Source organism: Carettochelys insculpta, chromosome 8 (genome assembly GCF_033958435.1).
Source record: "Carettochelys insculpta isolate YL-2023 chromosome 8, ASM3395843v1, whole genome shotgun sequence".
NCBI classification, from domain to species: domain Eukaryota; kingdom Metazoa; phylum Chordata; order Testudines; family Carettochelyidae; genus Carettochelys; species Carettochelys insculpta.
Window position 1 is genome coordinate 63,232,797 of NC_134144.1, and position 239,087 is coordinate 63,471,883.

General features: G+C 42.4%; 3 protein-coding genes across 4 annotated transcripts; 2 read left to right on the top strand and 1 right to left on the bottom strand.

The window, feature by feature from the left end:
• The first annotated feature begins 10,941 nt into the window (after window positions 1-10,941).
• OSBPL11 (oxysterol binding protein like 11) lies at window positions 10,942-68,788 on the top strand. The gene is made up of 13 exons (XM_075000892.1): window positions 10,942-11,491; window positions 32,057-32,125; window positions 32,974-33,149; window positions 34,779-34,858; window positions 38,413-38,595; window positions 44,086-44,287; window positions 47,665-47,810; window positions 49,366-49,506; window positions 50,845-51,343; window positions 53,587-53,773; window positions 58,804-58,986; window positions 60,406-60,559; window positions 64,075-68,788. Exons 1-13 carry the CDS (start codon window positions 11,352-11,354, stop codon window positions 64,150-64,152), a joined length of 2,238 nt encoding a protein of 745 aa, XP_074856993.1. The 5' UTR covers window positions 10,942-11,351; the 3' UTR covers window positions 64,153-68,788.
• Window positions 68,789-68,921: 133 nt separating this feature from the next.
• Window positions 68,922-156,330, bottom strand: LOC142016722 (TGF-beta receptor type-2-like). Of its 2 annotated transcripts, none has more exons than XM_075000894.1 (7): window positions 156,231-156,330; window positions 97,724-97,874; window positions 86,343-86,545; window positions 78,873-79,687; window positions 77,891-78,032; window positions 75,324-75,451; window positions 68,922-71,637 (listed from the first exon to the last, which is right to left on the bottom strand). In XM_075000894.1, exons 3-7 carry the CDS (start codon window positions 86,473-86,475, stop codon window positions 71,425-71,427), a joined length of 1,431 nt encoding a protein of 476 aa, XP_074856995.1. In that variant the 5' UTR covers window positions 86,476-86,545; window positions 97,724-97,874; window positions 156,231-156,330; the 3' UTR covers window positions 68,922-71,424. The 2 variants fall into 2 exon arrangements, with proteins under 2 accessions (XP_074856995.1, XP_074856994.1); XM_075000893.1 differs by lacking the exon at window positions 156,231-156,330 and adding an exon at window positions 134,687-134,816.
• On the top strand, window positions 155,523-198,907 carry SNX4 (sorting nexin 4). The gene is made up of 14 exons (XM_075000895.1): window positions 155,523-155,941; window positions 161,641-161,759; window positions 171,624-171,762; window positions 171,850-171,999; window positions 174,072-174,119; window positions 179,509-179,564; window positions 184,457-184,529; window positions 187,661-187,722; window positions 189,750-189,815; window positions 194,243-194,332; window positions 195,518-195,617; window positions 196,771-196,916; window positions 198,231-198,345; window positions 198,734-198,907. Exons 1-14 carry the CDS (start codon window positions 155,831-155,833, stop codon window positions 198,779-198,781), a joined length of 1,323 nt encoding a protein of 440 aa, XP_074856996.1. The 5' UTR covers window positions 155,523-155,830; the 3' UTR covers window positions 198,782-198,907.
• The last annotated feature ends 40,180 nt before the right edge of the window (window positions 198,908-239,087 follow it).

Here is a 239,087-nt window from a genome sequence, read left to right on the forward strand (position 1 = left end):
TGTGGTCATCAGGTAGAGAAAGATAAGAAGCAAGAAATGCAGTTCTCAAATTATTGGTAGATCAAATGTCAGTTGTTCTGTGTAAATGATTAACCTTAATAGTAAATCATTGCAAACATTACAAACACAAGGCAATGAGCACCACGAAGGAGGATATTTTGCCATCCATTTACTAATCAATACTCATGAGATAAAATTCAATGTGGGGATGTCCAGTACCTGTCTGCTTTTCCCTTTTCTGTTGCAGGACCTTATGCACCAAATCATAGGTCTCCCTCTACCACTATCTACCAACTATTGGAGGGGAACACAATGAACTTAGCCAGAGTGTTTAAATATGGTCTCAGCCAAAGGTAGTTTGTGTTTTAGCGTTGGAGATATACTGTATCTGTTCAGCTGTTGTGAATGAATGAGGAAAAAAATTGTGGATTTTTAAATGAGACTTTTTGGGGCACAAGTAATTAAAACTCAGTTGAATTTTAAACCTTCCAACTTTGATTGTGGCTAGGGTTGGCAGCTCCCCACAACTGGACACTTGTTGCCAATGGTGTCCTGTCCATATGGTCAGAAAAGTTAGCAACCCTAAATGTGGCTAGTCCTCAATGTGAATGGTAGGCAAAACTGCTTCCGAGAGGTATCAAGCACCCACAGCTGCTACTGATTTCAGATTAAGTCAGTGGGGGCTTGGTTTGATGTGTGTAATAACAGAAGACGACTGCTTTGAGTTATGTTGTTGCTTGCACTGTGAAGGGATTGTGCATCTCTTCAATGCCACATTATGGAACTCCCTGGTACTGCAAGTACAGACATAAGTTAAAAAAAATCTTAACAAGTATTTTAATTGACCATGTATGAAAGTAAATCTGTACTTACTTTTAAGCTTGTTACCCAGGGCCTGATCCTGAGAGGTCCTGGATAGACACTGGAGGAAGCAATTGCCTTGCTCTTGTATTGTAACAGACTGTAGGCAGAGTTAGCATCCCAGGACAAGTACCGCAGCAGTTCCAGAGGGCCTAGTGGAAAGAAGTAAAATCTTATTGTGCTCCTCTTGGCAACATCTGCCCACAAATGGAAGGAAATAAATCAGTGACATGACATTCTTGACTTAGTGTTTGTGTTTTGTGGAAAATGGTCTTGCTATGTGCATGTGTTAAGACAAAAGTTTTCCCCAGAGGGTGTACGGCCAGGGAGGGGCTGTTTCTGTCAGAGAATTTCTTCAGAGAAAATTCACGGGGTCCCCTGCCCCAATCTTCCGCAGGTTCACAAAGCCAAAGAAGCAATAGGACCTCCAGTGAGGAGTGAGGCTGCAGGAAAGCAAAATAAGGGCACTTTGCATCTCCACTTGCCAAAATCTGTTTAGTTTGTGTGCGGCTCTGGGTGAGGAATCACACTGTAGTTACATGGTGGTGAGCCCTCACAGAGGATTCTTCCATTCAGGCTTTTTTGTGAGGGGAAATAATGTGGTCCCAAATTCAAGTTCTAGAACTTCATTTTTAATATTTGATGTCATTGAAGGTCCAACCTCAATCTATTGCCCCTTTAGACAAGGATGCAATGAATGCCACCCACATCCTCAGAGTCCAAGACTACCTTTGTCTGCTCTAAAGCCAACTGCTAACTGGAAATGTCCCTTTCAGTTCTAAAGGGGCAGAACTATGTTCTGAGATTTTTTTTAATTTGGGATAAATGCTTCCACAATACCACAGTCCTGGGCAAACTTTGCAGCCACTTGTGTCCGATATTTTAAAGACAGAGTGCCTCAAGAGTGCTGAGGCAGAGATGGGACAAAAACTATCATTATTTATGCAGTACATCCTCCTGCCTACGAACAGTTAAGGTGCAGAGAAAATGGCACAAAGAGAGGAATTATTTTTTTTATTCCAAAAATCTGATTAGTCAGCAAAAGGTGATTGCTGAGACAAAGGCATTCCTAATTTTGCTTGCCCTTCTCTCTCTCTCTCTTTTTTTTTTTTTTAATTCAGTGATGGACAAATTTGTTTGGTTTTGTCCCAAGCTCTGATCCCACCCAAAACTTTACCAGATTTAAAAAAAATCAGTGCCCCCCCCTCCAGTTTTGGTTTTGTAAAAGCAAAACCTGATCTGAAAGATTATATATACAAATCCTACAAATATCCTTAGCCCTCTTGCTACCAGCTTAGTTCCATGAAGGAGTAAAGCGTTACTTAGCTATTACTCCTATAAAGTAGTTAGTTGCAAACGGAGTGAGGGGAAATCTTTTTTTTTTCCCATGGTCTGGAGGAAGCTATGGCTTTGCTTTGTCAAAGTGCTCCTAAGAGTTCTGAGTTAAACCTAATTTTATGGGTGGGTGTGGCTGTTGCTTTTTTTACCAGACTATATCTGTTCCCAGGGATTACTTGGCTTGTGGAGATAAGGTGAGTCTCTTAATAGTCTAGTATTACCTTTTATTCTGACACCACTTAGGAAGTTCTTTGTTGTAAGAACTGTCCCCAGTACTTCACTGTTATCAACCTTGGCTTTGAGGTATAGTACTTTTTCCAATTTTCTTAACATCCATCATTCACTAGAGGGCACCAATTGATCAACAAAAAACAATAGCTTTATCCCAGGCAAAATATTTCTTCCTAAAAGAAAATCCAGGTCATAGTCAGGCCTAGAAGAGTGTTCTATAAAAGGTTGAAATCTAGTGATGTAAAAAGGGTGACTTTGACAAATACCATGTGGAAGATAACCAGTTAAAGAAATTTCATCCTGTGAACTCAAGAGATCTGAAACAATGCTGAACACTTCATCCAAGTAAGAACAGCATTTAATTTTAGCTCTTTTCTTGACAGGAGTAACAGATTGCATATTTCTGTCTAATTTTCCTATCTATTAAGAGTATCCTAAATCACACAGAATGCTGTTGCCACGCTGAAGAATGTAACAACTGATAGCCCTTATTTAATCTGTCTTTACAATACAATTTGGATCTTTTTTATTTGAGGATAAAATAATTTAAACACTTGCTGCCCTCATGTTGGCCTTTAAGTGTCTGGAATTCTTTGAGAGCTACTTGTTATCTCCTGGAAATGTTTGGTAGTATCACATTTTTGCTACTGTTTATATTAGAGTAGTGCCTAAAGGCATTGTATTATTAGAGTCAGGGCTCCATTTTGCTAATTACAGTACAAGGCTTTATAGTCTCTGCATCACCTTACTTAAGGTGTTCTGTCTAATAGTATGACCTGGACGTACAACAGAACGGGAAGACTTCAACACAACCCAATACAAGACTTTAAGATGACTCCAGTGCACTCTGAAGCGGGATCACCTCCCAATGAAAGCTGCAACAAAGAAGAAACCCCTTGTCATCTTGGACCTCCTTGGCACCTGAAACAGATATGTGTTCTGCCAAGATTGGTGTGGCTGCTGATGCACAGCAGCTGTCTGCACATTAAACTACTCACACACAGGCTTAGAATCACAGAATCGTAGAATACTAGGGCTGGAAGGGACCTTAGGAGATCATCTACTCCAGCCCCCTGCCTTTCTTTCACAGGAAGAACTTTTCCCCTCCCCTCCCCTCCCCATGAAGCTCACTGGCAATGGGCAAGTGATAAAGGGGACTTATCAAGAAATCCAGTATCAAGTACTGATGCCATATTGTTACATTAGCTGTGTCTACACGTGCACGCTACTTCGAAGTAGCGGCACTAACTTCGAAATAGCGCCCGTCGCGGCTACACGCGTCGGGCGCTATTTCGAAGTTAACTTCGACGTTAGGCGGCGAGACATCGAAGTCACTAACCTCATGAGGGGATCGGAATAGCGCCCTACTTCGACGTTCAACGTCGAAGTAGGGACCGTGTAGACGATCCGCGTCCCACAACGTCGAAATTGTGGGGTCCTCCATGGCAGCCATCAGCTGGGGGGTTGAGAGACGCTGTCTCTCCAGCCCGTGCGGGGCTCTATGGTCACTTTGGTACCAAATGACTGGAAGACGGCCAATATAACACCAATATTTAAAAAAGGCTCTAGAGGAGATCCTGGCAATTATAGACCGATAAGTTTAACATCAGTACCAGGCAAATTAGTAGAAACACTAGTAAAGAGTAAAATTGCAAGGCACATAGAAGAGCACGAATTGTTGGGCAAAAGTCAGCATGGTTTCTGCAGAGGGAAGTCATGTCTAACTAATCTACTAGAATTCTTTGAAGGGGTTAATAAACATGCGGACAAGGGGCACCCAGTGGACATAATATACCTAGATTTCCAGAAGGCCTTTGACACGGTCCCACACCAAAGGCTTTTATGTAAATTAGGTGGTCATGGGATAGGAGGAAAGGTCCTTTCATGGATCGGGAATTGGTTAAAAGACAGAAAACAAAGGGTGGGAATAAATGGTAAATTTTCACAATGGAGGAGGGTAACTAGTGGTGTTCCCCAGGGGTCAGATCCTGTTCAACTTGTTCATCAATGATCTAGAAAATGGTGTAAGCAGTGAGGTGGCAAAGTTTGCAGATGACACCAAGTTGTTCAGGACAGTCAAAAGCAAAAGGGATTGTGAAGAACTACAAAAAGATCTCAGCAAACTGAGTGATTGGGCAGCAAAATGGCAAATGAAATTTAATGTGGATAAGTGTAAGGTAATGCATGTTGGAAAAAATAACCCAAATTACACGTACTACATGATGGGGTCAAATTTAGCTACGACAGATCAGGAAAGGGATCTTGGAGTTATAGTGGATAGTTCTCTGAAGACATCCATGCAGTGTGCAGCGGCAGTTAGTAAGGCAAATAGGATGTTAGGAATTATTAAAAAAGGGATCAATAATAAGACAAAAGAGATCATACTTCCCCTATATAAAACTATGGTACGCCCACATCTCGAGTACTGCGTGCAGATATGGTCTCCTCACCTCAAAAAAGATATATTGGCATTAGAAAAGGTTCAGAAAAGGGCGACTAAGATGATTAGGGGCTTGGAAAGGGTCCCATATGGGGAGAGGCTAGAGAGACTGGGACTTTTCAGTTTGGAAAAAAGGCGATTGAGGGGCGATATGATAGAGGTATATAAAATCATGAATGGTGTGGAGAAAGTGAATATAGAAAAATTATTTACCTTTTCCCATAATACAAGAACTAGGGGACACCAAATGAAATTGATGGGTAGTAGGTTCAAAACTAATAAAAGGAAATTTTTCTTCACACAGCGCACAGTCAACCTGTGGAACTCCTTGCCCGAGGAGGCTGTGAAGGCCAGGACTCTATTAGGGTTTAAAAAAGAGCTTGATAAATTTTTGCAGGTTAGGTCCATAAATGGCTATTAGCCAGGGATAAAGTATGGTGCCCCAGCCTTCATAACAAGGGCAGGAGATGGATGGCAGGAGATAAATCACTTGATCATTGTCTTCTGTTCTCCTTCTCTGGGGCACCTGGCATTGGCCACCGTCGGCAGATGGGATGCTGGGCTCGATGGACCTTTGGTCTGACCCAGTATGGCCATTCTTATGTTCTTATGTCACCGTGTGCAGCAGCCCTTAGCCCAGGGCTTCTGGCTGCTGCTGCTGCAGCGGGGGATTCATGCTGCATGCACAGGGTCTGCAACTCGTTGTCGGCTCTGTGTATCTTGTGCTGTTTAGTGCAAGTGTGTCTGGGAGGGGCCCTTTAAGGGAGCGGCTGGCTGTTGAGTCCGCCCTGTGACCCTGTCTGCAGCTGTGCCTGGCACCCTTATTTCGATGTGTGCTACTGTGGCGTGTAGACGTTCCCTCACTGCGCCTATTTCGATGTGGTGCTGCGCAACGTCGATGTTGAACATCGACGTTGCCGGCCCTGGAGGACGTGTAGACGTTATTCATCGAAATAGCCTATTTCGATGTTGCCACATCGAAATAGGTTACTTCGATGTAGGCTTCACGTGTAGACGTAGCCATTGTGTCCTGTGCTAGTCATTTAACATGGCCATTATAGTCTTACTTGAAGGTTGTGATATTTCATCTCACATGTTCTTGTTACTAAATTCCTCTAACAACTGGCTCGTTATTATAAACATGGGGTGGTTACCAGATTGGATATGAAGTTTATTAAACAACTAGAATTAAAAGTTTATTATCACAAAAAAAAGCCTTTTAAAGGTGAATCTAAAACTGGACAAAGAGGTCTCTTACAGCTGAAGCTGGGATGGTTATTGTATATGAAGACACATTAAAAGAAAACAGGGATACAGAAATTTCCTATGTGGAGATAAACATCTAATTTAAAGGTCAAATTCACCCTCAGACCAAGGAAAATCACTTTAGAGTAACAGAATTAATTATGACTTTCAAAATCTCTAAACTATATAAAGACTGTAAGCAGCATTTCATAATGTAGAATCACTAATCACAGAGGCTACTTCAGTCACACAGATGAAAACTTGGATGTGACTGAAAATTTGGTGAAGGGCTCATGTCCCACGATTTAAATAAATTTTACAGGTATACGTAGCCTTTTTTGTTGTCTCTCTCATGACGATGATGATGATGATGATAACAATCATCATCATCATCAATAAACGTGGGCTCAGCACCAGCTGGTGTCTGATGCCTCTCTTACTATTCCTTTCCATCTTTCCCTGTCCAGTGCAGAGTGGCTTAATTTCTGTAGACTAGTTCCGCACCAATCTACTATATCATCTACCCATTCTCTGTGGGGTCTGCCTGTCCTGTCTGAACTGTCCATTATGCCGAATATCAGGGTCTTGATTTTTCATTCTGCAAATATGCCCAAATAGTTGTAGCTTTTCCATTTTCCACTTTCTGCAGCAGGTTCTCTTTCAGCTATATCTTTCTATATAATTCTTCACTGGTGACCTTCTGCGCCTATCCTATTCTCAGAATCTTCCTATAGCAACTCCTTTCCAACGCCAATATTCTTCTTTTTGAATCTTTTGTTATCACCCATCTCACATCCGTACAACATGCTGCTGAACACACATGATTTCAAGATGTTCAGCTTTGTTCCTAAGCTAATCGCTTTGCTTTTCCAGATCTTACCCATCATCTTCAAACTTGCTCTTGCTTTTGCTATTGTAGTTGCTATTTCCTTCTTACAGTCTAGCTCATATGTTATGTTGCTCCCCAGGTGTATCATAAATGAAAATGACTTGGTGGAAAAATGTCAAAATTTGAGACCCTTTGGCTGTGTCTACACTAGCATTGCGCTTTCGAAAGAGGCATGCAAATGAGGAAATCAAAAATGCAAATAAGTTGCAGATTTACATATCTGGTGCCTCATTTGTATATTTACCTTTCAAAAGAAAGAAAGCAGTGTAGATGCAGCTCTTTTGAAAGTAAACCCATCTTCAAAAGAACCCTTCTTCCTATTTTTGTTTCAGTAAGAAGGGTTCTTTTGAAGATGGGATTTACTTTAGAAAGAGCCACGTCTACACTGCTTTTTTAATTTCAAAAGGATAATATGCAAATAAGGCACTGATACGTAAATCTGCACCTCATTTGCATTTTTGATTTATCTCATTTGCATGCCTCTTTCAAAAGAAGAATGCAAGTGTAGACACAGCCTTTGTCTCCTGAGGCCTGGGTTAAATGGTCCTCCTGCTTCCCCTCCCTCTATAGGGCCTGGATTCAGTGTGGGAGGGGGCTGCCGGGAAGTGGGCTTTGAGTATGGGGTCTGGGCAGGAGTGAGGTGCAGGAGTGGGCTGAGGTGGGTGATCTGGGCAGGAGTGGGGTGTGGGACTGAGATGGAGGTCTGGGCAGGATGTGGGGCAGGAGTGGGCTGGTGTTGCAGGATGGGAGGAAAGATGCATGAAGGTTCTGGGTGAGAGGTCTGGAAAGGAGTGGTCAGGGTGAGGGTGAGGGGTCTGGTAGGGTGCAGGAGCAGGGTATGGGTGGAGAGTCTGGGTGGGAGTGGAAGGCCAGGCAGGAGGGGCACAGCTTACTTGGACAACATCCCCTGGATGTGGAAAAGGGGAGGGCATTGGGGCACTTGGCTGGTGCCCCCACTGCAATCCCCACACCAGTTGCCTCTGCCTTAGATCCTGTGCTCTTACAATGACATAGTCTAGGGGAGATGCCACTGTTTTTAATGGTGGGGGAAGGGGGAGTTGCTAAGTTGTTTTTTGTACATATTGCTATGTCCCAACTCTCATCTCTGGCTGTAGGACTTGCGTAATCCTATAGAAAACACCTGAAAAACTTGGGATGCCAGAACCAGCACTTTCTTCACAAGACCCTCCACATAAGGCATGAGTGTCAGTGTTCTCCTAGGTACCAACATCTTTCACATTGAGGCCCTAATTACTCAGGATGTGCAGTGGGCACTGTGTGCACATATGTGATATATGCTTCCAAAACAACAGCTGAATGGCCAACTCACCAAAGGAGAAAGGAACTGGGGAGGGCAAAATAAATGGTTTAAAGACACCTTCAAGATAAACATCAAGAGATGAGGCATGAGACACATATTGGGAGACAGCAGCCCAGGACAGGAATAACTGGCAAAGATTTATCAGAGAGAGAACATTTGCTTTTTGAGGAAAACCGCCTAGCCCTGGTCTCACTCTGTCTTCCCATATCACCTGCAGTGTCTGCCACTGAGCCTTTGGCTCAAGGATCAGACTGCTCAGTCAGATAAGAACCCATGAAAAATAAAACTTGTGGAAAGAGATCATCTTCAAGTTTGCCAGATTGCCAATACTTATGTGGACATACAAGAGGACAGGAAAAAAGGCTTGAAAAATAAGCCTCTAGAATGTTATTTAAAAGATTTTTGGAAAGGATAAAAATATTCAGTTTGGCTGGTTCACTGTTTGTGCTTCCCTTGCACTCATATAAAATTAAAATAGCACAACGAATTTGTAGATATCTAGCATGTCACGTGTGCTACATAGCATTGCCATTAGAGACTTCAGGGTGATTAAACTCAGAATCTCCTACTGCAAAAGAACAGATCCCCTCCCAATAGATGCTCCCTGCTCTGTTAGTTGGTGGTGGTTCTGTGCACACAGAAAAGAAGACGCAATCCCTTTCCTTGAACGGGGATACAATCTAAAAAGACAAAGCTTTTCATACCAAAATGATCTGCATCATAAAAGGCCCAAGACTTACTAATCACATTAATGTTGTTTGCTTTGCGGTTCTATGAAAGACAAGTACGTGAAATCTGTCCCTTATTCAGCCCATAAGTTTCTTCCACACTAATTCTGCTTATGTGGCCTGCCCAATATTCAACCCACTCCTGCAACACAGATACATGAAACTGATAAATACATGATGGGGACTCTTGTAGAAGTGGAGAAGGAGTGATTTAAAGGGAGGGACTGCTGGGGACCAGATCATTAAGGGCATCCCATGCTGATAATAAAGAGAGCAGAGTGCAGGTCAGCCAGTCAGACTATCAAATGGCTCCAGTTTACCACATCTACTAGCCCAAATCTGTGGTATGTGTAATTTTAAAGTCACAGGTATGTAGCCTTATCCCTATCTCAGTGAGGCCACGTCTACACTTGGCCAAAACTTCGGAATGGCCATACTAATGGCCAAATCGGAGAATACTAATGAGGTGCTGAATTTAATATTCAGCACCTCCTTAGCATGCTGCCAGCCGCAGCACTTCGAAAGTGCTGCATTTCGCTCGTGCGCAGCTCATCTATCTGGGAGTCCTTCTTGATCAGCTGACAGGGATTTTGATGTTTGCAGGGTCTATTTAGAAGTTTTGGCCAAGTGTAGACATAGCCTGAGACAGAAGAAGTGTCAGGCCAGTAGTTAGGATACTAAACTAAGCTTGGAAGATTTGGATTCAAGTTCCTGCTCTGTCACATGAGGCAAGTTACTTAGTATGTGCTCCCCCTCCGTAAAATAGGGGGTGTTGTGGTGATATACGTTAGCATATTGCCACATGACCACAGCATGGGCTGCCTACATATCGACAGGTTTGCCAACCTTAGCAGGTAGTTATACAGGCTAAACTTGCTTTTGTTGACATGAAACTGCCACCATGATCCTGAGACAATCTTGTATGTTTCCAGAGGGCTGGCTGCTAGACTCCCACAAGCAGGTTTCCACCCTACAATGACAGGCTGAACACAGGTGTCACGACCTGACTGAAACACACCCTGCAATGCTCTCTCCAGCCCCTTGCCATCAAGCTGCTCCCCACAGAGATAGAGGGCTCCTGTCCAGCAATGGCATCATCCCCCTTCACCCATGAGAAGCTTCTGTGAAGGAGGAACGTGCCCCCTTAGAGGCAGGGAAGGTCAAGACTAGGGCATAGGTGCTGGAACTAGGGATGCTAGGGCTGCTGCAGTGCCACTCCCAGACTTAGAGTCATCACCATCACATGGGCTTTAGTTTGGTTCAAAGGCTCCAGCTTCCCTGAATACAAATTGTTTTATTAGCCCTGGATGGACAGGGGTACGAGGGAGGGAGATGCCCCCTTCTCCTGGGGTGGTGCAGGACCTGGGATGCTGTGAAGGCAGGAGCGGTCCCCTTACCCTTGAGGGTGCTGCAAAGGAAGGTGGTACCCCACTTCTCCCTGGATGGGCTGGGGGAGGAACAATGATGGAAGCACCCTGCAGGGGGAGTACTCAGCAAGTCTGCATCTCCCCCTGCTATACGTGAGTGGTGGGGGACCTGCAGGACCCGGGGTGCTCTGAAGGAGAGAGCCGTCCCCTTACCCTAGGGGGTTCTAGAGCAAGGCACTGTGAACGGGGGAGGTGTTCCCCGTACTCCTGGTTGTGTGCGCCCGACTGGGGGGCTGTGGAGGCGGGAGGTGTTCCCCGTTCTCCGGGAGGGAGGGGGGGGGTGCGGGACCGGGGCTGTGGAGGCGGCAGTTACTCCCCTCTCCCCGCGCCGGGGTGGGGAGCCCCGATCAGGGCGGCGCCCCACCCAGACAGAGCGGCCCCTTCCCCGCCCGATGGCCCCGCCCACGCCCAAGATGGCAGGCGGCTGACCCGGAAGGGGAGGCACTGCGGCGGGCCCGGCCCAGCCCAGCCCAGCCCAGCCGAGCGGGGCAGGTCCAGGGTCTTCGCAGACTCCGCACGGGCCCCGCCGCGTGGGGAGTGGGAGGCGACGCGGCTGAGCGCTCCGGTGCCGGAGCAGCAGCCCGGCGCGGGCGGTGCCTCAGGGAGCCGGGAGGCCGAGCGGCAGGAGCGGCCCCGCGCCCTCTCCCCGTGTCCCTGCTGGGCACCCGCTGGCTCCTCTGCCCCGGAGACGGCTGCACCCCGCGGCCCGCGCCGCCCCCTCGCCCCGTGTCTCCCGCTCGCCTGCCCCGCTTTCCAGGGCTGCTGGCGGCCGCTCTCCCCGCCGAGGCCCGCCGCGCCCAGGGCCGCGGATCCCTGCTGCTCCCCAGGGGCGCTGCTGCGGGAGGGCGTCGGGCGCCCTGGACCCACGGCCATGCAGGGCGGGGAGCCGGCCTCGGGCGCAGCCTTGAGAGGGCCCGAGAGCGAAGCCCGGCTGGACGTGCCGCTCCCGGCCCAGAACAGCAGCAGGAGCCCCGGCAGCCGAGGCGGCAGCACCAAGGGCTGGCAGTACAGGTGGGTGCCAGCTTGTCCCGGGCACCAGGGTACCAGGGCGCAGCTCTCTCGGGAGACTGTCCTGCGCCAGCGCTCCGACCGCCCCCATGGCTGTCCCGCTGCACCCGAGGGCGCGGAACGTCTGTGGGGGGGACCAGCCTTCCTTTGGGGCGGGGAGAGTCCCTAGGTCCGCAGGCCTTTCCTAGACACTGGACAGGGCATTAAGGGAGGCTGGAGAGAGGAGACAGAAGGGGAAGTCAAAGAGCAGCCCTCAGGCAAAGCCGATCTACAGAGTCATTGATTTACCATCTCTCTTTAGGGCTGTATATTTGCTTTTACTCCATGTAAATCCGTTGTTGTAAATTAAGACAATTTAAAAAGATCAAGATGCAGAAGTTATAGGGAGGACTCTGACAGAGAAATTAAAACAGTCAGAAGAATTTATTTGGGATTAATTAGAGTTATTTCAGATCCTACCCAGTCATGGAAGGTTTACAAGGTAACTCTATGGTTAGGCAGATTTATTAATTAGTTCCTTGTTGCTACTAAGTGAATTAATTGTCTTGGGCAAGTCACCCCTGTGAAATCTGTTATCATGCCCGGTAAAAAAAACCACTTATCTTATTTGAGCTGTTGTGATTTCCTTTACATCTGTTTCATGGCTACAGACTGTCATTTGTAACTTTTTTTCTGTTGTAACTGGAAACCAACCACACTGTGGTTTCCACTTTAATTTTAAGAAAGTTATCTTTTCACATGCTCTGATACTCCCTTAAAAATTGTTGTCAACAGTATTCTAAATTCTGTGAGGAAAGAGAAAATCCACATCTATTCATTCCATTTGTGAGGAACAGCATGATCATGGATTTAATTATATTGCACCTATGTTTTATTTAGGCTTGTCTTAATACTGACATATAGTACAAAGCTGGTTAGAAAGACTAGGCTATATTAACTATACACTATACTTCAGTTTTTAAAACTAAAAAGATTTTTAAAAATCAACTGTTTTTGGTGTTCAGTTTTTTGCATTTCTGTCAGCCTGGGAATGAAAATAGTCTAGTTTTCCATTAAAGTTCTGGTGCTTTAGCACAAAGCTGCACTATTTGAGTTGCAAATGCTATAAGACAGTGTTTGTTTTTTAATCAAAGTATGGCAACAGGTTCGTTTGTTTTTCGATTTGGGGGGAAAAATGGTTTGCTCCACATTTCCTCACAAAACTTAAACTGTAGGCCAAATCTGACACAGCAGTCCCTCTTGGAATTGTACTAAAACCTACATAAAAACGTAAGTTTCAGTGGCTGATTGACAGATGGGGAAGCTAGCCATTCTTGCCCCGCACCCCCACAAAATTCAGGGATTTCTCTCTATCTCAAATGTTCAGCCCTTTGATGTCATTAATATTCAGGTGAACAATGTTATGCCATTTTAAAAATAAACAATTTTACCAGTGTGCACAACAAACTAAACTGTACAGGTAAAGTTAGTGTTTGTGGTGACAGGGTGGGAAAAATATATATTTTTAATTCTGTATACACAGTGTCAAGTTGAAATCTGGACAGTAAAAACCAAAACAACTAAATAAAAATAGGTGTGGATCCTGTATTTGCACTGGAGTCCTTCTGCCTTTTTTATTTGCATTCATAATCATTTAAGTGGACGTTTTCCAAAGCGGCGCTTGCCAGCCCAGATGGAATTTTGTCACCTTTTACAACATGCAGAGATAAAGCACTGAGTTTTATTATTCTTTTCTCTGTGTTACATAGGAATATAGAAAGTCAAGCTGGTTCAGGATAATGAATGTATAGCTCAATAATCTGTCTCTGACAGTGACCAGTACAGAGGAGAGGGAGAGTTTCAAGGAAACCCTGTAGTTGACCATTTATGGAATAATGTCCCTTAGGAAAACTTTCTTTTCAAGTCCTTGGTTATCCTATAAATCCTCACACTTCATGTCACTATCACTTTTGGATTTTTTACCTAGTTCTCGATAACATAATTGCAAACATATTCATTTTGCAAATATTCCATGTCTAATCCTGTTAACCCTTGACCTCTGTAATATTTTTAAGATTTTTGAAAATTTGTTACGTTTCAATTTCTTTCCCATTATTCTTCTATAAGGATATAAATATGTGTGGTCCAATTTATCTTTTCTGTACCATTCATTATTTCATATATGTCTATTATGTTCCCTCATATCCTTTATTTGTCTTAAGTGAAACAATCTGTGTCTCTTCAGTCTTTATTGCATAGAATTTTTTTATACTTCTAATGATTTGTGCTTCCTATCTTTGGGTCTATTTCTGCAATACAGATTTTGGTGTCGTGGCCACAGTAGAATATTGTGTTCAGTCAATGAAATTATTATACCACCATATTCATCCTATTGTTTTGTTTGTTTATTTTTTTTGTATGCGTGCGTTGTGGCAGATAAAAATGCAGGTTTATGTTGAGCTTCACAAGTCCTTTGGGTCTGTGCTTTGAGGCTTATGGTTATTTCAGAGCCCGGTAGTAGGTATGGATAGTTCATGTTACTCCTTCCATTATGATTTACTTTACGACTGTCAATATTTAATTTATGTTGACATATCACTGCAACTTCTGCTAATTTCATTAGGCCTTTCTGAGTTTAGTCTACTGTGCACTTGCTTAATAATTTTGTATTATCTGCAAAATCTGACCACTCTAGTGTTCTCTTTTTCAAACCATACATAAATGTTTAATTACACTATCACTATATGTATTTTGGGGCATCTGAGTTGTCTGTCAATTCTTAGCCAGGCTGAAAATTTATGATTTATTGCTAGTTTTTGTCTTCTGTCTTTTTTTTTGTGAAGCTACCGACTAGCACAACTACCCCTCTGAGACTTTTTGTCAGCTTTTAATTCTTGACAGAACTGAAGTATGCCAAATGGTCATGGGGGAAGAGGTTGAGATGCTTGTGAGGCAGAGGCAAATGTCAAATGCATATTAAAAGTAAAAAAAAGTTAATCCGCAATGCTAAATTAAAAAGGAAAGAGTACCCTAAATTTAATTGACTGGCCCTAAAATATTGGGCTCATAGAATTCCTGAAGTTTGGTAAGAAATCGTGATGGATTCTCAGACTTCCTCTCATCTCTGCAGAAAATTAGTTCACTGCCAGAGAACCATGAGTGGTACCTTAAACCATATAATACAACAGTGTTGGGTTCCAGAAGTACAATTTTTGGACAGATTTGAGTCCATTTAAGAATAACTTTGCATGTTATAAAGTGCATGACTACAGTCCACTGATTTAATTTATTGAGCCTTTAAAACGGTCTGTAAGCTATGAAACAAATAAACTGGTCTACAGTTTACAGTTTTCACATTTGAGTGCACCAGGTAAGAAAGTACAAACAAATTACAAAATGTTAAGGCATATTTTGTCTCGGGGTATGTCTATACTTAACGGAAGATCAGCTCCTTCAGGGTTGATCTTCTGGAGTTTGATTTAGCGCACCTAGTGGGGACACACTGAATCGAACCAACAGGGCTCTACAGTCAGCGCTGGTACTCTTCCTGTCAACTTCCCCCTGTGTGGATGGCCAGAAAAATCAATCTAGGATATGTTGAGTCCAGCTACGCAATTATAGTAGCCAGAATTGTGTACCTTAGATTTACTTTTCGGCCTAATGTAGACATGGCCTCAGCAGTGTGTGTTTTTTTTTTTTTAAAAAACAAGGCCTCTCTTTAATTTACGTTTTAAACAGTTTTCAGACAGCAAAATTCCCAACATAAGGCATGGGAAGAAATGCCTTAGACAATAATGTATGTTCAGTTCCTTTGATATCATTTTCCATTGGTAAGAGTGGATCTATGTGTTTCTTCAAAACTTTTGGTTTAATATAGACCCAAACCCCCTGTTTCTACTTTGAGGGTCCTGCAATTAGACCATAAGTGTATTCCAAATTTTGCATCAGTTTGAGAGTAAAGATTAAATGACAGAGATTTGTGCAATACCACTAATGGGCGCGCACACGCGCACACACACACACACACAGGCTTTCTCAGTGTTGAAAATTTGAATTAGTAAACCCTGCTGAAAGGTCGTGTGTATCTTTAATCAATAGAAAAGGAGAAGAAAGTAATGGGGCAACTTGGTATGTGTGTGGCACCAACTGTTGCAGGCTCCCGATTCTGTTATCTGGTATTGCTTTTGAACTCTTGTTTTTATGAATTGGTATAAAAAGATCAGGGAAAAAAGAGTTTCTTATTCATTACATGTGCATTACAATGTGTGCCTGCCTTATACTTCGCCTGCCTACAGTTGGTAGGCATTAGGAAGGTTATGATTTTGCTTATTACTAGATTAGCTACTGGGATAATAACATCTAGAGAGAGAAAAAAAGATAGCTGTCTCCAATACTGGAAGGAAGGACTTGCACTAGTTTGGGCTGCAGTAGGATGGCCTGAGGCAAGGCAAATTAATAGATAAGCAAATCTCCCATAAACTGAATATTATAGCCAGAAGATACAGGTTCCAAGCCATGATTATAGCATTATGATTCTAGTTTTCCATTGATATTAAAATGCCTCAAAAAGGGGTAAAAACAATAGTAGTAAGATAAAAGATCCTATCCTATCCACCTTTTCTGTAAAGTTTTTTTTTTTTTAAATTTAATGGATTATACATTATAAGGTGACTGTACTGACCTTGGCATGGGGATTGCTTCTATCGTTGAACATATGCTTAGGCATTAAGGACATGGAATAGCTTGTGTCTGAAAGATAAAGAAATGTGCATTGACTCTGTAGGACTTCAGAGGAATGGGGAAGTAAATTCTAAAGGCAGTGGACACAGAAAACAAAAGCCTTGCTGCCAGATGTCTTGCAGTAACATTTTTGAGCAGATTAAAAAGTTCAACATCCTTGCAGTTCAGACCATCAGTAGGGGAAAAAATAATGTAAGGCAGTGAAAGTCCATGAAAGAAATTAAAACTAATCTTTAATCAGTTCTGAAATTAAGTAACAGCTAAGGCATATATCTTGAAATGGATTTGATTTGCCCTTGGGTTTGGTTTCGATAAGAATCCTTCCTAGTGGAGTTTGGGTGAGTTGGAGTAAATCTGAAGGGATGAGAGATATCTAGGGGCTGGTGTAGGGGGGCAGAAGGGAGGGAAAGGTGGTCTTTCTAAACTCTGCAAGCTCTTATAACATGTCCAGGACCAGAATATCTGAGTCCCCAAAATGCCAAGCTGTAGGCCTACTGATCTGCCTTTTATGGCTGTAAAACAAACTAGGGGAATTTAAGGCAGCTCAGTTACTGCTGCACGCATAGTATATGAGATCAATGGTTGGCAGTTTTTTAACATTTGCGCTAGGTTGACCCTTAAATCCGAGCTCTGATAGCCTTTGTTTTTCTTATATCCTTAAATCAGCATTAGAACTAAGTTTTAGTGGTGAAGTGCTTCAGAATTGCATAGTTAATAGTCACTGCACTAACTAAGATTGGATTTTTGAAAATAGGACAGAGGTTACAATGAAGTCAGGGTCCCCCATGATAGTGATGAGTAAGGAAGTTTAGAGGCATTAGTTTTAATGACCAATTGTCCTAGGCCACTTTATAACTTTCACTCTGATCTCTTCCAGTCCCTACCTGTTCTCTCCCATTCTCTCTACTCTGTTCTATTTAGAAGTAAATCTTCTTAAACTCCTTCTCTATAGAATTTATTTATTTTAGGCGGTGATTTCAAATGATCATTCTAAACTTCTTTCACTATGCTGCAGCCAGACCACAGAGCCTCTCAGTGTGAGATGCAAAATGGCAGATTACCTGATAAGTCTCTCTTAGCACTGGCATGCTTGCTTCTCTCCTCTGTTTCCTTCTTAACTTCTCTGCCTCCTCTTCCCTTAGTCTCTCTGTTACCAATGCCCTTAAAACACTTGCAGTTGGTTGCTAGAATTGTGACATCAAGAAATAAAGTCACCAATTGGCATCCCCCTCTCTCTCTCCTTTCACCTTTACCATTCCTATGTATTCATACAGTGTTTTTATTGGTTAAATTCCTTACCTATAAATTTTCAAATGATTAGAAATTTGACAGCTTCAGTTTTTAGGGGTTCAGCTTAACACATCTTAAAGGTGCCCAGCTTGCAGAAAGTGCTGAATCCCTCACCCTTTGAAAAACTGTAGCGTCAAGTTGAGTACCAAAAACTTAAGGCACACAGATAGTCATTTGAAAACTTGGGCTTTTATTCTTAATGTGTGGGGCTTTTTAAAATCCTTTATTATTAAAGTTAAAATTAATATGTTCTCTATCCTGTTGAAAGCTTGTCTTTCTCTTCCGCTTTCTGGTTTTTGCTTCCCTTTTCATGTATAGTGCCAGTTCTTTAGTTCCCTCACAGTCTTTTCCCGCGTGTAGCGCTCTGCCTTTTTTCATGTAACCCATATGCCTCCTATAGATTAATTCTTTGAGTTCCTGTGTATCCAGTGATGACCTTCTCCTTGAAATATGAGAAGTTACTACTTTCATGGCTGAGCTCTAGGTTAAAATATATTCATGCCTGGGATCATGCAAAAGTTGATGAATCTTTTATTTAACAGACCCAAATAAAATAAATTCAGAATGAAGGCAGATTAATGTATTCCAACATTCTGCAAAAGCACAGCTTGCACCTGTGATTAGTAGATAATAAATAATTACACATGCCAGTGCAAAGTTACAATACCACTCATCCAAATGTTGTCTGTTGGGAGCAGTGTTCCTTGTAAGCTGTGCACTTGAGCGGCCACTCGGGAGAGATTCAGGTGCTGCCCTGCTGATTATCAGTGTGCCCACGGCTGCTCGTAACCAGCAGCATGTTTCTAATGGTGGTGCACATGCTTTGGTGCACATAACAGAATTTATTCCGCATGCAGATGATAGATATTAGAGGGACTTTTGGATGGGAGCTGCAATGGTAAGCCTTGGGCAAGGGGATTTGCATTGGCATGCAGCCAGTCAAGGAGATTTTTTCAGTGTGGGTGGTTGAAGAGGCTTAGTGCTTGACGCTATTTGTCCTAATTTTGAATTCTCCATACTGAGTGGTTATAGCACCTTTACAATATATAGTAATTAATGAGTTAAGCACAGTTTAGCAATGAATATAGACAAGGACAGTAGAGTTTAAAATGGGGATGTTATAGGTTTGTCAACCGGTAAGCCTTATCCCAAATGGCTCTCCAGTTCTGGTTAACCAGTGACGGGAGGAGCAGCCCCCTGCCCAGCACAGGAAGGGGATTGCTCTAGTCCCACAAGACTACCGCAGGTTGGGGGCACTCCAGCACAGCTGGAGCAGCCTCTGTCTGCTGTGGCCTAACCAGCCGTTCCCCTGCCCCCACCCATGGGATGCCAGGGGGTTGAGTCTGCTCTGGCCAGGCTGGAGGGCCTTTGTCTGGTGGCACTGGGGGCAGAGAAACTCCAGCCGGTCTTGAGGAGCCCGGGTCTCTGACATGCTGCAGTCAGGGAGGAGCATGTGAGTGGCTGGGGAGAGGGACACAATGCCCTGTTTTGCCCTTAATTGGTTAACTGGTAGGTTTATCTACTGTTTAACCAATTAACCCAGATCTTACATCCCTAGTTTAAATAGTTTCAGTTGGTTGTACTTACTTAACCTTAGTGTCCATACTGGATTCACAATTATTGAGATGTGATTTTTTTTTTTTTTTTAAAAAACACAAGTATTCTGGTTTACCTTCAGAGTATAACATTGTGGTAACAAATATTATGAGAGAAAACATTTTCCCAATTTAGGCAAGCCCTTCTTGTTTCCACATGAGCTAAAACTCTAGGGAATAAAGGAAATGTGACAGGATATTGGTGTGCAAGCAGTGAACCTGCTGGTGTTTACAAAATGGACAGAATTAGGAAAGAACGGCTAAAGGAGCTGGGGCAGACTCTTAGAGGTGCAGCTCCTGGGCTGAGCCGCCCACTACAAAGAAAAAGAATACCTGGGCCTATTTTCACATTCAGTGGGCCTATGGAAGGTGCTAAAGTAGTCCTCTCCGCTGGGTTGCCAGGGCTGATAAATGTGTTATCGAGGTCTTGCTGCCATGATATTTTCTCATCATGTAGGACTCTGAAAGTGAAAGCTGTTGAACTCATTGGTCAGGAATGTGCAAACGCCTCAGTATTAACTATATCTTGGCGTAAGACTTGTCTTAGAAATTTGATCCCAGATATGCATCCAGGTACTAAAACTAAATAGAATGTGTGGGGAAAATGTCTTTGAACACACTGCTTTGAAAGATGAAATCCATTTGTGCAATTGACAGCTCTCCGTGGAATGAATTCCATTTGTAACCAAGAGCTGTAACAAATTTTATAGCCTTTAACTACAAGTGCAGGTTCTTCAACCTTGGCTTCTCTTATGTTAACACATATATTAAAAGTTGAAAAAAAAAAAAAAAAACCTTACCAAACAGTAACACTTCACTATACATAACATGAAATTCTGTCTCTGAGGAGCACAAAGAATGTATGGCAGATGCTAGTCATGTCATCAGTGAACTACAAGCAAGCACCTGAATATTAGTTATGGATGTAGCATAAGAACATCTAAACAATAGACCTTTGGAAAATAGGGAATATACATAGGACCCTTATGCATTTTATGACATACTTTCCTCTCATTTGCAAACGTTGTTTCATTTGATAATAGGTGTGGTTGGTAGCATTGCCTATCATTAATGTTGCTTAACACTTTCCAGCTCTTTGTCGGCATCAGCACTCTCCTGCAGTGAAGCAAATGCTGTTGGTGGGGTTAGAAGTATTTTTCTGGAAAACAGCAGCTACATTGCTTGTCTTCTAGCAATAGGTTTGTGCTGATTCATTCTACTTGCCAAAAGCTTAGTAGTGTAGACATAGACTTAGAGATGCTTTATAGAGTTTGTTGCGCAGAAATAGGCAAAAGCACATAATTATTGCTTAGGGTCCGTTATTCTAAAAGTGAAATCCTTTTTATTTGGCTTCTAGACTGAGGTGGTTTTGCATGTCTCCATATTTAAGGTGCTTAATTTGAGATATTTTAAAAGGCCCTGTTTTTCTGAAAGTGCAGAGAACATACGCTATGAAAATTAGATTTCTTTAAAATGCCTCAAATTGGGCATTAATTTTGGAGGCTTCTGAAATAAATCACCAGTGCTTCTCATACTATAATCCGGTGTCATCATAGATTTACTTGTATTTTGTTTTGAATAGATGTGCATACCTGTGTATGTGGGAAGAGTCTCCGCCAAATTTAGGTGAATATAGAGTAGTTTCACTATTAATATAAGCAGAAATTAAATTGCTTGTTTAAAAACTCATTTCACTTTTTATTTGCATGGCAGATATATTTTGAGCGCTAAAGAGCCTTCTAAATGGCAATTCAGTTAAACAGGCCATTTCACAGTTGTCCAATTAGAGCAGTACTTTATTTTTTATTCATTAAGCATTGAATCTGTGTTCTGTTTACTAACATCTTCCCTACACCAGAGTTAGTGTGGTGACCTCACAGTTTCATTAGTATAATGGACAGTAGGTATTACTCTGAATCCTTTCCTCCTCCCTCTGCAAGTTCAGGCATAATGGTATTTTAAAATACTTAGGGCTCATTTAAAATTCTTGCTGACATTAATTTATTATGGGGAGTAACACTTTTCTCCCAGTGCATACTCACTCTTTCAGTGGATACAGAAATATTCATATCTTACAGCATATTAGGATTTGAGCCTGGCAACAAAAAGTACACTGCTACTGACCCAGATCCTCTCTGACCTTTTAACAAAGAAGGGTGATCTTTTGTAGACTATATCATGAAATGTTTATCTATGTGAAGAGGAAAGCAGAGTGTTTCACTGAAATAAGTATTTTGGAGTACTTCTAAAGGTTTAGTTAGGGTGATCGTATCTCCCTGTCCCAAATATGGGACAGGGAGATATGGAGGGGAGGGGCAGTTCCTCCTGGCTCCACCAAGCCCAGGGGAACCAGGAAGGAAGCAGCAGCCGCCGGGGCTCCCCAGGAGCCCCGGGAATGTGGCAGCCCCTGTCCCTTCCCTGGAGCCCCAGGGAAGCAGCAGGGACACGGCAGCTGTCCACGCTCCCCCTGCTTCCCTGAGGCTCAGGGAAGTGACTCCTGCCAGCAGGTGCACCTGCGCAGCTGCTGGTGGAAATGGTTAGCAGGGGGAGGGACCACATATGGGACAATGAGTCCCTTTTAAAAAATAAGTAAGGATGCCTTTTTGGTGTCCCAAATATGGGACTGTCCCGCCTAATACAGGGCAGATGATCACCCTGGGTTTAGTTGGTGTTCTCAAACTCTTGGTGTGTCTGTCTTACAGACTCAGAAGTGAAAAGGAGAGATCTTGAGAAGTTGTCTAGTCTCCTGCATTGAGGCAGAGCCAAGTAAACCAAACCATCAATGACAGGTGTCTGTCTAATCTGTTCTTAAAAACTTCCAGGGTTGAGGATTACATAACTTCTCTTGGAAGCTTATTCCAGTTCTTAACTACCCTTGGATATTTCCTAAAATCTAACCTAGAGCTCCCTCGCTACAGGTTAAACCCATTACTTCCTCTCCTACCATCAGTGGTCATGGAGATTGATTGGGCACTGTCTTCTTTACATCAGCTCTTCATGGGGCTGAAGACTGTTATCAGATTTTCTATTCTCAGCCCTAACCATGTCCAATTTTTAAACATTTTTTACTCTGTCCTCATCTGTCAGATTTTCTACATGTTCTATCTTTTTTGTTGCTCTCTGCTGGACTTTTACTGGTTGTGCACATCTTCTGTTGAGTGGGGTGCCCAGAATTGGATGCAGTGCTCCATCTGAGGTCTCTGTGCTGCCAAGTGCAGTAGGACGGTTATCTCCCATGTCTTACAGATGAAACTCCTCTTAGTTTCACTCCTCAGTGATACCCTTTTTCTCAACTGCATCAGATTGTTAACTCATACTCAGTTTGTGATCCTTTATAACTCCCGCTCCTTTTCAGCAGTTCTGGTATTGCCTAGCCAGTGATTTTACATTTTTGTAGTTGTATATTTGATAGTTCCTTCCTATGTGAAATATTTTGCAGTTGTTTTATGTCGTCTTGTTGATTGCAGATCAGTTCTCCGATTTGTCAAGGTTGTTTTGAATTCTTATCCTGTCCTCTGAAGTACTTGCATGATTTAGAGTGTGGTGTCATGAGACAAGTGGTGGTTGTTTTGCTATATGAGGGGTGTCTAAGGGAGGTGTAAATGGAAATCCAGGCTTGATTAATGTTCTACCTTTGTTTCATTTAGTGTAAAAGGGGTGGGTGGGTGAATCCAGTCAGAAGAGATTGGAGACAGGGTTCAGGCCAAGTTTTTTCTAAAAATTCAGCTTCTGGCGTATTTACAAGCAAGCTTGTCCTTTACAATTCCAAAGCCCCTTTTTCTGTTCAAAGTTGTTAAAATGTCACCAAAGTTAAGAGAGCTCCAAATGAGTGCCACTGATTCAAATCTTGATTCTTTGTGTTTTGTATATGTCAATAATATGGTAGCAGTTCTGAAGCATTTTCAGATAGTTTATTACTTTTTCTCACTTTAAAAAATTCTATATTCAGAAATATAAACCCCTGGGTTTTCAATTTAAACAAACTTTTACTGAGAATATCCCAGGGTTTACAAAATGTATCTTTTTTCTGATTTTCACACGACTCTGATATCCTTCAGATTAAAGCGTGTTTTGTTAGAAAAATACACTGCATTGCCGGAGATAAATGTAGTGCATACACTTATGGTTTGTGCACATGCAAAGCTGCCTGTTGGAGTAAGGCCATGCATTAATCCAGAACAGCAGCGAGCAACCTGTGGGGCACAAAACGTTTTGCTGAAAGTGATTATCCACAGGCATTGCCCCTCCGTCCTCTTAGCTGACACTGGCCGTGGTTTCTTGTTCTGTGCCAATGGAAGCTGTGGGAAGAAGTGGCCACCCCACACAGCTTCCTGAAGCTCCTCTTGTCCGGGAGTAGCAATCAAAGGGAGATGTCAGCGGCTGTGCCTGCAGACAGTCAAGGTCAACAAGATGTGTCATGGCCTGCCATTGGATTAACCGGTTGGCCTGCGTGGAGTCCGTTGCTGATTTAGAAGATACATACAATGAACAAACAGGCACTCATGCAAGTTCTGTATATACTGATGAATCTTACACCCACTGTCTACTTCTACACTAGAGTTTTGTTGACAAAACCCGCAGAGTGCCCAGATTCCCGAGGCATTCTGTTGACAGTAAATTGACAGACCGCAGCACTTTTGTCAACAGCATTCTGCCATCCCCTCAGGAGGCAGAATATCTCTGTCAACAGAAAGCCAGTCTGGACCTCTTGGGGGGGCCTTCTGTCAACAGACAGGGCTTCCAGGCTACCGGGAAGCCCTGTCTCCTGTGCTTCCAGGTGGCCGTTTTGTCAAGAGAGCAGCCAGGCAGTCTGGATGTGCACTGTCAACAGAATAGATCATATTTTTGAGCTGCTTTGCAGTCTGGCCTTAATCTGTCAGCAGAAGTTTTATCAGAAGATTGCTCTAGTGTAGACAGAGCCACTATGTACAAATTTAAGCTGTTTGCAGATAATGGTTTAAGGATGGAAGGAAAATGAAAATTTTCATCAGATTACATTTCAGAACGTAAAGTAGTAGTCAGAAGTTTACAAAAAAGAAAAGAACAGGAAAGGATGAAATTGTATATATGTGCTGCAAATATTGTGGCCCAATTATTAAATATAAATACAGTAGTGCCTTGATTTACTTGAGGGTTGTGGTCCCATGCACCCTCACATAACTCGAATTCTGTGTAAGTTGGGGGGTGGCTTTTTCCCAGCAGAACACATGTTCTGTAGCTGGGGAAGCAGCAGGAGCATCTGGAGCTCCTTTTGAAAGGTAAATCCTGGGGTTGGGGGGGCAGTTGGGGAGGGTTAAGCCTGCTGGTGGGCTGGGGCTGTGGGAGGGGTGCATAGGGGCTAAGCCTGGGGTAGGTTAGGGCTGCAGGGCGGTTAGGGAGGTGTAGCTGAGCTGGAGCTGTGCCTGGGGTGGGGGGACTGTTGAACTGGGGCAGGGGGTTGAGCCAGAGCCATGCTGCAGTGGTGAGCTGGGCCCTGTGCGTGTGGGAGGGAGGAGAGGGGAGGGGAGGGGAAGGGGTTGAGCCGAAGCTTCATGCGGGTGGTGAGTGGGGCTGGTGCATGGTTGAACTGGGGCTGTGTGGTGTTGACCCATGAACAGGGGAGTGGGATTTTGAGTTGAGCTTAACTCACAATCATGCATTTTGGGGGTTTACTGTATTTATAGGCTGATGGTTCTAAGTCTATAACAGTAATTGTTTATTCAAATTACAAGTTTTCTTTGGGGATTAGAGATGTATTATTTTTAAAAAACCATCAGAGGGCACCATGTTTTGAGTTAGTTTTAGTTCTGCAGCATACTATATTTCCCCACATGCTTCTATCTACCAAAATTAACCCCCAGTTTTACCCAGAAAAATTAAGTTTTTCCCACCGATTTTTACCTGTTTTTGTCTTAGTAATAAATTGATCAATTGCCAGGAAAAGTTAAATTAAATAAAAACTGAAAAGAGAAGGGCTTAAGAATATATGACAGTGTGATTCCCTTCCCTGAATGTCTTTGTGTTAGACCTGCAATACCATTTGAGCAGCTGTGAATAATCTATCCTCTTACTGCAGGTTCTTCGTACAATGTTGTGTTACTTCAATGCTGACTGCCACAGAGAAGAAAAGGGTGATTTTGCTGGTAATAGCTGTATATGAACAATTTAAATTGGGGAGGAGGCACAGGGAAAAAGTGTAGGGATGATTGTGCTCTAATTAGCATGCCCTACCCACTCTGTTCTGTTTTGATCTTGTCTGCAGATATAGCCTCTAATTTTATATTTTCAATTATAGCTCAGAATGAATCATGGACTCTTATATTTAGGGAATGTTTCCTTGTGATCAAAATGAGGAATTTCTCAGAGGCTGAGTGAACTCCATCTAAATAGATTGTGAGAGGGAGGGGTAATAGAACTTGGTACCATTGGTGTGGTGCTCTATACAGGCACTCAAGTCCCATTTATCCACACAGGTAGTTGGGGCAGTTTCAGTAGTACCACAGGATTCTTTCTAGCATCCCTACCCAGCTGCTGTACCTGGAGAAAACACAGAAGTGGGACGGTAATTGATTTTCCAAACCTGTCAAGGCACTGTAATTCTTCTAATGGTTTATGGCATGTGTGTGTCATATGGACATTAGGAACTAGACCGAGACAACCTAATTGATTCCTGTAATGTGGGCTGCAGAACAGCAATTAATCTTCAGTGCAATCCTACATGGCTTGTACCCATACATCAGTAACAGCTTCAGCAGCTCACAGCTCTTACCTGCTGGCTGTATTCCAGCTCAAGAGGAAAAGAGGCAGCACTTACTAGGTATGAGCTCTGTCCTTTGCTTCCTCTACACTCCAGGACCATTGTCCCAGTCTCCAGAGCAGCAACAGAAAAGGTCACAACTGTTTGATGAAAAATACAATTACAGTAACATTTTTCCAGGTCATAGAGACTTTGCTCGCAGGAATTCTCTTGCTATGTAGAAAGGACACAAGCAATACAGTAATCCCTCGATTTACACGGAGGTTGCGTTCTGGGCAGCGTCCTCGTAAATCGAATTTAGTGTAAATTGGGGAGGGGTTGGGGGATCAGGCAGCTGGGGAAATTGGAGGGGGCAGCCATGCAGCCCCTGGCTTCTCCCAGCTTTGGGGCACATGTTTGCATGCCTTGTGGTTTATGAGAAACGGCGCTGCAAGCAGCTGTGTGCCTGCCTGGCTCCCCAGCTGGGGTGCATCGGCCCGGACAGCTGCTTGTAGTGCTGGTTCTCCCAGCTGTGCAGCAAGCCAGCTGGGAGAGCTGGCACTGTAAGCAGCTGTCAGGGATGGCAGCCTGACTCGTGGCTGCCGCCTCGACAGGAAATCACTCCTGTCAAGGGCAGAAGCTGTGAGTCAGGCTGCTGTGTTGGACAGGAGTGGTTTTTCCCTTGCTCCTGTCAGGGACTGCAGCCTGACTCGAGGCTGCCGCCCTTGACAGGAGTGTCTGCTGTCCCTGACAGGAGCAGATTCCTGCTCCTGTCAGGGGTGGCAGCTGCATAAGCCTGAGATGATGCTCAACTTGATTGTACGTTCGTGAGGGTTTATTGTAGTTGGTTATGTTGCTAATACAGAGCTTACTTTATGGGAAGTTGTCACAACAGTCAGTCTACTGCCCAAGCAGCATCTCTGTACTCCTGAGTATTTTAAAATAGAGAACAGAAAAGGATAATTAGAGGTTACAAAGATAAGCAACCTGCTCTTCTATTTAACTGTTACGTCTGTGCTTTACTCCCTTTGATTCTCTGGCACCTGTTTTTCTTCTCGCTCTTCAAGATCCTTTACAGCAGTGTTTCTTAAGCTTTTTGAGACCATGGAGCACCAAATAATATTTTTATGCAGAACACTTAAGAAAATTTTCTTCAAAAATTATCAAAAAAAAAGCTACATAAACAGAAAATACAAAATGAAGTAATTTAATCAGGTATCATAGCAATGAAGAAGTAACATTGTATTTGGTTTTAATAATAGAAAATACATACCATCGGTGTATTATATCAAAAAAGTGTCAGATGCTCGCGGCGCACCTGTGAGTTATCCACAGAATACCTGTGTTCTGCAGACCGTAATTTAAGAAACACTGCTTTACTGTATTACCTGAGGAAGGGAAGATGAGCATATTACTACAGGCCAGTATGAGGCACCCAAAAAGATGTCTTGTTCCAGACCTAGAATGTGCCCATCTTTCCCTCTTAGAAGAAAACCCTTATGAATGGAATTGTTGCAGCTGTGAAAGAATAGGAGAAACTTAAGTTTTAAATTTGAACGTATTAAATAAATGAAAATACACAGAGAGAGAGAGAGAGAGAGAGAGAGAGAGAAGATCCTCAAGTTGGATCACCCAAGAACAGTGGAACTTGTCCTGTATACCAGCCCTTCAGACCCCCAACTGGTGCGGAAAGGAGTTGCTCGCTGTCTCTACCCTGACACAGGAAGGCCATGGTGAAGTATGGCATAGCCCCCTATGCCTTGTAACTCATATAAGTCCTCAGGTGTAGGACAGAGCCATTCAAAACATCTCTGAAACAAACAAAAATAGGAAGTTTTTAATAAACATATACCATGGAGGTTATTAACTAGGTCCAAGAAGCTAGTGGAATTGTCTTGTGCGGGGACAACTCAGGTGCTGTAAGATATCTAAAGGCATAACTGTGTGCGGACATGGTGCACTGTTTGAAACAGGCTGGAGCTAATGTATCACTCCCTTGTTGCAACTTGCATTGATTCTGTTACACCTTTTGTGTAAGTTGCTGGGATGCACTTCTCTAATGAAGAGGAGGCTTAAACAACATGTTTTTGTGCAGAACTGAGGAGCTGGGGAAAGAACCAGTCACTGGATTTCTGTAGAATACTTTTTGACATGTGAAATGGTAGTAGACTTCAATATTGTCGAGGAATTCTTTCTCATGTTCTAAGATGAATGTTTCAGTCGTTTGTTTTGTCAGTCTTACGTGCCCTGTGTGCACAGTTTTAACAGGAAAGCACTATGATAGAGGTAGGCAAAGAGGAAAAACAGCTTGTCACATTTCTTAAAAGTTGCAGTCCTACATGTCATCCAACACAGTTCCTACATTTTTGTGTGTGCTACAGCTAATTGCCGATCTGCACTAGCAAAATCAGGAAGCTTTTAGCAGAGATTATGTGATAAACTAGTAACATCTCCTCAGCCCTGTGTAGACCTAGTTTTGTATTGCTGTATGACCACATTTTATGATATCCGCTTAAGTTATATAGGTCACAAAGCAGTTGCTACACAAAATGTAATTGCCTCCCCTTTTTTTTTTAGTTTTATACGTCAAACATGCCTGTTTTTATGTACAAGTTTAACCACTCTAATCCGGACCCCTGTCATCCAGCAAACTCCATAATCTGGCATGATTTTAGTTACTCGGATGACCACTTGTCATAGGTGTGTTCAAGTTTCCTGTGGCCCTGTAAAGTTTGCTTACAGCCACAAGTCCTGGCTCTCAGTGTTCTGTGCTGTTACTTCATTGTAATTGACCCCAAAGGTCTTCTAAGACAGTATTTCTCAACCTTTCTTTATAAATTACCCCTTTAAAAAATGTACCCCCAGACTTCTGCAGCATACCCCTAAGGATACGCGTGACCACTGGTTGATAAACATAGTCCTAAAGTAATCTGAGGTCTTGAAACAAGTGCCATTCAACCTTTCCAGATTTCTGTACACTTTTTAGGAGTCAGATTTGTTTTGCACACCTCCAAGTTACACCTCACTTAAAAACTGTTCACAAAAATGTTGAAAAATATCACAGAAGACTGCTACTGAAAACTTGCCAACTTCCTCCCGTGTTATCAAATAAATGAATTAGAATAGAAATATTGATCTGACATTTCAGTGTAAGGCATATGAAGTAGTAGAAACAAGTCATTGTCTGAATGAACTTTTAGATTGTACTGACTTTACATTAGCTTGTCCTATTTTTTATGTAGCCTGTTGTAAAACTAGGCAAATATCTCAATGAGTTGATGTACCTCGTGGAAGACCTTGGTTTGTCCCCAAGGATACTCATACCACTGGTTGAGAAACACCGTTCTAAGACGCAGTAGGCAGGGGAAGTGTGGTAATGCTGGTAGACAATATTGATCCCCTGTGGTCTGGCAAATCCTCTCAGTTAGCACCGGTCAGTTCTCGAGGGTGCCGGGTTAGAGGGGTTCAACCTGTACTATAAATGAGTAAAAGAATTGGTGCCACTTGTTTTGATTTCATTTGCAAACAAAAATTAGGGTAGTTAATAAGCTTTTTGAATACCTCATAATGACAATCAGCAAGACCTCTTCCTGGGATAAATTAGCATGTTACTTTGGATTGTCCTATGAGGTATTTCATAAAAAATACTTTCAGATTTAATTTGATATAATTTTGGCATAATGTTTTAATAATTCATAATTTCACACATGTAAGCAGTTTAACATGGTTATGTTAGTGAAATCTTTTGTAAACAGACTATACACAATGGATTTATTTGAGCATACAAAGATTTTCCATTGGGCTGGATATTTGGTGACTCTAGCAGTCTTTGTTAATGTATAGATTTTACAACAATTCCTTAGCTTCAGTTACCATATTCTGCCAGCATATATTATTTTTAGTAAAGATGAGAAACTGATTTATTTGAAGTTACCCTAGGCGTTCCCATATGTACTAAATCTTGTGAAATGTAAGAACCATCAACCACTATAATAAGACAAAGGTGTGAGATTTAATTTGAGGTTTTACTGTGAAGAAAATATAGAGAATTTTCTTTAATTCTCTATAAAAGTACATAATTGTCATTACAGCTAATGATATCAGTCTCTTTAGACCAGGGTTCAATTTCTGTTTCTGCTATGTGTTTCCTCTGTGATGGTAGGCAAGTCACTGACTCTTACAAGGGGGGATTGTGGCATAGAAACGTTGAGAGCTTCTTCCACCCCTCGTCTTGTCTGTTTGCATTGTAACATTTTCTGGCGAGTGACTGTTTTTTACTATGTGCGTGTAGTGTCTAGGAAAGTGGGACCTCCAGGAACTGCTATAATGTGACTGAGCTGGTCTTGTAAGAAGATAGCCTCTAACCAGAACATTCAGACTAATTGACTGATCTGACACATATTATTAATTGAAAATGTGTACTAATAAATCTGTACCTGGAGCTCAATATTAAGTACTGTCTGGCTCTGAATGTCTGTCTTCAAGGGGAGATAATCACAGAATACTGGAACTGTCCAGTCCCCTGCATGGTATGACCAAACACCATGTAATATCTCCCATGGTGGAAATTCCACAACCTCCCTAGGCAATTTATTCCAGCGCTTAATGACCATGACAAGAAGTTTTTCCTAATGTCCAACCTAAACCTCCCATGCTGCAATTGAAGTACTCCTTTCTAGATGGTCGCTTCTCATTTTGTATGTGTGAAACTCATTATTCTTTCCTAAGTGGAGTACTTTGTATTTGTCCTTATTGAATTTCATCCTCTTTACCAGACTATTTCTTCAGTTTGCCCTGGTCATTTTGAATTATAATCCTATCTGTCAAAGCACTTGCAGCCCTTCCCATCTTGGCATCGTCTGCAAACTCAAAGTGCATTCTCTGTCCCATTATTTAGATATCAGTTGTCTAGCCAGTTATACATCAACTTCATAGTAGCTCCAGCTACGTTGTAATTCCCTAGTTGGTTGTTACTGTATAAAATGCTTTACTAAAGTCCAGGTTTACCACTTTCCCCTTATCCACAAAGCTTGTTATCCTATTAAAGAAAGTGTTCAGGTTGGTTTGAAATGATTTGTTCTTGACAAAGCCATGCTGTTACTTAACTCCTTATTATCTTGCAGATGGATTCTTTATTTTGTTCCATTTTCTTTTCTGGCATAGGAGTTAAACTGACTTGTCTGTAGTTTTCTAGGTTGTCCTTATTTCCCTTTTTATAGATGAGTACTATATTTGCCCTTTTCTAATCATCTGGAATCTTTCTTGTCTTCCATGACTTCAAAGATGATAGCATCTCAGTCAGCTCTTTTGAGTTCTCTAGGATGCATTTAATCCGTCCCTGGTTACTTGTTTTTTTTTCCCATTTCAATTTCTGAACCTACCTCCTTTTGTACAGCATTCGCTGTTGTAGGCATCCAAGCACCATCATCCTTCCTGATGAAAACCAAAATAAACCAAACTGAGCTCCAGACGAGAAGTTTTGTTCATTTTTTGTACCAAATTATTATAAAACAAATCAAGTCGTAATGTTTTAAAGCAGTGGTTTTTGTACCAGTATTTACTGGTACAGAGAACCGGTACCTCAGTAGCCCCAGCTGCAGGATTGGATGGGGCTGAGGACAGGGAGCTGGCTGAGTACAAGCTCCTCTTTATTTTATTTTTTTTTAAACCAGCAAAAAAAAGTACTGTTTTAAAGTATTTTTTAATGTGATTTGAAACTATAGTTTGGATTTCTCAGAGTATCTTTTCAATTTGCAATATTGAGTTTCAGTGTAGCTGATGGTTCCGGAAATACAATGTAAACAGAAGTTTATTTAGTTAATAGTGCCTGATGATGGGATCTCTTTTCAATTACTGAGATGAATAAGGGTCTTAAGGTGGTGAAAATTAATTTTATGTAGAAAGTCAAAACTACCCCTTGAGAGAAGAGGAGTGGTAGACAGGAGTCAAAATAGAATATTGACTGCTATGATGTTGAAGCATTGTAAATGTGTCCAAAAGTATCTATCATATTGAAAAATTTCATTCTTTAGTTTTAGCTATAATCCAGTAAGTTTGCTTAAAATATATTTATTCTGCAGTAAGCCTGCAAAATCAAATTCAGAAAGTTCTTTTTAAAATAAATTTTGAATGGGTTGTTGAAAGTGAATATCAGATTGCGTCACTGAAGCTCTAAATCCCTAAGAAGTAGATGATGTAATTGTTTGTTTGATTTTTATCTGACAGTTTTTTGTCTTGTTTTTTTAACAGTGATCACATGGAGAATATTTGTGGGTATTTAATGAAATATACCAATCTTGTCACTGGCTGGCAATATCGGTAAGTCTGAATTTTGCTAGTGCATTTTTTAACAAAATTAGTGTTGTCTAAATCAATACTTTTTCCAGCATTTTTTTTCCTTGAAAACATTTAAAATAGTGGGGAAAAATATATGTAATTTTCAGTTTTAATGTGGATTAAACCAGCAAGTAGATAATGCTACACTCATTTTAGGATAAATATTTTCTTCTAGTACATGACTAAGCGATGAATAAAAAGCAGAGAAGGACTACTATGAATTTAAGTGACCTTTCGTTGTGATATGAGTGTGAGGGGTCTATTAAGCAATACTTTCTCAAACTTTATATGACACTGTAATAGCATTTGCAGTTGGAGACACAAGCTGTCTAATGCAGCATGTCGCACAACAGTAGCGGCAGAGAGTTTAGCTAAGGATGCCTCTTGAAATACCTTCTATTGTGTACTGTACAAGTTCCTTAGATGTGCCTACTTCTAACTAGCATAGGTCCAGTGACACAAATTGCACTTCCTTAACATTGTGGCTCGTTTTGTTGTGTCCCAGACCAAGTCTTCGAAGACTGAATTCCTGAAGTATCATAAATGTACTTTTAATTGACCTACTGACAGTTCACATACACCATGCAAAGCAGTAATCTTTAAAGAAAAAAATCTTTGTATGACTCTAATCTTGTGCAATTTTAAGCCGCAGTTAGTATATATGAAGTTCTGCTGGCAAATTGTGGCATTGGCATAAATCCATTTGGTGTCTCAAGGTCCCATTAAAACTAATGGTCTCCAAACTTATGTGGTTGGGTGGTGATTGATTATGTTACAAAGATTCACATTTAGTTTTATTTTTATAAATGGACTTTTTATCACAATCACAGATTTTTTGTTTTAAACAATGAAGCTGGCCTACTGGAGTACTTTGTGAATGAGCAGTCTAGAAACCAGAAACCCCGAGGTACCTTGCAGCTGGCTGGAGCTGTAATTTCACCCAGTGATGAAGACTCTCATACCTTCACTGTTAATGCTGCTAGTGGAGAGCAGTATAAACTAAGAGGTATGACTTAAGTTCTTGGGCGGAAGATTTTCCACCAGAGGACACTCCTGCATCTTACACTTGGTTGTAGTTCTGCATTTGGTTGACTTTTTGTCTGCTTTAGAAACAGATTAACAAAACTGCACACAGAGAGAGTATAATGTCCTTTTACTGCATGTGGCCCCAATATTTAAGAATGGTGATTTTTCCAAGACTGTAAATTCTCTGTGGGGAGTAACCTCCATAGGCAGTCCCTTAAGTTCTGTATTTCTGTATTGCATAACTTACAGTAGCTAACAATGTTGCACTGCTTCTTTAGTTTGGCATGGTTCATCCCAGTCTTTAATTTTAGACTTGTCACTTTTAAAATTTGGTTGTGGATGGGAAGATAGCTGACCAATAATTCCAGTGGGGAAAAACTTTAAGTATCCATATCGATACTCAAACCAGTAGTTGGGAACAACTGCTGTATAGGTATTTTAATCTAGAGCCATGGCAAAGACTTCAATATAAATGTGGGCTAGTGTCTTTTTGTTCCTTTTCCCTTGAGATTCTTCATTGCGTTCTTCTTGACCTGCGTATGTTTCCTTGTGTCATGTTTAGATTTACCAAAGAGGAAATTGTGCATTTCTTCTGAAGGACAGTGTAGCTAGGATTCAGTATAGGTTCCATGCACTGTAAGTAGTTTTATTGTAGACTTTTTAATGCAGTATTTGAGTAACTGGCACAGTCAAATAAACGGCATAACTCACAACTGAAGCACTATGCAGTGGACATCAGGCAGGAGTGTGGAAAAGCGTTATTCTGTTTGGGGTTTGTGAATTAGGGAGCAATGCTCCACCTCACTGGGGCAGCCCTCTCAGCATCTGCCCTGCGTCCTTCTGCACTGCCTGTGTGCAGCTGGTGGGCTCCTCCGCTCTCCCACCAGGTGTTGCTGCCCAGAGTGGCTCCCTGCATCGTGAGCCCCCTGTCGCCATCTTCAAGCAGCTCCACACTGCCTTCACCAACAAGCTAGGGGCAGCAGTTGAGCAGGAGTGGGAGGGGGAAGCTGAGCGTTGTTATAGGGTGGCCGGGCACTGACTCCTGCCTGTGCCTATCCAATAACCAGAATATTTGCGTATCCGGCAACCCCCCAGTCCTTGGGCCGCTGGATATGAAAGTGTTTATTGTATTTGGTTTCTCTCTTTACCTAGAGGAAAGAAAAAGTCTCCTGTATCAAAGTACAGCTTGAACCTCTCTAATCTGGCACCCTCAGGACCTGACCAGTGCCAGACGAGAGAATTTGCTGGACCACGGAAGGTCAATATTGTCTAGCAGCATTACCACACTTCCTGTGCTTACTGGGCTCTTAGAAGACATTTGGGGAAAATGTCAGCTAAAGAACAGCACTGAACACTGAGAGCTAGGACTGGTGACTGTAAACAAACTTTATGGGCCCTTGGGAAGCTTGGCCACGCCCATGATAAGTGGTCTGTCGGCTAACTGAAATAAGGCCAGATTATGGATGTTGCCAGATGAGAGAGTTCCAGGTTAGACAGATTCAATCTGTACCACATTAGTATTAATTTAAAGGAATAAGGAAAACTCTGTACTCTTGCCTATACTTCAGTTTTTTGTTTTTACGTGAATTTTTTGTTTGCTTTTTATCAGCCACCGATGCTAAAGAACGGCAGCATTGGGTTAGTAGACTCCAAATATGCACGCAACATCACACGGAAGCAATTGGAAAGGTACTGCATGATAAGTTGTGTTTGAATAAAAACGTGTGAGAAAATATTCACATTTCTCATTGGTCTGGTAAAAATAATTGAAAATTGATATATTCTATTCATCCATGAGCCTGAAAAGTCTAGGGGAGAAATCTGAAAAGTTCTTAACACCTAAAGAGGAAACATGGCAGTGTGGCTGAATACACTTGAATTGGTCACTTATAGAAATGGTCTCTTCCTAAAATACGCAGTACGGTGCTTGCACTATGAAATGATGACGACACTGCAGCCTGTGAAGGGTTAACAAGTTGTAGCTGTCATGTGGCTGCTAGAACAGAAAGAGGGATTTTTAAAGCAGAATGTTTTTCAGTTGTTTGCTTCTATTTTTTGTGGTTTAGCCCCACAAGCCCTGAGGAAAGGGGCATAATAGGATCAGTGGTTGGAGCTTAATTTCTCCTTCCTTGGTTTCTTATGCTAGGTACATTTAGTATGAAACCTGAAGTTTAGAGACTTGAGCTAATGTTATGTGTCAGAACCTCAAATGTATACTAAAAGTGTTCTAGCCACATGCTATAAATCTGTTGTTCAATTTTCAGTGATTTTTAAAAACAATATTTTAATCTTAAGGAATTTCTAGAAGTCTGTGTCTGTACTAGCAAGTTCTTTCCAAAGATTTTTCAAAAGAAGAGGGCTCTTTCAAAAGGTCTCACAGAGCTTATACACACACAAAGCGTTTTCAAAAGTAAATCAGAAGAATGTGGCACCCCTTTGGAAAGCGCTCTTCCTTTCCTGTTTCAGAAAGAGCCCCTTTCAAAAGCTTTTGAAAGAAAGCGTGTGTAGATGCTCTACAGGCCTTTTTTTTTTTTTTTTTTGAAAGAGCAGTCTTCGTGGGGCCTGTTTTTTTTAATTTTTTTTGATCCCTGGCCTGTACTTTCAAAAGAGCAGGGCCTGTGTAGACGCTCTCTTTCGACAGAGCAGATCACTCTTTTGAGCTGCTTTTTTGTGTGTGGACACAGTCTTTTGAAAGAAGTTCTTTCGGACGAGATCTTCTGGAAGGGCTTCTTTCAAAAGATCTCTGTAGGGTAGATGTAGCCTATTTTTTGTTTTGTATTTTTTTTTCAAGTTTTGTAAAGTAATTCTTTATAAAGTGGTTGTATCGACCTCCTGGATAGTTGGCAGATAGCATAGTAGACATCTAATGAAAAGGTATTGTTCACTGTATCATGCCATTCCTAATTCTAGCAGGTCCGATTTAAAGGTATGACCCTGTGTGCACCGAGGGTGAGGTAATAAGACTCCAGGAGTTAATTTATAGCAGTTATACAATGCAGACATTCATCAAGGTGAAAAAGTTTGTGGGAGTTCATGTTCTTTTATTTAACAAGGTTGTCTTGCTCTGCAGCAAGGGTGACTGTTCTCTTGTAACACAAGAAGTCGGTTCCACCAAATTATTGTACTTAAGGCTGTTTTTGTATTTGCTCCCACAGTACATTTCTACTAAAGTTTTGGGCATCTTTTAAATATTTAAAATGATGGAGTGTGGCTATACAGAATTAAGCTTTTTGTGCTAAATTTCTTTTTTTGTAGAGCTTGTTTTGAAGTGAGGCTCAGACTTCAAGTTGTAATTTAATTTTTTTTTTTTGCTTGGCTTGTTTTAAAAGGAAAATATGTTTGTGTCAATTTAATTCCCTGAATTATATTTGTTTAAAAAAGCTGCCTCCATAAATCTATGTTCCTGGAAGTTTCTAGCAAGCTGAAGACTGTTATGGCCTGTTAACTCCTATCACAAACCATTTTCCACAGTTTGTTGCTCTAGTGTATGCTGTATGTTATAGAAGTATATTCCTCAAGTTTTGGTTCATTTAACTTAAAATCTGGAAAAAACAAACAAACAATACTTGCTGAAGTTCTTGTAAAACAGGATTAACCCTTTGTGACTGGCTCTGACTCTTCTATCATTGAGACTCTAAGCCCAATCTACAGTACAGGCTTATGTCATTTTAATTGTGGTATGAAATCCACACCCCTGAGTGACATGGGTCGATATAACTATCTCCTAGTGTAGACAGTGCAGGGTATTCTCTCATCAACATAGCTCAGGAAGGACGAGTTCCTGTGCCAGTGGTAGAAACTTTCCTCTCATGATAGGTAGTATCTTCATTAAGTGTCGCAGTGCTGTAAGCCTGAGGGGTATGTCTTCACTAAATGGCAGATTGGCCCGGTCAGGGTCGATCTTCCAGGGTTTGATTTTGTGCTCCAAGTAAGGACACATGAAATCGAACTATTGGGTTGAAAGTCGACCCCTACACTCCTCAATATCGCGAGGAGTAAGGGAGGTCATTGGGAACGTTTCTCCCATCGACCTCCCTGTGTGAGGATGGCCAGGTAAGTTGATCGTAGGTAAGTTGATTCTAGCTATGTGGTTGCCTTAGCTCAGCAGTGGCCAATCTTTTTGCATCATGGGCTACATGGCAAGTTTTTACATGTTTTGGAGGCCAAACGCAAAATAATCCCCACATCAGCTCTGAACCCATCCCCAGGCTTAACCCCCACATCAGCTCCGAACCCATCCCCAGGCTTAACCCCTCTCAGCCACAGACCTGCTCGCCCCGTCCCCAGGCTTAACCTCTCTAAGCCCCAAACTGTCCCCACCCATCTCCAGGATTGACCCCTCTCAGCCCCAGATTGCACCCCCACCCCATCCTCAGGATTAACCTGCCTCAGAGAATGAGCTCCGTGCATTGCTGCTGCTCTTCCACAGCTACAGCTGCCTCCTCAGCACGGCTGTGTGGCTCCAGCAAGGGCAGACTTGGCCACCCGTACTCCGTCTCTCCTGCTCACTTCCCCCACCTGCAGAGTAGGCGGCTCCCTGCCCTGCCATGCTGAAATAATGGAACTGAATGTAATTGGTTTAGTGGTTGCGTCATTGCCACTGCCCTGCCAGCCGTTAAACCAATTACATTTACTTCCATTATTTCAGCCACGGCAGCGTCTGGAGCCACAAGGGGCTACTCCCCCAGCCTGACTACACCCCACACTCACTTTGCCGGCTTGGGTAAAATGGTGCCACTGCTGCAGGCCACCCATTGGCCACCCATGCCTCAGGTAGAATTGTGTCTCTACAATTGACTTTAAGGTCTAGTGTAGACCTTGTATTGTATTTCACTTTGTCTTCCAAATGGTTTAAATGAAATTCTTCTCCATTAAACCCTGCGCAGTTTGCACATCAGTCTTCCTACGGTGCTCAAACTTGATTGGAAGAACCTCTTTCCTAATCATAGAATGTGATAAATGTGTTTCATCTCAATTCCTGGGTTGCATGTAAGCAAACACAAGCTGACTAGGCAGTGTAGCAAGACTATCAGGAAATAGCTCAAAGGAACACAAATTTTGTCACTTAATACTCATGCACATAAATTGCCAGAGTAGCCAAAAAACAATGAGTTAAGCTACCTTGCCTGCCTTCATGTTGTTTAATTCTTGAATTTATTTTCTGATTTATGTGCCTGATGAAATATTTGCTGGATATTAGGCATTTTAGACTTTTAAAAATTGTTTTCTTTTTTATTCATTAGAACAATCCTCCTCTGAAATCTCGCAGCTTCTCTCTTGCATCCCAAGGAAGTAGCAACTCTCCTGGTGTTCAGAGGAGACCCAGCCAAAATCCAGTTTCTTTTTTTAATGTTGGACATCACAAGTTGCCAACAGGAAAGAGAGTTCCTATTCTGCAACCAGACCACCTTGTAGATGTTAGAGAGGTTTGTATGAATCAAAATTCAAATGTTACTTTGAAAATGAGTGAGAACCTACATATTATTGTCTTTACAGTTCTGGATGACACAGATGTGCTGATAGTTTTAGCTGGTATAATATTCCTAAGTTGGCCTAAACTGCTAGGCTACAGTTCTTCTACAGCACTTTGTCAACAGAAGTCACTGTCGGAAGAGATTTTTCCGACAAAACTTCTGTCAACGGAGTGTGGCCATGCACAAAAGCCAATCGAAAGAGTGCTCTGTTCTGTCAACAGAGCAGGCAAGCACAAAATAGGCACCCGGAAGCCCAGCAGACAGGGCTCCCTGTTATTCTGGATGCCCTGTCTGTTAAGAGAACCCAGCATTACAAAATTGATTGTAATAAAATTAAATATATCTCATAGTGTAGATGTAGTCTGATGCTAGTCTTCATGTAAAAATTACACTGTAGCTGTCTGAGAAATTTCCCTTTCTGTATGTTAATATTTTGCTGTGTTTGAAAAGTAATTTTCTTCTGACAGAGGAGTCTTTAAAGAAGAACTTTTGTTAAACTTCCAGGCAGTGCATGACATTCTGAAATATCAGACTGCACACTGCAAAAAAAGAGGATCTCAATCAGAGTGATGGTGATAAAGGCCTAGATTGAGTCCCCCTTAAATTGTCAACATGCAGGAAGTGGTACTTTGATATATTCCTGCATCTTTTTGAAGTGAGATGCAATGATTTGCTTAAAGTTACAGAGAAAACTGTAGAAAATAATGTTTGTTGTCTGGTTTGTAATGTTACAGTTGGACCAAGTGATGTGTTGTGATGATATATTTGCACAGGAGCAGCAGTTGAGGTTCTGGAAGCAGAACAATGAGGGATTGTCAGTGTCAGTTACTAATTTAGATATGTGAAGCAGACTGCTTTCCATTTTCTCTGAATAATGCTGCTTGTTTAATAGGCATACTTCTGTGTCAGAACTTATAGTCTATCCTTCATAGATTTGTAAATTCTCAGGCCAGGAGGGATTACTGTGATCATCTAGTTTGACCTCTTGCATAACACAGGCCAAGGAACTTCCCCAAAATAATTCCTAGTATATATCTTTTAGAAGATTATCTGAGTTTGATTTAAAAATTGGGAACGATAGATACTTCTCCATGACCCTGGGTAAATGGTTTTAATGGTTAATTACTTTAAAAAATACACTTTATTTGCAGTCTGAATTTGTCTTGAATCGATTTCCAGCTATTGGATTGTTTATCTTTTCTCTGCTAGATTGGCAAAACCTGTATTAAACATTTGTTCCAGATGCAGAGACTTAAAGAATTAAATCAAGTCACCCCTTAACCTACTCTAACATTATATAAACTTACAAGTGTTCGTTTATGAATGCTATACTTATACTATGGCTTAACAAGTTGCCGTCTCCATTCAAGAGTCTGAAGAGCCATTATTTCTAAATGCTCAATACACAATCCTCTTTTAAATTGTATAAAATCTGTATGCACATAAGCAGGCCCAAATTATACAGTAAAGTCCACACATTCACAAACTTAATGTTTGCGAATTTAATTGTTCGCGGGCAGCCTGCTGCTGCTTTCCGGGGCTCTGGTGGGGAGTGCCAGTAGCTGTTGCTTCTGGGGGTTCCAAGGCAGGGAGCGCAGGCAGCTTGCCACTTCCTGGGACTCCAGGGCCAGGAGCGCCGGTGGTTACCGCTACCCCATAGATCCGAGTCCCACCCCCCATTCGCAAAAATCAACATTTGCGACGGTTCTGTATTCAGAACCGTTGCAAATGTTAAGACCCTGGTATACAAAACACCAGTTTCATGACTTCTTGGCTTTTAACTGAATCTGTATGTTGGAAACCCTGAGATGGTTGCTTGCATTACAAAGATCTAAAAGAAGAGGTATAATGACTGATTGGATATTTTGTGTATGCTTCTTATTGGGCTTGTCTACACTACCACCTTCCTCCAAAGGAAGGGTGGTAATTAGGGTGTTGGGAGTTTACTAATGAAGTATAGGCAGCACTTCATCAAGCAAATTCCACCCCCCCCCCCATCCCCCCCGCAGCAACTTCGAAGTTTTAAGGGGACTTCGAAGTTGCCCGGCGCTTCGAAGTACTGGCGGTGAGCCATGGTTAGACGTGTGCCGGTACTTTGAAGTTGCCGGGGGGGATTTGCTTAATGAAGTGCTGCCTATGCACGGCAGCACTTCATTAATAAACTCTCAACACCCCGATTACCATCCTTCCTTTGGAGGAAGGTGGTAGAGTAGACACAGCCATTGAGTTATTGTGTAGATTGGGTGGTATAAGCTAGAAGAATCTAATAAAGGATAAGAGGCCTGACTTTAAACTATCCCATGACTTCTTCCTCTTGTGCAAACTGTGAATCTTTGCGTCAAGAATGGTCTCTTTCTACGTGTTTGTACAGTATTTAGCACACTGGGACCCTACTCTTAGATTGGGGTCTTCAAGTATTACTCTAGTGCGAATAACTAATGAGGAAAACTTCCAGAAGGGCTTGTTTGTTGATTTAGCACCTCAGTTGCATGATTGAGCCTGAAATCCAGATCGTAGTGCTACTCTGCGTAGTTTTCAGGAACATTGAAAAGTTCACATGTTAGGCATTTGGAAGATGTGACAAGACGAAATGGGTTTGACATGTTGGTAGCAAATCTGTTCTGTCTTGGTGGCTTGTTGATGTACAATCCGTTTTGAATATTTTTTTGAAATCGAAAAATATCTGCTTAGAGGAGACTGCGTAGAAAACAGACAGGGTATGGTCCAAGTGGATAAGCTGAAAACCTAACCAACCAGTTTGAAATAACACACATGCATGAATCTGACATGAATACATGCAAGATGCTTACTCCTTTGCATATCAGTTCTGTTTTTGTATTCAGGTGTCAACAAAAATTTGTAAGAATCCAGAGAGCAGCAAGATTTTTTTTGGTAACACAGAGATAGTCTTGTTAGTCTATGTTCTATCAAAACAAAAAAGCAGTCCAGTAGCACTTGAAAGACTAACAAAATACTTTATTAGGTGATGAGCTTTTGTGGGAGAGACCTACTTCTTCAGACCATAGCCATACCAGAGCAGACTCAAAAAATAAAAGAATGATGGACACAAAAGACATCAGGAAAACTTCTAATTCACAAACCTCTCAGACAGCACTTTAATGCAGTGGGCCATTCTGTTAATGACCTAAAAGTCTGTGTTTTGCAGAGAGAGAGTGCGGAACTCTCTTTTATACTCAAATTTGACACATTAACACATGGTTTGAACCAGGACAGCAATTACCTGGCCCATTATAAGGACTCTTCCACATACTTAGTTTTACCAGACTCTTGACTCCACCCCGCCCCCCCCCCCCAGCTGCTCCTCTGCTCTTCTGATTTGCCCACCTTCATTACAGTTTTTTCTGATTTCTCAAGCTTGATAACTATTTTTGCTTCTCTGTGCCTTAAATATTGAATCTGTTCTGGTATGGCTATGGTCTGAACAAGTGGGTCTGTACCACAAAAGTTCATCACCTAATAAATTATTTTGTTCGTCTTTAAAGATTTTTCTTAGTATTCATTATTGTTGCCTCTGCTCTGGAAAAGATATACAGTAAACCCTTGAAATGCACGATTTCGAGTTGCACTTAACTCGCACTAACGTGAGCCCTGCACGGCCCCAGTTCACCAGCCCCCGCCCAGCCCCTCTCACCCCCTGCTCCTGGCTCTCTCACACCCCCCCACGCCTGCCTCTGGCTCCAGCTCACCACCCCTCACACATGGCACTGGCTTAACACACCCCACCCCCACCCCCTGCCCTGGTTTAAACGCCCAACACGTGGCTCCAGCTTACCACCCCAACTCCAGTTCAAACCCCCGCGGCCTGGCTCACCACCCCTGCATGTGGCTCTAGCTCAACATCCCCTCCCCCCCGGACCCACTCATCCTGCACCCCAACCCACCCCAGCCAACTGTTACCTAAAATAGGTTATAAATAGCATCCGGGGTCACAGAAAACCTGTTCAGTGTATTTTCTTAATGATTTTTTGAACCTGCAAATTATTTAGGTTTTTTTTTCCTAGCATTAGTGTATAAGAATGTATGTGGTTTCTTTTAGGCGTCAGTGCAAAATGTACATTTGACAATTAAGGTAGCAGTGGTGCAGGCTGTAAAGTTGACATGTTGTCTAACTTTGCTGTGGGGAAAGGAGCAGCCTGGGAAAAATGGAGGGGAGAGGGAAGAAATTCACTGGCTGCAGGAAAGCTTGTTTTTAACCTGTTATGCACGTTTTACTTATATAAGTTTTAGCCAAATTATCTCTGTGTATTTTAGAGTACTGAGTGTATCCAATAGGGCAGGCTGAGCAAACTTTTATGTTGGGGCCCCACTTTTTGTCTATGAAATTAGTAGAGCTCCTCCAACCTGTCCAATCTAAGGCTATGTCTACACTTAGAAGAAACTTCGAAATGGCCCCTTATTCCTATCAGCTGATTTTGATGTTTGTAGGGTCCTTTCGAGAAGGACCCCCATGTGGGCAAGCCACGTGCACGCAAAATGCAGCACTTGCGAAATGCTGCAGCTGGCGGCATGCTAATGAGGCCCTGAATATTCATTTCAGCGCCTCATTAGTATTCTTCAATTTGGCCATTAGCTTGGCCATTTTGAAGTTTCTTCTAAGTGTAGATATGGCCAAAGTTATGGCAATTTCTTAGGCTTTTTGGCATATGTAAGAAAATAAGTATTTAGAATATAAAAGCTTTATTAATTGGTATTTAAATATGAATACACATATATAAAAACAGTAACATATTTCATCATTTTTAATGAGATGAATGAGCCTAAGATTCAATACCCAATCATCCCGCACCCCCACTTATGAAATTTCACACTTCCTGAGGGGGTCGCCCTCCACTTTGACCACACCTGCTATAAGGTAGTGAGCACCCATCCCACTTATGCCACAAAATAGATTGTTAGCTGCTGTTTTCTGTATAACATTGAGCTTGCTGCTGTGTTCTGTATAAAGCATGGCTTTCAGTATTATATGCATCTGCCAAGCAAGCATGGAGAGCACTCAGCACTTAAGGTTGTTAATAGGTTCAAATTTCTTTTTTCATTTTGTAAAGTCTTCTTGGTACATTGGTAAATTCCATGGCCCGGGATTTGTGGCATAGACAGTTCGTTAGGGATGTTCAGCATGGAAATGTTTGTTTTAATTTTATATTTTTTGTTTGCACTTATTTTTCAACCATAAATTTTAAGTGACAAAATTATACTTTTATTTTTGATGCATGTAAAAAGAATTCTTACTCATTCTCTGGGACTTGTATGAAGTTTGCAATATTCTTCAGGGTCATCTGTTTGTGAAGCACTTTGGTACCGTTATATCCTAAAAATGTCCATCATCTCACACACCAGCACTGTTTTTGCTTTTTGTTTTGATAGTATATAGATTAACATGGCTTTCTCTCTGTTACTAATCAGCACTGTTTTGTTCGTTAGATGATGTCTCAGGCTGAAGGACAGCAGAGAGACTTGATCAGAAGCATAGAATGTCTTCCTGCTTCTGGTCACCTTACATCCTTGGATTCAGACCTCCTAATGCTGAAAGCAACTTCCATGGCAACTATGAACTGCTTAAATGACTGCTTCCATATTCTCCAACTTCAACATGCATCACAGCAAAAGGGATCCTTACCTGCAGGTGGGTCATGGATTTACAGTAAAGATCTGCATTCTGTGTGACAGAAGCATTGATTTTATTGATGTTAATTGAAATGCTTATACTGCTGAATTTATCTTTCTGTGGGTTGGTTATCCCAAAACTACCTACCACAGGGTTTCTTTCCCCTTCCTTTGAAGCAGCCTCTGTTGTAGACATCATATCTCTGCTTAGATGGACTGCTGGTCTGTTCAGTGTGGCAGTTTTTATGTTCCTGCATGATAACTTTTTTTAGGCCAGATGGTGCTGATGCAGTCACATAGGATAATTAAGCTTCCCATCATCTAGCTTTGTGACAACAGTAGTGTTGTTCAGTACTCCATAATTGCATAGTTGGAATTGACTTATGTAGGATCGACTTATTGGGCTGTCCTCGCTAAGGGAGATGGACAAGAGAAACTCTTAACTGACCTCCCTTACACCCCGCGATAGGGAGTAGTGCAGGGGTCGACTCTCACCCCCACGTATTTCGATTTTGCACATCTGTGCTAGGTGTATGAAATCGAACCCCAGAAGGCAGACCTTGACTGGGTTGGTCTCCCAGCAAATGTTAGACGTTCCCTGAGTTACAACCCTTTCTACTGCTGTCCTAGGGGAGACATAGCTATGTGTCTTTGTCTACACAGTAGTAAGATTAAAGACTAAATCTAGTCCATTGATGGTGGTTGTGCGGTAGGTGTTCCTGATGGCTGATAGACAATTAAATTGACAGACACTCCTAGTGGGTGTTTATTTTCAAAAGTGTCACCTGCTAGTGGGAGTCTTGGAACTTTCAAATGAAGCCCTTTAAAACTACTTTGTCATGTCCTTTCTCAGATGGCAGCTTCTTAAAGCATCTTTTAAATTCCATAAAATTCATTTAAAAAATCCTGATAGCTTTGTTATAAATCAGAATGTTACGTGATCAAAACATAAGGTTAAGAATGATATTTCATGTGTACCTATTCAGTGCAAGAAATTCTAATTATGTTTCATTCTGTATTCAAGATTAAGATTGCTGTTGTGACTCAGATTTGTCAAAACTTGTTACTCTAATTTCAACATACCTTATTACCTCATGAGGTATCACAACATGCAGTGTTGGTATTTTATGGGGAAGTTTTAATAGTATGATTATGTGCATATTGAATATTGTATGCATATTGAATACACAGAGAGAGAGAGAGAGAGAAAGGAAGGCTGCTTTTCATTTTCAAGAATCTTGGAGCATGTTAGTGTGCAAGTTTCACCCCAAAAATGAAGCTACTTCTGGGATGTGGCTAGAACCAGTTAGTACATATCTCATGCTTGACAGCAATGATGGTGGAGGCAAAATGTTATGGAATTGCCAATTTTTTGGGGGCATGAGCTGTGTCAGCATGTTTTTCTTCTGATTGGATTTTTTTCAAAGAAATTATAATATGGAGATACACCTATCACATACATCTGTAAGAAAAAGCAGTAAAGTAGCACTTTAATGACTAGCAAAATATTGGTCTTTTAAGTGCTACTTCACTGCTTTTTTGTTTTGATAGTATATAGACTAGCACGGCTTTCTCTCTGTTACTTATAGATCTGGAAGGGAACTACAGCAAGGGGCCATCTACAGCAAGATGCCATCTGTGACTTTTTATTTAAAAAAAAAAAAAAAAAAGTCAGTTTGCCTCAGTTCCCTAAATGGCCCCCTCAGTAACTGAACTCTCAACCCTGGGTCTAGCAGGCCAGTGTTCAAACTACTGAGCTGTTCCTCCCCTGCCAGTTGCTCCAGTGAGTTCTGTGTCTGTTCTATTTTAGAACTGTAGTGTCACTCTGAAGTAGCGACTTGAATATAGCCTATATTTTAAAACTTCATACTAGAAATATTAAGTTCTAATTGTAGACCTTGTCTGTGTGCATACTCACCATTCAAGTTTGTATGTAGGCATGCCTATTTTGATTTAACTTGATGCATTTTTTTTTTACAGAAGTAGTTGGTTAAGGATATTGAGCTATGCGCCTGGTTTGAGGAAACTTCAGAATGGGTTGAATATAAAATTAGAAAAACTAATTTCTCCAAGTAGTTTTCACTGTGGAACAATATGCTATGTCTGTGCATGCACACAGAGCAAATGTTTGTCTTATAATTGTTCATTTTCATGCAAGCAGAAGTTTACCAGAACTGTTAACTCAATTTGCCTATACAGCGCACATTTGAATGTGTCTTCTGTTAGTCTATAAGGTGCCACAGGACCCTTTGTTGATTTTTTCCCTTTGTGACTCTGTATATTAATGTGTTAATTTTAGTGTATCTATTGGGTGTGTTTTGTGCTACTAGAAGCTTTTGAGGAAGAAAATGGTCCCTGCCAAACTGTTAGCTTTTGATGGTGGTTATTGTAATAAGTGCCTAGATAAGTTATTGTTGAAAGTCATTGAATAAAACTGTAAACCCTTTATATGATGGAGACCACTTAAAACCAAGTGGTGATGCTACTCCCCTAATTCCAATACCCTGGCACACAGGTTGCCCCCAGAAAATGGCTACTCCATGTTTCTGATCCTCCTTTACATGAAATCAGTGGTAGGAGTAGCCAACAATAGAAACTAATAGGAGTAGCCAACATGGTATTTTTTTCTGAATGGCTTGAATTTATTTATCTGAACGCAGTGTACAGAATTATGGATAGAAGATTCCAAGTTACTAATAATTCTTATGCTTCTGGGTTTGTGTTACAGCCAAAATGTTCCTATCTCTTATCATTTATTTGTGTTTTTAATGGAACTTTATTGGTGTCTAGTGTACATTAGCCTTGAAATAGAGTGGAACATTTTAATTATTGAAGAGGAATTGTACCCATTCTGATAACTAGCTGAAAGTAACTAGAGACTCTAGAATCATTAAATTAGTAGGTGACAGCTTTCCCGGTGCTGCTGTTATCTCTTCGAGCAGCTATTATTTATTTAATGGAGCGTGTTTTTTTCCTTCTACTGAGAAAAGACGACTACTTTTTCCAGAGAAAACAATGGCAAACTATTGTTTTGTTTTACCTTCAATTTCAGAAACTGACAGAAGTTTGAGGATGAGCTGTTGCTACCATTTCTTTAATTGGTGCAAAAAGGTACCCAGAGGGGTAACATAACATTCCTGTCAGAGTGGATTCTTTTTCTAGTGTCTGATTACACTTTTTATAACACAATCTTAGTCTCCTGTACAAGCTGCCCAATTGCAATTCCTATGCTAATGATCAGAGAAGGTGTTGTCCTAGTTTACTCACCTTGTGTTTTGTGGTTGCTCAGCAAGGTTAACTGCTTTTAGCTTTTGAAAAGGCTGCTTAGTGAATAACATCTTTTGTTGAACTCCTGGAGTATGAATAAGTTTCAGGGAAAACTATCTTTTTCTTCAGGGACAACAATCACTTGGTTGGAACCAAAGATAGCTTTTTCAAATCATTTCAAAAATGGAGCAGCTCAGAATTTTTCATCAGAGCAAAACAAGACACCATCTGTCAGAGAAGAGCAGCCTGTGCAGGAGACCTGCCATCTAACAAGGGTAAAGTAATGTGACAGCTCTTGTTCTATGAGGAATGTTTTTTCATTTGGTGAATTATCTGTAGATATAACAATTCATTTTGATATACTGTAGTAAAACTATCACCGTTGTGTCCCCAGTACAGACACTTAGTAGAATAAGGAGAGGTACTTCTGAGTTAAATGTTTTGTTGCCTTGTGGTAAGTCAAACTTATAGTGAACAGCTGCAGGCTGAAATATGAATAAAGTATGTGTTAAGTATGGGGAAGAAGCAAATTAAACCATCAGTTTAAAATATTTAAATGTGCACAAGTTGTTCCAGTTAGTGTTATTTTAATGTTAGAAATCCATGTGTGGTGAATAAATTGAATTTTTCCAAGTATGCACAGCAAACTAGTTTTGAAAATTTCTCAGCAGAGGATAATGATGATGATCACTATAAATGAGATAGATGAGGAAGACTTCTACTTAATAGGAGTATTTTGTAACTTATTTCCCAGGATCATACTACATTTTTCCTTTCAGTCTTTAGAAAAAAATTATCACTTCAGGGCAGTTAAAAAGACGGTGAATCGTGTTGTATTTTCAGTACTCGAAAGTAGCAATTGTTTTTAAGTGCAAAAACATTCTTGTAATATACAAGACTAATGAAGACTGTGAAAGTGAAGGGTTTAAGTAGTGGTAGTTTGGTTTCTGAGAGCTCTGTGTGTGTATATATGAGACTAAACAACACTTTGGGGCAGATTATACATTCAGGATAATTGTTATTCTGTATGCATATAACAGAATCTTCTCTCACTTCTCTGTCTTATAAAATCTTTCTGTAGAGTTTGAATAAGAAAAGTAAATGTATAGACTAGGTTGAAATTAAGTATTTAAGTCACACAAATTTTTCTTTCCGTAATATAGATGGATAGCAACCCCTGGAGGGCAAGAAGCAGAATTACTCTTAAGACAAGTAACTTGTTAGCTTTTCAAAGTTAATTCTAAGTTTGTCTTGCCAAAGGATTTAAACGGAGGAAGAGTATAGAAATACCTTTTTGATATCATCTTTAGTAGAAATATAATTATTCTCATTAATTTATTCTTAGATTAATAAGATGAAAGAAACATTGGACTGAATGGGACCTTAGAGGTCATCAACTTCAGGCACTTGTGCTGAGACAGAACTAAGTAAACCTTCCTAGACCATTGACAGGTGTTTGTTCAACCTGTTCATAAAAACCTCTGCACTGTCTTTCATTTGTGAATGCAGCATGCTGTAGCATCAGCAGAAAGAAAAGTGGAGCACTTGTATTAATAAGGAGGTCTGATTTTTTTTTTTTTTCCCTGTGGAAACTCATTTGAGAGCATTCCCATTCTGATGGCTTTCTTTTCAGTTTTTTAGACCTCTTCCTTCTGCCCCATTTTTCTTTTGCAATCATTAGAGTGAATAAACTAGTCACCTGCGTTCAGACCAGTTAAAAATATATTCAAACCTGTTATGTTCAAATATTTAATTTTCATAGGTTCAGCTTCACTGTTTTAGTCCATTAGGTCTTTGAAATGATATTTGTGACTGGATTTCTCACACCAGGAACCAGAAGAAATAAACCCAGATGAGGAGCTAGAGGATACGTGTGTTAACAAGGAGGATGACCTGGGAGCAGTGGAAGAACAGCGCAGTGTTATTTTACATCTCCTGTCTCAGCTGAAACTTGGCATGGATTTAACGAGAGTAAGTAACCTAGGTGTGACTGATAGCTTCAGTGGAAGTAAAGTAACACTTCATCTTTGTCCAGACAAATGCCATGTGACAGTTTGCCAGGAGCTTGCAGAAACATCTATTTAATGTAAAATGGAATTGATATTTGTTATTTGTGGTCTGAAACTGTGTACAGAGAGACTTCAGATTCCAATTTCAGTCTGAGCTGCTGGACTTGAAGCATGTACCTGATGCCTACTAACCAGTTAAACAAACAGAGAGAGAGAGATTACTGTACCATGCTATAGCTACTATCCTACAATTTAGAGAAATGGTCTAGGACCTGCTGTGTGTGTTTCTTCTGCTTTAGCAGTGCCCTTTTTTCCCCCAACCCTCATCTGGCTGCTAGAAAGGGGAAGAAATGTTCTTTTTTTTCATTTCCAGCATTCATTAAACAGCTGTCTTCAGGGATCCAAATAGCAAAAGTGAAAACTTGACAAAACTGAGTAGTTGTGTCTCTGGCTGGCTTGGGGAAGCATGATACGGAAGCTGAGACGCTGGAACTGTTTTTGCAGAGCTTGGAAAATTTGCCTGCTGCTGATTTATGCTTAGTTTGCACTTAGAAGATGAGGAGACTTTCTTTGCAACTAGACTAGAAGCTTTTTTTGTTTTGTTTTGCTTTTTAATTTAAAGCTCATACTCTGCAGAGATTGATGGTATTTGGCTGGGAAAGGCTTTCTACTCACCATAGAAGATTGGATTTATTGGGGGTCTCTGCTTGGAGTTATCTGCTTAAATGGTCTTAGATGGTCTCGATGTTCTGCTTAAATCATTATGGATAATTGCATGATGGAGCTTGCATCCCTGAGTTAAAGATGCGGGCACCTGTAGGCTACTTTTTCACTACCCGTGCCCAGTCAGGGTTTACTTAAGTTCTCCCCCTAACTTGCTTCTTACTGCCACTGATAAGAAGTTAGCTAAGTTCAGGTTTGTTTTTATTCTTCTCTTTTTCCTCATCACCATTAGTCAGTCATGTTTTCCCTTCCTTCATAGCTGTTTCCCATGTTTGAGTAAGTGCTCTTAGGATTTGGTGTTTACTCCACCATGCGTTTTTTGTTGTTTGTCTTTTTGTTTTCATTTTCAATTGAGGACAATTTTTCATTAAAAAATAACTTTTTAAGTTTTTTTTCATGCCTTCCCATTATCCAGAGAACATTTTGCTTAGTGATGTCCAACTGGACTTTGCATCTCTGTCAAAAGCATCATATCCCTATTTCCCGTTTCCTCTGTAGTATGATTACTTGAAGAATTTGTTCATAGATATGAGTCTATTGATGTTTAAGTTGTTATAGTTTTTTGTCTCTGTTTCAGGTGGTTCTTCCCACTTTTATTTTAGAGAAACGTTCTTTGCTGGAGATGTATGCCGACTTCATGTCTCACCCGGACCTCTTCATTGCAATCACAAATGGAGCTACCCCGGAGGAGAGGATGATCCACTTTGTTGAATATTATCTCACTTCGTTTCATGAAGGTCGCAAAGGAGCAATTGCTAAGAAACCATACAATCCAATCATCGGAGAAACTTTTCATTGCTCTTGGAGGATGGCTAAGGGCGAAGTTGCATCTGACACCAGCAGTAACTCTTCGTCACACTCTCTGTCAGAGCAAGCCACTCTTTCCCAAGAGCCAGAGGCCCAAGTGGAGCCAGACTACTATACGATCAGATTTGTAGCTGAGCAAGTGTCCCACCATCCTCCTGTGTCAGGGTTTTACGCTGAATGTGTAGAGAGGAAGATGTGTGTAAATGCTCATGTCTGGACAAAAAGTAAATTCTTGGGAATGTCAATTGGCGTAACAATGGTTGGTGAAGGTGAGTGAAAATACTGTGAATTATTCACTGCAGAAGTGGAAGATGATTAAAAATACCAGTCAGCTAAATGTGAAATCAAAGTTCTGTGAGTTCCAGTGTTGGAGTAATAAATGAGTTCTTCTCAATGGTTTCATCTGTAGGATTTTTAGTAACTGTGATTTTGTTTGTTTTTTTGTTTGTTTGTTTATTTAAATAGCCTTGGGTCTTTTCCTCTTACCTTGAGCAATTGATTCTGAGAAACCTTAAAGTTCTGTTGTTAGATGATAATGGCATGTTTATTGATTGTGGAGTACAGAAGATGTCACATGTGTATGTCAGAAACAATCAAAAGATGGCATAAGATCACAGACCTTCATAGGGCTGTGGTGTTGTAGAAAAGCAAGACTATAATCTAAAAAAAGCAAACTTTTTTTTTTTTTTGAGCAAAACAAATTTCTCTCTCACACACACTCACTCACTCACTCACTCTCTCTCTCTCTCTCTCTCTCTCTCTCTCTCTCTCTCTTTATTTTTTACTGTGTCCGTCTGTCTGTCTGGGCAAAGTTTTACCATGTTGTCTCTTCTCCTCTCCCTGCCTGCCCCAATCTCACTTTGCCAGCCCCCACCCCTCCCCTGACTGACTCAGGCCTTGGCCCAGTGCCCCCAATGGGCCCTCCCCCTGCACTGTCAGCCCCTCCCCTGGCCAGCATGGGGCTCATCCCAGCCCCCTAATGGAGACCTCCTCCTCCTTGCACCATGTCATCCCCAGCCAGCCGGGGCCTGGCCCAGCCCCCTCATACACATATTGTACCAGCCCTAGCCCTCAACAGAACCCCTTCCCGAGTCAGTGCAGGGTCTGGCCCATACACTTTGCATGTGTATTACAACAAGTTTCTGTCAAGAACTTTCTTCCAGCCCAACGTCTGCTTACAAGCAGAGCTGCAACAGGGCCTCTCATTTTTATTACATCTCCTAAATCATGAAACAAATTAGAACGTATAACCTAAAATGCTTAGCATAAACATTAATTTTTCCTTTGCCCTAGCTAAACTTTTTTTATGCTTATTTCCTGGTTTTTAACTAGAGATGCCATCTCAGTTATTTTTTTGTGCTTCATATTTGTGTTGCCCAGTTAGTCTGACTCACAGGTGTTTGAATATAATCTGCGCTCCTAATAAAATGATAGGCAAAGAACGGGTAAGTCACTGCTTTGTGTCTGAAGAAGGCAACTTTTGGAGCTGAAGCTTCCTTTGAGGCTGTTTCATAGATCATGTGAGCATCTCTCCATGCCTGTCCTTCAAAAATCTGAAGTCTGCTCAGAGGTGGAGTTTGTAAAGCTTGAGACACCTCTCATCTGCCCGTGAGGTCAGAGGTGGTGTCTTGCTCACATTACGGGTGTAATCCCTCAACTTTATGGGCATGAAAAGCTGTCTTTTAAGGGTCTTTTGTCAGCTTCTAAGAAAGCATGGATGGGGCAAAGGGTAGTGTGACTGGAAAAAAAACAAAAAAAACCTAGGATAGAAGAGAAATTGTGAAAATCAAATATCAGAAGAAACAGTGCACCCTAAGACTACCAGAGGCATCAGCTGGCATATACATAGGACAAATTCACTTTTTCCACTCTTTTACTAAAGAGACAGAATCAGAGGTAAGTAGATCTGGTTTCTGAGGAAGTGTCAAGAAAATGTATCACTTTAAAATTAATTGTAACGATTATTGCATGACCAGCAGTCAGGGAATGGTTATGTTCATCTACAGGTCAGGAACGAAGAAGGAAGTGATAGGAAGGAGGACTAAGCCTTCTGTGCCTCTTTAGGAAAGGTGGAATGTACCATGTACTCATGGGGGAGGGAAGTGAAATGTAAGCATTTAACCTCCAAATGCTCTGGCTTGAATAATTCATTCCGCATCTGATGCTTGTAGCACGAGAATGTGGCTCTCTTACTATTATAGCAGTGAACAGTTACCTGGTACTATGCCTATAGGTCACCAAGCTTTTAGGATCATGCTTTTGCGTTTGTAACATGAGGAATATGAATTTTCATGGATAATAGCAAATGTGTGGGTACCCGTGATATCCAGTGTCTGCACTTGTCTGTTGGAAAACCTAAGTAATGGCTCTACGGGGTGAAGAAAATTTGTTTGGAGTCTGCAATCTGTAATAATTTTTGCTGAGAGTGTTGAATGTATTTCTGTCAATAACCACTTTATCTCTGTATTGTAAATTGGAGCCATTTAAGTGACATTTCTGTTTTTGCATACAGGACTCTTAAGTCTTTTGGAACATGGAGAGGAATACACATTTTCTCTACCTTGCGCATATGCTCGATCAATTTTAACTATTCCTTGGGTAGAATTGGGAGGAAAGGTCAATGTTAATTGTGCAAAGACTGGATATTCTGCAAGCATTACTTTCCATACCAAACCCTTTTATGGCGGCAAACTACACCGGTAAGTACATTCATTTAGATTTTGAGCTCCATATACTATATCTTTCCAACTCTGTAAATTAGTACATTGCCTCTGGTTTCTGTTGCATGCCGAGTAGTCTTCTGCTATAGGTCTAAAAAGCCTGTATTCGGTGGTGCATTTTTTTCTATTCTTTAAATTATTGAGGAATTGTGGAATTATGAGACAATATGACATGGGCTAGCCACACGCAACTATCACAAGAAAGAGACTGTTTGGCGGCTAATTAGATACATTCGATACTGCGAGGTGCCCATGTACACAATTCGGGTGATCAGGACGTGAGATTTCTAGGCTTTCTTGCCTGGCCATGACAGGGACTTGTGACTACGAGAACAAGATTAAATGGCTTGATCTTGTGAAACTGGGATGAGATATTTGCTTAAAGATCGTGTGAAGTTTAACATTTGTAAAGCACTTTGTATTTGTATAGCACTTTGTCTGGGCTAATCAAAATATTACTACTGTTCTGGTGAAAGAACCTCCAACTTGAAGTGAAAACCAAATTAAAAACAAAACCCAGCCTGGCTGTTAGCCTGAGAAGAAGAGGCCAAGTGTTAAGGTTTAACTGGAAGCATGTCCAATAACCAGGAATATGTAGTATAAAATCACTTACAGGCTTCTGTAATATTGAATATAATGTGAACTAAATTTTGTGGAAAACAGAAGAGGGGTGAATACAATACAAGAGCTGTAATCAGTGTAAATATTAGTAACACCAGCTATCCAAAGTCTTTCATTATGATCATCATTCTTCCATCCCAAAGGCTGCCTGCTGTATAATGCTGGGGCTGGATTCTCTCCACATACTCTTTATTCTGTTTCTGATGTCCCTACTCAGTCTTTTTGTGTGTGTGTGTGTGTGTGTGCGTGTGTGTGTGTGTGTGATGGAGGTCGAGGCTGGGAATGAATGCCTCACATCAACATTTGGATTCAAGGGAAGAGATAAGATAGATGGCTTTGGGACCCATTAACACAAATATACCTTTTAAAACATAGTAGTCAGATCAAGTGGTCTTGAACGCTCCCATACAAAGATGCAGAGGCTGAAATGATGGAGGAAGGAAAAATGTGTAGCAAGGAGAGCTATAGTGAAACAGTTTCTGGCACTTAACTGTGCTGTTTTCTGACACCAGCACCTGCATCACTCAACTGGCTCCTGAACACAGTGCTTCCTGTTCAAAACCCGTACTTAAATATTGCATATTTTTTCCATGTCTAGACAAATAGACGTGAATGGTAGAGGCTTTAAATGTAAATTGATTTGACAGTTTGGTGTAGTGCTGTAATTTGCTGTTGCAAAGAAACAGTTTAAGGAGACTGTCTTGATAACATGTAAAAAGCATCTCAAACTTGAGGGGGCTCGTAGCACAAGGTTAGTACCCTGGTGGGAACAGAAATCTTCAGGCAGGAACGTATGTCATTGCGAGATCATCAAGAGGATTTCCTCCCCTTCTGCTAGGAGCAGTTAATGAAGATAACCTGAAATTCAGCTAGTTAGGTTTGTAAAACATTAATGTCCCTAGAGCTCAAGTTTCACCTGTCTTCAGGGCATTTTGATAATTTGAAGTTTACCTAGTCTTTCTGTTTTTCCTAATTTTTAATTGCTTAAATGGCACGTTATTTGCTATTTATTCATACCACAGATGTTGTGTCTTCAACTTTGTAACCATTTTCTTATGGCTAGGGCCTTATCAAATTCATGGTCCATTTGTTTTGATAGCTGTTTGCCAGCCCTAGCACTGATATAAGTACACTATATTCAGCTGAATTGCTGAGGATAATAATATTCAACTGACTAATATGAATGTCATCTAGATGTAACAATCCAGTATGGAGACATAAAATGGTGGTTTTTGCTGAAACTTGTTCTGCCTTGCTACAGGATATACAACCCTGGGGATGGTTGGGCAGTATAAGGTAATGTTAATGGGAAGAAATTTGGGTTGTAGTGATCCCTAACAATGTGACAGAATATCACTGCCTCACAAGGACCCATGAATGACCTAAAATCCAAGTTAGCTTTATCTCTTTGTCAAGCAAAGATACCTTTGTGTCACTGACACTTGTGTTTCAAACTGTACAAGCGTCCAGTGGCATTTTAATGGTGTTACAGTTTTAAAAAGAAGGTTGATGGCCAGATGAAATGTGTAACCACAAATACGGGTTGTCTTTGTCTGTGATTCGCTCAGCATGTGCCGGTCTATTCAGAGACATGATTGAGATAAATGAGAATTTCATAGCATAGAATAGCTTCAACAAGGTATGAAAGTTGCAGAGGCTTCAAAAGTGGCAAAAGGTTACTGCCTAGTCCTGATAGTTGTTTTAAAAGCCATTCAACCAAATTTATCCCCATACTGTGGGGAGAGCCACACTTAACTGGTAAAAACAAATCTTCAGATAGAAATACTATTTTTAAAGAAGAAGTGGGTCTGTCCCATGAAAGCTCATCACCTAATAAATTATTTTGTTAGTCTTTAAAGTGCTACAGGACTGCTTTTTTTGTTTTGATAGAATACAGCTGTCTCTCTGTCACTATTTTCAAATGTAGCGTTCCTTTAACTCTGACTCTGTATTTCATAATAACAGATGTTCTTCTCAACTACATATGTATAGATAAAATGAATGACTTCGGTTCAGTCTGATATTCCAATAGCTACTTAAATGTTTTTTGATATGAGTGAGATCAAACTTGTTCTTCACACATATGTAGACTTGTAAAAATGTCATATTCCCAGAAGCAAAATGCACAGGGCTGGATTCTTTCCTGTGCTGAGGTCTGGTTAGCATGGGGCAGAGGCATGGGCTGCCTGACAGCTGCTCTCTGCTTCATGTAGCTCCAGCCACAGTCCCAGTGTTGGTCAGGGCAACCATCCAGATATGCATTTAAATCTGCATCAGCGGCCATCAGTCCCCCCGGGACTACCTGCCACCTGAGAATTTTTGGAGTATAGTTGTGCTCCAGCTCAGCCTTGGCACATCACCTGTACTTGCTCCAGGCGAGGTGTAGGGATTGTTACTACCATTGTGCCAGCTTGATGCTTTCGGTCCACTAGGAATTCTCATCCAGTCACATATGGCCTACAGCTAGCCCGTTTGAGCTCCTTCAGTGACTTCTGGTTTCCTTTCCTTTTACCTGGTAGTTCAGAGCACCATGTACATTACAGAAGTTAATCCTGCAGTAACATCACACACTGAGTTTCACAGTATGCCAATACAATGAGAAGCCCTGTGGCATCTTATAAACTGATAGATATATCGTAGCATAAACTTTCATGGAGAAAGACCCACTTTGACAGATGCCCACAAAAGTTTATGCTCCAGTATATCTGTTAGTCTATGAAGTGCCCCAGGACTTCTTGTCGTTTTTAATTGTTTTTGCAACTGCAAACTAACACGGCTACCCCTCTGGTGCAGTATGCAGATGTGGCTGGGGACCAATGACACGGTGACAACTGAACAAACCTCATTTCCAGTGGGGAAAGGTAACCTGGGGAGTAACATGGTATAGATTCATCCTGTACAGATAACTGTAGGTACATAAAGTAGGGTCTGGCATCACCAGTGACTTGAATTCCGTGCCACTGAGAGGCCCTTTATGTTGTCCAAATGGCTAGCAAACCCTCACTCTTTCCCTGTGATAAGAGAGAATGAACCTTTACAGGATGAAATGGTGGGAGAATGTGACTACTTATTGGGAGTCTGCCCAGGTCACTCAAGCTTTCCAGTCACCATCTCCAGTGTCACTTAATTGTGAATGCATTGTCATGCATCTTTGTGCATGGCTTTTTTCACACGTGTGCACTCATGGGCATGATTAGAATACAGGACCTTCTGAGTGTCTCAAATGTTGTACAAAGCATGAATCCATCTCAGAGCTCTGGTTGGTATTAGGCCACGTCTACATTATCCTGAAGATCAACCTACTCGGGGTTGATCTTCCCTGGTTTGATTTCACACGCCTGGTAGGGATGCACAAAATTGACCTATCAGGGGCTGGCAGTCAACCCCTGTACTCCTTGCTGTAGTGAGTAGTCCGGGAGATAGACGGGAGAAACTGTCCTGTTGACCTTCCTCAGTGAGGATGGCCAGGTAAGTTGATTGCAGATAAATCAATTCTAGCTATGCAATTGCTGTAGCTAGAATTGCATATCTGCAATTGACTTATATGCCTAGTGTAGACAAAACCTTAGTCACACGAGAAGTCTCTGACAGGGCCAGGATTGGAACAGATTCCTCTGAGTCCAAATCCTTAAGTACAAAACTATTTTCTTAGTTTATTGTCTGTATTAATGTGATACTTGTATGATAATAAGGAGCAGGTGACTTTCAGGGCTGGCAAATGACAATTTTTCTACAGAGAGTTGATTTATTAACATGTACATAAATATCACTTGATATCCGGGAGAAAAGTGTAAGATGTAATAATTTTATTACTAGTGCAACCCTTAGGTCAAGTATCGGAGGGGTAGCTGTGTTAGTCTAGATCTGTAACAGCAACGAAGGGTCCTGTGGCACCTTACAGACTAACAGAAAAGTTTTGAGCATGAGCTTTCGTGAGCATAGGCTCACTTCATCAGATGCTGGTCTTGGAAATCTTTCCAAGTGATTTCCAAGACCAGCAGCTGATGAAGTGAGTCTGTGCTCACGAAAGCTCATGCTCAAAACTTTTCTGTTAGTCTGTAAGGTGCCACAGGACCCTTCATTACCCTTAGGTCAGTATCTCGTCTACTTTCGGTTCGCCAGTGAAAAGGCTTTCAAGTTTTAAGTTGAAGCCAAAAAACTGAGGTTTGTGGGGTAGTATCACAAGACTGATTAAAATTGGTTTTCTCACTATTCCTCCTAGCTTCTCCGTGCAGATGCAGGCACAGTTTAAGCAACCGATTAAAAAATTTAGAATGTATGAAAGAGTAGCTGCCATTTTCTTTCAAAATGAAATGTAAATAACTAGGCAGTCAGAGCAGGCCCTAGCAGTCAATTCTCAGTTGTTCTTTTTTAAAATTGTTTTCCAGAGTCACAGGAGAAGTAAAGCACAATGCAACCAACACTGTAGTCTGTAGAGTACAAGGGGAATGGAATAGTGTGCTGGAATTCACCTACAGCAATGGAGAGACCAAGTATGTGGACTTGACAAAACTGTCTGTGACAAGAAAACGAGTACGTCCCCTAGAGAAACAAGGGCCTTTTGAGTCCAGGTAAAATATATATATATTTATGGCTGTTAAATTGTTTTATGGAATTCTTCAAAGAACAAATCAGGCTGTCTAGGAAAAAACTACAAAACTGGTTAGGGTGTAAGATCAGTAGAACCAAACTGATCTTTGCTGTTCAGGAATGAATAGCACTTCCCAGAGCTAGACATAATGCAAGCAAGTACAGTTTAATCTGTATGTTCAGGGCACGGACCATTACTGTCTTATGAATATGCCCGATGCCTGCTACAGGGAGAACTCATTCTTAAGCCTTTAGACATTACTTCAATACAAATAATAATCCTCTCTGCAGCCCAGCAGTTCTGTATGGGGGTTGTCCTCAGCAGAAACAAATCTTTGGCAGTTTTAAGATGCATAGAAATGCCCATTTGGGATTAGGCTGAAATTTCCTGTACCTTTTCATTTGTGTCAATCTAACATTGCCGTTTAGACCAGTTTAATGCTAGCCTAGAGATGCAAGTCTAAATTATGAGCTCTGCCCTTTCTTGTGCCTTTCAATCTGTCTTTATTTTTTACCTTAATTTGTCAGGCCTGAGAAGAGGGTGGAGTATAATTCTGAAATAGTGTCACTTGTATAGGAGAAGAGACGGGTAGTTGCACCAGCTCCGCATGTTTTTCCACAATAGCAGTGTGTACACCATCTTAGTAAGTCAAGTGACTTCAATCTAGGAAGCCACAAAAAAAATGTGAAATAAATCGGAGCTTCTGAAGAGGATTCCGTGTCAGTCACAGAAGCCACTGATTCCATAATGTTCCACAGCTTCCAGGATTTCTGCAGCAGCCAGTGTGTGGCTGACCCTGGGGCCACTGAAGCACTACCTGCTGTTGCTGGAGTGGCTCTGCAGGCAGCTGCTTGGAGAATTCTGCAGCCAGTTTTACCAGCTGCTTCTCTGGTGGGCCTGGGCAGCTATCCCTAGGGACTTCCCAAGCAGCAACTGATGTCTGCCCCGGGACAATGTTCCTGCCTAGCTTTTTTTCTATCCATGGGTGGAATAATTTTGATGTGCACCAAGGCACACGTGGATGTGCACCACAAATAGAAGCATGTGGCGCCCACTGTGGGTGGCTGTGGGCACTCTGCTAATCAGCTGGGTCTCTCCTGCATGGCCCTGTGACCACCTGAGCAGCACCTGGATGAGCTGCTGCTCCAGTAGCCTGGCAGTGGTTCCCAGAGCAGCCGTTGCTCTGGTGGTCTCCAGCAGTTGGTGCTACTGTCCCCCGTTCTCCTGGAGCAGCAGCCTCTCCCCCTGCCCCTCCCCGGGCCAAGCTCTCGTCAGGGTATTTGTAGTATAAGTTGTGGGTAGATTATGGGCCATGAATTTTTGTTTATTGCCATGACCTGTCCATCACTTTCATTAACAATACTTATGAATAAATTTTTGCCTTATTTCTGATTTATAGGCGACTGTGGCAACATGTAACAAAATCTCTGAAGGATGGAGACATTGATAAAGCGACAGAGCATAAGCGAGCTCTTGAAGAGCGGCAGAGGAATGAAGAGAGACTTCGTGCTGAAACAGAATCACCATGGAGCACAAAATACTTTGTTAAAGAAGTAAGTAACTACTGTGCATGGGTGAAATATATGCATTGTACATGCACACGAGGGTATTTATTTTAATGTACCAGTCATGAGCCGATAGAGGATTTGCTATGGATTGCGGACGACTGCTTGCCATAAGGCCTTGAATCGTACAATACGTTTAATGAAATGTCAATCAATATGTACCTGTGCAAGGCTATTCTTGTGATTCTTCCATTCCAAACTGGATGACTCTAACACTAAATAGCTGTTTGTAAAGAACTGTGTACTCAACATCAAAGTTCAGGGCCTAGATCCTTGCCCATAAAAAAAAAAAAAGTAATAGCAGCTTTTGATATATTTATATAAAAGGCCTAAAAATGTAGGGTGACTCTCTCTCTAGAGCACTAGTGAATTTTTCACCCAGAGAGACCAGCACTAGAAAAATAGTAGTCTTTTATACTAATTTACCAAGAACTTTAAGAAGTCAAGCAACTTGAGTAAGGTATTTATTACTTCTTGCTGGTCCTAAGAACTTGGTTATTATTCATTGTACTTGAAAAATTCTTTTAGTGCCCTGAGGGAAGCTGCCTTTTCCTTCCTCTTTGTGCTGGTTCTCTTGTTGTTTTTAACACGGGCTATATAGATACACACATGCCTCATTTTGTTAATAATTAGAAGAGTTATATTCACAGTGTCAGCCTCAGTGCCAATTGTTGTTCCACCTGAGTCTTCTGTCAGGTAAAGGTACTTGGCTTTTTGCTGCAGAGTTCATCTACGTGGAAATCTGGAGTACAGCCTTGTAAACAGCTAGATGGCTTAAGACAAGGGTCTGCAACCTGCTCTCCAAAGCTGCATGTAGCTTTTTAAGGACTTCTTGGTGGCTCCGGATGCTATAATTGCAAAGTGGGAAACAACGCAAACCCCTCCTGATTATTTTTGATAAATGGTGAACATCTAAAAGCCCAACAATGAACAACTCACAATGAACAGCAAATAGCCAGTGTTTCAAGATCACATATCATTTGCTAACTCCCCCTTTAATATGTGCCGTACGTTTGTGGGATATGATACTATATCTGTGTTTTGATTGTGTTGCTAATAAAGTCTTGACTTTGAAAGGAGAAAGGAAGCTTGCAGCACTCCTGCTGTGAAGGGCAACACACATTTTAAGAAAGAAAACTGAAATTAAACAAGAAGTAAAATTGGCATAATAGGTTCAGAAGTGAAAGTCGGGAAGACCATGGTACAACACACACATAAAACATGAGGAAACAGAATATGTAAAAAGTTTATGAACATCCTGCAGTAAACATGTTGCATTACAAATTGTTGTGTGCGCACTGTTCTTAAAGTAAGGGCTACAAAAAATATAGTTTGATGTTATTCATTAAGGACTGTCTTGTATTCACATGCATCGCAGCTCGTGAGTTATTGAGTTTTTTTTTTTTTTTTTTAAACCAAATTCGGAAAAAAAAGGCTGCTCTTGCTATTTTGATTGCCGAGCCCACATTTAAGAGCACCCAGGCCCCTGGCATGCTGAACATAATCTTCCAGCTTAGGGGGAACAAACTTTTTATTTTGGACCCCACCTTTTCTTCCTGCAATTAGCGGAGCCCCCCAACCTGTCTAATATAATCCAACTAGATGGAAATTTTGGTTATGTTCATATGAAAAAGCTCTTTTGGCATGTGTAAGAAAATAAGTATGTAACATATAAAAACTTTATTAATTGGTGTATAAATGTGAATATACATACATAAAAACAGTGACATGTTTCAACATTTTAATGAGCTGGATGAGCCTGAGATCCAGCAGCCAATTTTGGTGTGCCCCCCCACCCCTTATAAAATTTCATGCCTCCCTAAGGGGGCCTGCCCCCACTTTGCATACCCCAGTCCTAGCTCTCAGCAAATTCTGGTTTTACAATTATGACCCCAAAACTGCAAATGTTTCAGTGTGTGGCTTAACTTTCTTTGAAAGTTAACAAGTTTTATAGTTCAGCCAGAACACATGGAAGCTGAGGGGTAGTTTGAAGGTGGACTGAAGCCAATGAATACCTGAGCAAAGCACAAGGGAAGCTATTACAGCTGATTACATGGTGTGCATTTAAAACAAAAGTGTCAAAAACATCATTGTGACAAAAAGGAAGAAAAGTCGAATATCTTCATCAGTTCGTTTTCATTGAGATAGATTTCAGGTCTTAATGCAGCTTTGTCTGTTCAAGATAAGACCCTAATCATGCTCCAATAATTGATTATCTATAAAAGATGCCCCTCCCATTAAACAAAAAAAAGACACTAGGAATTACTGGTATGATCCCCTTAGAGCAGATTTTCCTTGCAGACTAGAAGCTGCTGAGGTAGGCAGCCTGGTTCTGCTCTGTGGAGGCAATACAGATATTAATTTCAGTTATGCTGTGGTGATTCAGACCCATGCTGTGACAGAAATTTGTGTAATCACAAATGCAACATTATGATAAAATACAAAGAGCAACAAAATCTCAATTTAGCAGAAAGTTTAAAATATTTAGAACTAGATATTGTTCAGAACCACAGACTGTAGGGTATTCAAAAGCTAAATCAAAGGCACCACAGCTGAGTATTTTTTTTTCTCCCAGTGTATCTCTGTACACTTATTGGGCATACAAGGGGCCACGCTAAGGGGATGTTTAATTGGAATTTAGAAATTTAGGCTCAGGCAGCAATCCAGGCTTTAGAACCCTGCACGATGGGAGAGTCTTTGAGCCTGAACATCTATACCACAGTTAAACTGCCCCTAAGCTTCAGCCCTGTGAGTCCCAGCCAGGTGACCACAGAGCAGTTGTAGGTGTCTAATTGTCCTGTCTATATACCTTTAACATATCTCCATCTCTTTCAGTTCAGAAACTTCCCTGAAGTAGCCTCTTTGAGCTCAGAGCTTTATCTAAAAATCTAAAGAAGCTTTCTGTTTTTGGTTTGTGAAGACGTTTCCTTGACACCCTTTAGTGGTTCTAACCGCCATTATTTTTCGTTCCAGCAGAGTCTTAACGTGACCACAAAAAAGTGTGGTTTTTTAAGGTTGGTCTATGCGGTTGTTTACTGTGTGACAAGTCAGGGTCTGTAAGCCTGCTGTGCACTAACTGTTTATGCGGTAGCAAGTCATATGGACACTGTTACCACACCATGAAAGTTCTGTAGACCACTTGAGTATATGTCAGAGCGCACTACAGGACTTCTAGTGTGTGGTGGTAGTGCTCACACTGTGACTTTAGTGTATGACAGGTCAGTGTGCTATGGACTCTCACCATGGCTGTCCATACTCGGACGTAGCATGTGCCAAGCCCATATGTACTCTCATCCTGAGAGATGGCCTCTCCAAAGCACAGTTACGAGACATTGGCAGGAGACCTTGGGGGAAGCTTGCACTGCTGACATTTGTGGGCTTACTTGATCTCTGTATCTCTAGTTTTCAGAGTTGTCAGCCTGACTCCTGGCCTCGCAAAATGCTGTCTTGTGTGAATTCTTTTATAATTACTCAATGTAACACTTTTTCTATTTGAATTGCAGGGAGATGGCTGGGTGTATTATAACCCTCTTTGGAAAACTGTCCCCACCATACAGACTCAGCAGTTGGACGCTAACTAGATGAGACTCTTCAGGATGGGTTCCTCTGTTTATCAATCTCTCTCACTCTCAAATCACAGTATAGAACACTGTGTGGCCTGTTCTTATAATTGCACAAATTCAAATGAACATAAAGGAATAGAATACTAGGGCACTTTAAAGTTACACATAATCAAAGGTGTCAAGACTGTCTTGCCAGGTTTGTTCACCAACTTGTTTTGTATGATCCAAAAGATTTTATCCAAATTATGTAATGTGTTCTTTTAAGCAGGTCCTACTGCAAAAGCTGCCTAAGAGATAAACCATTTGACTTCCTGAACAGCAGAGGTCAGGTGAAATGTTGTTGCCTCAGTGGCTTTAATTTTGACTTGTGAACCTTTTTTTGAGAACCTGTGCACTGAGCTCTGTCTAATAACTGTGAAATACTCAGTACCCATGTAAACAAAAAAAGTGTTTGCTGCTTGTATACTCAGTGATTAACCTCCTGATGGAAGACTGGAGGGGGATTCAAAAGTTGCACCTGGAATCAGTGTTAAGAATCATCTGGATTGTGACAAGATTTTTTTCCTTCAGAGAGCGTATGCATGCATCAGAGGACTATGGGCGTTACATAGAGACTAGCTTTTTCTTTTCTAAGGATTTATAAAATTGATTGGAATTGAAACCATGGAGACATTTTTTTTCTCTGAAACATTTTAGTATACTTGAAAGAATTGACTTGAATTGGAAGAAAAATTCAGAACACTTTTCAGCTCCTAATTTTATTAAGTCTCGTGTTCAGAGTGACTGTTCAGGATTTACGCACATTGCAAATGTAAGGAAGTTTAGCCTTTTTCCCTCCTAAGGACTAAGCCTTTCACAGAAGAGCAAACATGAAACTGTTGTATTAATTTCTTCATCTCCGCGCATGTGGCCATCTTGGAGGTGAAGTGCCAGTGTTACATGCTGTCCATGGGACAGTTTGATTTTTCTCCTTTTGTATATTTGTCCAGAACAAAAAAAACAAAGCAGTTAAATGTGACCATTGAACACATGCACTGTGGTTTGTTTTTTCGTAGTACATTATTTTGCTGGAGACTGGATATATATTAAAACACAATCAGATTATCAGGAAACCGTATTCAGGTACAAACGTCCCTCATTTTTTATAGTACAAGTATTTTATTGAAGACTAAAAATTGCTGGCAATTAAGAAAATAGTACTGATTGTCTTTCATTGTTGTTACTACAAGCTACCTTAATTTTCCAAGAGTGGTGCCTTAATCTGTTTTTTCTTCTGATATGGTCTTCCAATCAGTGTATATAACATTATCTGCCACTCACCAGCCATTGTAAACATGGCTTGGCCTCTTCCATCTGTGATCTGGTAAAATGCTTCCCATTGAAGGTATGAGAATGTAAGAAAGCCTCAAAGAAAAATTAACTAACAATGTTAACATCCAACAAAAAGCTGTAAATTGTGCAGCTCAAAAAAAAAATAATGGATTTCTGTATAGCTACTTTGGTTCCCTTGTACATTTTCCTGTGAAATGCACTGAGGTCTGAACAGAGGTCATAGTCCAGGTGTGGAAGGGAAAATGGGGAAAAAATAAAACTACAAAATGATTAGCTTGTTTTGTTTGTTTTCCCAGAGTCCAGGTGATTAGGAAGAATACTGTATTTACAGCCTTATTTCATATCTGTCCGTCCATACGTACACAGCCTCCTTAAGGTGTAGTATCTGACCATTAGCACCTATGCCAGTGTTCCCTGTCAGCTGAGCACTCAGCAGCCACCCAGAAGAGATTCTTTTGCAGCCAGGTGATTACTAGAGCCCCCTTAGTCACCCACAGCCAGCAGCATGTGTTTCTATTAGTGGTGCACACTGGCACAGGCTTCTGTACCTGTAACAAAACTTCATCTGCACATGGATGGAAAAATTACAAGGATCATGGACCTGTACTAAACTTTCTTCTACAAATTGGAGATACATACGTACACACCCCTCCTAGGGCTGGAAGGGACCTCAGGAAGTCATCTAGTCCAATCCCCTGTCCTCTTGGCAGGACCAAGCACCATTCCTGAGATCTATTTGCTCCAATCCCTAAATGGTCTCCTCGAGAATTGAGCTCACAACCCCAGGTTGATCAGGCCAATGCTCAAACCACTGAGCTATCCCTCCCCTCTCTTTTTTTTTTTTAATTTTTTTTTCCAGCTGGATGGAATGTGTGAGTTAGGCCCTGAGTCAATTATTTCAAACTTTGTTTAGAATACCCCTTTTTTTTCCCCCTGCAGGGTGTTGAATTCAGAGCAGAAGTAAAATTAAAAACTACTGGCTTAGTTCCTTGAAGTTCTCTTGTGTTTTGGAAAAAAATAAATATTTATTTTAAAGTCAATTTTTCATAATTTTGACTAATTGTCATTATACAAATGAATACTTTGTTCGTCAATATAGTAAAAGAAATCTGTTGGCATTAATGCTTCTTTACTGTTTGCTCAGTATTTTTGATTGACAGGCTGTAGTTATTACTGAAATACATCACTGCTCTGTCTATGTATGCATCATGAAGGACTGCATAGAGAGCCTACTAACAGGCTAGGTATAGAGCCTATTAACAGGCACTTAATGACATGTTCATGGTGTGCAGGGGTCTGTTTTTTAAACTCACAGAAACAAACTTTATCCTTTACCCTAGAGCATTGTCCCCCAGCTGTTGCAGAGGTGTCCATGTTTATAGCACTACACTAGGTCAGCCTAGGGCTCTTGGGGTGGTGGTGGCAGGGTCTACCTATGAAAAGGCTATCTGAAATTGTGGGGTCTCCTCCTTGGCTGTCTGCTCCCTTCTTTGGCTGATTTGTGGACTGTCCAGGAGCAGAGAGGCTTCAGCCCCCCCAGTAGAGAAGTAAGTGGCAAGGGGCAATGGTACTAAAGGGCCTGCTGCGGTGAAGAAAATCTACTGAGTTCTCTGCTGGCTTTGTGTGGCCCTGAAATTTCCTTGCTCCTGTATAACACCCAGCCCACAGGGTGAGAAGGGATCAGCAGAGGAACAGAAGGACACCACCTTCCCCACCAGTTGGTGTCTTGTCTAGGGACAGCCCACTGGAGAAGACACACCTCCCCCAGTTCAGCCTTGATCTCCAGAGGGTTCTCTGCTGTAGTAGTGGGGTTCTGGCACAGGAGCAGCTGTTCTTCCTTCTGGCTGTGTGCCAAAGAGTGGCAGCAGCCCATGCCTTATTGATCATATCCTACAGGGGGGTGGGCAGGGAGGAACAGGAACTTCAGTGTGGAAAGTGGGAGTTCCTGGCTGGCTCTGGAACATGTGTTCTTGTTCCTTGTATTCATGAGGACCCAAGCTGTAAGTGGTCGTGATTTACCCCCGAGGTGGTCTTGTTACCCAGGATACCCAGGTGTGGACACAGATCATTAGGCTCTGGCCACTGGGGTCTAGACCTACTGTTGTAAGCAGGGAGATCAATAAAATAAGTTGACCTTCCTCCTAATTTGTTACATCGTCCACAGCTCTTAAATTACCAAAAGAAGGTTCTGTACCACAACGGGTTCCAGCAAGGGCCAGTGAGCTAGCACACACATAATGTGGCCCCTTTTCATCTCAAGAGACAGTGGTTGGCAGTGGCGGTGAGGCTCTGTAGTCAGTGTTTGAGTCAGCAGCTTCTCTCTTGGCTTACCTATCCAATATTGGATTTGCAGGGTCCACTGCAATAACCACGTCAGTCTGTTTCCAAATTCTTGAGTCTGAGAGCTTTTCCTTCTTAGACAAATTTCTTTTGCATGGCTTGCACATACACTGTCAAAGGATGATGAACCCTGTCATAGCAATCGTCACCAGGTGTTTCAATATAATAATGTAGATTCCCAGGATTTTGGATTGATGTTGAATTTTTTCATGGCGTTTTTGCATGTGTCCTTGAACCTTAGCTTGGGTCTTCCTCTTGTTCTCAACCCACATGACCGTTCACCGAAGAGGATTTCTTTGGAGAGACGTTCGTCACCCATTCTTCTCACATGACCAAGCTTGAAATCAGCAGCCACAGCCGGGTCTTAACACCTGAGCTATTCTAGCAGGATACCTAGTTCTTCCTTCAAAAATGTCCCCTCTTCATATGTGCATGCATGTAAATTGCTAGCCCCCTACCTGCAAGGACACAGCAGTAGAACTAAACGCAAATGTTTAGTTTCAGGGATTGCTGCAAAATCAGGACTAAATAGAAACTGACAGTTACAATTTCCTTAAATAACCAGTGACATGTCCATGTCTCCACAGGTGATTTACTGAGTGGAAGTGCAAACGAGCTCAATAACTCACCAGGTAGAATAGTTGTCCCTATGTAAATGCGGATTTATAGCAAGCATGTTGTGTGATCATTGACAAAATGGCTGCCAGTGGGGCAAAGATGGACAGTAGCGCTGAAATTAGAGAATCTTCCCGGGGGCTCTTTTCCCTTAATGTATCTAAAACATTAACTCTAACTAAGCAGCTTCAGTGTCTAAGGGCAGGTCCGTGCAAGAGGATGAAGTCAAACTTGTGACGCAACTCCAGCTGCGTCAGTAGCACATCTGCAGTCCACGTAACAGTTCGACTTACTGCGGCATCCTCGCTGTGGGGATTGATGGGAGAAACTCTCCCAGCCAACTTCCCTTACTCCTCCCAATCCCATGGAGTACCCAGGCACGACAAGAGTGCACTCAGCAGTTGACTGAGCACATTCCCTGCTAGATCCACTACATCGACCCCTGGGAGAGTGATCTCCAGAATGTCATTCTGCCAGTAAGTGTAGACGAGCCCGGTGTATAGATTTGAGGACTTTAATAAATGACGTTGTTTTCAGAGGTGCTCTTAGTGAAAGTGCTGGGTGGAATGTTGGGCATTCCACTTTATTCAAATGCTCAACTTCAGGCATCTGAGCTTGAAAGCTGTGGTTTTACTCCTTTCTTTCGAATATTTTCTTGGAAAGAATGTGGCATGCCAAAAGCAGAGTTCCTGTTCTTAGGCAAAATTCTCCCTCCTCACCCACGTACTCTTCAGGGCATCGCCCATGTGCCTGGGGCCCACAGACTGCATAAACTCCCCTTGCAAAGGAATTGGACTTCAACTCTAGGACTGAGGCACAAGTTTTACTCTTGGTTAACTTCTGCTTCCCCACCACCACTTTGGTGGGTAGTGCTCTCCTGTCAGAGGGGTTTCAGGATGCCTTTGGAACCATTGTAAATGTATACTTATTCTGAGAGTTGCCCTGTTTGAAACTGACACTATGCTGAACAATCTTGGTGCTGCAAAGCCTAAGGCAGAAATTGCATTAGCCACTGTCTGCAACCCTTAGCTATGGGAGTTCCAGTTTCACCTTTTCTTTCCTCTGTGTATGCCACAGACAGCTCTTGCTGTAGAAGTCAGTGGTAAGAGAGAAAGTGGGTCACATCAGAGCAGTGATGAGTGGCTGAAGCAAGTGAGGGGTGGGGTTGGCAGGGTGAAAGGGAGGTGCTCCTGGTAAAAGGGAGAAGTGAAGCTGTTCCAGATGTAGAGAGAATCGCTGAAAAGACGACCCCAAGGCAAGAGAGAGAGCGAGGAAGAGGCCTGAAGCACAGCAGGTGGCCAGCTGCGCACCAGCATACTTAGCAACTCTTTTCAGTACATTTTTTTCTAGAATTGATGCTTCAGTAACAATCTTTCAAAGCTGGGAGGCTCTAGGAAGAGGAACAGCTTTAAATAGGATCAGGTTGCACTGAAGTACTACAAATCCAGAGTAAGGAGGTGTTACACCCAATCCTTCACTATATCAAAGAGCCTGTGAATTGCAGAACTTGCAAAGCCATTGTGCTGCTCTTTCCCATCCTTTCCTTCCCCAGTAGCATAGGCCCATGCAGCTGCAGGGTTACAGGCAATGTACCCCTCTGAGTGCTACCCTGTACACTGCCTTTGTGGAGCTGATTTTACTGTGCAGGAGCTTACAGGCTCCTTGCACAGCGGAACCAGACTCTTCTCATTGCCTTTCAGTCCTATCTTGGTATGGGAACGTGTGCAGAAGAGGGGAGCCGGGTTTTAGCTCAATGAAGAGGTTTGAAAGTGAGGAACAACTTAGCTGAATGGCAGAAAATAAGCAAAAGAGCCTTCCCAGTAGAGGGTGGAGCCCAACCCACTCTTGCTGCAATTGGAAAGAAAGGTTCAAGCGCTACTTGACTTTCTTGGCATTTGCCACTTAAACCCTAGATCACAGAAGGTGGAGATGGAAATGATCAATGTGATGAATTAGACCAGTGGTTCCCAATCTGGGGTCTGTGGGGGGAAAAAAAAAAATAAATGATCATAGAAAATAAGTATTTTAAATAAACTGCAAAGTTACAATCAATTATTTTTAAATTAAATATCTTCCAGAAATGTTATGAATTGCTGCCTGAAAAATCTCTGTCCTGGTTTCCTTTTTCATTTAATGAAGTGTGCCTAGCAGCTCAAATTGGCTTTGATGCGGGACTCCAGATGGTGTGGGGAGGTGACTGAAAAGATACTGAACTAGACCCTTCCCGCATCATCTTGTCAGAATCATTTTTAAAGCGCACATGCTGTTACAATGTATCTTCATTAGTTTGATTTAGAAGGTAGCTGTGGGGGGGTCTGGAAATGTGATTGGAAATTAATACTTGGCTGACGTTTTGCATAAGTGCTGTGTAGAGGGCAACCATATTCTCTGAATTGGTCATGCTTTTTTTTTTTTTTTTTAGCCAAGGCACTGTGTTCTCTTAATGCACAGCAGGCAAAGTCAGTCATTCCCAGAAATTATACATTGGAAAAAGACACATGTTGGTATTAAAACAAATGAGGCTTTTGATAATCTAATTTCAGTTCCCTTTGAAATATGCAAAGAGCTAGCTGGGGTGTGAATGGTGTCATCACAGATGGTGCCTGTTTTAATGAGCTCTTGTCTGACATCTGATATGGAAAGGCAAGAGAGTTAGGGGGAAAGTTCACGGTGCTAGAGTAAAAATAAGAGAGAAACTTAAAGGAATAGAGGTGGAATCCAGGTGCTTGTTAATAAAGGTAAAACATTAATTTGAAAATAATAAAGAAAACCTGTTAGCATTGGGCACCTAAGTACACAATAAGTGAGTTTCTATACAATGTTCACTTGAGCCAAAGTGGTGGTACCAGGGCTCTATGCATTGCACCTGAGGGGTGAAAGGTCTGATAAATAAGTTATAGACTAACTCTTAATTCATTTAAGAAATTGAGGTCTTTTGAGAGCCATATGTTGGTCATCTATCTCCTTGTTTCTCTTTTGATACAAGGCTTTCATTTCTTCCAGTCACTGACTATTTCTACTCCCATCACTGGCTTGATGGTCTCCACTTGGTTGGGCTGTTTTCATGCCTTCGTTGTCTGTATTGTTGTTGAGGATGTCATCACAATCCGTCTGTGCCATCAGATTGAATCGTTCTGCCACACAGTGGGCTGTAAGGCGAGCCTCGGGGTCATGGTCCCAGCACTCTGTGATGGTGTCGCACAGAAAGTGCATTCCCTGAAATAAGATGATCTGAGATTAGGTTTGGGAAGTCAGGAGAGACATGGGAAAACAGAATTTTGAAGTCTTAAGACTGTAATGCTTTTGGTGATGTCTCAATGTAACTGCAGTTATTTCCCATCATCAGTACACAGGAAACAGCAGTATCACCAATCCTTTTGCGTAATAACAAGTGATAAATGCTACCATTCTCCTTGTTATTTAGTATGTGTGTTAAAGGAAGGCCTACAGTCCTCAGCTGATATGGAGCCTCTTGCTGTGCAAGGTATTATGATTCAAAGTTATAACTAGTGCCCTGCAAAATTCACAGCCATGAAAAACACGTCACAGCCTGCAATCTGGTCTTTCCCCAACAAATCAGGTCTTTGGTGTGGAGTTACCTGATACTATGCAGATTTCATTGGGGAAACCAGTTTTTCTCAAGCTGGGAGTCCTGACCCAGAGGGGAGTTGCAAGGTTATTTTAGGGAGGAATCATGCTATTGCCACCCTTCTGCGCTACCTTCAGAGCTGGGCAGCTGGAGAACAACAAGCAGTGGCGAGGTGGCCAGCTCTGAAGGCGATGCCCAACCAGCAGCAGCGCACAAGTAAGGGTGACGGTACCATACCATGCCACCGTTCTGCCCTGCCCCTTTACAGCTGCGTGACTGGACAGTGACTGCTGCTGAGAGCCCAGTTCTGCCGGCAGTGCAGAAGGCTGGCAACAGCCTGCCATAGAGTCCTTACTTCTGCATTGTTGCTGATGGCAGCCCTACCTTTAGAGCTCGTCTCCCAGCCAGCAGCCACCACTCTCCTGCTGACTAGCTCTGAAGGCAGGGCCACCACCACCAGTTGTGCAGAAGAAAGGGTGGCAGTACTGCAACCCCTGCTAAAATAACCTTGCGACCACCCCACAACTGCTTTTTTGGGTCAGGACTTTTGCAATTACAGCACGGTGAAATTTCAGATTTACATAGATGAAATCATGAAATTTATTATTTTTAAAATCCTGTGTCTGTGAAATTGACCAAAAGGTAACAGGAATTTGGTAGGTGCATATTTGTAACCCAAGAGTGAGAGCTGAAGCTTTCAAAAGATGGGTAACGGAATAGGCTCAGAGAGATGGAAATGACTTGTCCATTGGCAGATACAGCAGATCAACTGTAGAGCTCAGAATTCAGGTCTCAATACACCCATTTGTGTCCCATCTTCTGGAGTACAATGCCTTCCTATGCAATGAAGAAATTTCTTGAGCAGAACAGTTCATCCTCCCCAGAATTGCCCTGTTTAAATCTGATGTACTGCACTGCTGCTGCTTTCTCCACCACGAAAGTGTACCAAAGAACCATGGCAAGATGCAAGCGAAAGCAGACTTGCTGACCACCAAAGCAAATACTGGTTCCTCCAGGCTCCCTAGGAAGCTAATCTTTGTTACAGTTGCCAAAATTCTGTACAGCTGATTACTTTTTTATCTTACAGTGCTTTAAACAGAGACTGTCAAGTGTAGAAATAAAATAACAGTTGTCTGGCTGATACTTTTTTTCTGTGAGCTAATTGCTGCAGAAAAGCAGTTTCTAACCTTCCCTTCATTCCACAGGTCCTAGCTGGTGCTACTACATTGTTGGAATGTCAAATTTGCAACAGACGCTATTGGAAAGAGAAATTCTTCTAAATAAAACTTTCAGTTTTCAGTGGATTTGTGTATTCTGTTCATTCACAATTAAAATATCATGAAACCCTAAGGACCCTAATTGTGTAGATAAAAATTATAACGATGTATTTCTTGGCATCCCTTTCTGACTGCTCATACAAATCCCAGGAAAGTCTTCTGTGACTAAAGAAAATTCTAGATTCCTTATGGTGGCAAAAGTGAGAGCGCATGGATTTGACTGCTTCAAGTGATAGTCTGCATTTCCATGCCTTCTGACATAATTCATTTATTTGTCTTGTTGAAAAGGTTTATATGCACTTAACAATGAACAGGTTTCAATCAAAGAAAATTTCCAGAGATTAGATGACAATTATGTTGATTAACTATTAGATTGTCTACCATTTTTCCCAAATAATGTCTTACTGTACCCTCCAATAAACATTTCTGCTTTTTAAAAAAAAAAGTCACAAATAAGCTAAATACTTTTAGATTAAGATGAGCAGTAGCAAGTTGTGGGGGGAAAAAGATTCTCACTCTTCAAATAGCACAACTAGATTTTTTTTTTTTTAATTCAGCCTGATTTTACATTCAGGTCACATCATATCTACAATATAGGGTAGTAAATGTGTCTGTGGTTGTTTTAACAGTAATATGATAAAAAGTTGGAATTTCCAACAGTATGAGGGAGTTCAGCATGAGCTCTTGCTATCTCATTCATTTTGTAGCTGTGAAAGTCTCAGCCTCAAACCATTCTCATTTTACTAGGAAGTAACCCTATGGAGGAAGTGCACAAATGGATCTGGTATTTTGAGCAACACCTTACCTTACAGGCTATGCTCACTTTTCTTTGTGGGAAGGGTGAGAGAAACACCAGTTGAGGAGTGATTTGTGCTGGTCTCTAACAGATAACATACCTCTAAGTAGTAAGGACTTTTGGGGTAATGGGGCTGGAAAGTTGTCCTGGAAGGGAGAGCTACACATCTCATAGAGCTTGAAAGGATCTCATCAAGTCCAGTCCCCTGCCCTCTTGGCAGGGCCAAGCACCATCCCTGACACTTTTTTGTTTTAATTTATTTGTCCCAGACCCTTAAATGGCCTCCTCAAGGATTGAGCTCACAATCCTGGGTTTAGCAGGCTAATGCTCAAGCCAGCAAGCTATCTTTCTCTCCAAACATATGTTCTATTTTCCTCCCAGCAGATGGCTGTCACGCACTGCATTTTAGAAGAACTGACTAACATGCCAGGGGAAGAGAAGGATCACAATCAGAAAACCATTTCTCAGCTTAATAAAAGTCAATCTAGATAGAGCCAGAGCTCTGGAATCTGGCTTGACATAGATCCAAGTAGGTACATATCATATCCACAATTCCAAATTTTACTTAAAAGATGGGAAGGTACAGCTCTAAACCCCCGGTTTAAACGTACAAAGCATATTTTAGTTGAGATTGGAGAGCTAAGAATGACCTTCAAATGTGAGTCCTAACAGCTGGGTGAACATTGCCAAAAATGTGCTTGCAGCCTTTCTTCCCAGCTAGAAACCACACATTCACTTTGACACTGTTTACAGCCTGGTTCTTTTGATTCTGATGAATGTTTATACAAATAGCATTTTGTTACAGAGAGGCTCAAGCGAGACGTAGTGAATGCGGGGCTCAGATTGTGTGGAGTGGCCGTCTTCAGAACTTTGTGCGTTTAAAAGACCTCCATTCAGGAGGCAGAAGCAACACCCTGTGAATTAAGCGAGTCGTTGTGCAGTGAATAGGTTCCTGCCCTAAGCCATAGGTTTTTGGCTCCTGACATGAAGGCTATTTCTCAAATAAGCCAAGCTGCAAAATAAGGGGGGAATTTTTCCAAAGTGTGTGATTTAGGAGCTCCTAAGTCACCCAAACAGTTTTCAAGCCCTCCCCACTTCCTTCAGTGTCTTTGTGATTTCAGATGATTGGGACCATAGAGGTATGGAAGTTGTCATTCAAGCATATCACCTTTATTGCAAGTTGAAACAATGAATAGATGACTTGGGGTTGCTTTTGTCTTTTCTTTGATGTACTATTTACCTGATGCACCAGCCAGCTGCAAGGTATCTCTGGGCGCCCTCTGCCATGCAGTACAATGTCTCTCATGGTATCCACGCAGGGTTGCTCCTGGACTTTTGACCCAAAAGGTGGCTCATAACTCTTTACCTCTAGAGAGAAGTGATAAATCAAATGGATCTATATCTTTCGTGTTTTGATGGTACATGTGTGTTTCCTGATCTAGCTGCTATCCATGGCACTGAACCAGAGAGAGTATGACTAGGACTCTAGACCTGTCTACAAAAAAGTTTAGATGCAGATCCTAATGCCCCCAAAATCCAGAGTGTTGGGGACCAGGGATTTGGTTCAGGTTTATCACTACTAGAACAAAACTTTCACTGACTTTAAAGTTACAGAACCATGAAGGCAGCCTCAGCTGTACCTAACACCACCAGTGGAGTTGCAAATGAAAAGGCAGGGGGAAGAAACACTCATCTCAATTTTAAAAATAAATAAATTAAAACACATTCCAGAATCTTTTGGCTGAAATGGATTATTTGCTTTTGGTTTCCAGCCTTCCTTCCTCTTTGGAGCAGCACATCATCATCACAGGTTAGGAAAATGTCTTTAGAGTGTGACCTTGGTTGCTGAAACCTACTTGCAAGCTGGACATGTGCCCTCTGAAGAGCAGGAAACTGGGAAGTATTCCTGATGGAGTCACAGAGCTGTGGAAATAGCTCCTGCTAGTGGCATGAGGGAGCACTTTGGAATATGATGCGAAATTCTTCTTGCCGACTCAGCTTTTGCAAGGAAAGGTGTAAGATACAGTGACTCTCATTAGCCTTTAATGTTCAGATTTTTCAGGTGCTTTGATATCTGTGCATGGTGAGTTCAAAAGGAGAGTGGTGCAGGGGTATCTTAGCTCCCACAGCAATGAATGAATTGTAAGTCATTAGCTTGGGAAACGCTCATCTACCCCTTTTTGTGAGTACTGAGAACCTTTTCCTCCCTCACTCTTTGGTGGAGTGGAGGGGAGGGCTCTGGGGAAGCTTTCATGGCAAAGGATGGCAAATCCTGCTACTTCCTTTGTTTGTATTTCAGGGATAGCTGAAAGCAGAGCTCCTGAAGGAGGAAGGAAGAATTTCCTTGGCTCGCCCCCATGCCAGACCCTAGCAATGGCCCTTGTTTCTCAGTTAGTCTCCTCCGTTCCAGGCACCATTTCATCTTCCTGGCCACAGAGCAGGCGATGGGAAAGGGAGTGGAGTAAATTGTGAGGGCATACAAGGAGGCCAGCAGAGCAGGAGAACTTAGTGACTGGGAGGAGGACAGAAGGGTGGGGGTGGGACGGAATGGAAGGCAAGAAGAGAGGGCTGAGGCGAATGGGGAGTTTTGTCTGAGAGGCCAGGAGTTAATCACAAGGGAAACTATGGAAAGCTGAAAGCCTGAAGGAAAAGAGAGAAGGAAGAGAAGCCAATTTAGGAATCCTGGTCAGTTTTCTCACAGAGAGACTGGTGCCAGAATATTACAGTGAAATAGAGACTGATTGAAAAGGCATGCGGATCTGACTGGGTAGGATGCAAGAGCTTGTGAACTGCTTTTGTACATGGGGTAGATGAGCTTCACGGCGGGTGTAAGTGAAGGGAGCCTGCTTTGGTATTTTGCTCTGCCCCGCCCGCCTGCCCTTTCTTCACAGTACAATTTGCAATGTTCTTCTGCTTTCATGAGCCTGATTGGCAGGAAATGGTGTATGTTCTTAGCCCGGTGGCCTTGAGGCATGCTTGCTAATTAGTTTAGTAAAACGTAACTTGCTTCTGGTAAACAACTTAATTCCCACACCAGCTGACTGTGTGCACTCACATGCATATCATCTGCCCGGTGAAAGGCAGATGTCTTTACCGGGTACTTCAGATTTGGGTGGGGAGGGGGTGAGAAGTCCATCAGTCTCCAGTCTAAATCATGGAGTTTTAGAAACTGGGTGCTGCACCAGAAATGTGTCTTTGAATAGCTCCCTCTTCTGTGCACACAGGCATATTGGCTTGGCTGACTATGAGCCTGTTTGGAGGTGTGGGGATAAAATCCTGACTCCACCAAGGTCAGTTAGGGAAACTCCCATTGGTTTCAGTGGGGCTAGGATTCACCCGGAGTTTTTTGAAATGTACTCTTTTCTTTTGTTCCCATTCTGTCCCCACTCTGGACAAGCCCCCCAAAATGGGGAATGAACATAGAGATTCCCTGCTTTTTCCCCATCTGTATTTCTGTATCTTGCATGCCATCCTGGCTTCCAAGAACTTACTCCCGAAGAACATTCTGCAGCAGGCATGTAGCAAGCCAAGGAATGTAGAGCAGATCGTGGGCCTGATCCTATGAGATGCTGGAGAATCTAATTTCCAGTAATGCTCAGGAGCTGCTGAGCATCCAAGATTGAGCCATGCATGAGATAAGCAGCAGGGTTGTATCAATGGAAATGCAATGGACCGATGGTAGTTTAGAGGGAAGAGCATGAAAATGACTGTTTGAAGGCAGCTCACTTAAAAAAAAATGTAGGGGCTAGTGCTGTCTTTGCTTTTCGTCAGAAGGGAACACACAGGACTAGGTTGCAGTTTTCTTACCTCCTGCAGCCTCACACCTGGAGGCCATTTCCCATAAAACCAAGGCCATGGAATAGACATCCATTTGTTTGAAGGACTCCAGGTCTTCCAGATTCACTCTAGACTCGAGAACCTCAGGAGCCATATACCTGGCTGTGCCAACCTAGCCAGGAAAACCAAACAAACTGGAGATTAGTAAATGTGTCTGAGGGCAGTTACAGCCTAGTAAGTACCTGCCACGTTAAAACCCAGTTGAGTGCGTAGAAAAGACCTGAAATACCTTCATGTCTGGCTTTCTCTTGCTTAAGAGCAAAATAACACCAACTGGCAAGCACAAAGGCTGTGATGTCCAGCATACTAACCACAGGAGGCTCTTTGGCTGGTTGAATGTGGCTAGGTGGCTTGAACAATAAATTTTCAAAATAATGTGGTTAGTTGGCTAGAGCAGTAGCCACTCTAGTGGACACCACGGCACCAGAAGTAAGTAAGATGGTTTCCTTTTTTCCTGTTCAGCTTCGTTAAGAGCAGCAGCAGGGAGCACAATGATCACGTACTATTTGTATAATAGCTCTGCAGGTGGGTCCCATCACCCGCATATGCAAGTCTGACTCCTCCACCAGCTCTTTTAAAAAGCTCAAGCAGATAGTTGATTTGCTTTGTTGTCAGCATTAAACATACTGGAGTCTAAACTTCCACCTGGGGCCTGATGTAGAGGAGAATGTGTACTGGGTTCGTGTGTAATTTTTAAGACAGCATCATGGTTTCCATTCCAATAAGGAACACATTTGTCAGACTGGGAGATGTAGTTGCTTCAAATCTAAGTGGCATGGGGTAAATTCATAAAGTTCTCACACATCCCTTTCCCCACACCCCTTCTCACTCCCATCATGACTGCCTTGTCTCTGACAGCAGGTGGTTGTCAGCCTGTGGCATACTTGAGATGTATTGTCACGTGACACCCCAAGTTTCTAAAGTCCAATAATGCGGCTTTGGCATCACTCACCTGCCCGCTGTTAGCAAAGTCGTCTGCTGTTAAGGAAGGGTCCAGCCTTAGCGCAATGCCGAAGTCACAGATGACACATTCCCACTCACTCTTCACCAGGATGTTGGTGCTTTTGATATCCCGGTGAGCGATGGGGATTTTTGGCCTGCCGCTAGCAGTGTAGTCACCGTGCAGGTGGGCCACGCCACTCACCAGGGAGCTGGCCAGTTTTTGTAAGTCCATCCAGCTCAGAATGTGTCGGGACAGATAGTCCTTCAGGTTCCCCCTGCTGTGGTAAGCTGTGATGAGCCAATATTCCCTCCGGGGCCCAGCTCCCCTGCTCTCTGCTGTGAGGAACTGAAGGATGCTCTCATGCTTGAGGCTGGGATCTGTAAAGATCTGACTTTCATTTTTCCAAGAGGAATATTCCTCACATGGGAAAATCTTGACAGCCACAGTTTCGTAGTGCCCTGAAGTGGTGTGGTTCAGCTTGGCCCTCCAGACCTCAGCAAACCGGCCTTTCCCCACAATCTCATCCAGCTCAATGGGCAGCAGCTCGGTGTTATGGTTGATGCTGTTGGCACAGGTCGAGTTCATGCTTGAGCGGTTGTCGGTTGTCATCACAGATAACTTCTCATCATCCTCCGTTGCTTTCCCCGGCTCAGGCAAAGCCTGGCACTGTGTGTGTTTCTGGCCCCAGTCCTTGGCTCTCTTTCTCCGCTTCTGAGTGCGGCAGAGGTAAAATGTTACTGTTATCATGACAGCCACGAGAACAGGAGGAAGGAGGCTTATTGCTGCTACAGGAATGACCTCTTTGCTCTGCAGCATGGAGTATCCTGCAGAAAGGAAAACAAGAAAGGGCTGAATAAGGATTTATCTGTCTCTGATTCTCAAAGGGATGGTGTTGGCTAGGTTTGGGCCTTACTTTTAGATTGTGCAGCACTATGAGGATTCCATAAATTAGTATTTTCACAGACTAGCTTCATGAGCGTACATGCACCACTTTCCTCTGTTAGACGGCATGGGAGCTGCTCAGCCACTGGCCAGCGGTCTCCTGTGCTTACAAAAGCCAAGGAACCAAACAGTAAACCCAGTGTAGAAGCCGCTGTAAGCCACGGGGTGCAGCCTCCCCCCAGTTCCAGTACCTCTTCTGCCTTAGCTCACATGGGGGAGGTTTCTTGCAAGATGTTAACATCAAGCTCTTCTATAGCACTTCTCATCAGTAGACTTCAAAGCACTTCAGAAAGGTGGGGAGCAGCGTTCCCTGTAGGCAGAGCGCTTGGGCAGCTGCCTAGGAAAGAGTCAGGTGCTGCCCAGCTGATCAGCAGAGCGCCTGCAGTGCCCACAGACAGTACCATGTTTCTCTAGGGGTGGTGCACATATGCACATGTCTTGGTGCGCATAACAAAATTTATTCTGCACAGATGGAAGAAACCAGAAGGGACACTGGTGGTGAGTATTACCATCCCCAGAGAAGGAAACGGAGGTATTGAGGAGTGAAATGACAGCCAACCAGCTGTCCAGTGGCAGCACCAGGAATAGCACTCAGGGAGCCTGTGTCTAGAGCCCTGCAAACTTGCAGATACTCACTTTACATCAGAGGGTATCTACTTCTGCAGATATGGCTGCCCTCTCAGGCATGTCTCATTTTTGCGGCTACAGATGTGGAGACAAATTTTGGGTCTAAAACCCTGCAAATTTGCAGATACGTGTGTATCATTTTTGCAGATGCCGGTATGGATACCTACTTTGTGTTCTATCTACTAGGCCACACTGTCTCAGCAAATTTCAAGGCAAGAAAATGTTCACCTTCTCAGTAACTGATAACAGGATTCCACCATGACTATTGGCACACACACAGTGCAGTGTATTTCTATTGCTCCACTAGCCAAGAGAAGGGGTTTGGTTCTATTCCAGCTTTCCCTGTGAAATTCCAGGAGGCCACGATTCGCACCATCCCCACTGAGGTCATGATCAGGAAACCTTGTTAGTTGGTTCACCTACACTGTTTATGCCATGTGCACAACTTCAACGTGTGTGAGTTCCTCAACATCTTGGAACTATTAAAACTGATTTCATGTAAACCCTGTGCACAAACCTCCCAGTGATCTGAAAGCCAGTGACGAAACAAAGCAGGCAAGTCTGGATCAGCATTTTGAACACCTTTAAAGATGGGGGTAGACTCATAAACGGAGGCTCTTTCTAGAACACAATCAAAACCAGTGCTGGAATAAACATCTGTAATTGTCAGTGGAGATAAAACTGGGGATTAAGGTGGAATGGAGAACCAGACTTCTTGTCAGAGCATTGGATGCAGTCTTCTATAAAGAGCTAAATTCTGCCACCATTGACTGAGGAGTACCTTAATCTACTGTATTGCCACTGAGTTGGGTGAATCTGCTCTTGTAGCAGGGTGCTATTCAGCATAAGCAAAGGTATCTAAGGTTATATCTGCACTACTGCAGAAGATCGACTCGCTCAGAATCTAGAACCGTATGGACACACAAAATCGACTCGTGAGATGCTAGGAGTAAGGGAGGTCAGTGGGAGAAACTCTCCCCTTGACCTTCTCAATACAGAGAGCCAACTTAGCCAGGCACAGATACTGGGATTCTCACTACACAATTGCTGTAGCTAGAAATGCATGTGTGTGGTCGACTTACTTTGTCTAGTCAATACACAGACTGAATGATAATGGGAGGGAAGGAGAAAGTTCCTGCATTACTACTAATGTGAGTGAATATAACCTGGGATTCCTGCAGCTGAGGGTCTGACTGCCCATCAAAAGCATTTGAAATATTTGGGTTTGTTTTACAGGTTTTGTCAAACCCTTTTCACCCAAGTATTGGCTAAAATTTAAAAATCATCCCTATCAGCCTTCAGCTCATTTGAAGATAACCCTCACACACCATAGAATTTGCCAATGCTTTGATATTTGCAATTGCTGGAGTAGAAATGCTGACTTCAGTACAGATACTCAAGTAAGATCTGACTCAGACATTTCTCTGCCAAGTATAATAACAGGGAAAGAAGTCTAAGGAGTATTCCATAAGCAAATCCCCTGCTGTTTGACCTCTATGTGCACAGTTTATAATTCAGGTTCTGCGAAAACAGACCACTTAGCTGTTTTACTTGGCAAATTCCAAAAACTCTACTCCAGCTAATTTCTGCAAGGCTGTGAAAGTATTTCTAAAATAGGCATTAAGTTTAAACCACAACATCAGCCCAACTGCTGTAAATCAATAACTAGTGCAGGAATATGTTTGTTCTGGCGAATACCAGGCTTGGGTATCACCTATTGCTCTAATGGATTTACCCGATGGTTATGAACACTTCTTTTAGAAGCTGAAGTTGCAAAGCAGAGAGGGTAAAGTATTTTCAGGTTTTTCCAGGAGTTACATGCATGAATCCAGCTCAAAAATAGAGGGGTGAACATAACTTTTGCCAACTACTTAATGATGATGCCCCTTCCTGCCGTAAGACCCCCAGATTTGAGTGTGGCCATTAAATACCTGGATCTTTTCTGCTTTTTCTGAAAACAATGCAGCACTTTAAAACCAAATATTGCAGTCCATTACTGGCTATTTAGTTCAATCTGGTCAGATGCACTATGCAAATTGTGTTTCTTAATTCGAGTTTATTTTGAAATAGGTTATTTTGGCATTTGGCTCTAGATGTCATAATAAAGTGCTATTTTGAAGCATCCCTTCCTCCTCCTGCAATGAGGAGTACAAGGGTGCTGAAATAGCGCACCTATTATTTTGAAAAAAAATTGAAATAATGGGCAAATTTCAAAGACACAGAGTAGCTATTTTGGGATACCAGGGTATCCTGAAATAACTCTGCCATGTAGACATAGCCTTAGAATGCCTAGAATAAGGTTGATCAGCGAAATGTTTGAGAAGCCACCTTGATATTTAACATGAAACATCATCTTCTGACTGCATCATTTCAATTTCTACCACCAATGCCTTGCTCTGTAGGCTGGGTTTCTCTAGCATAGCCTGGGGGATGGAAGGAGAGGAAATGGCACATCTGCACATGTAATAGGATCATTGAGTAGCTCCAATGGAGAGCGGTTCATTTGTGTACAGGTTGAACCACCAGTCCAGCACCCTCAGGGCTTGACCAGTGCTGGATGAGATAAGTTGCTGGACAATAGGAGGTCATATTGTCTAGCAGCTTTACCAACACTTCCACAGCTTACAGGGCTCTTTGAAGACATTTAGAAGTAAATTAGAACTAAATAACAGCAACAAACTCTGACAGCCAGGACTGTTGGCTGTAAACAAACTTTATGGGACCATGGGAAACTTGCCCACACCCATGATACTTGGTCATAGAGCTAACTAAAAACCATGCTGGATTATGGCGTTTGCTGGATGAGAGTTCTGTATTTGAGAGGTTCAACCTGTAGTTAGTCCCATTGAATTACCAGAGTAAATCAATCCAAGCCCGTGCAAATATTGTTATACACCAGGTAAAGGTCCTTAATGAAGTCTGGGGCTAACACTTTAAATAAATGAAAGATTGTTTGGAATAATGCATCTCTGCTTTAGTATTTTCCTTTGTAGCCACTTGTCTTCAATCACATCTTGTGTCTATGATAGGTTAAAAAAACAGAACAATACAAATAATATTTTAAAAACATTAGAAGATATTCATTATTTGTAAGGAGCTGCATTGTCTGGATCTTGGAAGGTTGTCATTGGCAAGGTGGTTCAGACAATAAAAGCAGAAATGTGGTGAGTTAAGGCCTGAACCCTTATTGTTTCAAATTATAATATTGCAGCACAACAACTTTTGTGAAAATATATGGGGGCAGTGTCATTTCCAAAGAGCCAGTGGCACTTAAATTATATAGGCAGATATCAACGTCTGGACTTCACCATCTCTTATCCCCTCATGTAGCGCACATACCTGTTATTTGGCTTTGGAAAGTGTAAAGGCCTGCAAATTTAGCATAATTTACATCCATTAAAAATTATTTACTTACTCTGATAATTCACTTTTTATGCAACTTGCCTTATTCTGCAGGAGAACCTATGCTGCCTGCTTGTAGGTATGTTCCCCAGCATTTTGTTACTCTGTATTTATGGATATTCGGATGGGAATCGGGAGGCTGGTTGTCAGCAAATATTCTGTCAGGGCTGTTTGTATGGTGCTCAGAACCAGGGACCAAAGTCCTCAGGCTTTTTGGTTCTTAGTTGAAGTTTATACAAACCTCTTGAGATATCAGAATTGACTTCTATTTTCATTTTTGCTGATAAGGTTTTATATCCTAAGTCAGTTCTCCATGTATTTGCATAAGCCTCAATGAACATGCCTTGTTTTCTTTGAGTGATTGTGCACGTATGTTCCCCTCTTAATGTGTGTGCTCACCCCTTGTGCATGGTTCCTGGAAATTTTTTCCCTCAGTGGTACCCATTGAGATGGCTGAAGCGATCTCTGCTGTGGTATGCCACTGACACCAATATAAAGGGCTCAGCTGCTCTTCAGTTCATGCTTACCACCTGTGGTGGTTGCTGGAACAGATGTTGCATTTGAAACTTAGCTTGGCAGACTGTGTTTTCTTGTATTGTAAATTAGTGTTGGTAGAGATTTCCTCGATTAAGTTTACTGGGCAGCTTTCCACTCTCAGGTGGATAACTGTTCTGCTTTTCTAATGCTAAGATAATTTGATTCCTTAAAGGACTGGAAAGACTGTACCCTCAACTAAGGGTACATCTACATTACAGGGAAGATCGACACCTCTGTGGTCAATTTTCCAGACTGTGATTTAGGGCACCTAGTAGGGATGCACTAAATGGAACTTGCAGGGTGCTTGCATTAGCACCTGTACTTCTGCCTCCCGTTAGGAGTAAGGGGTGTTGATGGGAGCACATGCTACAGTCAACTTCCCTTAGTGGAGACAGCTCAAAAGCCTGAATTAAGGTACATTGGCTCTGCCTACCTTATTAATGTAGTCAGAATTGCAGACCTTAATTCAACCTTCTGCTATAGTCTAGAGTTGCCCTAAGAGAACCTGTTTCCCCCTAGGACATGAGCCTCTAGCAACATGCTCCTTACCACACCTTCACTGGAAGCAGGTTTTTCTACTTGCTGTCACTTCTGCTAGCTGAGTCTCTGAACTGCATGTTCTCTTACATCTGAACCACCATATACAGGCATCTGTGAGGGTAAGAGGTACTTACACTCTCATCTAAAGTTTGTCTAAGGAAGTTTCCAATTTTCAAATCAATTTACTTACCTCTATTTTACCTGAAACCACATGTAAATAGGGAGGAGCAGCAGATATATAAATCGGGCATAAGGCCAGCTCTGGCATTCTACATAATCAGGACTAAACCATTTTGGTGGCACATGCAACTATTGGTGGTCCAAGTGGACAGCATGGAAGGTCTTTCAATCTCCACCCAGATAATTTCATTTTGGATAACTTCTGGCATCCACAGTGTTATGATCTGGCAGGTGTCTCTCCTCCAGAGAAGCTGACTGTGCACCTTGCAAGATACCAAGCATTTTGAGAGCAGATACCTATCCTTGGCATTAGCAATGCACCAGCCTGGCCAGTCGTGACATTTTCTCCTACGATTGCATCTCATTCAGTATGCAGGAGATGATGCCAAATGCAGTAGTTGTACTGCAGTTTGTGGGAACATAAACTCTGATCCCTTTGCCAGCATAGTTTCTTGCGAGTTACTAAGAGTGGAGTGCACATGTTCAATCATGTAGAAGCAAAACCAGTGGCTAACCTGTTGTAATTGTTCTGTGAAATGTGTGGCAAGTGTTTGTTCCAGTACGACCCCACCTCACCACTCTGCCCTGGAGTTTCCAGAAAGGGGTTGTCTGGGCAATTTGTAGCAACCCTACCATCTCATGGCAGCAGAAGGCATTTGAGATGCACCCACAGGTGTGACCGAGGGGGAAACAATTCCAGCAACTGTGCATGGGTCACATGCATGCCAAGTGGAATGGTTGTGCCCAATACATCTCGAAGAGCAGCGCTCTTGAAAGGTTAGTAATTTTTTCTCCTTCATTTACACCTGCACAATTCCTCTCAGCTCTTGCCCCCAAAAGGAGACCACATGTGTTAGTGATCCTGCTCTGAAGTCCTAGTGGAGACAAGGCTCTAGAATTGTACCATGAAGTAAACTGGGTGAGATGAAGCAAATAGTTGGAGGTCTGGTGTGACCTCCCTTAGTTACCTTATAGCAGTGGTCTCCGACCTTTTTATGTCAAAGATCGCCTTCCGAATTTATGGGCAACCCAGGATCTACACTGGCTCTTCTCTGAAGCCCACCTCTTTCCTTGAAGGCCCACCCAATTCACTCCATCCCTCTGCACTCACTTTCACCAGGCTGACTCAGAGGAGATTCAGAGCTGGGGAAGGGATTGGGGTGCAGGAGGCCCATGGGGTTGCAGCTGCCAAAGGGAGATGCATATTTTTAACATGCCATCATTTTACTACTCCTCCTAGTAAATACTCACCATTAGTGTGGTTTTCAAATAGAAGTTTATCATTGCATTCCTGTTCCTCCACACAGCCACAGATATAAAATATTCCTTCCTCGCTAGACTGATGGGTCATGATGCACCGTGAGGTGTTGTAATTGGGAACCATTACATTTTCTACTGGGAGCTGTGGGTTGTGGCAGAGAGTAGTGATCTTAATGCTGTCATTCTCTTGTTTCCTGAAAATATGCAAGGAAATAACAATGCATCAGGCCAGAATCTTTCATCCAAAAATACACAATATCCCTGTATAATTAAACCATTTTAAATCTGGGCTGCTTGTTAGTTTGATACCATGTTATGTACAGAGTCTACACCATACTCATTGCAAAAAGCAGTAGCTCTCAACCATTCCAGACCACCTAAATATCTTTTGAGTGGATAGGCGCATGAACACAAGCATCTAGCATTGAAGCTGTTATCGTTCACCAACAACTTAATTGGACTGGTCACGTGGTCTGGATGTCTGACCAGTACCTATCAAAACAGATTTTGTTTTCTAAGTTGGAGGACAGAGGGGTGTTGGGGGCCAGAGGAACTGATAAAAGGACATGCTGTGGGCACGTGTGAAAAAGTGCAGCTGCGGTGTCAACGTTTCCGAGAGCCTTGCCCAGGATCATCCCCAGCAGAGAGCAGTAATCTGTGAGGGGGCAGCACAGTTTGAGAGGTTCTGCCACGGTGCAGATGAGGAGAGGTGGAGAAGAAGAAAAGAGCAGCAAAAACAACCCGACATCCCTCTAACAGCTACTCACACCTGCCCTTTCTGTGATAAGATCTGCAGCTCCAGAATGGGGCTGATCACCCATCAACTGGCTCCTGAATAGGAGGGTAACACGAAGGCATTGTGCTTGTTATCAAGTGACTGCCAAGCGACCCCTTTCAAGAGTCCGATTTGTCTTTCGAACCCTCATCTCAAGTTTCACTTCACTTACAAAATCAGACATAATACAGAATTGTCACAGCACACCATCGGCGAAAAACTGCTTACTTGGATTTTTATAAAAATGAATCAATTAGAATACAAATGTTGTGTTTTATGTTTCAGTGTATAGTCTATAGAACAATATAAACAAGGCACCGGATGACATTTTAATTTGTACTGACTTAGTTTTTTTTTAGTTATCCTCTTTGCAAAATTAGACAAATATCCAAATGAGTCGATGTATCCTCTGGAAGACCTCTGCATACTCCCGGGGACATGTACACCTGATTGAGAACCATTGATGTAGAGAGTGTCAATGGGAAATTTACACGAGAGCTCAGCAGTGGGATGTGGGGCAAAGAACGCACCTGTTATCAGTAGCTTAGTCATTGGTAAATAACCACCCTTTGCACCAGAGATTGTCAGCTTTTCATAGAACTAGGGTGGTTTACATCAGGTGGAGGATCTAGTCCATTGATTCCAGAAGTTCAAGGAAGAAGCTGAACCCTTCATATATATCTACATAAGATACCACTCCTCCAGTAATCCAAGGATCCATCCTGATAGTGCAAAACTATGAGCTTTTGGATGGGGTAGGGTCTGATCCTGAGTAGTTCTGAACTTCTGCAGCTCATTGCTAGATGGTGATGTTCAGCACCCCTCTCATTAAGTTTGTATATCTATATGTGCGTGCCTGGTTCATCATGACACAACACTAAATGTCAAGTTAATGTGTCAAGTTTTTTTTTGGGGGGGGGGCTGTGATTAATAGAAGATTTTTGTAGAAAAGAAAATGTGTGTAGCATCAGTGTGTGGCCCTTTCACCAAGTTGTGACTTATGCTGCCTCCACTTCTCTTCCTGGTACTTGATATCACTGCTATTTGGAGCAGCTTCTCCCCTCCTTTCACATGGTGCAGGGCCTGCATTTGGTGCTTGGTGCCTCCACTGAAAGGGACTTCTTACTGTGCCACAGGGAAAGAGCCATCCCCTGGTCCCATCAAGGTTAATGGTTTTTTGTTTTTTTTTTTTTTGCCAAGGCTTAATCCAGTTACTGTTCCAAGGTCTAATCGGGCTTATTCTGGTACATTGTCTTCCCCTGAGAAGGAGCTTTTCAGGATTTCAACAGATAGTGTGTTATTTATTTGATATGGTCAAACAATGGAATAAATTGCCTAGGGAGGTTGTGGACTCTCCATCACTGGAGATATTTAGGAGCAGGTTAGCGAGACATCTATCGGGGATGGTCTAAATGGTGCTTGGTCCTGTCATGAAGGCAGGGAACTGGACTCAATGATCTCTGGAGGTCCCTTTCCAGTTCTAGTGTTCTGTGATTCTGTGAAATATCTACTGGTGACTGTAATGAGACCGTGACTCTTTTGTTCAATGATCCTGCTTCAAAATCAGGTCTGCTGGAATGAAATACTTGGTGCCCAACTCCTTGTAAATGCCTTGTGTGAAAAAGCTGGGAAAATGCCTCCTTTATTTCTTATGAATGTCACACGACTCTGTTTCCCGTTTCACTTTTGTACTGCAGCTAAATCAGAGGCCTCTGCTAGAGTTGAGCAGGAAAGATAAATTAATGACAGAGAAAGTCAGCTTCTCATACACAGCTTCAAAGGGGTTAAGATAACAAAGGTTGGGCCATCAGTGAGAGCAGAACACAGGCACAGTGGCATGCTGAGAAGTTTTACTTTTCCCAAGGCTAAGCCTGAGACCAAAGGGAGCTCAGATAGCTCATAGAACGGGGGTCAACAACCTCCAGCAGGCATGTCGCTCTTGGCATGTGGTGGGTCCTATAGCCCTGTGCCTCCCATGTAGAGCACGGGAGAAATGGGAGCAGGGGACCAAGCTGGAGTCAGAGCCCCGCTGTGGATGCTTGACACTGGGCTTGAGCCAGAGCCCCCAGCATGAAGGCCCCAGAGCTGGGACTGCATCCCCCTGCCCATCTGGAGCCCCCTCCTCAGTATGGGGCTGGGGGTCACACCCACCCTTCCAGATCCCCTTCTGTGGCATAGGCCCAGATCCCTCCCATCCACCCCGAGCCCCCTTCTCACTGCAGATCCAGGTCCAACCCTCGCTGCCACCTGCACCCCACTCTGCAGTGCAGGGCTGGGTGAGGAGCCCCCTGAATTAATTTGACTTCTTTGTTCTGAAGCCATAGGTATTGGGTATTTTTACAGCATAATTCATAAGAATTACAGAGCAAACTGACAAGGGTGTCACTGATGAGCTTTATTTATTAATGAAGTTGTGCATAGGCCTATTAGTGACTTTAAAAATGTATCATCGGCACTTGGACATATACGGAGGTCAAAAGGTCAAATTTTGGCACTCCACCGCCAAAAGGTTGCCGACCCCATCATAGAACCTAGAAATGGTAGAGATTGGAGGTGAGTGGTGAGCTGAGAGTTGCTGGCCGGGATGCATTAGTGAACAGACTGAGACTAATCCATCTGCGCAATAAATGTTGTGTGTGTGCCAGGGTATGTGTGAATGTACACCACTAGTAGAAACATAAAACCTAGTTGTGGGCATTCTGCTAACCAGCTGGGCAGCACTTGAATTTTTCCTGAGTGGACACACAAGCGCACAGCTTACAGAGACCACTGGCTGAGGGTACTCAGAGATGGGGAGAGCAGCAAGCAGAGAAGATTCTTTCTTCCATCTCCGAGTTGGGGAATACACCAGATCTGCCGGAGCTACAGATAGAGAGGTTAAGCTTAGGTAAGGGAATATACAAGTGGATTTCCTCACTATTTTAAATCTACTAGGTAACTGTAGCAAAACAAATCATGTCACAGGCTCCCAAAGAGAAATCTGTGCAGGGACCACAAGAGTATCTCTAGGTGCTGCCACAATACAAATATTTAATGATAATGATGTATCTGCACCTCTAGTGATGGTGGTGGTGATGATCCAAATCTCTGTTCTCCAAGATGTGCCAGTAATCCAGCTTGGTAGAAGTGTTCACTCTGAAGACACTACTTGGATAAGCATTTCTATCTTGTTCTCCCTTTTTTTTTTTTAAGGTGGAGCCAATAAATGGTGTTTTGTGGCCACTTCTTCAGTTTGGTCACCAAGATTTTGGTTTAATTGCTCAGTTTGATATGCTTTCCTTGAATGACGTCTCCATGTTTGGCTTTCATTTCTTGGTGGGGGGAGGGGCAGAACTAGTCTTCAAACAGCTCTTCACAGTTTGTAAAGATATCTTGACCTTTTGATTTGACAGATGCAGGAGGTATGGCTGTGAGCATGGCCAGCATGTGTTTTGTGGTCATGTTTGAGTAATACTGAGCAGAAACACTGAGTGATGTCCCTTCTGAGCATTATCTCTTGATATTTACCCTCCAGGTGTCCCCAAAGGGAGGCTTCAGGGTTAGACATCAGCAAGAGGCGTGCAAAGGGCAATGGCTCTGAAAAGAGCTGTGCTGCCATGAAAGATAGGAAGGCACATCTGGGGAACGCTGTGGAGGTCTTAGAGCGCAGGATATCCCTGTACACCTCAGAACAGGCATGGATTTAAAGGGGCAAACATCTGTGGTTTCCCCTATTCCAAATGGGAGCAAGTTAGAGGAAATGGAGACCTTGAAGTCTTGGAGATTCCAGGAGGACTTTCCCCCTTCGGTGGCTTCTGTGCAGAAGGCAATGACAGTGTTTGTATTTTTTTTTTTTAAAAACATGGCTGCATCCATTTAGCTGCCCCCCCCAGGTAAGGCAATGAGTCGTGCCATGAAAATGCCTCCAATAAACTTGGTCAGAGTAACACACCTGTCAATGGAACCTCTCTCCATAGTTGTACAGTCTCATACAGTCATTGCAGCTGGAACGCCTCACTGGTGCTCAGCCATTTTAAGGAGAGGAGGATAGAAGCGTGGCAGCTCCTAAGGGAGAGATCGTTCCAGCTCTAATGGATGGGGGGTGCGTGTGTACACCATACGGAGCAATGTCTATTGAACAGCTAATAGAAGCGTTTCCTGTTAGTAACTGTGAAAGGAGCATTCTAGCATTCGATGTGTTTTCCTGGTGCTGTGCAGAGAGTACTGACAATGGTCTCCTGGGGAAAGAGCTTAACCGCAAAACTGAGGGGATGTGTTTTCTTTTGGGCTCTTGAGTTTTTCTTTCAAAAACAGCTTTTATCAGCATTTCATGAACACAGCTTTGGGAGGAAATGAAAAACCAGTGCAAAGCCAGTCCCAGAGCATGACTGGGGTAACCAGGCCACAATCTCCAGGGAAAACAGGCACTTTTACTGTGGCCCACTGCACGAACTGTGAACATGCAACTCTTCCAGATGGGCCTGTGCTGTGCTCAGGAGCAAAAGTGGCAAAAAAACAAAAAAACAAAAAACCTGCAATGGGCAAGTTATCAGCTGGATGTGCTCCCCACTCTGTGGGGGTAAAGAGCTCCCCACCTCCCCAAGTCTATCCAGGCTGAGTCAAGGTAATGTGCTTCTAGGAGACCAAATGCCTGCTCCAAAGCCTATTTGCTTCAGTGGGGCTGGACTGGTACTCTGCTCTGTGGCAATCTGTGTTTACTAACAGATACCAGGTATCCAGGCATTGGAACTTAATAGGGAGACCCTGGGGGAAAAATGAGGCTAGGTCGTGTGCAGGGAGCTCCTGTGCAAAATAAACTTGAGCTATAATTACCTTTGCGTTTGTGATATTTTTCACTCACTAGCATCTCCCATGCTCAGACTACAAGTTTTGTGACTTGCTCAATGTTGTTCAGAAAGTCAGTGCTACAGCTGAGGACAGAATCTGCTCGTCTATGACCACTAAGCTATATGGAAGACTGCCCTACGTCCCTGAAGCCTGAATGCGAAAGAACACGTACCCTAGTACCTTAAGAGGCCCCCAACCTTGAGGGAAATAATTCCTAAGGGTACAATCATGATCTCCTTTCTTGGTCACTGAGAACAAGGCTGTAGTGGGGGTGGGGGTAAAACTTGTCACTTCTGCCTAAGCATGCCAGAGAAAAAAACAATTGATGTCAAGCCAAACCAAAGACAAGGAAAAGTCACTTAACTGTGCCTTTGCCAACAGAAGATGGCATCTTGAAGTCAGCAGGAGTCATTGTATTAACTTCAATGGGTTGGCCCCTGAAAGATCAATGTCTTCTGGGGGTCGTCACACAGGAAATCCAAGTTCCACAAAGCAGAAGAAGCTGCATGGCCTGTAAAAATCACAAGGAGTCCAGGGACACCCGAAGAACTAAATTTGCTTATGGCACAAGCTTTTGTGAGTTGCAGCTCCCTTCATCACATGTGTGGAGGGAAGTGTAAGTGTAGGTTCTGCGGCAGACGGCCTGCCAACAGTCTGCCAGGGAAGGATCAGATAAGATGCTAAAAACTCCTGGCAAGTAAGGGTGCTGCTGCAGGGGAGGAAGAGTGATAAGGCTGTGTGAGGAGAGGCTTTCACATCACTGACTCTTCACAGAAATGAGCCTGGCTCTCTTCTGTACTGGTGTATTCATAAGGATTAATCCTGTACTTTTGCAGGTGACTTCCTCACCAGATGAGGGGAGTGATTTATGGTTCAATTCTCTGTGTGATGTTTCATGGTATTGTCTTGGTTTCTCCAGATATGGTGGGATTCTGATGATAGAGCCAATGAAATGTCCTGACTATCCCCCAGGGAGATGTTTGATTTTCCTATCAGACTTCGACTTGTCTTCTCCTGGGAAAACAAAAATGGATTTACTTCATGTTATAGCCAACACATAGTAACTAACTCAAGGGAAAACCCAAGTGAAGATGAAGCAATTTGTAGCTTTGACACTAATTTGCAGGTTGTGAAGATTACGGGGAACCTAGAATTTATCTCAGCCTTCTAGTTAATATTCGCAGAAGTGTAGGTGTGTTAGTCTGTAGCTTCACAAATAACAAGCAGTCTTGTGATCCGATGGCAATCACTCATTACTGAGGATGATCATCTTCCATGGGTGTTTTACATCCTTACATGACTGATAAGGCCTGTCCTTGACCCACAAGTTCTATTACAGTGAGGACAGATGTTTCCAGGTACAGTAGGAGGTTGTTGACCATAGCTGAAAGCCAGTCTCTCCTTCCTCCTGTGCCTCATGTCCTCCTAAGCTTGTCGGTGGGCAAGTTCAAAATGCAGGGGACCATCATGTATGACTTCTCTCCATTTTGAGGGATCCTGGGTGGGTGTTTATCAAGTGTCAACGTCAATATCTCACTTCTTAAAGTCATCCTTCAGCAAATCCTTATAATGCTTTTGATGGCTTCCTACATTATGGTACCTGTCTTTCAGCTGTGAGAACAGGACCTTTTTTGGAGGAGATGGTCTAGCATTTGGACAACATGACCAGTCTAGTCTATCACAGCCTTGACACTGGTGGTCTTTGCCTCTTCCAGAACACTAATGTTGGTGCATCTGTCTTCCCATTTGATCTTCAAGATTTTGCATAGGCAGCGTAGATGATGCTTCTCAAGGGCTTTCAGGTGACGCCTGTGGGTTGTTCAGGTTTCAGACCTGTACAGCAATGTTGGGAGAATAATGGCTTGATAAACAAGAAACCCGGTGTCTGTTGGAATATCATCATCTTCAACAGCCCTGTGGTGTAAATGAGCAAAGGCTGCACTGGCACGGCTTAGATGGTGTTGGATTTCTTCATCAATATCTGTCTTGGGCAAGAAATTACTTCCAAGGTAGAGGAAAGGGTTGACGTTCTCCAGTACTTCTCCATTTATTTCAATAGATGGACCATGTGGTACCTCATTTGGAGAGGCCTGAGGGAACACAGGTGTAAGCACTGGCAAACATGTTCAGGATAGTTTAAAGATCTTTCTCACAGTGGGCAAAAATTCTGTTGTGATCAGCATACTGAAGTTCCCTAAGAGATGTGGTAGAATTTTACTCTCAGCTTTCAGCCTGCTAAGCCTGAACAGCTTTCCACCCATTCTTTAAAAGATTTCAATGACAGCCGGGAGCTTCACAACAGTTAGGCAAAGAATAACAGCAATATAATCCACAAACATAGTTGGGGCAAAGATGCAGCCCTGTTTGACTCATGTTTATACTTTGAAAGATTCACTCTGGGAGTCAGTACTACTCAGAACAGTTGCTTTCATGTTATCATGAAGCAACTTTAGGACATTGATATATTTATCAGGATGGCCAGTCTCAGAGAGTACAATCCAGAAGGCACAGTGATTCACTGAATCAAAGGCTTTAGTTAGATCAATGAAAGCCATAAACAGTGGTTGGTTTTGCTCCCGGCACTCTTCTGCAACATGGTTGGAAACCACTCTGTGACTCTAGTAAAATTTCTTCTGACCAGGATGGAAGGCAAATTGCAAGGATCCATGCTACAGCTTTGCCTGCAGTGGCAAGGAGAGAGAGAGAGAGAGAGAGAGAGAGAGAGAGAGATCACGATAGTTTCCACAGTCCGCTTTGCCCAAGAGGGTGACAATTAGGACAACCTTCATTTCACTAGATGGCTCTTCCTTTATCCAGATTTTAAGGATGAGCGAGTAAAGCTGCCAAATTAGCTTGGTCCACCATCTTTAAAGATATCATTTGGGATTCCATTTGAACCTGCTGCTCTGTTGTTCTTCATTTGGTTGATGACATTGTGTGCATCATGCAAATTGGGAGGGTCTCCAAGCTCACCCCTAGAAGGTCCTTGAGGGATTCACTCAAGGACTTCATCTGCAACCATAGAGTTATAGTTAAGAAACTCTTCAAAATGTTCTTTTCAGTGAAAATTGATGGCTTCGTTGTCCTTTAGAAGTGAGGTTCCTTTATTAGTGTGAAGGGGATTCATGCCAGAATAAGCTGGCCCACTGACAGCCTTAACGGCTCTGAAGAAACCCCATGTGTTGTGGGTGTCCTGTGAGCTGTTGGAGTTCTTGCGCTTTCTCAGTCCACCATTTGTACTTGAGTTCTTGGGTTTTACATTGGACTTCCATCCTCGCCTCGTCATGGGCTTCTCTTATATTACAATTTGTTGTTCTGCCAAGCTCAAAAGCCTGTCCCGTAGCGCCTTAAAGACTAATACATCTATTAGGTTGTGCGCTTTCATGGCTAAGACCCACTTAGGTTTTACCTATGAAGGCTTAGGATCTAATATATTTAGTAGTCTTTCAGCTGCTAGCTTATATGAAACTACAAGTTCCCTAGCTCAGCTAATCAAAGCATCCCTAAATTGTGAATGGGAGATTAATAGGTCCCAAGGTCAGAAGGGGACCATTGGGATCTTCTGTTCTTTTGCAGGTGACAATCTCTGCTGAGTTTTAGTGCATTGGCTCCATGCACTTTTACATTCTCTTATGTGAAGTCTGTATTTGTCCATCTGGGCATCAAACATGGAATGCCTAAAGAGGTGGTATGGCATGAAGCAGGGGTGGCTAAATTTACTGACCATCTGAGCCTCATATGACAATCTTCAGAAGTTCAAGAGCTGGGGTGCAGCTGCCAGGACTAAGGGCACCAGGCCTAGGGGGCATCAGCTCTTTCAGAAGTGCCTGACAGGCTTGGAGCATGAGCCCTGTTCCTGCTGAAGCCTGGAGCCCTGGCAGGTGTGCCCCATGGGGCTGAAGTCCTGAGATACTCCACTTCTGCTGGGTAACAATCTTTACTCCTTCCCTCACTGCAAAGCAGAGGTCCCAAGCTTCCCCTGGGTCCATTAGGTGGAGAAGGGGGTTGGGGAAAAGGGGACTTCATGAGCTGCACTTAAACTGTAAACGAGACACATAAGGTTTGCAAGCCCCAATAGGGGTTTAACAAGTGTGAGTTTGTGGTCGCGGTGTTATTCCAAGTGCTAAAGCCATGAGTGAATTATTTGGTGTCTTCTCATGTGACCACAGATTTCTCGCAGAAATAAGAGTTTGACGTCAGGCTGTGAGTCAGGATTTGAGTCCTGGCCCCGTGGAACTTGCTGGAAGGATTAAATCCGCGGGAGCTTTGCCGGAGTACAATCACAAGGTTTGGCCCATAGCAAACGTGGAGGTAGTGCAATGCCATAATGCATTTGAAAGTCTCAGATTGTATCAGGGCAAACTGCGCTTGTGAATACCATGGAATGAATCCATGGGGAAGAAGACTGAGGGACAGTGAATCCTGTGCGTGTGTAGATACTATGTGCACTTACGTAAGAAATTGCATGCTAAATGGCCATCATTTGACACTGTTCCATTTGCTCTCTACATAATTCAGATACTTTTCACCACGCTGTGGTGAGGTGCTGTGGCTTTCCCCCTATCCCAGAAACAGAGGAAGCCTCACAGAGGTGTTGGTGGGTGGAGCTAGAGAACCTGAGTCCTGGAGATTGACATGCCAAGCAGGAAGTGCCAGAGGTGGGGCACAGAATTCATTAAAAGGGTGGCTTCTAAGCCAAGCAGAGGGTCCTGGCCAGGCTCCTGAGAGCAGGAGCTGAAGAACCCATGTCAGAACGGGCAACCAGCCATCCCAACCTGACCCCTGAAACATGTCTGGGTCTGCTGCTTCCCTGACCTACCTGGGGCCCCTGACTCACTGCTAGTTCTCTACCCATGGCCTGCCTGAGCCGACAGAGCTGCCAGCTACCCAGAGGTCCTGGACCCATCTGAGACTACAGACCTGCTGTCAGCCACATAACCCAATGACATGAACAGGCTCGAGTCTCTGCACCTGCCCTCAGCCACTTACCCAGAAGATGTGGACCTGCCCGATCTCCTGGATGATCCTGAATGGGACCTTATGCTGATGGAATTTGAGGTAGGAAGCAGCCTGGGGATGGCTCCTCCAAAGCCAAGGTGTCGTGGCCTGGATCCCCACTGAGCAGCAGTTAGTATCAGCTGCATTAGGACCCCAGGTTGGTGTGCAGTAAAGTGGGTGGGCTTACACCCCCTTCCTCTGGAGAGGTAGCCCTTCACCTCTCCAACCCCATGCTGCCTGGGGTGTGCGCCTGCCACTCTGCCCAGCTCCAGGGCAAGCTGTTTATGTGCTGTTCGTTTGCTCAGACCTCTGCAGACAACTGCCATGCCCTGCATCAGGGCAAACTACTGACACTGTTTGGTTGCTCAGCCCTGCTACAAGAAGCTGAGCTTGATAATTGCCTGCTGCCCCAGGGCCAGGGCTTATGTACTGTTTGTTCACTTAGTCCTGCTACCAGGCACTGAGTCCTACATTGACTGCTGCCCCTGCCCAGGGCCAGAGGCTTACTTACTATTTGTTGATCCCCCCCTGCTGCAAGGGTTGAGCCCATGGTGATTGCTGCCGTGCCTTGCCCAGGGCTGGCTCCTTACGCACTGTTTGCCTGCTCAGCCCAGTTAAAAGGAAACTGAGCCCCGTAGACGCTGCTGCCCACTCCTAGACGTTTGTGAGGTCTTGTGACCTTCCCCACCTTGGGGGGGGGGGGCAACCCATGCCCCGCAGCAGGCACCTCAACACATGCAGAAAGCATGGGGGCAAGAGGATGGTTGCTTACCATATGGCCACGCAGATTTCATGGGGGGTCTCACAGTAGGAATTCAAATTGCAGTTGCTGTAGCACACCTTCTCCTTGCAGACTGGGGCGGTGGAGTCGCACCATTTACACAGGTTGGTCTTCAGATTCCTTCGAGCCCAGGCAGAACGTGCTGCAAACAGAAACAAAGCCTTTGAGCTGTTGATTCCCTTTGTCGCTCATGTGTCGAGTCTTAGCTGGCCCTGCGCCTATGAAAAAACCTGTGATTCACAGAACCACACGAGGAGAGAGGGAAGCCTGCACAAGCCCAAGGTGCTGCTGCTAGTTGTAGGCGTATTTATTGTTTTCCTTTGCTGAGCTCTTCAGTCGAAGGGGTTGGGCCAGAATTCGAGACAGCAGCTCTGGCTCCGTGTGCACCAAGGATGCAGGCCTTGCTGGGGAGTGCTTATTTCAAAGCTGAACGCTCTGAGCTATCACTGGGAGTGTAGGGCACTGGACTGGGAGGAGACCCGGATTCAATGCCTGGTTCTGCCACTGCTCCCAGAACCTGGTGGGGGTTCATGGGTTCAAATACACCCACAGAAAACCAAGGGTGCAAAAATACCTGTGGGAGGGAGCATGGCATTTGCTCTGCCCAGGAAGCTGCACTTGGCTCTGTAGCCCAGGCCCTGTTTCATGGTGGCATTGCTCCTGGCCACATTGCTGCACTGTGATGTTAGAGTCACCACAGAGGCCCAGTGAGCAAAACCTGCCAGCAGGAGCACCAGGGGAGGGGCAATATCCTGGTGCATCCCTGTCTCCAGGCGGCAGGGAACTGGGCTCACGGCAAGGAATATCTGAGCAGCTGCGGCCAGATGCTAAGCGGAGCCACCTCTCCCACTGGGAGTGTGTCTCCCTGCAGAGCCGAGCTGGCCCTCCCAGCAGAACACACACCCACCCAAGCACCCCCATGGTCGGACTCTTTGTCCCGATTGCTTTCATGCAGCCGTTACCCTGGATTTAGTAAAAGGCACCCATCTCATCGGCATGCTCGGCCCTCCCTGCTGCTGTGTGACCTTGACCATGTCGCCTTTGGTTCGCCAGCGGTAAAATGGAGATGAAGACAATTACTTCACAAAAGGCCTTGAGATCCATAGTGGAGATGCGCCCTACTGGTGCTAAGGAGTTGTGTTGTTTTCCTGTTGCTGGGCGCTCACAGCGCCCCGGGCCCCTTCTCCCAATTGCCTCTGAATGCAGAGATGGGCTCAGAGGTGAAAGTAGGTGGGTGTGCCCTGGTGCGCAGCTCTAGCAAGAGCTGGCTCAGCTGTGGCAAAAGCCAGCAGGGAGCTTTTTAGGGTCTGTGTGGTAATAGGACAGTACCTGTAAGAAATGTCCAGTTACTTTCACCCTTGGATGGGATGGGGCGGTTGCAAATGTTGATCTGGATCTGAAGTTAACTGGTGCCTGTGAGGCATCTTATAGACCACTGTAAACCCTCTGGTCTGAGCAGTGCTGAGCTTTGGCAGGGGAGGTGTTTTTGCATTTCACTATGGATCCACTTTGCCCTCCCCTCCTCTGCTTTAAAGCTTTTTATTAGTTGGGCTGTGCATTCTGTGGCACGGGGTACCGTTGTGTATTGGCCTGATTCTAAACACACACCATGATGAAGTATCTGCAGCACATGTTTTGTAGCTACGCTCTACGTGGCTTGGGTACAAAATCATATTTATGTTTGTACCAGAGCTCACGGATCTATTTTAGGTTCAGGGATAAATCAGCTAAATTTGAACTTCCTGCTGGAGAGCTGCTTATTTTGATTTTAAAAGGGCAAACAGAGCTGTCAAAAGTGTTTTTTGTTTTTTTGTTAAAAATGGCCAAATGTAGGCACTGAATTACCATAGCCTGATTTTTCAAAGGTGCTGAGTACCTACAATCCTCACCGAGTTCTATGAGCGCCGTCAACTCACTCCACTTCACAATAAAATTTTTCAGAACTGCCTAAGAGATTTGGACACCCAGGGCCCATTAAAACTCAGTTGTACCTGGTTTTGCAGGGACAGTGATTGGCTTTGTCTTTAGTCTGAACATTCCATTAATTCTAATGGAAATTGGGTCTCCAGATCCTACATGACCCTGAAAATCATAGCCTTTGAAAATCAGGGCACTCGAATTTGGGAGCCTAAGGCTATGTCATCACTACACATAGTAGTCGATGGCTGATATGAAATTTTAGCTATGCCAATTGCGTAGCTAAAATCGACTTTTCAGCTGTTGACTTCTGTGGTTGTTTTCACGGAAGGTCAACAGGAGCGCTCCTCCCACTGACCTTCCTTAATCCTCGTGGCTCACGAGTTGTTACAGGGTTGACGTTGCCTCCAGAAAGCGCAGTTTCATGCACGTGCGAAACGGCACCTCGGAAGATCAACCCTGAGTGGGCTGATCTGCTGCAGTAATGTAGCTGTAGTATAATTTTAGGCACCCAGATTGGAAAACTTTGGCCACGTGTTCACATATTGTTCCAACAGGTTTGTCTGAAACCAAATTTTCAAAATAAAGCCCCCTTCCTGTAAACTCTCTCTCACTTACCTACTCCCTACTCACACAAGCAGCTCCACTGAGCTCAAAGGCAACTCACAGGAGTATGGCTTTTCAGGATCCGGTCTTTGAATGCCCTGTGTCAGTGAATTAAAAACTTTGTGGCAAAACTTCAGGAACTCTTTAAGAGAAACACTGACACTACTGGCCTTACAATTTGTTAGTGGGGGGGCGGGGAGGACGGGGACACCGTAGTTGTTGTGAGAAGGATTTTATGCTTTATTTTGCTACGGAAGAGAGAGGATTTGTTCCCTTAATCATTTCACACGTGTCAAGGAAGTTAGTAGCAGATCATATAGCCACATAAGAGTTTAAAAGGCCACTCTATGTATATGAAGGACCATGGAAGGGGAATACAGGTATGGTTGGTCTGAAATTGTGGTGTTGCTCACTGTATTTGCCTGGAAACAATGTTTTGTGACTGTAAATATTGGAATGTTCTCTTCCCTACTCCTGAAAAGAAAACTGATTGAACTGTGTGTGATTGTAATAGTTGCTGAAGTGTGTGTGTGTGTGTGCGTGTGTGTGTGTGCGAGCATGTGTAACGCCAACAGGTAGAACCGAATCTGGGACCTCTGGAGCTTAGTGCACAAGTCTCCACCACATGAGCTGAAAGGCAGCAGGCTGTTAGCTCAGGCTGCAGAGGAGAATCTTTCTTTCCTTCCTTAAGCGGTCTCAGTGCCCCTGTATGGGACAGTGATGAACCACAGCAAGGGGATGTGGCAGTTACAGGTGCACATACTGCATAAGGAATGATTTGGTTTGTTGCTTGTCCCCATCCGACAAACCGCCTCATGCCATAAGAGCTCGGCACACTCATACTAATGTGCCGGCTAAGGCTGTCAGGTTGTTTAACTAGACAATATTTTACCAGTCCTTGTGGAGGAGTGAATGTTTTGGCAGTGTCAGGCATGGCCTTAGAGCAAGGCAAGCAAGGTGATTGCCTTGGGCTCTGTGCCTTCAGGGCCCTGTGCTCCCACTGGCTGGGTCCTGCTGTCACCGTGCCACCTCGGGCTCTGCAAACTCTTTGACCAGACCTGGGACATGTAATTTGTACTGCAAAATGAAGCAATCAATGTCAAGCTCTATTTTTAAAAGTGTAACATTGGTCGTGTCTACACATGCCCCTCCCTTTCAGAAGGGGCATGTTAATGACGCACTTTGGAACGGGGTTAATGAGGCACTGACATGCATATTCCATGCCTCATTAGCATAATGGCGGCCAGTCGCACTTCGAAAGTGCTGCTTTCAAAACGCAGACTGGCTGTGTAGACGCGAGCGCTTCAAAATAAGCACCGCACTTCGAAATTCCCTGGTTCCTAAAACAAATTGGGTGTAAGGGAATGTTGAAGTGTGGGGTTTATTTCAACGCACCCATGTCTATACAGCCAGTCTGCCTTTCAAAGGCAGCACTTTCAAAGCATGACTGGCTGACATTATGCTAATAAGGCACTGAATATGCATGTCATGTGGAGACTCGGCCATTATGTAAATGAGCTCCAGATATAATGTTGCAGTGAGTCAAAAATTCTGTGGAGCTGGTCATAAAGTATGTTCAACTTGAACGCCACTGTCTTCTTAGGGAGAGATTATGGCAGGAACACCTTTTTCTACAAAAATAAGTAAGAAACCCACCAAAAGTTCTTCGAGAACTTTGTGTCCCTGAGCAATTAGCTCGTAGGCACAGTTTAGCTGCCACATCACTCAGAGAAGTCCTAATTAGACCCAGATGAACACTTTCAATATTAATACTCAGCTGATTTAATAAAGCTGCACAAGCAGTAAAAGTAACAATACACTTCCATAAAGCAGTTCCAGATGTTGCTGAAGCAAATGCTAAACATCAAAATACAAACTTCAAAAAAAGCTGGATAAGCAAAACTTGGAACGAACTATAAACTAATTAAATGTGGAGTGAGTTTTCCAAAAAATAAATTAAAGCCATAAGGACGTGATGTGAGCCAATAAAATAATAGTTAGTCAAAGTTACTGTGAAACACCAATTTGGAAGGGTGGTCTGAAGTCCCTGATAGGCCTTTGTGCCTACCTCTATAGTCATTTTTTGTGTCTTCATGCGTGGCCACAGGTTAATGCTTTTTTGTGTTTGGTTGTTTTTGAATCAGGAGGTGCCCTAGAAAGGGTAAGAACTGACTCTAAGCATTCGAACACAGACATGAACCACAGAAAATTTTGGGGTAACTCTTCCTGGAACAGCAGAATAGATACCGCAGCGAAGGGGCTTTGAAATTTGCCACTCGATTGCTTAGGGTTAGTCCATGGTAGGGAAATAAGTCAATTTCAGCTGCGCAATTCTAGCTTTGGCAATTGCATAGCTAGGATTAACATATCTGAAATTGACTTACCTGACTGTCCTAACTAAGGAAGGTCAATGGGAGCATTTCTCCTGTTGACCTCCCTTACTCCACAGGGTAGCATGGAGTACCAGGGTTGACTGATGACCCCAGAGTGATCAATTTTGTGCATCTTTACCAAAAAGGTATGCAAAATCGAACTCCAGAAGATCGACCTGGTCAGGATTGATCTTCCCAGAAGTATAGATAAGCCCTTAAGGGGGCCCACGTTCTGCATGTATAGAAGACAGTTCTACCAGTAGCTACGTGGTTGCTTGTGCGCTATTGCTCAGCTCAGCTCAGCACAGCGGGGTGTGTTCTACCATTTTTGCACTTGTTTATCCAGTGACAGGGTGTGGTTAATAGCTTCAAATTGAACTGTCTGGAACTCAGCAGCCTGTTCACTTAGAACAGTGTTTCCCAAAGTGTGGTACGTGTACCACAGATGCATGCGAAAAAATTTCAAGGGCTATGTGGCAGAAAATAAATGATTATACACCAGGAGATGAGCACTGGGACGTCAGAGGGAGAGGGGATATGCCCGTAAGGCTGAAGTACGGAAAGGGATACATGAATGTTTTAAGTTTGGGAAATGCTGACTTAGAACACCCAAGGCCCTTGCTTTGGTTAATATAGAAGGGAGTATTTACACAGGTGGCAGATTGAGGGACTGAGATAATTAGCTCTCTAGCTGGACAGCCCAGGTAAGAAAGCAGGAAGTATAAAAGGCAGCAGGAGTGGGGCTCCTCATAACTGTTACTCACTGCCTAAGCCTTTAAGGCCAGAAGGGAGCATCACAGTCATCTTGTCTGAGTTCCTGCACATTGCAGGCCCCAGAGCCTTGTACACCCACTCATATAATAGGCTCCTTGTCTCTGGCTGAGTCACTGAAGTCTGCAAATCATTGTTTAAGGGCTTCAAGTTATAGAGAATCCATTATTTACACTTCCTTTAAACCTGGTAGTGCCCCAGGCCCCCATGCTCAGGGATCTGCAACCAAAATAGCGAGAAGAGCCATTTTTTCAAACTCATTTACAGAATCAGTACTTCAAGATCCACCATGCAAGTGTATACGAGACAGTCCTTAATAAATAGCGTCACACTGTACTTTTTGTAACCCGTTTTAAGAACAGTTAGAAAGGTTAAGCTATTTTCACCCTTGGATTGAAGAGCAAATGCGGACAAGGCAAACACTGTGTCTGGGGATAGGCTCTTAAGCAGGAAGGACCAAGGTTTGCAATACCCCTCCACACACCCCTGTTCCCAACCCCCCCTCAGCCACCAAACCCACCCCCCATCCCCAGGATTAATCTGCCTCAGCCCCAAACTGGCCCCCAGGACTAACCCATCCTTGATGCTGGTTGGGATCCTACGCCGAGTGGCCATGTGTGCCTAGTGGTAGGTAGGCTGGTGTGGTGTTCTGCTGGTGGGGGTGAGCTGAGTGACGCCCACTGGAAAGGTGTGGACATTTGGGTAGCAGGATGAGTAAGGGGCTTGCTGTGGCGCCCTGCCCTGCCACCACTGATATAATGGAACTGAGGCTATGTCTACATTGCATGATAAAGTCCTATTTAAGGCAGTTATCTTGATTTTACGCCATCATTGGCTTCACCGTAAATACCATTAGCTCAATTTTAGGGATCGCTAAGGTCTATAACGTTGTCGAAAGCGGGTCAAGTTCAAATTTAAAAGTTTGAATGAAGGCTAGTGTGGAAGCGCCATGGCTTTGAATCGAATTCCTTAGCCTCCAGGTGTGTCTTGTATGTATCCCACAGTCCTTTGCTGTGGCCACTTCCATCTCTGCTGCTCTCCAGGTGCACAGGAATTAGGTAACAGGAAGCCCAGGAATTTGAATACCAGAAAGCCCATGGCTGTGGGGTCATGTTTATATGGAAGGCTGAGAAGCTTCTTTCTTTCTTTGCTATCAGTGCTGTGAGTGCATCTGCCCATTACAAACAGCCCCAATGTGGAGTTCATGGGTCTGTCTCTACCTCTGCAAGCTGAGCAATGGGACTTTTTTCTGCACTGGCGCCAGCCCTTGCCCTGCCACACCACGTGGCAGTGAGGCTGTTGGGGGATCATGCTTGTATGAGAGGCCGAGAAACTTTTCTGTGGTTTACATTTGTGCAGGGTCCCCCAGTCCCTCTCCAATAGGTGCCATGCAGCTGGTGTCTTTCCCGCACTCAACCACATCATGTGGCTAGCCTCTGACCCAATAAAAGGGTGTGCCAGCTATTCAGTGTGGACCATGCTGGCAGGCAGTACCTTGTCCTGGCTTGTGCACAGTGAGGGCTCCAAGTGTTGGAAAGATTTTCAGGGTCTTGCTGCTGTGGAGAGGACCATTTCAACCGGCTCTGTGGCCAGAACCCTCACCCTCATGGCCAGCCCCCACACCATCAATCAGGGCTGCCCCACTCTGCCTGAGCAATGCTGCTTGTTGAAATTTGGTGGACCCCCCAACCCCAAAGTTGGGCAACTCTGTGTAGTGCAGTAGGAAGTCAAAAATTTTTTTCCTAACTGTTTCTCTGCTGCTCTTTCCTCCAAACTTTGGCCCCCGCTTAACACAGGGAAAAGTGGCTGGAAGGCCAGTTGAGAAGACAGAATCCTGGGTGATCCCAGGGCACAGAAGCATTCATGTGTGTGTAAATTTCATGAGCTCCATCTCCCATGTTGGGCACCTCTGTGAAATGAGCTGGCAAGCCAAAAACCCGCCTCACAAAAATCTCTTTCCCCCAACCCTTTACTATCCTACTCTTTCTTCAAGCGTTGCATTGTTCCTGTGTTATTTTCAGGGCTCATGTTTCTGTAATTAAGGAATGGGAGACAGTGGCTGGAGGGCCAGTTGAGAAGACACAGACACCTGCTGCTTTTTTATAAAATCTTTGATAATTCAGTTATAAAAAACAATGCAGTTGTAGAAGCCAGAGATTTCAGTTAATTTGGCGATCTTTGTTGATGCCCTACTTTTCCTTCTGGAAAAATGGCCGTTTGCGTTCCATGGGAGGGGAATGAGGGCAGTGCAACGTGGGAAGAGGACATCACATACCCACAACCACTTGTGGGGCATTTTTTTCCCCATGCTGCTCCAGTGAAAATACCCAGAATGCTATGGGGATGACGGAACTGTGGGATAGGGTCCCACAATCCACTGCTTCAGCAGTCGATGTTTGGCAATTGTGTGGCAGCAGTAAGTCGACTTTGTGGGGAATCTGTGGGGAGGTGAGGCTACGCAAATTCAAATTTATAAAACCCAGCATTACAATATCGATTTTAATTAAATTCGAATTTATCGCAGTGTAGACATAGCCTAAATTCAGTTGATTTAATGGCCGGATCCCTGCCAGTGCCCTGTTGGCTGTTACGCCAATTAAATTTAGTTCTACTGTTTCAGCGGTGGCAGGGAGCTGCAGAGGAGTCAGTGTCAGCAGCATCTGGAGCTGCAAATGACTCCTTAAAGAGCCGCATGCAGCTCTGGAGCCTCAGGTTGCTGACCTCTGTCCATGCTGCAAAGAAAAGTGAAACATTCCAGTGCTTCTGTCAATTTGACCCAGGGAAAATTCCTTCCTGACTCCAAATATGGCAGTCGGTTAGGCCCTGAGCTTGTGAGCAACAGCCACCAGCCAGACACCTGGGAAAGGCTTCTCCATTACTATGTGGTTGTAATGTGCCTGGCACTTACAAAGCACACAGACAAATGGACATGGTGAAGGTATCTTGGTGAGCATCTGTACTGCTTAATTCAACCAACTGGTCTTATCATCCAGGCTTTCCCTGGAGCAAAAAAGGGAACCCATTCTCAGTCCCTTTTAAGATATTTGTTTTCTACACACGGTGAACCATATTTTCTGTTTTTACAGTGCCCTAAAATTGCTTTCCCAGCAGCTCTCTGTGCCAGTTTTGTCCACTTCCATGGACTTAATTTGGTCCTGGAAACATCAGGCTCCTGGTGGCTAATCTGAATGTACTAGGAGGAGGTGCTTGGACAACCAGGGCACATTTGCAGTGGATTGCTCTATTGCGGATGCTATACGCCATTCCACTGTTTCTTACCTGGTCACAGCGTATCTCAGGCAGGTCTGTTTGCTGAAAGCTGGGAATGGGTGACAGGAGAGGAATCATTTGATGATTCCATGTTCTATTTGTGTCTCTGACACACTAGTCATTGGCCATTGTCAGAGGACAGGAAACTGGACTAGATGGACCTTTGGTCTGACCCAGTCTGGCCATTCTCAGGTCCCACGTCACAGTTTGGCCACATCTCATGTAATGTCTATGCTGGACCTTCTGCATGATTACAATACCATTGTCCCCAAGTGATTAAAAAGTGAGGGTGGCAAGGAATATGTAATATGTAGCAAAGATGCCAATGAAGCAATAGGCATGGTCCAGCCAAAACACTGACATGAGCCGTGCTGTTCTGTTCCCCTTTGTCTACTTTTGAAAACTCTGTTCTGCATACGATGGACCACATGGAGCTTTATACATCTGTGAGGAGGTGTGGGTGAGTGTGAGCCATTTACTGATGAATGGAGGCAAAATGCCTGGAGGAGTGTCCAAAAACCAAGATATCCCCAAGGGTTGGACTTCATGGCTGGGTATTTGTTTCAGCTGACAGTTCTGTCAAATGACACGTCAACAAGGCACCTCCTTACTCAATGTGCTTTGGTGGAAACTTGTGTGCATTGTTTAGTTCCCTGCATACACAGCAAGTTCCACTAGGCACGTTGTTCCTAGTAAGCCTGATGCAATAGAAAATGAATAACTGGGATGCAAAGCTGTGGACTCCTGCAGGGGTCAAACCACATCAGATTGAAGCCTAAGCAGATGCAGGTGAGGAAGACGCATGCAAGTTTAATGACACTGGGATCATACAGAGCTGCTGCTTAATGTACAGGTTTCCCTGTGCCTCTCAAAAGCACAGCCTGAGGTACTTTTTGGTGAGTAGATGAGTATGGGAGCTTAAGATTAGACTAGAATTGGATTTCATCCTGTGACTAATGACATAGCTACATTACAGCAGAGCTACTCATAAAATTATTCTGAGAATGACAAAATTCTTTCCCTGTTATACACGCTTTTTGGTTCTCAAAACTGCAAAGCAAAGCAAAGCCAAAGGGATCTGGTCTCCTTTTGTGTCATATGAAAAAGTTAGAAACTTCCCCCATGGGCAAGTTTTCCATAAGTGCTTACTGCAGGGTTCCTTTTATGATGTCCAGTGTCAGAGACAAGACACTGGACTAGATCCAGGGTGACAATGCCTATATTTCTGATCCCCCAATAGGTTTGTTCAATGACAGGTTACAAGGTCAGGAGGGACCATTGCTACCCTCTAGTCTGACATTCCTGCACACTGTAGAGCAGTGTTTCTTAAACTGTTTTGTGCGGACTATTGGTGTTGTCATGCTGATTTAATTCAGTTTGTTTTTGCGATATATGATACTGTTTGGGGTTTTTTTTTTGTTTTGCTTTTCAGTCTGACAACAATTTTTTTAAGAAAATTTTCATCGGTGTTCCTCATGAAAAATATTATTGTTTGGAGTTCCATGGTCTTAAAAAGTTTCAGAAACACTGCTGTAGATGTTAGGACTTCCCTGAATTGATTCCAGTTTGAACTAGAGCAGATCCTTTAGAAAAAACATCCAATCCCAGTTTAACAATGGCCACCGATGGGGAATCCTCCACCTTGTTGGTACATTGTTCTAATGGCCGATTATCCTCAGTGTTTACAAATTGTGCCTTTGTATCTGGTCTGAATTTGTCTAGCTTCAACTTCTATCCATCAGCCCTAGTTATTCCTTGGTCTGCTGGATTGAAGGGCCCATTGTTATCAAATTTCTGTTCCTCACATGTTTAGGCCCTATATATACACCTGGGTATCAATGGGAGGACAGACCAAATTCTTTGCAATTCAGCAGCAGTGTTTTCAGTCTCCCCCAGGATGCACAAAACACATCTGTCTGAATCTCTGTGTTTGGTCAGTGGTGCTGGTACCTCTTTCCATAGCAGGGCTGGTGAGAGCCATTGAACTACACTGTAAACCCTGTATCTAACGGCAACCACATCAAGCCAGAAGTTCTTCCCATCCTGCCTCTTTAGTTCCAGCACCTATAGTGTTGCTTGCACTTTGGCTCATGCCAGAGCTGCTGAGAGCCCCCAGGGACCTTGGGGCAAGGTGGTATGTGGCAGAGCTCCAGCTCCATGCCCCAGAAGGGGTGGGGCTGAGGGTGGAAGGGATGGGGCCGATGCATTCAGCCCTCAGCACTGCTGGGACTATGGCACTGCCCTCTGTCTTCTTCCCAGCCATGTGCACCTGGAGCTGCACTGCTGCGGCAATTCAAAGGGACCTGGACCACCAGCCACCAATGCCAAAGTAGCAGCAGTGGCAGCTGGAGCTCCAGGCCCCTTTGAAAGGTTGGGTTTGGGGGCAACTGCCCCCTTGGACCCCTCCCACCCCCATCTGTGGGCTTGGTTCATGCAATTGAATCTTACCCTCGCATTTCCCTGTACAATAAGCTACTGCACTTGTAAAGGCTGGAATGAATCCATACTGTATCCTGGTGGGAAAAAAAGGGCTCATTTTGATTGCATTAGACACTGGTGTTGCCGGATGCCAAGTCAGACATGCAATATATCCTTTGTGAGCTGGTTGGACCGTTTTCAACAGGAGGATAGTAACTGATTCTGCCACTTCCTTTGTGTTCTTGAAAGTGTCTTCCTTAGAGTGTTTTCTAAATAATGCTTAGTCCAGTTGCAAAATAAATGCTGATGTTTATGGGATATGCTGTACCAGGAAAGTTCTCAAGACTGCTGTAAAATAGGAATGAGGAGATCTGCAGAATAATCTCTCTCCTGTCTGGCTATCTTACTAATGTATTCCTAATCACTCATATCTAATGCCGCTGCACTGTAATTGTTCAGCTCTTCATGCAGCAGTTGCCTCATGACGGTTTATCATTTTCTGATGAAGTTATACACAGTAACACATGGGTACAGTGTCATGAAACGAATAATGTGCCATTTCTGTTCTCAATACCAGCTCAGTCAGTGGTATCATACGACTTAACAGAAAGCAGGAGAGCCAGACAGTGCTCCCTGTAACCTGAGAGCTTGGGCAGGTGCCCAGGAGAGCTTGAGGTGCGGTGCAGCTGATCAGCAGAGCGCCCACAGCTGGCAGGAAGCTGCTACTGGTGGTGCACATCCACACATGCCTTGGTGCACATAATAAAATGTATTCTGCCCATGGATGGAAATAATTAGAGGGAACGCGGGAGCCCAGTATGCTACGTGAGGGTTGTTTTGTTTCACTTCAATTTCTTTGGCTCATGCAGTTATTTTCCAGCTCTTGAAATCATAGGAGCATGGAAATCAAAGATTGAAAAGCTGTATTGTTTGTCTATCTGTGGTATCCTTCCATGGGCTTCTTGACATAGTACCTAGTTCTTGTTACTGCACGTCATCTAGCCAATCCCCAGGGGTACCACTCCCGCATTACATCCTACTATATTTAGTGCTTTGCCTAGTCTAATATTAAGTGAACCAAGCAATGGTGTTTCGACTTCTTCTTTTGGCAGAGTATTCCACTGATCGGAATTGACTTCTTGGTGTTGAGTATTGGTATTTTCCTTTTCTGTATTTCATCCCATTGCTCTGAGTCATGTCCCGTTGTACCACCCACAATACAGTAGAATGTCAGGGTTTCAAACACCAAAAATACAAATTGATCGGGCAACCCACAGACCTCGTTCTGAAGAGGAAGTACACAATCAGTCATCAGTAAAGACCCCCCCAAAAAAACCAGTACAGTATAAGAAATTGTCAAGGTAAAGAAGCAGTTTCTGTACTTGTATCATTTAAAGAAAGGTGTCTAAAAGCAGCATTTTTTCCTGCATTTTTCTTCTGCATAGTAAATTTTCAAAGTTTTATTGAGTCAACATTCGCTTGTAAACTTTTGAAAGAACAGCCGTAATGTTTTGTTCAGTGTCACAGACAGTTCAGAGTTACAAACAACTTTCATTCCTGAGGTGTTTGTGACTCTGAGGTTCTACTATAGTTATTCCCTCTCCTTGGAACACATGCAGACAATTATCCTGTCCCTCCTCCCTTACTTGTCACACGGCCAGTTATCCATATTTAAAAGCCTGATCTTGGAAAACTCTTGATCCCATAAATAGACCATTTGGTTCTTGCGTGCGAAAGGGCTGCAGGAGACACAAGGCTGAGTTCTTTCACTTTTTCCATTTGAGCCAGTCCCACCATCCCCCTTAATCACAGATGTTCTTTTGCTGCACTCCCCCTCGTGGGTCTCCCTCTTCCCGGCAATAAGGTGCCCAGAGCAGGATTTAGAATTCAGTCTCCCCAGAGCACCACTGCATTAGATGACAGGCTTGTTGCAGCACAGTGGTGCTGATAATTATTTTCCACATTGCGCACCCTCCCTTTTCTTTTGAAAACACCAACCCTGCTGACTGACTCATCAAGCCTACATCAGGCCTACAGCCTCTGAGTCATTTTTTTTATTTCTGGATGCCACCGTTCCACCCTTTGCAGTTCAACAAGTAGCGCAGACACACATAACATGCACACACTTTGCTTTTTCTCGGCAATCATGAAGCAATTTCCATACCATTAAAAAGAAAAGATTGTACTTGGCCCATGCTGGGTTTTATTTTCCATTGTATAAACTCTGCAAATGAAATAAGGATGGCTGTAAACTAAAACTGTTGTGGTGCTCGCTCAGCTTGATTGCAAACTAGAGTTTGGAGGCATTTGGACTGTCAGCCAGAGCTTTGGAAGTACAGGAACTGGCTCTTTCACAACAGCTGCGTTTTTTCCTATGGCTGGTTAGCAGCAGGAATCACGGCAGATGGCCACTTCCTGAGGAGGTGGGATGAGCCTTGAGATCTGTGTGAGGAAATCCTAAGTGGTTACACCTCAACCAGAGGAAGAGGTGGAATGGGAACAGAAAAGGCAGGTCGGTGGGTGTGGGGAACCGCCCCCCCCCAAGGGAAAGCTGAGAACTAAGCAGGAAACAAGGGTGTGCCGAATAGGCAGTCTAGGGAGGAGAAGTAGTAGGTGAAGACATAGCTAAGTGGGCCAGGCTGGTGGCAACTTAGCCTTGGAGGAGAGGGTTTGTATGTTGTAGGCCGGGAGAGAGCGGCCACATGGTGGCTGGCAGAGGGAGAGGACAAAGGGAGCTGGCCCTGCGAGAGCTAGAAGAAGAAATGACCAATCACCTGCCACTTGTGAAGTGCAGCCTGTGCACTGCATCCTTTGATCAGACAGCTGTTTCTGTAGGATGGAGCTTAGTGTGTTGGCTACAGATCAGAATTTTACAGGTGGCTGGGACTGAAGAGCTAAAGGTAACTGCATGCTGTGCTCTTTATAATGGTAGAGCCAGCTTCATAGCACTGTCACCTGCTCTGCTCTTGGCCTGCTGCCATCTCCTGCAGCAAGGCCTTTAGTTAAAGGGCCTTCATGGAGAGTAACCCACACAGAACAAACACAGCCAATAGGAGGCTGACGCTGGTCCCTGTCACAGTGGTATTTAAGGGCCATATGGCTGCTGCGAGGGGTCAAGGGAGAATTCTTTCAGAGCAGGCTAAAAGTAGGGCCAATGTAATCAACACTACATTGGCCCTCTTCCCCTCCTCCCTTGCAGTGACTATAGTGCTGAGAGGATGAGAGCCCATAATGCTGGTCACCGAGGGGATCCCAGGCTCCCACAGGCAGCTCCGGGGAGGCCACCATTAGCTGTATCTGGTTCTGGGGTTCCATTTTGGCCACAAAGCAGCCCCGAATCCAGACACAAAGCCACTGTTGTTTCCCCTTTGCCAGGGCTGGCCCCTGCTGTGGCACGCCCTCTTCCCTTTATGGGACCCTTGACCACCACTTCCTGCTTGTCCTCCTCAGCTTTGTGTCTAACACATCCCCATAAGGTGTAATACCAGGAGTCCAGCCAAGTTCTCCTTCCACAGAGTCTGGGGTCACGCAAACCTCAGGAGGGTTGAACCAGAAGCAGCATGCACAAGGGGCTTCCCAGCTTGGCAACCATGTCTAGTGTCTGTCACGTGTTACAGCCCTTCCAGCATCCTCTGGCCATATGGCCTGATCTGTAAAGGCATGTAGGCATCTAAAGGTGCTGATATGCATCCCTCATTGAGGAGGTAAATGCAGGCCTGTTGACGGGGGAGGGGCAAAGGGGACAGTTGCCCTAGGGCCTGGCATTTCAAAGGGAACAGGAGTTCTGGCCACCGCCAATGCTACTTTGGCAGTGGTGCCCATGCAGCTCTGAAGGAGACGGGACACAGCACTGTGATTGGAGTGGTGCTGAGGGCTGACAGCTCTAGGCCCCGCATCTTCTTGGGACACAGAGCTGGGCCCCCACCTTGTCCTGGGTCCTATAGTGCCTTTTGGCCATGCTCAGTGAATGCTCCAGCTCTTTGGAAAAATCCCACTAGATGCACCTGTTGCATGCTTTTAAAATCTGGCCCATGGCCTGTGCCTTGAGCTGAGTGAGTCCTGCAAGGCAAATAATCATCAAACTTTGCCACTTATGTGTACAGGTGGCCAGACTGCGATTTGCTAGGAAAGGGAAGAGCAAACTAGGTCATCTGAGGAGCAGCGAATTAATTGTTACACAGGCAGTCACATGTCCTTTTCTGCTTCCTGCCTTTGGTCTGGAGGAGGAGTCAGCTATTTATACAGGGCAATTTACTGCCCTGACCCAGGGCTCATCTCGTGCCTCAGCCAGTTGCTGGCAGGGAATAGCAGCTCTTGTAGTGAGAGTCCCAATATGAGCAGGAAAATAGGGAGCAGGGTGCCTTTGCTCTCCTGTGTGACTGAGAAAGGGGTGTTAGTAATAATGCAACTGCAAACTGCTTGTTCTGAATGTAGTCCACTGAACAGGATTATATGGTTTTTGTTTTTGTTTTTTTTTTCCACCCATAGAGTGACTCATTAACAAGCAGCGGATGGCAAACGCACTTTGGCGTTTGTGGTTTGTTGGCTAGTGACCTAAATCATGTTACTGGTTCTCTTCTCTGCTTCGATGATTTGTTTTATTAATATTTCTTTTGGATTTATCCGATGCTTAATATGCTGTAACTACCTTACCAGCCCCGCAGGCATTTTAAAGTTTGAATATTAGAATCTAGTAGATAATTTATTTGCTTTGGCTGAATATTCAAGTTTAAATTCATTTTCTATGACCATTCGTGTTAGCAAAACTGTGCTGATCAAATGCTTGTCGGAAGTAAATGCAAAAGGATCATGAATGGGCTGAACTGAAATCCCTTTTCAAATTCAGAAGAATAATTACAGGATGTTTTTTCCTCTTGCTCTTCATTCAGGCTCCAATTACTACCCCTTAGGAATAAAGTTATGGAAGTATTGGGCTGTATTAAATGACAAGAAATTATAAGGTAATATTCTCCATTTATTCTTTTGGCTTAGATGATTAAAGTAAAACATTTATTGTAATGGAGCAATCTTTCCTTTTTATGGATAATTTTCCATGTTCATTAAAATGTGATACCTCTGGTAGACTGATTTATGCTTTCTGGTTTACTCTGAGTATTTTTTTTTTAAAAAAAGCGTTACAATTAGAGGACAAAGAAAGACATAAAAAGAAGGAAAAATTCCTGTGCGTTTGAGATTTTTGAGATTAAGGAGGATCTGCTAGAAAGCCCATTGAAGTCAATGGAAAGACACCTATTAAATTCAGTGGCTTTGGATCAGACCCAGAAAGGATATCAATAAATGCAAACAAGAAGAGGTATAGAATTTACATACATTTTGAGGCCACCAGTCAACCCAAATCAATTTAACTTCAGCCTCAAGTTGTGTTGGGAGTGATATTTCATGAGCATGGAGTGACAGGAGTATGACAAACCTCACAGAAATCTCCAGAGTTACATTTTGAAGCAAATTTTACTATAGCCACTTATATTTCAGTTTCATACAGAGCTGACTGAAATCTTTCTTAATAAAAAGATAGGCCCATTGGAAAATGCTGATTTTTAAAATGTTGCCAGAAATTATTCACAGAATTGTCTGAAAATATTTTGTTTGTTTGTAGGGCCTGGTTAATCAAAGCACTCCAACACTTGTTCTGTTATGAATCATTGCCATTGTTTTTCAACTCAGTAAGGCCCAGATTCAGCAACCCTCTTAAGCACTTGCTTAACTTTATGCACGTGCTTAATTCCATCCCTCTTTGGCAAACAACTAAGTCAAGTCATTAAAGCAAAGATATTAAACGCATGCTTGAGCGCTTTGCTGAATTGGAGAATTAGAGTGTTGAGAAATAATACAGAAGTTGTACCTGAATGTTGTTCTGTTGTGGTGCTATAATTATAAAATGCTGGCTTATGGCTCTCTGACTGTTTCACGAATTACTTTGACTAGTCTTAAATAGCAAAAGTCATCATCTAGGGGAAGGAACAATTTAATCAGGACATCCAATAGGGCCCTACTGCAGTATATGGTACTAGACAACAGGAGATCAAGTGGGAATCGGCCATGGGTGAATTCACAGTTCAGCATGAATGTTACAACAGCATGGCCCTCTGCCTGTAATGCATCAAATGAACAAGATTGTTCTAAAACTTGGCAAGGACCCTACAAAGCATGGATGGTTGTAAGGCCTGATACGCTATTCCACCCCTGAGATCAGTAGGTGCCCCAGTTTTAAAAGTGCTGAACACCCAGTAAATCTCATTGAAAATCCCATATTTGGGTTCTATGACAGTGCAGTAGTAAAAATTACAGTAATACTTCAAATACCCCATGACACAAATATTAGATAATTGCTCTTTAATGGCATGACAGCTTAATACTGTTTTTAATACCATGTAACTGGCTCTTTTGAATTACTGTGTAATTATGTCCAAAAGCAATTATCATGCAATGTAAACTGCTGGGGAGGAGAAAAGCAATTGAGGGTTTACTCTGTGATAATTGTTCCTAACCAGATACACATGTAGCAGCTGTAATTACCATGCTATGAAATTCAAATGTGAATATTTACTATGTAAACCATGGGATCTAAACTTTGTCCAACTAGGGGGCCTAACGGGCAGCTTGCCAGTTGCTAGAGGACTATGACAAATTGCCTAATTTAGTGAAAATGGAGCAGAATGCAGTTAGTATCATCTTTAATATGGAGAGACAAACCCTGGGTCCCAAAAGCAATGGTCAATCACATTATGTATGTGTATTTCAGTTTATTAATATGTGCTCACTGAAAGTCATGTATAGACTCCTTAGAATAATACCATACCCAGCTCCAAAAGCTAGAAAAACCTACCACCCCTCCAATCTAAAACTCTCCGGTTACTCCCCCGTAGGCACTTTTGTGTCATTTGCCTCCTCTTCAGGTCGACCTGAAAAAGCCTGAAAGAACAGAAGAGTCTTGCAGGTTGAATAATGACAATATATTCATGAAATAAATCTACAGGTTGAACCTCCCTAATCCAGAACTCTCTCACCTGGCAACGTCCGTAATCCAGCACGATTTTAGTTAGCCAGACGACTACTTATGGGTATGGCCAAGTTGCCTGTGGTCCTCTAAAGTTTTACAGCCACCAGGCCTGGCTCTCAGTGTTATTTCTCAGTGTTATATCTCAGTGAAAGTGTTGGTAATGTGCTAGAGAATATTGACCTCCTGTCGTCTGGTAAATTCTCTCATTCAGCACCGGTCAGGTCCCAAGGGTGCCAGATGAGAAAGATTAAATGTATACTAGTTTGCTAAGGACTGCTACTTATCTGACTTCATAGAGTAAAGCCAACACCTCCAAATACACTGTATCATGACTAGAGGGGGAAAAAAACCTGCAATCCCACAAAGAACACATATCAAAAAGACTACCTCTAAGTGGCTAAATTGTGGGGGCATTGGAATGAGAACCCCCACGTGCAAGAAAAAATTGCAATCTACTGTCTGTACAAATGCTGTGAAATGCTTTTCTCTGTTGCTACTATTAGGGTGTTACTGAGTACAGAACTAGTATGGTGCTAGAGAGGCCTTGATTCTATTTCCTGCTCTGCCTCAGGCTTGGTAGAGTCACTTAGTCTCTCTGTTCCTCAGTACTTTATCTGTAGCACTTCCCTATATCGCAAGGATATTGTGAGGATAACTATATTAAGGAGTTGGAGGCACTCAGATGCTACAGTGATATGACCCATATAAGATTCTGAGATAAGATACAGGCTGCAAATCTGAGTGGCAAAAGGAGGAACTACCCTTAGCTTTTTTTTTTCCCCTGCTTGTCTCTGGTCCTGCCAAGAGTGCAGGGGACTGGACTTGATGACCTCCCAAGGTCCCTTCCAGTTCTATGAGATGTGTATCTCCATGTATTAAAATGATTTTGGAGGATTTTGTCTCAGTCAGCTCACCTGCATTCAAATCCCATTACCCATAAGACACTGACCAGGAAGCTGTAGTCTTTGCAGGCCATTCTTGTCCATATTGATGGTGAAAGCAGCAATAGACCAAATAGCAGAGCAAAGAGAGCTGTATTTAGCCCATGGGTTGCTGTGCCTTTGCCCACCTTGATTTTAGGAAAAATTGTTGTATATCTTTAGCCCAGGAACTTCGCATTGTGTGTATTTTCCTAGCTCTGCAGGAGCAGCTGGGAGTTAGAGAATGAAAAAGGGCAATAAAAAAAAGAAAAACTAAAGATATCCTCAGAATAGGTAAACATGACAGAAACATTATCTGGGTCACATTTGGGCAACAGAGTTTGCTTTCTTTCAAGTGCAAATGGGTGACTGATTTAGATGAATTTCCTGGGGAGTGTTTGAAAATTCCTGGCTCACGTTCTACCTGCCATCTGTTAGGAAGACTTTGATGAGCCAGCAAAGATATGTGGGAATGGAATAGCTGTTATGACTCAGTGGTCAAGTTTTGTGATCCACTAACTCAAGCATCTTTCAAGCCTTTCGATTATTTATTTGCAGTGAGGTAAATACATATAGTATATAAAATACCTTTATTAGAAGGTTGTGTAAACACTTGCAGGCAGATTTGAACCTGGGAACTTAGGACCTTCCCACAGGAGCTACTACAGTTAGCGCTAAAAGCTGGCTGATTGGTTACTAATGCTGTAGGGGAGACTCATTCTTTCTCTGTGATTGGTTGAGGCACCACTCCATGGGACAGTGAACCACATCTACTGGGTGTATGGGTTGTAACACCGACTATACCTTCAGATCTAACAAAACTGTTATATGTTCCCCCCATAACGTGGAAATAAGTCTCAACAAGCTGAAAAATGTAGAACTGTTCTTCCTAAAGATCTTCTTATGAGGTGTTATGTTTATTTGCATTGGGGTTAGTACTTTATCTTAACATTCCCCTGCAGGCCAATGTGCCCACACCTGGAAAAAAAAGTTGACATAATCTTTTTTCATATTTTCAAATTTTTATACAAAAACATTGATATCATTTTTGCAAAGCTTTTCCTCCGTTTTTCAGTCAACTAAAAGAACGGGCCTGTAAAATGTTTACCAGCTGTTTTTGCACATATTACAGCCTACGAGGTACCAAATACTTTATCCTGTTGTACCAAGAAACTTCCAGCCAAAAATGTTGTTGAAGTTGAGAGTACATGTCAATATCAGAGGGTTTTTTTTAAAAATCACCTTTATAAGGGCACTGTAATTATTAGAACCAGTCATGCTCTAAATCCCTTTCTCCCCACCTGCTCCTCTCCCCTCACTCCAATCAAACCCAAGCTAGGAAACTGAAAGTTAAGGTTGAATTTAAAAGAAACTCAAAGATTTGAAAATGCAGGTATTTGGTCAATTGATCAACATTGCACCTTAAAATGAGGGATCAAACACTTTCTTATGTTACCAAGATGACGTGAGGCTTAATTAATACTTATAAAACACTTTGATCCTCAGAAGAAAGGCACTATAAAAACCGAAACAGTTTTTATAGATATACACAAGATTGTGTTCATTGCCATTTATGACAATGCATCATTGCAAATAATTAAATCTCTGATTTACCCCTATGATACTGTGTGTGTATGTGTGTATATATATATATATATATATACACACACACATATAGATAGATAGATAGATAGATAGATAGATAAGAAAATAATATAAATTATATGTAAGTAAAACAATGAAACGTAGTTTCAAAAGCTTTGGAAATTAATGTGAAAAACTTTGTCTATATAGTGTCAACATCTTTAATAATGACCTGGAGGAGGGGACAAATTGTACCGTCAGCAAATTTGTCGATCACACTAAGGGTGCACTTACTGTGCGTTTGTCGCACCATCGATCCTCAAGAGTTCGATTTTGCTGTGTCTGTGAAGACACAGCAAAATCAGTCTGTCTGGGCTTGGCCATCAACCCTGGTATGCCATGTTATCCTGCAGAGTAAAGGACGTCGGTACAAGCCTGAAGAGCCCAGATCTACACCAGGGAGCAAAGTCGATCCTGATATGTTGATTCTAGCTACACTAATGGTGTAGCTAGAATTGTGTATCTGGGATCAACTTTGTTCTCTGGTGTAGACCAGGCTTAAGCTAGGAGGAGAGGTTGATATGCTGGAGGGTAGGAATAGGGTCCAGGGAGACCTAAACAAATTGGAGAATTGGGCCAAAAGAAATCTGATGAGGTTCAGTAAGGACAAGTGCAGAGTCTTGGATTTAGGATGGAGGAATCCCAAGCACCATTACAGGCTGGGAACAGACTGGCTAAGCAGCATTTCTGTAGAAAAGGACCTGGGGATTGCAGTGGATGATAAACTGGGTATGACTCAACAGTGTGCCCTTGTTGCCAAGAAGATCTAACAGCATACTGGGGTGCATTAGTAGGAGCACTGCCAGGAGATTAGGGAAGTGATTATTTCCCTTTATTCAGCACTGGTGAGGCCACATCTGGAGTATTGTGTCCAATTCTGGGCCCCCTGTTACAGAAAAGATGTGCACATACTGGAGAAAGTCCAGCAGAGGGCAACAAAAATGATTAGGGGGCTGGAGCATGTGACTTATGGGAAGAGGCTGAGGGATCTGGGTTTCTTTAGTCTACAGAAGAGAAGAGTGAAGGGGAGATTTGATTACAGCCTTTTATATACCTGAAGGGGGTTCCAAAGAGGATGAAGAAACGCTATTCTCAGTGGTGACAAATGACAGAATAAGGAGCAATGGTCTCAAGTTGCAGTGGAGGAGGTCTAGGTTGGATAGGAGGAAAACTATTTCATTGAAGAGTGGTGAAGCTCTGGAATGAGTTATCTAGTGAGGTGGTAGAATCTCCTTCCCTAGAGGTCTTTAAATCTGGGCTTGACAAAGTTGGGATTGTTCCAGCAGGGGTTTGGACTTGATGACTGCCTGAGGTCTCTTCCAACCTTATGGTTCTATGTCAATGTAACATCAATTTTAATGTGAAATATTCTTAGCTAACAATATACGGGGTCATTGATCAATTGATAGTTGATAGCGATAAATCACTTTCTGAGAATAGTTTCCTCTGCCAAGTATTAAGAATGACAATTACTGTAGCCTCTTCTTTTTCTTTCTGTCCTATGTTGGCTCCAGACAAACCAAATTTAAAATATAGTCCACTAATTTGGCTTTCAGTTGCTGAAGTCAGTGGGCATGAGCATATGCAGTAACAGGCCTTACATTTGTAAATTCCTAAGTATATTGGGTGAAATTTTCAGACGTGTTTAGTGATTTTTAGTGCTTCTAATTTCCAATTTCAGTTTTATTGAACTGGAGAAACCTTTAAGGGGTTTCATTTCAGAAAGTGCAAGGCACCAACACACTAAAAATAAGGTCCCCATAGGGAGACTCAGGATGGGGCACTGCCAAATTGCGGTATCAAAGCATTTTGTTAAAGTTGTAGCTCTGTTTACACAGAATCCTTGATTCAAGTACCTTCCTGATTATGACAGATGGAGCAAATCAGTGAAAAATGCCCATTAACAATAACACCGTGTGGGTGTGAATCATCATCATATGCCAAATAGGAGAAAGCACAACAAAAAGAATTTTAGCTGAATGCAGCCCAGCAAGAAAGAAACATCTGTGCAGAAATGGGCCTACTTCTTACCAGAAAAATCCTCAAAAAGTGCCTGTAAGTGTTCTGCACACAAAACTAGCCACTGAATTCAATGGCCCACCTGACACAAGGCCCAAACAGTTAAAACAGGCCAATTAAGGTCTAGGCTGTATGTGGCAGAGACAGAGAGACTGCTAAGGTCTAATGACTGATAAAGCCCCAATGGGCGATGAGCTAGGATCAGCTCATAAAGAAAGGAAGTTGGCATACGGGAAGGGCTGCAGGGAGGAACTCTGTAGTGACTCCCTGTAGAGGAGGGGCTAGGGCAAGAAGAAGTTCTAAGAGGGTGAACCACCAGGTGGACAAGATGACTAATTCATCTGATGAAGCCGGTCTTATGCCCACGAAAGCTTATGCTCCAAAATATCTGTTAGTCTAAGGTGCCACAGGACCTCTTGCTGTTCTCAAAGGTACAGAATAACACAGCTACCTCTCCGATACAGGTAGACCAGGGTGAGAATGGCTTTGACAGTGCTCCCTCACCAAAGGCTCTTGAGCAACGTAAGTAATCTTGAGATAAGGAAGGGCCTCTCACAGATAAGTAATCATTAAAAGATAGGAAACAAAGGCCAGGAATAAATGGTTTTCATAGTGGAGAGAGGGAAATGGCAGGGTCACCCCGAAATCTGCATGATGCCCTGCTACTATCTGTAAAGTATCTGAAAAAGAAGATAAGCAGTGAGGTGGGGAAGTTTGCAGATGATACAAAATAACTCAAGATTATTAAGTCCAAAGCAGACAGTGAAGAATCATAAAACTGGATGACAGCAAGAAAATGGCAGATGAAAAATAATGTTGGTAAGTGCAAAGTAATGCACATTGGAAAACATAATCTTAATTACACCAATGAAATCACAGGGTCTAAAATTCTGTTATTCAAGAAAGATATCTTGGAGTCATTGTGGATAGTCTCTGAAAACATCTGCTCATTGTGCAGCAGTGGTCTAAAGACTAGCAGCATATTAGACACCTTGCTAGAGGGCCTGGCCCCAAAGACAAACAGCCAAAGAAGAAGCACTGCTACTCCTTAGAAAGGGTTATGACAGAAGGGAAAGAGGACAGGAACAACAGCCCGGGAAGAGCTAATTCCAGGATGCAGCCACAAGGGGACGTCCCCACAAGGAGTAGAACTCCTTTGGCATGCCCTGTCTGGCACAGTTTGGTAGGCAGAGCTGGGGAAGGGGTGTGGTCAGAGAACTCCATGCTCTGGCTATTCTGGACTATGTGATTGCTACATCTGGAACTGTGAGCAGCAGCTCCTCCTCCCCATCCCCAGCCACCAGATGAGCCTGAATTGGGGAGAAAAAGTTGGCACATAGCCACTTCTGCCCTCCCCAGCACCCCAGGTTAAGTCATCAGAGGTGCAGCTCACAATCTGGTCCCTGTTCTGCAAGAGTTATTTGCTTTACTAATCCAGCTCCTGCTCAGCAAGTTATCCTTGCCACGCTCCAATAAGTCTATCACTAAACAACAGTTTTTTTTAAAAAATTCTTTCCAGGCTGAGGCCTTATGTGCCATGGGGGATAGCGCTGATAAGGGTATATGGAACAGGCGGTCTCACTTCTCCACTGAGGGTGTTTTACAAATAGGCAAGGCATAGAACAAATACACAAAAGTGGATTGAACCTGTGTTGGAGGGAATGCAACCTGAAAGCTACCTTCCTGCACATCTGGTGGGAATAGCACAGAGTATTTTCCCGCAACTCTGGAAAGATGCCTGTTGACAAATTAAAGACATAGCAGGAACTAAACTCCCAGAGGATCCATTGCTTTGGGTTTTGTGGATGTCTATTCAGTGGTCTGTGATTTGGTAAGAATCAAATTAGTCAAAATGGATTGTTAGTAGCCGGATGTATTATCACTTGCTTTTATAAGAGGAAGGTCCCTCTTATCTATCATGAAATGATTTGGCTAAATTCGAGACCTTTTAAACAAGAAAGAAATTACTGTGTCAAAATGACTATTGAATTAGTGTTGCCTTACTTGGCATGCTGACTCTTTGATTCTTTTACTATAAAAGAATTCAGCAAAGAAAGCCATAAAAAAATCTTTATTTTTCATGTCCTGATTTCATGTGCTGACTGGCTTGGACATGGGGATTTGCTCTGCATGTGCAAAGGCAGGTGCATTTTTATTTTATGAAATGATTAAAATAAAACAGAGAAGGATTTTTTAGAAATATCCATATAGAATGCTGCCCTTTGCATGTTATTATTATTGGTATTATTCATTTTATAGGGCTCAGAGGTATTGTAGGTTCTTCAAAAAAAACCACACACGATTCAAGTTTCTTCCAGGAATTTACAGTCTTAAAGTCCTGGTTCTGCAACTATTTCTTCACATGAATAATGTTGTCCAATCTCCATACAGTGTTGCAGGACTGAAGCTTACATGCTACAACTGACTGACAAGTAAGGCTACAATGAGTAATAGGGAAGAGGAGGAAATGGGTTACAGATATATGTTAACCCAGCCAAGGTTTATATTCATCTTGGTGTTACAATCTCTTTAAAGTGAGCACACACATTTTCCACCATGAATGCAGAATATAGACTAAAGCCACCTGGTTTGTGAAATACTGGTTGAAAGTGACAAAAGCACTGCATCAAAATCTCCTGACCCGTTCTGCCCCAGGAACTGTTCATTACAGCTTTTAAAACCCATGCCTCATTTATTGCCTAGAAACAATTTCTTCCAACCAACCAGTTACGATAAAGTTATTTAAATAAATGCGTTGCAGTTGTAGAAAAAAAAAGTGTGTGTGTTAAAGTTGTACAAGTATCAGAGGGGTAGCGTGTTAGTCTAGATCTGCAAAAGCAACGAGGGGTCCTGTGGCGCCTTATAGAGTGACAGAAATGTATGAGCATAATCTTTCGTGCGCAAAGACCCACTTCGTCAGATGCAGGTACAAGTACACAGCAGCAGTTGCGGAAAGTTAATGCATTAGATCGAAACTGAAATCTCATATCCACCCGCATTCACAACTCAGTCGTTACCAGTTTGGTTAAAACGAGACCTGAGGAGACTGAAGGGGAGACTTTGGAGGACACTTGATGGTTCTGTGCCTCACTTCCCCATAGTGAAATGGGGGGTATCAGCATTTCACAGGGAGTTGTGAAGATAAATACACTAAAGATTGAGAGTTGGCTCCTACGGTGAAGGAGGGCCAGATAAGCGCGTAGGAAAGGGAGAGAGGATAACTTGAAGGTGGAGGAAATGGCTGCTTTATCACGTGTGACCCTAGGTCTGGCGCTGACAGAGAGGGAGAGCATGAGTCCTCCATCATCTCTCAGGGGCACCACAAGGTGTTGCTGTCAGAACCTGACAGCCGGGTGGGGATTGACATACGTTTGAGGGTGGCTGGTGGCCCTGCATGAGATTGTGGAAAGCAAGTAGAGGTTCTCTTTGCTGCCCTGCACCAAGGGGAAAAGATCTCACCAAACGTGGATCCTTAGAGAAGGTTGCTACAAGCCTTCAGTGGAAGCCACTGGCCCCAAGAGGAAGAAACTAGGACAAAGAATGGCTGATGCAGCTACCATTGGTGGATTGCTTTTTGTGCACTCTAGGCCTACATCTTCACTAGAGAGTTTTGCCAACAAAGCTTGTGGTACGTCCGCACACAGAACACATTTTGTCGACGGTCTGTTGACAAAACGCAGCACTAACGTCGACAGCCTTCTGCCTCTCCACCACGAGGCAAAACCGGCTTTCTTGCCAGAATCTGTCAACAAAAAAGCCTTGTGGATGCTCTGTGGGGGCCTTCTGTGAACAGACAGGGCTTTCAGGTCACTGGGCAGCCCTGTCTGCTGTGCTTCCCATCAGCTGTTCTGTTGAGAGAGGGCCAGGCCGTCCAGCCACTCTCTGTCAACAGAGTGGATCGCTTTTTTGATTCCCTTTTGACAGAAGTTTTGTGGGATGATCTCTTCTGACAGTGATGTCTGTCGACAGCTCACTGTAGTGTAGACATAGCCTAGAAGAGAGTGGAGTTTTTTGTTTTGCCTGGAGGCCCAAACTACTCAGAGGAAAATTAAGTCCCCTCTGCCACAGTCAGAAGTAAAAGATTTTGCCCCACTGCTCCAAGCACAGCAGGGCAAGTGAAATTAAATAAGGTATGGCTTCTTCTAGGCTCCATGGAAAGTCCTGGCACACGTGTTTTAGCACAGGTCAAATTGCAGCATAGGTCTCTCTCTACAACATGGAGGAGAGTAGAAAAGTGAAGTAGAAAGCAGCAGCTGCCAGAACTGGCACTGTAGCTAGGATCTGTAGTTCAGTCTGTTCTTATTAAGAGATGCAAATTGTGTGCTATGTAAAACAATGAAAAGCTGGTTAAATCTGATTGTACATAATTTTGGCTTGCCAAGAATAACACTTTAGTTAAGATACATTTTAAAACTGCCAGCAGCCATGGAGGGAAGGCCTGCCAGCTTGCTGTAAAATGGAAGATTGCATTGTACAGCTGGATCAGTTAACTTCCCAAACAACAAGATGCAGTTGCTCCAGCATAAAATGGCTGTAGTATAGCTTGTGAGGCATGCTTGTGGCTTAGCGGTAAACACTACCGATGTGTCTAGTATCTAAACACTACTGATGGCTGCAGTGCAATAACAGCCTGCAGGGTCAATAGTGATGAGTGACATTGTTGGGAGCAGAGCTTGCAATGGTGCGTGCGAGATCTGTGAGTACTCACAAGTGTGATCTTCTGAAAGGCAAACAGCTAGCCACAGTCGACAGTAAGAACTGATGCTGTCTATGCTAAGTAGAAGTACCTTTTGAAGAACTTGAAGCACACCAGTGATGGGGCTTTTGGATTCTTGCTGGAGATCAGTGAGTTAATCTTCTTCTTCTTCTGTACAGAGGCAGGCAGGATTGTTGCCCCTAATAACTGCTTTTGATGCAAACAGAGGAGCGAGATGGTGACCATTTAGAGATCATTCCAAGCCATGGACACTAATTTTTATCCCAGTTCCCATCAAGCTAGCTTGCTGAGTTATACTTAAAAGTGCAGTATGGGTACGTTTTCTTTTATGAAGATATGGAATGTTGCTCATCTCCCAAAATATGGCAATCCACACTGGGGTGCATTCATTTTATTCCTGATTACAATACAAATACATAAGGACCAGACTGAAAGCAAACTACGTGACGATGAAGAACCATCGCTGCCAGGAGGGAGAAAAAATATCTTCAGAGAAACAAACTAAATAAATGGTGGAGCTTCCTGCAGCTTACTAAGATCTATGTAAGTCATGGTAGGCAATAGATGTTGGGATTACATCTGAATACAGGAATTCTTGAAATATGCTTTTTCATTCTTATTTTTCATCTGAGGATTAAACACATCTTGGACTTTCTCTTTGATAAGACACTGATAAATGTTTATGTATCATTACTAGAGTGATCTGGACATTTTTGATGAAAGAATGACCTGTATTAAGTGCATATTTGATCATTTTTAATTTTTCTTCCGTTTTTGATTATCCAAAACAAAAAAAAGGAGGAGCTTGATTTTTATTTTCATGAAAATTTGTGAAAATACATAAAATATTTTTACAAAAATGACAAACTTCATTTTTTCTTTATTTTTTCCCCACAGGAAAAAAAAATCCCAAACAACTCTAGCAGTGCCCATCCTGTGTCAGATCTAGCCTTCGGTCAAGACCCTTGTTCCCCTTTCTGATTGTGTTGCACTACTCAAGGAACACAAAATAGCTGGAAAGGCAAGGGGAATTTCTGAGTGTCATAAAGCTAACATAACTGCTTCCTGCCCACAATTAAGGGGAATTCTGCAAGCATCAGGGCGCGTGGGCAAATTGTACTTCAGCAATTGGAACAACGCTAGGGAAGCATTTCTCTTGAAGTAATTTAGAGCAGCCTAAGGCCTGCTCTTACTTATATGAAGGGCTGAAACACTCTGTATCTGGTTCCAATATGAGGAGGAGAGAAACAGAACATAAAGATGAGTTAGAACCACCTACCCATGTCCCTATTAGTTCTTGAGTCAGTCATAACCTAGTTGGATCCATGAGTCTGGTCAAGTATTTTCAGAATTTTTCTTAGTCTTCAGAAGCATTGAATAGGTTTCTATTCCTTTTCTTTGCTTACCTGAGAGCAGTTATTGTGACCTAGCTCACATACAGATGTTATGAAAAGACTGAATCAGGTTTCCTTTACAAAGAAGCAAAAGCTCCTCATAGAACTAACTGTATTTCTCCCACAAGGAGACAAAACTAATTATGGGCAGAAATCATTGATTGGACCGTTAATCCATTATCAGACTGAATCAAAACTCACTGAAAGTTTTGATGGTGCTACTTTGTTCTCGATCATTTCTGGCTATTAATGTAGTAGGAAAAAAATATATCAAATCCTAATGAGAACAACATCTCCATTTAGAAAAAAAAAATCACATGTGCCCAAAACAAAACAACCTCTAGTCTTTTACCCCTTTATTCACTGGACAGGGCACATCATATGAATGGAGGAGTCAAGAATCCCTAAGCAACTCCTCTACGATGAACTCTCCCAGGGCAAAAGGAATCAAGGTTGGCCTCACAAGAGGTATAAAGACCGCATGACGGCCAACATTGCTCATGCTGGTTTCAAACCAGATCAGCTAGAGCAGCATGCAAAAGACCGAACAGGCTGGCGTGCTCTCGTACGACACACGTATGACAACTTTGAAGAGCAGCGACGCGTACGCCTCATTGATGCTTGTGAGAGGAAGAAAGCAACAGCAGCGGCCGCACCAACATAGCCAAGACAATTCCCTTGCCCCCCCGTGAATGCCTATGCCGTTCACAGCTTGGACTCCTCAGCCACATGCGAGTCTACAACCGATGAGCTTGTGCAGGCTCAAGACATCATCGTCAGACACAACGGACTACCTATATATATAGTAAAATGTGTGCTGGTTTGTCTTTAATCTCTGACATTTAAAAAAAATCCACAAATAGCCATTTGAATCCCTCTTTTGTGCCTTAGCATGCATAGAGTACCCCTCCCCATCTACTTTGTTCAAAGTAGTGGTCAAAATGGGCCAGTACAAATGGATATATGTAGCGGTCAGTCTGAGGCAGGGGATACTACTAAATATATTAATGTATTATCATGCTAATTCTTAGAGGTAGGTCTCCTGTTTTACAAAAGTGGCTCCTCTCCGCAGCTCCACCAGTAACCTGAGGTCCACTCAGTTTCAGCATTAAAATGAGTCACTACTGGGAACAGATGAGGTTATTCTTCACAACATGATTATACCTTTCTTGTCTTGTGTGTGTTTTGGTCTGTTCACCCTCCTCATGTTCCTCTGCAGATCTGTGGGAAAGGGTTGCCATATAAACTTGCAGCAGTGAATCCAGGACAGAAATTGTTTCCAAAGCCTGACTGGAACACTGGTTTGGGCTCCAACTGCTTTAGAAACAAGACTCCCTCCTCTTCAGAAAGCAGCCTGAGAGGAGCCTGGAATAGGTCACCAGAGATCTCTGAACAAATAGTAGGGATGTTTCTGTGACAGCTTTGGAGAGGACTGGGGTAATTTATGAATACTTTATCTTCCATATATCTGGTTGCTTGTAAGAGGGTTTGCCACATGAAAATGTGGGGTTCATTCAAGAAGAGGCTGGCTGCATGTAGATAGGAAAGAGAACAATGGCTTCAGCTAATCAAACAGTTCCCAACACTGGAGGTACAGGGTAAGCACCATCGCTCTAAAATTCCATCACTGACACCGCCCTGAGATCACCAGATTGTTCTCAGTTTAACCGGCCCTTTTTATTCTACTGCTCAAAGCACTTCAGCTGGATTTTAAAAGATGGTACCTCACAAGGACAGGGGAATGAGACTCAAGGGACAGAATGAGGCATAAACCCCCAGACATTAGAGGTCTGGAGCAAGATAGACATTCTTGTAGACATTTTGTGGCTTCACAATCTTCTCCTATGCCACTTTTGACCTTGCTGTTAAGATTAAACAATACTTTGTTTTAGGAAGGCTGTTTTGGGTCTTTGTAATCCAGACTCCAGAAGGAAAGATCCTCAGGTTCCAAAGCCCAGGTGGTCTTTGGGTAAACCAAACTAATCCACAGAGCATAGAAGCTTAGGGAGAGTTTAAGAATGGGAGAATCACAAGATTATATTCCAAGAGAGGTAAAGGCCCAAGGCCTGAGGGGATGCAAGAGAGCAGAAGAGGGGTTGTAAGTTCAGCTACTCTTGTAACCATGACAGTTTCTCTAAAGGGAACAAGCAGTCTGGTAACACCTCGGAGACTAACAAATGTTGTTAGGTCATGATCTTTCATGGGTAAAACCCACCTCATTTTTGCCTCTTGCAAATGTATAGAAAGCCCTCCAGGGTGGGATGCCCACCTCCTGTAGCTTTGAGCTGATGAAGTGTGCTTAACTCTACTTTTAAACTTACGGACTGACACCGCTACCCTTTGAGACGTTTCTGAAAAGGGAGGCAGTCTGAAAGGCTGAGGCTAAATGGCAATGAAGCTGAGAGAATCAGAAGGGGGCATTGTAGGCAGAGCCAGAGCTCCTGGTTTATTCTCTGCAAGTACCAGCCCTTGCTGCTGACACAATTAACCTCAGATCCCTGTTTAGCACTTGCGAGAACTTCAGAGTCCAAGAGAGGAGAGCCTCTTCCTGCAATACACGGGCTGTCTGAGCCTGCCTTTTCCAGAATACTGAACCCTTTGTCAGATGAACAGATTCCACATGTGGATGGAGATAGCCTCCTGCTACTGTTTAGAGTAGGCTTTCTCACCTCACCCTCGCAGCGACACAGTGTGGTTGGGAGAACACTGTGCATCTAGCCTCCTGCCCCATTACTGGAGTCTTTTAGCCTCATCCACAAGCAGGCCAATTCTGAGCACTTACGACTGAATGCTTCCATGCCATTGAATAGACAGCATTCTTAGCTAATGTTTAATGTGCATTAGAGTTAGTTTTGCATAAGGGAGCTCCAGCCGGTGGGGTGACTGGGGTCAGGCTGTGTTTTGGAAGGATGTTACAATGTTAGCCTCCAATATCCCAATGCAGTAAAGGCATTCAGCCTTTTTTTACAATAATTTATGTTTAATTGCGTACTCCTTGTGAGGTTACACAAAGCTCTCCAGGGTGGGCTGCCCAGCTCCTGTAGCTTTCCCTTGTTCATGTGTGCATCTTATTCACAGATCCCATTAGTAGAAGTGGGGTACTCTGCATTTCTCTGCAAATGAGGAGGGCAGGACTAAAGGGCGCACTCAGGTGTACCAACTGCTTTGCCAACTGGTGACCTGCCACATCTTCCTAGAAACCACCTTCCCAAGGTGCCAACAGCTCCAAAACTCTTGCTAAAACCTGCTACACCCCTGACAGTGCCCTAACGTGGAGCTAAGAGAGTGGATGACCGGCGCTGGAGGTCTTATGCTTTGATCATCAGCGACGTAGTTTAAAATGTTAATGTTTGTGCTGACAGCGTTCGGTTCAGAGTTAACACCTTATTGGGATGGTTAGGAGCAATCCACCTGTCTCTCGGAGGGCCTATTTCAAGCTCTCAGCAGCTGCAGGTAGGTTTCATTGCGGTCAGTAGAGTTATGCCAGTTTTACACTAGTTTTAAGTGAGAATAGCGACGGGTCCAGGGAGTTTCCTCTCCCGTGTACGGATTATTCCTATTTAAGGGGCAATGTTGTTCTAAATTACATTAAACCCTCCATTTAATGGATTAATAGTGGGGGAAGGTGTCCGTTATGCCCAAAAGTCCATTAAATGTGAGGGTTTACTGCCCCCAGGCTCTCCCAGCCCTCATCCCCTCCAAAATCCCTCAAGAAAAAAATACAAAACCCCTGCCATGCACCAAAGCCACCACTGGATGAGCCCCCAGACCCTGCCCTGGCTCAGCTCCTGCTACACGGCTGGGACCGCCCATCACCGCACGTGGCTGGAGGTGCCCACCATGCACTGCAGGGAAATAACTAACTGGTTTAGTCACATCTGTGTGCATTCACCACCACCGCCACTGGAGCCACCATGCGTTTCTCTCACCAGGGGTGTGGCACTTATAGAGTGCAGTCTGCGGCAGTGGTAGGTCCCCTCCACCCCCTTTTTTTTTGGCAGGGGGAGGGGATTTCAGATTTTATGGACTACAGTGGACTTCAGGAACAACGGGGGGACGTCCATAGTTCCTGAAGGCCACTAAATGGGGGGTCGATAAAATTGAGGGTTTGCAGTATTAAAATTAGAGGTACACACAATTAAAATGACCAAAAAAGTGTTACATGAACGCACTGGGGTCTATACCGGTATTTAGAATCAGAAAACTGAGTTAGGGAAATTGTTATCTGTGACCCCCCCCATAGAAAGGCTACTCTACAGAAACAGGGTTAAGCAGAAGAATAAAGAATCTTGAAAGTGCCTATCAGATGAGACAACACTGAGAGTCACCAAATATAATTATGACAATAAGTCATAGAACTGCTAAGAATCAAGAATTTCGATTGGAATCCGGCCCCTTCCAATAGTGTTTATGGATGAAAATAAAGTATAAATTCTTATGCTGTTGTATGTCAAACAACTGATGTGAGTTCACTAAAAAAATGGAACTGACTCAATATTAGAAACAAGATACTTTTGGAATCTCAGGGGCAGAATTGTGAATTATGCTTGGTATTGTTCATAGCAAAGGTGTTCAAAATATTACCTTGCACTTGAATCATGGGGCTGGGGAGAGAGAGAAGGCAGAGGTACTCTTCCAAGCTCCAGACACAAAAATGAGCTCTGCCCACAAGACAACACCCATTATCTATGGTGCAGATATTCCCAGTCTGAGCACACATGCTCTTCTGGAACTCTTGGTCTCAGTTTGCCATAGGTGAGATCCAAGTACACGTTTGAGCTCAGCATGGCTTTCTTCTGCTGAAGCTCACAACCCTGCTGGACTTCTTGAGCTTGAATCCCTTCTGAAGTGCTCAGATGTCCGATTGCAAAAGCACACAGATGTCACTACACCAGTGAGTTATTTCCAAGAACATGTGCATAGATTTTTAAGACCAGAAGGAACTATTATGATAAACTATTCCCACCTCCTGAATAACACAGGCATTAGAATTTCTCCCAGTCGTTCCTCCATCAAGCCCATAACTTTTGGTTGAACTACAGTACATCTTGTAGAAAGAGATCCAGTCTTGATTTAAGTAATCAAAAGATTCCCCCACAACCCAGGTAAGTTGTTCCAATGGGTAAGTCCCCTCCCATCAAAAAAATCTGCACTTTATTTTTCTGTGAATTTGTCTACTTTCAGTTTCTAGCCGTGGATTTTATTACGGCTTCCTGCTGGGTTAAAGAGCTCTCTACTATCAGAAATTTTCTCTCCATTACAGACTGGTGAAGTCACCACTTAACTGTCTCTTGGTAAATAGATTTACTTTCTTTAGCCTCTCTATGTAAGGCAGTTCTTTAGACCTCAAATCATTCTCGTAACTCTTTTCTGAGCCCTTTCCACTCTGTCATTGTTCCTTTAAAAATCTGGATTCCAGCACTGGACACAATCTGAATTCCATGTGCAAAAGGATTCCTAGGTTTCCAGAACAATGAAGTTTAGTATCAAATTTTGCTGGCATGCCACTGAGAAGTTTCCTGTCTTCACATTCAGCTTTTAAAAATACTGCTTCTCAAAAAGCAGCCACAACAAGGAAAAGATGTTAAGGGTAATCTTGTTTTAGCAGAATCTTGTGTATCTTTGTATAACTTGCTACAGAGAATTATGGAACTCTTCTATTAAATTCTTAAAGTACATCAAATTACAGTCCTCACTTTCATCACATATAGATGAAAATATTCAGTTACTTTGAGTGACCATTCAGACATTTGACTGACACAAGTAATATGAAAAAGACTGTTAGAAGCTGATAATGCACTAAATATGGTTCTTAACAGCATCAGGGTAAATCCACAGTAATGTCTCTGAAGTGGACTACATAATCTTTTGACATCTCTTCAGGCCTCACATTTCTATTATTTTGTGATGCTAAAGACTGAAATTCATGGGATTACTCTGGTGTACCTGACGGGTAATCCAGACCATTTTCTTTATTAGATGATTAAGGATGTGCCATTTATACTGAGGAGTAACTTTTCAGCTGCCACCAAACAGATAATCCAGATACCCTTTTACAATTAATCAACGTTTTTTGGAATTTGTCATTGTAGGGTTGATTATATACACATTTTAAAGTATTTTGGTAATTTAGACTGGGAATTCCAAAGGAGCCAAATGGCTTTAGGTGCCAATTCTGATAAACAACATTGGTATTTAGGCACTAGTTTCTTTAAAACTCCTTTGAAAAATCTCAGCATTATGGTACAGCTGATCTTAACAGTATGCATCATAGAATGGATGTAGCACTTTTAAAATAGTATTGTTGAACTAATTCCAGTAAAAGGGATTCTGGCATTTTATTCACTGAGCCACTATAAATTTAAACATTCAAAATTAATTGAATAACATTCACTCTGTTGACATATCAGCCACTTAACCTTTCAGATTAATTTAGTAATGCTAATATATTTTGGTTTGACTCTTTTCAGATTAAAAAAAATTGCTCTTTAAAAAGGAAAACTATGAATTAAATAACTTTAAGATTGGGCATTTCTTTAGGATAATTAGTGGTTTCCTTTCTTACCACAAATAATCCAATGGTCTGATTAAAATAATACCTTGTTGCACTTCAGTTAGTTCTGCTAAGAACCTGATTTATTTTAGCACTCATTTTCCAGTGTATCACCCTGTCCCATATGCATTCATAGCAATAGTTAGGGTGTTATTTACCAGATTATTGTTAGTATCAAAAGTGAAATTTTGTGCAATTCTTTGAAAAATCTTACTTTAACTATATTGACTCTCTATGATTTATTAGGTTGCAATGATGTCATATTTGTCAGAATACACAAGTCTATCTATCTATCTATCTATCCCATTCCCTTTTCTGTAGACAGTAGGACCCACTGAAAGGGAATTTGGAGATAGATTCCCATGTCCACTTTACTTGGATGTGAACAAAGTGAAATGAAGATCCCAGAATTTCACTGAATTGAGCAAAGAGCAATTCCAGTAAGAATGAAACTTACACACTGAGCAAAACTAATCTGTATTTAAGATTTCACAATAAGAAAGTTCCACTGTCTCTGCAAATATGTAAATATACTCTCTATATAGATGTGTATGTATACATATGTATAGGAGCTATGTATATGGAGAGACATGTATATGTTCTTACTGGACGTATATATAACACCCATTCACATACAGCTCTATTCCTCACCATGAAACCCAACATTAAGATTTAAATAAGGAAATTTAGAGCATAAAGTGGTATACTTTTAAATCCTGGTTTAGGACGTTTATCTGCAGTATTGGGAGTGTAATAGAAACTCAACCAGCATATGTATTACAAAGAAATCTTTACGTAAGTGCTGGAATGATTTGCTGAATAGCCAGATGTTGCTACAGGAACTCCCCACCCCCTTTCTTTAATAGTTTGATTAATCCTGCACATAAAACTGGGGTTGATTAAAAAAAAAAATTTTTTTTACGCTGCAAACATCTCAGCATCTGGCCGCTGCCGAAGATAAATCTTTCAGCAGCATGCCTTGGTTGTTTTCATTCTATTCTACTAAAATAAAATCTTCCAGCAAGTAACACTGGCCTATATATATTTTTGTACTGTAAACACTGACATCTCTGAGCAGCTCAGAGACTGCATGCAGAAACTTACATTCAAGTCAAATGTTTACCATTTGTAGGAAGAGAAATACATAGCTGCTTATCAAGCCAGTGTTACTGTTAGAATATTGTACCAAAATCTCAGCTGTCTCAAACCCTCCACCTAATAGCCATTAGGGTAGAAATCAATGCTTGTCCATCTGCTAGAGGAAGGAAAAAATAAATTAACTCACGAATATACTGCTTAACATTGCCTACCAGAACCATTTTTTCTACTCACAGAAGTATAGCAGCAGTAGAGAAATCAGACCCAGCCTCTTCCAGTAACCCATTTTCTGGATTCTGCCAGCAACTGGAAAAACAGCTTCACAGTGTTGATCAATTCATCCTCCACCAGTGCAGGCAGTCTGTGATTATTTTGCTCCCACCCCAAACTCCCAGGCTTGTGAGCCTCCTAGCTAAACTTGCAGGGAAGGCGGATCCAGCTGTTTCAAATCCAGCTGTGTGTGGGGTCCGCCCAGGAACTGGAGTTTATGAACAAACTAAGCTCGACTTTCTCCTCTGACTATATACAAATATGGGAGTGGGGGAGCATGAGGGAAGAACTCTGGCTCTTGAGAGCAGAGTTTGATTGTCTGATGACAACATTCAGCTGCCTCAAACTCTGTATTGTCCAAGGATCCTTGAAGAGCACCTTACATTTATTGCAGGCACCTAATCGAAATGTTATGTTTACTACCACACACATCTTTCATTAGAATAAAACCCGACCTGCAACAGTTCAGAACACTGAGAAACTGTTAATTTACCATTTTTCTTACCTTAGCTCTACTTTTGTCAAGACATTTGTAAAATCACCCAGAATCGCAGAACCATAGGGCTGGAAGGGACCTCAGGAGGTCATCTAGTCCAGCCCCCTGCTTCAAGCAGAATCAACCCCCACTAAGTTATCCCAGCCAGAGCCTTGTCAAGCTGGGACTTAAAAACCTCAAGGGATGGAGAATCCACCACCTCTCTAGGCAACGCATTCTAATACTTCACCACCCTCCTGGGGAAGTAATTTTTCCTAATATCTAACCTATATCTCTCCCTCTTCAACTTCAGACCATTACTTCTTGTTCTGACACCTCTGAGAACAGTTTCTCACCCTTCTCTTTAGAGGTCCTCTTCAGGAAGTTGAAGGCTGCTATTAAATCACTCCTCAGTCTTCTCTTCTGTAAACTAAACAAGCCCATATCCCTCAGCCTGTCCTCATAGGTCTTGTGCTCCAGCCCCTTAATCATTTTTGTTGCCCTCTGCTGAACCTGGTCTAGCAAATCCACATCCTTTTTATACTGGGGGACCCAAAACTGGACACAATATTCCAGATGTGGCCTCCCTAGTGCAGAATAGAGGGGAATAACTACATCTCTAGATCTGCTCGAAATGCTCCTCCTAATGCACCCTAGTGTGCCATTAGCTTTCTTGGCTACAAGGATACACTGTTTACTCATATCCAGCCTTTCATCCACCATAACCCCTAGGTCCCTTTCCACTGTACTGCTGCTGAGCCAGTCGGTCTTTCAACACGCTTACTTGTAGGATTCAGGACAACATGCCTACCAAAAAACACACGTCCTAACTTTAAGCGTAAAAAAGTTCCATTGGTTCAACGGGACGTAAGTATACACTTTCATATACTTAATTATATACTTTATATGGAAGGAAATAGTGAGAGAGACATCAGACACCAAAGGGCGCTGAGCCCACGTTTATTGATGATGATGGTGATGATGATATACTTTATGAGCATATGTGCGTTCCAGAATCCAAAACAAAAATAATATTGCTTCATGTTTAAACAGCATTTTTATTTCCCAAGATCTCAAACTGTTTTTGGTGGTTTAACAGGCAATATTCTTCCCACTTTACAGATGGCAAAACTCTGGTATCTAGAAAAGAACTGGCTTGACCAATTTACTAACGCTGGCAGTCTGGGAGAAAAATGGGACTAAAACTCCAATTTCCTGATACACACAAAAAGATATTCCATACCTGAAACAAACTGCTCTTCAACTATACTAAAGGAGTGACTGGTGAAATTTACCATGGCAGAGAAGGAAGGTGGCATCCATTCTTTTACAGCCCAAAAATTACTCTAAACTGGGGCTAATGCTCTGCATCCTTTGATGGGTGATACAGCCATAAATTTAAGGATGTATATATACATAGTACTGTTTATACATGCTGTAATGTAATTATTTTACAATTACCCATTTTACAGCTCATTATACTGTGTCTCTGTATGTTGGTGTGAAGATATACATCAGCTGGAGTTTAGCTTCAATAAGCAACGAAGACTTGTGTCCTTATACCTATCTTCACATTCAAGGCCCATCACAGCCTATCCCTACCAAAACGGTACGTTTTGTGCTATGTGCAAAAGCTGGACAGTGGTTGAGCTGCGGCTGTGCAGAGATCATTAGATGTCATGATGACCAATAGTGTCTCCTTGTTTCCTTGTATTCTCCCATCTCTCTGTATCCATGTACAGTAAACCCTCGATTTACGAAGGGGTGTCCATTAATGCTGAAAGTCTGTTATATCCGACTGGTTCCACTGTATGATGATGCACTGACCTTCCCACCCAATTACTCACTCCTGCCCTCTGCCCCGCTTCTTTTCCCCTCCCAGCCTCCTGCCCCATTCTTTCCCTCAAACCTCCACTTCCTCCTGCCAATTGCCAGGAGAGGAGCTGAATGCCAGCCTGGCTCCTTCCACCTCCTGCAGCTCTCAGCTCTGCAGCGCCTCTAGGCCCCGGCTCCGAGCTGCCCTTGCAAAGGTAGAGCATGGCCACTCCCAGCCTGCCAGCAGGCAGCAGCCTCCAGCACCACGGCTGCTGCTTGGCGCCATTGCAGGCAGCCGCGGCCAGGTGCCAACATGTTCCATGCACACAGGCCTGGGGGCAGGGGAAGCTCCTACACCCCGCCACAGCCCTTCCCCCACACCGGCTTCTGCTGCAGCTGCAGCAGTGGCCCCTCCAGCCCCAGCACCCCCAGCCATTCCAGCAGCTCCTCTAGCCCCGGCGGCGGCTCTGGTGAGTCTCCGGCATGTACTGGGGGGGCAGAGGGGTCTGGCAGACAACGTCCATTATTTCCAAAGTCCATTGTATCAGGGGCCATTAAACCGAGGGTTTACTGTATTGTTAGCTCCACAGGGTGGGGACTGTTCTGTTGTTCTGTGTTTGTACACCACTGAGCTAGCACCACAGGGTCTGGGTGAATGACTGGGACTTGTAAGTGCTCTGATGATACAAATAAATAGTCTTGAACGCCATCTACATATAAACTGCACACAAAATGTTATACGGGTTCATTTATATATTCTTTACAGCTAGAGAGGTAAATAACAAATACAGTTGTCCCTCCAGTTATGTGAGGGCTGTGCTCCCACGCATTCTTGCGTAACTTGAATTTTGCTTAACTTGGGGCGGCTTTTTTCCCCAGTGGAACGCATGTTCTGCAGCCAGGGAAGCAGCAGGAGTACCTGGAGCTCCTTGCGCAAGGTAAGTCCTGGGGTTGTGGGGGGCAGCTGGGGAGAGTTAAGCCTGGGGTGGGTTAGGGCTGCAGGGGGGCAGAGAGTAGAAGTGAGCTGGGCCTGCACAGCCATGCGGGGTCGGGGTGTGTGTGAGCTGGAGCGGCATGAGAGTTTGAACCAGGCCCAGGCGTGGGGTTTGAACCAGGGCTGTGTGGGGTGGGGTGGTGGAATTGAACTGAGGCCACGTGGGGCTGGGCGGGGGTTGAGCCGGGCCTGTGGGGAGTGGGCTTTTGCAAGTTTTGTGTTAATGTGGGTTAAGCGCAACTTGAAATCGCACATTTTGAGGGATTACTGTACAACAGAAAGGAAGAGAGCTGCTAAGGGAGGAAAAATGGGAGCTCTGAAAAGAGATGGAACTCCAGTGAGGTATAACAAGGCCATTCTAGACAGCAGGAACTGCAGAGGAGAATTCTCTGGGATTGACAGTGATGAAAGTGACCAGAGGTGGAGATGAAGAAAAAAGGCCACGCTGGATAAGCAGAGAGATGTGGAAGAGACAGGGAGGCAAAGTTTATGATGCAACAGGAGTTAGCTTCTGAAGGACTGCCTAACTTAGCAGAATGTGTATTGCTTATAGTGTCTGTGGGTCTTGCTTTGAATTCTGCAGAAGCCCTGGTGACAGAAGCAAAAATTATTCTCCAGCTCTTGAAATCTTTAAACCAGGATTGGATGTCTTTCCATGAGATATGCTGCAGTAGCCCAACCAGAAGTTGTGGCTTTCATTCAGGAATTGCTGGGTGAAATTGTATGGGCTGTGTTATGCAGGAAGATAGACCAGATAACCATAATGGTCTCTTTTGGCCTTAAAATCTGTGCAATTAGGAGGGAAGTTTTGAACCAGAGGCTGAAATGTTTAGAATTCTTTGCTAGAAGTGGCATCTTAATATGTAGAGCTCTACAACAATGGAGAACTTTATCAGGAAATACAAACTAGAGAATATGATCCTTCCTAAAAGTAAACTGAGTCAGATTATCTGCAGCTATAAATTCATATCATTGTGATAATATCCAGCTATGCTAATATATGCTGATATATAATAGTTCTGCTGATTTATGCTAGCTGAGATTCTGGCCCCGTATGTCTGAGGATAAGCTAAAGGTTTAAAAAGCTTTTAAAAAAGAATTATTGTCACACAGTCTGTTTATCGAGGGAGCCTTTGAGCACCTCTCTGACTCCCTCTTCTTTCACAATTAGTACAGTTCACAAGGGGTATGACCAATTACTGTATGGTCCTTGTGTTAGAAGGCTTGAATATTGTGTGTTTTTTGAGTGTGTGTAAGTCAGAGGCAGGCTTTTCTTGGAAATGGCACTGCTTATTTATGATAGATGTTAAATCTCTTTAAAACCAGGAAGACTCTCCTGTGGAGAAGGAAAACTTGGAGAGAAACAAAGTCCCCAGCAGGAGCCCAACAGAACTTTAAACACTGGTGGACACTGACAAGACAAGGTCACTATACAGTCAGTAGCTCTTGAGTACAGTCAAATTGAAGTAATGGATTTTTTTAATGATCAGAAGCTGGAAAAACTAGTGATAGGCCTGAACAGAAGGCCTAGATCAAAGTACCCCCAAAGTACAGTAATGTTTGAAATCTGAACCTGCAAGTGAATCCAAATGATCCCTAACTTTTTATGAGACAAAACAAATCCTGCTGTGAATGCTACTATGCTTAGGAGTATTCCAAGCCAAGATCCAGATTTTACAGTTTTAGCTCATCTGAAAACTAAAAATAGGAGCTAGCTGGAACATTAAAGGGCAACAGCTCGGAATACAAGCAAATGCATAACACTATGGCCACACAGTATAATTTTAGGAAAAGATGCCTGGGTCACATTCACCCACCTGAGCTGGACACAGAGGCAAGAAGGGAGGTGATCCTGGATGAAGAGCAGCAGGTTCTCCTGTGGGATGGCATCTTTCAGATCAAGTTGGGGTTCTGTTATAACCCTGCTGATGCAGGTTGTCTGGAAGATGTGCTGACTCAAAGCACCATCCAGCTAGCTTGGTCTAGCCTCTGGGCATGTCCTTCCAGCTTTCCAATGCTGCTTTAGCCAGATCTTTTCTAGCTCTTTGTGCTATTGAGCTTCTTTATAGGCAAACTTCCCACTCCTGGGGTCCCCACCCTGCATTGCCAGTGTATGTGACCTTGATCTGTTTTCAGACTTTGTAGTGTAATACGCTTAGATGAAATCCTCTAATAACCTACATTTTACATTTGTATCTGCTGAACTGTTGCTATTTGTTGTCAATAAGGGCTTGTGTACACAGCATGATAGCGCATGGCAAGGCTGTTAGCTGCAGCCACACACATGTGAGTCGGTGCCAAGTTGGCGTACTGTAGGTTCCCACCCTGGTTTGCTGTGGCACTTGCTCACTGTGTAGACAAGCAACATTTTTTCTCTCTATTTTTCAGATGAGGAAACCAATTAGGTTACTCTCCCAAGGACATGGGGGAAATTGGTTTCAGAGCCAGGCTTATTGCTCAGTACTTTTTTTGGCTTGCTGCACAAACCACTAGATCAGGCCTCTGTCTAACCTGGCTGAGGGTTGAAATCCTCACTTAATTTTCAGAACTTAGGCAAGGACAAAAAAGCTGGCTCAGTGAGTAGCATCTTCAGGATTTGGCCCAAAGCGCTTTAATTTATATTCCATGGCTTTGTTTCTGTGATGGAACACAATGAACTTTGGAACAAATCACTGGGGAGGACGAGACTTTTTATAAATTGTTGACTTGTTTATGTCTTTTGGTGTAAACTCCCCTCTTCTTGTAGAAGAGGTCTGGACAACCTCATAACTCAGGACATACTGAAGGCTGAATTGAAAGCTTGGTCAGAACAATTGCTGCAGGATAAATTCAAATTGCATTGTGGGAGTAGTATTTTCTAAGTTCTCACTTAAAGGCTGAAACACATTTTACTGGAGAGCCAGCACTGGAATTCAGCCACTTGAAACAATGCATTGTGTGCTTAAACAAAGGGCCAGATGCAGCCCTGAGTTCCACTGGTAGAACTAAAGAAGCTGGCAATAAAAAAAAAATGCCATAGGAAGAGGTTGCGGAAAAAGAAAGTGGTTTCACTCTCCCCGCCAGCAGAGGGAAGAACCACCCCAAAGGATAGTACAGTACTTCCTGGGCAGAACAGCTGTGAGATATGGTAGCAGGAGCTCCCTGTGGTAAACCTGTGAATAGCCAGATGACAACACCACTGGCCTTTTCTTAGTGTGACTCACCCTTCCTCCCCCAGTACAGAGAAAATCACCTGGCACAGAAGGATGTAATTGGCACCTCGTTGGGTCTGCCAGAGTAAATCCAGCACCAAGTGTGTAATTTTAAAGTAGTCAAGTCCCTTCAATGGCTGATTATTCAATAATAAAGCAGAGTGGAATCTTGTCTTAGCCTCTCCTACTGAGCGTCCACTCAACAACCACCTTCTATGATGATAATTTCCTAGTGAGACAGCTAGTGTGAGCTGCAGGATCAGAAATGACAGCTGGACAAATGACAAACTGGGCTTCACACTACCTCCATTGTGCCAAGCTCATCATCAGAAGCAAGCTCCCCACAGACTAACGCACACCAACTCACAGCAGGACTGCACCCTGCCAAAACAAGCCCGCAGCCATATTGCCATGGTTACAATAATCAGTACTCTCCATAAACATCTTTCAAGCTGCATAGGTCCTGCAAGTGCCTATCGCAACATGGGGTAGCTTATCTAGGCTACGTCTACACGTGCACCCAACTTCGAAATAGCTTATTTCGATGAATAACGTCTACACGTCCTCCAGGGCTGGCAACGTCGATGTTCAACTTCGACGTTGCTCAGCCCAACATCGAAATAGGCACAGCGAGGGAACGTCTACACGCCAAAGTAGCACACATCGAAATAAGGGAGCCAGGCACAGCTGCAGACAGGGTCACGGGGCGGACTCAACAGCAAGTCGCTCCCTTAAAGGGCCCCTCCCAGACACACTTTCATTAAACAGTGCAAGATACACAGAGCCAACAACTAGTTGCAGACCCTGTATATGCAGCACGGACCCCCAGCTGCAGCAGCAGCAGCCAGAAGCCCTGGGCTAAGGGCTGCTGCCCACGGTGACCACAGAGCCCCGCAAGGGCTGGAGAGAGAGTATCTCTCAACCCCCCAGCTGATGGCCGCCATGGAGGACCCCGCTATTTCGATGTTGCGGGACGCGGATCGTCTACACGTCCCTACTTCGATGTTGAACGTCGAAGTAGGGCGCTATTCCCATCCGCTCATGGGGTTAGCGACTTCGACGTCTCGCCGCCTAACGTCGATTTCAACTTCGAAATAGCGCCCAACACGTGTAGACGTGACGGGCGCTATTTCGAAGTTACTGCCGCTACTTCGAAGTAGCGTGCACGTGTAGACGCAGCCCTAATGTGCTAAATGCCCCAAACATGGGGGTGAAACCAGACAACACTACCAGTGCCTTTTTTGAAACAAAAAAAAACCAGGAACTGGCTCCCTGTCTCCCCTCCCCTCCCCAGTGGGGTTCCATGGCTGGGGCTGCCAGCAGCCAGCAAGGTCTCTGGTCCCTGGGCTGTGCTCCTGCTGGTGGTGGGGGCTCCAGCTACAGCCCATGCTGCTGTGGGGCTGGCGAGGGCTCCAGCTGCCCCAAGGCTGGGAACCAGCTGGGGTGTAGAGCCCAGCTGGCAGCCCCAGCCACAGGAACGCTGGCTGGGGAGTATGCGGTAACCCACACCCCCTGTTGCTGGGAGCTGGCTGGGGCTCACAGCCCCGCCGGCAGCCCCAGTTGTGGGCTCCCTGGCTGTGGAAGAGCATTGATGCAGAGATGCCCGTACTCTGTACTGGCACATATCACCCCCAAAAAAGCCCTGAGCACTACACAGCAAAATTATAAATAATAAAACCACCACCATCAGTGTGAGAACACTTTTCATGGAGCAGCTGCTCCATACCTGACCTCTTAGTCATTGTTCTCATTAGAAATGGGCGCAACACCTTCCAAAGGTGACGCTGGATCTTAAATCCATAATTCTGCTAGACACCAAAAACTAGGGCCTTAGCAGAAATGTTGGTTTTATGGATCATGATGTCAATTTATAAAACACTGGTGACCTCCCTTATTGCTGAAGAAGCTCTGTGATTGTTGAACACTTGTCCCTTTCACGAAGAGAAGGTTGTCCAATAAATAATATTACTTCACCTATTTTGTGTGTCGGAAGTGGAATGAACAACATGGGGGCCGTATTCATTTCAGCAGTTCTCAGTGAGTGGGTTTGAACCCCAAAGCAGGTCATGATCCCCTTTGAATGGGTCATGAAGGCTGGTATTAGGCTTGCTAAAACTCAGATCTTCAGCCTGGGTGGTGGGGCTCCGGCTTTTGCTTTGGCAGGAGCTGGGTGGGCTCTGGATTTGGTCTCCCCTCCTGGGGGGTTGTGTAGCAATTTCTGTTTTCAGAAGGGGCTTACGATGCAGTGACGTTGGAGAACCCCCGTTCTGGTCTGTTCTAGACAGCTTCTTATACTGCACTCATCACAGCAGCAGCTCAGCACCTTCTAAGAGCGTGTAGAGTCCAGGGTGTTCGTTTATTTTTTCATCCTGTGACATCAGTGGCCTTTGTGCGTGAGGAACAGAGGTGAATGTAAGGACGTGCACCACTTTGGCAAGAGCCAGCTGGGGCGTTCCCGAGCGGGTGTATGTGGTACGCTCTCCCAGCCAGGCTCCCGCTGCAGGCTGGTGCTGGCAGCTCTGTGTGCACAGCTAGATGAGGCAAGCAGGTGTGAAAGAGGCCAGAAGGGTGTGCCCTTTAGGGAGGTGCGTCTGCTGCCAGCTGGGCTCCTGGTGCTTCTGTGCCTGGCCTGTGGCCCCTCCCTCATTGCGTAGTGCACACGCAGCCCATGGCACGCACTGCTGCCAGTGGCCCCTGGAAAGAAGCCAGGGGAAAAGAGCAGCCAGCTGGGGGCAGTCTCTTGCATTGCCACAAGTTTCTCTGCAGCTGGCCCACAGCTCCCTGGTGGCAGCACAGTGGACAGGAGGAGTGGACAGGGACCTGTGCACCAGCCAGGTAAGGTAACTGCCCCGCACCCTATTCAATACACATACACCCCAGCACTCTGCCCTGCATCTCCCCACACTCACTCCCAATCCCCTCCCCTGCAGATACATTTTTTATACGTACTGTCATCATGCAACCCCATGCCCTGAGCCGCACCACCTCCAAGGGGGGTATGCGATAGGACAGAACCTGTAAGAAAGTTGTTACTTTCTCCCTGGGGGGATTTGGCCCTAGGAATACGCTCCATGAGGTTATTCGTTATGGAGAAGTAGTTCCTAAGAATTGTCCACGCTGTCATTTTACTGTGCTGTAATTTTTCTCACTCAGGCTATGTCTACACAGCAGTATGACTTTGAAATAAGCTATACCAGAAGAGATTTTCCAGACCAGTTTATTGTGAAATAATGCTGCTGCACACAAAATGTGTTTTGAAATAGCCCTCCGCAATTTTGAAATAGAGAATCTGCACACAACTGAGCCTATTTCAAAATAGAGCCATTGGCCACACTGTGGCTTATTTCGAAATAGGCTCTGTTTCCTGTCTACACAGCCCCTATTTCAAAATACCTATTAGGCACTATTCCTTGTACAAGCAAGGATCGGTTCTAGGGCCAGTACTGTTCAACATTTCTATTAATGACCTGGATGATTGCACCCTCAGCAAATTAGCAGATGACACTAAGGTCAGGAGTGAGGTAGATACATTTGAGGCTAGGGATAGGGTCCAGAGTGACCTAGACAATTTGGAGGATTGGGCCAAAAGAAATCTGATGAGGTTCAACAAGGAGAAGTGCAGATTCCTGCACTTGGGATGGAAGAATCCCAAGCACTCTTGCAGGCTGGGAACCAACTGGCTACATAGCAGTGCACCAGAAAAGGACCTGGGGATTACAGTAGATGAGAGGTTGGATATGAGTCAACAGGGTGCCCTTGTAGCCAAGAAGGCTAACAGCATATTGGGGTGCATTAGGAGAAGCATTACCAGTAGATCTGGAGAAGTTATTATTCCCCTCTACTCAGCTTTGGTGAGGCCACACCTGGAGTATTGCATCCAGTTCTGGGTTCCCCAGTATAGAAAGGATGTGGATGCATTGGACAGGGTTCAGTGGCCGGGGGGCAGGGGAAGGTAACAAAAATTTTTAGGGGCTGGTGCACATGACCTATGAGGAGATGCTGAGGGATTTGGTCTTGTTTAGTTTGCAAATGAGAAGAGTGAGGGGCGATTTGATAGCAGTGTTCAACTTCCTGAAAGGGGGCGCTAAAGCGGATGGAGCGAGAGAGACTGTTCTCAGTGGTGACAGCTGGCAGAACAAGGAGCAATGGTCTGAAGTTAGAGGGAGAGGTATAGGTTGGATATTTGGAAAAACTGTTCCACCAGGAGGGCGGTGAAGGACTGGAATGTGTTACCTAGAGCGCTGGTGGAATCTCCATCACTAGAGGTTTTTAAGTCCTGGCTTGACGTAGTCCTGGCTGGGATGATTTAGTTGGGGGTGATCCAGCTTTAGGCAAGCAGCTGGACTAGCTGACCTCCCAAGGGCCTTTCCAGCCCTAGAATTCTATGATTCTGTGGCTGTGGCCACACTAGCCCCTCATTTCAGAGGTGCTATGGTAATGAGGCACTTTGGAATATGCTGATGAGGTGCTTCCAGGAATATGCAGCAGCTCATTAACATAATGGTGGCCATGCGTGCTTTGAAACAGCCAGTTCTAAATGCACGCCACCTGTGTAGCCGGGGGCCTTTCAAAATGGCCTCCTGATTTCGAAAGCCCCTTCTTCCCATTTGGTTTTGGGAAGAGGGGGGCTTTTGAAATCAGGTGAGTCATTTCGAAAGGCCCCCAGCTACATGGGTGGAGTGTGTTTCAAAACTGGCAGTTTCTAAGCGTGTGTGCCCACCGTTATGCTAATGAGGCACTGCATATTCCTGGAAGCACCTCATTAGCATATTCAAAAGTGCCTCATTACCATAGCGCCTCTGAAATGAGCGGCTAGTGTGGCCACAGCCTCTGAGGTTTACCTATTTCAAGATAAGTTGACGACTATTTTGAAATTGTTTGGAAATAGCAGTTGTGTTGTGTAAATGCGAGCAAAGTTATTTCAAAATAACGTCCATTATTTCAAAATAATTTTGCTGTGTAGACATACCTTCAGGAAGTGAAAACACCCACCCTCCCATGGAGCACAGCAAGTTACAGTGCTGTAAAGCACAATGGAAACAGATTGACAGCACTGGGACAGTGCTTTTAGCTACTGCCTTCATGGAGCTCTTTCCCAGTGCGGGTGCAAGACCACACTGCTGTGTTAAAGCACTGCTGTGGCTATGTTTTAAACTTAGAAATGTAGGTAAAGCCCTAAATGTAGACCTTCAGGCTGGTGGGCTGAGCAAAAGGGCTACTGGAGTCCCCCCAGGAACATGGTCCTTTTGGAAGCAATACTTCGAGTGGTGATATGTTAAAATCCTTTCTCTCCCTGATCCACCTGACGATTGTTCGAGACACTGCCTCTAAGTTCTGATTGATCTGGAAGTTAATACAAATCCCAGCATCCCTGTAGGTTGTTGATATGTTTGCATCTTACAAACAAAGATGCCAGCCCTGCTGGTGTTACTCAGGCAAACCCATGCTGATGAGAATGGACGCTTTGCCCAATTACCAATGCAGGATCAGGTCCAGCAGTCTGACCCAGCTTTTGTTCATAAGGGTATTTGTTCTGGTCTTGTGCTACATGTCCTCAATATCTGTTGAGTGCAGTGGGAGTTGGGAGCAATCAGCATCCACCAGGATAAATTTCCCTCATTTATACTCTACTTTTGTATTAACACTCATGTTGCGGTGTTCCTGGTGCCTGCCACTTTGTTACAGAACTCATGCAAATGTGAGAAGGAGCTTAGTTTTTATATGGGTTCCCTGCTATCATCTATGAGAACACTCCAACTTTTGCTGGGTTTTGTCATTTTCATTCTCTTGGTGCAGCCTATTGAGCATCTGCTGTGGTGCCATTTAAATGGTCAAATTACATATGAAGAATAGTTGTGTGCTGTTTATTCCAATGATTCCTTCTCAAGGCTAAACTTTCTAATTTTTGTATGTGATGCTGTTTTTTGCACCGCCTCACCTCTTTCCCCTTAGTTCTGAACCCACCTCACCTCACATACCTTTTGTTCTCATTGCCAAAAAGATTTATTGCATTGCTTCTTACGTACCCCTACCTGATGACTGACACCTCTCGGAGGTGCACAGCATTACATTCTCCTATGTTGCTCTGCTTATTATTTTCCTCTGTAGGATTTTCCCTGTCGTAGACCTTTGACAGTTCACTGAAGATGCACAAAGCCTAAATTAGGGCACATTTTGTGCCACTAGATTGTTTCGAATATTTTTTTTTCTGTTCACCATTTTTTCCTGTTCCTGTTTACCTTTTTCCAATAAATAGTCTCAGAGAGGCAGCCATGTTAGTTTGTAGCTTCACAAAATACAAGTAGTTCTAAAGCATCTTAAAGACTAACAAATATACTTATTAGGTAATGAGCTTTCATGGGTAAGACTCATTTCTTCTTTGGGTTTTTCTCGCTTACTCCTCTTTGCTGCTTTTTGGACAGCTTTCAGCAAAGCTTTGTTTGTGCCACTGGTGATCTCTTCTGTCTTCTTTCAAAATCCTGCATTGCTTTTGGCTCTCTAGCTGGTATTTATGGGCCCAGTTTTGCTCTTTCTGAAAACAGTGGCAAAACTCCCATTGAGTTCAAAGTGAGTGGGACAAAGTGAGTTCAAAGTGACTTGGTCCCTTCTTTTCTCTGAAAGGCTTCCAGAGCTTCTCTAGTTATTTTCTTTTTATGAGTTTCTGCTTCCCGGTCTGGGTGCTTAGCTTGAATTTTGCTTTTACTGCTATCTTTATGGCTCCTTCCCATAGTTAGTCAATTCATATACAAACGCACGCATGATGCTCTTGGGCTGATCTGTGGTGAAGGATTTCTTTTTTTGGTCTTATTAGGCTTGCTCCTTTGCTCTTTTCACTTGCATGTTTTCAGGCTAAAGGAAGCGTCAAGGATTTATTTTATTGTTTATTAAGTGGCAATTTCCCAACAGTGAGTCTTCCCACTAGTGTCTCTTAAGAACCATACATTGCTGCCTTGTTTATCATTATAACAAACATCGGTGACAAGCATACACACAACAGTCTTCAGTGGGGCTCAAACATAGTCCCTCCAGCGGCACAAGGACAAGCCACTACCACCAGGAACTAAAAAGCATCAATTTTATTAGCATGTGGCAGGGTTTATGGGGCAGGGAGCCAAGACCAATTTCACTGAGCCAATATATTGTATCATCATTATACATTATTATTATTTTTTTTGTATGGTGGTTCATGGATCAGGGCCCCATCGAATTAGGTGCTATACAAACACATATGTCTTATCTTTGGAAACAAGAATTGCCAGTTAATTATTTTTATGCTTTAGTTACTGACTGTACAAATATTATTAGGCTATGCAGAAAGCATGGCTGTTATTTTTCCTTTTCTTAATTTCTCAGCAATAGAATACTGGAATTAAAAGGCAATCTTCCTTGTTTCATTCTAAATGTGCATAAAAAGGCCCCTTAAATATGCAGTGTTTTGAAGCTTTAAATAGTGTTAACGCAAATTAGGGCTTCTGACAATCTGCAAAATATCTATATTATTTGTTATGGCTGTTGTGCATACCTCTGAGTGTTTGTCACAATGGTATGTTTGGTATGGAATTAGATCATAAGGGGTTGTTAAAGGAATCAAGAAGGAAAGGTAAAACAATGATCTAGATGCACACACAACAAGGAATCTGTTTGTCAGCCAAGCTACAAATGGTTTCTCTCTTCCCAAGGCTAAATCTTGGACCCGAGGACACTAAGCATTAGTGCAATGGTTCTCAAACTTATTTGATCACGCTCCCTTCTCTGTCTCTGTCGTAGTTTATGCCCCTCCTCCTTTTGCGTGCCTGGTCAGCTGCCACTGCTCTCCAGCCACCCAGTTCTGAAGGCAACGTGAAGAAGCAGCAGTGAAGAAGTAAGGGTGGTGTGGAATATACAGCTACATGAACACACAACTACATGAATACATGACCTCTATCATATCCCTCATCAATCTTCTCTTTCCTAAGCTGAACAGTCCCAGTCCTTTTTACCTCTCCTTACGTGGAAGCTATTCCTTACCCTTCATAATTTTTCTCACCCTTCTCTGTGTTTATAAACTTTCCAATGTATCTTTTTGGAGAAGAAAGAGTCAGAACTGCTCCCTATATACAACGTGCAGGGTACTATGGAACTATAATGTCATATTATGATATTTGCTGTCTTTTATTTATCGCTTTCCTAATGGTTCCTAACATTGTTAGCTTTTTTGACCGATGCTGCACGTTGCAAAGATGTTCGCAGAGAACTATGCGCTATGACTCCAACATCTGGTTCATGACTGGTAACAGCTAATTTGGGCCCCTTTATTTTGTATGTGTAGTTGTGATTATGTTTTCCAATGTGCATTGTTTTTCGTTTGTCAACATTGAACCCCCGTTGTTTATTCCAATCCTTTGTTTCCTATCTTTTAACCAGTCACTTATCTATGACAGGATCTTCCTTCTCATCCCAGGTCTCCCTATTTTGCTTAACAGCCTTTGGTGAGGGATCTTGACACAGGCCTTTTGAAAGTCCAAGAATACTACATCCAATGAATCACCTTTGTCCATGTTTGTTTACCTCCTCAAATGATTCTAATAGTTTTGTGAGGCATGGTTTTCCCTTGAAATATTCTGTTGATTCTTCCTCAACATTCCATGTTCATCTGTGTGTCTGATCATTTGGTTTTATATGATCTTTTCAACAATTTTTTCTAGTACTGAAGTTACACTTACTGATCTGTCATTGGCAGAACCTCAGGGACCTTTTTAAAGAATCATCCCCACAGTAACAGTCCTACAGTCATCTGGTACACAGGCTGAGTTAAATGCTCGCTCACATACCAGTTCTTTTTCAATCCTATTTGAGTTCCTTCAGAATTCTTTGGTGAATACAGTATAGTCCTGGAGACTTATTACTCTACGATTTATCAATTTGTTCCTCCACCTGCCCTACTGACATCTCAGTGAAGGACAGCCCCTCCAATCTGTCACCTAAAAAGATTGGCTCAGGCACGGGAATCTCCCTCATGTCATTTCCACTATCAATGCCCTTCATGATGTATCCCCGCTTTATCTTTTATTCTGTATCAAAAAGTCAGCTCTAACCTCTGACTGGACCATGATGTCAGTCTCCATCACCCTCCTAAATTTTCAAACAAGCACTTTGGTGCTTTCTTTCATGCTGCCCCTTCTTCTTAGGATTCCCTATAAATGTGCCCAAACCAACTAACTGTCCTCCTTCAAAAACTAATAGTCTACTTTGCTCTGAGGCTTACAAAGTTCTGACAATGGTTAGACTGCTGGTATGCTGAGAACAGCGGTGATCACACTGACAGATATTATCTCATTACTTCCCTATCATTTGTCTCTTGTCTTATATGTAAATTGTGAGGTCTTTGGGACAGCACCTAGCACAAGGGGGGTGAGGCCCACAGGGTTTATGACCATACAAATAACAAACAACAATTCTAAAATAATGCAACAAGCAGTCTACTATAACCAGAGATGGAGGTACTGTGCTAGCTGACGTATGAAAGCTTGCAAGGAAAGATTAAGCATGAGTATCAGAGGGGTAGCTGAGTTAGTTTGTATCTTCAAAAACAGCAAGAGTCCTGTGGCACCTCATAGAGTAACAGATATTTTGGACCATAAGCTTTTGTGGGTAAAGACCTGCTTTGTCAGATGCATACAGTTCATACAATTACTTGTTTATACAGCTGGGTGTTTTATACATGCAGATTTAAATACAATATTTATATTCTAATTCATTTATTTTATAATGATATTGTAAACAAGAGAAGGTAAGTAATTTGTCAGTAATAGTGTATTGTTACACTTTTGTATTTTAAGGTCTGATTTTGGAAGCAAGTAGTTTTTATAAGTGAGGTGAAACTTTGGTCTTGTGTGCTCCCATCAGATTCCTGAAAGGCTCCACCCATCAAGAAAGGTTGAGAACCACTACTCTGTAACATTCAGGCAATTATTCAGAAAATATTTTCAGAAGGCCTAGAACACTAAACATACTAGTAATACTACACTTTAGTACAACTTGCTGTAGTACAGTAGAACAAATGTGTTGCAATGGTAGAAAAAAAATTGTAAATTTGTGTGTCTGAAAATTGTAGACATGGGGTGGAACTTCTTTTTTTTTTTAAAAGGGGGAAACTTTATTAAAAAAGGTTGAGGAACACTGTCTTAAAGGGTGCACTCAAGAAGGACCAAAGAGGTCCAAAATGCCATTTGCCCTGTAACTGTGACATCATGGAAACAATTACCTAATAGCACCAAACTCCTATTTGCAAATCCAGGCCTGTGCTGCAGTCCTTAATCAGACAAACCTCCCATTACCTCTAGTGGGAATTTTGCCTAAAGAAGGTAGAAGAATAATGCCCATGTAACTGTCTTAGTAAGAAGAATACATACATATATATATATACACACACACCCCCTCATGCACTGAGAGAAGACTAGGCCCTCAAGTGCTGTTCATTTACGTCAGCATCAAAATTAGGCAGCAAGAACCACAGCATATCTGAGTACAAGCTGTAAGTGATATTTTTTCCTTTATAATTAAAGAGCAATAGCCAACCCGAATAAAATTGGCAAAATCTGGCCCTGTGCGTTCTTCTCTGCTTTATACTTAATTCACAGAGAGGCAGTGCTGTCTACTGGTCAGAGCTCAGAACTAAGACCCATGACTTTGGAATTCTGTTCCCATCTCTGCTATTGAGTAAAATCACTTGACCTCTTTCTGGGCCTCAGTTTACCTTTCTGTAAAACAGATATAATAATGTTTACTTGTTACACAAGAGTATTGAGAAAACACATTATTATAGAGCTTTTGAAATAATTAGATAAGTCGTGTGTATTATTACTTTTATACTAATAGTGTTTTATTCATAACAAAAGGTTTACATAGTATGTAAGTTTCACCAAAGAATTTAAATTATATTGCTGATATGAATCAGAAAAAATTGAGCATGTTTATCCTTTAATGCAAATGGATACAAGATATGTATCTTAATGTATATCTTGAGTAAGCATACTGACGAGCATGCCATAATGGGAAACAGATTTTTTGCTACAGTGTATAATCTAAAATGCATTTATAAAACAAATCTTAAATAAATCATATTCAAAGGACATATCAACAGTTCACATATTTGTAAAAGGCTTTCATTCCAAGAAACCCTTCAGTGAAAAAGCTTAGAAAACGCTGTTCTGCTAGAAAGAAGGGGTGAGATAACAGTTCAAATCAGCTGAAAAGAAATTTGGACAAACATTGAAGACAACAGAATAGAAACCAGATGCACAATATTCATTCACAGTTCTTTGAAGAAGGTTTTAAGGTTTATCTGAAATGCAGTTGGGCGAAAAGGATAAATTATTGATGAAGAATGTATGCAAATTCAGCTATGACTAATGCTGAAGTTGTGTCCACTGAAAAAACAATGGAACAGTTTTATTTCTCAAGATATAATGAAAACATGTTCATCTTAATTATTTATTATTATTTAATAAATAGTCCCCAGAGGCCCTGAGATCAGGGCCCTCTTGTGCCAGATATTGTACATCTACAGTAAACTCTCTCTTAACTGGCATTCTATCATCTGGAACTCTCAAATAACCAGCATTTTAAACATAAGTAAATTTTAGTGATGTTTTCCATACCCACAGTACAGTGAAAGTAAATGCAGTGGAAGTTTACAGTGCACAATACTACTGTTGTCAGTAAATAAAGTACTCTGCACACATTTTTGTTTGCTTCTTAATATCTAAACTTGTTTTACTTTCGTATTATGCATTGCTAGGTATACCCCTCTATTATCCAGAACATTTGAATATCTGGCTACCTCTCAGTCTCTGGGCTGCCAGATATGAAAGAGATTATTGTATGTTGGGAGAGATGATGTTTATAATCTAATTAAGAGAAAATGACACAAGTGGGATGCAACCATCAGAAGGCATGGAGAAGGAGGACAAATTCAGACTATACACTCATTCCCTGCTATAGGAACACAATTGGTTCCCAACTTTCTGCTCGTAGGCAAAAACATGTAAGAGGGACGCTAAATTGCCTTTAAATACAAGTTAAAGTCTCTGATTGGTTCTTAGCAATCCTAATTGGGGGAAGGAGTGACAGCATGCAGCAATGCTTTTAAAAAGTAAGTGAACCTTGTGGGGGGTTGGAAAAGGTTAAAGGCGGGGAGCAGTTTGGGGCCATGAGCGGGAGGGAGGGTTAAAACCTCATGGCAGCTCCGGTGGAGGAGGTGGCAGCTGGTTCCTGGAGCTGCGGTGGGCTGAGGTGTTCAGGACCAGGCCTGGGTGGATGTTGAGAGCAGGTGGGGCTGGGGGATGCATGGGGACTTGAGGGCCAGGGGTGTTGAGAGTGGGCTGGGCTGGGCTGGGCAGCAGGTCTCCCTGAGGCCCAGGCAGGGACCCCATGGGTGGAGCAGAGCCAGCTTTGGGTCTCCCTGCACGCAGCTCAGGGACCCTGTGGCTGGCTTGTATAAGCAAGGGAAGTTCACTCTTTCAGTGAACAAAGGTATGCACGTATGTCCCTCATTTTAGCAAGTACTCGAAAGTAAAGTACTCCTTAAACAAGGGATGAGTGCAGTAACAAGAACACCTGTTTAAAGGCCAAATAAATGAGGTAAATATCAGAAGCCTCCATGGGTCATGTGCCTAGCTGGTATCATCTGGCAGTTTTCTGTAGCTGTCATGACAGAAGTGGGTTTTGAGAGGTGTTTGAAGAAGAGGGTTTATGGATTAGATCAGGAAGAGCATGCCATATATGCAGGGTAAATCAGATGAAAGCATGAAGGTGCCTATGGGAAAAATGGACAAATGGGCAATCCAGCCAGCGTGGAGGGAAGATACAAGCTAACCTGTGAATGTTGACATCAGAAAGAAGCTTGTTTGCTCTACTGCAGAAATGGCACTTAGAAGAGAGATTCAAAAGTCAGAGGGGTGGTCCCCAGAACACCTTGTCAATATCATACAGCTCTTAAGGACTAACATTAGCACCTATTTTGTTATTTACTAGCAACAAGCCAACTAAATAATGAAGTGAGCAATAAGCCAGAAACAATGCAATGCCTAGCAATGTAATTATAAAATCCTCCATTGCTGGGGGCCAGGGCAGTTGACCAGCTCCTGGGTGGCAAAATAAAACAGCAGAAAAGTAGCACTTCAAAGACTAACAAAATGATTTATTCCGTGATGAGCTTTTGTGGGTCTGTTCCATCACCAAATAAATCATTTTGTTAGTCTTTGAAGTGCTACTTTTCTGCTAGTTTGTTTTGTTGGAGGACAGACTAACATGGTGACCTCTAGTAACAGAGAGGGAGTTGTGCTAGTCTATATACTATCAAAACAAAAAAGCAGTCAAGTAGCACTTTAAAGACTAACAAAATAATATATTATTAGGTGAGCTTTCGTGGGACAGACCCACTTCTTCAGCCCAGAGCCATACCAGAACAGACTCAATATTTAAGGCACAGAGAACCAAAAACAGTAACTCTCTGTGACTGTCTTGGGTGGCAGCAGCAGCACAACTGGATGGCCTCAGAGCAGGGATGTGTTCAACAGCAACCACCACCGTTCCAGGAATGACTAATAACTGATTTGAGAACAACAAAAAGTCTTGTGGCACCTTATAGACTAACAGAGATTTTGGAGCATAAGCTTTCATGGGCAAAGACCCACTTCATCAGATGCATGAGTGGGGACGGCGGTTTCAGAGGGGTATTTAAAGAGTGGGGTCCCAATAAGAGGGAGGGCCAGAGCTGACAAGGCCTATTCAGCAAGGTGGAAATGGCCCAGTATCAAGAGTACTTATCAAAAGAGGAACAAACAAGTCAGATCAGACAGGACTGTAAACTATCTAAACTCCTACTTTCCACATGAGGCTACAATAGTGGTACCCTTAACTCACCCACCCATATCGTCAATCTATCCAACTACACACTCAGCCCGGCAGAAGAATCTGCCCTTTCTCGAGGACTCTCTTTCTGCCCCCACATCCCCACAAACTTGATCCAGTTCCGTGGCGATCTGGAAGCCTTCCTTCGCCCTCTGGGACTCAAGGAATACTTCCAACCCCAAAGCTTATGCTCCAAAATCTCTGCTCATCTATAAGGTGCCACAAGACTTTTTGTTGTGCTCGAAGCTACAGACGAACAGGGCTCCCTCCCTGACACTAACAACTGATTGCTGCTTCGCGGCGGCTCTTGCCACGCTGTTAATTTACCCCAAGGGGGGAGTAACATGCAGCCCTGTAGCACCTTCAAGATTAGCACATGTATTCCTAAAGCAGCAGATGGCTCCTCTCCATCTGCATCCCGAATAACGAGGCTGCCCCAGGCGTTTCTTTCCTCGCCGGCCTCCTCGCTAGTCTCTTGCGGGTCCAGCCCGTTTACCGGGCTGTTGATTTCGCCCATGTGCAGGGGGTAGCCTGGGGGGAGCCCCCGTGTGCTGGAGTGACTGGGGGCTGCCCCCGCTGCTCCGAGTCCCTCCCCTCGGGCCGCAGACGGCGGGAGCCGGGGGACACTGGGGGCGGCTCTCCCCGGCCCTGCGATGAGTTTGCCCGGACGAGCCGGTCTCAGCCCCGGGAGCCGCCGCGGCTGAGCGCCTGCGCGGAGCGGGAGCCGAGTCCCCGTCCCCATGGAGAGGCCGGAGGCCGAGCAGCTCGGCGCTAGCCACGGCGGCCAGGCGGGGGCGGGCAGCGGGCCTGCGGCGGAGGAGCCCGGTGGAGGAGCAGCGGCGGTGGTCACGGTGAGGGGGCCGGCCGGGCCTGCGAGCGGGGGAGGCGCGGCTGGGGAAGAGGCGGCGGCCGGCTCCGCTCCGGCCTAGGCGCCTCTGCAGAGCACCGCTCTTTCCTGCCGGGGCGGCCGGGCGGGGAGAGGGGAGAGGGCCGCGGGTCGGGTCGGGTCGGGCCGGGCCGGGCCGGGGCGCGGAGCTGCCGAGAGAGGCCCGGTGGGCGGGAGGCCTCGGCAGAGCAGGGCTCGCGGCCTGGCTGAGGCGCGCTGGAGAGAAGCGACAGGTGGAAAGGCCCCCCTGTTACCTGCCCTGCGGGGAGCCTCTGTCCGGGCGGCCCCCGCCTGCCGCTATGCTCCAGAGGTGCCCCTGCCCACCGTGGAGCCTCCTTCGCCCCTTCCTGCCCGGCTGGGGGCCCTGGGCCGGCCTTCGCTGCTCCTCTCCCGCCCGGCCGGCACCCCTGTGTGAGTCCCCGTCCCACCCAGGCACCCACCGCGCCCGCTTCTTCCTGGGGTGCCGAGGTCCTGCCCGGCCGGGGTTGCTACTGGCCTGGCTACGCCTAGGGGTGCTGCCCTGTTCAGTGCGAGAAGCCGCTTCTGTTAGGCTTTCAGCTTCCCAGTCGTGACTTCCTCTCTGTAACATTTCATGTCTTGTTTCCCCATGGGTACAATAGGGGTGACACCTACTTCTCAGGGGGCTTTTTGAGGCTCATTTGACTAGTGCATATGAAGCAGTTTTAGACTTTGCGGGGGTTGTATGGTAGAAAGGTGTTACAACAAAGTATACTAAAATAGTATTGGACTTTTCTTTCTCAGCTCCTCCACTCACCTGTTTCTTCCCCTAACTCTGAATTTTGGCAAGCATATGTGGGCATGTTCGTAGTTTTGTTTGTTTTCTACATGAAATAACTTTGTGCAAATAAGTTGAATCTTCACAAAAAAAAAAAAAGCAGTCCTGTAGCACTTTAAAGACTGACAATAATTTACTAGGTGATGGGCTTTCATGGGACAGACCCACTTTCTCAGATCTGGAAAATTCTTATCCGTGGCGTTCTTACCTGGTAGTTTTATCTTTTTAAAAGAAACTAAAGCCACTTGTAATATATTGGAGTGCATCTTGTTGGCTCTTAATAAATGCCATGCTCCTTTTATTGAGAAGACTGTCAGGAAACAGATTCAAAAAGATGGTTTAATGACACCTTTAATCCGCTTCCATGGCTTACATTGTGTAGTCTGCTGCTGTCTTATCAGTTTTCAGTCAAGGAGGTGAGCTGGTGTTTATACCATGGACTTTCCACAACTGTCCCTGTCTACATTAGAAAAACTGTTTTAACTATAAATATAACATATAGCATATAATGAATGAAAGCCAGTGTTACATGGGAAAGTGTGTGTGTGTGTATATATATGTATATATATATATACACACACATAGATAGATAGATAGATATGGATATAAAATGTAAAAATTAAGATGTACCCATATGGTACTGTCTGTCACCCTTGTGAATACTAGTGGCCTTGAAAATTGGCTGAACCTACAGTGCATGTCATAAGCCTTGTAGTAGATGGGCCTGTACAGCATACACAAAAGAATGTTTAGTTCACTTTACATAATATAGACCTTTATTGCCTTGTCAAACTAGAATCTTAACATTCCTTGGCTCTTTCTAAATCACCTTGATTTTATGGAAACCACGAAATAATTTTGTTCAAAAGGTGGAATGAAAAAGTCCTTTGAGGAAACTTGCAAACTCTGCTCTAAAGTGTTAAAGTAAACTGTTTCATTATAGATGATGAAAAGCTTTAGGGCAGCATCTACTCAGGAATATAGGGTAGGATATTGAAAGGTGCCTATGACAGACACCTTGTGGAAAGGTCCCTTTATGAGTATTAAATATTAAAAATTCTGTTTATTCATTCTTTAGTTTATTCTTAAGTATCACTCTTTTAAGGGTGTGTGCTACTTTTAGAAATAGATTATGTAAGTATCACTTTCACTAATAATCTAGATCCTGTAATTTTAGTGATCTGATTAAAGAAGATGTGTATAAATCTGAGTGTGAAGAGAAGTGGGGAAGTAATAGGAGAGCCATTGTAATCAATAAAATTCACCTGCTCATAGGGCATGGGCACAAGGCCCAGTGTACTGAAATCTTGTGTGGGAGCTGCACATGTAGGATGCTGTAGACTGGTGGTTAAGCACCTGCGTGGAGTGCCTATACAAATCCTATGTGTTGCAGAAAATGTTTCCATGTCAATTAATACTGACCTAAAAGGACACACCGTCAGTGGTCCATGTTTACACACCTCCTTACTGGCCACAGCATTCACTGTATAAGGGATAAAATTTTGATAAAGAGCTCTCCACTCTAGCAGACAAAAGTATAACAATGTCTGAAAGCTGGAAGCAAGACAAATTCAAACTGGAAATAAGGTGCATACTTTTAACAGGAAAGTAATCATTGGAACAATTTGCCATGGATTGCGACAGATTTTTCCATCAGTGTCAATTTTTGAAATCAAAATTGGATGTTTTTCTAAAAGCTATGCTCTTGTTCAAACAGGAAGTCTGATGGCCTATATAGACAAGATGATCACAGCTGGTCCCTTCTGGCTTTATAATCAATGAAGAAGTACAGAGGGTTTGTGGCCTCTATTCCAGTCTTGCAGCCTGGTCCTCAATTTGATGATGATCCAGAGCACTTTTGGAAAACTTGTGCTGAATGTGCTTGTATAATAGGAGACTGGAAACTGCATTCTCTGCTGGAATTTTTTTTTCCCACATTCCCCCTCTTCTCTCCCAACCACCCGCCTGTCCCCCCCCCCCGCATTTCTTTTTTTCCTGGAATATTTTTGTTTGGTCTTAGACTGTAATTTACATAACCATATTCTACTGTTTCAAGCATGTATTATTGGGTAGGACAGACAGCTTGTTATATATCATTTACATTATATCTTTTTAGCAACTTAAAGAAAAGCACTACTCTGTGAGTGTGTCATCTAGGTTTGTCTCTTGGCTGAGATGAGACACCGAGGTCCCTTGTCCTTAGTCCATATAATTTCTCCCGGATTTCAATCAATTAAATTTGGGTTGGACACTGACGCTATCTCATCTAGCTCTTGAGGTGTTGGTGTCAGTGGCCCACCCAAATTCAATTTGACTAATTTCAGGAAGAGTTTACATAGGGAGAATGTAGTTTCAGACAAACGAGGCTTTGGGTTTTTTGTTTGTTTTTAGTTCATCTTAAACTATCGTGAAGAACTTTGCACTGTTCAACAAATGCCTTATTCTTCTTTTGTATGCTTGTAATTTCTTTCACCAGTTTCAGCTCCAATGGGAATACAAGTTTAGGCCAGCCGCAGTGGTTTTTATTGCTGTATTGTCATACTTTCCTTGTTGGTATTGTAGAAATTAAACTACTTTTTCCACCCTCCAAAAGTTCAGTGATACTTCTGCTAAAGGAAAATGCATTTGTACTTGTGTGTATGGTAAATCTGTTGTTTGGTGACGCCCTTTGTAATTTCCACTAGACAAAGGAGGTGTCTTTTATTAGGGATGTAAAATCATGTTTAGTTAACCAGTTAAGTAGGGACGGAGACAGGGAAAGGGAGTAGGGAAGCTCTGCTGGGGTGAGGTGTGGAGGCAGGGCTGCTGCAGACCAGGGCTGTGCTAGAGTGCTCCCCACTGTGACAGGGTCAAACCCCTGGCTGCAGCATAGCTGCTGTAGCCACTGTGGATTAACTATAACCAGTAAACCTCATCTGTTTAGGGTGAGGCATATTAGTTAACCGTTAGCATCCCTACTTTATATGTACATATGTTTCTTTCTACGTGATTGCTGCCGTTTTGTTTTTTTCTGAGGTTGTTTCTCACATGAACCTTTCTCTCGGAAAAATTAGTGGCTGCAGGATTACATTCTGGAGTACAGTAGGAGAGGTTATTTGCTGCAGAGCGACAAAAACAATCTCTCCCCACACAGATCCATTCACAGTACTGTTGTAAAAGTCACTTCCATAGCTCATGGCTTTGACTCTATCACCCCTCTCTTTGCTTCCCTCCAGTGGGCCCCCCCGTTCTGCATCACATTTCAACATAATGAGATTTCATTTTCAAGGCCCTTTACAACCCACCATGTGCTATTGAGATCGTACTGTCTCTTTGCCATTGATCCCAGCTTGCATCATTTATTTGTTTGAAAATTTAACAAGCACCCTTCTGCTTTTCATCAGGATGCCCCTCATGCTTGGGAGAACTCCCTAGAAGCATGTGCAAAGCTATCTTTATTGACCTTATTCAGATCCTTCTTTAAAACACTTCTTTGCCATAAAGCCTACAACAACTTGGCTGTGGTCAGATAGCTGATGTGCTTAGATTGCTGCCAGTCACACGGAACAATATGTTCACTGGTTTTCTTCAGACTCTCCCATCCATCTGTATCTACGTAGGTTGTTGTTTCTTTATATTGCAGTGTGTTTGGGACAGGAACTGGTTTTTTTTTTTTTTTTTTTGTTCCGTTCGTACAATGCAGGCAGAGTGAGGTGCTGGCCTACGCCTGAGGCTTCTAAGTGCTGATGTAAGATAACTAATTCTTGGAGTTATGCAGGGAAAAACTAATAGAATGGCTGTGTGTCTCTTAACTGAAGAGAAAGTGTGGGAGTTCTACATGTAAGGCATGAAAACTTAGGCTCCGGTGTTTTAAAGACTTGCACATATGCTTAACTTTACTTGTGCTGCTCACAGCATGTGAAGCATGTGAATAAAATCTCTGCAGAATTGAGGCCGTATTGCTTGAACCAGGGTGGGGAGCGTATGGCCCGCAGACTGAATCCTGCCCTTGGCTTGCTTCAGTCTGGCCTGTGAGGCTGTTTCCCTACTCTGCCCACAGCAGGATGAGTTGGTACAGGTGCTTCAGTCCTGAGGCTCCCTACTCCTGGGCAGGGGGAGCCCCAAGCCTAATGGCACAGATCAAGAAAGCTATGGTCTGCATCCAGCCCATCGGCTCTGGTGGAAGGGTTGGGGTAGGGGAGGAAAGAAGAGGCTCTACTGTGGGGAAAAAAGCAGTGTGGGAGCTTCAGTCCCTGCCTTGCTTGGGGTCACCATCCTGTCACTCCCATTGACCAGGAATCCCAGCCTATGGGAGCAGTGGGGAGAGGTGCCGCATGGTACCCACTCCTGGAACTGTTCCAGGAAGGCGTTCCCATCCACTGCCCACTTTGACCCAGACCCTCCGCCATTCCTGTTCCTTCCCACCTGCCCATCCCTGGCAGCCCCCTCCTCGACACTGAAACTCTCATTTTTGGCCCCAACCCAGTGCCTAGGGGCCCCACAAAATCTACTAGCTCTGGGCCCCCAGAAAGGTGTGTCTGGCCCTGGGGGGAAGCCCTGAAGCTTGGCACCCCTCTTCCGTGGGGCTGTAGTGAAAGGGAAATCCTGGCACTCTGAATTGCATGAGTGAGGTGAGTGTGTCTCTCTCTCTTTTACTGCTTATCAGTTGGGAACTATGTCCATGAGATGTGTGGGTTTGTTTTTTTGGTTTTTGTTCCTTACTTGCATGTGGCCCTTGACTGATATATATTTTAAATGTGGGTCAGTGGCCCTATTCCAAAAAAGGTTCCCCATCCTGGACTTAAACAGTAGCAAAATGGGGAAAAGGGGAAGAAATTGATATTTCTTTTTTATGTGACTTCTGTGATACTTGTAACTTTCCTTCTAAGATGATGGAAGATTGTTTATCAAAGAAAATAGAGATCACTGTCTCAGAAGCAGAAAAACGGACTGGGAGAAATGCCATGAACATGCAAGAAACCTACACAGCTTATCTCATTGAGACAAGGTAGGTAATAAGAACTAAAATTAAAGTAAGCTAGAAGATGAGCTATATGTTAAAAAAGATAGAATAGCATTATTTCTCTAAAACTCCCCTTTAAAGTCTGGTTCAGTTACAGTGAGAGCACGGTTTAGTTTCTGCTTTCGATTATGCAGTGTCGATTTATGTAGGAAATAGTAGTACAGCTTTTATGTAAAAATGTGGCAGGTGGCAAAGTGGTATAGAAACTGTGGCTGAGCAGCTCCAATCTGTAGTGTAGGTGACTATTTGTCCGGGGGTTTTTGGAAGGGCACCTGAAGATGTTTTGACCCTGTGTTAATGACAAATCAGCTTGACCTGTTCTTGAGTCTGTGAGGGCTTGTCTACACTACCTCCCTACTTTGAAGGGAGGATGGCAAGTAGGATGTTGGGTGTTTATTAATGAAGTGTTGTGGTGCATATGCAGCACTTCATTAAGCAAATTCCCTGCCGGGGCAACTCTGAAGTGTTAAACTTCGAGGTACCGGCTTACATATAGCCGCGGCTAACCTGCTGGTACTGCAAAGTGCCCTCAAAATTTTGAGGAGTAAAGGGACTTTGAAGTTGCCTGGGGACTGTTGGTTTTACAAGTGAATAGAGCTGATATGTTTCCTTCCTTTCTCATTTAAGACTGCTTCAGTAATTTCTCTTTGTATTACATTAAGAACTGTTTAATGGGTCATTTCAGATCATTAGTTTAAATAACAAATGAGAAGATGTTAAGTAGATGAGCTAAATTTTTCACATTGGCACTTTGAATTTAGGTAATGGAATGTGGCTTTTAGAGTAACATAATCTCTTAATCACTTATGATAACATCAGTTATGAAGGTAAAAGTTGAAGGTTTTAATTTTTGTCATTTAATTTTTTCCAGGCAGGTTGGTTCAGCCAATGAATGAAGTGTATTGTCAGAACTGTACTTTGAGGGGAAACATATGGTTTTCCTGTCTGAACATTGTACAAGCATTATATTGTATTTTTAAAACCAAAACAAATTGAAAAGTTTGATTGAATGTCAACAAGTGATTATGATCTTAATTGAAGCTGGGTCTACAATGCTTGCATTTTATGATAGAGTTCATAATACAGCCTCAAAAATTAGATGGTAATGAAGGCATTAAATGTAATGAGTACCTCTGTGAATTTCTACTTCCTTTTGGAATGAGTTCCTTGGGAGAAAGATTCTTATAATCAGTGACATTTTATGGTTTCATAATGCAGCCAGGTGGAGATGTATTTTACAAGATTAAAAATTGTTTTCTCCCGTTTTGCCTGTTTCTCCCAAATTCATCCCCACAAAATTCTAGGTTTTCAGCAATGCCTTATTGAAAAAGCCAGTTCTGGGGATGAAGGTTCACAGTCAAGGTTTTTTTTGTTTTTTGACTATTGCAGCTTTACAAAAGATCTGTTCTTACTTCCTCTTTCTTATACCTCTCAGACTCTCCAGTTCCATATGTTCTTTCCAGAATATATCCGTTTCTTCTTGTACCCCCCAAAAAAAGGGGGGGGGCGTGGGGGAGTAAAGGAAGAGGTGGTATCTTTTAACTATTCACTGCAGCAAAGAATATTTTGAGCTAAAGTGGCTGTAAATGTCAGTTAAGAAACTATGGATTAGGACCATAATTAAAGTAACTTGAATATTAGGTTTAGAAAGCATAAGTCTTGTACCATTACATTTAAAAAAAATATGAAGGGAATTTAATGCTTGTGGGAATGCCTGATGAAAGCTCTAGAAATGGAAGTCATCTCCATAAAATACTCCCATATTATTATACATTGTTCCTTAGTCTGGAGTGACTATCTGTGGGGATGAGAGCAGTCTGTTGTCCTGTGTTCAGGCCTAGGCTTTCGTGAGTGGTAGAATTCACCCTCCGTAGACATATAGGCTACTTTTAGATTATAGTGATTTGTTAGCAGAAGTTTTTGTCGGAAGATATTTGCCAACAAAACTTCTGTCAACAAATCATGGCCAAACTGCCTAGCAGATTGCAAGAGCAATCTGCTTTGTTGAGAGAGTGGCCAGACTAACTGGTTGCTCTCTTGACAAAACAGCCAAACAGAAGCACTGCAGACAAGGCTGCCCGGTATCTCGTGAGTCCTATATGTCAAGACAGAGCTCCCTGGAACGTCCAGACCGGCTTTCTGTTGACAGAGGTGTTATGCCTTGTGAGGAGTGGGGTAAGACTGTCAACGAAAGTGCTGTGTTCTGTCAATTTACTGTCTGCAGAACAGCTTGGGAATCTGGACAGTCCCAGGGCGAAACTCCCTGGTGTAGACATAGCCATAGAGGAGGGAACAAGCTCTTTTATGGTGCAGGTAGCCCCCAGAAGGATCTTGGACTTCCCCAGCTACATTTGAGAATAGCTGCTGAAGTTAGTGTTGGGGAAGTGTATTCAAGCATCCTAGTGCCTGGATGCTTGTGATATTAGCATGCAGCTTTTCACAACTTAAAAGCCGGACATTTATTTTTTGCATGGTGCTTGGCTGTCTGCCCTATTCTCCTCCCAAACCTCTCCTTTACAGTTCCTCAGCTTCCACACTTGCTCCTCCTGTCCACTCTATTCCTCTCCTCTCTTCTCCTCCTACCCCGCTTCTTCCTTGCCCCATAACAAACTAGAAGAAAAGAGAACTAACCTGATGTGTGTCTTTCATTCTAATCACTACCCTCTCTCCTTTGCCTTTCTGATTTAGTATTATGTACTTACTGTTCTAACCAGTCTCGGAAGAGCGCTTGATTGTAAGCTTTTATGGCAGAAACTTACTTGCTATATGTGTATATCGAATTTAGCACAACCAGGCCCTAACCTGCTTGGGTCTTTGGGTGATACCATATTACAAATAGTAAGACAACTTCCATAAACATAGGTCCTGTCTCTTGGTGAAAACTCCTTAATCAGTAATTTCAGAAATGTATGAAATTCCTTCTGCTTTCCATGGTCTTCGACTAAACTTGTGCTTCTGCCCTTGAGGGCTGGATAGGTAAGAAGTAAGGTCTTGATTTAGATGATTCCCCACCCTTTATTATACATCTCAAGTTAATCTCATTTAGAAGTGCACTTTTTCCTTACTATAAGAGCACTGATGAATACTAAGAACAATGTATGTTGAACTGTGATTCCTTAAGAATATTTACTAGAGCCAACCAGTCCATTTCAAAGCTGATGCAGTGGGAGTGTTGTGAGAAATGAAGAAACAACAGTTAGGTCTTTAGTCCAGATGATCCTCCTCTGTAGTTTTCTAGAATCCTAATATGGGAAGGGACTTCAAAATGACAGTTATGGTAAGACTAAATATTATTCTAGTTTACCTGCTATGTAAATTTTATGTTTCTGTTTCTAGTTCAACACACCTATGCATAGTTTATATGGATTCTCATGGGAATGACACTTAGCTTTATAACAGCATTCTCATGCCAGCCGGCTTCAGTCCTTAACATGAGAGCGTTCAGTCTTTGCTTTGTACTGTTTTGTCTATGCCTAGACCGGATATGACATGAGTAAAATAATACTGATCACACTTGAGGTCTTGAGTCTTACTTCAATATTAGTAAAGTGTATGGGTATCCTGGAAATAAGCTTTAAGGAAAATCAAAATGCTGTCTTCCTGATTAATAAGTAGTCTCAGAGGGTAGCTGTGTTAGTCTGTGTGTCCTAAGAACCAAGCATTCCTGTAGCACCTGAGAAACAAACACATTTATTTATTCTGAAAATATGAAAAGGTGGCTCTTACCCACAAAACGTAATAAATAAATTTGTTAATCTTTGCAGTGCTATAGGACTGCTTGTTTTTACTGATTAATAAGTGGAATGTGTACACTATTGCCAGCCTCAGGCACTCAAAAATCATGAAATAGTTTTTAAATGATAAGTTCTGGATACATCGTCTTTGTCTTCTTCTGATACGAGTTATTAGTTTATCACTGGGTCATATTTTCTGGCTCTTTTCTTTAACCATGGGGATGGTGACTCTTTTTAAATGAGTGTTGATACTTGACCTCATGAGCTGTGGTTTTCAGAAGAACACAAAATATTGAGACACATTATAAAACTGAGAGTTGGCAACACTGGGTGTAACAGCAGTTATTTTAGAAGGCTGACTAAGAAGGGGAAAAAACAGTGTGCTCTAGTCTAATAATTATTTAAGGGCTGATCTGGACATGGAAGACTATCTTAAGGAATGATGGAGAGCCATACTGAATTCAAGCTGCAGCCTTTATAAATGTAGTACAGCGTAATACGAAAGGCTGGATGACCTTCTATTATCTCTGTGAGGAGACATGATTTTATATTGTTTAAAAATATATTTATGGTTCATTTTGGGATGTGATTAGCAGTGTTTACGCCAAACACTAATGCTATGCAGGGTGAACTTGGAAAGGTGCAAGCTGGTGTGCAGATTTGTCATTGCTGACTCATTGATGCTTTTGATTTTGTCTCGAGAGACCTTGCTTATTGGAAAAGTGGACAATGTAAACCCAAGTCTTAAATAGCACTAAGAGTTTATTGGATGATGCACAAAAAAGTGATTTTTTTTTTTTGGTGGTGTGGAGTTTGTCAGAGTTGCAGTGAAATGGCTACTGATTAGCTTCCCAAAAGTAAAAAGCTATTAGTTTATGCTCTAAATCATCTTCAGCAATGTAAGCCTTTGGCATGATTTAGTGAGGAGTGGGAGGACAATTGCCGTCAGCAGGACCCCTTCCTAAAGGGCTAGTGTTGTCAAGGAAAATAAAACAAAATAACATTGTCTGTTTAAAAAAAAAAATTGAGATTCAGCTCAGTTCACTGAACCTCTTCCTTCCCTGCTTACACCTTAAAAACAAAAAAATCCAAACCAATTTCCTGAAGACTTTGTCTTCCAAATAGCCACCTGTGAAAGAAAGTAGGTAATGTTCTTGTCCCCTGTCATAAGCAGAAATTTACATATCAGAATGAAAGTAAGTTTTGTCTGATTTGAAACTTTCAGTCCTACTAAAAAAATGTTCTGAAATAGGTTGTGAAAATCCGTAACCATCAGTGTAAATCAGGCCATATTAATTTAAACTGCAGTCAATGTTCTCCAGGAATTCACCATCAATTACTACATTGGTACCTTTTTGTCCTTAAAAGCAACTTCATAATTTTTAAATAACTTTTGCTTTTTTAATTTATTTGTTGTAAAAGGAGTGTGGTTCTTTTTTAAACAGAGTTTTGACCTCTGGAGCCATTATGGAAGTAAATGTAAAAGAAAATTATCTGGTGCATACATGCTCTTTCCTAATGTGTTTCTCCTCAAACCCAAAGAATTAACTCCCAAAAGATTGAATAAATGTCTTCTGTTATTAGAGAAAGTATAATTTTTAAAATACCCCAATATTTCAATGAAGATCAAAAGTTTGCTTGCTTAGAAAAAATTAAACTGTAGAAGGAAGATTGAGGGGGGGGCAAAACAAGGGCTGGACCACACTCATAATGTAGCCCAACCTCTTTAACAGAGATGTCTTGGCTTATCAGATCAAGAGAGCACTTAATGCAGGAATCCGCATTCCCAAGGTAGTCAGAATCATGGCTGATCGTCTCCACTTTGTACAGACTTAAGTGTGACCTTCTGGCTCCAGGCATTTTCTCTGTATAGTTCTTCTACAAAGTGCTCTTTCCCTCTGCACAACGGATTAGAATAAAGTTGCATCCTGCTGGTGGCAGTCTTGCTTAAGTGACAGTTACAAGTATTGTGACAGTATCACTGGAAGATGCCAGTTTGTAAATGAAGTGATCTTCAACTTTAAAAGCACATAAATGAAAGGTTTTAAATACTGAAATACTTAAAATTGTTCAAATGCAGACAACCCAATCTTGACCTCCCTGCTGAGTATCATCAAAGAGGAGTTACTCTCTGAATTCCATGGGGAGTTACTGTTCCGTAAAAAGCTCAGGGAAGAATCCTGAAGTTCTTTTGTTTGAAGTCCAGTTTCTCTGTGTTGCAATAGTACTGATTGCGATGGGGTTCAGGGGTCCCCATGCACTGCACCCCGTCTGCTGGCAGGAGTGACTGTCACTCAGCAGGTACAACAGGAGGTTTATTAGGCAGTTTCTCACAGAAAGCGTCAGTACAGCAGTCGGAGACAGTCATTCCAATCCATCCTGGGGAGAGGAGCCCGAGGGGTGCCCCTCTGGGGTGTAGCTTTTGGCTGGCTGCCTTCCAGCTCCCTCTCCCCCTAGCCTCTAACTGCTGCCCCCGATTCAAAAGCAGCTTGGCTCCACCCTCCTCTTTGTTCAGGGCTGAGGTGTTACCTGCCAGCCTAGGTTATAGCCCCAGGGTCATCCTTAGCCACTGGGAGCTGCTCTGCTTGTCTCACACGTCCAGCCTGAGTCTCACACGTGCACTCCCCCCACTCCATCACACTGATCTAATTGTTTTCCTTACTGGGTTTATATACTGTCCTGTTTTTGTCACCAGCAATGCCATTGGTACTAGTTACAATTTATACTTTACCCACTCCCAAGGAAAAATTACCTTGCAGCATCCATGCAATGGAAAATGTTTGCTCTGAACTGAGTGCTGCACTACTTTCACACCTGCATTACAGGGACTGAGCTAATGCATAAATTCTTTGGGTACAACCGAGAAAGCCGCCATGCCTTAACCTAAGCTACAATATACAGTTAAGTTGTCATAAGGCAGCTTACATTGACCTAACTATGTCAGTGTACACACTACACCATTACTCCCACTGATGTAAGTGCCCTATTATACAGACATCATAACTCTAACTCCACGAGAAGTGGTGGGCTTACGTCATTGTAGTCAGAGCCAATGCAGTATCCATGTAGACCAGTGGTTGCAGGACACAAGTTTCCCACCACTGATCTACATGAGGCGTTATTGACTGTTGGCTGTCTTTTTGTCAGTTTCACAGCTCCAGTAGGGAGTTACGAAATTGACAGGAAAAGCCTGCTTGCTCCCAGCCTGGGTGCCCTCTGTACTCCTGGTTCCCTACTCCAACTGGACTGCTGCCCAGGATCCCAACTCCCTGCTGTGAGATGAGATTCCCGGTGACTGTCCCACTCTTGGAAGGAGTGAAGAGGTGAGAGCCCCAGAGGTTAGCTGGGATTCAAGCAGTGTGCATGAAACTAAGCACCCTAGAGGTTTGCTGGGCTCCCCACACTGCCTCTCTTAGAGGTGCTCCTGGTGAGGGTATGCAGGATCTCCAAGATGGCTTTCAACAGTCACTGGGAGGTTGGTGCCAATTCTTGGAGACTCTGGGCCAGTCTTGGAGGGTTGGGCAACCCTGTGTACTGCTACACCAAAGGAGGGTTGCATGGATGTGACCCACCACACAAATTACTGTGGTAGATGAAAGTCTGCTTGATTCAGGTTGACTTAAGCTTTCAGCGTGGACATGACCTTAGAGTGGAGATGGATTGTGATACTGCAGCAATGTTACTGGATAAAGCTGCGTCTGGAGTTAGATCTGTTTTCTAACACTTGGTGTCTGTTAGCAATTAGATTGTTTTCTGGCTTAGGTAGGGATCATCCAGTTTTGTTTATAATCAGCAGCAGTTTTGTGTGTCAGAATGTTTATGAATTAGTATCTTATTGTTCTTTTCTTTCCAGTAGAAGTAGTGTGTGTGATTTCAGTTATTTCTAGTAAAGCTTTAAGCACCCTGATTAAAACATGCTCTGCCCATAAAGTGAAAGAATCACAGGCTTATAGAAATGGTTCTTAGTGAGATAGTTAGTGGTTGTTAGTGGGATAGTTTATTGTTTAGGGTCCATTTGCGTAATGCACTAAAGTCATTAATATGATGCAAAGCTGAAACAACATACAGAACAAGGCTTTGGTGATTCTTTTATTTGTAGTGGAGATGTTTTTCAGGGTGTGGATGTTTGATCATATAGATTCGTTGTCTCAAAATGATCCTTTGGTAAAGTAAAATAAAGCTGTGGTAAGCTGATTGCAATTTAACCTTGTAACTTAGAATTTTTTTATTTTTTTTTTTTTAAAATCAGATAATGTTGTCTTACGTCTTCAGATGCCTTAAAAATCTTTGTCCACAGCTAGAAATAATGGATGGGAGCAGGTTCAAACTTGACATTGCATAGCTTTAAATCTGTGGAAGAAACAGTGCACTGTACTGTTGAATATCATTAAGTCTTTACAGCTGGTAATCCCATGGCAGAATTAATAGTTCTCACTGTAAGATTATACCAGCAGTTCCCAGAATGCATTTACTGCTGCTTAGAAAAATTAAATTTGGTCACTTAATAAAAAACAGGGAGATTTTTAAATCTACTGAAGGTCTGCACATTGAGAGCCCTGTTTTGTGTTTTTCTGCACATATACATCTCACTGTATGGTGTTCTGTAGGTGAGCAATGAATCAATAAAGTTTTTCCGGTTAAATTCTAACGTGCTGTTGCATTATGACAGTATTTCCTGTATGTGTTGCGGGGCAGTGGTGTGAGGGGGTAAATATAGTATACAATTATTAATACGTTGTATTTCATCCCAAAGGCTCTTAGAATGCATTAGAATTTGTAGCAATACAGAAATTCTTTAAATTCAGCACTGAAATGTAACCACATTTGGGACTGCGCAAGTCAGCTGTGTAAAAGTGCATAACAGCACAGTGTCGTAATTTTATTGCAGGAAGCGAGGAATACTTTTTCCAGTTATGTATGTAAAATACAATTACGCTGAAATTAGCAAAGTACACCAAAATATTTGAATCTGGAGTAACTACTAATAGTAAGGGTTTTAGGCTTATATTTTCTAAAAAAACTAGCATTTTAATGGCTCAATATCATCTTACTATTTTGACTCGGAGAGAATGATAATCATCAACGCTACTTCCTTCAGTGCTCAGGGTTTTTCCACATTTCAATCCCATCTGAAGATGCACTTCTTCTATGATGCATTCGGGAAATTAACTGATTAAAAATAGCAAAGCTGAGGGGCAGTTGGGGTAGGTTAGATATGTAATGAAAATACCAATACTGTATTTTTGGGGGTCAATGAAGAGAAGGGTTGTATTATTAAGATTGAACTAATTGGTCTGTCCACTTGTGTCTGATTGCCTTTCCTTTTACTGATTTTTTTTTTTTTTTTTTTTTTTTTTTTTTTGCTGTTGGGACTTTTTGGATTGTAAACTTTTAAATCATCTGTGAAAGAGACACCATCTTGAAGTCTAGGCAGCTTAAAAAAATCTTTCAAGTACTTCACTTACTTCTCTTTAAACACTTTTGTGGCTTTAGAATTGCCCTTACATATGTTTTTTATGCATGTTTTGTCCCCAGTTGCAGTGTGCCAAACAAAATTAAATTGATTTTAATTATTGTGCTGAGCCAGTGAATACTTATTTACATCAAGCATAAGCTCAATCCTGCAAGATGCTAAATGAAGTTCTGAGGGCTTTTGACTTCTCCAGAAATCAGTGGGACTTGTGGGCTATCAAATCACAGTGGTTACTACTGTGAGTAATGACTTTACCCACATGAGCACAGTTATTCTTAAGCATAGCCGTTTCGTGGATTGGCCCCTAATGGATTATCTGCAGAGCAAAGTGAAATGTCCAAAGTGAGCAAACAGGAAAATGGGGGAAAGGGGAATCTTAAAATGTTCCAGTTGCTGGTAAATTTTGAGGGATACTTATACCGATGATGGGATGAAAAGAAAGTTCTGGTAGCTTGTGAAATATCTTGGTGGCCCCTTTAAAAATCTTCAATACTGAAATGTGCAGAATGTTAAATTATTATAGTGATCGCAAGTGAGGTCCTGTGACGTTTTTTTTTAAATGTCAGTGTTTGAATTGTAACAATTGTACTGATGTTCTTTTAGAAATACAAATAATGCTCATTATAGGTATTTTACTTTCAGAGCTGTTGAGTCACAGACGGAAGGACAGTGCTCCCCACCAGACTCTCTTTGGAGGCGATACAGCGAGTTTGAGTTGCTGAGGAATTATTTGTTAGTTAATTATCCACATATTGTCGTTCCACCTTTGCCAGAAAAAAGGGTAAAAAAAAAGTTGAAACTTCAAATCACTTTGCCTTATGTTTTAGCACTGAATTTAGCTGCTCTTAACTCTGTTCTGTTCACACAGGCTGAGTTCGTTTGGCACAAGTTATCAGCAGATAATATGGATCCAGACTTTGTGGAAAGACGAAGGATTGGTTTGGAAAACTTTCTGATACGCGTGGCTTCTCATCCCATCATTTGTCAGGATAAAATTTTTTATTCTTTTTTAACACAGGTATTGTAAAAAGACATTCTTTATTTCCATATGCTTCCCTCCACTTTTGCTAGTTATTCCGATTTTAAATATTAAACACTGAACTTTTCATCACTGACTTATAAGTTGTTTCCTGGTCTACTTCTAAATTAAAGGTCGAAAAACATTACTAGATTATCTAGTCCATCTTCCATCAGTATACAGTTGTGCTTTACAGTGTGCCTTAGTTCTTTTTTTCCCTTTTCATTCTAAGGCTGTTAGGGGATAGGATTATCTCCTCTGTTAGAAATCTATTCCACAAATTAATGTAACTCAGGAAATCTTTCCCAATGCTAAATTTATACATTTATGTATTACACATTTGCTGCATTCACTGCACTGACTGCCAGTTTGTTTTTCTTGGGCAGTGAGTGTTTGGATATTAAACCTTATGTGCTTTGGACCTTATCTATTTCATGCCCTTGTCTGACATCTATAATCAGCTAGAATGCTCTGTCACTGACAGTCCTACACTGTGGCAGGAAGTACAGAGCTAGAGCTTTCTGCCATTCAGTTCATGTTTTAAAACTGTGTCTGAAATCTCTTCGTGACTCAGTTTTGAATTCTTATCGAGATGTTTTCATTTTTTCCCTCTGCTTTGTGTGTTTGTGATTTACATTTTGTACATGGGGATGAAATTAATGAGCATTTCCTGTAATTCATATTTACACACACATGCCATCTTGTACCATGCAGTATAATTCTTCAAGCCCATTTGGGTTTTTATATGGCTGAAATATTTGATTTTCACATCTCCAACTTAGTTTCTACTGCGGAAAGCTACATTGTTTTAGTTCTTTAACCTTTCTTGATAGATTACAGGTATCTGGATTTGGTGACTTCCAAGATCCCTTCCAGTTCTTCATTTTTATGATTAATCCTTTCCTTTTCTTTGCATTTATTTCAATGTGTCAAGAACTGTCTTTGTTAGTTAGTGTCCAGATATAGTCTTATAAGTGGTGCCTTTTTTTTTGGTTTTTTTTTTAAAGGCAGGGGAGGGATGGTACTCAGCTAGCTCCCCCACTCCCTCTGCCCAGCCAGTTCCATTGCTGAGGCTGATGAGGTGTCAGTACTCAGTACCAGCAAGTACTGACACACAAAAAAGCACTGCTTATAAGCATTAGTCTCCTTTATTCTGCTCAGGTAAGATTGAACTTTTTTGTTGCTATCATCCTGCAACTGAATATCTTGTGTAAGTCTAGAATCACATTTGTCATTCAAGCAAATAGTGGTCTTCGTGGGAAGGTAGGCCTCATAAAGAATAATTTAATTAAAACCTACAGGAAAGTGGCTTGTATGGTATTTACCCCTGCTTTCTTAACATTGTTAATTGTTTGTGAACGTTTACTCTATTTCAGTTCAGCTCACAACACTTAGTGGCTGCTTAGGAGGAGCATTTTGTGAACGTATTAAATGTTTATCATCTGAGTTATCTGGACAATATAAAAGAACAGTTTTAAATTTTCAGTTGGAATGTAGCCATGTTGACCACTTCTGTTTCTTAATTAAGACACTTTTTTATTAAATAACTAATATACCTTATTTTTGAGAAATGGTGTGTTCATTTGGTCTGATGGCTTAGTGGGTCAGATAATTAGCTAGAAATCCAGTGGATTGAGGTCTTCTCTCAATCCTGGAGTTGGCTGGGAGCATTAAAGAAGGGACTCTGCCATTATGCTTCTTCTTATAAAGTGTGACTTGCTTATCAGATGCAGATTCTCCTAAATATACAGGATAATGCAGACTATTGCTCTTACAGTGAAGGGTAAAGTTGCTAAGAGGGGGTGATGGGTGAACAACGAACCTGTTGTACAGAATGACCCATTGTTCCAAGTCTGGTTGTTGAAAGGAAGTTTTTCTTGATACTCGTTCAGTACTTTGTCTGGTGAGCCCGAATGAGCCCTGGTTTGGATGCTTGTGGTTCCCACATAATCCAAAGAGAAGTCTCCAATGTCCTGTTAGACATTTTTTTCTGCTTAGAAGTGGTGCTCTTATCATGTGTCACAGATTGTGCTTATCAGTGAAAATTGCTGAAGTGAAACTTTTATTTCTAGGAAGGTGGATGGAAAGAAATGGTGAATGAGACTGGATTTCAGTTAAAGGTAATTATTGCATGCATTTGGGTAGTAAATGTTGTGACCCTGTGAACTGTTCTGTCCACAATTAAAAACACATAATTCAGTGTGTCTGCAGAGTTTTGCTTGCTGTTATGTTAAAAATAACAGGGGCCCATGACAAACTGCATAATTTTGACCATATAAGGAAACAGTGTAGTACTGGTATTATGTAACATATAATTAGCAGATTTCATAAGTGAAGGAAGCTGCAGCAGGTTGGTTAATCTGCTGATGATTCATACGTGGTATAACATAGAATTAATGTTAAGAATTACGAACTCTATTTTTACACCAACCTAGACTAATAGCTTCCCAAAGCAGGACAATAAAGGCCAATTCTGAAGGCTGACAGTCTTGAAGGAGAGGATGTTTTTTTGTGGTGGTGAGTTAGTTTAATTGTTGCTGCACTTGACTGATCCATTATGCAGAATTTTATTTGCTTAATAAGACTATTTGAATTTGAATTAGTCTTGAGGCAGTTAGTAAACCTTAAAGGGAACCAACTCCTCTGTCTTCTTACAGGAGACGACTGAAAATAATATTGAACCCCTGATTAGGACAAACTCCTAACAAGAGCCACCCACACACTGACCACAGTCAGTAGTGGGAAAGGAAAAACTGGTGGAAGACAAGCAGGAATAGATGATTTAGCGTTACATTGGTACACAAGCAAAATGTGAATCCGAAGTATGAGAACTGAAAAATGAAACTTTTTTACATAGCCAGATGTGTTCTGTGAATGTAAAATATAGTGTCCATGCTTTTGTCTTACATATATAGTCTCTAGTTCCCTTGGTGGCAAAGAAAACCTTTCAAATGTGAACTAAGTGTAAATGAATAAAGTACTATTGTTCTGAATCTGATGAAAGCCTGAAAAAGTAGTCCTTGACTGTGATCTGCCTCATTAATCACAAAGTGGTTTAATGCTGGCATTTAATCGTGATCCCAGTTTAACTTTAACTGTTGATTGTATTATGGGTCACATCCTGCTAACGTCCATATCCCATAATTTCAAACTGCCTTTCTGGTGTGAACATCTGCATCTGTCCCCTAGCCACCTACCACAACTTTTAGCTTCCTTCCCTGCCAGCATGAACAGCAGATACATACCATATCTTCAGTGCCACCGTGTACGTTTAATAAAAAAATCCTGCAACCAAATGAAAATTAAAAATGTAGAGGCAGGGTAAAATAAATTGAATTTAAGATTAATTAATTAGTACACTAGTACAATGCTTTTATGTATTTTTCCTATTAAGTGAAAATAGAGCTTTTATGTATCTGAAGCTGCTGCAGAATCTAGGATTTGAGATACACAATTACAGTTTAAGTGTGTGGTGGATTTGTGGTAAACCTTTGTTTTGGGGTATCTCTTCTAGCAATGGTAAACATTAAGGACCATCAATCTAGGAGACAGTTTTGTTTTCACGGCACTGGAGTCTTAAGAATGGACTCATTTTATTTTTTTTAAGTTTGTAACAAGATCTGTACTCATTCAGTACATTAAAACATATAGGGAACTCAATCACAGAATGGAAAATGGGGTTTTCCAAGTGGTGATTAAGGGAACTGTCAATATTCAGTGGGGGAAAAAGTATGTGAAGCAAAACAACTAGTATTTCTTGCCTCTTATCAGCCAAGGAGGTAAGCTGTACGTTCAGGAAGAAGTATAAGTGGCACATGATAGTAGAGAGAAACAATGTGAAAGAGGGAGTAAAGTGGAATATTAAAAAAGGTAGAGAATTATAAATTTCAAGGATGTACATGTAGAAATAGGAGTAGCATTCACAATAGCTTTCCTTGGTATCCCTTTCACTTGCCAGAAAGATCACATTTTTATTAACTTCTTGATTATTTATGGGCTGGCATGTGGATGTAACATCTGCTTGACAGACCTTTTTGGGAAAACTTAATCCTATTCCTGCACTGCTTCTGTAAGTGTTAAAACTACAGAAGACAATTTTCTGAACCATCATTTAAAATTACTCAGAACAGATCATATTTTACAAAGCATTCAAATGTTACACAGCTCACTTGTGTTTTTGAAATGACATTATATATGTTGTACCCCAAAATCACTTGTTTAATGAAATCTTCTGTTTTAGGCTGTGTTTGAGAACAGCAGTGTGCATTCTTTGAGTTAGTTGGATTGAAAATGGTGGGGAGGATATGATAAGTTGTAATTAAAGGATCCAAAGAACAACTGTTAAATTACTGCAAAATATTCAAAATAACAATTGTCTAAGGGCAAATAGGATCTTAGGTAAAATATGAGATGGCATGATTGCTTTTCTGTTTTCTAGATACCAGACAACATGCATTTTCTCTGAGGAATCCCTGCTTCCTTAAGGAAAATTTAAATCTTTATAAAATAAAGGGGAATGGCGTCTTTCCTTAACTTTGTAATTATACGTTTTGTTTCCCTGATGAATGTAAAAATATAAAGTTTTTAGTAAGCAGATTGACTTAGTTCCTTATGATAGCATAATAGTAATATCTGAGGCAGATTTATACTTGGAGTGCATAGTTATGTAGGTCCAGAAACAGAGCATGAGCCATTTGCTGTCTTTGTTCCCTGACTCCAAAGGGTTTTCAGACTAATTAGATACCACAGTCCAGACACTGTAAAACATTAGTCAAATAGATGAAGAGCCTGTGTTTAAACTGGGGAGGTTTTATTTATTTATTTTGGATTACCTTGACTACTCCTGGCTAGAATTCTGTCATTGCCAGCTGTAATGCTTCCGTCCACCCCTTATATAATGAAATTTAGAAAGTGTCTAAATATTCTTTCAAACACAAAGCACTGTCTTCTCCACTGTCCATCTGCAGTTAAACTGGGTGTGCAATTTTTGTCTCTCTACCTTCCAATCTTTTCTGCTCCCCCACCCCCCTCAAAAAATTGTGCTGGCTGCTTCTGAGCACGAACCCTACAACTCTTTTCAAATGCTGTATTCCATATTGTCATCCAGTTTTTGCTTAAGCGTTTGAAAGCTACTTCACTCGGTGTCATCTGACAGCCAAGTCCACGTCAAGTATTAACTCCATGTAACCAGTTCTGCAAAATCTCTTTGCATGTAGTCTCAATGTAGACAAATGTCCAGAAACCTTCTTAAGATAGCCTATAGTAGGATTTTTTTGTTGTTAGAATTAAGTATGTAAAACTGGCCAAACTGATAATGCACAAGAAGTCAGGCTGTTTTTATTTCCTTCTTGTGGCTCATCAGTACTAAAGATTCTGCAGGAAGAATTGTTTCCTCAGTTACGCTTGTGTCAGGAGATAGTCGTATTAGTCTGTATCCGCAAAAACAACGAGAAGTCCTGTGGCACCTTATAGACTAACAGATATATTGGAGCATAAGGTGCCACAGTTACACTTGTAAAATTCCATTGGCCTCAAAAGACTGAGTGTGTCTGTCTGAGGGCAGAATTTGGCCTTGTGTTTGGAGCCTAATTAATCCTTTTGCTGATGCATTCACAACAGCACAATATAATTCACAACCCAACAAGTTTGATGGAAACTGATCTCATGACTAATGGTGCTGCCAGTCTTGACACCTGTCATTTGTCTGTGTTTAAAAACTATCTGATCTATTCTTAAGTAAAATAATAAACCTTCTTCCTTTGCAATCTGAGAAGTGGTGAGGGGGGGGTTGAGATATTTGCTCCCTCAGTCTGTAGAGTGCTGGGATAGTTTAGAGGAGCAGAATTACTACTGGAAAGTAACTCCTTTTTCTTCCTTGCCCATACTTTTGTATAATACTCATCAGTAGCTGTCATGCCAATTACAGTAGCAAAGTTACTCTTTAATTGAGGTCAGACATTATGCTCAGCCCTCTGCTGACATTCGATGATATCCCAGGGTTAAGGATATTACAGTGAAATGTAAACATGGTACAGCTTGCACACAATGTGAAGAGAGTTAGAACAATCTTATACTTGTGCCAATCTCATAAATAGAATTCACAGAAAAGTTTATGAAGGGAAACATTCTTCTCTGACTCCAAGGGCACTAGGATCTACAGGAATCTATATCTAAATAATTTTTTAAAACTACTCCTAAGAGTTGCTGACTTTGTTGCAATTGACACACAATGTTGTTCCTGTCATAAACAGAGGTGCTAGAAACTCTCTCTGCCAGAAGGTACAGTTGTGAATTATCACTGTTACTGAGCCTTTTGCACCAGCAGTTGTCATGAAGCACTTTCAGTTGTGTAAAAATGCACGAGAAAATAAAACTTTGAACAGAGACCACCACCACAAAAAAAAAGGCTCTTTTAAACCTACTTTTAGTTTAAAGCAAGATTCAGCTAAAGTGAACTTGGGCGGTCTCTGAAGGGAAGCATCCACACAAGGATTACATGTTCTCTGACTTACCACCTTGCATTTTTAGATACTTTATCATAATTTTCTTGAATGTCTCCATATAGACATGACCTTAAGAACCTTACTATCTGAGGTAGGGACCGACTTTTTGTTGTGCATACTGTGTCTAGCGCAGTAGGGTCCCAGTGACTGGGACATGTAGTTATTACTGTAATAACTACAACAGTAAAATAAAGTAAATGGAGGTGCATTGTGCTTTTACAGAGAAAACATAAAAACTGATTAATTCTAACTAAATTCTTTTTTAAAAAAAATCCACAAAAGCAAGAACTGTTGTTGGAATTCCATACTTCTGTTGCAGGCAGGGATAGAATAACTTTTTTTCTCTGAAACAGAGCAGAAAGTTTAACTAAGCAACTGTTTGTATTTACTGAAGAAAATCTACTGATCCAGTTTGTAATTCAACATAGCAGTTTCCTGCCTACTAAAAAGGAACAGTGCATCAAAAGCTGGTACTATTCTCATCTGTTGAGGGAGATTTACAGTATTTCTTAAAATGAGAGATTGCAATAAATTTTTGTTCAATGCCACTGGGGAACTCTTTTTGGTAATTCAGAGCTTATAAAGGTAATTTCCACTATAGGTTTTATTTGGTCTGAACAATATAGAAAATAATTTGTTCATACAGTCTTAGACCTACTTGCAGCCACTAAAAAGAAAGAATGGATATATATCTTAATTATGTGATTTGTGTAACATTTTTAAGAAAATATTTTGCTGGGATTTAGGATTATATTAGTTTAATTATATTGAACACTGTTTACTTGCTAGTTCACAGAACAGGTTAGTTTACTCTTTCAGAACAGCGTTCTTCTGTAAAAGCAGCCTGATATTAACTCCCTTACTTGTCAGATATGTTCGATGTATTTTAAATTTTTGAGGTATCAGGACAGGAAACTGCAGCTTCCTTAATGTGTTTGCCTGCAAAGAGAAATTCTTGCTTGATGTTTTAGAAATATAATTGCATTATAACACTTCTTTTCTCCAGGCAGATTCCAGGTTAAAAGCTCTTAATGCAACATTCAGAGTGAAAAACCCAGACAAGTAAGACTTTTTTTCATACTAGTTACAGTTGTAAATATGTATGCTATCTGTGTAATTTTTCATTTCAGAATAAACACAAAACATATATATCCTTGTATTTTTAAAAAAATCTCTTTTCACCCTCCCTTATTGTGTTGTTAAAGTGGCTTGAAAAAACCAGTTCGCAGGTAGAGTGAAAAACACTTAAGGGAAATACAATCAACTTATGCAGAATCTAAAACACAGAAAAAAAAAAAAAAACAACCAAAAAACAAAATCAAAAAAAAGGCCAACAACACACCTAGGCTTTTCTTGCAAATAAACCTTTCCAAATGCATACTGAATGCAAATTGGTGATGCAGTGGTACCTTCCTGAATCAGCAAGCATACAGCATCAAAATCTGTGTTGTATTCACACACAAACATGAACTTGCCAGTGCTCTGTTCATAGTTTTCTCCAAGCTGACAGTTTTCACTACTGACATTGACAGCACACATCATTTTTACTCTAATGTGTCTTGAGAAGCTTTGAGTAGTCACAGATGCAGGCACTGGAGTTATTAGTTGGATAGAGAACCCACTAGCAGGGGCTGAAGTATGGGACGTACATAGTAACAGACCCTCCTTCTTTCAGCCAGGGAGGAATAGTATAAGGCAGTGGTTTCCCAAACAGTGAGTCAAGGGATGTGTTAGATGGTTCCAGAGGCGCTGGGTTCTTCCTTTTCCCTGTGGTGCTCAACCCCTGCTCAGGCCCCTTCCCTCCTCCAGCTGCTCTCCCAAAGCCTTGCTCCACCGCCTCCTGCTTAGGTCCTTGCCATCCCCCAAGCACCCATTTCCACTTCTCCTCCTCTCATCTCCTTCTGCCTGCCACAAAATAGCTGATCGTGGCAGGTGAGAAGTTGTGGTAGGGAAGCAGGGAGCTGGCCTCCAGGAGGTGCTAAGCACCCACTACTCCCGCCCCCCGTGGCTGCTCTTGCCCTGTTGCTTGTGGACAGTTCACTGTATCCAGGGCTGGATTAACTCACTGTTGGGTCTTGGCCTAGGCAAACATACCCTTCCAGCCTGGTGTGGAAGGGAACACGCAGATAGGTTGAGAGTGGGGTGTTAGAAAGGTGGCCTGCTCTGCATTCACCCAACAACAGTGGCTCACTTCCCATTAGGCAGGGCATGTTTTCCCCACTGCAGGCATCATGGGCCACTCCAACCTGAGTCGTACTGAGACCTTGTGTGCCAGGCTGCAATATGTGAAATAGGGAACTGGGCCCTGTCCCCTGAGATGGAAGCTCTCTGCAGATGGGCTTGCTCTCCAACTCCCTCCTCCCCCTACGGGCTTCTCAGCGGCCCAGGATTAGGTTTCTGATGCCACAGTGGGATGCACTAATATAATGATTAAAAACCAACCAAAGAAAAAATAAGTTAGAGCATCTCCTCAATAGGACTTTTGGAAGCATTGATAGAGGATACTCTGTCTAGCACCTTGGAAAATGGAAGGGGGATAAAGTAGCAGGCATTCTTGCAAGTCCTAGTGTAGTCTGACTTGGGACAGAAGGAATCAAGAGACAGAATGCTGCTTCTGCTTTCTAGCACTGTGGTGCTCCTGACAATGTATCAGAAACTGGTGGACAGAATTCTGAAGCCATGTCAAGAGATGACGCCTTCCCCTTTTCCAGTGTGTGAAAGTTGAATTGTGCCCTTGTTTGGCTGTATCTTCCCCTCCTCCTCTCCCAAATGTTTTTTCATTAGTCTGTGACTAGTAGTGTTGGTCCTCTAGGATGTCATTTGCTGAGGTTAGCCATCAGAGGCTTTGTTCATCTGAGCTTCTGCAAGTAAGGATGCCCATAGCTCCAGTTGACTACAGTTTGTCATTCCTGGCCAAATGGGAGCTGCAGAAAGCAGTGTGGGCCTGGCCACCACTTCCTGTAGCTCCTATTGTTTGGGAGTGGGGAATTGCAGCCAGTGGGAGTTGCAAGTAGCCATACCTGTGGATGGTCAGCTAAATAAAGCATCTGGCTTCCTGCCAGGTGCTAACTCAGACAAGCTGCATCCAGCCTGCTTGATGGTTATTGCCCAGTCATGGTGTCGAGGAAGGCAAGGCAAAAGAGAGAAGTAGGTGGTGGTATAGGGAAGTCAGGCTCAATGATCTGATGGTCCCTTCAGTGACTGTGAGATAAGAAAATTGAAGCTGAATGCAGCTAAGGAAAAGATGCCTTATGAGCTGTTTTGGAAAGGAAGAGTAAAATACAGGCAAGAATGGACAGAAGTTGCAATAAAAGCAAGACTAACATAGAACTACACTAGTTGGATAACATTTATCACATTTGTTATATTCGATATGTTACAGATTATTTAACAGATTAATGTGCCAAATTATCATTGTGATATTGAGCTAAATGGTATTGCACACCTATATTCAAAAGATGTTGGGGAACTAATGAAGTGGACACTTTTTTGCTGCTGTTGTGGTGCCACTAGTCCAAATGGCAAATAGTTCTTTTTTTTTTTTTTAAAACAAGTATGTTAAATAATTGGTTGAAAGTTTATAATTACTGTGCACACTTTTTGATTGATTTGTACAGCAAAGAGTGGATTTGGGAACTAGGTCTGTGTCTACACTACAAAAATAACTTTGAAGTAGGGCACTACTCCATTCGTGGGAATGGAGTAAGGACTTCAAATTTAACTTCCAAGTAAGGGAAAATGTGTGTAGACTCTCTGCTGGCTACTTTGATGTAGTGCCTAACTTCAAAGTTAGTTCCTAGTGTAGATGCACCCTTGAGGATTGATTTGTCATGTAGACCAGCCCCAAATCACTAAAATATGTGTTTACTGGGGGGGGGGTTGGTGGGTAGGCTGGATATCTCAGTGGTTAGAGCATTGGTCTTGTAAACCCAGGGTTGTGAGTTCAGTCCTTGAGGGGGCTTTTCAAGGGTCTGGGGAAGGTTAAATTGAAAAAAAAAATCTGTGGGATTGTGGTAGATCCTGGTTGGAGGCAGGGGACTAGACTCAGTATCTCAAGGTGCCTTCCAGCTCTGTGAGATATGATATATATATATATAGCATTGCAGATGCAGCACAGCTGAGAGGGTGGGGAAATAGCACTGGACATTTGTACTAGTTTTTTCCATTATCAACAGGATTATTTGAACCGTGTGCTGGCTCTGCCATTTTTACTGTTGGAGTTGCAAGAGCAGGAAAACATCACTAGCTTACCATTCCAATTCCAGGTGGCATGGAGTAATAGCATTTGGGTGAATATTTTTAGTGGTGAACTGAACTGATTTAATCTAAGAATCATTAAAAACAAATAGACTTGTAATTCTGCAATGCCATTTTTAGTTACTTTTCAGAGAAGAACTGCAGTTTAAGTTTACACATCCCTGTTTGTCAAGGACTGGTGACAAACAATGTTACCTTTGTTAGTTAAGCATTGAGCTTAAATACTGAAGTTAATAGGCACGCTAGAACCTCCTAAAATAACACCTTCTTAGTAAGCAGCATATAGATTTAAGAAGAAGAATATGGTATGCCAGATTTAGTGATAGGAGAGGATTCCCATACTGTCCTGGGTTGTCCATTTTCAGTCTTCCTTTGTTTGGAATGAGCCGTATGCAACCTCTCTTGTGATTTGATTTACTTGAGACATCTTTACCATTCATGTCTGCAGCTATCTGAGACACTTTGTTGGCATATATCTTATAAAAAAGTAAGGTAAAGAGATTGGCCTCTAAATCCCACCACGTAGATCAACTGCTATATTGGTGTTTCCCACTGTAATTTCTCTGCTGATCTTCAGATGTTTTGAAAGAAACTACACTTTAACCTTAATGTGCTACACATTTTCTTTTTAGAAACAGAAGTCGTAGCACCCCTACAAATGACTTTTTCCGAGGATGCCCTGAGAAGCAGTTTCCTAAATATTAGAAACATATGGTGTAAGCAAAGATATTTTTAAATAGGTGCTGGAAACTTGGTTCTTAAATTCATAGTTAGTTATCTAAATAGGTGTCCTTTTTTTCCCCCCCCAACCTCTGTGGCCTGCTGGGTTCTAATCATTTCTGAAATCAGACCCCTTTATATATAGATGCCTGATTAAGAATTTAGAAGCCTAACTTTAGGCATTCTTCCTCCCGCTCCCACCCCACTACAGTAATTCACATTTAATAGTTAGTTCTCTAGTTTCTATTCCTTACTTTCTTTCTGGATAAAACATACATCATTGTACCATGTAAGTCTTCAAAATAGGTTTTTGTTTGATGTGGTGGTCTTATGCTGGCCCTCTGCATAGGGTTAAATAAATCCCCCCTCGAGGCTTTTTGCAAGTTCGCAAATTGTTCTGTGGTTCAGCTTGGCCATGACACGTCACCTAGATGTGTTGTGCGGCTAAATGAATGGAATCTTTTAGAGATCGTAGAGATCCTTGCATGAAAGTCACATAATAAGTACAGGTAATATTTTATCAGCTTCAAAAGAATTTAAACGGTTTTTCATTAATAAGCATAAAATCATCGAATGGGATTTTAAATGAAAAATTTTTCCTTCTCTTTTAGATCATATGAAGTAGAATGTTATTTAGGAGATAGAGAAGTGCTCTCTAAAATAAAAAAAAGATGCAGCTGCCTTTCAGGGGAAACACTCCTCCCTCCCCTATGTGGTTATATTTATTTCTTAGGTTTACGACTTATAAACTGATCTGAGCCTTTCCTGTTGTTATATAAAAATACAGTAGTTTTGTATGTATAATTATTTGCTAAAAAGGAGTTTGATTCTGTTGTCATTTTCTAGGAATCCACAGCTAATTCCACGTTAACATAAGTCAAGCTCAGGGTCTCCTGTTGTTGTGTTGTGGCTCTGTCTTACAATTTGTGAAAGTTTTGTCTTGTCATAGCTAATGATGTACTGTTTCCTGTTCCCAGGAGATTTACTGAACTAAAACACTACAGCGACGAACTGCAATCTGTCATATCTCACCTTCTGAGAGTCAGAGCTGTAAGTATTTCCCATGCGTGTCCTGATAAATGGTATATTTATAAAATAGCATTTCATCTTTAAAAAAGAGAGAACTTGTTTGTGTTCTTCACTTGAAATTGGTTTGTTCTACTGTCCAGTTTTTTTCAGTGCGGGGAGGAAAGGTTATTTTTATAACACTACACTGTGGGAGCAGTGTTCCCTGTAGGCTGAGCATTTGGGCAGCCACCCAGGAGAGATTCTGCTGGTGGTGCATATCACACATGGCTCCGCATGTAAAATTTATTTTGCACATGGATGGAGAATAGAGGAAACATTGTTTGGGGTGGAGAGGAAGGAATTCTAAATGTGCTTGGAGTTAAGCAGTGTGAAATGCTTATGTACAGTGTTGTTACCCAGGCTTAATTATTCATGTTTTGATAGTCACTGGAAAAAGACCATTTGCACACCACAGATTTCTAGCTGAGCAAATGTCTCCACAAGTATTTATTAGGCTATTGTTTGGTTCATTGCTTTATTCTGTCTTGTAAAATAGTATACATGCAATAATTTACAATCCTATGGGCAGTTTAAACCCACATCCCACATGAAAGTCACTTGAAATTGTGAGAAGGAAGGGTTGAAATTTAGTTGGGCAATAGAATCTGGGAATTCAGTTGGTGCTTCAGCGTCTCACCCAGAGTAGAAGACAAGACACCTAGTCTATGGTTACACTAGGGAATTTTGCCAACAAAACCCTGTGGGGGTTTTTTTCGATAAAACTGGTGAAACATTCACACAAAATACGTTTTGTCTATGGTAAGTTGACAAAAGTTGGCACTTCCACTGACAACCTTCTGCCTCCCCCAAATGAGGAAGAACACCCGTTGTTGACAGATTCTGTTGACAAAAAGCTATGTATATGTTAAGGGGGCCTTCTCTTGAAAGACAGCATCCAAGACAATGAGCAGCCCTGTCTGCTGTGCTTCTGGATACCTGTTTTGTTGGGAGAGCGGCCTGGCTGTCCGTTTGCTCTGTTGACAGAGTGGCGTGTTCTTCTGATTAGCTTATGTGAGTGGCTGCACTCTGGTGACAGAAGTTTTGTGAGGAAATCTCTTCCGACAGTGACTTCTGTTGACAGAGTGCTGTAGTGTAAGTGTAGCCATAGTGATCTGGAGTGTTTTCAAACCCAGATTGTTGTACATTCTGTCAAAATCTGCAATATAACATTCCACCAAATCTGCAATATAATATTCCACCAAAATAGTGCAAAGTTGACTGTTACCTAAGACACACATCTTCAGTTACCATTTAGAGGAGAGGGGGAAAAGCAGAATAGGATTACTTTTCCTTCAGAGGTATTGCCAATGGAGGAAGGAGCAGGGGGGCCAGAAGTCCACATCAACTAGAAATTGTTGAATCTACCCCATTCAGTTAGCAGGACTATAAACATATAATAGTATGTTTTGCGGCGCTTGTTGTGAATTCGCATGAGTTATACAAGTTTCCTGCAACACTTTTCATCTTGCAGATCAGTCTATAAAGAATAACGCCCTTTAGAATGATTAGAACAATCATTTCATGGAATCAGGATGTCTGTTACCTGTGGCTTGAAAACACAAGCTTAAAAATATACAAAACAGAGAAGGAAATAGGAAATTATAACCCTGTTAACAGGGAGCACGATACTAGTTTAGTGTGTTCGACAGGGGTTTATTTTTTGGCAAAAGTGTGCTGTAGTGGGGGATTGTAATGGATTGCCCTGTCGAGGGGAGGCACATCAGAGGATTAATTGCTTGTATTCCAGTAACTTGCCTTTCTGCCAGTACATATGTGTATGAGCAGTGTGACCGTGTTCAGACTTACTTTCTTTTTACCTCTTTGGCACATGAATAATTAGGGCTTTTATAAAACTTCTGTTTAACTCTCACTGACATATCAAATAGTGCTTTAATAATGGTGTAGGATGGAAATAAGTTGCACTTCAGGGTTCAATGTATAAAGCAGAGGAAAAGAGCAGCAACTGTGTAGTTACCAACAGCATGTAGAATGTGCAGGATTCTGATTCTCTAAACGTGAATTAATTTCTATCTTTAGCAGGAGGTATTGTGATGAGCTGACTCATCATTTCCCATTCTTTGTAGTATTACAAAATAAAAACAGGTTTGTGCCTTTCTGGATTCTTTATAAAGTAAGGAAAAGCTGTGGAGGTTCTTTTTTCTGAACAAACCCAGCCTTCTTTTGCAGATGTTTTTTAAGCCATTTGTTAGGACTGCATGGGGAAGTGGCCACACAGAGTGAGATGGGAAGGAGGCTTTGCCACAACTCTACACTAAAGCTTAATTTGTCTTCCTATTTCCTCTTTCCTTCCCCAAGACGTGATACGCATACACGTTCCCCGTATATGATGTCCATTTACATAGGCATTATACAGGTGAAATGAATTCTGCCTCACATTAACTTGGTTATTGGTGATATAATTAGAGTGGCTGGTGGACTCTGCGTATAGACAGTATGGCTGCATCTACACTAGCTCCTTTCTTTCAGAAGAGGAATGGTAATGAGCGAGTTGGGAAGGCACTAATGAGGCACTGCCATGAATATGCAGCATGTCAGTAGCATAATGGCGGCCACGTGCAATTCGAAAGCGCTGCTTTTGAAACTCACGTCGCCCACGTAGATGGGGCCTTTCAAAAGGAACCCCTGGACTTCGAAAGCCCCTTCTTCCTATCTGAATCGTGCGTGGCTGCCATTTTGCTAATAAGGTGCTGCATATTCATGGCAGTGCCTCATTAACCTCTTTCCAGCTCCGTCATTACCATGCTCCTCCTGAAAGGAGCGGGTGAGTGTAGACACAGCCTATGAGGGCATTCCTGTATGTTCTCAGGTGTAGAATGGTCTAGAGGTGATTTTTCTTTTCACTATAGTTTGAAACCATCGTTTTTAAAGTTTATATTAGTGATCTTAAAAGACAAGTCAGAACTAAGAGTTAGCTTTTATAAAATAACTTTTTCATCCTTTATACCTATAAGGTATTACAGCTGTAGACCTGAAAAGTTAGTCTGTAAATGTTGCTCTGTTCTTAAGATATGTATGTTTTACAGCTAACTAGTAAGCTGCATCTAAAAGAACAGCCTTGTCCAAAAACTAACTTTTACCAATATTTGTTTTAGAAAGTGGCAGACCGTCTTTATGGTGTATACAAAGTGCACGGGAATTATGGGAGAGTGTTCAGGTAAGAATTAGAATAGGTTTTAAAAATACATTAATCTAGATCCAGAAGCTCAAATAGTTTGCAAGTAATGTATTAAGCTTATTTATCCTTATTTTTGAAGTCTGAACTTTTATATGGTTTTTTTACACTACGTATTTGCACTGGAAAGGGTTACTGCTCTGGGGTAAGATGCTTACAAGTTGCTGCATTTGACATAGCTCGCTTTACCTTTGCTGAACTTTTTAGTTTCAGTTGGATGAAATTTTAGTATTTTTATGTAACTTCATGATTTTTGTGTTTTTTATATCAGGTCTAAACTATTTGTTCCTTCAGGTTGTGTCTATACTAGCAAGTTCTTCCAGAAAATCAGGCCTTTTTTCGAAAGAACACATGAAATGTCCACACACAAAATGCACTCTTTCAACCCGAAATCGAAAGAAGACAGCTCTTCTTCTGGAAGCTGTCTTCTGCTCCCGGATCAAGAACAGCACCTTTTTTCAAAAGAGCAGTCCTCATGGTGCTGGATTTTTCAATCCTGGCCTGATCTTTTGAAAGAGGTGGGCTATGTGGATGCTCTCTATCGTATGAGCAGATCAATCTTTCAGTCTGCTTTTTTGTGTGTGGACAGGCTTTTTCAGAAGAGATTGTCCAGAAGAACTTTTGGAAGATCACTGTAGTGTAGATGTAGTCTCAAAGTGCATTCTTCTAACTTATTTGATATAGTTAATCAATTGTTATGTTGTATCTGTAATGCTGAAAGGTATCCCAATCCTTTTAAGACATCAAAAATCAATAATGGCTCAAATATATTCTAGTACACTTTTATTTTTAGAAGTTGAATTAGCTGATAGTTTTTGATTTATGTGCCTCAGTTGCATGCTCAAGTTTTCCATCTCGCTGGAGAATTAAGGAATCTAACTTCTGGGTAAGGGGAACCTCCTGCTTATACAATCTGTACAAGTGCTAAATTTAATTCACCAGGTTAATGGATTGCAGATGTCTTTGTGGCTGGGGGTTTAAAATTAAATTAGGTACATTTTTGCAATAACACAAGGGTAAACAAATGTCAACATTAATGTAGCGTTTTTAAAAATTATATGTAAAGTATAGAAAAATAATTGCTAGACATAATTACACAGAGGAAGATAATTAAAAGTACATTCTGTGGGTAACAGAAGGGATTATACGTTTTTGGGGTAACTGACAGTTCTGCGTATGTTGTTCTGTTTTAAGAGATCATGAAATTAACAGAACTGTAATTTACCTGTGTGACTAAGTGCTTGCATCTCCATTATGGTTTTGGTGGTTGCATTATCCATAAATTGACTACATTTAGTCAGATTTTTTTTTTGTCTACATGAGATTGTTTGGTGTCTCTAGGCTTATTTAGCACAGTGGACATTTAGTGAATTTATCTATTCATAAAAATAGTCAATAATATACACTGATACTAAGAAAAAAATCAGTTTTGGGCAGTCTTATTTCAGAAGTGACACTCCAGTGTTTCTGTTGTGAATGCTATAAATCCATTAGTATGCCATTCTATGATGTGGCAATGCTGTCTGATGATGATTTTGTGATGTGTATTGGTTATTCTCTTAATTTAAAAAAAATCCACATAATGAGATTTGGTATAATAGCTTTACAGAAAGTGTGATACTGCAGATACAAAGGAATGAACCTTATGTTGTAATTCCATTAGTATTTCTCTTAATCTCTCTAACTATTAAAACACAGTTCTTTTCATGCCTACCTTTTGAAAATCGTGAATTGGAACTAAAAGCCAGCAACCTTTTGTGCATGTGTCTGTCTGGGGAGGGACGGAACAGAGGCAACTCCTGACAAGAATGCTTTAATGCAAGCTCACTATTAAATTGTATTCAGTGCTTCTTAGTGATGGAAGAGCAGTGTGGTTAGTAGAACTTTTGAGGCAATTTCCATTCAAGTGTCACCTGGAAAGAAATTATATATACAGGATGCAGCTTATTAACTTTCCTTAACTTCACGACTGATGTTGCTTCTCATTGGATTTGTTTTTTTTTCTCTAGTGAATGGAGTGCAATAGAAAAGGAGATGGGGGATGGGCTGCAGAGTGCTGGCCATCACATGGATGTGTAAGTACTGAGTGAATATCTGATAGTTTGATGTATGCCAGATGCACATATATTAAGGGCAGTGGCAGAGAATTTTGTAAAAAATGTACTGAGAAGACTTTGCAGAGAGAGATATATTAGTATTAGGTACAACGTTTCATTGACTTGTGGATAAGGGCTGTTTTTAGAGTCCATGTACTGTATTAAGTAGCTCAAAGAGCCCTCCGGGGAACCAGAGGGGTTACTTTTTATTATTATTTTGAAACTATAGAGGTGTTTGGAATTCTTCCAGCTTTTCTTTTAAGGTACTATGCCAGAAACTAGTGGAATTAAACTCTAATGTACTGCAGATCTGATGAGAGCCGTTTGTTTTTGGCAGGAGTGCTTTGCACCATGCAGTAGATGGTACATTAATTTGTACTTTAAAAAAAAAAGTTACTTAAACCTTGTGTTAACTGTTCAGTACCCAAGGCTTATTTGGTGAATTCCAAAATAATTTCAAGTACCATCCTGAATTAAATAGTGGTTGCAACACAAAGAATAGCTACCAAGCACTGTAAGGGTATTTCTCTGCCCTTCACCCCACACATGCAACTGCCATTGGCTTCAGTAATGGCTATGTACATGAAACAAGGAGAACAGAACCCTCACAATAAAAAAACAACATTTTAGCACTTCGCAGGGAGGGATAGCTCAGTGGCTTGAGCGTTGGCCTGCTAAACCCAGACTTGTGAGTTCAGTCCTTGAGGAGGCCATTTAGGGATTGGGGCAAATAGATGTCAGAGGTTTTGCTTGGTCCTGCCAAGAGGGTGGGGGACTGGACTAGATGACCTCCTAAGGTCCCTTCCAGTTCTAGGAGATATGTATGTGTGTAATAGATTGCTTATAATGTCTGTACTACAGGAACGTGGAATTATTTTAGTTTTGCTTGTTATGTAATAATAACACTGAATAAAAATTTCTCTCTGTTTATCTCTGGTTCTTTCAACTTGACAGAATCATAGGCACTGGTGAAAGAGTAGTTTAACTCATTTAACAAATTGTGTGGTTTTGCAAGTGGAACTATGAAACAATTTTTAATTGGAAAAGATAGTCTTATTTTAAAAGTGAATCATGAAAACTTTTAAGGTTGTTTGTAATAACATTTTACAAGGCCAGTTTACATCTGTGTTATAAATTGATGCCCTTGTCCAGGTTTAGTAAGGGATATATATTTCCAGATTCCTGCTGCCTAATAGAATTTTATGGAGAAGCTCGTTTAACAGTGAATTCTCAAAATTAACACTTGGTTTAAAAAGTGAGAGATTTATCACATCTTTAAATAGTGTGGATGTTTATGAATGAAACATAGAACTATTTATTTCCAAGTTTTAAAAACACTCATACGATTTAATGTTGTGTTTTTATTATACAGTTGAAATCGCATTACAAGAAATAATTCCAAATAAAAGGGCATAGACAGAGTAAAGGAATGGAGTGTGGTGTTAAATATTTATTTCAAAACTTGAACAGTCTCACAGAAATCAGTTTATTTTCAGTTGTATGAACGAGTAGTGCAGCACAAATGAAAACATACTTGAACCTGCTGGGCTTTTTTGGTTTTTTGGTGATACGTCAATATGTACCATATTGTGATGTCAGAATGTGGAAGATATTTTAAACAAATAAAACAAAGCAGATAGAACAAACACCTCATTTGAGGGGGATTATACCCCCTTATCTAGTTTATACCTCCTCCACTTTACCATAAAAGACTTGTGTGAGGGGGTTGTACGAATTAAAACTTGAGATTTCTGCCCTTCACATTGTCATTGCTGAACAGCCTGAGTGGTGGTCCAAAGTTCCAAGGGTAGCCTCTATCCACCCATGCTGTAATGGATGACAAATCAAAGGTGACCTCCAATGGCATAGTTTTCCTCTCCTGTTTTACCAAACTGTTGCTCCCAGAAGTGGCCCCTGTAGCTCTTTGCCCACTGGAGACAGCAATTGTGGGGTTTGCAGATGGCAGTTATGAGCTTCAGAGATGGTCTTTCCCCTGGGATGAAAGTAGGGGGAGTGTTTGAATTTACATGGGGGATTGCAGAGGGACTAAATTGGCAACACTGCAGTGTAACTAGTTGACTATGGGGGTATGGTGGGAGAAAATGGGTGTATTCACAAGTGTTCTACAGAAATCCCTCATTAGGGACCCATTGTATAATGGTCGTAGGTTTTCTCCCTCAGTCAACTCTTCTTTCTCCCCTCCAGAGCTAATGTCATGGGAGCTACTATGGAGTGCTGCTCCTAGAATATGCTTTCTGAGCAGGAAGTGTCCATTATAAATATCTAAGCCTGTTGTGCCACACATTTAAAGCTGTCCTGCACATATGTGGCTGATATCAGCTTCAGTTTTACTAGGATTTTTGATGATTAGTCAAATGTTTATCCCTTTTATTTAGCTCATTATTATTTAAGAAGCCACAAAGTTGTGTAGTACTGAGCAATGGGGGGAGGAAATGTCTGTATATGTGCCAGTTTTCATGGCGCCATCCATTTTTGTTAAATGTCTTGAGTTGTCCCATATGCAGCCAGCAGTTGCATGAATGACACACACACACACTTGATTCCTGCCTTTCTGGCACTGCTACTGCACAGTCAGCTGACAGCCTAAAATAATTTTGTTTTAAAGTACAATAAGAACATGTTAACTGCACACCTCCCTTTGACTCTGAGGAGAACCTAGTACATTGGGAAGTCTGAGCTCAGAAACACTTATTTCACTGTTTCTAGAAGCATGCTCACTGCTGTGCCTTTCCCTCTCTCTTTGGGGATTTCCATGGTTTGTTTAACCTGTTTTGGCCTAACGGGTTCAAATAGTTAGAAGTGCAGCTTCTGCTGACCTACTACTTTGTCAAATCATGATTTAAGCTTTTATAGAAATTCTGCACTAGGGTATGTTTAGGTGGGAGTTGGGCAGAACAGCTCCTAGCATTGCCATAAATCTTCCCTTGACAAACTTGGCTGCAGCTGAAGTACAGTCCATCTGCAGCTCTAACAATCCCAACTCTTATTTTAGGAACTTTTTAAAAAACTCCAACCCACTAAGCCTTAAATTCAAGCTTTGAGACAGATTCTGTGGTGTAATGCTCCTCTCTTTCAAAACTGGGTAGATGCCATTGCCCTTTTATGGATGATTATGCAGCCATGCCCCTTCAAGCTCAAAGATAGCACCCTCTCAGCATGGATGGGGTTCAAGCCCAGAGCCTCCTTTCAGCTCCTTGGCTGAATGTTATTATCTATTTAAAGTCAGGACAGGACCACAAAAGTGTGATTTGTATGGTCACATATTGTTGTCATTTGGGTGGGGTTTCTTTTATACTTTCAAGCTTTAGGCTTTGCAACAAAGACTCTAGAATCCAAACTTGGTTTTGTTGATGGTAGAGGAGGTAGAATGTAACACTGCTCATTCATCCCAGCTGTGTTGGCTCTGTGTAGCTGACAATAGCAAAAGCTTTTTTCTGTCAGTAAGCCAACCAGATGTAACTCAAAACGTACACGACAAGATACATCCAGTAACCATTTTACAGAGCTACGTCTGTCTGTAAACATGCTTAAAAATGCTAACTCTTTTCAAGCAATGCGAGTCAGTTGAAAGCTGTCAGGCAAAATTTCTTCCCTTTGTACGTGACTGTAAATTTCAGAAGTCGCTTTCAGCCACGTGCAGTAAGGGCTGAGATTTTTTTCGAAACGTCTTTGCCTCAGCCTAACTCTGCTCCATTGACATCAGTGAGAGCAATGGTAAAATACCCAGTGACTAGAGTAGGCACAACTAGGACAACGCTAAGTTGAGTACTTTGGAAAATCCCCTACTAAAAGACTTAACAATATAGCTGCTAGTTTGAATGGGGGTTCTTATTTGTGAAGCATAGATTGTTGGACTGGCTACCTAAGGAACTCTGAAAGACTTGATTCTGAAAAGTTCTGTGGACCCTCAAATTCCATTGTTTCCATGGCTAAGGATCAAGTGAAAACTGCCTCTTAAATCTTACCTTTAGCATTTTAGAAGGCATCAGGTTCTCTTCACCAAACCTTACAGATGCCATGAAACTTATTACCAATATTTCTTATTTTGCTGCTATCTGTTGAAAATCAATTTTTAAAGGAATATATTTCTTTAGTTTTTTGCTTTTCCTGTAATAAAAATGGCAGCCTCCTAGGCAGAAAAGTTTGACTATTGTAAGATTTGTCACTTCACTGCAGTGCTAACTTAAGAAACAGGTCTTCAGTAATGTTTATATTTTAGTTCTGAACAGACTAATATACCTTTTTAAATCCAAAAATGAAGACCGTTTTAAAGATAACTTGTAATTATGTGAAGAAATAGGTTCTTTTCCCTTTTGTACTATTTCTGTAATTTAAGATGCTAGATAAGGGGGTCTTGTGTTTAACCAAAAGTTGTACTCTACCAGATATGCAGCTTCTATTGACGACATATTGGAAGAGGAAGAGCATTATGCAGATCAGCTAAAGGAATATCTTTTCTATGCGGAAGCTCTACGGTAAGTATGTTAGTATATATTTCAAAGAGTAAACTTCTGTACTTTTGTTGCTTTATTTGATACATTGTCTGCTGACTTCCGTCTGTATCCTTTATAATTTTGGCTTTTGAGAAGACATTACATAGCTATGTTCTGAAGTCTGCAAATACCTTTCATTTTTTATTTGCTTTTATCACTTATTGCTTATTAAGCCAGTTAGAGTTAAGTATAGCTGAGATGGTTAGCGATTCAATGGTAGCACGTCCAGGCAAAATCCCGGTGCTTTAGGAAGTCATGTTGTATGTTGATTTAAATTGTGCTCATCCCTTTGAATTAATGTCCCAGCATGCTGCTTCAGGCCAGTCTTCTGCTGGAGGTATCATCTTCCTTTATGGGACACAAAAGAGAGGCTCTGACCACTTACAGCTGTTCAAAACTAGCCCTGGGAATGTTTTAAAAAATTTCCTAAATAACTTCCAGTTGTGACAGATACAATCTGCCTCTCTAACCTCCCACAGTATGCCTTCCTGTCTTCAAGTATTGTGTGCTGGTGTTGTGAACAGTTACAGTTGTTACAATTGCCACATTCACTAAGGAAGTGGTAACATTTGTGTTTGCAAATCCATTCATAAAGTTTGAAAAGATGTTCAGATCCTTTTGAAGGGCACTGTATGCATTTAGGCACAGTATCATTTTTACAAGCCAAAAAGATAAAAAAAAAAGGTGGGGGGGGCACACTCCAAGGAATTTTGACACACTCCAAGTTGTTACAATGAAAGACATTTTCCTAAGATCAATGTGTATCTTGTTCCTGTGTGACAGACAAATGTCCAAAATATCGTGTAAACCCTTTGCTGCAATTGGAATTTTTACCATAACTGAAGTTAAATGAAACTATTTTACAAGGATGTGCTTTATCTAAAGGATGGTTTTATGTGGTATGAGATTTTCTGAAAAGGATTTGCAGGAGAACATGCTTAAGGTCACTGAACTATAGAATCACTGATACATCAAAAGTTTTGTAATTTAGCAGGCTTGCCCCAGAGTTATGTTTAGTGTTACAGAGTCATTAGATCTAGGCTAGATACATAACTAAACATGATGCTTGGCAAAAAAGGAACATTTGTACCTTTTTGAAACTTAGAAGCTGGTAAAAAGTTAAGACAAGATATTACACAACAAATTGTTCACTGGTTGTTTTTTTAGGGCAGTTTGCAGGAAGCATGAACTAATGCAGTATGACTTGGAAATGTCTGCTCAGGACCTGGCATCTAAGAAACAGCAGTGTGAAGAACTGGCAACAGGGGTGAGTCTGTTTTTCCATTTTCTTCCTTTAGACTTAGATATTTTTTTAGGGAGCTAAATAAGTTCATGACATACAAATGACATTTGACAAATGTCATTATAACCAGTTGTCTGTATGCTAAGTATCACATGAACTGTAGCTCTTTCAGTTGTTTACCAGTCATTTATTTTCATGGTGCACAGTTTGTGCAGGGCTTTATTTAAAAAAACCTAGCAAATGCAGGGCAGCAGGTCAGGTGATGTAAAGTGTTTGCAATGGAGTGGATTAGAGAATATTACAAAGATCAAAGTTTCTGGTTAGTTACAGTTGAATAGGGAAAAATCTTTATACCTTTTTAAAAGCTTAACATCCTCATGAAATGTTAAGTTCCCACCCCCAGATAAGGGCTGACATTAGATAATATCTAAAAGCAAATTTTTGCATTTAATCCGAAAGGTGAATAAACAGAGTAAACTACTACTGCTAAAGTTATTGATACTGTAATATAGAATCATTTTACTGGTTTTGTGTAACTTGACAAGAAATATTACTTGAAGTTTAGAAATTGGTAAGTGAATGGAAATGTATTAAATATGGGTCCAATATAAAGCACGTTAAAGTCAGTGGGAGTCATTCCATTGAGTCCAGAGGTCAGTGGATCAGGCCATAAGAATCTTATCTGTCCAATTCCTTGAAGAGAGAAAGTGGATAATACTTTTCACTGGACCAAATTCTTTTGGTGAGAGAGACAAGCTTTTGAGCTTACACAGAGCTGTTCTTGAATGCATTCCCAAACCTGCAGAAAACCTTTGTAAACTTGAAAGCTCATCTCTCCAACCAGAGTTGATCCAATAAAAGATACTGAATTGCCTACGTTCTCTTTAATATCCTAATAACACGGCTACAACACTGCATATGACAATTTAGAAGGCAGTTATGGAAGAAGTTAGAGACTTAGTGAAGTTTCAGATGACAGTTTTTAATAGGAGTGTATATGGGTTTGTTTAACAATTTGGTTTTAATTTGAACATCTACAGCTCTTTCATCCACCTCGTAGCAGAACAGTTTTTCAGGTGGAAGAGCCCTTTATATCAGTGCATGAGCTCCACCAGCCAAAGATAAACTATCATTCCACTGGAATAAAACTTTTATTGTTTTTTCTGTTTGATTTTAGACTGTTAGAACATTTTCTCTAAAGGGAATGACAAGCAAACTGTTTGGTCAGGAAACTCCTGAGCAAAGAGAAGGCAAGATAAAGGTTTTAGAAGAACAGATACATGAAGGGGAAGAACAACTGAAATCTAAAAATGTGGAGGGCAGGTAAAGGTGCTGATGTGTTCCAAGAAAAGTGGGTTCATTTTTGTAAAAATCATAAGGTGTTCTTAAAGGTGTTTGTGTTTTATAGACCTTTTTGATACATCCTTGGTGTTTATGAGCTGTCTATAAAAATTCTTGTCATTTGCAAGTTGTGAAATAAAGTATAGTACACTCTGTCAGCCCGTGGTCTATGGGGGAAACTTAGTAAAAGCTGATCACTTTTCCAGTTACTGAATCCCATTTAATGGCAGACTCCTTGTTTCATGTTCAGCTGGTAATATATTTAATGGGTGGGCTGTAAGCAAACAAGGATTTAAGCTTTCTTATGGCTGCTTGAATGTAGAATTCAGATGTAACTTTAGTTTGGTCTTTACATATGGCTCTGGACATTGGCACTAATAATTACTTAGAAAGTTTTGCATAAAGGATGGTTGACTTCTGTTTATGATTAAATGTTTTAGCAAGCTATATTTGAATGACTGATTCTTAGTATTCTAACTAATAGGACCTGACATTCCAAAACCAATGTATTTGTGTCTGAACACATTCATTTTTATTGTTATGGGAAAGATGAGTGTGCTATCTGTTAGCTGTAATCCTTACATATCAAAAGATAAGAAACAGACTAGTTCATACAGAGTTCAAAACAACAAAATACTCAATAGAAATTAGGACATGGTAAATGGAATTCCTTAATCATCTTGACAGAAGTGCTGGACATCTGCTTTTATAGCTCAGGAAGCAGTTTTCAAATTAATACTTGTCTAGTTTGTGCAGTTCAGTGCAAACAATATGCTGGAGGTATTTTAGTGTATGAACTTCTTTGTTTTGACTGAGAAGAGTGAGGGGCAAATATTGCAGACAAACAAGAAAAGGGAGTATGCTATTCTGGAATGAATTTGAAAATGAGATGAGGTCAGAGGATGCTGAGGCCCAAAGCCCCTTCCTTGAGCACTGGCACAAAAAGTGTTCAACGAGCTTGGCAAGGATCTGAATATAAACTCATTATTCATTTAGTTCTGTAGCCATGTAGATGAACCTGAGTCAGATCCATCTGTGAAGGTCTCCAGTTATAAAAAATGTTGTGGTTAAACAATCTCTGAAGAACTGGGTGAATTATTCCTATATTAGAGCAATAGAAATTACTGTGAATCGACTTGTAGACTTTAAAAGTGTAGGATTTCAGATATTGACAAAGGCCCAGTCCTTCTCCCAGTTAATTCAGTAGCAGGTGGCTTGGGCCCATTGCATGTATGTATATATAAAGGTATTTTAAAAAAAAAACACATTAACCAAACTATATTGCTCTATTTTCAGAGAGTTTGTGAAAAGTGCCTGGGCGGATATTGAGCGTTTCAAAGAGCAAAAGAATCATGACTTGAAAGAGGCCCTCATAAATTATGCTGTGATGCAGATTAGCATGTGCAAAAAGGTAGGTTTTGCTTCTGATTGACAGGACAACTATGTCAAAGATAGTAGGTGACCCAGGTGTGGGTCTGTAACCAGTGGGAGAACTGCTATTGTAGAAGGCTGGAGATCAGTAGAGTAGAAACTGCAGCGTAGTCTATCCTGCACGTAGGTTGCCATATCTCTGTCTTTCTGGCGTACCCTGAGGTTGAGAGATTCTCCTGTGTTGGCACTAAACAGCGTGGGCCAAAGGCTGTACGCTTTCCCCATCCTTAGATATGTAAAGTTCCTACTAATCAGTGGGACTTTTCCTGTAGACTTCAGTCATGCGGATATGTGCACACGATATATTTATTGGTTTATTGCAAGGCTCCTTTGTTTGAAATAAGTAAAACCCCCCCTTTTTTTAAAAGGGAATTCAAGTGTGGACGAATGCAAAGGAATGCTTCAGCAAGATGTGATTATCCAGAAACAAATTTCTCCTCAACAAAGTGCCAGAGAACAGAAGCACAAGTGCATAAACACAGATGCTAAGTTGCTACATGATCTACATATAAATCATGAAATAAATGATTTGAGTAAATTCAGTTTTCTTTATGCTGATTGTAGTTGTGTTAATAGAGGACAAAAAGGAAATGTTCATAATGGTTCGTCCCTAACAGTTACTTTGTGGCATATTATACATGTAGCAAATAATTGAAGGGCAAAGGGGTTAATGAAAGCTGCAGCTCTATAATGAGGTAAAAGCTTTAGGGAAAGTCCAAACTAACCCCAAAAAGTAGTGTCATACAGTTCAGTTGTGCATCTTCTGAACCATGCCATGTTCAACATTAGATCATCTCCTAGTGCCCACCTTCAGCCCTTAGGATTTGTAATACTCTAGAGCCAGGGGGGTTTTGTTTGCTTTATAATGGTGCACACAGTTGTGTTCTTGAGGTTTACACCATAAGAAAACAAACCTGAAAATAATTGTACTGCTTAAGGTTCATAGTTCCATGCCTCTGCATCTCTATGGAGAAGTTGTTTTTTCCAAAATTCAGGATAAACACAGTCTCAAACTTTTTGAGATTTTTATTTCGTACCCTCTACAATAGAGGAATTGAAAAACAGCTCTTTATGATACTCCTCAGTTACTGTTTCCCATTAGAGTTTTAATATGGACTTTGATCTGTTGTCTAACTTTCTACTACTGATAAAGGAGATTAATGACCCCACTGAGCCAACTTCAGACCTGGTGTAATAAGGTACATTGTTACCTCATTTATGAAAACATCTTACCCCAGGTGTAAACATGCTCCTTTTTTCAAAACCACAATTGTGGCTGAGCTCTGTAGAAATGTCACCCTTAAAATGAGTCTGTCATACATTAAAATAGCAGGGTTTCTTTTGAATATTTAAGATTCAAGCTGTTTTTTAAATCTCCAATCTGAATAGGCTTTCTTGGCTCTTAAAACATGACATTTCAATATTGCACATGTATACCTGTGAATTGATATGACCAGTTCCTGTGTCAGTGTGGGTCTTTACTGTTTGGCTGTAACATTCCAAAAGGCAGATGAATAAATTTAATCTGTTACACTGAGCTCTTTGTTTTCAAGAGCCAAGCATCTTTATTTCTTGCTAGCTTTGCAAAATCTTAAATATAAGATGCTGTTTCTAATTATGCCAAAAAACAAAACAAAGAAACTCCACCACTGCTGTTTTAACATTGGGCTTTTCTACATGTATAAAATGTCCCTGGAATTTTTTGGAATCTGCCAGACCTAATGGGTAATCTAAAAGAAGACTTGCTGTAATAGTCCCTTGAATCATCGATGTTTAATTGTTAATGTTATGAATAATGCTATTTATGAGATGCATATTTAACGTATGCCAACAATCTTGAACATATAGTGTACAACAAACTTTATATATCTCTTCATTTTCCCAGTACAAGATCCTGTATTTACTGTATTTTATGTTCTAAAATCATTAAGAGCTTGAGTATGTTAAGACCTGAATTTTTTTAAAAGGTTAAACATCAGTTTATACTTTCAGCTCCTCTGACTTTGCAAGGCACAGGATAATGACCTATTTGTCATTTGCTAAAAAGTGATGAGCAGAAATTGTCTCCATTTAATATTTACAAGAATACAAAATCATTCCATTTTAATGAGTGGTAGCATTCAGGTCCTCTAACAAGTAAGGACTTGTACATTCCAAAAACCAAGAGTTGCACATTTAGAGCATCCAGTGAACATTCTAAAGTAGTGGTGCCTTAACCCAATAGGAGAAGGCATTTGGAGTAAATATTTTTCATGCACTTTGATTTTGTTTGATAGATATTTCTGGTGCCTCTTCTTCCCCCCATATTTTACATGCTGTTCAACTTACTAAATGTATTATATGCCCCACCCCCTTTTTTTTTTTTGCTAGTTGTATTAAATTTGAGACAGGAACAAGACAGTTCTTGTAAGCTTTGTGCCAAATATGCGAAATAAAACAGCTCTTTGTTATTTTGTTGTGTTAGTCTTTTGCAAAAGAATACTTTATTTTAGATTTTCTGGTTTGAACATGATTGCATTATATGTGGGGTTCATTTTGTACTGTTTGGGCCTTAAAGAAAGATTGCTGAGATTAGGCTCCATAGTTGGGTTTAATAGTTTGTTATTGAAAAGTCACTAGGCGCCTGACATACTCTTTATTCAGCAAACTAGTGGCTCACTAAGGTTGAAACTAGATTCTCATTAAAAGTTAATTTTGACCCCACCCTGTCTTTTAATTGAATTGAGCCACGTGAGTTTCTTATGTACCAGTTGCCTTACTCAGGGTAAAACTCTTTTTGGAAAGGTTTAATCAAATCTGACAAAGCTTGGAAGAGACAAAAGTGTCAAAATTAAAGTTTGCTGAACTTGTCATTTTTCATATCTTGGGTTAGAAACTCCATATTTGGTGGTCTTGGCAACTATTGGTGTCTTTGCCCATCTTTGGAGGGGAAATTATCTTTTTAACATTTGCTTTCAAAAAGGCATACCTTGTGATGGATGCTTGGTCATTATGCAGGCCACATAACCAACGAAATGCCACGTACACCTTAAGAATGGTTCTGAAACCTGAGTCCTTGTCTTACTCCTTACATTGTACATAGTTACAAAATTATTAACATAAGAGACCTAAATGCTTCCATAGAATACTAGAACGGGAAGGGATCTTAAGAGGTCATTGAGTCCAGTCCTTACACTCACATCAGGAACAAGCACCATCTCAATCATCCTTGACATATGTTTATCTGACCTGTTTTTAAATATTTCCAGTGATGGAAATTCCATAACTCCTGGGCAGTTGATTCCAGTGGTTAACTACCTGGACAGGAAGTTTTTCCTAAGGTCCTATCTAAGCCTCCCTTTGTGCAATTTAAGCCCATTGCTGCTTGTCCTATTGGGGGTTAAGGAGAGTAATTTTTCTCCCTGCTCTTTGTAACACGCTTTTAGGTACTTGAATGCTGTTATGTCCCCTCCATGATGAGTTATGTCTATATAACCTGTGGTTCTCAACTCTCTATGTGTTATGTGGGCCACATCCACACAATATATACTACTTTTATGACTATGACAATGTCACGTGACCTGCAGCTGTGTGCTGACTGGGCCACAAGCAGGCCACTGGTTGAGAACCACTGATATAGATGTGGGTTTTTTTTTGTGGCTGTTTTTGATGGGACAGTTGTTAACCCCTCTTGGCTTTGCTTTTCCAAGGATGTTTTGGCCAATTGCATGCGGGAGGAAGCATTAACCAGCATTGTCATTGCTATCTCCAGCGTTGGACGCAGGTATTGCGCCATTCGCTACTACTTCTGATCCTGCAAAATGTTCATCATGGTTAGAGGCCACAAGCTGGTATTGCCATTTCTGTAGCTGTGTATTGTTACATTCCTGAGACGTGAACCCAAGTTTGCTATTTTTAGTTCTTACAGCTTATCCATCCTACCTCTTTTTTTCATGTTCTCTCGCTTATTTGAGTATCCAGCTGATCCAGCCAAGACAGACTCAAGCTGGCAATTCTTACGGGGGCCAATTTGGCAACAAAATAGAGAATTTTGGAACCCTTGTTGGTGCTGAAAAATATGCCTCCAGCAGACTAGCCAAAGGCAAGTAAGAACAGTTTAGCCACATGTTTCCCTGAGCCAGCATGGGAAAGCCAGGGTCCCAGAGCTGGTAACTGGGACGTATGATTTGCCTGATGTCTTCCAGCAACTGAACAGCATCCCAAAAACAAGCTGCCTTCTGTGTTTGGCTGTTCTGTTTTTCTTCTTTTCCATGCATTGTGTTTTTATTACAGATTCTTATTTTTTACTTCATGCAAAAGTGCTTAAGACCTACAGTCATGTCTTGGGCTGCAATCTGGATCAGGGAGTGGTTCTCAACACCTGCCTCTAGCCGTGGGTGCCTTAAATGCTCTGCTGCTCTGGTTCAGAGCATGACACCAACAGCCAGAAGGCAAGCGTCTAAGCTTCCCTAAGCCACTATGTAACGTGCAGCCCTAGTTGAACACGTAGATCCCAACAGCTTGCTTAAAACACAATCAGCAGTACTCTGCTCTTCACCATCTTTGGCTTCTACTTGCAGGGTGACCTCACGGTACCAGACCTGAATTTCCCCCACACTGTCTGCCCTGAACTGTCAAGCCCTCCCGCAGAATGCTCCAAGAAATAATAATAAGGTTCATTGTCACTTGAGAGACAAAAGTGCAACTTATTTAACTGGAGCTGACAGTTCCTTCAATTCAAACAGAGCCCTGGATTGGTTTAGATTAAAAGTTTAAAAAAAAAAAGTGGTTTAAGCAAGAAGAGAGGTCTTGGGTGAATTCAAGTATAGGAATAAAGACAAAAATGATTACAAGCAAATTAAAAACTGCTTTCCCGTGGCTGTGGTTAGTAAACTACAATCTTGGTTCAAGGTAGATTTTACAGTTTCTTTTTTTCTTCCCAGCCATGGCTGACTTTCTCTGTCAGGACCTTCCATAGAATTACAAGATGCTGATTTCACTGGTCCTCCTAGTGAAGATCTTTGACTAAGCTGGGAACAGAATATAGGTGGGAAACCTGTGACTTCAAGCCTCTTGGTTGAAGGACTCATCTCTCAGCTGGCAAGACTCCTGACTTGCTGTGTCTGTCCAGTTATGCTTGCCGTGAAGTTGTCTTCTCTCTCATTGTGTCTTCCCAAACTCTGTTGTCCACAGACAGGATGATCTTACAATGTTCTTTCCAGGCAGCGGGTTTCCCAGCCTTCTGCTGATCCTTTTGTAAATACATCTTCCATTCATCATTTTGATTCAGGAGTGCATCAAAGGCACTTCCTGTATCCTAAATGCATCCTCCCTGGCCCCACCACAGAGCTCCCCGGAACCCTTTCTACTAACCTGAGCCCTCACCCCCTCCTTCATTCCAACACCCTATTCCAGCCCTGATCCTTCTCATGCACCCCAAGCCACAAACCCAGTCCCACAACAGAGTGCACACGGCAAGGTGGATCCCTCACTCTGCTCCCCTGCCCCAACCCAGTGAAAAGGGTAGGCAAGTGAGGGGGAGAGTGAGCAACAGCAGAAGGGGGATGGAGGGAATGGGAGAGGACTTGGGAGAAGGGATGGGATCTCAGGGAAGGGGCAGAGGTGGGCTGGGGGCAGGAACTAGTTTTCTGCAAGCTGAGAATTAAAGTTGTCAACTTTCAGATGACACTTGTTTTCTAAGCTGTTGGGGGCAAGGCTATCTCTTTGTACAGTGCTTGGCTCAGCTCTGCCCCTCAAATAATAAAACAATGCAACTGAAGAAGAAGGCCAGAATAAGGGAGATGTGGCTGAAATGGCAATTCACTTGGCATTTAGAACTGAAAAGTGCATATGTGTGCTTAAAGCCCAAAGGATTTAGGGTGTGGGGGGGCTGGCTCTGTACGCACAAACCCTATTTCTTGCAACACAACCGTCAACCCAAATTATTACTTTTGCATAGCCATTGCATTCACAGCAGCAACAAAAATAGAACGGTAGGAGCTGAGAATTTATAACCCACCTGTGGTGGTCTGTGATGGCAAAGTCTGCAGGGGCGAGGGAAGCTTCGCCCCTTTCCACCATTGCCCTTGGAAGTCAAATTTTTCCTGGGGGTTAGTTACTGGAATAAGAGGCAAGAGTGGGAGTCTTCGGATACAGACAGTTCAGATAAGAAATGTTCATGTGTGAGCTGCTGTTCTCTAGTGGATGGCTCATGGAGAGGCTACAGTGACTACTGGTGGTGCTAGCTCAGAGTGATCTTTAGCTCAGGTAGCAAAGGCTGGTGTGTTCATAGCTGAACCATCAAGTTTCTAGTCTCTGCTCCACCTGGAGCATCTTTCACTGCATCTACACAGTGAGATGAATTCAAATTTCGAGGCTTTAGCTCGATATTAAAACGTGACTGTCGTCACATGTAATACTGTTGATGTGATTTATTGAGTCATAAGGCCGATTACAGAATATCGATATTATGGGACAGATATGGGGGAGGGATAGCTCAGTGGTTTGAGCATTGGCTTGCTAAACCCAGGCTTGTGAGCTCAACCCTTGAGGAGTATCAGAGAGGTAGCCATGTTAGTCTGTACCTTCAAGAACAACAATAAGTCCTGTGGCACCTTATAGACTGACATATGTTGGAGCATAAGCTTTTGTGGGCAAAGACCTGCTTCATCAGATGCATCTGATGAAGCAGGTCTTTGCCCATGAAAGCTTATGGTCCCAAATATGTCAGTATATAAGGTGCCACAGGACTTCTTGTTCTCGAATCCTTGAGGAGGCCATTTACAGGTCTGGGGCAAACAAATTTAAAAAAAAATAAGTCGGAATGGTGCTTGGCCCTGCCAAAAGGGCAGGGGACTGGACTCAATGACTTCCCAAGGTCCCTTCCAGCTCTATGAGGTGTGTACCATTCTGTATTATCTCCAGTCAAGGCTAGTGTGGAAGGACTACATCCTTAATTCAAATTTGTGAGCCTCCACAAGTGTCCCATATGTATCCCACAACGATACGCAGCGACCCTTCAGATATGCCCTCTTTGTTGTGCACTGCTGTCAGGTGTGCAGGAAGAAGGTCAGAGTAAGCCTGTGAAGTTTGGATTGAATTTGAATTGGAGTTTAGCGGCTCAGCCCTGCAAATAGAAAGGGCGTTGATTATGAAAAAATCCCTTTGCCCATCGTGTTGCACCGTATCGGTAATCATTGCACCACATTGGTAGCAATTATTGGTAGCCCTGTCCTGCAATCGTGAGGACTCGGGTAGTGATCTGACTGTTGAGAAAGGCGTTCTTTCTCATGGGGGAGATGCAGAAAGCTGTTGACAAAACTGCTCACGCTATGTAGTGTAGACGTAGCTCAAGAGACTTGTAAAATCTTATCTACTGCATGAGCAGAAAGTTCTTGGGGTTCCTCCTCATACTGGTGGTGCAGTTGTATGAATCCCATCATCCCTGCATTGGTGATCCTGTGGGATAAGTGAATTCTTCTTAGAGGTGCTGTTTGACACCGGCTTAGAGGAAGAAAATACCTATTTTATTGGCTCAGGACCTCACTGTGCAAGGCCCTGTGGAAACAAAAAAAGACCGTGTTTGTCTCCAAGAACATGCAGACATTAGGTATCAAGCTTCATTTTGATATTGTCACAGGCTGTAACATTGTTCTCTCTTTCTAATCCATCGCCATCAAAGCCACACAGATGGTGGGCTAGTCCTTTAGGGCCAAAAAATGCCATCAGGGAAGTCCATCACCATTATAGAGTGCTTTCATCGCTTTTTTCCCTCTATTTTTTCAGTTCTGGGGTGCTAGTTCTTGGAAAGGCTGACGAGCCTAGCAGTGACATTGCTTATGGGGTTGTATTATGGCGTTGTATTATATGTTTGCATTCTGGTAGGACCCCAGGGGCCCAGTCAAAATGTGAGCACTGTACAAACACACAGTTTGAGACAGGCCCTGCTTTACATGCCCTACAAGCTAAATACATCAGACCAATAAAAGGGGCCAAGAGGCACAGAGAGGTCACGTGGTCACAGAGCAGATCAGAGGCACAGCCGGAAATACACATTAGGAATATAGGACCTTTGATTCCAAATCGGTGTTCCCTGTAACATGGGTCCTTGTGTGGCTGCTCAGGAGAGATTCAAATGCCGTCCATCTGATTAGCGGAGTGCTCGTTGCTAAGTTTTTGTTTCTAGTGGTGGTGCACATGTGCATACCTTGGTGCACATAAAATTATTCCACACATGGGAAAAATCTGCACATAGATGGAAAGGGTTAGAAGGAATGTTGTTTCTAATAATAGTGGCTTATTCGTTAGCCCATCCTGACTCGCCACCGTAGGTAGGAGTGATTGTCATAAATACTTTGGACACACGTTGGTTTAAATGTTCTTCATAATTAAGAAGGTGGTAGTGGCCTGGGGCTTATGGCACAGGATTGGGAGCAGGAACACTGACTCCCTGAGTGCTGCCCCTTCATTAGAAGCAAGAGGGATGCCAGCCAGGTGCTAAAGTGAATTATTCCGCAAAAACCTACCCTTGAATTTTTCCCAGACTCAGTATGTGTTGTGGGCTACAGCCTATCTGTGAGTGAGGCCAGGTCTACACCAGAGGACAAAATCGATTTTAGATACACAAGTCTAGCTAAGAGAAAATGTGTCGCTACAGTTGCCAAATCTAATATTGATATTCCCTGCCATCCCTACAGCAGGAGATCTCTAGGAGAAGCTCTCCTGTGGACTTTTCTTATTCCTCGCAGTTGACAGGAGTGCCAGGGTCAACAGTGGTGCCAAGACATTTTGATTTAGTGTGGCCCCCACTAGTCATGCTAAATCAAACCCCCAGAAGCTTGACCACCAGCGTGTCGATCTTCCCATAAGTGTGGATGTATCCTAGAAGTGTGTGAGGACAGTGCCTACCATCGTACGGTGGGTGGGGTGGAGGGGGGCAGCAGAATGCAGACAATGCTAGTAATGGGCCAGCTTCAGCTACAGTTGCAGCTGTGGCCTATGTGGAGATGAGCACAATGTCTTTCCAGGAATTTTGCTCACTGAGTGTTAGGGTTGGGTGGCAAACTCTACAGCAACTTGAGGGAGCGAGGGGGACGGAAAGTGGCATCTGTCCTGGTGGGCTTCAAACCTCAGGATGAAGCACAGAGGTGAAGAGCCTGCAAACATCCATGTGAGTCGTCTCATGGGTCCTGTGGGACAACTCATGAGTAATGCTAATTTGTAGCCTGGTTACCACCGCGCCACAGTAATTCAGTGAGCTGGGTGATGATTATTGTGTTTACTTAGAGTAAATGTTTTGACAGACAAATAGGTTCCTTTACATATCCTGGCACATGATGCAAACAATCAGCTTTATGCTGGAAAATAGCTGCATCTAAATGAACGTCAATATAATCTGCTGCTATTTAGCATTCCGGCAAAGTTCACTGTGCATAGTCAGAATTAACATAGCAAAAAGGAAAATACAACTTAGCTCGCCCTCTTGTGTCTCTAAGAAATACTTCAGATTGGGCTAATGTAAACTGTGCACCATAGGGAGAGAATACTGCAGCCATTCACTGCTGCCTATAGCAGTAATACTAATACTCAGTTGCCACTGTGCTACCATTCTCTAGCTAGAGTGTTGCGCGTTCTACATATAAAGAGGATCTCTATGCAACTGTAGTAAACAAATCAATATGTTACTGATTAACTCCATTGACTTCAGGTACCGTGTTTTAGTGTGATTAAAATGAGGAGTCCTCTGGCTCTTTAGAGACTCAACGAAAGTATTTATTTCATATGATTGTAAGTAACCGGCCAACCTTAACTTTCAGATGTGTGTGCAGTTTCAGTTGACACAGTGGGAACACTGTGTAGAGCTCTGAGCACAAGATTTATCCCTTACTCTTTCATTTAGTGCTAAAGTCCTCTGGCTAGATTACTTGCTGTCTGGAGTCACAGGCTTTAAAGTCAGAAACGATCATTGTGACCATTTTGCCTGCCCTACTGCATAACACAGGATATACCTGAATTAATTCCTGTTTGACCTACAATGTATCTCTTAGAAAGCCACCCAACTGGGACTGAAAAGTTTCCAGTGCCTAAAAATCCACCACACGCTTTGGTAAACTGAGCCAGTGGGTAATCACCCTCACTGTTAAAAATGTCTGCCTTGTTTCATGGCTGACTTTGCCTAGCTTCACCTTCCAGCCATTAGCCATTTGTATGTAGCCTGCCAAAACTGGGTAAAGTATCCCAACAGAGGTCTCACCCATACCAAATACGGGGGGTAATGTAACTTCCCTTCTCCTGCAGCACCTTTCCCCTGTGTTTGCAGCCAAGGATTGTCTTAGTCCTTTTCACCACAGCATCATACTAGGAACTAACGTTCAGCATTCTAGCCGGTATGATACCTTAGTCTTTTTCCGAGTCGCTGTTCCCCACGATAGTCTCCGTATTGAAATGCATAGGGTTTGCTTGCAGTTTACTATGCCATCCAGAGTACCCTATATCCATGTCCTGCCCTCTTCATCATTTACTCTTCCTCCAAATCCCTGCATCATCAGCAAATTGCAGGGATGATCTGTTTTTTTTTCTGATCATTCATAAAATACTAAATAACATTGGGCCAAGAACCACTTCCTGAGGTGCTTCATTAGAAAAAACAGCTGCTTGCTGATGATCCCCCTTTCCAATTACATTTTGAGACCTGTCCATTAATCAGTTTATTTAATGTGTGGAATCTTATTCCGATTTCTTAATCAAAAGGCTGTGTGATACCAAGTCAAAGTGCCTTACAGAAATCCAAATGTATTACATCAACACATTCACCATTATCAACCAACTTTGAAACCTCAGCAACGTGTATATATCCAGACAGTTTGCGAAGCTCTATTTGTCATAAACCAGTATTGCTTGGCATTAATTATATTGCCCCATTTAATTCTTTATTAGTCAAGTCCTGTATAATCCATTGCATTATTTCCCTTGGCATCAATACCAGGCTGACTGGCCTCTCGTTATCTGAATTGGGGGGAGCAAACTTTGTGCATGGGGACCCCACTTTTTGGCCTTGCAATTAGCAGGGTTCCCCCAATTCCCGGGCAGCCCCGGAAGTGAGCAGCAGTCTCCCAAGAGTGACGTGTCATGCTCCCTCACTGACAGTTGTGACAGAGGCCGCAGGTGTGGAGATGGAGGCATCCTCAGGTTTGCAAAAAGGACCACCACTATCTCTGCCCTCCTCTTACAATGAGCACTTGCAATTCCAAGACAGTCTTCAATACACCCCACAGTGACCACCTTACAAACACTATTTTTGCAATATGTGCCCACACCTGGAACATTCCCATTGCAAATGGAGGTGTAAATTTACTAGTGCATTACCAAGTGTCCAAAGTCCAGTGTTTGAAGCAGCCTATGCGGGGCTTGACATAGTCCTGGCTGGGATGATTCATTTGGGGTTGATCCTGCTTTAGGCAAGGGGCTGGACTAGATGACCTCCTGAGGTCCCTTCTAGCCCTAGAATTCTATGATTCTCTCTTCACTCCCCCACAGCTGAGGGAGAAGAAAACACATACAACCAGGAAACCCTTAGCCTAACCTGTGCACTGTGCCAGGCTTTTGTGCCATGGGTGACTCCATGGCATCTATAATGTGTGTACCTTAGGGTCAGGGGTACAGGAACAATTTGTATATGTGTTCAGGGGTGTCAAGAGCCTCCGAGCCAAATGGTAACCCCTGTGCATGATGGAAATCAACACAGGGCCATGCAGCCAGCACCCCTATTTCCCATACCTATGCTTGTGTTGTGTTCCTGTCACATCAAATCTATCCCCTGTGCAAAAGAATGCTCCAGTTCTGCTGCATAGGATTAGAAACCTCCCTCAGCCAGAGAAACAGGCAGTAGATTGGCCCTCATGGGGTTTTAGTCTGAGAAGTGCCTACGTAAGGATTATATTGGTCTGACAGTGATTTTTCAGACCAATTGGTCTGATTTTTCTCTTTTTAACCCTAGTTATCTGCTCTACAGCCTCAGCCTGAGATCTGCAAATCAAGCTAAGTTTCCTTCTCACTCATGTCACCTGTGGAAGGATTATACAGACCAAATAATATCTTTGGTGACACCTGTGCAGGTTCTCCTTGCCATCAGTTCCTTTGGACAGATGTAACAGATTAGCTTTCTCATTGGAATCTAGCAAACACAGAGAGGGAAAGGAGTTGTGGGCTATGCTAGCCTTCCATTGTGCCTAGAAGTGAAAAGCAGTAAAGTATCATTTTAGCTCTCGATGTCACTGGTGCAAGGATGCCTGGAACAGGGTGAGTACACTGTGGTATTTTTACAGAATAGAGCTCTATTTACTACCTGGTGGTACAAACATATACAGGAGATGATCAGATTTGGCAGACTGTAACATTTTTGCAGATATCTTGGCAGGTCTAGCATCATTTATTGCCATTTTACAATATTGATATTCATAATATTCTACCCTCCCCTGCAAATTCCATACTGTATCACACACAGTTTGGAAATTTTAGTGACAGGGCACTCAGCTAACCCCCATCACTCCCGCTCCAAATAAGGGAGAGGAATTGGAGCTGTTTAGACCACCTGGCCCTAGCTGGGGAAGCTGGGACAGCTGCCACATACCTAGCCTGGAACTGAATAAAGGGGGCAGAGGGAGAGCTGGAGCAAGGAAGAGGTGGGTAGTGAAAGCGGTGGTAGGTAGCGATTCCCTCTTATCTTGCCTGCAGGCTGTAAAATAGGCTATTTGCGTGGTGAAAGGAGGTAGGAATGCAGCCTGTAAATAAAGCACCAGCTGAGCACTGCACTTAAAGATCTCCCTGAGTGCCTTTCTCAGCCCTGCAGGGGCAGGAGCCAAGAGGGCCCTATCCGGTTACAGTCCCCGGTTTTGTGCTTTGTCTGTCAGGGTGTTGATCCTTAAGCATCCAAGTTCATTTGCTTCTGACTCATTGATGCCTTGGAAATGGGCAGTGCCGTCTTTGACGCACAGTGCCATCTCCCTCTGCCTCTTGCCGCTTAGGCCTTCCCAAACAGGTTACAGTCATAGATTTTAGCCTTCATTCATGTGAATCACCCCACCAGGTTTTAATAGCCTAGCAAGGTTGAATTTGCACTTGTTAATGAACAATTCCAATTCCTTTTGCTGTTCAGGTTCCTAACATAGGTTCATAGGGAATTGGGGGATTTCTCTTCACATCCCTTGCTGCCTTGATTCCTTCGTTCTCAACATCATAATTTATTTTTAAATGCATGCTTATTTGTTCTCCTGTTTTACTCTGTTTGCTCTATACCGTTTTGACTGCTGTAGACACTTAGTCTCCTAGAAAATTAGATGCTGGACATCCTAACTGTCCCTCTCTCCCCATGAAAAGTGGACAAATGTTCCACAAAACCAAAAACCTCTGTGCTACTTACCCATTTCATTTCCAGACTCTCTTGCCTTCTCTTTTCCATCACTCATCGGGTCAGAAGGCCCTGTTAGAAGGTCGCATGGATTTTCTTTTTATTCAGCAACCTTCAGAATTCCCTGAATTAATTTCTGAGGTATCCTGCAAAGCATTAACTTTAGTGCTGACATGCATCATCACCAGTAGTTCCTGGTCTATTGACTTCAGCCCCCAACCCATTTTGGAAGAACATCCTGCTTCTAATCCTGCATCTTATCTCCTGGAAGACAGCACACTGTCCTGTTGTCTCTAGCAGAATATTCTTTCCATTCTTCCTAGCACAGAATCATCAACAAGGATCATCACTCTTCCTTGGACAGTTGGAGATTTCACATCTGATTGCATCACATGTTGGACTGAGAAGCCATTTGCAGGTACGTCCCATGCGACTCTCCATTGTATTCATCCAGTTTGATCATCAGAGATGTCTCCTGCAGTTTCTACGTAGAGAACAGGAGACTAGCCTTGTGGAATTCTTCCTGGTCCTCTTCTCTCTGGCAGTTACCACCTGCTCCTCCACTTCTTGCCAGCTATGTAGAATGCCACCTGGTCCACTCGTCTTTGGGGGTTATGAATGGCTAAGCATCCTCTTACTTCCATTTTTTTCTGTGTCCCTGGGGATCGGTTCCCTTCTCATCTTGGAGATGGTGATGATGTCTGGACCTGATTCGGCAAGAAAGCCTCAGCCTTTTTGGTGCTTCAAGACCGTGTAAGTGTCCTTCCAGATCATGACTTTTTTCTGACAGCACAGCCACCAGTTTGCATGTCGTACAGAGGAAGTCCCTTCTGGCTTTGGACAGGAAAGAAAACATGGTTCTTCCATTGCCATGACAACCACTGTAATATTGGTGACTGTCAAAAGTATGTAACACTGTGTTTAAGGCACAGAGACTGTAACTGATCAACAGCTACTGAATCCACACCTGCACTTCACTTCATGTAAGAAAATTGTCACATTGTTGCATTTTAATTCTAAGTCTGCTCACCATAAAGTGAACACTGGAAAAAAAGACAGCAAAAAAATAACATGAGCAGGGAAACCACATTGAATAACATCTGTTCATTCCCTGCCTGCTCTGCTGCTGTTATTCCCTCTTTCAGATATTCTCCCTTCTGAATTTTACTGCACTGTCCATGGAGCCCAAGAGGTTTCTCATACTGCAGACACAGTCACCAGTCAAGCGAACTCTCAGCATTGTACATCACAGGAAACTTTTTTCCTTTTGTCTTGCAAGAGCTGCTCAAATGTACCTTAGTAGTGCAGAACAGGTCAGGAAAATCTCACCACGTATTCGTCTCCTTTCACCCTACGTGCCTGACCCTGAAAATCCCAGACCCTTCAGAGCCAGGTGGATCATGCACAGTATTGCTGAAGCTCACACAGCTGTGGGCAAACTTGTCCCAACAGGAATAAGAGTCCGTTCAACATGCATCACAATTACCTCTAGGGCAGATGTAGAATCTGCTGCTACAGGGTGAATTTCTAATCCACTTGGCAATCCATTAACACACTGAGAAAACACTGCAGGTTGAGCCTTCGTTCCCCTACAGAAGCATTCTTCACCAGGAACAGTCCCCATAAAGTCCCCTAGAAAAGCTAACTATATTACTTTTTAGGGAAACTCTTTCCATTTGTCTTGTGTATCTCCAAGTCCCTACTGTTCTCAATGTCCTACATGTCCCCAGTTCAGGTAGTGATCATGGTCCAGAATAGCACATTTGTAACCCACGTTTTCTTTCTGGTAGCCCCCTTTTGCCATCCTGAGTCCCCACCTGCCACAATTCACTGCACACAAAATCCATCCTGGAGCCTCTCCATAAGATCCACATAAGCTGTGCACATGAATTTTTAACTGGTGTTATGGTAATGTACTAATGAGAATGTAGTGTTTCAAAACAGCGCTGGAAATACTCCTCCAGAATGACCACACCTTTCTGCCCTCAAACTTTAGGGCCTCAGGAATGTGGCTGAACCTCCTTTGGTATTTAGAGGAAGAGAGGTGTACTCCAACTATCCTGGATTGAGGGAGAGGTAAATCCTACAAGGCAATCCTCAGGTGGCCCATTTTTTCAGCAACCTGAGAACAAATTGGAAGTCTGTGCAGATCACTCAGTACAGTGGATATGGCTCCATACCTAAACCCTGTGGTCATTCTAGTTACAGCAGGCCAACCTCTGTTCTGAGTCTGAAGGCTTTGTCAAGTTGTTTCTTTGCAGATGCTGATCCTGCCCTGTTCTACATAAACAACAAGAAGTCCTGTGGCACTTTATAGACTAGCAGATATTTTGGAGCATAAGCTTTCGTGGACAAAGACCTGTTTCATCAGATGCATGAGGGGGGTTCCAATGGAGGGTCTAAATTTATAGGCTCATCAAAAGGAAGGAGTCCAGGCAAGAGGGGAGCCACTACAGATATACTCACGTACAGTACAAGTAATGAAAGCTACAATGATCTAAGTTCTTTTAGAAACAACATTATAGGCCTGTTCTGCCTTTGGCTGTTGCACACGGATCTCCCATTAAAGCAGTGATGGGCAACCTAGGTTAGCAAGCAGGCCACTGGCCGTCCTTTATCTCAGTGGGTCGCAAGAATGCTGTAACCAAGACAATCTCCCGAGATAGGCTACTTGTACTAACTGCATTTGTGTACGTAGAATTTGTGGGCTGTACCAACTGAAGCAGAGGAGTGCTTTGATTGGATGCAGAGGCAGCACATGGCTTTCACCGCCCATGTTGTGTGCAATCAGTGTCCTGTGCCCTGGCTTTAAGTGTGTGCCACTCTAGCAATACCAGCAGGAAAAAACCTGCATGGATGGAAACTAGTGGAATCCAGCAACTCTGCGCAGGGGAAACAATAAACAAAATGTCTCGTGGGCCACACCTAGAAGCCTGGTGGGCCACATGTTGTTGTACTTAAAAGTGCTGCATGTGTTCTTTTCAGAGGGAAAAGGCAAAACACCACATTTATTTGTAATACACATATAGCAATCAACACTTATCATATGCATGTGATATGTTACACCCATACACACACAATCACACTCCATAATGTTGCTGTTACCAATAGTTGCTCCCCCTAAATGCACTGGCCGGATGAGTTCCGGGGGGTGGTTTCTGCCAATCCAGAGCAATGCTCCAGTGGTGATGAGATGAGACCCAGGGTCCCTCTGCAAGATGCCTTAGATGTATAGTGTCCTCCCTCTATAATGCAGGTTGACATCAGTTAGCCATCACATGCATATGCGTAATCTGTGACAGCTGCCATATACACATGCAGTTAGACATTTGCAGTGTCTTCTGGGTGGTCCTTCCTTTACCTTCAAGGAGGGTGGTGCTGGTGACTACCAAGGCATCCATAAGTCCAGTCTTCTTTCAATGAGCCCACTTCACTGGTCCCATTGTTCTTCTTATTGTGGATTTCCTCCCTTCTCCAACCCTTGCAAGTACCTGGAGGTATTTGTCTTCCAGGACTTATCCATTCACACCTCATTCACTCAACAGGGCAATCTATTAAGCAAACAAAAAAGCGGGGGTACAAAGAATTTTTTTAACCTTATTTCTGGGAACTAATCTACATGATACAACATTTCTATGGTTTATATGAAAAGATACACAATTCCCATAGGAAAGGACTTGATACAATATTTAAAAAAGCTCCAATGAGAAAATGGTTAGCACAGAGATGTATCTACAGCCTGGCCTTCAGGCCTCAAGTTGCTCACCACTGCATTACAGTCCTGAGAACTGCCTCTGCATTTGCAAGTCCGGAACTTGCTTTTCAATGCCTCCTGGGCTGCTGCACAGAAATAGATTAAGGAAATATTTTGGTCTTGCCTTTGTTTTAATGTAACACTGGTGCAGGAAAAGGAAAGTGCCATGTGACTTGCCTTTGCTGGTTGCTACATCAAGCAGTTAATGGTTAATTTGTAAAGTGAATTGTTCCCTGGCCCTTCAGAAAGGAATGCAGTTGATGCCATTGCACTGATTTCCAATGTGCTGGGATGACTTGTGCCTATAAAGGAAACGCCTGACTGGCAGTAGGCAGGCATGTGGGTGAGTGCACAGTGAACATCAGGCCTTTGTCCCTCAAACTCTTATTTAGGCTAATAAGCGAACTGACTTTCAAGGGTTAGTTATGTGAGTACAAGTCTGTGAGCAGTGTTCCCTGTAAGCTGAGCCACTTGGGCAGCTGCCCAGGAGAGATTCAGGTGCCTCCCAGCTGATTAACAGAGTGCCCATAACTGCTCCCAGCCAGCAGCATTTGTTTCCACTTAGGGTGCACATTAAAGTTTATTCTGCATGTGGATGAAAAAAATTAGGGGAACATTGCTTGCAAGGCTGGCTTGTAGGGTTGTTTACTGTGAGTAGTTCAAAGGAAGTGTGAGCAGGGACATCTCCTCCCTCCAGGAGCATAAAACAGCTGCATTTCTGTCAGTTTTGGTTTCAGGAATAAAATAAATATTAACAGTGCACCACTCTGGTCCCCCTCAGTAAGCTTGTAACCTGTGGGCTAGAGCGGCCCCTCTCACACAAATACCTGGCAGAGAAAATATCATGGGGGATTCCATGTGTAGCTTCCTGTGAGTCCCTCAGTCAGGGGGTGAGAATTTGCCCCATGGGCTCTTGGAATGACTTGCAGACCTAGAAGATCCCAGGAAGCCACGGTGAAGCCGGTACTGCAGGGCTATGTATGTATTGGTGCCAGGAGGCTACCCCCTCTTTGACTTGCTGGCTCTGTGCTACCGGAACCTTTTCTGGCTGCAGCTAGCCCCAGGATCCTGTTTTCAAAGAGGGAGTGTTCCCCAATGCAGAGGGGTGGAGGTGGTGCGGAGGACACTGGGATCACGCCCTAATTTCTGTGAGTGCCAAATTGTACTTGCAGTTTGCCACCATGAACTCCTCACCTGGGCTTTTCCCCAGGCAGCAGCCACTCAGCAAGGATCCCCTCACCCCATGTGAGAAACAGTTTCACTCTTCCTCCTCCATTCTCCACGGGACCTTGCTGTGAGGGGCCGGGACTGAGAGACGTGGAACTGTGCCCCATGAGGGAAGCATGGCAAGAGACTTGGACAGAGAGAATGCAACGATGCTGGGAAGGCACCAGGAGCAGATTCTTTCTACTCACCCCAGTTTTGGGGCATTTCCTGCACCCTCTCCCTACTCCAGTGTCCCCAAGGGGAGAAACTGTGGTGTTCTTAATCTCCTTCCCCTCACCCCCGACCCAGAAAGATGGGGCTGAAAGGTTCTTCCCATGTGGGTGGCAGATGCTCCCCCTTTATATTGTGCCTCCCACCACAGTATCAGCAGGGACAAGTCCTCTTTGCAGTGGGACCCTTTAGAAAAATGCAACAGATTGGTGCTGTTTACTGTTCACTAAAAACAAGCAATTCTGTAGCACCTTAAAGGCTAACAGATTTATTTGTTAGGTAATGAGCATTTGTGGGTAAGACCCACTTCTTCAGATTTGGTCTTACCCACAAAAGCTCATTACCTAATTAATACTTTTTGTTAATCTTCAAGGTGCTACAGAACTTCATTATTTTTGGTGACCCTACAGACTACCATGGTTTCACCTCTAAGACTATTTACCTTTCACTTTAATTTTGGTGGCCATGTGCCCTACCAACCTCCCCACCCATTCTCTTAACAGGGTTCAGTTTACAGCTATACACGGAGCCCTTTGGAAACTAGCAGCCCAGTCATTTAGAAAACCCAGGGTCCTTGGTGTGGTTAGACTAGGAGGAACTTAGGTACTTTGTGTTAAGAAGGGTTCAAAGGATCATTTGCACCTGGAGAGTCTGATGAGCTAAAGAGTCCACCAGCTGCAAACAGGACAAAAGGCTGAGCCAGGGACCCAGAAAGGGGGTTCATAAAAGTGTTGTGATGCATGTAAAGTACAAAAAAGCAATGCAGCTACTCAGGAGAGGGCCCTGTTGGATTATGTGTATTGCCTCAGTTGAAAAGAAGGCTGCCCACTTTTATTATGTTTCACAGGAGAAAAATGGGGAACTTGTTTCTAAGTGAGAGTTTGCCTGGGACTGGGAGCTACAAGCTTGAACTAGAAAGGTAGGTGGCCTGTGAGAGACCAGGCTGAACCTGGAGAAGATGGGGAGCTGAGGGGGTAACTGGCAAACTAACAGAAGGTGATGTTGAGGATATTGCAGGTATCCTAGTGGACTGCATGACCACGTCTGCTAGAGTGGTAGATGGAGTAGTAGTGCATGTTTCAGGAATTCATGAAGGAGCAGATAAAGGTACGACAGGGCTCCTGAGCCCTGCTAGGGGAATGAAAATGTTGGGGGGATATGCTGTTAAAGTAGCCCCAGTGATGATCTGATGTGTTCTGACTTTTGAAAGCACTGCTGCTAATGTGTGCTGGGATAAATGATTTATGACTGAGGAGCACTAGGGTGTGTTAAAGGCTGCTATTTTGGACTCAGTAAGCTTGTCAACCTGCATGTACCCACAGAAATTTAGGGTAGCTAGGTGGACAAAAAGCAAACAACTCAGGAGTTGAATGATTGAATCAATCCATGGTTGAAGCCTAGGGAGCAAGATGTCAAAGTGGCCGTGAAGGCTGTAATATTAGAACAGTTTATGCAAAGCCTCCTAGATACCTCTGAGATCTAGTGAGGAGACATTTCAGAGCTGAAACAGTGGTAAAACTGGCTAAAGAGTGTATGGAAGAAGAATTTCTAAGGAATGTAACTTGTTCTATATGGGCAGGGGAAGGGATAAGATCCATCAAACAGTAGGGCTAATAACTGAGAGATGGAAATGGGGGAAACCATTTTGTTGGGGGTGAGGAAGGGTATAACCTCCTGCCAGTGGTTGGGAAAAGGCTGCATTAAGTGGGAGTGTGTCTGGAATGAGGACTAGGGGAACATTGTGGCTGGACTGGGAAGGAGTAAAAATGGGCAGAAGAGCAGGGGTAGGAATTATTGATTGAGTGTTGCCAGTTGCCCATTTGTGTAGGGCAGGCTGGTTAAGCTACAGTGGGTTTGGGAGGGTACACTATAGACTGACTATATGCAGGGGAGAAAAACACTTACCTCGTGGCAGCTGTCCCATCAGAGAAACATGGGAAGGTCTTGATGGCACAGAGGTGGGGTAGTGGGAACATCGTCTCATGTCACAGTCATGGGATTGAATTTAATTGAGCCCATGAAGGGAAGCCAAGTGGAAGGAACGTTGACAGAGAGCAGAAAACAGTGTCTGTGCTGAAGCGTGGTATCTACTGCCCTCAAGGAGCAGACAAAACCCTAGACAGAGACTTAACAAGCCAAGAAAGTATATTCCAGGTAGGACATATGGAGGCAGAAGAGAAGCTGGGGAAGGGGGTGAAGATACCAGGTTCACTCATACAAGAACAACCCAAAGAAAGAGGAGAGCATATCTTAGATACTAGACCCAGAGGTTGGAAAAGTCCCTGGGCTTAAGACTTTAGGGAGTGCTGAAGCCATTAGATGGTGTGGGGCTGATGTGGAGAGTGGTATGGCTTGTCCCCGGCAAAGGTCTGTGGGTTGTCCTTGAGTGATTGGCCCCCACCTGAAAAGAGCTTATGTAACTCACTTATGGTGCTACACCTTCTCGGTGTGGTATACTGTCCCATCAGGTGGCACCAAGACCTATTACAGAGAGAGGAGTCTGTTCTACAGCCTTAGCTACTGTCCAGCTGGCTTGTAGCTTGTGCAGTAGACACTCATGCACCAAGCTCTGGAGGTCCAAGGCTTGATTCTGCCTGCAGACAAGCAGGATCTGTCTGCGTTATGCCATTCTTGTGGATGGGAAATGAGAAGCCATCCACAGCTCAAGGGAACTCTTAGAGGTGATTGCTGTTTCTATAAGGAAAGTAGACCATGACCAAGCAGAAAACCGAGCCCCAAGCGAAAAACGGGAAGGGAGGTGTAGCCAAGCTGGGAAATCTAAAGTTGGGGAGGTGCTGTGAGTAGCTACAAACTGAGCCCTTTGGGAACTAGCACCCTCTGCCATTAGAACACCTGAACATGGAGTGCTCAAAGTAGAATAGACATGGGTAGTGTGGGAATGGAAGCCTAGAAAGGGTCCCTCTTATACAGAGCCTAATGAGGAGTAAACAATATAAAAGGCTAAGCTTGGGACTAGGAGAGGGGGTATCACACCTGCTACTATGTTGTGATATATCTGGAACATAAGAAGTCCTGTGGCACCTTACAGACTAACAGATATTTTGGAGCATAAGCTTTCGTGGGCAAAGACCCGCTTTGTCTCATGCATCTGACCAAGTGGATCTTTGCCCACGAAAGCTGATGCTCCACAATATCTGTTAGTCAATAAGGTGCCACAGGACTTCTTGTTGTTTTTGAAGATATGGACGAACAGGGCTCCCTCTCTGCTATCTGGAACGTAAAGAGCCAGAGGTGTGGTGGAGGAACTCTGCTGTACTGTGTGTTCTGCTTCATTCATAGAGTGCAGACAAGTCAGAGATTTTTACCTCGCGCCAGCTCATTTCCTGCCTGGTGAGGGGCAGAAGGCAGAGGTGGAACAGCAGAAAGCCACAAACACGGTCATATCACAGTGGTGCAGTCTGGCTTGGTAATATCCTTCCTCTGATAAGCACTTTACTAACACAGGGACTTGACCATTTCACCAACCATGTTTCTTCTGGTCTATGGCCATGCATGACCCAAGAAATGCACCGAACACCCTTTTCTACATACTCATAAATTTAGTGGAGCATCAGTCTTCCCCTAAAACATTCATTACCTCAGATACTGCTTAAGGATATAAGTAAACTGACCTCTCTTATTGGCTTTGTTACAAAAGCTCACAGGAGGAGCTATGGTGGACAGCACTCATGTTCCCACATAGTAAACGAGCTGAGAGAGCTGTGATAGTTTGAAACAAAGTTCTATGTTTCAGTTGCTTCTTTTGTTGGGACTCCAACAACAGGTGCTAAACGCATTTTTCATCAGGTCTATAGAGACAGAGCAGCATGTTGTTGTTCTGCATTCCCAGACAGGAGACAATTCTAATTTAAACACACCTTCTCCCACTTGTGAAAAACAAATGCAAATCAATACTTTTAATAGTTGGAAACCCAAATTCCCCCTTTTGAAGCATCAGACATTGGCTATAGTCTAATGTAGGATATTAGACAAGCTGGATGGATGGTCTCATGGTATTTCCTGTGTCTTGCATAACACATTCTGATATTTGGCTGCAGCCTTGCAAAATATAATGGAAAAGATGAGGCTAGAGACTCCTATCTAGCATTCCAGAAGAAGCTAAGTATTGAATCACCTACCTTACACAAAGAAACTGCTAGTCTGCAAAATTTTTTTCTAATAGGAAAAAATAGTGGCAGGGTCATCTCTTTCAATGGGTACCTGCATTTAAGTCAGTTTTGATGCTGGTGTTTGAACATGGTTGTCTGTAAACACTGACATATCTAATACACTGAATACTGGTTGGGTTTGCTAGTTGTAAACTAACAAATGCACTATGTATTAATAAGAACTTAAGTAGCACTTTAAAGACTAGCAAAATAGTTTATTAGGTGAGCTTTCGTGGGACAGACCCACTTCTTCAGACCATAGCCAGACCAGAACAGACTCAATATTTAAGGCACAGAGAACCAAAAACAGTAAGCAAGGAGGACGAATCAGAAAAAGATTATCTGACTGCTTTTTGTTTTGATAGTGTGTAGACTAGCACGGCTTCCTCTCTGTTAATAAGAACTTGTGTAAGTGATGTTGGGATTTCAGGAAATTTTCAATTTAAACAGTTAATCACATCTTTAAAATTCCATGAATGCTTTTGTCAAAAGTCTGCTGCTTGTAGATCTAACCTGGTGTATGCTTGTGTGCTTAAATAAACAAACACCTTTTGTATGCAAATATTTTAGCTAATGTAAGTGCTGGGTTCAGTTCGTTATGATTCATGGAGTCTAATTTGTTGGTCTTGAGTACTCAAGCAACCATGAGGCGTTCGTGAATTTCCCAAATAGTCACAGTTTTAGTATGAATGATTATTCATGCCATAAACTGCATCATTCCATATGTGCTATTAGCTTGTCTGAAACATTGCTCAAAGAGTCAGGAAACAGAAATGTTACATTTTGATTTTTTTTTTGAGGTCACTGCTCACATAGCTGAAGCAGTCTTCAGACAGCTAACTCATGTTCTGAGCATTATTCATCCAAATATATTTGTCATTCAAAATTTTCACTGAAAAAAACTGGGATTAGCTCATGAATGATTCCTCACAAGAGAGAAGGAAGGGGCTTGTGGCCAAGGTTTTTAAAAGCTGACCAGTGGATTCCGTGTGTGTGTGTGTGTGTGTGTGTGTGTGTGTGTGTGTGTGTGTGTGTGTGTGTGCGCGCTCCAGATGAGACACTTTTACAGAGGCCCGACGTCCAGAAAGTGCATAACACCCAGTTTCAGAAAGTCTGGTGCCTTTTTTTAGCAGTCCCTGTTGGTCCCAAAATCACTCACAATGGTAATTCATAATAAACAGTTTGCCAGTTTTTACTGTGCATAATGAAATCTTTACCACAGAGTCAGTCCCTATACCAAGGACAGGAAATATATGAAGAATTTGCAGTATCTAACCTCAGCTAGTGTGGTAACTATTGGCAAATGCTGACTCTCTGGCAGTTGTTCATAATTCAGTTCTACTTGATGGGCAGCAAAATCCTGTCAATGGGCTAAAACTTTCTTTTTTGCATTTGATAAATTTCATAGTAAAATGCCAACTCTTTAGGTATGTAAAAATGGTTTCCCAATGAATTATAATTGCCAGTAGTAAAGACTTTTCAAAAAGCTGATGAGCCACAATGGTAGCGTGGCTAATACATGACAACATGGTTCACCATAAACTTTTAAAAATCACCCTCCTTGCTTGCTGTTTGGGCTGTGTGCTGTCTTTCTGTAAAGCCAATCACTAGCTGCCCCTTGGCCTCTGCCTCACACCATGTATGCCCAAGGTGGGGGCAATTTGCCTCCACAGGATGGAGCTGTATGAACTGCTTACAAAACTGCCCTCAGTTTAAGTGGACGGTGCCTTTAAGAGATCTAGAAACGGCTGCTTCCAGAAAATGAGTTTGGTTCAATAAAATAATGCAAATTGCTTTGAGTAAGGTTAACTAATGGAGTAGATAGGAGGGGACCAGGTCCAGTGCTTAATTTTTAGTGAAGGAAGTGTTCGGGCTTCAGTGACTTTTGTTGTTTATGTCCATAACTAGGGCTTTGTACCTGTCAGGAAGGTTGCAGAAGTCACAGATTCCATGACCTGCTGTGACCTCCATGACTTCTGCCGCAGTCCTGGGGTTGGCTACAACAGTTGCTGCTCAGGCAGCTGTTCCTGGGGACAGCCTGAGCAGTGGCTGGTGTTGATAACCCAGGGACCACCTGGAACAGCTGCTGGCTTCAGTGGCCCTCAGCAGGTGGTACCTCTGTCTCTTGCCCCTCCCCAGCAGTGCCTCACTAGCCCCTCAAAGCAACACCCCAACCCCTGCTAAGGATACATGAGACAAGCATGGGCTGTGAATTTGTCTGTGATCTGTCTACTACTTTTAATGCAAGTGACCATAACTGAATCCTGGCTTTATTCATAACCAAAGCAGCAAGTTCAGAGGTGCTAGAGCTATACACTGCCAAGCGTGGAGGTGCTGTGGCACAGCTTCTACAAGGCATGACATAAATGCAGCACCATCCAGGTCACAATGCTTCTGTACATACTCAGACTTGGCCAAAGTTCAGATAGAACAGTATCTCTTTCAGCCTCACATGGAGCCAGATGTGCAACTGGCTGCAGCTGGCTGAGAGCTATTTGGATCTGTGGTTTTCCTGGGGCCTGTCTCTGAGAGAGAGATGACAAATGGCATGTGAACATACATCCTGAGAAAATAGGTCAGCATATTTATGGCTGAAGTACTTTTTCTTTATGCAACACCCTTTTCTGTACCTATTTTCCTAGTCTGTTATGACAAGCTGCCCTCCCCGTTTCTCTCATTTAATGCTAATAACCTACTCCTAATTCCCCCTCTGCCACCAGAGGCTCTTTCATGATATTTGCAGAGCTTCATCTCTCTTTAATCACCGGGAAATGCACCGGACCTTATCCCTATTATTTCTGACAGGCTTGTAGTGCAATTGAATGAGCCATGGTGCTCCTGAGCGTTCCTCATGTCCTGCTGCTTACAGTAGTGGCACTGATGCTATAAATGAGCTCTATTAAACTCTGAAATTCAGACGCAACTGGTATAACAATGACAGCCACATGCTATTGGAGCTGGCTGACGCAAGTCACCGTTGAAATACTGTATCCAGCTTGGAATGCACATTAAGGACAGATGAATCAGATGCCTCTGTAGAAAGAGGCTGAAGTGCCATTTACCCACATCTGTTGTTCACTCTGGGCATTTACAGTGTAAAATGGGAAGGCTAGAGAGGGAGTTTCAATTGATAGCCAATTAGCAATCTGTAGAAGTGCTGTGGAGGCAACATGGCATTGCACAGTGTTGTATCTGTGGTTACTGGGAGCTCTTGAGATTCAGTAATGAGGTGCATAACTGAGCTGTACAGATCATGTTTGTGCTGTACTGGGATCCATACAGCATTGGCTCAGCTCCCTGAGTCCTGTCCTAACCAGCATTTTCCCCATAAGCTGAGGTCTTGGGCAGCCACCCAGGCGAGATTCATATGCTGCCCAGATGATCGGTAAAGCGCCCACAGCTGGCAGTGTGTGTTTCTACTGGTGGGGCATCTCCTTGTTGCATGTAACAAAAATACATTCTGCAGGTGAATGGAAAAAACTAAAGGGAATGTTAGTCTTAATGTACGCTGTGCTGAGTGTAAAACTTCAGATGGATTGTCCTGGGGCAGACTTCCTTGACTTTTTCAAATCCCAGTCAGGAGTGTGGAGAGAATGCCCGTTCAATACTACCACCAGCTCATCAAGATGTGCCTGTGTCCCTCAAGCAAAATGTAACTTAGTCTCTCCAGTACAAGAAGGAGCAAATATCTGAGTCAATGGCATTTGTATCACTTTATCTGAATGCTGCCTTAAAAAGGCTCAGGACAACTTGTCCTGTTTCTACTCATAATGTGAAGTGATGCAACTTTCTCATATCCATGCTGACTTTGGGACACCAATAGCTTCTGGCATAAAATCGCTGGGAGGGAAGAAGGAAAGGGTTTATAGAAAATTGGAGGATATTTAAGGTTCCTAGAGAATGGAGTAATGGGAAGGTGTCTCACAGTGATTGGCCCCTTTAAAAAGGAGAGGTGTACATTACACCTGGACTGCTTTCCTGCTGCCCTGTTGTCTTTCAGAGAAGGCACTCGGCACTTGTAAATTGGGAGACAGCTATAGGTCATTAGCAAATAGCTGCATGGAATAGTAAGAGTCCTAAAGGGTCACAAGCCATCAGGGAGATTGTGAGCCTTATCAGTCCAGACAGAACAAAAAAGCAGTCATGTAGCCCTTTAAAGACTAACAGAATAATTTATTAGGTGATGAGCTTTTGTGGGGCAGAGCCACTTTTTCAGCTCTGGGAATGGAGCTGTAGGAAGGACTCCAGAGGGCAGCAGCTGTCACAGGTGCTAGAGGAACTTCTGAGCCCCAAACCTCTGGTACTAAAGGCTGGCTATACAGCCCCTGAGCCCAAAGTGAGACTACAGGTCAAGGAGACTGAACTTACAGAATACAGGGTGCTCAAGAAGGCAGGCTGGGCAACTTCTGAGCCTGACAGGAAAGAGTATAGGCCAGGGAGATCTTGTGTCTTGAACCAGAAGAGACTTTATTTCAAGTTTATTTGTACTTAATGAGCACAATTCCAGCAGGGAAATTTTGTCATGTACCTTTTGGATATGGTGTTCTTAATGGGCCATGTGAAAGGGGAAAACTGAGGCAGGATGCTACAGAGCTGAGGCTCAAGGGGGGCTCAAGTCTACCGATTGACAGAAGGTCCAACCACATAAGAATTTAGCAGTTCCATCAACAGAGGCCTTACAAACACAATGAACTTGATACCTTAGCTGCTAGCTGCTGGAATTGCTGTTGAACTGCTAATACTGCTCTATGAGACAGAAAACTCTTTAAATTCTTCAGGAGAGAGACTTCCCAATCTATAAAGGCCAGAAGCTAATGTACATAGGGAAAGTAGGGGCATAAAGCAGCTTTTGTTTAAGGGCCACTTTCTGGGATGCCAATCTTAAAGCATGGAGAATGCATTTAAATCCTGATGGCTGCTTCACAGTGTCTGCTGATGTCCTTGTATTGAAATGGGTGACTTTTGATGTGCTTTGCATATTCTGAGTATTTTTGGTTATTAAGCAGCAGTGTGCTTCATCCTGGGCTCAGTGTTTAATGACAGTATCAGTTCTTCTAGATGATGACACAGGATGAAATTATTGATCTTTTGTCACAATATTAAATAAAAAGTATAAGAACAAGGAAGAAAATAAAATGATTCCTCACAGAGAATGCCAAAGAGCTGTTCATTCGCTCAAATACACAAATTTTCAGTTGTCACATCAATTGTTTCAGTGCTACGATTTAGTTTGACCATGGTAACAACTTTCTTCTGAGACATTAGTTTCACCATAACCTTGTCACATAAACAAGGCTATGAGAACTGCCAATAGGTTCCTACTGAGAATTCAGATTGATCAACATTTGCAGAATTAGCTCACAACAGTGTATTTTGCTCTCTTCTGCCAACACTTTCTGGGTATAGCAGGCAATCTAAGATAACATTCCTTGCACTTGCAGCTATGATAGTAAAACTCCTAGCTGGTAAAAACTTAAGTCAGACTTGTGGAGTCATATAGAATGTAGTTGCACGTCACTAAGAAATTGAGTAAATTCACAAATAGGAAGGAAAAAAGGTTATATCCCCATTCTTTAATTTTTGCGTCTTTACAGTGTAAACAATTGAGGGCCAGGATTGTGTTTTGGTTCTGTTTGTACAGCCCCCTGATCATAAATGGGCCCTTTGGGCATTACTATAACACAAATAATTGCTAAGAGATGTGACTCTATTTGGACTGCAATAATTTTCAATGGTAAATAGTTTTTAATACTCTAATACATATTTCTTTTTAAAAATGATTTCCAATGGGTAAATATTGTCTCAATATTGTGTAACTGGGAATAGATCCTATTATAATGCAGTGCTTTTAGAATACCTTTTTTTAACGACAAGAAAAATATTATACATTTGCATGTCTCCCTTTTACCCCAACATGCATCTTTGTATCTCAAGACATGTGGATTTGAAAAACATGTATTCTACTGAAGAACAAACTTTGATCCCTTAAAATTGATTTTTGTGACACTGACCATAATGCACAGAACTGAGTGTACTACACCTTTTAAAATAAACATCTGGCACAATGTAATTGTCAAAGATGTAGTAACTTGCATAACAGAAATAATTGTTTGTCTAATATCACAGGCTTTAAATGTGAGTGTTGTGGGTTTTTTAACCATGGAAGAGGAGCTATTTTACCTCTTTTTTACTTTGGGCCAGTTTATCAATTATTTTTATGTCTTTAGGTTGTTTTTGCAGGCTAGGAGAGCATTTTCTCTGGACTTTTTGCTTCTTTTTTCTGGGATTATAGTAGATTCTTTTATATATGTTAGAGTTTTGTCTTGTTCAATAACTCCTCCTAAACAGTGAGAGCTAGGACTACCAAATTCAGCATACAGCTTCCACTTAACCAAACCCTTACATTGCATTGTGTTACGATATGCCAGGAAAACAGGATGTGCCTGGAATGGGAGTTTTCTGTCTGGTTTTATGAGAATCAGATGCAGAATTGCCAAATCAAGTGTCGTTCTCAAAATTGACATAACTGACTGAGTGCTGAACCAAGGTGAACTAGAAGAGTAGGATGAACCTGGAATAGGCCCACTTCTCAATAAGTCAGGCCTGTACACAGGAATTTCTGGGTGTATGTGCACTTTTTTTGTAAATGTGAACTGGCTCTCCCACAGCAGGCCTGCCCTGCTCCTCCCACCCCCAGCTCTCCAGCTGGCTCTGCTCCCCACACATCCTCTTCCATCCAGCCTGTCCCTGCCCTTCTCCTTCACCATCCCTGCTGCAGGCAGCCATACCTGTGTGCATGGGGGTTCCTGCTGCCCTACCCCTCTTCCCCTCTCCTATCTGCCCTGCATACCAGGGTCCTGGCTGCTACACACCTGGGACTCTCCTAGTTGCCTCCAGCCTTGTGCATGCACCAGGGCTCTTCTGATGCCATAAAGGGTAGGGGAGTAGTGTTCCCTCCAAGATTTTTCCATCCTTGGGTGGGTTGAATTTTCTTTTGGGTGGGTTAAAATTTCTTATGTGTAACACCAATACTGAATCTGAAGAAGTGGATCCTACCCACAAAAGCTCATTACCTAATAAATAAATTTTAGTCTTTAAGGTGCTACAAGACTGCTTGTTTAGTATGTGACTGTGTGCCACTGGTGGGAACACAAAACCCTGATATAAATATAGATTGTAAACAGTCCATAGATGTGGAAGAAAAATCTATTAAAATAAAGGATAATTTACAAGGACCATTGCTTATGAAGTTTACTTAATATTAAATCAAATAAAAGGAAATTAACGCTACCTTTTGGAGTACCTGTATGGTCATCCCTTCTATTCACTCAAGCTAGTGAACATATCACAGTGCATATTATCTATACATAGCTCAGCTTTAAGATGCTAAACAAATCCATAAGTCAAACTAGAAATATTCCAAAAATTATGAGAGAAAGCATGGGGGTGTGGGGGTACAGGAAGCAGGTTTGGGGTGTATGAGGTGCTTAGGGCAGGGGGTTGCAATATGTGGGGGCGCAGAAGTTAGGGCAGGGTGCTGGGGCTTTCAGTGGTTCAGGAGTAAGTGGTTGGGGCACATGAGAGGCCCAGAGCAAAGCATCAGAGTTCATAAGGGGCTCGGGGCAAGGCATTAAGTGGGGGGACAAGAGGAGATACAGAAGGCAAGGCAGGGGGCTGGGAGTGGGAATTAGGCTACAGTGTTTAGGGGAGGGGGTGACCTCGGGGCTGGGTTAACTTATCTGGCCACTGATTTTAAATTAGGGTAAACTTTTGAAGAATTTACTTTAAAAAGCTGTCTGAAGAGCTAAGCATTTAAGGCTAAAACTGAATACTCAGATGACTCATGCATCTGACAAAGCGGGTCTTTGCCCACGAAAACTTATGCTCCAAAATATGTTAGTGTGTAAGGTGCCACGGGACTTCTTGTTGTTTTTGAAGATACAGACTAATTTAGCTACCCCTCTGATAATACTCAGATTGTGCATCTAAATATCTCTGAAAGGATTTTTTTAGAGATGTGGTTTTTAGAAGCTTCAGCCACAAACTGTCCAAAGCAAATTTTAAACTAAGGTACTGTAGACATAATACACAACTGCTTTTTGTCAATAAATTAATGGTTGGCACATGCCTGTTAAAGGCCTCTAATTACCCCCTTTCACAGACATTGTGCACGAGACATTATGCTAATAGGTCTGACAAGCTGAAAGGGTTTTCACTTAAGTTAACAGAGCAACTTTCAGGGAAAGAGTCATGACTGCAAGATGCTGTTGTGTGAGCCTTCAGAAACAGTCAGATTAAGGATAAAACAGCAACAAAAGGGCAATCCTGTAGCACCTTAAACACTAACAACATTTATTAGGTGATGAGCTTTTGTGGAACAGGTCCACTTCTTCAGATCTTCTTTTATGAAGACACAGACTAACGCAGCTACCTTTCTGAAATTAAGGCTAAGAAAGTAGTTGTGGCTGAGTGCTAGGACTCAGGGGAGGCATTGCCTCTTATACCTGCTGTCTATGCCTGAGGGAGGGGCTGCCTTTACACCTTTCTGCACACACACACACACCCCGCCCCTGTGGGTGGGCCTGAAAGCTTACAGCACAGAGATAAAACAGAAACATGCAAAAACGCCAAGAAGTCCCGCGGCACCTTACAGACTGACAGGTATTTGAAGTGTGAGCTTTCATGGACGAAGACCTGCCCCATCATGAAATATATGTTAGTCTATAAGGTGCCACAAGACTTCTTGGCGTTTTTGCAGATACAGACTAACACAGCTACCCCTCTGATACTAAAGCCATTTGGAGTAGTGCTCTGTTTTGGCACAGCTAAATCAATGCTTAAGGTGTGAAAACTAGAAGAAAATTTTACTGGAAACCAAATTGGCCATAGCCCTTTAAAAATATACATACATATAGCAAATGAGAGTTTCTAGGGATGAAGAAAAAATAGGATTGATGGAATGCCCGTTTTAAAAAAAAAATTAAACTCAATGAAAATTTAACAATCCCATTTTCAAGAAATTCAAAATAAAAACCAACTTAATAAAATAACACTTCTTTTGAAAATAGTCATTTAAATGAAACTGGTACCTTTTAATTTTACTTAACTATGACACTTTTTTTAAGGACATGATCTATGCCAGGTGAATCTTCTGGTTAGTTCAATAAAATATTTTGCCTCTAAAAGGGACTAATGGTTCACATTGATTGCTTTATTAATTTCCTCGCCAAAGAAGCAATCCTACATACTTTAAGGAAATCATTGCAGCCTTTTTGTTTCCATTGTTTATTTAGAAATTGCCTCCTGTAGAAAAATTTGGGTTATTGACAACTGTGCAGAACTAGTGTATGGTATTTTGTTTTGCATCCCTTTTTAACAGCTTTTTAATGACATTATCAGATCTTACAAAGATATCTGCAAGAGAGACCTCAGAGAGGTAGACATCGAGCTGGACAACTGGGAAGAACTAGCAGACGACCACAGCAGATGGAGGCAGGGGTTACACAAGGGCCTTCAGAAGGGCGAGATGAGGATCAGACAGCTAGCAGAGGAGAAGCGAGCGCACAGAAAGCACACTAAGGACTTGCCAGACACCCACCACATCTGCAAGAGATGCAGCAAGGACTGTCACACTCGTGTGGGTCTTCATAGTCACAGTAGATGCTGGAAATGAAGTCCTCAATTGGAACTATAAAGGGCACGATCCATAGTCTATGCAGACTGAAGGATGCCTACTACAGATCTTTTGTTTAATGGGAGGGGAGGAATTAACTGGGTTTGTATTTCACACAATAGCTTTTCTAAACAGGGCTGCTCTGCATAATATTGCTCCATTTGTATCCAAGTAGATTTATGGTCTCCTATTATCCATTTTTAATTAAATACACCAAATGAGCTGATGCGAAGTAGTTATGATGGCAAAATTAAAGCTGCCTTAATCTTTATTTACATACAAAGTTTTAAATGGAAGCCTCATTTAGGTTAGCACACAGCATTGATTTCAGTAGGTCTTAACATTTACCTTTGATAAGAAAGCAGGCATAGCATGGTATACTTTGTCTTTAGCTTTATTTAAAAACAAACATTTTTTCCCAGACAGGCAAAACTTTCTTCAGTCTACCTCCCGAGGCCTGCCTTTCTGTTGAATCAGTGGTTTCATATCTTTGCATGTAATATGGAACCTAAACTGCCAGATAGTTTTCTTTTCAAATTTCAAAGAACTGATAAACTTTGAGGCTACTTTATATTCCATTCCTTTGTAACTCACCAGGCGGCCTCAAGCTTGTGAAAATTAAGATAAATTTTTCATAGCAGTTGGAAGCAACAGGTTACAGGCAGCACTGCATCCCAGACGCTGTAGCACCGATGGATAGAACTTTGGGAGAAGTTTACAATGGACAAATCCGTTCGTCAGCATTGTATTAAAGAAATCACGTCTCAAGCTTGAGCAAGTTCAGGATCAAGTCAGGCCCTTTACTTCTGGGCCCAATGGCAACTTTTATGTGCAAATTATATGGAGGGGGAAAAAAAATTCTACTTTTTTTTTTTTAAATCTCAAGCCCATTTTTCTAACTGTTCCTTTATTGGTCTCCAATGGTGTCCTCCCCACACACCCACCGCAGCTAGGGCATGTTCTTTCCCTTCTTTGTCCTGAGGAAGGATGTTTAGTCTTTCTTGTGCTGTTAGGTGTGGGCCATATTCTATTAGCACACAAACCCAGGTCACTTGCAAGGATTTTAATTAACAAAACACTTTCACTGACATAGCTCACTTTAAATGATCTTGTACAAAGAACCTTACTCTTTGAGCTGAAAGGCCTAACTTGGTAAACAGTAATTATCTGAAACTTAAAAATGCAGTTCTAGCCATGTTATCAAGCATGTCCTTGTCCACAGGGTTCAATCAGATTTCCTGGGCATTCTTAGCATTTGCTAACAGGGTCCCTGGTAGTACCCTAAACAAGCTTTGTGTACTTGAGCTACCTGACCTAGATTTAGAAAGACAGCCTTGAAATCTGGGCTGGAGACAGAAATTGTCCAAGCTCAAACCACAACTGAGCAGGCACGATGTTGTCACATTGGATCTCACACTGGAGAGTGAATTGATTACTCTCCTCATGCAGGAGCATAACAGTGTTAGGTGACGGTGATTAGGACTTTACTCTATCTCTCCTGATACTCCAGAGCCTTTAATCTGAAGTTTAGGTGCAAGCAGAGAATGCCCCTAATCTCAATAGCTCTCTCTTCAGACTAGAAGGGAGCCCCTAGACAGAGATGGCTAGATGAGAGTCAAGTTTTTAATTCGTGTCATTTGAAAACCATGTAGAAACAATGAATGGCTCCATGCTGGTATCTGAAAAACATGAATTGTAGCTGTCTCTTACTTGGAGAAATTTAATGTGAGATCATCCATGGAAAAACACACACAGTATATAATAACACTATTTACCAAACTAGAATCAAGGAAAAAGCTTCTAGCATGGCCATCATTGAAGCTATAAGATAAAGATTTTGACACAGTAGCATAACAAAGGTCACTTTCAATGCACACTTGTGCTGCTTCATATGGGACCAGATCCCTTCCCTGAAATCTCTAATCTGTTGGCATCTGTGTTGTATTTTTGCTCTCTTACAGTTGAAGGCTTTAATTTCTGGCAGGCTCTGGAATCTTTCCAACATGTATCTACATAATAGTTTGCTGTTCTTCTAGAATTCTCTTTTAAATACAAGTCTTGAATTTCACAAGCTTTATACTGAAAAGAAATGTATACATAAATATTGGACCTGTGGTGGTTATTCAGTAATAAATAGCTTCTGCAATGCTTTATTTAACTTGGGATGAGACTTTGCAATGCAGACCTTTGTCCCGATTCTTACAGAGATTCAGTGTGAATGTTTTAGTCCAGGCTGGTGATTGTTAGACATTGTTACTAGATAAATGGCATATTTCCCAAAACAACTGGATATACACACTTGAAAGAATATTAGCACATGTAATTTACTTATGTGATTAGGAAAAGTGTCAAGAAGCCTTTAGGAGACTTGCACAGTGACTTTTTTTTGGGAAAGCATCAAACTTTTCGGATCAGACCAAAACACAAGTTTAAAATACCAAAACAAAAAAGCAGTCAAGTAGCACTTTAAAGACTAACAAAATAGTTTATTAGGTGAGCTTTCGTGGGACAGACCCACTTCTTCAGACCACAGCCATGCCAGAACAGACTCCATATTTAAGGCACAGAGAAACAAAAACAGTAATCAAGGAGGACAAATCAGAAAAAAAATGATAATCGGGGGAAAAAAAGGACAAATCAGTTTAAAATTTAAAATAGTGACAGAGCCAATTCTGACCTCAATTCCATTGCGGTTGCCTGGTGTTACAGAGGACCACGCTAGGGCCCCACAGATTTACATTTTAAAGCACTGATTTTGCTATGAAATATTCCTCTTCCCTGTTTCAAACCCCTTTCAATTCTACTTTCCTTTTCTTACTTAGGAATACAAATAATTAAAAATTTGTCTTTGAACTGTCTAGTTCAACATACTGCCTGGCTTATCAATATATTTGGCAGGTTGCTTTTGAACTATATGGAATGTAAATAGTCTGTCTAGCTAGAAGTAGCAAAGGATAGCGAAGAATTTGAAAGTCCAGCTGTTGATGCTCTCTTGAGACACGGGCTGTATTTATGGATTGAGTTCCTTAAGATGCTCTTTAGAAGGTTGGTTTGAGAGCTTGAAACATTTTTTTTCTGAATCCTTTCTGATTTTTTTCAACGCCTTTTCTGAAATGGACAAACTATTTCAGTAATGGTGTTACTGAACTCATCTGCAGAGATATTACCACCTTCTCACTCCTAACTGTCACGCCCTACTAAAACTTCTAAGAATTATGTTAGCTACAAGATGACCTTGAGAGCTCATGTTCAATCTCCTGTCTATTATTACTCCTAAAATGATATAAGTATAATCTGTAAATGGAATTCCTGTCACTGGAAATCTTTAAGGATAAGCTAAACAAATGCCTGTCAGGGATGGTCTAGCAAAACACAGCAGTCATGTAGCGCTTTAAAGACTAACAAAATAATTTATTAGGTGATGAGCTTTTGTAGGACGGACCCACTTCTTCAGATCTATATGGTCTAGGTTTGCCTGGTCCTTTCTCTCAAAGTTCCTTTCAGCCTTACATTTCTGAGATTCTTTGTCTCTATACGTATGGCCTTGTAACTGGCTGTACTAAAATGCACATATGACCTTATGAGCACAATGTCATGATACAGTACGTCACCTTTTGGTTAACTATCATTTGAAAACTAATAATCCACTGATTATTAATACTCTTGTCTGTGTGTACTGTTAATACATAAAGCACTTTCCAGATATGCAAGAAATATGTGACTAAAATGTGTTTATACATAGCAGAGGGAGTTGATAAACAGGTTTCCTCCAGACAAAGAGGACACCACTTCAAATCAGGTTTGGCCACATTATGTGGGCTATTCAGTTGTATTGGAGATTGCAAGAAGAGATCATTAGCACTATAAAAATCACCAGCGTGGAAGGAACCAGCACAGAGTCTACCTTTCACAGCCTGAAATCTGCATCCAGACATGAAAAAGATCCACTTCAGAGGCTTACTGGACTATAAAGGGAGGGGGAATAACCCCTTAAGTTAGCCTTCACCCAATGAGTCAAAGAAATCAAGTACTTTGAGCTCTATGTGTTTGGGTACTGGCTAAAAATCCAGCCATGCTGGGAGACCGACTATGGGGAGAAACACTTTTTTGTACAAAAGACTTCTGTTTGAATTATAGTCTTAAAAGCATGATTTTTACTTTTGTTTTTCCATACCCATATCTCCTTATTCCTTAAAGGTACATTCTTTTCATTAGTAAACTTGTTTTACTTTTAATATTAGCCAAGTCAGTACTTTGATTGAATTAGTGTTTGCTATGACAATTAAGGTGATAAGATGTGGTTGTATTTGACTCTCAAAAGGAGCACTGACTTTGACAAGACTGAGGATCCTACACTAACATAAGCTGAATACTGCAAAGAAAAACCTCAGTGAGAGACTCCTGAACTGCAATTCACTAATTGTTACCAGTTACAGAACTGGTCCAGCTGGCCAAAGCAGTGCACTGACAGCAGGGTGCTATAGTCAATTGCCACATGGGACCCTGAAGGTTGGGCCTGATCAGCTAGGCACTTTGGACTGGCAGAGCCCAGAAGCATTTGTTCAGAAGGCAGAGAAGCTGGCATGTTGGGCTCTTAGTAGCTGAGGCTGAGAGGAGTAACAGTGGTTCACAGTTCTGGGAACTCCACTAAATTTCACAGCATATCATTTCAATGAACCCACCTAACCCTGCAATGCAGGTTAACTTGTACAAATGACCTGTTTCTTTCATTAATTCCCATTATCCCAATGTTTGTGTCATCTACAAATTTTCCCAGTAATGATTTTATATCTTCCTCCATGTCACTGATAAAGATATTGAATAGCAACGGGGCAAGAACAAATCCCTAAAGACCTCACCTAAGAGCACTTGTGTTGGCTGAAGTTTCTCCATTTACAATTTCTTGCAAGTTATCAACTAACCAATTTTTAATAACTTTAATAACAGATTACACAGATTCTTTAGACTAGAACATAGGAACATAGCAATTGCCATACTAGATCAAAGCCGAGGGCTATCTAGTCCAGAAACCCAGTTCTGAGGATGGCCAAGATCAAGGCTGTGTCTATACTATAGTGATCTACCGACAAAGCTTCTGTTGAAAGACTGCAGCCACACACAAAAGCAGATTGCTCTGTTGAGAGTGGCTGGGCTGCCACTAAATGCAAAGAAATCAGTTTTGTCAAGGTGCTCTCTCGACAGAACGGCTGACCGGAATACAGCAGACAGGGCTGCCCAGTGACCCAGAAACCCTGTCTGTCAACAGAGGGACCACCTCCCCTCATCCCATCCACACAGCTTTTTTGTTAACAGATTCTGTCAAGAAAGGTGATCTGTCTCATGGCAGAGAGGAAGAAGGCTGTTGACAAAGGTGCTGAGTTTGTTGACATACTGTTTACAAAATGCATTTTGTTTGTTGACAAAACCCTCTAGTGTAGATGTGGGCCAGATGATTTAGAGAAAGGTGCAAGAAACTTACAGTAGGGGATGTGGGAAAAATCTGTTCCTCGAAAGCTTTTGTAAAGGATTGGCTTAAATCCTGAAGCACAAAGTTTAGTATCTCTTCCACAATGTATTCATAACTCTGAATATTCTTCATAGCCATAATTATCAGGGAATCCCTCTTTCACTCTTAAATTATTGGTTTCAATGAGATCTACTTTCATACCATGTAATTAAAATGAGCATTTTCTACCAGTTTTGAATTCCCCCCCCCGCCTTTAATTTCATTGAATATCCCTGTATTCTTATTTTGAGACAGTTTGGGGACTTTTGTTCTATCTTATTTATAACACTATTTTATATACTATTACCCTAATCCCTTTTATTGATCTTTACAAGAGTTAATCTTTAAACCTTTTCAATTTCTCTTCAAGAGTTGACCATTCTCATTCCACTACCTTGGAGCCTCTAGCCCCCCAAATTCTCAAATATCGTATTTGAGATGGGAGGACCAGTACTGTATTCCACAGAGCCACGCCCTTGATTCACATATATTTTCATTCTATTATTTCTCATCTTGTTCGCTTTTTAGATAGCAGCTGCACATTCAGCAAGCGTCTTCATTAAATTGTCTACAGTGATACCGGGTTCCCCTTCTTCAGATGAGTTAACTTCAAGCCCTATACTGTCAGGGACTTTATTTTTTTTTTCCAGCGTGCATTTTTTTGTCTTTATGGACACAATTTCACTTGTCACCATGGGGTCTCATATTCCTCATAGTCAGGAACACAGCTGACTAACCTAGGTAAGTTTCACATTTGCAAATCTTCCTACCATATTGTTCACTGCCCCCTCAGGATAATTAATATATATGTTTAACTTGGAACCACGTGAGAGTCCCCTTAATCTTCAGCCATGTGAAAACTGACCATTTAATCTATTTTGACTCTCATCCCATTACTACTTCAGCTTTTTTACTAGCCTCTTCAGTAGTATCTGGTCAAAGGTCTTTTGGAAGTCCAAATAAATTGCCAGTCCTCCATTCAGTATGCTGGCACATTCAAATAATTCTATTAAAGAGACACTGTTTTTCTTTGCAGAAACTGCTGAGAGGATCCTAACCTGAGTTCCATGCAGTGTTCTGCTTTGAATGATTATTTCAACCAATTTGCCACAACAGCTGTAATATTTGTAAGTTTATAATTCCCTGGACCACCATAAAGCCGCTTAAAATATATGCACAGCATTTGATACCCTTCCAGCTCCTGAATAGCAGTTATAAAGAGATTGCCTGTTCCTGTTAGCAGCTCAGCTATTTCATACTTAAATTCATTCAGAACTCTTGGATATGCCATTTGTGGTTGGGGACTTCTTCCTTTTTAAATTATCACCCTGCTCCAGAACCTGCTAGCACGTTAATCTCTGAAAGCACCCATTCTGATTACCAGAAAACAGCAGATGTGGGGAAGAAATCTAACATTCTGCATGGTGGAGACTTGATGCAACTTATGCAATTCCTCAACTATGTGTCTCTCAATTGTTCCCTTTAAACTTCAGTGATCCAGCGGACTCAACCATTCTTTTTCAAGTATCTGTTTCTTTTACATTTGCAGAATCTCTTGGCTGGCTTATTGAACAGCTTTAGTTATTTGCTCTTTGAAATCTACTTGGGAGTTTCTAATTTTCCTCTTACTCACTGGGTTTTGAAACAGGCTCCCATTTTAATTAGCTTCACTACAGATTTCCACATAATGGATTGAATAGACTGAGTTCCATTTAACCATATGGGTTCATTCCCCCTTCCTGGCTGAGTGATAGGGAGTAGTATTCTTACTGAAATGTGCATTTTGGTTGGGTTTTTGTCCCTGCCTTGCCAGCTCTAAGAACTTGACTTCAGGACCTTTTTGACTTTTAAGAGTCTTTTTGACTAATAAAAACCCCAAATAAAGAAAATTAAACCACCAATTCAATTAGGGACGTTGAAATGACAAACACGTCAATGGTTTCTCATTTACTTTCCCTCTGTAGCTATTTGCACTGATGTGTTAAACACCCTCTTATCACAAGTGAAGTATCTGAATTGAAGGGTGGATGGAAAAACATTTTCCTAATTTTGGTAGCTATCATTTTATAACTATTTCTAACTCTCTGCAAGGTATAGCATTTACCCCTCCTGCACGCAGGCCCTGCTAAGTCATTTATTTCATTCCTGAAATGCACCCCATTGCGTCACAAGCCCTAGGTACAGATCTTATGATCATCACTAGGACTCAAAACTGGACCTTAGAACCAAGGCCCTAATTCAGCAAGGTACTTGAGCACATACCTGAGCATGTAAACTGTTCCAATAGTCAATTGAACTACTGTGTTTAAAGATAATCATATGCTTAAATACTTTGCTCAACCAGGGCCCAAATGCATAAACTTACACTCATCCCTCATTAAATGACTACTTTACATACGAGTATACGCATACTTACCTTTGTTCACTAAATGAGTGAACTCCCCCCTCTAATACGAGCATCACTGCCCCTCCTCATGGCTCCAAACCGTGGAAGCCTGACCCCCCTGCCGGCCTTGCACACCCAAACCACAGCAGACTGACCCACCTCCATTGGCCTCCCTGCACCCAAACCACCACAGCCTGATCCAGCCCCACAGCCCCAACCTGCCATAGCCTGACCGCCACCCATGGCCCCAACCTGTGGCAGCCTGACCCTACCCCGCCCCACACCAGCCCCACAGACCAACATGCTGGTCTGATTCCCCTCACCCCACAGCCCCAAACCATGACAGCCTGACCCGCCCCGTGGCCCCAAACTATGGCAGCCTTACATCCTCCATCCCCACCGGCCCGCACACC

Coding starts and splice junctions, on each gene's coding strand:
- LOC142016722 (XM_075000893.1), bottom strand. CDS start 134,738: ATGGGTTACTGGAAGAGGCTGGGTCTGATTTCTCTACTGCTGCTATAC. Junction 75,452..77,890: donor CAGGTGTGAGGCTGCAGGAG/GTAAGAAAACTG, acceptor ACTTCTCTCTAG/AGGTAAAGAGTTATGAGCCA. Junction 71,638..75,323: donor GCAGCTGGCTGGTGCATCAG/GTAAATAGTACA, acceptor ATCTTATTTCAG/GGAATGCACTTTCTGTGCGA.
- OSBPL11 (XM_075000892.1), top strand. CDS start 11,352: ATGCAGGGCGGGGAGCCGGCCTCGGGCGCAGCCTTGAGAGGGCCCGAG. Junction 11,492..32,056: donor ACCAAGGGCTGGCAGTACAG/GTGGGTGCCAGC, acceptor TTTTTTTAACAG/TGATCACATGGAGAATATTT. Junction 49,507..50,844: donor TTGGCATGGATTTAACGAGA/GTAAGTAACCTA, acceptor TCTCTGTTTCAG/GTGGTTCTTCCCACTTTTAT.
- SNX4 (XM_075000895.1), top strand. CDS start 155,831: ATGGAGAGGCCGGAGGCCGAGCAGCTCGGCGCTAGCCACGGCGGCCAG. Junction 174,120..179,508: donor AGACTGGATTTCAGTTAAAG/GTAATTATTGCA, acceptor TCTTTTCTCCAG/GCAGATTCCAGGTTAAAAGC. Junction 187,723..189,749: donor AATTATGGGAGAGTGTTCAG/GTAAGAATTAGA, acceptor TTTTTTCTCTAG/TGAATGGAGTGCAATAGAAA.